General features: G+C 42.0%; 3 protein-coding genes, 1 non-coding gene and 1 pseudogene across 18 annotated transcripts in view; 2 read left to right on the top strand and 3 right to left on the bottom strand.

The window, feature by feature from the left end:
- Positions 1–22867: 22867 nt before the first annotated feature.
- Positions 22868–28458, bottom strand: LOC112812912 (cleavage and polyadenylation specificity factor subunit 1-like; annotated as a pseudogene).
- Positions 28459–37778: 9320 nt separating this feature from the next.
- On the top strand, positions 37779–194012 carry CLCN5 (chloride voltage-gated channel 5). 4 transcript variants are annotated; one of them, XM_025857651.2, is made up of 15 exons: positions 37779–38017; positions 38641–38757; positions 40156–40312; positions 150069–150215; positions 170100–170251; positions 173040–173139; positions 176595–176782; positions 179766–179888; positions 180756–180962; positions 183799–183879; positions 184123–184665; positions 186512–186698; positions 187920–188318; positions 188477–188693; positions 189965–194012. In XM_025857651.2, the coding sequence occupies exons 3-15, from the start codon at positions 40297–40299 to the stop codon at positions 190053–190055; spliced, it is 2451 nt and encodes an 816-aa protein (XP_025713436.1). In that variant the 5' UTR covers positions 37779–38017; positions 38641–38757; positions 40156–40296; the 3' UTR covers positions 190056–194012. The 4 variants fall into 4 exon arrangements, with proteins under 4 accessions (XP_025713436.1, XP_073757905.1, XP_073757904.1 ...); XM_073901803.1 differs by lacking the exons at positions 37779–38017; positions 38641–38757; positions 40156–40312; positions 150069–150215 and adding exons at positions 167933–167951; positions 169120–169513; XM_073901804.1 differs by lacking the exons at positions 37779–38017; positions 38641–38757; positions 40156–40312; positions 150069–150215 and adding an exon at positions 167818–167951.
- LOC112813026 (U4 spliceosomal RNA) lies at positions 130026–130159 on the bottom strand. Its single transcript, XR_012381110.1, has one exon. It is a non-coding gene; the product is annotated as a U4 spliceosomal RNA (small nuclear RNA).
- Positions 194013–259090: 65078 nt separating the features above from the next.
- Positions 259091–269380, bottom strand: AKAP4 (A-kinase anchoring protein 4). 2 transcript variants are annotated; one of them, XM_025857877.2, is made up of 6 exons: positions 269222–269380; positions 266881–266976; positions 265783–265833; positions 265113–265214; positions 260491–262629; positions 259091–259446 (listed from the first exon to the last, which is right to left on the bottom strand). In XM_025857877.2, the coding sequence occupies exons 2-6, from the start codon at positions 266974–266976 to the stop codon at positions 259291–259293; spliced, it is 2544 nt and encodes an 847-aa protein (XP_025713662.1). In that variant the 5' UTR covers positions 269222–269380; the 3' UTR covers positions 259091–259290. The 2 variants fall into 2 exon arrangements, with proteins under 2 accessions (XP_025713662.1, XP_025713660.1); XM_025857875.2 differs by lacking the exon at positions 269222–269380 and adding an exon at positions 268517–268669.
- A 3533-nt stretch (positions 269381–272913) lies between these two features.
- Positions 272914–278493, top strand: part of CCNB3 (cyclin B3) — a 63316-nt gene continuing 57736 nt past the window's right edge. For 3 of the 11 annotated variants that reach the window (XM_073901808.1, XM_073901809.1, XM_073901812.1), the window contains exons 1-4: positions 272915–272968; positions 273467–273698; positions 274241–274325; positions 278066–278176. The gene's annotated coding sequence lies outside the window, so the exon portion shown is untranslated. Of the gene's footprint in view, positions 272969–273466; positions 273699–273734; positions 273870–274240; positions 274326–278065; positions 278177–278493 lie in introns of those variants that run through there. The other 8 variants (XM_073901805.1, XM_073901806.1, XM_073901810.1 and 5 more) reach the window with 6 other exon arrangements.

The raw sequence follows: 278493 nt of genomic DNA, 5'->3' as shown, positions 1-278493 counted from the left end.
TTTCTTTCTTTCTTTCTTTCTTTCTTTCTTTCTTTCTTTCTTTCTTTCTTTCTTTCTTTCTTTCTTTCTTTCTTTCTTCTTTCCTTTCTTCTTTCTTTCTTCTTTCTTTATTAACATATAATGTATTATTTGTTTCAGAGGTACAGGTCTGTGATTCATGAGTCTTGCACAATTCACAGCGCTCACCGTAGCACATACCCTACCCAATGTCTATCACCCAGCCACCCCATCCCTCCCGCCCCCCACCACTCCAGCAACCCTCAGTTTTTTCCTGAGATTAAGAGTCTCTTATGGTTTGTCTCCCTCCCTGGTTTCGTCTCGTTTCATTTTTCCCTCCCTTCCCCTATGATCCTCTGTCTTGTTTCTCTTATTCCTCCTATCGGTGAGATCATATGAGACTTGTCTTTCTCGGATTGACTGGTTTCGCTCAGCGTATAGTATTAAGTATTCTTGCCACCCCATTCCACCCTGTCACTGAGTCAAAAGAGTTCCAGTTACATACACAAAACACACATGTAAACAGACACAAACAAGCCTTTTGTAAAGTAAATAAATATTTTATAATGTAAATAACTTCCTTTTCGGAACTTTCTATATCCAGGTCAAGTCTCTTCTGAAGTTGGGATATTCACACTTATTAGACACAATCTTTATAAAGCAAAGTGGTAATCTTCTTTCTTTTAAAGATCTTTCTTATTTTTTTATTTATGAGACATAGAGTGCGTGTGAGCACAAGCAGGGGGAGGGGTGGAGGGAGAGGGAGAAGCAGACTCCACACTGAGCCAGGAGCCTGACACGGGCCAGGACCCTGGGATCATGACCTGAGCCAAAGGTAGATGCTTAACCGACTGAGCCACCCAGGCGCCTAGTTTTTTTAAAGCATAGTTGGAATACTGACCACATTCTAGGCTATAAAACAAGTCTTGATACATACCACAGCATTAGTTTCATTCAGACTACGTTTCCTGATTACGATGAGATTAAGTTAGAAATAAAAAGCAACCATAGCTGCAAAAACTTGTAAAAGGTTTTTTGGAATGTTTAAAAAACGTTTTTGTGTAACTCATGGATTAAAGGCAAATCATAATGTGAATTAAAAAGTACTTAGAACCGAATGATTATATAGGTATCAAAACTTCTGAGATATAGTTGAAACAAAACTAAAAGGGAACTGTATGGCCTTGAAAGCTTTTTATTAGAAAACAAGGCTCAAACTTAATGATTTAAGCATCTGATTCAAGAAGTTAGAAAAGTAGCAACAAATTAAACCTAATGAAAGCAAAAGAAAAGGCATAACCTAAATAAGACCATGAAGTGATGAAATAGAAAATAAGGATGCAATAGAGAGGATCAATAAAACCAAAACTTTATTCTTTGAAAAGACAAACCTCTGGCAAGATTGAACAAGAAAACAAAAGAGAAGGTGTAAGTGAATAATATTGAGAATGAATAGAGGGACAAAACTGCAGATACTATGGAGATTTTTAAATAATTTAAAAAATACTACAAACAGCTTTCTACCAATAAAGTTATAGATGAAATGAACAATTTTCTAGAAAATATAACTTTGCAAAACCTATTTAAGAAGAAATAGAAAGCCTAAAAGATATATACAAATACAAGTCTTCTGGGGCGCCTGGGTGGCTCAGTCGTTAGGTGTCTGCCTTCAGCTCAGGTCATGATCCTGGAGTCCCGGGATCGAGTCCCACATCGGGCTCCCTGCTCCGCGGGATGCCTGCTTCTCCCTCTCCCACTCCCCCTGCTTGTGTTCCCTCTCTCACTGTGTCTCTCTCTGTCAAATAAATAAATAAAATCTTAAAAAAACCCAAAAAACAAATACAAGTCTTCTGCTGAGTTGGGAGACAGGAAGCTGTATGGCTGAAGATGGCGAGAGGAGGCAGGTTCTGGATCTAATTTCTTCTTTTTTTTGGAAAGAACTGCCTTTAATTTATTGAGGACTTACGACAATGTCAAGAATTGTGCTAAACACATGCATTATCTCTTTGAATCTTTACAATAACTCTCTGAGATTCTATTATTATAATCTACATTTTTTTAAAGATTTTATTTATTTATTTGAGAGAGAGAGAATGAGAGACAGAGAGCATGAGAGGGAAGAGAGTCAGAGGGAGAAGCAGACTCCCCGCTGAGCAGGGAGCCCGATGCGGGACTCGATCCCGGGACTCCAGGATCATGACCTGAGCTGAAGGCAGTCACTTAACCAACTGAGCCACCCAGGCACCCATATAATCTACATTTTTAAATTGAGATAAAATTCACATCCTATAAAACTCACCCTTTTAAAGTGTACAGTTTGGTGGATTTTAGTGTATTCACAGGATTACACAACCATCACCATTATCTAATCCCAGAACATTTTTATCATCCCCAAAGGAAACCCTGTCCATTAGCAGTCACTCTCATTTCCCTTTCCCCTCAACCCCATGCAACCACTAACCTAAATTCTGGCTCTATGAATTTGCCTATTATGGACACTTCATATACATGGAATCATACAATATGTGGCATTTTGTGTCTGGCTTCTTTCACTTCACATAGGGTTTTCAAAATTCACCTATGTCATAGAGTGTATCAATACTTCATTCCTTCTGTAGCTGGATAATATTCCAGTGCATAGATATGCCACATTTTGTATTTCCATTCATCAGTTTAAGGTCACGCCCTTCAGGTGGGAAGCAGTCAGCTTGACAAAAACTTTCTATCACAGTTGTAGATGAACTCAAAGATGGGCCAAATGGTGTGGGACAGGGCATTAACATCACTCCATTCAAGAGAGTTTACAACAGACTATTAGAACTAATAAAAGAGAGTTCAACTTGCAGGAGACAAGATTAGTGTACAAAAATTAAGCATGCCTATATACCAGCAACAAATTATTAGAAAACTTTTTTTAAACTTCCACAATAGCAACAAAATGCATAAGGTTTCTAAGGATTATCTAACCAGAGATGCAAAAACGTATATGGAAGGTGTTAAAATTTTCATTGTAGGGGCGCCTGGGTGGCTCAGTTGGTTAAGCGTCCAATTCTTGGTTTCGGCTCAGGTCATGATCTTGTGGTTGTGAGATCGAGCCCCACATCTGGCTCAGCGATCAGCATGGAATCTGCTTCAGATTCGCTCTCCCTCTCCAACCCACTCACTTTCTCTCTTGAATAAATAAATAAAATATTAAAAAATAAAATAAAATTTTCATTGTAACATATAAATATTACCTTAAAAATGGAGAAATGCAGCATGTTCACAGATTTTAAAAATCTCACTAATGTAAAATTCAAAGTAAATCAATAAAAATCCCCAAAGGTTTTTTTCATCTAACTAGAAAAACAAATTTTAGGATTCATATGGAAAAACAAAGGGCGGAATAATTCTGAAGGAGAAGAAAGTACAGGACATAGATATATCAATGAAGGAGAATTTAATTCAGCCAGTATTTGACATCATAACCCCCCCCAAAACTTTCAGATAAAGACCTATATGTGAAAAAATAGAACTTTAAAACTTTCAAAAGAAAATATAGGAGAGGGATGCCTGGGTGGCTCAGCCAGTTAAGCGGCTGCCTTTGGCTGGGGTCATGATCCCAGCGTCCTGGGATCAAGGCCTGAGTGGGGCTCCCTGCTGAGCAGGCTCCCTGAGCTGAAGGCAGTCTCCCTCTCCGCCCCCCTCCTGCTCATGCTCTCTCTCTCACTATCTCTCTCTCTCTCTCAATAAATAAATAAAATCTTTTTTTATTTTTTAAAAAGATTTTATGTATTTATTTGAGAAAGAGAATGACAGAGAGAGAGCACATGAGAGGCGGGAGGGTCAGAGGGAGAAGCAGACTCCCTGCTGAGCAGGGAGCCCTATGCGGGACTCGATCCTGGGACTCCAGGATCATGACCTGAGCCAAAGGCAGTCGCTTAACCAACTGAGCCACCCAGGTGCCCAATAAATAAAATCTTTAAAAAAAAAAAAAAGAAAATATAGGAGAATATTATAACCTCAGGATCTCCTAAACAGAACACAACAAGCAAAAAACACAACATAAAATATCTTTGATATAACTTGAAGCCAACAAAATCTTATTTGCTTTGTATATAAATTCTATATAAATTCCCTCTCTATATTTATATATAAGTTCTATCAGTTCCTTGAAGAATAAAGTTTTGTTTATTATCACAAGAGCAAACTCTGTTAATTTCATACAAGCTGTTAATTTTATGTCAAAAACCAATCAAGAAATTTCAAATAGTTAAATAGGGACTTAGGTTGGCCTTTAATGCCAATATTAAGAGACTATATTAGCTAGATAATTTTAGGAAAGGCATTATATGCTTTTTGAACTAACAGATGTGTATGTTATTTTACATAATAGCCCAAGGCACAATAACAGATATTTCATTATATAATAATTTTATTATACAAAGACAAGAGTTGTTTGCTTATAGAGCATTCATGTTAAACAAAATAATTTTTAAAATTATATTTAATTTTTAGCTGCTGAATTCCATTTAGACTATAAATCTTTCAAGAGAAAGAGAATTTCTCATGTCTTGTGAAGATGGAATAAAAGCAAACTGTCATCTTTTCCATTGTGAAAATTTCATGTGATGGAAAAATCCCAAAATCTTGTACAACAATATTCACTATAAATCTTCAGTTCAGCTTTAATAAAGATTATAAAGAGTTCAAAGAAAGGGAAAAAGGTTAGAGAAAAATGAGAAGCCCCTCAAATATCTCATTCTTTCATGGATCTCAATTTAAAGTGAGTATTTAGTACTGAACATATGTGCCCTAGTGTGCATAGAAAGAGTCGAGCTGCTGACAGTGCTGAGAAATTCATATTCTTGCATTATGTCAAGTTGTTCATAATAATATTCATAATAATATTCAGTAATAATATTGTAATTGTAAAAAGGCTTACTGATAAAATTTCAGAAGTATGGGGCGCCTGGGTGGCTCAGTCGGTTAAGTGTCTGCCTTCAGCTCAGGTTGTGATCTCAGGATCCAGGGATTGAGCCCTGCATCAGGCTCCACGCTCAGTGGGGAGTCTGCTCCAGAATTCTCTCTCTCACTGTGCCTCTCCCCCTGCTCATGCTCTTGCTTGCTCTCTCTCTCTCTAAAATAAATAAATCTTTAAAAAAATTTCAGAAGTATTCTTGTATTCCAGGAGTTTATTCTATGATAATGATATTCAGCTTTGGCCTTAACTTTGAATGTCATTCGTATATGTTCTGTGTACCTCTATTATCCAGAATATAAAAATTTCTTTTATAAAGCGGTAAGAAGGACGCACAAACCAATGGAAAAAAATGAGCAACAGATGAATAGGCAATTTGTGGACGAGGAAACTCGGCTGGACAATATTCAATGGTACTAGCAATTAGGAAATGCAAATTAAACAGTATCGATTTACCATTCTCATACTCATCAGATTGGAAAATTTTAAAAGTCTGACAATACCAAGTCAGCATTGGCAAGAATGTTAGAGTAACTGGGATTTCCATATACTCCATTGGTAACACTTTAGAGAACAGTTTGGAGGTTTTTTGTTTTCTCTCACAGGTTTTGAGAGGGACTTGGTACCAGCTAGCTACTGAGCTTCTAGGCATAAACCCTAGAGAACTCTTGCACACAGAATATTGCTTTTGTAGTAAAATTTCCACCAGTGAGTGAAGGGGTGAACAAATGTTGGTATGTTAACACAATGGAATGCTTTATAGACATGAAAATCAATTAACTTGATCTATATGTACCACCTGGATAAACCCTACAAACATAATGTTGAGTAAAAAAAAAACAAGTTTGGGAGTGTTACGTAGAGTTTGATATTGTTTATGCAGATGTAAAAATTATATCAAACAGTACAGTTTTTATGGACACATAGAGGAAGTATAGAAACATTGAAAGGAAAAATAAAAAAATAATTTCAGAATCATGGTTACCTTGAGGGAGGGAGGGAAAGGTATCTGAAAGGAGTACAAAGAGGGCCTCATCTGTGTCTGGAACATTTTACTTCTTTAAAAAGAAAAACAAGGGGCACCTGGGTGGCTCAATCATTGGGCGTCTGCCTTCGGCTCAGGTCATGATCTCAGGGTCCTGGGATCGAGCCCCACATCGGGCTCCCTGCTCGGCGGGAAGCCTGCTTCTCCCTCTCCCACTCCCCCTGCTTGTGTTCCCTCTCTCGCTGTGTCTCTCTCTGTCAAATAAATAAATAAAATCTTAAAAAAAAAGAAAAACTGTTTATGTAAATATGCCCCAAATAACAAAATTTAGGGTACCTGGGTATTTGTTATCATATTCTGTGCAGTTTTCCATATGTTTGAAATATTTCATTATAAAAGCATGATTTATTGCTCTAACCCACATAAGCAATGCCAAAAGACTGATAACAAACTGTGAAAAATAGTTACAACTCATATCACACAGGGCTTATTTTCCTGAAATACAAAGAACTCCTACAAATCTATACGAAAAAGACCACAATAAAAATGCGGGCAAAGAATATTGACAATTCACAGAGAAAGAAAAAATATTGCTCTTACACATAAATGGTTCTCATCCTCAGTCATAACAAGAGAAATGCAAATTAAGACTAAGTTGAGATGCCATATTTTATACATTAGATTGGCAAGTATAAAAAAAGTCTGCTACCCACCAAAGTGGTGAGGATGTGGAGAGACAAGACAGAGAGATATCCTTGGTAGCTATTAATCTGATACAGACTCTGTGTAGAGCAATTAGTTATCTATCAAAATTACATATTCACATACTTATACCAAGCAATTCCATTTGCAGGAATTTATCCTACAGATATACTTGCATACATGCAAAATGATGTATAAAGTTATTTATTGCAGCATTGGGGACAACCTACGTGTCTATCAACAGAGGTCTGGTTAAATAAATTATGGTACCTCTATACAATAGACTAAAATGAAGCTGTTAAAAAGCAAGTAAACTCTTGGGGTGCCTGGGTGGTGTAGTCGGTTAAGCATCTGACTCTTGGTTTCTGCTCAGGTCTGACTTTAGGGTAGTGAGATCGAGCCCTGCATCAGGCTCTGCGCTTAGCGCAGAGTCTGCTTGAGTTTTTCTCTCCCTTTCCCTCTGCCCCTCGCCCCTGAGTGCTCTCTCTCTCTAAAAGAAATAAATAAGTCTTTAGAGAAACCCAAACTCTTTGCATATTCATATGGAATAATTGGCAAGACATAGTAAATGAAAAAAAGCAGAGGGCAGAATAGTAAGTATGAAATGCCACCATCACATGTGAATATATTATCTGTCCCAGAGTTATGGTTTTATTTATATAAGCTGTGTATGTGTACCTAGCATTATCTCTGTCCACAAATTTGCGTGAAATAAAGGTAACTAGGTTTTCAATAATTCAGTCTAATTTCTGTCCCTGAGCCCTCACTTCACCAGTAATACTATTTCAGACCTATCCCCATCTACCACCCAAATCCAGATATTTTAGATAGTGCCAGGATATTGGAGATTGGCAGCTGGTCTTCAATCTTCTGTCCACATGGTTTGCCACCGAGTAAATCTTGGGCCTCCCAGTTCCATGAAGTCTGCTGCCTATCTAATGAATCTGTGCCATGTTTGGGACATGTAGCTTTCATAATGCTGCCCATGGTACCATCTGCTGAGATGTACCACACCCATCAAGTATGATCATGGCTGATTAGAGAGGTAGATAGATAATAGATAGATAACTACCATGTGCCAGACACTGTACTGGTCACTGGGTATGTAGCAGAGAACAAAACATGTGAAAATCCCTGATTTAAAGAGACTGTATTCCAGAGGAAAAGGAGAAGCCTTGACTCCACAGTACTTTTATGAGGAGGCAGGAGTGGAGGTTAAAGCCCATCTTGCTGGTGGAGTCCCAGACAGGGTTTGGAGGTTGGTAGGAATGAAAAGTGAGATTGAAAATAGGGGAATGAATTATAGATCTGTGTCTGGAACAGCTGAGTCTGTTGTCCCCGCCCTGACCACACCCGCTGCCCCTGGTTGCAAATAACACATAAGCAACCCAGCAAAAACTGGAAGGCTCTTTTATAAAGATATTGTGTCGTCAAGGGCTTGAATCACATGAACCTGATGAATCAGCGGCATGGGCAGGGGAGAGGTGGGGGCAGGGCAATGGGAGCATTCCCTGGGGGGGAGGAGTATTTTTTATCACCGATATTATTTAGAATTGCTGACGCTTGGGGATAAAAAGCAGACTGACTTTTAGTTGTTTATTATTATTTTTTTAAATTATCTAAGGGCAATACACCCCTATATTGCCTCACCACCCAGTGCAGAAAGCTGTTCCCACCACCTTTGCCCTTGGTAAGGAATGACAAAGATAAGGGAGAGATGTTCTCCTAGAGCAAATAAGCTGATATAATTTGAGATAGAGTATTTGATACAATAAACCTATGTCAAGGATGTGGGCTGCTTTATAGTGTCTTCAACAGGTAGCCAGCCCATCAAAATATGAATGGTAATCCAAAAGGAAGCCATTGAGGGCGCCTGGGTGGCTCGGTTAAGCAACTGCTCAGGTCATGATCCTAGAGTCCCGGGATGGAGCCCCACATTGGGCTCCCTGCTCAGCGGGGAGTCTGCTTCTCCCTCTGACCCTCCCCCCTCTCATGCTCTCTCTCATTCTCTCCCTCTCAAATAAATAAAAAAAATCTTAAAAACAAAACAAAACAAACAAAAGGAACCCGTTAAAGACCTATGCATAGAAACTGGCGGAGAAATGAGGAAAAGAGAAAGGAACATAAGAAACAGGCAAACGGATGCCTGGGTGCCTCAGTCGATTAAGTATCTGCCTTCAGCTCAGGTCATGATCTCAGGGTCCTGGGATTGAGCCCAGGATCGGGCTTCCTGTACCCTCTGCCCCTCCCCCCACTCGTGTGTTCTCTCTCTCTCTCTCTCTCTCAAATAAATAAAATCTTAAAAAAAAAAGAAACAGGTAAACGAAGAGCATACACAATTAGAAGGTTTACCAGGGAAACACTGGAAGTATTGCAAATATCATGATGGTATATAGCTATTATAAATATAATAATGATATGTAGTTATTATAGGTATCACGATGGCTCTTAAAAAGAACACAGTCAAGGGGAACCTGAGTGTCTCAGTCTGTTAAGCATCTGCCTTTGGCTCAAGTCATGATCCCAGGGTCCTGGGATCAAGTCCCACATCGGGCTCCTTGCTCCGCGGGAGCCTTGCTTCTCCCTCTCCCACTCCCACTCCCCCTGCTTGTGCTCTCTCCCTCTTTTATCAAATAAATAAATAAAATCTTTAAAAAGGGGGGGCACAGTCAAGAAATACAAGGGTTCAAAGAAGGTATGTCAGACAGGAGGGGATTAAGAAAACAAGTTTATAAATCTCAAAACAAAATAGAAAAGAAAAATAAATTACAAAGCCACATTAGAAGCAAGCAAGTGATCAAACCCCACAACTGAAAAGATGGAAACATTGTGAAAAGGCTCAAGGAAAAGACACTGAGCAAAATGGAAAATATCAATAGCCCCACGATGATAGAACTACAGCTGATAATCAGATAGATGATGCTGATGAACGAAATTCTTCATCCCATCTCAGATACATAACGGCCGGACACATGGAAATAAAATAGATATATACCCATGTTCAGAATCAAGAAAAGGAAATCCCCAAGTATCAGAGACAAAAAGGGAAGGCAAAGTTAGATCAGCGACCCTGAGCTGAAGCAGAAAATGACCTAAGAGGGTATCAGATTTTGGCATACACTAGCAGCAATCATGAAAGAGGGGGTCTGGCGACCCCTGGAGATCTCCAAGATCCTTTCCAGGGTCCACAGAGTCAAAACTATTTTCACAATAATACTGAGATTTTATTTGAATTTATCACTCTCAAGTACACAGCAGAGGTTTCCTGAAGCTACTTGACCTATGATATTACAACAGATTGAATGGAGATTGACTCCAGCTGTCTTCTATTAAGCCAGACATGATAGAGATTTGCAAAAATGGAAAACAATGAGATTACGTGTTTTGCCCATTTTGAAATATATGAAATAGTTTATTTTTTATTACAAGTATGCTATTTATGTAACATGTTTTCAGCATTGTTTTTAAACGAATTAACAAATTAATATTAAAATTTTTTTATCACTTTCAACTTCCACTGTGGCAAAAACTGAGAGATTATAACCCCACATAAACAAAAACCATTTAGGATGTGTAAGAATTTTTTATTTTTATTTTAAAATTAACATATAGTAAAATTGACTTTGTTGGAAGGCAGTCTGGTGAATTTTAACACTTGCGTACGTTCATGTAAACATCACCACAACCAGAATAAAAAAACAATTCTTTTACCCCCCAAACTCCCTTGTGCTAAAAAAACAGCCCCTTAACTGTAGAGAGCAAACTGATGATTAGCAGAGGGGAGGTGGGTGGGGGATGGGTGATATAGGTGCTGGGGATCTCCCTCTGCCCCTCCCCGCTCCCTCTCTAAAAAAATACAATACAATACAATACAATACAATACAATACAATACAAATGAGCCTATAAAAAAAACCTCCCTTGTGCTATCCCTTTGTCATACTTACTCCCCCTGCCCACCCACTGACTGAAGCTCTGATAACTACCGATCTGTTCTGTCACTGTTGTTACATCTTTTTGAAAATGGAATCATTTAATATGTCACCTTGTGAGGCTTGATCCTTTCAGCATAATGCCTGTGAGATCCATTCAAGTTGAGATCCATCAATACTTCATTCTTTTTTATCGCCAAGTAGTACCACAGTTTGTTTATCCATTCACCCGCTGAAGAACATTTGGGTTATTTCTACCTTGGGGCTATCACAAATCAAGCTGCTATGAACATTCATGTACAGGTTTCATGTGAATATTTCTCTAAGGTAAATATCCAGGAATGAGAGTGCAGGATCATATGATGAGTATATGTTTAACTTTATGAGAAAAAAACCCTTTAAACTGTTTTCCCAAGTGGCTACAACATTTTGTATGCTGAAGAGCAATATAAAAAAGTTCCAGTTGCTCTGCATTCTTGCTGGCAGTTGGTTTTGTCAGTATTTTTTATTTTACTTTTTTTAAAGAAAAATCTTTTCTTCTTTTATTATTTATTTATTTATTTATTTATTTTTAAAGATTTTATTTATTTATTTGACAGAGAGAGCGAGAGCACAAGCAGGGGGGACAGTAGAGGGAGAGGGAGAAGCAGGCTCCCCGCCAAGCAGGGAGCCCGATGTGGGGCTCGATCCCAGGATCCTGAGATCATGACCTGAGCCAAAGGCAGATGCTTAACCATCTGAACCACCCAGGTGCCCCTATTTATTATTTTTTTAAAGGTTTTTATTTATTTATTTGACAGAGAGAGAAACAGCGAGAGAGGGAACACAAGCAGGGGGAGGGGAGAGGGAGAAGCAGATACCCCACAGAGCAGGGAGCCCAACGTGGGGCTCGATCCCAGGACCCTGAGATCACTACCCGAGCGGAAGGCAGATGCCTAATGACTGAGCCACCCAGGCGCCCCTTCTTTTCTTTTTCTTTCTTTTTTTTTTTTTTTAGAGAGAGAGTGTGAGTGAGCACAAGCGGGGGTGGGGCAGAAGGAGAGGGAGAGAGAGAATCTTAAGCAGGCTCCGTGCCCAGCATGGAGCCCAACGAGGGGCCCGATCTCATGACCCTGAGATCATGACCTGAGCTGAAATCAGGAGTCTGTTGCTGAACTGACTGAGCCTCCCAGGCACCTGCAGTATTTTTTATTTTAGCCATTCTAATAAATGTGTAGTTGTATCTCATCATGGTTTTAATACCTATTTTCCTAATGGCTAATGATGTTGAAAATCTTTTTATGTGCTTATTTTTGTTCATATATCCTCTTTGTTGATGTACTTGTTTAAGTCTTTTGGGCATTTTCTTTCTTTTTTTTTTCGCAGTCATTTTTTATTGTTATGTCAATTACCATACATTACATCATTAGTTTTTGATGTAGTGTTCCATGATTCATTGTTTGTGCATAACACCCAGTGCTCCACGCAGAATGTGCCCTCTTTAATACCCATCACCAGGCTAACCCATCCCCCCACCCTTTTGGGCATTTTCTAATGGAGTTTTAATTTTCTTACTGAGTTTTGAGAGTTCTTTATATATGCTGAATACAAGTCCTTAGTCAGATATGGGAATTGCAAATATTTCCTCCTGGTCTGGAGCTCCTCTTATCATTCTTTTAACAGTGTCTTTTACAGAACCAAACATTGTGATTTTTAAAAAGATTTTATTTACTTATTTGTCAGAGAGAGGGAGAGCAAAAGCAGGGGGAGTGGCAGGCAGAGGGAGAAGCAGGCTCCCCGCTGAGGAAGGAGCTCTATGCAGGGCTCCATCCCAGGACCCTGGGATCATGACCTGAGCTGAAGGCAGACGCTTACCCGACTGAGCCACCCAGGCGTCCCCAAACTGTGATTTTGATGAAGTCCAATCTGTCATTTTTTTTTTCTTTTATGGATCATCTTTTTGGTGTCATGTGAAAAAAATTCTAACCCCAGATCATGAAGCTATTTCTCCTGTTTTTGGTTAGAAGCTTCATAGTTTTATGTTTTATATTGACATCAATTTTTGATTTTTAGTTAATTTTTGTATAAGGTGTGAAGTTAAGGGTGAGGTTCATTTTTCTTGGTACATGGAAATTCAGTTTTTCCAATGTCATTTGTTGAAAAGACTATCCTTTCTCAGGGCACTGGGTGGGATGAGCACCGGGTGTTGTATGGGAGTGATGAATCACTAAATTTGACACCTGAAACTAATATTACACTGTATGTTAACTAACTGGAATTTAAATAAAACTTGGAAAGAATGAAAAGACTATCGTTTTTCGGGGCGCCTGGGTGGCTCAGTTGTTGGGCGTCTGACTTTGGCTCAGGTCATGATCCCGGGACTCTGGGATCAAGCCCCGCATCGGGCTCCCTGCTCGGCGGGAAGCCTGCTTCTCCCTCTGCCTCTGCCCCTGCTTGTGTTCCCTCTCTCGCTGTCTGTCAAATAAATAAATAAAATAAAAAAAAGACTATCGTTTTTCCGTTGAATTGCCTTAACATGTTTGTCAACAATCGGTCATATTGGTGTGGTTCTATTTCTGGATGCTCTATTCTGCATTGATCTTTGTGTGTGTCCCTTCACCAGTACCACACTGTCTTGATTTCTGTAACTTCATAGTAAGTCTTAAAATTAGGTAGTGTGATTACTTTGACTTTAGTCTTTTCAAAATAGTTTCAGCTATTCTCATTCTTCTGTTCTTATAATTTTTGGAATCAGCTTGTCAATATTAACAAAAAATATTGCTTGGAGTTTGATTGGAATTGCATTAAATGCATAAATTAATTTGGGGAGAACTAGTATCTTTACTCTGTTGAGACTTCCAATCTGTGAACACATATCCCTCCATTATTTACGCCTTGACTGGTTTCTTCAATCAGCATTTTGTAATTTTCAGTATACACTTCAGGTTTTAGACTTCCATGAGTCCATGGCAGGTTATACCAGAAGAAATAAAGTGGTAAGCTTACTGATAATTTAGTGATACTACAAAATCCAGTCTTCTTCCCCAATCCACTCTCTACTATTTACTTTCTGAGTCCTCAAAGAGCTGTTCTATGCATTCTGTCCAAGTTGTAGAGTTGTACAATTGTATTTAGTGGGAGAGACTGTTTGGGGTTTGTTTGGTCCATCTTACCAGAACAAAACAATAATTTTTAAGTGTAAATTGGTCTTGAGATGAAAGTTTGAGAACTGCTGCATTTTAGGGACTAGTTTTTTTTTTTTTTTTTTTTTAGAGAGAGAGTGCACATGCAAGTGCACAAGCAGGAGGGACAGAGGGGGAGAGAGAGAGAGAGAGAGAATCTTAAGCAGGCTCCACGCTCAGCATGGAGCCCAACGTCTGGGCTTGATCTCACAACTCTGAGATCATGACCTGAGCTGAAAACAAGAGTTGGACGCTTAAATGACTGAGCCACTCAGGTACCCCAGGACTGGCCTTTTAATACTTCTACAGAGATGGAAGATGAGGTCATGAAGCAGGAACTGATTTCCATCCATTAAGCCATGAGCCATGCTTTCACACAAAGGGAACTAGTAAAATTTCACCCACAGGACCAGAAATATGGCAAGGAAGCTCACCATTTATTCAGAAAGACAGGTGTACAATAGTCACCTCTAAAAAAAGGGGGTGCATATAATGAACAACTTCAAAATCAGAGAAATAGACAGGGTTTTTTTTTTTTTTTTAAGTGATTAATCCAAAAGGAGGGAGGAATGGATCAGGGAAAAGAAGAAAATATGGTTCAAAGAAAACACAGGGACTCGTTTTTTCTGATCATGATGGAGTAAAAGGAACTGGGTTTACCTTTTTGTCTCAAACAACTAAAAATATGGATAAATTATAGAAAACAATGGTTTTCAGGCTTTGGACATCAGGCAGCAAAGGACACTGGCCCCCGAGAGAAAGGAAACAAAGTGAACCCTATGATTACCTCTGCTGACTGTTTGGAGGGTTTTCAGGTCATAGCACAGGCAAGGAGAATCTAAGGAGAGCCTGGCAGTCTCCCTGAGTCAAGAACACAGAGTTGAAAATTCAAGGAGCACAAGGTGATTAGATTCACAGCACAGAGTAGTGTGTGTGTGTGTGTGTGTGTGTGTGTGTGTGTGTGTGTGTGAGAGAGAGAGAGAGAGAGAGAGAGAGAGAGAAAGAGAATAAAAGAGAATATGCTACAAGCTCAAGCACTCTGGAAATATGCAGAGGGTTCTCCTAGAGTCTTCAGCTAGAATTGATCAGCACAGGTGTATGAGGAAACTACCCAAGGCCAGGGAATGAATCGCAAGAAATGAGCATGGAGAACAAATCCTGGAGCTCAAACAGGGCTGGGAGGAGTTCATCTCCCCAATATCCAGAGTGGAGAAACCTTGTAATACACAGGACTTTGGATACAATGCTCAGAAGAGTAGTGCCTCTGTAGAGAACAATATTAGCCGTAAGTGACTGCTATGATCTATTGGGAAAAAATTAAAAATAAAATTTCCTCTCAGCCCAGGAAATTCTCTTCTTGAATATAGAAAAGATAGAAAACAGTTTTATTATTGAATAAGCATTAAACCAGACTGTGATGCATTACAGACAATCTGCTAATAAGATTGCAAAGACAGAAATAAATCCCATTCTTATGGATGTAATTTATTCATTACATACATCTTAAAATAAATGGTAAATTGTCCTTATGTAAGAGGACCTGAAAGCACTGTTTGCTATACACTCTTCCATAGTTCATCCTAAGTTCACCGGGTAACTGGAGTAGCCACCTGTGCTGGTCAATTGCCTTTATCTAAAGGAAAAATAAAACCTCCTATTTCTACAACACGCAGGTGCTTACAGCTTAAAGCAAGGTTCTTAAGCTAAAATCCCAGGATGACAGAGAAATATGGGGGCGCTATCATCCTTGATGTTTACATTTCAAAGAGATGGTTCCCAGTCCCTTAAGAAAAACATTTCTGGGATTCAAGGCTGGCAAGAGGTTTATTCTGTCCTCAGAAAGATTTGCATGCATATCAAAGGGACAGAGGAAGGATTCACAAATACTAGATTTCCCAGGAAATACTCTAAGAGAGAGTAGGGAGAAAAGTGCTCTTTCCTTTTTGGCAACAGGGGAAGTTCAATTTTATTTTTATTTACCCTTCCAGATTTTACCTTACAAAGGCTAAAAGCAAGACTTGAAAGGGTCAGACTCTTGCCAAATAACTTACCTGCATCCCAGAAAAAGCTAAAAATTATTCAAAGAAATACAGAAAAGTTAGTACCAAACAACATAATACTCACAATTTTGGCACCCAATAAAAAGTTACCGGGTATACAAAGATGCAGGAAAATATAACTTATAATAAGAAAACTATAATCAATAGTAATAGACCTCAAAATAAAGTTAGTAGACAAAGCCATTAAAACAACTGTTAAAACATATTTCATATATGGAAAGCATATAGAAAAGCCTGAGTACATTAAGCAGAGAAATGGAAGATATAAATAAAAATCCACATTGAATTTGTAGAGATGAAAAAATATATTTATAATATGAAATACACTGGGTGGGATTAAGAGCGGACTAGACACTCCAATAGAAAAGATTAGTGAACTTGAGGATGTAGTAATAAGTATGACTCAAAAAGAAACACACAGAAGAAAAGTCTGAAAATAAATGAACAGAACATTAGTGAGCCATGGGACAACTGCAAGCAGCTAATACATATATGATTCTTCAGAGAGGATAGAGAGAAAGGCAAAGAAAAATTATTAGGAGATATAATGGCTAAAATTATCCTAAATATGATAAACCTATAAGCTCACAAATCTAAGAAACAACAGACTCCAAGTGCAAGAAACATAAAGAAAACTATAGTAAGGCACACCAAAGTCAGATTGCTAAAAAAAAAAAAGTGATAAAGAAAAAAGATCCTAAAAGGGACCAGAAAAAAGACACATTATGTGCAGAGGAACAAAAATTAAAATGATTCATATTTTTCACCAGAAACCAGGTAAAGGCAGAAAACAGTAATGCAACATTTTAAAGAGCTGAAAGAAAAAAACTCAACCTAGAGTTGTATGCCTACCCAGCAGTAATATTTTCAAAAAGAAGGACAAATAAAGACTTCTGTAGACACACAGAGGCTGAAATAATCCATCACCAGCCTCAGTACTACAAAAAAATGCTAAAGGACGTCTTTTAGGCAGAAAGAAAATACCAGGTGGAAACCTGGATCTGAAAAAAGAAATTAAGAGGTTGAGGGGTGCCTGGGTGGCTGAGTTGGTTAAGTGTCTGCCTTCAGATCCTGGGGTTCTGGGGTCCTGGGATCCAATCCTGCCTCGGTCCAGCTCCCTGCTCTGCGGGGAGTCGGCTTCTCCTTCTCCTTCTGCCTCCTCCCCCTGTTCATGCTCTGTCTGTCTCTCAAATAAGTAAATAAATAAATAAAATCTTTTTTAAAAAGAAAGAAATTAAGAGGTTGAAAAAGGAAACTGTGTGGGTAAATACACTTTTTTTTCTTTATTTTTTTAAATCTTTTGACTCGATGATTGACAGCTTAAAGCAAAAGAAAGTAACAATGTATTAAGGGTTTAAAATAACATAGGTAGAGCAGGCTCTGAGGGGGACCTTATAGCACTAAACACTTACATTAGAAAAGAAGAAAGGTCTGGGGTAACCTGGGTGGCTCAGTCGGTTAAGCGTTTGCCTTCGGCTTAGGTCATGATCCCGGGATCCTGGGATCGAGCCCCGCATCAGGCTCCTTGCTCAGCGGGGAGCCTGCTTCTCCCTCTCCCTCTGCTGTTTCCCCTGCTTGTGCTCTGTCTCGTTCTCTGTCTGAAAAATGAATAAATAAAATCTTAAAAAAATAATAAATAAAAGAAGGAAGGTCTCAAGTAAATAACCTAAGCTTCCATCTTAGGAAACTAGAAAACGAGAAGCAAATCAAACACATTAAACAGAAGAATAGAAATAATAAATATTAGAGAAGAAATCACTTAATACAAAATAAAAAAATAGGGAAAAAAATCAATGAAACCAAAAGTAGGCTCTTTCAAAAAAAAATCAATATAATTAGTGAGCCTCTATTCAGACTGATCAGGAAAAAAAAAAGAGAAGATACAATTTACTATCATATTAAAAGGATAATGAGGGAATATTATGAACAACTTGATGCCAATAAATCCAGCCACATGGGTAAAATGGACAAAGAATTTGAAAGATACAAACTACCAAAGTCCGTGCTAGGAGAAATAGATGATCTAAACTGACCTATAACTAATAAAGAAATTGAATTTTTGTTTACAAACTTCTCTACAAAGTAAACTCCTGGCACAGATGGCTTCTTTGATAAAGTCTACCAAACATTAATGGGAAAAATAATACAAATTCTTCACAAACTCTTCTAGAATACAGAAGTGGGATACTCTCTAACTAATGTGGCCAGCATTACTCTAATGCCCAAATGAGGCAAAACAAAAACAAAAGCAAAAACAAACTATAGACCAATATCCCTTCTGAACATAGATACAAAAAAATTTTTTTTAATTTTATTTTATTATGTTATGTTAGTCATCGTACATTACATCATTAGTTTTTGATATAGTGTTCCATGATTCATTGTTTGCAAGATACAAAAATTCTTAACAGAATTTTTGCAAATAATCAAATATATCATGAACAAGTAATTCACTTCAAGAATACAGGAGGGTTTACTTTTTTAAAACCAATAGTGTAATTCACAATATTAAAAGATGAAAAAATAACAAACCGTATGATCATAGATTCAGAAAAAATATTTTACAAAATGCCACATCCCTTCATGATAAAAATTCTCAGCAAACTAGGAAAAGAAGGAAACCTCCTCAATCTGTTAAAGAAAACCCACAAAAACTGTACATGTAATATCATACTTATGATGAAAAATGAAATACTTTGACCCCAAGATTAGGAACAAGAGAAGAATATCTGCTCTCCACTTAGATTCATTATTCTATTTGGGGCCCTAGCTGATACAAGAAAGCAAGACAAAGGAAAAAAGGGTATACAAAGTAGAAGGAGAGAGGCAAAACTCTCTTTTTGGTCAGATGACATGATCATCTACATAGACAATGCAAAGGAATTCACAAGAGGCTATTAGGACTGATGAGTTTAGCAATGTTACAGGCTACAAGATCAATATACAAAAATCACTTGCATTTCTAATTATTATCTGCAATATCAATATCAATCAGGAGTTGAATTTAAAAATCTATACTATTAACTATGGCACTTCGTATCATGGATATGAAGGTTCAATATTGTTAATTGTCAATTGTCCCCAACCTGACCTAAAGATTCAATGTAATCTCAACCAAAATCCTATCAGAATCTTTTTAGAAACCGACAGGCTGATTCTAAAATTCACAATAATTCCCAGAACTCTGAATAGTTAAATGCTTTTTTTTTTTTTTTTTTAAGGAAAATGCAATTGATTGATTGTAGGGTCAGATCCTGTCTTTATTTAAAATTTTATATTTTGTTCAATAGGGATTTTTTACATTAATTTTGATTTTTAAAAATACTGTATAAACTATTATTTTATTATTGAGGTTTTGGTTCCTTTTTAAATCTTTTAAATCTTTTTCCAGCTTTACTGAAATATAATGATATATATAACACTGTGAAAGTTTAAGGTGTACAACATAATGATTTGATGCACACAATATTGGAAAAGGAAAATAATGTTAGAATATTTATGACAAGCGACTTCAAGACTTATTATAAAGGTACAGTAATCAAGACAGTGTGGTATGGGGGCATGAATATAGGTAAATTCAATGGAACAGAAGAGAGAGTCCAAAAATAGGTCCACAGAAATAATTTTTTTTAAGATTTTATTTATTTATTTGAGACAGAGAGAATGAGAGAGAGAGAGAGAGAGAGAGAGAGAGCACATGAGAGGGGGGAGGGTCAGAGGGAGAAGCAGACTCCCTGCTGAGCAGGGAGCCCGGTGCGGGGCTCAATCCCGGGACTCCAGGATCATGACCTGAGCCGAAGGCAGTTGCTTAACCAACTGAGCCACCCAGGCGCCCCCACAGAAATAATTTTTGATCAATATGGAAAGACAATTCATTAGAGAAAGGACAGTATTTTCAATAAATGGTGTTCAAATAATTAGATCGCCAAATGTAAAAAAAAATAAACTTTGATGCATGGCCTCCTTCCATTTATAAAAATTAACTCAAAATCTCCAGATGGTCATACACCTAAATGAAAAACCTAAAGCTTTAGAAAAACCTAAAAAAAACCCAGAAGTTATAAAACTTCTCTAAGAAAACATTGTATAAAAAATGTTTTTACCTTGAATTTGGCACTTATTTCTCATATGTAACACTGAAAGCATGGTCCATAGAGGAATAAATTGGTAAATTGGACTCCATTAAATTTAAAGCTGTTCTTAGAAAAATGCTGTTAGGGAAGTGAAAAGACAAACCTCAGACTGGAATAAAATATTTGCAAATCCATACTTAACAAAGGACTTGTACCCAAAATATATAAAGAACTTTCAAAAGCTGAATAGACCGGTAACCATTAAATAAGTCAAATTGATAGTAAAAACAAACAAACAAACAACAACAACAAAACCCCCACAACTCCCCTTAAAGAAAGTCAGGAGACCAAAATGACTTTACCATAGTGTTTTTTTTTTTTTTTTAACCAACCTTCGAAAATATAACTTCAACTGTACTGGCGAATAAGAAAGCTTTATCCATTTTCTGAGCCTGGAATAATCTTTTTTTTTTTTTTTTTGAGATTGAGAGTGTGAGCAAGTGAGAGAAAACCTTAAGCAGGCTCCACACCCAGCTCAGAGCCCACCTGGGGCTCCACGTGAGGCTCAATCTAATGACCCTGAGATCACGACCTGAGCTGAAATCAAGAGTTGGATGTTTAACAGACTGAACCACCCAGGTACCCCATGAGCCTAGAATAATCTTGACGCCCAAACCTGTCAACAACAGCGCATAAAAAATTTTTTATAGGCTAATCTTGATTTTAAGCATAAATGAAAACTCCTAGGTTAAATACAAACAGATTTATTTCCTTACATACATTAAAAAAATATGAGCAAGTAGGGTTTATCCCATTATTTCAAGAGTAGCTTAATTAAAGAATCTGCTAATGTAATTCACCATGTTAATAGATAAAAAGGAGAAAAACCATATGATCATCCTAGTTGTAGGAAAGGCAATCGATAAAATTAAACACCCATTCAAAATTTAAAAACAAACAAAATGCAACAGATACAGAGGTGAAAAAGGGTATCTACCTAAAACAATCAAATGTAGTGCCCTTGCTACCCAACATTATACTGGAGGTTCTAACAAATGCATTAAGATAATAAAAAGAAAGAAAACAGGAAGAAAGATTGGAAAAGAAGATGAAAATATAATTCACAGATGATATGGCTGTCTATGTAAAAAATCTATGAGAATCTATAAATGAACTATTAGAATAAGAATTCAACGAGGTTGCTAGATGTAAGAGTTTCATATAAATGTCAGTAGAGTTTCTACAGTAGCAATTAGTAGTTAAAATGTAATTGTAGGGGGCGCCTGGGTGGCTCAGTTGGTTGAGCAGCTGCCTTCGGCTCAGCTCATGATCCTGGGGTCCCGGGATTGAGCCCCACATTGGGCTCCTTGCTCAGCAGGGGGTCTGCTTCTCCCTTTCCCTCTGCCTGCCGCTTCCCCTGCTTGTGCTCTCTCTCTCTGTGTCAAATAAATACAATCTTTAAAAAAATGTAATTGTAAAGGAAGATCTCATTTGCAACAGAAAAAACCTATAGGAATAAATCTAAAACCGGTATTTTACTTAAAGTAATATATAATGATTTGAAATTGATTTCTATCTAATTATGTATGATTTTGTCTCCACTCAATCAAAATTTGTAGTACCTACTATGTGCCAGGCACTGCTGTTAGGGCCAGAGATGTAGAGATGAATGAAACAAAGTTCTAGCTTCCATGAAACTTATATCCTAGTGGGAGGAAGTGATAATAGATAAGATTAGAATAAACTATATAGCTTTGGAAAAAGTGCTTGAAGAAAAATAAATCAAGCTAAAGGAATAAATGACAAAGGAGGTGGTATTTTAGAAGGAGTGGTAGACAGGAAGGAGAAGACATATGAACAGGGACCCAGATGAAGTGGGAAGCTTGCCAAGGGGTTGGGGGGCGGTGAGGAGGGGTGAGTAGGGGAGGGAGAACTTCTCAGGCAGAGAGAGCAACAAGTGCAAAGGCCCCAAGCTGGGAACAGCATGGCAGGTCTAAAAGAGCAACACAAATTTAGTGTGTTTGGAGGAGAATTATGCAAGGACTAGATCATAGAGCCTTTCTAAATTAAACTATAATTAGCATACAGTGTTATATTAGTTTCAGGTGTACAGTATGATTCAACAATTCTTTACATGACTCAGTGTGCATCAAGATAAGTGGACTCTTGATCCCCTTCACTATTTCACCCAACCCCCCCACCTCCCCTCCAGCAACCACATTTATTCTCTATGGTAAAGAGGCTGGTTTTGTTTGTCTCTTTTTCCTTTGTTCATTTGTTTTGTTTCTTAGCTTGCACATATGGGTGAAATCATATGGTACTTGTCTTTCCATAGAGCTTTTCTTGTAAGCCATGATAAGGAGTATGCATTTTTGTTTGAGCAAGTGGGGGAAGCGATTAAAGGGTTTGGAACACAGGAGTAGCACGACTTGGTTTGTGCTACGAAAGGATCACTTTGACTTCTGTGTTGTGAATAGAATATAAGGCGGCAAGGGTAGAATCAGGGAGACTAGTTTGGAGAATATTACGGTAATCTGAGTGGGAGATCATGGTGTTTAGGAACAGTGAGGTAGTAGTGGTGGAGAAAGTGAGAAGGGGTACGATTCTGGGTATATTTTGGAAAGAAAGCCAAAAGAATTTGCTCGTAGATTGGATGTGGGGTGTGAGAAAGACAGACAAACCAAAGAGAATCAGGTTTAGAATTAGGGTTAAAGTTATGGCCAAAGTATTTTGGCTTGAGTAACTGGAAGGGTAGTTTCCCATCAACTGAGATGAGGCATGCTGGGGATAGAACAAATGTTTAAGGAAAATTCCTTGAAAAATCAGGGGTACAGTGTTGAACATACTAAGTTTGCGACATCTATTAGACATCTGAGTCGAGATGTCAAGAAGGCAGTTAGATATATGATCTGGAATTTAGGTGAGATACGAGGTTTAGGGTGAAAAGTTTGGAAGTCATGGCCTACTAATGGTGAATAAAACCGTGAGACTGAATCAACTCACCTGGGGAATGAACATAGACAGAAAAGGGGAATAAGAACCCTTAAGTAGTTGAGCTCCCTCTTAACCATTTTGTTCAAGCACAGTTAGGTTTTGGGATCTAAGTGGTGGACTCTACATTTTCCCCCGTTCACCTTGGTATTTTCTGTTTGTCAGTGTCAATGTGGTTCCCTATAGCTTGTGTTGGAAATGCCACTGTGTCCCTTGTGTCTGCCATCCTCAGCTTCTCTTGGCTAAGTCAATTAATTTCCTTACCTGCAGTCAGTCCAGTCCCAGTTCCTGAAACATTTCATACTGGAAGCCCGAAGAGTTTCGGAAATAGCAAGATCTTCCTCAGTGGGGTTTTGGATTGAGGTGTTTCCCTGTTGGCTGGGAATAAAATGCCCTTCTCTGGGACGCTGCCTCTCCATGTGCAGGAGTGAAGGGCAAGGCCTGAACACTCACCCATTTCTCCCTCCCAACACTCACAGACTTGCCACCACTTAATAGTACCAGAGCCAAGTTCCTTATGCCCTTCAACTTTGTTTATGTCAGTCATCACAAGGACCCTGGGATTCCTGGGTCACCATCTGCTCATCTCATGTTCCAATCCCATACAATTTTGTGTATTTACCTAACCTATCCCCACCTCTTAGCCCTCTCCAGATCCTGAAATTCCCCCCTTACTGTGCCTTCTAGAACCATAATCCTGCTTTGCTCAGGACCGTTCCCAGTTTGTCCGTGGTATGCCACTGGCCTGCCCAGTCTCAAGTGTCCCAGATCAGATAATAAATTATACAGTCGCCTTATCTTGAGGTCAGAATAGTTAGCAAAGTTCCCCACAGTCTTTCCCTGTTTACTGAATGCCTCTTTCACCTTCTTGATCTGACTGAAATCTGGATCTACCCCAGGACCTTATAGTTCAATCCCACAGCTTGCGGTCCCTCACGGCCACTTCCAAATCATTCTCCCTTTCCTCTCATTAAAAATCCCCATCTTTGAATTCCCTGTCACAGAATATAGTATATATATATCATATAATATGTAATACATATATGACTAAATTTTTGTATCCTACCTTGTGGTAGTTACCTATAGACCCTTAGGTGCCCCTCTAGTTTCTCAAAGATTTTTGCTTCTGTCTTACTGTCACTCTCTCCAGTTAATCCTGTTTTAATTCGTTGTGATTTCAATATCTCAGTACTTGATCCTCCCAACACCCTAGGCTCCAGTTTCTTGAAATCCACTCTTCCAGGTTTGTCTTCCACCTAATCGCAGTCGTTTGCCTCCATCATGTCATTACCAATAATTCCTACTCCTCTCCTCTCGCCCCGGAGCCGAGCATGGTTGGAGAAAAACACAAAATGACATTTTCTCTTTAAATTCAAGACCACGAACCTGAAGTGGGCACTTAATGTTGCCAGGAAATCACACAATATTATCCTAGTACATTTGCTCTCCCGGTTTCCTAGACAACTATTTCATATCTTCTCGTCTCCCTTCAAACCTCTAACACCTCCACACCCGTCCTCACTCTCAGCTCCTGACCTTGCTTCTGATTTCACTGAGCAAGCAGAGACAATTAGAAAACAAAGCCTGCAAATTTCGACCGCTGCATCTACCCACCTACCTAAATCTATGTGTAAATTCTACCCTTTTCTCCTGTGACTGGATGAACTTTCCTGCTCCCAGCTGAGCCAACCCCTCCAGCTTTTTGCTAGACCCCATCCTATTCTGGCAGTTCTCTCTTCTGTTCCCCCTCTCTCCCCCTCTACATGTTCTTTCCCATCAGCCTCACCATGCTATTAGTACTCCCACTAAAACATTTAAAACGCCTTTTGAGCCACTTTCCCTTGCTCACAATCGACCCCATTTCTCTGTCTCCCTTTACAGTGAACTCCTCACTAGAATTATCTGTACTTGATGTCTACAATTCCTCTCCCCCTCTTTATTTTATTTTATTTTAAATGTTTTTATTTATTTATTTATTCATGAGAGTCAGGGAGAGAGAGAGAGAGAGAGAGAGAGAGAGAGAGAGAGAGAGAGAGAGGCAGAGGAAGAAGCAGGCTCCCTGCCGAGCAGGGAGCCCGATGCAGGACTCGATCCCAGGACCCTGGGATCATGACCTGAGCCGAAGGCAGACGCTTAACCATCTGAGCCACCCAGGCGCCCTCCCCCTCTTTATTTTAAAGATTTTATTTATTCATTTGAGAGAGAGAGAGAGAGAGAAAACATGAGTTGGGGGGAGGGGCAGAGGGAGAGGGAGAAGCAGACTCCCCGCTGAGCAGGGAGCCCAAGGCAGGGCTCGATCTCGGGACCCTGAGGTCATGACCCGAGCCAAAGGCAGACAACCAACTGAGCCCCCCCCAGGCACCCCTCCCCTTCTTTTAAAACCTTTTTATTTTGAAGTAATTATAGATTCACAGGAAGTTGTAAAAATACTACAGAGAAGTCCTTTGTAAACTTTGCCCAGATTCCCCCAAGAGTTACATCTTACAAACTGTAGTATGATATCTAATCCAGGAAACTGACATTGGGACAAAGTATGTGAACAGTTCCATGTCATTTCATCACATGGGCAGATTCGTGTAACCGCCACGGCAACCAGGATACAGAGCGGTTCCATCACCATGAGGATCTCTCTGCTGCCTCTCCTTTGTAGTCACACCCACTCCCCTCCCTCCACCATCCTTGAGTCCTGGCAACCACTAATCTGTTCTCCATCTCTATATTAATTTTTTTTTTCATTTCGAAAAAGTTCAGTAAACGGAATCCTATAATATATGACCTTCTGAGATTGCCTTTTACACTCACCATAATGTCCTTGAGATCCATTTAAGTTATTGCATGCACAATCTTCTTTCCCCTCCCCTCCCCTTTCCCTGTGTGTTACACAAAAAAGGGGGTGGGGCTCAGTCGGTTAAGCCTCTGCCTTCGGCTCAGGTCTTGATCTCAGGGTCCTGGGATCGAGCCCCGCATCAGGCTCCCAGCTCGGCGGGGCGTCTGCTTCTCCGTCTGCCTGCCTCTCTCTCTCTCTGACAAATAAATAAACAAAATCTTTTTTAAAAAGCGGGTGGGGGTGGGAAGTAGCGCACGGAGGCAGTGGTGACGGCATCCATGGGCGCCGGATGAAGCGGGCTGTGACGCGGTGGGTCTCCATCAGGGGTTCCAGGATAAAGTCTGACTTGGTGCTGATCTTTTTGTCCAGCTCGAAGCGCTCCATGGTAGAGAGGTAAAGGCTGCAGCCCGGGTGAGGGTGGTCCGCAAGGAGTTCTGTGGGACGTGAGTGTCCACACGCTACCCAGCAGCACCGTGGTCTGTGCATTCTCCGGCATCAACAGCCAGCAGTAGGTCTTGTCCTGCAGGGGCAGCGAGGGCCCGATGCCACCATCCAGTGTGATGAACCATGCGATGTGCTTTCTCCCCCACACCACCCACTTTTCGCTGGGCCCCGCAGTGGCCCTCCCGCAGGGGATCCTCCAGAACGTGGATCCTGCCCCCCCGGGGAATTCTGCCCAGGGCAGCGGGTTCATGCCCCCAAACTGTCCTTAGCTTTGAACAGGTACATGGACACCATGAAGTTACCGCCTCAGGCAGACACGCCGAAGCCCAGCGGGGCGTTGTCCACCAGGAAGTCCACGCTGACCACCCCGAGGGGCTTGGGGGTCCCCAGACTGGAGGTTCAGCGTCTTGCTGTCTTCTACGTCGTGTAGCAGGGAGATGCTCTGGAGGTTGAAGTGCTTCACGCTGATCCTCTGGTGGAAGTATCGCTGGATTTCAATGGAGCCCATGTCCGTCAGCTCACTGGATGCAGGCTCCACAGGAAGCTCTTCTGGCTGATGGCGCACACCAGGGAGCAGGGGCTGTGACACTGAGCAATCCGGCCCCATCAGTTCCTTCCCATACAGGACCTTGAACTTGTTCTAGGTCATACGGTAAGCGTATGTTTAGTTTATTAAGAAACTGCTAAACCATTTTCCACAGTGGCTGGACCATTTTGCATCCCATCAGAAATGTCTGAAACATGGTTTCTCCATATCCTCGCCAGCATTTAGTATTATCGCTGTTTACTTAGTTTGGCAGTCCCAGTAGGTATGCAGAGATACTTCATCGTAGTCTTAGTTTGCATTTCCCTGAAGGCTAGTGTTGTTGAACATCTTTTCATATGTTTATTTACTCTCAGCGTAGCCTCTTCAGTGAAATGCTTCTTCCCATCTTTTGCTCCTTTTCTAACTGGGTTGTTTGTTTTCTTTCAATTTTGAGTGTTCTTTATATATCCCTTTCTTTTAGGCCTTGAAAAGTGCTGTGCCACTTTCTTCTGGCCTCCATGGTTTCTGATGAGAAATATGTCTTCATTCAAATAGTATTGTCCCCCTAAGTAAGGTGTCATTTCTTACTTGGTGCTTTCAAGATTTTTACTTTGTCTTGACTTTTCGAAAGTTTGACTACGATGTGTCTTGGCATGGGCTTGTTTGGATTTATTTTGTTTGTGGTTTGCTCAGCTATTGAATCTGTAGGTTGATGTCTTTTCCCAAATTTGGGAAATATTTAGTTATTGTAGCTTTCAATCCTAATATTTCCATTTGGTTCTCCTTTATATCATCTTATTTCATTGTCGAGACTTCCTACTTTTTCATTTATTTCAAACCGGTTCCAGAACCACTCTCTGAAGCATTTTTATGTTGAATGCTTTAGAAATCCTTGTAATATAATTCCAACATCAGTGTCACATAGGTCTTGGTGTCTGTTGATTGATTTTTATTAGTAAGATTTTCCTGTTTTTTTTTTTTTAATATTATTTAGTTGCCAGAGAGTGAGAGTGAGAGAGAGTGAGAGAGCACAAGCCAGGGGAGTGGCAGAAGGAGAGGGAGAAGCAGGCTCTCCGCTAAGCAGGGAGCCCGACTTGGGGCTCGATCCCAGGAACCCGGGATCATGACCCGAGCTGAAGGCAGATGCTTAACCGACTGAGCCACCCAGGAGCCCTAATTTTCCTGTTTCTTGTTATGACAAGTGATTTTTATTTGTGTTCTGGACACTTTGATTGTTATGTGATGAGACTCTTAATCTTTTTTTTTTAAAGATTTTATTTATTTATTTGAGAGAGAGAATGAGAGAGAGAGAGCATGAGAGAGGGGAGGGTCAGAGGGAGAAGCAGACTCCCTGCTGAGCAGGAAGCCCGATGCGGGACTCGATCCCGGGACTCCAGGATCATGACCTGAGCCGAAGGCAGTTGCTTAACCAACTGAGCCACCCAGGCACCCCAATCTTTTTTTTTTTAAAAAGATTTTATTTATTTATTGAGAGAGAGAGCAAGCCTGTGCACACAAGAGTTGGGGGGGCAGAGGGAGAGGGAGAAGCAGACTGCCTGCTGAGCAGGGATCTCAACGTGGGGCTTGATCCCGGAACCCCGAGATCATGACCTGAGCTGAAGTCAGATACTTAATCCACTGAACCACCCAGGTGCCCTGAGACTTTTGATTTTATTTAAATCTTCTGTTTAGCTGATCTCTTCTGATATCATGTCAGGAAGGGGGTGCTGCCTTGTTATAGCCAGTTGGACGCAGAAGACAATGTTTCCTACCTTGTTTTCACCATGGTCAGGAGACACCATGGTCAGGAGAGGCACCTGGTTACTATGGGGAAGAGGTGAAAATTCAAGCTCCCCACTAGGCCTCCATTGACACCACTCAAGCACTGTCATTCTTCAGGCTCCAAGGTCCCTAGTCAGTTTTCTTTCTCTTTCTCTTTCAAAATCTTTTTCACTTTGTTTTATATATAACGTCTAGGGGTTTTGCTTCGTGGGAGGAGGAGGGATAAGTGTGTTTGCTTCATCTTATGAACCGAAATGCCTCCTTTTTCTCTTTTCTCCTAAATCCATTCCTACCCAACTTCCATCTTTCATGGCTCTACCAAAATTGGTCTTGTCAAAGTCACCAGTAATTTTCACATTGCCAAATCCAATGTTGTCCTCATTTTACTTGACCCATCAGCTACATTACACTCAGTTGATCTTTCTTCCTAAAACACTTTCGTCGCTGGCGCCTGAGTGGCTCAGTCGGTTAAGCAGCCGACTCTTGATTTCGGCTCAGGTCAAGATCTCAGAGTTGTGGGATCGAGTCCTGCATCTGGTACGCCTGCTCAGTGGGGAGTCTGCTCCCCCTTTCTCTGCCCCTTCACCTCCCTCTCTCTGTCTCAAATAAATAAAAGAAATCTTAAAAAACCACGACACTTTCTTCACTTGTTTCCAGGATACCACACCACTCAGGATTTTCTTCTATCGTGTGGCTTCTCTTTCTTAGTTTTCTTTTCGGTTCCTTCTTGGCTTCCTGATTTCTTCATGTAGAAGTACTCCAGGGTTCGGTCTTGTCCTAGTCTCTCCTCTGTCTCTTTCTCCCTTGGTCCTCTTATCCAATTTCATGGCTTTAAACGCCATCTACTGTCAGCCTTCAAATTTGTATCTTTGGTCCAAACCTCTGCCCTAAACTGCAACTTGTATATCTAGCAGCTTATTTAATATCTCCACTTGGGTATATAACACATATTTCAAACTGTAAAATGTAAAAAACTAAATTTCTGATCTCCACTCTCCCCAAACCCGCTTGTCCTTCATTATTCCCAATTGCTCAGGCCACAAACCTTGGGCTCATTCTTGGCTTCCCTCTTTCTCTAACACCTCACATCCAATCCATCAGCAAATCCTGATGGTGCCACCTTGAAAATAAATGCACAGTCTGACCAATTCTGACCATCCTCACTGCTATCACTTTGGTCCAAGCTACTATTATCTCTTGTCTGGATTGCTGAAAGAGCCTCCTAACTTGTGCTTCTCCCTCTCACTGAACACAGTAACCACAGTAATCCTTTTAAGAGAGAAGTCAATCAAATCACCCCTTTTCTGAACCCTTCCCATGACTCCCAAGCCGTGGCTCAAGCAAGAGTAAAATCAAAGTCTTATGCTAGCCTATATGATCTGACCCACTGTGAGTTCTCTGACCTCATCACCAACCAGTCTCTCTCTTCCACTACACTAGCCTCCTCACTGTTCCCAGTCACACCAGGCATGCTCCCATCTAAGAGCCTTCATGCTTGCTTTCCCTCTGCCTGAAATACCCTTTCTCTATGTTCCCGCATGAGCTATTCTCTCGCTTGCTTCAAGTTCTTTTTCAAGTGTCACCTTCTCTCAAATCCTTCTCTGACTACTCTATTTTAAATTGTAACTCACCCTCCGGATCTCTCCATACCCCTTTGCAGACTCTTTTTTACCTTACCTCTGACATATACCATATAATATTCCTATTTATCTTGTTCATCATCTGTCTTCGCTCCCCTCCAAAAAGTACAAGCTCAACGAGGGCATGGACTTTTTTGTTGTTGTTGTTGTTCACTGTTGTATTTTCTGTGCCTGGAACAGTATGGCACATGGTGAGTACCCAGTGTATAAAAAATGAATATATCGCCTAACTTTGGTTGTAGTGTCCCAGTTCTCTTTTTTTTATTTTAAAAGATTTTATTTATTTATTTGTCAGAGAGAGGAAGAGAGAGAGAGAGAGAGAGAGAGAGAGCACAAGCAGGGGGGCGCGGCAGGCAGAGAGAGAAGCAGGTGGGGAGCCTGATGCGGGACTGACCTGAGCCGAAGACAGATGCTTAACTGACTGAGCCACCCAGGCGTCCCTGTAGTGTCCCAGTTCTAATTGGTAATGGCTGTTTTGTTTTTCACAGACTTGGAATCTTACAGTTTTATTTTAAGTTATTATTATTATTATTTTACCTCCATGACATCTTAGAGTCAACTTATCTATTTTGCAACTATTGTTGGATTCTGGAGGTTGCCAGAATAATAGACCAGTAGTAACAAAAAATAGAAAGTATTCTTGTCATATTTGTATCTACTTTAATAAATCACCATTCTGCATATTCTAAAGCACAGTCAGATAAAGACAAATACCATATAATTTCACTCAAAAGTGGAAGTCAAGAAAAAAAAAAAACCAAATGAACAAAGCGGAAAAAAAGAGAAACAAACCCCCAAACAGACCCTTAACTCTAGGGAACAAACAGGTGGTTACCAGAGGGGAGGGGGGAGGGGAGATGGGTGAAATAGTGAAGGGGATCAAGAGTACACTTATCTTTTTTTTTAAGATTTTATTTATTTATTTGAGAGAGAGAGAATGAGAGATAGAGAGCACGAGAGGGAAGAGGGTCAGAGGGAGGAGCAGACTCACTGCCGAGCAGGGAGCCCGATGCGGGACTCGATCCCTGGACTCCGGGATCATGACCTGAGCCGAAGGCAGTCGCTTAACCAACTGAGCCACCCAGGTGCCCAAGAGTACACTTATCTTGATGAGCACTGAGTAATAGATGGAACTGTGGAATCACTATACTGTACACCTGAAATTAATATAACACTGCGTGTTAACTGTACTGGAATTAACATAAAAAAAGGAAATGACTTACAAAAATATATTAAAAATGAGATAATCAAGCCAAGGGAAAATACGGATAGGAAAAATAGAACGTAGCTCCAGGTGAGGTTAGCATAAAATACAATCTGTAAGCTTCTGTTCACTTGTTAGGGGTGGACCAAACATTTGGCTCCGAGCTGTCTAGTAGCCAGTGCAAAAAGAGAGAGAGAGAGAGAAGGGCACTATTCACGGATCCTCCCGGGAGCCATGTTCTTCAGCCCACCAGTAGATGGCGCACTTTTCACGTGATTAGCTCACAGAGCCAGCCCTTTAATGCGGCCCTTCTAAACTGAGCCTGGTATCAATAACAACAACCATTCTCTCTGAATTCCGGGCCTGGCTATTTACAGCATTTACCTCTTAGTGCAGTTCTGGAGAGAAGCTGTTATTATCCCCACTTTAAAGATATGGAGACAGGCTCAGAGGTAAAGTCTCTTGCTCAAGCCTGGATTCCCAAACTGGATCTTGTTCCAGAGTCTCTGCTTTTTCTATTATGCCACTCTGTCAACTGGCTGTCATTTGGAAAGCTAGGGCAGGTTTCCTTTTTTTTTTTTTTGATTGGTGGAGCTCTTGGGCAGCTGTCTTTGACCGGAGGGCTTTTTTAGTGCTGATGCCACAACCGTGGTAGTTCTCGGAGACTAAATTCCGGCTCTGACGCTAACTAGCTGTTTCAGACCAGGCAACTCACTTAATCTGCATGCCTCAGCTTCCTCCTCTGTCAAATGGGAGTGCTAATATCTGCTCCACCGAATTCTGAAGGTGGTGTGAGGACAGAAGGAGGAAAGAGAGGTGAAAACGCTCTGCAAAATAGAAAACGTTGTAAGAATGATGCATTGAACCCAGCATTTATTTATTTATTAAAAGATTTTATTTATTTGAGAGAGAGAAAGAGAGAGAGAATACAAGCGGGGTGAAGGGCAGAGGGAGAAGCAGACTCCCCACTGAACAGGGAGCTGGACGCAGGGCTCGATCCTGGGACCCTGGGATCATGAACCCAGCCGAAGGCAGATGCTCACTGACTGAGCCACCCAGGCGCCACTGAACCCAGCATTTATCGAGTGCCTACTATGAGCTGGGCACTGTGGTGGTGCTGGAAGGCAATACTACTCAAAGTGTGGTCCGTGGCCCAGTGCCAGTCCACAAACTGTTTATTAGTGGTCCGTGACAAGAAATCGAGAATAAATGTTTCAAAACCGTAACGATTTGACAGCGTAATACTGTGTCGAACATAATCATAAAAACATTGGCCTTGAATTTTGTATGTGTTTGTTTTGATTTGCTATTCCTAGTAATTCATTTTTATTGTATTTCACCAAAGTATCGGTGCACAATGGGTTGGGGGGGGATGGTCCTTCGTCACAAATGGTTTGGAAAGCACTGCTTCCATGAATATAAAGGAAATAGAGGATGTGGGCTGTGCCCTCAGGGAGCGCTCATGCCCGTGGGTGAACAGGTGCCACAGCGGTTCTGAGACCCCCACTGCTGCGATTCCACCTGCTTCAACCCTTCACGGAACAGTAGGCTATACAGAGCTGGATGCGCTTACGGATTAGAGACCTGCAAGTCCTCACATCGAACAAACTCTCATATTTGTCCCCTCAGAATACCGGCAGCTCTAATCTAGATAGAATTGGACTTCTCTCAAATAGAGGGCAACCTGATACGTGATTTTTTAAAAAAGATTTTATTTGTTTATTTGTGTGTGTGTGAGAGAGAGAGCGAGCACAAGCAGGGGAAGCAGCAGGCAAAGGGAGAAGCAGGCTCCCCGCTGAACAGGGAGGCCGATGTGGGGCTCGATCTCAGGACCCCATGATCATGACCTGAGCCGAAGGCAGACGCTTAACCGACTCAGCCACCCAGGCGTCCCTGATATGTGATTTTTTAAGAGTAAAATTTCTCATGGAAACCATCTGTGAAAAATTATGCTGGGCCCAATTAGAGAACTATAAAGACTAGGTTTTTGCGTGTCATAGACTTCCCAGTATATGCTCACAGGCTAACAGCATCTTTCTTTAGCTGATACTAAGGCAGTGAGCTAACCAACTGGTCCTTCAATCTAAACACTATTGTTGACGGGCTATTTAAATGTTTTTCTATATTACTTCTCAGATATAAAATTGAATAGTTAATACACTTCTGTGGCACAAAATTGAGAAAGTACTCTGCTCCGAATCTTGCTTTTTCATAGACCTTTAAATATGAATACCAAAAGAGTTTTCTCATTGGGTAGACATACCAGTATTTACTTGGTCAGTCCTCTATTGATGGACATCTGGTTGCTTCTCATTTTTTGTTATTACACACAATGCTACAGTGAATAACCTTGTACACATAACAGTTTATACCTACACAAACATAACTGGAGGAGAAATTCCTAGAAATGGAATTTTGGTATGGAAGTCTCATGTCTTTGTACTTCTTATAGTTATTGCAAAATTGCCTTCACTTGACTGGTTGCACTCCCATCAGCGATTTGAGAGGACTTTCCCCCATCCCAGCTTTGTCAACACAGTGTACTGTCAATGTTTTGATACTTAACCAATGGTATCTCACTGTAGTTTTCATTAGTGTTTCTCCAGGCATGAGGTTACCATTATTGGCATAGAAATCATTTGTTAATTTTGATACTCAGCTGTCCAGATACAGGGCAAATACAAATGATCCTAGATCACTCTATTTTCAGAATTTCCTGACCTACTGCTTCCATAGAGCCCCAAAGCTAGAGAACTTTGTTCATTTCCTTTCATTCTGCCCCATTTTCCCAGAACTATCCCAGGCATTTCTTGGGCACCCCAGATATTTTATTTTAAAACCAGTATCCCTATGGGCTAACACGGTGCTTGGCACAATAGGAAGGGTTCAAACAAACTGTGGAACAAATAAATAAGAACAATACCAGAAACATTCACTCACTACTTCACATGGCTATGTACTTTTGTAACTTTCAGTCTGTGTTTGCAATGACAATTTCAAAACTAAAGATAGGGCTGCTTTAGGCATGACATTCTATGTGCCACAGTGAGCTACTGTTCTGGGGCTTTTTCTTCTGCGAAATTCACTTTCAAGTGCTACCTTTTATTTTATAGAGAAGTTTACTGTTTTATTCTTTCTTTATAGTTAACTTTTAAGAGCACATTGTCTTTACTTTTTGCTTTATAAGACCTGACATGGCTTTTGACCAATGCTGTTGACCACTGTGGGCGGGGGGTAGGGGGTGGGCTGGGAACATTCTTAAAAATTCCTTCCATGGAAGGGGGAGGAAATCAGAGGACTCATTTATGTTGATTTAGCTACACTCTTTTGGCCAGATTCGCTTGTGACCATATACGCCCCACTTGCGGGACACCTGGCCAAGGATCTCAGGGGGAAGAGAACATAGAGTTAACAGAATCTATAACTTCTGATTAAATTATTAACTTCGCTTCATTAGCACCACATTCTAACCACTTCACTTGGCAAGGTATTGTATAGGCATTTATTACTCGCCACGTAAATAGCTCCTGCAAATCTTGTGGAACCAAAGGCTGAAAGAGAATTCATCATCATTATCATCATCAGTAGTAATACTAGCTGACATTTATTGAGTGTTAATCTTTTCTATTTTACATCTATTAGTACATTGTATCCTATTATCCCGTTTTACAAATAAGAACCCTGCAAACAGAGTGAAATTAGGTAACTTGAACTAGGTGACACAGCTATTAAGTGTCTGAGTCTGGTTAGTTCTGAGCCCAGGCAGTCTGGTTCCAGAGCCATTTCTCATAACTGTTTTGTTTTGCAATTCACAAAAGGTGAAATAATCTTTTTTTTTGGAAATGTACTCCTAAAGTCCCCAATGGGAGCCCTCCAACCCGTCAGCGGTCAGTGGCGACACCAAGTGGTAATATGTGTGTACTGCAGCCCTCTCCAACTCAACGTTAATCACTCTCGTCCAAGCTCTCCCAAATAAATTTATATTTGCTCGCTCTACAGAAGTAGCTTCATGACAAGTCTGCTTCCAACCAGATTGCTATCCTTCAACCTCTCTTTTTCTTGTCTCAGGGGAAAAGGCATCTTTCCCAAGGTTAGCTTCTGTTTTGCATCACATTTCTATCCCCCATGTATTTTACTCCATTATTTATCTTCCCCCTTTTCTTTTCTCTTCAATTTCTCTTTCACCAGCGGCTCTTCCTGCTCAACCTACAAATAAGCTCTGGTTTTTCCTATCCTGCAAAGACAAAACCAAACAAATGAACCTCTCTTTGAACAATCACCCCAGATTCACTTTTTTATTTTAAAGATTTTATTTATTTATTTGACAGAGAGATAGTGAGAGCAGGAACACAAGCAGGGGGAGTCGGAGAGGGGGAAGCAAGCTTCCCGTGGAGCAGGGAGCCCGATGTGAGGCTCTATCCCAGGACCCTGGGACCATGATCCGAGCTGAAGGCAGACGCTTAATGACTGAGCCACCCAGGCGCCCCCCCAGATTCACTTTTTAAAAAAAGATTTTATTTATTTGAGAGAGAGGGAGAGAGAAAGCATGAGAGCGGGAAGGGTCAGAGGGATAAGCAGACTCCCGGGTGAGCAGGGAGCCCAATGCGGGACTCGATTCTGGGACTCCAGGATCATGACCTGAGCTGAAGGAAGATGCTCAACTGACTGAGCCACCCAGGTGCCCCCTCAGAGTCACTTTCTTAAAGAAGAGCTCCAATAACGGGATTCCCTTGCTCAAAAACCTTAATTCATTTTCACTTTCTGAATTAAGTACAAATCTCAGTCTGACATTCAGGATCCTCCAAAATTTGGCCTGAATTTCTGGTTGTATCTCCCCGACACTTCCCTAACCCTAAGCTTCGATCATACAGGACTACTCACAGGTCCTCATAGGTGATTTCCTTTGCACAAGTTACTATCTCCACTTGTATTTACCTTTATCAGAGGACTCAGCATAACTTTCCCTGGACTCTTTCTAGTTACTTGTGGCTATCTCCCACCCACCCACTCACCCATTACGCTGTGAGTGCCTGAAGGCAGGGACTAAATGCTACCAGGTGAGAAAGTAAAAATCAGCTTGGACCGAGAAAGCAAAAATCTGGCCATTCATCAGGCTGGAATAACAGACACAGATAAAGCCAGCTGCAAATTTTATAGGGAACAATATTTCTCCCAAAGACACATTGCAGCTGTAAAGTGATAACAACCTCCTTTGAGTGACCACCACTTTTTTTTATTCACCGAGAAACTTTGTTCTCTACAATCACAGACTATCAGGGACTTTGCTGTTTGAAATCATACCAACGAGAATAAAACATCCCACATTTGTCTGGAAGACATAAGGTTCTTGGACACGAAGAGGCCGCCTTGATTTCCTATCCAGGTGCAGAGCTTTGGATAAGGGGTATCTGGACACAACATTCCACATCTATTTTTACTTTGTGGTTTCCAAGGAAACAGGTCTCTGGGTTCATTTCACAGTCCAGACCTGATGTTGACCCCTTCACACAGTCCTGCTTTGCGCTTCCCCAAAACAATCCTTCGTTTAAAATTGATCTAAACTCCACCATTCCCTCAAATTCTGTAGTGACTGTTTTTCTTTGTTTGCTGAGATGCCCCGTGGTTTCTCTTGTGTGTGGTCTTCTGCACTGCAATGGTCAAAAAGCCTGACTTTTAGATTACCTGGATTGATTAAATGGATTCCGGTCTCAGTTCTGCTGATAACTAATTAGCAGGATCACCTCAATAAGTCAACGCACTCCACGGGCCTATTTTCTCTTTTGTAAGATGAGGGGCTGTTTCTTCCAATTCCACGTAGACCTGGGTTGGGCTCTCAGTTCTGCCACTTAACTGAGACCTGTGATTTTTGCTTTTTCTGAGCCTCCGTTTAGTCATTATTAAAATAAGACTGAAAACCGCCGTGTAGATTATCCAGTGCGACAATGAGGATCAAATTGTTAAAAAGCATCACTATATTTGATCACCATTCCTACTCCTGTTATGTGCGCTCGGACAACTTACTCTTTCTGTGCCTCTGTTTTCTCACGAATAAAAGTGGAGAATAATAGTACGTACCCCCGTGCAGTTATTGCAGGCGTCAAATGAGATGAAAATGAGTTAAGGGCTTAGGGCAGTGCCTGGCACACAATTAGAGGCTCAAAATATGCGAGCTAATGTAATTAGCATTAGATTACTACTAGCTGTTCTGTGGGCCAGAAGCCCAGGATAAACAGTTTCATTCTAAGGACAAAAACCCCAAAAGAACCGTATCCCAGGCTGGAAACAGTGAAACGTAATGGAGCATTTCTTTTTCAAAAAAGCAATTGGCCCGCCCAGCACTGGGTTAGGACCCGCCCAGTCCTCATTAAATATGGCAGCGAGCAGGGCCGACTTACTGCGGTTGCGCACGCGGAAACTCCTCCTTCGCCGCTTTCTCCGCCCCGTCGCCGCCGCTGCTCGCCTCACCTCCGCCCCCGCTGGGCCGAGGTGCCGGGGGAAGGCCGGCCAGGGCGCGCACGCGCAGACATTGGCTCTGCTTGGCCGATACTTGCGAGGCGCCTGTCACATGAGCCGCGCGCCCGCTCCGCTCCCCCTCCTCCCGGCTGGGCTGTGAATGAAGCTCTGCCGGCTACGTGGGGCGCTAGCTCAGCTTGGTGTCCTGGACGCCAGAGCCGACTGAGCGCTCGGCCCGCCGGCGGCCGACACGGGCTCCGCCGCCCCTGACCTCGGCGACAGGTAAAGACAGATGGGCTGTCGCTTCCCCAACAGGTCCTTCGCCGGCCGCTGGCCCCCGGCCCACCCGCGGAGCAGCCCCGGGGCGCAGCGACACAGGGGAAGCGCTCCCCCCGCTGGCTCGGCGCCCCGGAGATGGGGGTTCCCCTTGCCCGGCCGCCACCGCCTGGCACTCGGAGGAGTTAGACCGGCTAGTTCTAGCCAGTGCAGGGCGGCATCTTCCCGGGAGCCCTGCCCTATTCTCCGAGCCAGGGTCCCTGCGCTGTCCCAGCGAAGTTTTCTCGCGGAGCGGCGCCAAGCCCGTCCCGCTTTTGAATGGGGGGAGGCTGGCTGCAAGGCGTCCCCTTTCCTGGACTGGGGCAGAGTCGTTTTGGCTGGTGAGGCTCTGTCGAGGCCCCGTTCTTCTTCCTCCTGCTCTGGACTCGCAGGTTTGTGTGGGTCTTAGCGAAGTGGACTCCGGGCTCTCAGAAAAGTCGTAGCCGCGAGTTTTCCTCCCCCCCCCCCCCACTTAACGCGGGTAGCTGGTTCTCGCCAGACTTTTCTAGGCTTGCGCTTGAGCGCCTTCACCCCGAAGGGGAAAGCTTTACCTTCGCATTGATGCACGTTTACCTTTCTTAACATTGCAGAGCAAATCAGTTTCCCGGAGTGCCAAGCGAAGTTGTCCGTGTGCCCGTGTGATAACGTCAGTGTAAGCTACCCCGAATAAGTGAGGGAAATCCAGAAGCGTGGAGCATAAAAAGCCAGTAAGAATCTGCTTTACGTCAACTTGATACATTTTTTAGCAACTACGCGGGTTTAACTTCAGAGATGTTAAATTTCGCCTGGTCCCAAGAGGCGCGGACCACTACTTAACTGTACGCGAAAAAAGGGGGGGGGGAGGCAAACCAAAACAAACGGTCCCAGGTTCCAGATAAGTCATCGGGGCGCTTTTTCCTGATGAATTCATCCTTGGACTTCTGAGTTCCTAAGTTTTCTTGGACTTTGCGAGCCTTTCCTTATCCAAAGCATTGTTTTTTCCTCTGTCGGTGCTTTTGGGACTAGTGTACACATTGACAATCTTGTCCTAAAAAAAAAGAAAGAAAGAAAGAAAGAAAAAGTCGTTAAGGAAGACCAAAATGATGACTCTCAAGTTTGTATTAGTCTTCAGTATGTGTGCGTTAGCACTTTCACTTCGGGGGTGGAGGTGTCGCTGGTCTAAAAGCTATGGAAATAGCAATGTCCTTTCATGTTGACCAAGTCAAAAAGGTGAGGGCTTTTTCTGAGACAAAGCAGATGGCTTGTATGCTAAATAAGGAAGACCAGTTTATTAATTAGGAACTTGTTTAAGTGGGCAGCACGGTATTTAATATGTTAAGCCGCTGAATCAAACGAAGTAGTCGGACATTTCCTTGCCCCCTCCCTTCTCATTCCTAGCTCCTTTCCTATCCTTGCAAATTGTATTGTCCTAAGACTGAATTTGACGCTTTAAATTTAGGAATTAGCTGAGTTAATTTGGTTGTCCTTAAATTAGTGTTCTGTTTTTACATTTTTCTTTGTTTTTGGTTCTTCCTCCTGAATAGGAAAGCAGTATATGTTCTCTATAGGACATTCGCAAAGTGTGGGAAAGTATAATGAAGCCGAGAGGAAGAACCGTGACCCAAAGGGCATTGCTCTTAACTTTTTATTATGCTTCCTTTCTTTTCCATTCCGATACAGGGGCTATTTTAAAACATGAAGTATTACAAAATTTGCTCTCCTCTCTACTAATTTTTAAATGTAAAGTTGGTGTCGGGGGGTAGGGGAGGACATTGGATATTATGCTGCTCTTCTTTTCCCAAACTGTGGAACTTCAAGATAGGAAAGACGTTTAATGGTTATCTCATTCAACCACCCATCCTTTGAGATTCTGAAACCTATTTACTGAAGATCCAGTGATTCATGCAGAATTGGCCAGCACTCAGTGGCAATAGTAACTGACTCTAGATCTTCCCAGTCTGTCTTTTTAAAGCGGTACCTCTCTGGGAAAAACTTGACACTGCCCATGTCTGCATATCTTTGAAAGAGAGGTTCACAGAGGGACAGGAGGTAACTTTTAAGGATTTGGAATGTTGTTTTTTTTTTTTTTTCCGTTTAGGTATTCATTTTTCTGTTCACATTTTCAGGTTCAGGGCTGGAGCCACTTGCAGAAAACAAGACCACACAGCCGCTGTTGCATCTACATCCCATTCGAGCCTCCTTACGGAAGTGGAGGAATTTGGGAAACTGAGTGTGTGACCCCCAACGCGGGAGAGGACAGGACCAAGATGGCCCTGTGGCAGGGTAAGAAATCAGCACTTATTTCTCTAACTGGTTTTTCCTCCTCCTCTATCCTCCATCCCAACCCAACCCCCCAAGCCAGTGGCAGGCAGCCAGCTATTTCTTTAATTTAACCCTTTGTCTCCACAAGGACCAAGGATATTAATTTGAAAGACGTTGCTGCTAGCTAGTAGTTTGACGTATTTTAAAGTAGGGGTGGAGGGGTAGGGAGAGGGACGTCGCCGGAAAATGTAATGCCAGAAGCATTTTCAAAGAACTCCCTTTGCTTGAACATGTGCTTGTGGGGGTTATATGTGAGGAAACAGAGGATTTTTTTTTTTCATATTTGTGCTTTTCATTTGTTTCCGGCGAATTCCTATCATAAGGTTCCCAATGGTGGGGGAGACAGACGTCAGCACCTCTCTGGCTTCCTCTTCCCCATAAAGACTTTAAAGCATATTTACTGTTATAATGTTTATATTTGGTGATAGAAGGAAAATGCCTATTTTAATACTGTGAACTACCCAAGAGCAAAACTCAACGATGTCTTGCCTGATGGGTTTACATCTTTTGTGAACCTGGGAATTCCTACCACATACGAAGTTATTTTTTATTTTTGGTGGGGTTGAGGATTGTGCCTTTGGGAGACTGTCAGCATTTCTGGGGGTATGTGGGATTTTTATGTTTCTCAAAAGGGCGTGTGGGTTTAAGAAATGATAGACAAACGCTGCCTAAACTGGTCTATGACCCACAAAAGGTTAAGGACCACTTAGATGGAGTAGACTATGCAAGAACTTGAATAGCTCTAAGTATTCAACAGGTAGGTTTGTTGGTTGTCTGAGGTATCTGTTAAAACTGTCTCCTGCTGGTTACGGCTTCAAGTGTGAAGGCACACAAATGTAACAAGTATTTTTGACGTATGAGGATCGTCAATTTGAAGATGTTTATTGAAAGGGGATTTGGCCTGTATTGCTTGCTTTGATGCACACAGTGGACACTGATCAGGAGCAGTTTGGAAATTCTGGTTTAAATCCCGGGACATTCTTTTATTCAACAAACATGATACTGAAATGTGCAAAACACAGAGCCCTAGAGGGTTCCTTGTCTTATGGGAAAGAGAGACATATAAACAGATAATTGTGTTAGGTTGAATTAAGTGTCAGAATAGGGAGAGGTGCAAGATGTGACGGAAGCCCAGAGAAAAGTGTGCTGAATTTTGAATTTTGAGCTGGTCTAAAAAAAATGAGTGGGAGTTTGCCAGATGGGCAAATGAGAGAATTGCATTCTGGGCAGACAGAGAAGCACTGTTTGGGAACTTCCAAGTTGCTCCGTTTGCCTTGTGTGAGATGTGTGGGCCACGACCTTGGATGAAGCAGGGAAGGTAGTCGGAGGCCAGATAATAAAGAACCTTGTATGTTCTAGGAAGGATTTTACACTTTATCCAGGAGACAAAGATTCTAAACAGGGAAGTAACATAATCAGATTTTGTTTTAGAAGGATTACTTTGGCAGCAGTGTTGAGGTGGAGTTGGAGCTGGAGAGAAAGCAAGCCAAGTGGTTGGAAGGTTTCAGGTAGAGTAGTTGAGGGAAAGAGATGGGGGTCTGAGCAGGAGCTGGGGCAGCAGGGGCAGAGAGCCACGGGATGAATTCTAGAAATGTCCTGTGCCGGATGTGGGGTGAACAGCCTGGGCTGACACCCAGTCTGGGTACTTGGGGCTGGTGGTGCCCGTCACTGAGATGGGGGCCACAGGAGGAGGTCAGAAGGGTATGGGGATGGTGGGAAGTTAGTGTCCTGACTTCGGTTTGGCCTCTTTTGCTTGGGACACCTGTGGGCTGTCAGGTCTGTCATTAAAAGGTAGTGCTGGGAGTAGGGAACTGAAGTTGATGCAGGTGGGGATCTAAAGTTTTGTTCCTAATGACGCAGAAAGAGCTTGTGTTTTTTCTCTGTTTAATGGGAAACGTCGTTAGTAGTTAATGATTTATTTATTTTCTAATAAAAACATTTTAATGGATGCCAGTTCTTAATAAAACGGCGGATTTTCTTAATAAATAATGTATCTTGCAGTCTCAGGCCCTGAAACCGGATCTGCTTAAAATGACATTGGAGTAAGACCGAATTTTCCTAGCATTAGTGACGAGGGGAGTATTCCCTATAACTAATGGCAGCTTATTCTTTGTTTTGTGCAACCTCTGAAGTGACAAGCATAGTACAATAATAGTTTGGCTGGCAGTATGGTATAATAGTTAAAAATATGGTTTTGAGTTCACCTCTACTGGTCCTGTCACTTGGTAGTGTGAGGTCTTGGGCAAGTCCCTTAATCTCGCTGTGTCTCAGTTTCCTCCTTTGTGAAATGAGAATAATAATAGAACTCACCTTATGGGGTTGTTTTGAAGATTAATCTATGCAAAGCACTTAGGACCTCGTAAGTTCCGTGGAAGTGTGTGCCTTTATTCTTAGTAGTAAGACATTTAGAATATTGCTCAGCATATAGTAAGTGCTCATTAAAATTGAGCAGTAGCTGCTGCTGTTGCTACCATTACTATTGCTACTACTTATATGACTACTACTGTTGTTGTCACTATTATTTTGCTCTAGCCTGAGGTGGGCCTGGGGCCCTGTGGAGGGAATTTCAGGTTGTCCTTGGAAGCCCTGCCCTGTGGTCATCTGCTTGGGTCTTTAGGTAGAGGTTTCAATCTGGAGAGATCCTTAGAAAACATCTAGCCCAACCCCAGAGGTTAGGTGACATGCCCATGCTCACACAGGTTGATAGTGGTGACAGGACTAAAACCCAGGTGTCCTGGTTCCCTATTCCAATTTTCTTTCCATGGGCTCATGGAAGAGGGAATGTGTGGGTCTCTTCTCAGCTCAGGGAAGCTCTGAATCAGTTTCTGGAGCTAGGTGAGGAACTCTAAGAGCCAGAGGAAGCCGAGTCTCCTTAGCCTCTCAGGTCAATGTTGCCTAGCTCCTCCGTGGAGAATTTTATCAGAATTCCCGTACGTCTTAAACATGGTCAGCATTACTGACTTCATTCGATGAAGCCCTCTAACACATTTCCTGGCTCCTTTAAACAGAGTCTACTGGGCATAATTTAATATTTTTGGTAACTCAGGGTCATCATCAATACCATCAGTTTTCTTGGTCTAATGGTTGAGGAATTATTGACAAGAGGACTAGCCAGTTTGGGGTGGGATGAGGTTGGAGACGTGTGGTCAGGTGTTATTTATTTATTCGATTATCGTTTATTAGGCACCAGTTGTGCACCAGGCACTGTGCTGAGCCCTAGAGGTGCAACGGTCAGTAAAACGGGTATGGTCTCTGCTTCCATGGAGCTTGCCAACTAGGATAAAGGTAGCATTTCTTATGCACGAAATGATTTATTTAACACATGTGCCGAAGTAATTTGGAAAAAAAAATGACACCAATATAAATTTAGAAGATGAAATGGTGTTTCTTTTAGGAGGGGGTGCCTCAGAATTGTCCATGGTGCTTTTAAAAAGGTGCCTGCTCAGGTCTCAGGTCCCTAAATTGTGGTTCAGTCTTAGGACCTGAGCATTAAAAAAAAAAAAAAAAAAACTCTAAGCAATTCTAATGTGTAATTCTGTTTGGGAACTGCATCATTAAATAATTAAAACTTTTCTAAAAAGAGAGATAACAGAACTCAAAAATATAGGAGAATATATAATCGTGGGGTAGGGAAGATATTTGTATGCATAATATCAAAGGTAAAATAATGAATAAAATATTAATATAATCAACTATGAAAATTTAAAAAAATTCCTCCCCAAAAATACAGTTAATGAGAAAACTGGAAGCAATTGCAAAAAGACTCATTATTCTTTTTTTTTTTTTTTTTTAAGATTTTGTTTATTTGTCAGAGAGAGAGACAGAGCACAAGCAGGAGAGCGGCAGGCAGAGGGAGAAGCAGGCTCCCCGCTGAGCAAGGAGCCCGATGTGGGACTCGATCCCAGGACCCTGGGATCCTGACCTGAGCTGAAGGCAGCCGCTTAACCGACTGAGCCACCCAGGCATCCCAAGACTCATTATTCTTAATACATAAAGACAGAGCAGTGGGGCGCCTGGGTGGCTCAGTCGGTTAAGCATCTGTCTGCCTTCGGCTCAGGTTATGATCCCAGGGTCCTGGGATTGAGCCTTGCATCGGGCTCCCTGCTCAGTGGGAAGCCTGCTTCTCATTCCCTCTCTCACTGTGTCTCTCTCTGTCAAATAAATAAAATCTTAAAAAAAAAAGAGCAGTAAGAAAAATGTGTTTGACTAGCAAAGGATGGGAATAGAAAAATACATCAAAGAAGAAATATAAATGGCCCATATATGTGAAAAAATGTTCTCAGTGGTAGTCAAAGGAAGGAGATTTAAGATGGCATACCATTTTCTCCAATATAATTTGCCAAGATTAAAAAGGAATGACAAAACTCAGTGTTGGCAAGGACATGAGGAAGCAGGCATTCTTATACACTTCTGGTGGGAATGTCAGTTTGGCAGTGTTTATCAAAAGCTTTAAAAACCATATTTACCTTTTGACCCAGCATTTTTTTTTTTTGGAATTTATCCCAAGGAAGTAATTAAGGATGTGCACAAAGGTATGTCAATAAGGATATTCATTGCAGCATTTTCTAGAGCGGGGGATGGGGGGAATTGGTAGCACTTGCATTCTAAAGTAGCGATACGGTGGAATACTGTAGTTACTAAAAAGGATAATGCTGAGTTCTACTTAATTAACATAGAGCATAGGTCCATAATATGATGTTATATGAGTGGTGATGGGGGAAGCAGATCCCAGATTATCAATAGTTAAAAAGTCTGGGCTCCGGGGATGAAAGGCCACAGCACAGGGAATAATTTAGTCAATGGTATTGTAATATACCATTGCATGGTGACAGTTGTATGGTGACAGATGAGAGCTGCACTTGTGGTGAGCGCAGCATAAGGGATAGACCTGTGGGTTCACTGTACTGTACACCTGAAACTAATGTAACATTGTGTGTCAACCATATTAAAAAAAAAAAAAGCTGGGACGCCTGTGTGGCTCAGTCGGTTTGGCGTCTGCCTTTGGCTGAGGTCATGATCCCAGGGTCCTGGGATCGAGTCCTGCATCGGGCTCCTTGCTCATTGGGGAGCCTGCTTCTCCCTCTGCCCCTCCCTCTGCTTGTGCGTTCTCTCTCTCTGACAAATCAATCAATCAATCAATCAATCTTAAAAAAAAAAAAAGTCTGGGCTCTGGGCTTAGGGTTGGATTGAAATCCCAGTTTTATCAGCTGGGTGACGTTGGGAAGTTTCTTACCTGAGTGTTCCTCAGCTTCCACGTTAGTAAGAGGGACAGAATAGCAGCGAACCTAATAGTTCCCAACTGGTACACCCATTAGGATCACCTGAGGGTTGCTGGAGTGGTGGGGGGTGGGAGGGATTGGGTGGCTGGGTGATAGACATTGGGGAGGGTATGTGCTATGGTGAGCACTGTGAATTGTACAAGACTGATGAATCACGGATCTGTACTTCTGAAACAAATAATGCAATATATGTTAAGAAAAAAAAAAGAAGAAGATAGCAGGAGGGGAAGAATGAAGGGGAGTAAGTCGGAGGGGGAGACGAACCATGAGAGACGATGGACTCTGAAAAACAACCTGAGGGTTCTAGAGGGGAGGGGGGTGGGGGGATGGGTTAGCCTGGTGATGGGTATTAAAGAGGGCACGTTCTGCGTGGAGCACTGGGTGTTATGCACAAACAACGAATCATGGAACACTACATCAAAAACTAATGTAATGTATGGTGATTAACATAACAATAAAAAAATAAAAAAAAGGATCACCTGGGGATCTCTTAAAGCCTCCCAAGTCCCGGCCTCACCCAGCGGATTAAAAGCCGCAATCTTTGGGGACTGGATGCAGCCTTCTGGAGTTTTGAAGCTCCCTGGGTGACTTCAGTGTGTAGACAAGTTTGGGAACGGTGGAGCTAACATGTAGGACGGGTGGGAATGTGAGGAGATCGCAGTGCCTGGCATATGGTAAGTAGTCAATACATGGTAACTATTATTAGTAACTTATTTTTTAATAATATGACCCCATTTTAATATATGTTTTTGTGCCATGTGTGTATAATATAAAGAAAAATCTGAGGGGATGCACACAGAAGTATTAAAGAAAGAAATTACAGTTGACTTTGTTTTTGCTTATTTGTATCTTCCAACTTTTCTGTAAATAATATGGATTCCTTGCTAATTTTTTTTTTCTGAGGGAAATCTCTGATACACATGCACAGCTTTACATATTATGTATTTATAATAGTGAAAAACTGAAGACAGAGTTTGCATAGTAGGGGAATGTGAGTAAATTATGGCAGGTCCACATAGTAAAATATCTGGCCATTAAATATCAAGACTCATGCCGGGGGGGGGGGGGGGCCCTGGGTGGCTCCGTTGGTTAAGCGACTGCCTTCGGCTCAGGTCATGATCCTGGAGTCCCGGGATCGAGTCCCGCATCAGGCTCCCTGCTTAGCAGGGAGTCTGCTTCTCCCTCTGACCCTACCCCCTCTCATGTGCTCTTTCTTTCTCATTCTCTCTCTCTCAAATAAATAAATAAAACCTTTAAGGGACACCTGGGTGGCGCAGTCGGTTAAGCGTCTGCCTTCAGCTCAGGTCATGATCCCAGGTTCCTGGGATCGAGTCCTGCATCGGGCTTCTTGCTCAACAGGGAGCCTGCTTCACCCTCTGCCTGCCACTCCCTCTGCTTGTACTCTTTCTCTAGCAAACAAATAAAATCTTTAAAAAAAAATAAAAAATAAAACGTTTTAAAAAAAAGACTCATGCCGAGAAAAATCTTCGTGATACAGTAGAAAAATATGGGACTATTCCATTTCTGTCTTTTTAATTTAGGTGTGGGACTATATGTGTCACTGTGTGTTTATATGTTACATATTCGCCTGTGAATGTGACGATAAATATGGAATGGAAGGAAAGGAACCAAGTTGTGAAAGTGGCTATCTCCAGGTAGTAGGATGCACGTATTTTTCCCTTTTTTCATTCTTTTATTTTCCGGATTTTATGCAATAAGTATGTGTTAATTTTATAATAAAAAAAAAGTTATTTGAAAATACAATATACAATAATAGTGCCACCAACAAGGAATGAATTGTGTGGGCTTCTGGACAATTGCTTCAGTCACTCTCTGCCCCCTCCATTAAAAAAAAAAAAAAAAAGAACCCAAGACCCCAGGGGTTTGGTCAGAGCAGTTTTTTTTTTTTTTTTTTTTTTGCTACTCATACTTCCTCAAGTACTCTTGTGATTTTTGGGCATCTCTCCCATTGACTCCAGAAACTCTTTTGGGAGTGAGAGTGGGGACAGGCAGGGAGATTGTGCAAAAATTGGGAAATTACACTTCATCTAAATGTGGGGGTTACATAATAAGGTGAGGTGGCAAAATATGTCAGGATAAGAATGAACATAAGACAGGGGAAAATGGTAATAAAACAGATAGTTGCAATGAGAAACTCCGATCCAAAGGAAGTATGTTTTGACCTCACAGATTTTTTTTCCCTTAGCACATCACAGTGTATTTGTAAACACTCTGGTGATTTAGCTAACACATGCGGGCGGTGGGGAGCATCACAAAGCAGTTAGTGAATTGATGACAGAGCTTCAGTGTGAAATCTGGATCGCTTGTGTGGCTTGAGAGTTGGACCACGATCATCTCGGAGAAGCCATCTGCTCCTGCCTGTTGACCAAAGCATTAGTATCTGCAGGACTCTCAAACAAAAGTCACGTTGTTAGAGCAGGAGTAAGGATGCAGAGCATCCCGCCCCTCCCCTTTTTCTCTTTCTCTGGCAGAGTGTCTCACCTATGGCAGGTCCAGGAAAAGCGTTCTTCAGTCTCTTTTCACTATCGCCCCCTACAGCTCCTCAGCGGGGCAGAAGAGGTGGGGGGATGGGTAGGGGGTAAACAAAAATAATCTTTCAGGAAATGTTTCTCTAAGAGCCAGCCATTCCTTCTCAAGCTTAGGGCTGTGGAAGGAGCACGGGCCTTGAAATCTGATACATCTGAATCTGAACCCAGTGCCACCAGGTGGTAGCTCAAGTTACCTAAACTCTGAAAGCCTCGATTGTCTCATTAGGGGTCAAGTGTAGCCTTGGGAGACAGACTGCCTGGCTTTGTATATTGGCTGTCACCGCTAGCTGTGGGCAAGTTATTTTATCTCTTCGCGCCTCACCTTCCTCATCTGTAAAATGGGTTAATAATCATCATATCTACTCATAGGAGGATTGGGAGGATGAAATGCGTTAATCCATCTAGAGCCAATCCATCTAGAGCCTTGGCACGCTGCCTGCCACTTGTTAAGCACTCACCTTTACTATTAAACTATGCAAAAGTCTATGACAATATTTGTCTCTCACATGGTCGCGGATGAGAATGAGAATCACCCAAACACTCACCTGTTGTAGCTGTTCCGATTGTACTATAATTGTGGCGGAAAGAAAAATCAATATACTCTTAAAGGGATGTTTTTAAACTGGAAGGGATCTTTCAGGACATCTCATCTTACACGGGAGGAAACTGAGGCCTAGGGAAACTGATTCTGGGTCACAGAACTGTCGCATGGTGCGTCGCGCCAGGACGAGGCCCCAGGCTCCTGATGATCAGCACTGCTTAGCGCACTCACTCTGCCAGTCTGCCTGCCTGTTTAGTTCTCCTGCAATTACACTGCCTCCCCTAGGCCTGGCTATTTTATAATTTTCTGCTAAATGTTAGTCTTCCCCTCCTATGCATTATTGTGACTTTGAAAAGTTTAGGGTGGTTCCCCCGCCCCCCCCCAGAATTGTTTTTTCACTGAGGCTTCCAGGGTATGTTTTTTTTCTTCCAGTCACTCTGTTGACATTTTTGAAATAAACTATAGGTTATGTTTTAACCAGAATTATGATTCAAAGCTTCCTGTTTCACATAATGCTGTTCTGTGTGTGGCAGGATCGGGGGAGGGGGGACTAGAAAGTTTCACTCTGGGTGGGAACAAATGCCAGATTCTCCTTCTTTTTCCTGCCTTTTGTATTTATCGACCTGTGGCCAGACCAGAGAAGTTGTTGAGGAGTTAATAGGATGAGGTTAGCCGCCTTAGTAATGGCATATTTTGATGCTTTTCAACCCAATACCATTCAGGCATTAGGTAGCATTTTATTATATTTATTTAGGATGTCTGCCCTGACTACTTCCATGAAGAGCAACCCAGAAATTACAACATAGAGCCGTTAGAAATAAATCCAGGAAAGGGACCCTCCAGTGGAAATGAAACAGATATTACCAAGCATGTGAGATACTCAGGACACTGAATCTTTTTCTTCCCTGCTTCTGGCTCCCACACAAAAAGAGAAGCATGCTAAATTCCATTATTATTACTGTTATTAAGGTTTTATTTTACTCCTAGTTAGTTAATATGTAGTGTTATCTTAGTAGTTTTAGATGTACAATATAGTGATTCGATACTTCCATACCTTAAGTCACATTGTTGCCATCTTCTGGCCCCCAAAAGTATTCAGATAAAGAACCCTCCTGGGCCTGTGTGCTAAGTCGTCTGGTCCTTCCACCAGCCTCCCTTGCCCTGGCCTGGCCTGTGGCTACCTATGACTTAGCACTGAATATTCCTGGGTTGAAATCAGTTTTTCCTATTTAGCTTGAGAGTGGTGAGAGGCAGGTGGGCAGAGGAATGGCCGCCATCCAGATTTTCAGCTCTGCCAAGGCCTTCTTTTCCTCAGGTTCTGTACCCTGGTAGTAAGTGACAATAATAGAGCTGCATTCTCTCCATTGAATGATTGTACCACTATCCACCCAGCTATCAAAGCCAAAAGTCTGAGAGGCATGGCACAGTCCTTGCTCTTCTCTGCCTGCAGTCGCCTCTTGATGGCCTACATCATTTCAGCAGGGTTGCGTTCCGGGCGAATGTCTACTTTTCAGCCATCAGCTCAGGGTCGTCTTTTCTCCGTAGTCTTTCCTGAAGCCTTGCGCCTTGCCCATCCTTGGTAAAATGAGTCTTTCCCTTCTTTGTGTGTTTCCCTGCTACATCCTGTGCCCCTTGAGGGCATTGGCTGTATTCAGTACTTTTGTTTTCAGGTCTGCTATGTGCCAGGCACTGCATTGGACATGTGCTGGGTTTATAGCGGTGAATGCAAAAGTCCCGATTCTTGCAGTCATGTGGGGGAGTTGCAATGGAAACAAATACACAGATATTTCATTATGAAGTACTAGGAGTACTAGGGAAGTCAAGTCCTATAAAAAGAATAATAAAGGAGACATAACTTATTAGGAGGAGGGGTCTGGGATGAAGCGATAGGTTCAGCTGAGACCAAAAGATGAATAGGAGCTGTCTAGGCAAAGAGTTAATTGGGGGAAGGGTGTCTCAGGCAGAGGAAATGAAGCAGAAATCCCTGAGGCGGCAAGAACCTGGATTCTTACCTAGTGTGGTCTGCTGTGGCTGGATGATGGTGAATGAAATACCCAGGGGCACGGGATGAAACTGGAAGGATGGGGAAGGCTCTGGTCACACAGGGTTTGTAGGCCATGTTGCTAAGTATCCTAAATGCAGTGGGAAGGCTTTGCGGATAGATTGGATGGGGCAGGGCTTACAGTGAATGAGGGAAGGGTCTCATCTTCATATACCGACCACCTAGCAGAGACTACCCAGCACATACTGTGTGTTCATGGAATCTTTGTGAGTAATAATGAGTAATAATTACTTTGCCTTCCTACCAGGGTTGCCATGAAGGTTAAATGAGGTAAGATATGCTAAGGTGTTTTGCAAAACCGAAAATGTTAAACAAGTGTTATTCTAGATGTGATTCAGTAGGTTCTGTGCAGTGATGCTTATCGATGTTCACTATCACGGGAAAAAACTCGATTTTCTGTTAAAGTAGCATTCTCTCAATCAGATTATCCCATACCACGAATATGCTAATATAGTGAGTTTTATAGTGTGCCTTCATTGCCAGTGACTTTAACTAATTACGGGCGAGTGGAAACCACCTTATTATCACACCATTATGTAGAACTTCGGGTGTTAGTGATCATTGTGGATGATGTTGCTGGGAGCAGTGTGAGTTTCTCTTCTATGCTGGATTCACTCAATAAACCTCCAAAACTAAGGAATTCATTATTTAGGACCTGGATTAATGCTGAGGAATAGCACCCTCTGAACTTGGCATTTGGCTGCCACCCACTGTGGCCTTTGGTTTTCTAGAGTGTGTTAAAATAAAAGATGTAACAAAATCATCAGTGCTTTGCTATTTTTGTGTTAAACATCTAGTTTCCTCTTTGTGCTACAGAAACTTCAGACCAGGTGATTGATTTCAAAGCCCTCTTCTGTGCAGAGTCAGTGGGAGTATAAATTGTTAGGGCCTGTTTGGAGGGCAGTTTGGAAGTCCTTATCAAAATGTAAGATGTGTATATCTTTTGTCTCAGTCAATCTAGTCTAAAAAGGAACTGCACAAAAGTCACTGTTCATGAGGATGTTAGTTGTTTCATTGTTGCTACTCTTTCACCATTGACAATCTTGATGTCCATCACGAGCGACTGGTTATGTTAATCATGGTGTACGTGCACACTCAATGGAATGCTGTGCATTTCATTAAGAAGAATGAGGTAGATCTATATATAATGATAGGGAATGGTGTCCAAGATACATTTAAAGTGGAAAAACAGGTGCAGAATGGTATTGTATGATCCCATCTGTACAATGGAAAGAAGGGGCAGCTAAAAGGATAGATAGATACGAGTTTGTATATATGTATACTTACATATGCATAGACATTTTCTGGAAGGATACATGAGAAACCGTTATCAGTTGTTACCTTTTGAGATTAAGGGTTGGGAGGGCGAGGGGTTTTCATTTTCACTTGATACCTTTCTTTATTGCTTGCCTTGTTTACAACAAGCCATAATGCCTTTAAAAAATAAAATATAAATAAGACCTGTACCTCACTTGATTCTTTTCTTGACACTATTATACTAAGAAATAAAAAGGTATAATAATGGTTGAGGCAGAGTCTGGGCAAATCAGGGGCCTCTGTAAGCTGCCAGGGACTCATCATGGCCAGGGGGCTTAGGGGAGCTGTGGTTTTGTTAAAGCTTAATGTTAAGAAAGTAAGTGAGAGAAAATTAGGTAAAAAAATCATGATTTTTATTAGATTTTTCTTTTTTTTTTGATGAAACAATTTTAATTATGTCGTTAGTTTTGATATGTGGGTATTTTAATACCCACGTTGCACGGTAATTGTATTCTAGGCCACAATTAAACAATTAAGTGCCTTGGTGTCTGGATAAATAGTTGTTGTTCTTGTTTGACTTGTTTAAATATTGTAAGTGAATGCTAGGCTACAATTTCTTGAGCTTTTTGCCTAAGGTCCTGATGAGGAATGCAGGTATAGTCTTATGTTTGAAATGAAGAAGATATAAGTTGCCTTCTATTTACGTAACGAAGTTTTGATTATATCCTCAAATGCTTTAAGCTCATTGTAGCTCACTCCCCCCGCAAGAAGACCACTTTTGCCTGAGCTATGAGAAGTAAGAGGAATATTCAAATGAATGTCCTCTTGATTTGCTATAATGAGTAATTCCTTTACTCAGCTGTGTGTTTAGAGACTAGAGTCCCTAGCTTGTCTTAACTGACCTTGGTTTGCTAATATTTGGAATTTTAGCCAGTGCATTAAGAAGCAAGACAGGTTTTACTCTTGGATGTATAATTGTACCTATAAGATGTTGAATTGGGCCAGTGGCGGAGACTGGAGTGTTGGGAACACTTGTGAGAAAAGACAAAGGCTAAGTAATTTCAGGCTTCAGATTGGTATAGAAAGAGGGGACCCATAAAGAGTGTAACTTTTGAGAGATTTTCTGCTTGTGGAAACGTAGATCATGAGGAGCCGCCCGGAGTGTGGTTTGAGGTTGAACCTGAACCTGGACCTGGATGTTATGCTTAGAGAACCAGACAGGAAGATTCTTGTCGTTGCTGGTGATCAGAGAAGCTGTTAGAAACAGCCCCATCTTGGACTTGGCATAAATGAGGGAGGAACTGAGAGAAGAAAGCAGACATCCTAGAAAGAGAAGACCCTGAGCTGTGGGTGGGCTGGACTTGGTATCTGCTGAGAGCCTGTATTTGGCTGCCCTGTGTAGAGGATGTTGCTGAGAGGCCTCACTTCATAGTAAAGTATTCTGATTTGACTGAGGTCGTGGAAGGGAAGAGAAAAATAATAGCCATCATTTATCGATTATTTACTGTGTACTTTTCCCAAGTGCTTTACATGGGTTCTGAGCTTGTAGCTGATAGAGCCTGGGTCCAACCAAGGCAGTCTGGCTGAAGAAGCTGTGCTCTTGGCTCTTCTGTATTCCTAGGTCCATTGCTCCAAGAATTCCTCTCCACTGTCGCCCCCAAGACAATCAGGATGGTGGCCAGGTATGAAAGAGGAAAGCTTTCTATTAGAGTCCCCTGGGTACTCTAATGATGATACTAATGAGTAAGTGCGGCAGTCTCAGGAGAATAAGACAGCAGAGGCTTAAATAAAGAGTGGACGGAGGAACGAAATGCAAGTCTGTGGCCGAAATTCTGGGTTATTTCTAAATTAAATAAGTCATTTAGTGAGTATCTTCTGTTGGGAAGACACTACTAGGTGTCATGTGTGCAACTAAGAGGAAACAGAAGCAGACACTGTCTTCCCCACAGCTAGTCTCTGAGGCAGTTGAAAACACGTGCACAAATTACCATGACCCAAGCTAGTGTTTGGATATACATTATACGAGAGGTTTAGAATACCATAGAAGTTAGACAAGGGTGAGGAGGGAGCATCTGAGGTAGACCATGTAGTATGGGGTAGGTTCTTCTATAGTTGCTGATGTTAGACATACGATTTCAGGCAGCAAGGCATAAGGTACATTTGAGGGAATGGGAAAGAAGTATCATGCCAAGCCTGTTATATTTATGTGCGTTGTCTCATTACATCCTTCTAACAACCCTTTATTGCCCAAATGATTTATTGTCAAAACTTGGACACTTCTGAAAGTGAAGTGGTGTGCTAATCACATGGGGTAGGCATATAGACAGGGACAGACCCAGAAAAACCAGGACATATGAGGCAGTTGATACTATCCTTATTTAACAAATGAAAGGAGGTTCTAAGTCACAGCTAGGAAGCGATAGAACCAGAATTTGAAACCAACTGTGGCCCTCAAACTGAGAGGTCCATACTTTATTCTGTAAGCAATGGGGGCAGTTGAAGGGCTTGGAGCAGAGAATGCCGTGGTTATAACTATGCACGACCGGGGGCAGGCAGATACCGCAAATGGGGAGATAAGTTAGGAGATTGCCAAAAGAGATTCAGGCGGGACATTGCAAGGGTCTGGGTATAAGATGTTGACTTTGGGGACTTAAAGGAAGGGATAAATGTGAGACACGTCACAAAGGAAGAAGTGACAAACCTTGACTACTGGTCTGCTTTGGAGGGAGAAGAGTAAATGATGACTCAGGATTTCAAATTCTTTTAGTGAAAACATCATGTTAGCCAAAAGTAGCCATTGTAACCTAGAAAGGTTATGTGAGTTTTCATTAGCATTCTAGACTTAAGGGAAAGTCTGCTTCTCGGTACAATTGACTTACTGACTTGTAATCATAAACAAATTATTTGATCCTCCTTTGCCCATATTTACTTATCTGTAAAATGTAATGTTGTCACTAAAAAGCCTCCAAAATAGCAGAGCTTGTCTGAATGTTTTTTTTTTTTACCTCCGTATTTTCAAAATTTCAAGTGCTTGTGCTCAGTAATGTGAAATTGAATCCCAGTGTGGAGTACACTCACTTTTATATTCTATTGGCAAAGCAATAATGATAGTACTGGTAAGGATGTGTTGTCTCCTGCTTCTGTTAACACCTATCACTAATTGCTAGATGAATTCTAATGCCTGCTTTATAACATTTTTTCTATAGTTGTCTTAAACTGCTTTTTAAATTATTATTTTTTAAAGATTTTATTTATTTATTTGACACAAAGATAGAGCCAGAGAACATAAGCGGAAGGAATGGCAGAGGGACAGGGAGAAGCAGGTTCCACACTGAGCAAGGAGCCTGATGTGGGGCTCGATCCCAGGACCCCGGGATCATGACCTGAGCCAAAGGCAGACGCTTAACCATCTGAGCCACTCAGGTGCCCCTGCGTTTTAAATTATTATGATTTGACTTTTTAATATGTTTATCTTAGCTCCGTAGGTACCATGAAAAATACTCGAGGGACAGGAACATATATGTCCCTCTATTCTTCCTAATGCCTTGGAGGCACACAGGAAATATTTATTAATTTGATTTGACCCGTTCATATGGCACAATAAGACTGCTTCTACTTTGGTTTTATACATTATATTTTGTTAATATATATGCTGTTATATGCTGTCTCAGACAGCATTGGGTTTTTGGTAGCTACATCTTACTATGAGCTCATAATGAGCCCAAGGCCTACTTTGTTCTCCAAGTATATGTCTGTCTCTCTCTTTTTCTTCTTCTTTAAAAAAACAAAAAAAACAAACCTTTCTGTCTCGGCTTTTATTCGTTTTAAATAAGAATGTTAAATTTTTATTTCTTGTTCCTCTTGTTAGGTTTAGCATTACCATACATATTTCATAAATATCTTTAAGTAATTAATAAAATATTGCTTGGTGTATTAGTTTTCTATCGCTGCATAATAAATGACCACAAATGTGGCTCAAAACAATACCCACTTATCTCACGGTTTCCACGGGTCATGAGTCTGTCATGGCTTAGCTGGGTCCTCTGCTCAGTTTCTGAGGCTGCAGTCAAGGTGTTGGCTGCGACCACAGTCTCATCTGAGGCTTGGCGTCTTTTTCCAAGTTTACGTAGCTGTTGGCAGAATTTCGTTCTTTGCGGCTGGAGGATGGAGGCCCTCAGCTCCTCGAGGCCACCTATAGCCCCCTGCCATGCGGCCCTCTCCGTGGGCACTTTGCAGCGCAGCAGCTTGCTTCAAGGCCAGCAAGGGATGGAGTCTGTGTCAGGCCAGCAAGAAGGAATCCCATATACAGTGGTCCCCCTTATCATGGTTATGCCTTCCATAGTTTCAGTTTTTCGGGGATCAACTCAGTTTGGAAGCAGATGATCTTCTTTCTGACATTTTGTCAGAAAGTCCATTCACCTCCCTTCATCTCATCACGTCGGCATCTTGTCATCTCCCAGCATCACAGCATAAAAAGGGTAAGTATAGTACAGTAAGATATTTTGAGAGAGAGAGCACGTTCACGTAACTTTTATTATAGTATACTATAATTGTTCTTTTATTATTAATCTCATTGTGTCTATACATTAAACTTTATCACAGGTGTGAATGTATAGGAAAGAATATAGTATATATAAGGTTTGGTACTTTCCATAATTTCAGGCATCCATTGGGGGTTTGGAACATATCCCCCATAGATAAGAGGGGCGACTACTATGTGTACACACACACACACCCCTAATCATGGGGGTGATCTTGGATTACCTTCACTGTATTCTATTGGCTAGACGCTAGTTCTAGGTCCTTCTCACACTCAAGGCAAGGGGATTATACAAGGGCATGGACACAAGGAGGTGGACGTTATTGGGGGTCACCTACAAGTGTCTAGTACACTTGGCATAGAGCCGAATGAGGCTAATTGAAGACTTAGCGGCTTACCATTAATCCATTAATGGACACAGCTGCTGTGACTCTGTGACTTTACTGTCATCCCGCAGATTTTTTTTTTTCCGCCTTGCTTACAAAGATGTAACGAGGTGATGATGTTCAGACCAATTGTGGGGTCTTTGACTGAGACGGAGAGCCCCACAGCAGGAGTAGAATTGTGGAGAGGGGGATTTCAGTTTGGATGCCTACAGATATCCAAGTAGAGATTCCTGTCCTCTGGGTCTGGGGCTTAGGAGAGGGTTTGGGCTTAAATAGAGATTTGGGACTCTTTCATGTACAGATAAAAGGAGCCTAGGGTATGTGTATAGTGTGAGAGGGGAAAGGTGCCAAGGGTGGAGTCCTGGGGAAACCCACGTACTCTAAGTGATTCCCCTGACCTTCCACTCTAACAACCCAAACTTTTAAAAGAAGGAAGCAAATCATCTAGCTTCAGAGGAGAAGTTGGATTATTTTTGTTTGCTTCTTCCCTTTCCCTCTCTTCCTGTCTATTCCAGGTACTACTTACCCAGTTATCCCCCTTTTCTCCTGGTGTCTTCTTTTCCTTTCCACTGGACCCATTCGCTAGCCTGTCCCTAAACGTGTTGTGGTCTCCCTTTGCTGTGCCCACTAGCCACCAATACCTGTCCAGCTAGCCACTTAACCTTTCTGGGCCTCCATTTTCTCAAAGATTGAGGGACATGACATAGGGAGAAGGTTATGATTGTTAAGTAGCCTCTTTCAGATCTGAATTCTTTTCTGCCATGTTGTTGTTCTCCTCTTTTCCCTTTTTGGTTCTGTTGACAGTTCAGTTCCTCTTTGAAACTTCCCTCCCTTGGCCACCGAGTTATTGTACTCTTCTGGTTCCCTTTCTGCTTCCCTCTCCTGCTGCTGCTTTGCTTTTGCTTTCTTCTGCCCCCCTAATTCTGTCCATATTTGGGAGTGTCACGTCCTTTGCCTTTTCTCTCTTTATACTCTCTCCCTCTGAGATTTCGTCTTCTTGAATAGCTTTTTTGGTTTTTAATTATAGAAGTAACACGCAATTACACGTTTATCTTAAAAAGATGATATAGAAGCATCTTGAGTGAAAAGTAAAAGTGTCCCCTCAACCTCCCCCTCAGAGGTGACCACCATGATCATGCTGGTGACCTTTCTTATAGAGGTTGAGTCCCAGACCCATAAATTGAACCCCAAACTCTAGTTTTTTTCATCTGTGGCTTGCAATCAAGATACCCTTACTCGAATGCTTCACTATCAGCATGTCAAATTAGTTAGCTGAATGACTTTGGGCATGTGGTTGATGTGATTCTTTCTGTGGTTGTTGCTGTTCTGTGGTTCTTTTGTGTCTAATATGTATTTCTTTCTGTGTTCTCAGAGCACTAAAGAGTAGATCTTCCCTATATGTTTGGGTGATCCTGTTATTTTATGGCTGATAGGTTCTCAATTTGCTGATATGCACAGATCCAAGAAAATAGAATAATGCTGTCAAAACTTGAGATGAAAAGGTGGTTGAATAGGCATAGGGCCCAGTCATTGGGAACCAGACTTTGATCAGTAAATCAAAGGGTGCTACCATTAAAGGAGTAAATCATGGACTCTAAAACTTAAATATCTTAATCTAAAATATTAGCTGCCAACATCACTATTTGTGTGGAAACATTTTGACTGAAAAAGATGGATAACCTCTGCAGTGTAATGGGTCATTTTACAAAATTATTTTCCACTATATGCGTATTAAATGCAAATTAACTGGAAAGGTTATGCCTTTTGAGAATCCAGATTGCCAGTGGAAGTTGATCACTCCGTGTCCTATTGATGAGGCTGTGTCACAAGTAATGATGCACTGAAAATTGCAGGTCTCTGTATAATCTTAATTCCAAAGGCGTTTAAGGTAGCCATGGTAGAAGATCCATAGTAGTGGTTCTCCCCCGGGAGCAGAGGCGTTTAAGGTAGCCATGGTAGAAGATCCATAGTAGTGGTTCTCCCCCGGGAGCAGTTTTGCCCCTCTGAGGGTGTTTGGCAATGTCTGGAGGCATTTTTGGTTGTCACAACTGTGGGGGATGTTACCCCCACAACTGTGGGGGATGGCTTCTAGTGGGTAGAAGTTGGGGAAGCTGCTAAATATCTTATAATGCCCAGGCCAGTCCCCCTACAACAAAGTTACCTGACCCAAGATGTCAGTAGTGCTGAAGTTGAGAAACCCTGCTCTAGGGCGTTTGGGGTTAGGGGGAGATCCATGGAGGTGGTCACTCATGCCCCTTTGTGTTTACGCTGATGTTCTGTAGTTCTTAACCTTGGAGGATATGATGATTGTTTGGATTTCAGTGACAGCAGCATAAATATCAGCTAGGCGAATGTTACTTCTCTAGGTATTTTAATTATTTGGTCATTAATGGAAATTATCTCCAAGCTTTGTCAGTCCTTTTTTTTTTTTTCCCCCAAGAGGAACTTATCGCCAGAACACTTAAAGAGAGAGAAACAAGAATGCTAAGACCTGATGCGATTTCATCTTGAGTTTTTGCTCTGGTGTACTCCATTTTAATTCTTAGTCCTGAATATTGCAGGTGACCTTGTCTTAAACTGAGATTATAGCTCATGAGTTTAGGTGGGTTGCCCAAGGTCATGTATTGATTTGATCATAGAACCTGGTCTAGAAATCAGATTTCTTGATTTCTAGGCCACTGTTCCTTCAGTTCTGCCATGCTTTCTGTATTGCTGCTTCTCTGCTTTGAGTCTCCTGAAGAGCAGGATCAAGTATGTCAAAGATCAGAGGGTCTCAGTTGCTGGGCATTTTGCAGATGTGCGTGAGAATATTCCACCTTACCAGTCGTCTAAAACAACGACAGCAGCCACAGCAAAAACACCCCAAATAAGGCAAAGTGGAACTTAAGGAGTTCTACTTTTTTACCTGTTAGCATGGATGCAGTGTTACAGCAAATGGCGGACAGAGCCTCAGGGAAGTGGTAGGGGTGAAAGGGTGTTAGTATAACACAGCTGGATGGCATTTCTCTTAGCTGCCATTTTGAAGAATGTTGCCTTCTGGGCCGACTCCCAAACTCCATTTGGCTTGCACTTTGGAATTTTCAGTGGGCAAAAAAAAAAAAAAAAAATTGATTTTCCATTGCTCCCAGCTGCCCTGCACGGTTTAATAGACAACTGTTTGAAAGAGAATAGAGGCAGCGTTGATTTGCTTCATGAACTTGGGAAATATGCTTTATTTGTCATGTGCTCAGTTTCTCCATATAGTAAATGGAGGATGATGATGAAGGATGATGATGATGAAGTTAATGTTCGTGGAGCCTTAACAGTTTGCCAGGTACTATTCTTAAGCCCTTTTATGCATATTATTAAAATTTAGTACAGCTTTATAAGGTAAATGCCATTCCCCCCCTTTTTAAATGGAGGACGCTGAGGCGGAGAGGTTAAGGTACTAGCTTTTATAGTGCCTGGTATGAATAAATAGTGCCTGGTATGAATCGAGGTATGCTGTTCATGGAAGGTACACACCAGATTTCAAAGAACTAATATGACAGAAAGAATATAAAGCATTTCAGTAATTTTTAAAGTATTGAGTACATGTTGAAGTGATAATATTTTGAATATATTGGGTTAAGTGAAATTTATTACTAAAATTAATTTCACCATATTTCTTTTCACTTATCCTTTATTTTTTTTTTTAAAGATTTTATTTATTTATTTGACAGAGAGCAAGAGAGCACGAGAGCACAAGCAGGGGGAGTGGCAGGCAGAGGCAGAGTAAGAGGGAGAAGCAGGCTTCCCGTTGAGCAGGGAGCCTGATGCGGGACTCGGGATCCCAGGACCCTGGGTTCATGACTTGAGCTGATGGCAGACGCTTAACGACTGAGTCAGCCAGGCGCCCCCCTTTTCACTTTTCTTAATGTGGCTTCTGGGAAATTTAAAATTACACACGTGGCTGGCGTTTTTATATTTCTTTTAGATGGCCCTTGTTTTTTCAAGCTAGCTCCTGGGGGTGGGTGATCTCTTGCCTTATTGTCATGTAGTTGAGACTAAAAGCTGAGGGGGGCTTAAAACTTAAATCTTTAGGCTAAAGTTTGCCGCTGTAGTTAGTAAGTCTCTGAGGTAGACATCAGGTCGATTCTCTTAATGCTTGCATTATTAAGGGGTGGGGAGGGAGGATGCTTTTAAACATATATAAGTTCTAAAATTTTAGTCTTGTACACATCTATTGAATAACTGTATAAGACACTTGGTAATGTGGCTCAGATAAAAATAAATGACTTGGACTTCGCCATCGAGGAGCTTATAATCTAGAAAGAGAACATGTACACACATGATTCTACATTAAATCGTATGTAATGAGCGGTAGAAACAAAGCACTTGGAGTCCTAAGTGAACAAGAGGTCATTTGCCGCTATGGTGAGGAGGAGGGAAGGTTTGGGAAGGAGGTGACATTTGAGCTGCTTGGAGAAAGATGGATAGGATTTTAATAGAGGTCCCCTCTGTATTTCAAAGGGACATGCAGAAATAGGTGACAGGTCATTGAGCTGATGTGGTTTTCTGCTTGCCAAAGGGAAGCTCTGCCTTGTACAAGATGGAGAGAGGCCTGATACATCGAAATGGGGGATTTCTAAGGACCCGTTTATGTTGTTATGCCTTGCTCAGCAGACCCCTTTCTTGCATATACATACAAATTTCCAGTCATGAAACAGACTACTTATCTAAGTCTTTCTGATTTCTGACCTCCTGGATCAGCCAGGCAGCAAGTGTTGCTTAAGCATGTAGCTCGTGCCTATGCATATGTTTTTGGGTGCGTTATAGATGGATAGGCAGGCAGATGAATTGTTTTTAAACTACAGTTACAATGGGCCAGTCTTGAAATTTAGATTAACATGAATTTATTCTTCTAAATTGTCTGATATCTCAAGCAAATAATTGTAGCGTGGGACGAGGGAGTACAGGGCCAGAAAGAGGCTGGAAATGTTGCTCTAACAGAAGATTCTCCACCTTGAAATGGAAGAAGTGGAAAAATTACTCTCCTCACCCCCCACCAATACTACCGTGTTCACTTCCGACCTTTCCTTCCACCTACCAGTTGTTCATCAAATGGATTGGTTTAGGTTTGTGCGGAAGTCATTTGGCATGAAAAGGCTTTGGGATATCACTTTCAAGATAAAAATCCAGAAAGAAAAGAACTCTAGAGCCTTAAGTATGGGGACTCCGGACTCTGTACTTGCAGGGCCTTTGTCTTCTAGGGGGATTTTTGTTTGTTTTATGCTAATAGAGTTTTGTCCCATTGATGTAGAAGATGTTCCAGTGACTCCTGCTTTCTGGAGAATATCATACAGTTCATTGGCTTTTCCTTTCTTTTTTTTTTTTTTAAAGATTTTATTTATTTGACAGACACAGCAAGAGAGGGAAACAAGCAGGGGGAGTGGGAGAGGGAGAAGCAGGCTTCCCGCAGAGCAGGGAGCCCGACGCGGGGCTCGATCCCAGGACCCTGGGATCATGACCTGAGCCGAAGGCAGATGCTTAACGACTGAGCCACCCAGGTGCCCCATGGCTTTTCCTTTCATAGAACCCTGAAATGTTAAAGCCACAAAGGGATATTCTTGTAGAAGGTTACGAAGTCCCTAGAAATGAGAATCCAGCTCTCCTCTTTAAAAAAAAAAAAAAAAGTAATGTGATATGTTCTTATTATAACCAGGAAGAAGTGGGGTCAGGGGAGGGGGTGTTGTGAGCCTACATTTATATTCTTGCCTCTGGCTTTGCAAATGTCGGGAATGGACCTGTTTCTCACAGTAATATTTATGATTTTAATGACATTTAAATCTTGATTCCATCTGGCATTTCCTTTGGGCTGAGCTATGAGGTCAAAAACTAGGGACGCCTGGGTGGCTCAGTCAGTTAAGCGCCTGTCTTAGGCTCAGGTCATAATCCCAGGGTCCTGGGATCAGAACCCCGCATCGGGCTCCCTGCTCAGCAGGGAGCCTGCTTCTTCCTCTGCCACTCCCCCTGCTTGTGCGTGCGTTCTCTCTGACAAATGAATGCAATCTTAAAAAAAAAAAAAGCTCCAAAAAACCCCCAAACTAACTTTTCCCCCCAAATGTCACCCCTCTTGTTTTATAACTGGGGAAAGCGAGTCTTAAATTGTAATTTATCCATAGTCACTGGGCTGGCTGGTGGCAGATATGTTTCTTATGACTGACAGACTAGTGCTCATTCTTTTGAGACAGATAGATTTGGGCTTGACTTTGGGGTCTGGTGCTAACTGGCCTTTCACATGGTATGGAAAACAGGTCTCTGATAATTAGATACGGGAATCCTACCCGCCCGTCTGCCCCTGCACACCACCCACTGTTTCACCCAGCTGGCTGCAATTTCTAGGTTCTGCCCCTTGTGGTCAGTTCAGACCTCATCCTCGTGCTACAGGCTGGCTGTTGCCCATGTTTATAAAGCGGTCAAAACTCTACCTCCTTTTGTAGCAAACTCTGCTGCTTTTTTTTTTTTAAAGGTTTATTTATTTATTAGAGGGGGGAGGGGTGGAGGGAGAGAGAGGGAGAGGGAGAATCCAAGAACCCCCCCCCGCCCTGCCCTGAGCGCAGAGCCTGACGTATGGCTTGATCTCACGACCCATGAGCTATGATCTGAGCCCAAATCAAGTCAGACGCTTAGCGGACTGAGCCACCCAGGCACCCCGCAAGCTCTGTTTCTTAAACTCCCGCCAGAACCCAGCAGATGGGAACGCAGATATCTGTAGAAACCCAACAGAGCACTTCTACAAGATCAGTGCTCTAACCCCTGAGCTATGAAGCCTTCTCTTCAAAGCACTTTTATTTTACAGGGTTGGCGTGTTTGTTTGAAGGCTTCTGACAAGCTGTTCAGACAGTACCCACCCCCAACTCCCTTGAGATGCCATAAGCATGGCCATTGGTAAAAGTCTGAGATAATTTGGCTGCTTCTGAAAACAGGTTGCTTATTGTGATGACCTTGGTTTATTTTCCTCTAAGTTATTACTCAGAAATTTATCTAATTTGACTCAGTATTTTATCTTCTGTCTCTGCTTTTAACCATGTACTGCATACTCCAAAGACAGTTCAAGTTAGCAACTATTAAACTGACTTTCAATTTGGCAGGTTTCTTTCTTTTTTTAATCTTTAATGAAGGAAAACCCTACTCTATTTCCCCAGAGGTAGAAATCTCAATTTATGTGGTTCGAGCAGAGAAAACTTGTTAATTAAAACTGTCAAAGTATAGTGAGCTTTGAGATTTTAATGTATGTTGCATCAGTTGATGGAGGCAGGGGTTGGAATAGGAAATAGTTCAGAGGTACTTTTTTGTGATTCGGTTATGATGACACTAATCTTCTGGTGGATTTTCAAACTGCAGATTTTGGTAAAGCCAAAATCAATCCAAATGTGTCGAGAATTGTGCTACTATCTCCAAGGTCTGTCTTAGCTCTTTGGGCATTAATGCTGTTGCTTTCACTCTCAAACAGCCTGTTTTAGGGCCTTACAGCTAATATTTTCTGTTTGTTTTGCTTTGTCTTAGTTGTTTTCAGTGTAGGGGCTACGTAGACTGAACAGGCAACAGCATAGCTCATTTCATAACTATACACGTTGCATTATGCTTTATTCCTCCTCACTCTTAAATCTAGGATAAACCCAACACTGTGGAAATAGGGTGAAAATACTCTGCAGGAAAGCAAAGGAGAGCACAGGTTTAGGGAATCAAATAAACAGCCATTACAAGACTAAAAATAGATGTGTAAGAACGATTCTGACAGCAATGTCCCTTACCTGCCTAGTAAACTATAAATTTTTAAAAGTGGTTCTTTTTCTTTTTGTTTTTGGACCAGAGCCATACCACTTCCGGGAGGGCGTCGCTTTGTGTTTCCAGTCCAAACCAGCCCATCATCCAAGATTCCTAGAATCCTATTATCTTACATTTGCTCTAGCGCAGCCTCTGACTCAGTCTAGCAGTCTACTCAGCCTGCAGTGGCCTTACCGGGTCATCGTTCCCGTTACCCCACAAGTCGTGGCTCTGGAGTGGGGCTGCCTGAATTTGGATTCTAGCTCTGACACTTGACCAGCTGTGGTTATAGCCTTGGGCAGGTTGTTTAACCCCTCTGTGCATTAGTTCTCTCGTCTGCAAAATGGGGATAATGGTGCCCATCTTATGGGACTGTTGTGAAGATTAAGTCAGATAATAAATGTATAGTCCTTATTATATGGCTACTAGCACATTCTTGTTGCTCTTACCATTACTGATATTGCATTGACATGAAGATTGAAATGTTCGAGAATCCTTCCTTATTTTGAGCGGCAGTCTCTTTTTAATCGCTAACCCTTGTGCTGCACAGAAAAAAAAAATTGAACCCTTCCCTGACTTGCCAGCTTTTAGGTATTTGGACAGGGAAAGAGACAAGTGTGAAAGCACACTGTAAATTGTAGAGCATTGTGCTATCTACGATGGAGTATTTAGTGTTGTTATATCGTGGTCTACGTTGATAATTACATAATTATATCTAGCCTGTCCCTTCCACCTGCCAAATCTCATCTTTTCCAGGCTAAATATCTTGTGTTCCTTCTAGTGTTTTTCATATAATAGGGTTTCCGGATAACCATCTTAGCTGCCTTACTTGGGATAGATTCTCCTTTATTCATGTCTCCTTTAAACCATGGCTCCTAGGGCTTGACTTGGTCCTATATATGCAATGAGAATCGTGCAGAGCATAGTGATAATGTAATATTTACCTCCTCCCTCCTGTCCCTTAAAAATCTATACTTTGTTAATGAACTGGAATATTGTGTCAGGTTGTGGGAATATTATCATTCTTTTGGCCAAAGACCCTTTTCAGATGAAGTCCCATTAAACCTGTCGAATATTTTAAAAACAGCATTCACTTATTTTTTCACCACATAGTTTTTTGGACCCTCTTCTTTGTGCCAGGCACTGTGCCATGTGCTGGGGAATACACCAGTGGCTTCCACCTTTGCCTCTGCTACATTACAGTCCCCAGTCTGGCCTGATGATATTTTTGGATACTGGGTCTCTGCATTTCATATCATTAATAAACTTGGTGAACATGCTTTCTCTGTCCTCTTTAGTTTGTTGGGTTAAAAATGGCATGTCAGTAGTACCAAGTACAGAGCCCTGAGATAAGCAACTAGGTCTCAGTTGTACCAAATTGACATTGGTACAATCCATAGCGCTTAATTCAGATTGTGTGTAGGTGTGTGTGTGTGTGTGTGTGTGTGTGTATGTGTGTATGTGTATAGCTCTATGAAGTCTTAGCACATATATGGGTTTGTGTAACCCACCACCACCATCAAGATACTCCATTTTACCATCGCTACAAGACTCCCTTGTTCCACCCCTTTGTAGCCACATCCCTTCCCTCTCCCCACGCCTACTCCCTGACAACTGTTCACTCTCTCTATAACTATGTTATTTCACAAATGTCACATAAATGGAATCATGCAATATATATCCTTTTGAGATTGGCTTCTCTCACTCAGCATAATTTTCTGAGGTTCATCCAAGTTGTAGCGTTTATCAGTAGTTTGTTCCTTTTTCTTGCTGAGTAGCACTCTATTAGCATTCTTTTTGAGTTAAGGTTATTCAGTCAATCATGAGTCAACCTACCTGTATAACAGTGCAGGGCACATCTCACTGTCTCAAATGAATGTATTCTATAGGGAGAAATGTCTTCAGTGACTTGCTGATACTCAAAAACACTTAGTTGGTGGCACTACCTCAATCTACCAGTCTTGCTACCTGATCATTGCTCATAACCACCAGCTTAATACTCCACCGAAGACTGTTTTTTCCATCAAGATCAGCAGTCTTTGATTTCTGAGCTGTTTTAGAAGTGTCTGGCTTTTGAAAATTGGGCTCTTGTCAAACTCTGGTCTTCCTCAGTTTTGTAGTGGGCCAAGATTTTTTCAGAGATTACCAGCAGTGTTCTTGATCAGGAATGTTGGTTATCTCAGTACCATGGGATATCCTTGATGTGGGCCCGTGGGCCCAAATTCATTTTCAGCTGCTTGCTGTTCTCAGTATCTCAGCATCTATTGGGCCCTGATGAACTATTATTCATGTTTATGCTACCCTTTCCAATTTGAAAATTATCCTTATCATTTAAGTGGAATAGAAATAGGAACCAAGTCATCTCACTGGTGTTCTTGCTTGCTCACTTGCTCTGTCACCTGTTCACATATATCTTCTATTTAGGGTCAGTGATCTTACCTTGAAAAATCCAAACTTGCTATAGTTCCTGTAGCCTGCCGGCCTGTTTCCTGTGTAGCTCCATTGTGTTCTTCAACTATTTCTCCTTTTTTTTTTTCCTTCAAGAACATGGAGAATTGATGATATTATGAGAACAACCCCCCCCCCCAAATCTTTTATTCTTAAACAGTAGTCCACTGAAGAGCCACTGTGGTCTCTTGTAGAAACTTTCACTCCCAGTATTTGGGTAATATCTTGGTACCTGTCACTTTCTTGTCCTTGGTCATTGCTGAATAGTAATTAGGGTGACATGGCCCTATTTCCTAAATTTTCTTTCACTTCTCTTTTTACCAATCAGTTCTTTCTTGGTCAAACTCATACAGAGCTGTAGCTCCCCTGGCTGCTTCCTTGGCATCCTAAAGGCTGAAATGTCCCTTTATAACTTCAGCGCAGCCCTGTCCCTTTCATAGGCATATGGTCTCCTGGCTGACACTCCCTTCTAATGTCTCCTGTGCCCCCCAGAACTCCTGTTCTTTGGTCATTCTTTGGTCAGTGAAGAAATGTCCATATATCCTCAACCATTTTTTCTGGATTTCTTTGTCTCGATGACTCTATTTTCTTCACGGAAGTTGCCCATGGTTGTAATTTCTCAGTCTCAAAGCTAGCTTCTGGTGCCAGGACATTGTTCAGCAACTTTCCTTTCTGCTTATTCTTTAATATACATGCCATCAGGTATTGTACTGACTCTCTTCATTGGCATAGACCAATCTTTGGGTGACTTGCTCGCATTCTTTGAGGACTCTGGCACCTAGATTAGTATTCTATGCTATCCTGACTCCGGGCGTCATCTTAGACCATGTCAGCGGCCACACGGATACATCATCAAATGCTCCAGCATAGCACTTCCTGGAACTGGAGCTCTTCTACTGCTAATATTTCAAACTCTGAAATTCAGCTTTTCGACTGGTGTCTCGAGCCCTGCATGTCTCCTATTCTCTTGCTCTTCCAGAACCTCTTTGACTTCATTGACACTTCCCAGTCCCTTTTCTTGTCTTCCTTGGCTCTCGGTACTTTCCTGCCTCGATGGTCTTCCCCACTCAGTCAGCCGTTTCCCACCCACATTCAACTCTGTCGGCCATTTGATATTAATCCCCACCAGTATCCTCAGTTCCCTTATGTCCCTCTTGCTTCCCTGCACCTGCCCTGCCAATCCCTAGACCGAGATGGACTTGAGCATCTGTTTTCTTCTCTCCCATTCCCAGGCTGCTGAGTAGTACTCGGGAAAATCGTCTCACCATGCTGATTATATCCATGACCAAACTGTGATTTCTGACCACAGCTGGATCCTCAGTGGCTGCTCACTAATCCTTTCTTACACATTCCTAGTTGGTTCCTTTTCCAGTTTCCCACAGCATCTGTTGCATTTTCTTACTATACCCTTTCGGTGCCCCAATTTAGCCCTCCCTATATTCCCAACTCCCCTCAGCAGATAATCTAGCTACATACCTCCCTGAAAAGATAGAGCCCATTGGTTACAAACTCTTCTCTTTCCCTCAGAAATGTTTATTTCCATGGCTACTTTTATCTTCATTCTTTTTGTATCATCTTCTCCAAGGCTAACCCGTCTTTTTGCATATCCCTGGATGCCTCCTTACAGATACTCTGTTCCATTAATCTCTCCTTTCTCTCTTTTGTATCTTTAGTATTTTTTCTCAAAGAGCTCTTTTTCTTCTGTCTATAGACATGTCCAAGAATCCCTCTTCCACCTACTTCCCAAGCATTTTTTAATCCTACCACCCCCATAGACTAATGGGATATTTTTTATACTTCATCTTTCTGTCATCAGCTCATAGAATCTGCTTTGTACACCCTTCCCTCTACTAAAAAGACTGACCTTTCATAGGCCAATAGGGGCTTCAAAATTCAGGTTGGGTGGATTGGACGCCCTGAGATACAGAAAACAGAGGAGGGAATGGGTGTGTGTGTGTGTGTGTGTGTGTGTGTGTGTACGTACGTATGTATGTACGTACGTACATATGTATATCCATACACAGAGTTGCCCATGCCTGTTTAAGAGGGGAAAAGAAGTATGAGGGAGAGGGATAGAATTCAATACTGTACCTTTCTTCTGTTCCAGGGAAGTTCATAGCATGATCCAGTAGCATCGCTTCTTTCCCTTTGCTTTTATTCTCAACCAACTGTTATGCACCATGTTTTCATCATCTGGTTTGTTGAAGTCCATAAGAAAGTACCACCATTTTACTATAAGTGGTGATGATGATGATGATGATGATGATGATGATGATAGTGTCCACCTTTTGGGTGCTCACTATATACCACACGCTGTGATAGATATTTATTTATTTAAAGATTTGATTTATTTATTTGACAGAGAGACAGCGAGAGAGGGAACACAAGCAGGCAAGCAGGGGGAGTGGGAGAGGGAGAAGCAGGCTTCCTGCTGAGCAGGGAGCCTGATTCGGGGCTCGATCCCAGGACCCTGGGATCATGACCTGAGCTGAAGGCAGACGCTTAATGACTGAGCCACCTCGGCGCCCCTGTTGTAGATATTTAAATGCGTTATAACCTTTAATCTTCATGATAACTTAGTAAAGTAAGTATTCTAATACCCATTTTATGGATGGGCCAATAATAGTTCAGAAAGGGTAAGTGTCTCAACCAGGATCACATGCCAAGTGAGAGGCAGCACAGGGAGTTGAGCCCTGGTCATCCTGGCTTCAAATTTCTCTTTTAACTGTTCTCTCCTGCCTTCTGTGATCTAGTACCAGATGCCATCTCACTAGCTCTTGATGATGATAACCGTGAGATCATATTTGCTTTCCTGTGTTGTGAGTACCCTGTGACTTTGTTACTGCTTCTCTGTTAAATCATTCTGTGGGCTTCTTCAGCCCTAGGAATGACTTATAGCTCTTTTGTCCAGTTTTCTCCTGAAGAATAGTAGGTATCTCTTCCACTCTGGTTTTTCTTTCTGTGTCACATTTTTTAAAAAAGATTTTATTATTTACTTAGAGAGAAAGTGAGCAAGAGAGAGAGGAGAGGGAGAGAGAGCACAAGCCAGGGGAGAGGTGGAGGGAGAGGGAGAAGCAGACTCCTTACTGAGCAGGGAGCCTGATGCGGGGCTCAATCCCAGGACGCTTAACTGACTGAGCCACCCAGGTGCCCCTCTGTGTCACATTTTTATTGGTGGTATTTTTTTTAAAGATTTTATTTATTTATTTGAGAGAGAGAGAGAATGAGAGATAGAGAGCACGAGAGGGAAGAGGGTCAGAGGGAGAAGCAGACTCCCTGCCGAGCAGGGAGTCCGATGTGGGACTCGATCCCGGGACTCCAGGATCATGACCTGAGCCGAAGGCAGTCGCTTAACCAACTGAGCCACCCAGGCGCCCAGTTGGTGGTATTTTTACCCTCCCCTTAACCTTTCCCTTTGAGTCCCTATTCATCATGTTAATGAATCTCTAGAAAAAATCATTTCTTCCTGGTCTGTGTGAAATTTTCTCTATCCCTTGCTGGAAGTCCATCATTCTGAGATCTTAAGTAATTGTCCAGAAAACCACATCCTATTCTTTGACATCATTTAAGTAGCAAGATATTCATTGCCCATGTCTTCCCTTCTAGTCAAAAGTTAATGACCTTCAAACAAGAGGAAGGGGTGAAAAGCTTCCACAGTGCCCCTAAAGTGTTCAGTTTTCTACCCAAGCTTTCTGAGTCAGTAGATACAGTCCAGGTTCTTCTTGGTTATATAATTTGTTACCAGATCTGAAAATAAACTGGAAGGTGGGTAGCGCCCATGTCCCTCTCAGTGAAAGAGTCAAAAATGTCCAGGATGGAAGAATCAGCTGGGACTGAAAAGAAAAAAAAAAAAAGGCAGCCCTGATGTCACTTAGGCTGGGAGGACAGACACAGATAAAGACAACTGCAGACTTAACAGGAAACACTGTTTCTCCCAAAGTCATGCAGCAGCTGTAAAAAGCCACAAAGACACCCTCTGTCAGTGAATACTGCTTTCTTGTCAATGAGGCCCCAGACCCACTGGGCTATGTCCCTCTATCACTGGAGACTCCCAATTTCTGAGCTACCCTTGCCTCAGAACAGCACCCAGTCAATCCCTAGTTTATCCCAGCTTCTAATCTTGCCTTAGAGATAATAGCCAATCCAGAACTGACCGCTGCTTTCCTTCTATCTTCCTCAGAATCATTCAGCAGGAAGCCCAGAGATACTTCCTTGATCCCTGTTGGTCCCTTCGTCTCATGGTTCCTCTGGACTCCCCTCCCTTATGATGAGTAAATGTGACTTGGTCAGACTACAGACTTGTCCTTGGTGGTCTCTGGCAGATTAAGCTTTAAATGTCAGTCTCACCCTGAGAGAGCTTCCCCCAAATGAAAATTTGGCCTATTTGATTAAGTTCAGGCCTAGCCCACTTCCGTGTTTCCTGCCTTGAGAATGAAGTCCCCACCCCCTTCCTGGCTCAGCCCTGGGAAGGTGCTGGTAACAGACTGATACGGTGCCATCTCAGCCTAGAGGCAATAGCATGAGCTAAAAACCCAGTATTAGAACAGTATTAGGGGCTTGACGTACCCAGTTCAGTACTATACATGGTGGTAAAAGGGATACAGACTTAATGAGTAGCCAGACAGTGACTCCAGAAGGAGGGGAGCAGTGAAAGAAGTGAAGGGCATTCATTGGTTTAAAAGTTATTTTTAAGGAAGTATTTGAGTTGGGGTGGATTAGAGAGACAAGAGCAAGTGATTCTGGGTAGAACAGAATGACTTGTGTAAAAGAATGGAAGGCAGAATGAACGAGTCATGTTGGAACAATAGCCCTTCTCTTGAGATTGGAGAAATAAGGAACGAGAAAGCTTGCATTTGGTGACCTTTCTTCTCAGTGAAGTGTATGGTTTGAGGGCTGGGGAGAGGCTGATTGCAACCGATGGCCATCAGAGTAACATAAAACTAGTCTTGAATGGAGGAGGAACAGAAATGTCTAGCAGTATCCAGGGCAGAGTGGTGACCCCTTGGCCGCTTCTTTTGAAGGCACTTTACTTGTTGCCTTTGGGGAAGGTGCTTTCACCTCCTGCTCACCTGGACCACTCAGAGCAAGGAGATACTACTTCCTGCTTGATTCTGGTCTTACATTAAGAAAAAGGGAGTACAGTTTCCCTCCTTAAAAGGGATCTCAGGACAAATATTACAAACCAGGTCAGTATTGCCCTCAAAAGAGAGATGACAGGTGAGTTCTGTCAGAGTTACCCCGAAGACCTGTGCCATTTCCTGGTGAGGCAATTTAGAAGAGAGCCCACATTCTTCCTGTTTGTGGACCTTTAAGTCTTGCCTTTTCTCGAAAGATTTTTATTTCTTTTTAAGTAATCTCTACACCCAGCATGGGGCTCGAACTCACACCCCGAGATAAAGAGTTGCATACTCCACCGACTGAGCCAGCTCGGTGCCCCAAGTCTTGTGTTTTTTCTAATTATCACCAGAAAGTGCTAAGGAATGCCTGCCTGGCGTCATCATTTTGGTTGAAACCAAAGCGGTAAACTAGCACCTTTCTTATCTTGGGCAACTTCATTGAAGTTGGCTAATTGGTTAGGTGGTAACTGTACCTCTTTTGAGTCTTTTATTCCCTATTTGGATGTGATGCATGTTGCATTTTTTTAAAAAGATTTTATTTATTTATTTGACAGAGAGAGACCCAGCGAGAGAGGGAACACAAGCAGGCACGCAGGGAGAGTGGGAGAGGGAGAAGCAGGCTTCCCGCGGAGCGGGGAGCCCGATGTGGGGCTCGATCCCAGGACCCTGGGATCATGACCTGAGCTGAAGGCAGACGCTTAATGACTGAGCCACCCAGGTGCCCCGCATGTTGTGTTTTTACTCTGACTTTAAAAATGAAAAGTATTAAGTATGGTAAATTTGCTGTGGTCTGGAAGAATATTTGTTCAGTAACCATTTATTGAGCACCAACCATGTGCCAGAAAGTGTCAAATGATGTTTTGAATAACTGAACTGCTTTTGTTCAAATCAGAGTGGCAAACTACTTACAAGGTATGTTCTTTAGAAAGAGGTGTTAAAGGAGAAATAGTTGAGAGATTACACCTTGAAAAGAAACTTCATTAGTCCCATCCAAATGTTAAGTAAAATCAGTGTATTTTAGCGAAAGGGGTGGCCTGAAATAGACTTTCCAGTTATCGTTTTAATGAACAAGCAGCAATTTAGTGCCAGGCTCTGTTCTAAGCATCTTACAAGTATTAGCTCATTAATCCTCACAACAGCTCTATGAGGTGGATACTATTTTCACTCCCATATAATAGATGAAGAAACTGAGTCACATAGAGGTTTAGTAGCTTGCCCAACATTAACAAGGCTGTTACGTTGTGATGTTGGGATTTGACTGCGGGCAGTCCGTTTCCACAGTCTGTGCTACCTGTATTGAGCTGCAAATAGGTTCTTTCTGAGGGACCTATAAGGGTAATTTGTTCCAGTGGATTTGTCATGCCCCCTGAAATCCTGCTTGTGCAATTGATGTATTTATCAAACTCCTTTATCCCCGTATAAAGATTTTTCTACCCAACTCTAATCCAGATTATGACAAAGCCTGAATTAATGGTATTTATTTTTAAATTTTGTTATTTTTTGCTAAGTTTTTGAGTACTTTGTGCCAGACACTTGTCTCCAGGTCTCATTCTTTCAGCCATCACACTGTTCAGTTTCTCAAGCCTTCCCTTCCATTGCTCCCTCAACAGCAGATTTCTACGGATCCCACGCGGGATGGTGACCCAGTCTCCGAAGTTGAGGGAAAAACCTTTCATATCCCTATGCATAGTATATCAGTATGCACAGTGACTGAAAATTGTGTCATGTATAACAAAATATATGTGCTCTTGGGGCACCCAGCAGCAGGATTGAAATAAATCAGTCAGCAGTCACGTGTTACTCCTTCCACTTGGAAGGTGAACACATGAAATCCTCCTCCTCCTCAGCTTAAAACCAGGAGCACTGAAGTAGCAAAGGGGCTGAAGGATATGCTTGGGCTTGGTGTAATGGTTTGTGGGATTCTGTCTGGCTTTGAGAACATGTGATTTTTATCTATTTTTTTATCAGCTTTATTGAGACATGGTGACATACAATTAACTGCACATATTTATAATCTACAATGTGATAAGTTTTGTGATAAGTTTTGAAATACATATACACCTGTGAAACCATTACCGTAATCAAGATAAATTATCCATTACTTCCAAAAGTTTCTTCCCAGTCTTTTTTCTTTTTAAGATTTTATTTATTTATTTGAGAGAGAGAGAGAACACAAGCAGGGGGAGTGGCAGGCAGAGGGAGAGGGAGAAGCAGGCTCCCCGTGGAGCAGGGAGCCCAGTGCGGGGCTGGATATGAGGCTGGATGTGGGGCTCAATCCCAGGACCCCGGGATCATGACCTGAGCCAAAGGCAGACGCTTAACCGACTGAGCCACCCGGCGCCCCTTCCCAGTCTTTTCTTAGTTCCTCCCTTGTACCCTTCTCAGCCAGCCCCCAGCCAATCTGCTTTCTCTCACTATGTGATAGAAATGTTAATTTGCATTTCTTAGAGTTTTATGTAAATGGAATCATACAGTATGTAGTCTCTGTTGTTTGGCTCCTTTTGTCTAGCGTATTTGTTTTGAGATTCATCCACGTTGTATGTATCAGTGCGTTGGTTTCTATTGCTCTGTAGTATGGACATACCACAATTTATCTATTCTGCTATTGTTGATGGACACTGGAGACGGAGTTGTTTTTGGTTTTTAGCTACTATGAATAATGCTACTGCGAACATTTGTGAGCAGATCTTTTTATGGACATATACTTGTATTTCTCTTGGGTAAATAGCTAAGTTTGGAATGACTACATCATACAGTAAGCATATGTTTACCTTTGTTAAGAAACTGCCACACCATTATCCAAAGTGATTGCTGATGGGAATGTAAAATGGTAGTCAATGACTTTCAGTTGCTCCACATCCATACCAGTACTTGATTTGGCCAGTGTATTTAATTTTAGCCATTCTAGTAGGTGTGTAGTTGTATCTCACTGTAGCTTTAGTTTGTCTCTTACTTTTAACTTGTGTCCTATTTAAAGTGTTTTTTTTAATAGACAGCATATAGTACATAAGTTCTTTTTAAAAATCAGTCTGTATATTTCTGCCTTTCTTTGATTTGTTTAGACTATTTACATTTTAAATATAACTCTTCATACAACTCACCTATTTAAAGTATACGATTTAGGGGCACCTGGATGGCTCAGTCGTTAAGTGTCTGCCTTCGGCTCAGGTCATGATCCCAGGGTCCTGGGATCGAGTCCGCATCGGGCTCCCTGCTCTGCGGGAAGCCTGCTTCTCCCTCTGCCACTCCCCCTGCTTGTGTTCCCTTTCTCGCTGTGTCCCTCTCTGTCAAATACATAAATAAAATCTTTAAAAAAAATAAAAATAAATAAAGTATACGATTTAATAGTTTTTTTTAATTTTGTTCAGAGTCATGCTGCCATCACCACAATCTTATTTTTGAACATTTTCATCACCCTGAAAGAAACCCTGTATCCATTAGCAAGTCAGTCTTACTCTCCTTTCCCCCACACCAGCCCTAAGCCAGCCCTCATCTACTTCTTGTCCCTGTGTATTTGCCCGTTCTGGATATTTCCTTTAAATGGATTCATACAGTGCGTGGTCTTTTGTGACTGGCTGCTTTCACTTTGCATAATGTTTTCTTTTTTTAATATTTTTATTTATTTATTTGACAGAGAGAGAGACAGCGATAGAGGGAACACAAGCAGGGATAGAGGAAGAGGGAGAAGCAGGCTTCCCGCTGAGCAGGTTGCCTGATGTGGGGCTTGATCCCAGGACCCCGGGGATCATGACCTGAGCCGAAGGTAGATGCTTAATGACTGAGCCACCCAGGCGCCCCAACTTTGTATAGGTTCATCCATGTTGTAGCATGCATCATCAGTCCTTCATTCATTTTTTTTTGGCTGAAAAATACTCAATTGTGTAGATATGCTACATTTTGACGATCAGTTGATGGACTTCAGTGTTGTTTCTACTTTTGGGCTATTATGAATAATGCCACTGTGAACATTCACATGTAAGTTTTTAGGTGGCTCTATGTTTTCATTTCTCTTGGCTATATACTGAGGAATGGAATTGCTGGGTCGTATTGTAACTCTGTTTACTCTTTTGTGAAACTGCCAAAATGTATTTTTTTTTCCTAAAGCAGCTGCATCGTTTTCCATTTCCAGCAGCAATGTGTGAGGGTTCCAATTTTAACACATCCTTGCCAGCACTTGTTATTGTCTGTCATGGGATGTCCTTTCCATTTATTTAGGTCTTGTTTAATTTCTTCTAAAAACATCTTGGAGTTTTCAGAGTACAGATTTTATACTGCTTTTGTTAAAGTTGTTCCCAAGGATTTTTATTATTTTTGATGGTATTATAAATGTAATTTTTTTCTTAATTTCATTTCAGCTTGCTCATTGCTAGTGTATGAAAATGCTGTTGATTTTTGTATGTTGACCTTGTGTTCTGCAGCCTTGCTGAACTCATTTATTAGTTCTCATAATGTTTTGGTGAATTCCTTAGGATTTTCTGTATACATGATCATGTCCCTTGTATATACCAATAGTTTTATTTCTTACTTTCCAATCTGGATGCCTTTTATTTATTTTTCCAGCCTAATTGCCTTGGCTAGAACTTCTAACAGAGTATTGAATAGAAGTGGTAAGAGTGTACGTCCTGTCTTTTTCCTGATTTTAGGGAGTAAGCATTTGGTCTTTCACCATTAATTATGTGTTAGCTCTGGGTTTGTAGTTGGTCTTTAATCATGTTGAGAAAGTTCTCTTCGATTCCTAGTTTATTGATGGTTTTATCAGAAAAGACCCCAAATAGCCAAAGCAATCTTGAAAAAGAAAAGCAGAGAAAGAGGCATCACAATTCCGGACTTCAAGCTCTATTACAAAGATGTAGTCATCAAAACAGTGTGGTACTGGCACAAAAACAGACACATAGATTATAGAACAGAACAGAAGACTCAGAAATGAGTCCATAATTATATGGTCAAATAATCTTCAACAAAGCAGGAAAGAATATCCAATGGGAAAAAGATTCTTCAACAAATGGTGTTGGGAAAACTGGACAGCTATATGCAAAAGAAAGAAACCGGACCACTTTCTTACAACACCCACAAAGGTAAATTAAAAATAGATTAAAGACCTAAATGTGAGACAGGAAACCATAAAAATCCTAGAAGAGAATACAGGCAGTAACCTCTTTGAGATTAGCTGTAGCAACTTCTTTCTAGATACGTCTCGAGGCAAGGGAAACAAAAGCAAAAATAAACTATTGGGACTACATCAAAATAAAAAGCTTCTGCACAGTGAAGGAGACAAGTCAACGAAACTAAAAGGCAGCCTACAGAATGGGAAAAGATAATTTGCAAATGAAATATCTGATAATGGGTTAGTATCCAAAATATATAAAGAATTCATAGAACTCAACACCCCAAAACTGAGAAATCTAATTAAAAAATGGGCAGAAGACATGAGCAGACATTTCTCCAAAGAAGGCTTCCAGATGGCCGACAGACACATGAAAAGATGCTCGCTTATCATCAGTGAAATACAAATCAAAACTACAATGCGATATCACCTCATAGCTGTCAGAATGCCTAAAATCAACACAAGAAACAACAGGTGTTGGTGAGGATGTGGAGAAAGGGGAACCCTCCTACACTGTTGGTGGGAATGCAAACTGGTGCAGCCACTCTGGAAAACAGTATGGACGTTCCTCAAAAAGTTAAAAATAGAAATAGCATATGGTCCAGCAATTCCATTACTGGGTGTTTACCCAAAGAAAATGAAAATACTAATTTAAAAAGATAGGTGCACCCCTGTGTTTATAGCAGCATTATTTACAATAGCCAAGATGTGCAAGCAGCCCAATTGTCCATTGATAGATGAATGGATAAAGAAGATGTGAGATATCAAATGGAATCTTATTCAGCCATAAAAAGGAATGAAATCTTGCCATTTGCAACAACAGGGATGGAGCTAGAGTGTATTATGCTAAGCGAAATAAGAGAAAGTCAGGCACCATATGATTTCACTCATATGTGGAATTTAAGAAATAAAGCAAATGACCAAAGTGAAAGAGAGAGAGAGAGAATGGCAAACCAAGAAATAGACTCATAACTATCGAGAACAAACTGATGGTTACCAGAGGGGAGGTGGGTGGGGGAATGGGTGAAATAGGCGATGAGGATTAGGAGTGCACTCATTGTGATGAGCACTGGGTGTTGTACGGAAGTGTTGAATCACTCTATTGTACACCTGAAACTAATATTACACTGTATCTTAACTAACTGGAATTAAAATAATTAAACTTAAACTTAAAAAAAGAAATGGGTGTGGAGGCCCTGCCCTAGGAGTGAGCTGGGGTGAGGGTGATCAGGGCCCAGCGTTCTTGGCCTGCTGTACCTGGAGCAGAGTTTCTGCCCTGCAAGTGGGAACTGGGTAAGGGAGGGGAGATTTGGTCTTTTCGGCTGTGCCTGATCGGGCTACAACTTCTGCAATGCCAAGGGGCGGGGGTGATGAGAAACACCAACAACCTGCCCCTCCTGAGGTGAAAACCGTAGCCCCAGACTGGGAGTGGTGAGGGGAAGGAGCCCCCATCTTCTTGGCCACCCAGGGTAGGGCCTCTGTAACACAGAGCTTGGCGGAGGGTGGTAAGGAAAGCAAGTCTTTGCTCAAATGTCATCTACTGTCACTGTTGCTGAGATTTAATAGATTTTCCTCAATGTATGTGTCTCCATTTGCTGATTGCCCTCAGGACAATTTCCAGAGACTTTATTTTTTTTAAAGAGTTTATTTATTTATTTGGCAGAGAGAGACACAGCGAGAGAGGGAACACAAGCAGGGGGAGTGGGAGAGAGAGAAGCCAGCTCCCCACTGAGCAGGGAGCCTGATGTGGGGCTCTATCCCAGGACCCTGGGACCATGACCTGAGCCGAAGGCAGATGCCCAATGACTGAGCCACCCAGGCGCCCCTCCAGAGACTTTAAATGATTGCTTTTAAAAATAATTTTTACCAGTTAAATTGTTGCTTTGCTGGGGAGAGAGTGGGCCAAGCTCTTTACTCTGCCATTCTGTAGGTCCCAATGATTAGAACTTCTAATTTAAAAAAAAAAAATGTTTGGAAATAATTTCAAACTTACGGAAAATTTGCAAAAAAAATTAAGAGTACAAAGAACACCCTTGTACCCTTTACCCAGATTCACCTGTTGTTAACATTTTATTCCATTTGCATGCTCTGGTGTGTATATGCCTATTCTGAGCCACTTGAGAGTAAAGTACATACAGCATGGCCCTTTACCCTGTGTATTTCTTGGGAGTAGAGATATTCTCTTACATAATCATAGCATAATAACCAATTTCAGAAAACTTGACATTGATTCTTTAACCTACCATAGGAATTCTAATCTATTTTTATCTCATGCTTTCTCCCTCTGTTTTTGTATGTGTTTTATATTGTACATAATATTAATACAGCGGTACACACATGGGAGTTCATGCTTGAATGCTTTCCTCCTGATAGACCTGTACAATGAAAAGATCTGTGAAGCAACCAATCCAGTTTGACAAAGTGCTTTCATCATATTGGCTCATCTGATCCTACCACCACCTTGTGACATAAGCAAGATACATTTACCCACCCGTATCAAATATGAAGAAACACTGAGGAATTCACTAAAGATATAAAGCTTTGCAAGTGTTAGGCCTGGGCCTCAAAAGTCAAGATTTCTGACCCCAGATGCCATACTCTTTCCACACCAAATGACTTTGCTGGATAAGCTCTCCACTGTCTCCATGTGACTTTCCTACTTAAGAATTCTAAAGCAATTTAAGGTCATAGACTCTAAAACCTGTGCCAGATGCTTCCAGCGTATAGATTTAAGGACACTGTGGCTCAGTGAGGTCAAGTGGCCGTCATTTCCTACCCACACCCCACCCCCGGCCTAAGCGAAGTAGGGGAAAGGAAATCTTACTGCCATATCCCTTCCTCCTCTCAAAATGATCCCCATATAGCCTCAGAAGTGTTTGACTTGATTGCATAACAACATTTATATGGCACTTTACTGATCCCAAAACATTTTAGTACATTCTTTCATTTTAGAGCCACAACCACCTGTGAAAGCGGGACCCCGAGGTGACGCGTGTGTACCTTCAAGTCTGAGCAGTACTTCTCTGGGGGCACTGATCCTTCGCCGCTACTCAGACCTGGCTCATTGTCCCCTCACCAGATTCTCTGTCCATGCCCACAAATTCCTGTCACAGCCAGAGCCAGAGAGACTTTCTCTATAGCCAGACACTTTCTCTTTAGTTGAAGGTGGCAGTCTTTAGAGCGGGATATAGAACATAATCTACTAGGATGTGGGCAGGAAATGATTAGAATTTTTTTGGGGGGGGCATTTCTCTAGCTGTTCTTTTCATTCTCCTTTAACAGCTTTATTAAAATATAAATCACATTCTGTCAACTCATCCATTTAAAGTGTATGATTCGATGGTTTTAGGTATATCCACACTCGCTTCAAAACATTTGTGTCCTACCAAAAAGAAACCCTGTGCCCATTAGCAGTCCCTGCTCGTTCTCCCCAGCCCCCCAGCCCCAGGCAACCGCTGATATGCTCTCTGTCTCTGTAGAATTTGCTTATTTCGACATCTCATATAAATGGAATCACACAATATGCAATCTTGTGTATCTGGTTTCTTTCAGCATAATGTTTTCAAGGTTCATCCATGTCATGGTATGTAACAGAACCTCCCTCATTTTGGTTGCCTAATAATATTCCATTGTGTGGCTAGACCACATTTTGTTTACCCATTCACCAGTTGATGGACATCAGGGCTGTTCCACTGGTTTGCTCTTACAGATAATGCTGCTATGAACATTTGTGTACAAGTGTTTTGGTAGACATACATTTTCATTTCTCTTGGATGTTACTGTGTTCCTCAATTAGCATAAGTGTTATGTTTTCAACTTGGAGAGGAAAAAAAGAGGAAAGAGAATGTGGCTCTTTTGGGAAATAAAATTTTTATTTCTTTTTTGGCTTTCCATGTTCTCCCTCTCACTCGGCCCCATTCTGTTGACCTTCCTGTTTAGCTAGCTCTTTCCCCATCTTCCTGCCTGCTTCTTACTCCTGCCAGGGATGCTATGAGGTGAAAGGAAACATTTACATAGTAACATTGAAGTACTAAGTCCTTCACATTGATCTTCATAACAACCTTTTATAAGGTTGGTGCTGTCGAACCCGTTTAAAGATGAGGAAATTAAGCCTCTGAGGCTGGGCCGTAATGTGTTCAAAATCACCTAGTGATCAAGAGGCAGAAGTGAGATGAGCTCACCCTCTGCTTGATTCCAGAGCCCATGCTCTTTCCCTATACTGTCTCCCAGATGAAGTATTTATTAAGGTTCAGACGACAGACCTTTCTTCTCACTGGAAACACCAAGGTGGATGTATGGAGTGAGAAAAAAGAAGTGAAGATCATGCCAAGATTGCGATGAGACTCCATGAGTTGGGGGTGGGGTGGGGAGTATGGAAGGTGGAGGGGATGGTGGGTGGATATAAAAGTAGCAGCTGGTTTGGGGAAGGGAGACATTGGTGAGTGTTCAGCCTGGGACATAGAGAAGCGGGCATCATTAACTGACATTTGAGTGGCTTGTCTATGCCAGACGCAATGCAGGACCCCGGAGAGACACTGAAGAGCATAGCCATGGTTCCTGCCCTAAATGGAGCTTGTGGGCTTAGTAGGGCAGACAGACAAAGCCAGTTCTCATCAGGTGTAATGGGTGTCACGCTGGAGGAGAGGAGGAGGGTTTAATTCAGGCATCTGCAAAAAGTGATTCTGTAAGGCTCTGAGGTGAGTAGAATTTCAGAATGGCTATAGCCTAGGATATAAGTTGGGGGGAGGACATAGATTTACCAGAGATGGGCAGGAGATAAAAAGATAAGAAAGTTGACAGTTGATAATATTGTTCCCCTCTACTTTCCCCCTTCCTACCAGGGGCGAAAGATGATGGCCTGTGGCCCTGTGGAAGAACGTAGTTTTCTGATTCTTGTGCCTTGTTACCCCTGTGCCTTTGAATATGCCAAGCCCTCTGCCTGGAGTGGTCCTTCCCCATCCCTTCGGTCTAGGCAACTCCTGCCCATCTTTATTGTCATCTTTCAGAAAACCTGCCGTGACCCCCGGTTCTGTGTCCCCACAGCTTAGTGGGGCCTAATGATCAGTCACACTGTCTTTTCTATGAATTGCAAGTGCCCTAAGAGCAGGGACATGTTCATCGACCTGAGTAGCCCCCCAGTGCCTGACACAGAGTAGGACAGATGCATGGGTGAATTAAACAAAAAGGACCACCTCTTGAGAAAGATCTGCATCTCATGAATGAGACGAGGAGGCTTCATCACTTCACAGGAAAGGAGCTTGGTTGTCAGTGTAACTCAGTGCTTCTTAACCAGGGGCAATTGTGTGCCCTATCCCCAGGGAACATGTGACATCTGGAGACTTTTATGGTTTTCATAATTGGCTGGGGGTGGTGGTTCCTGCATCTAATAGAGGCCAAAGATGCTGCTAAACATCCTACAGTGCACAGAACAGCGCCCCCCCCCAAGAGTTAACCGACCTAAAATGTCAGTAGTACTGAAGTTGAGAAACCCTGGTCGAATCTAAATCAAGTTCAGTACTCTTTTACCTAGAACAGTGGTTCTCAAAGTGCGGCACCCTGGCGGTAGCAGCATCACCTGGGAACTCTTAGAAAGGCAAATTCTAGGGTCCCACCCCACAGCCACTGAAGGAGAAAGTCGGGTTGGAACCCAGCTCTGTTTGAACAAGCCCTCCAGGGGATTCTGATGCCTGCTGAAATGGGAGAAGCACCCCTAAAGTCCCAAAGCTGGTTGGTAACAGAGCCAGCACCAGAACCCCAAGAGAAGTCAGAGTAGGAGTGGCCAATGAGTAATGGTAGAACAATCCACAGGAAGTGATGATTTCCAGCGTGAAGTGTGGTCACTGGTATCAACTATTCCCGAAGGGTTGCTAAATATGAGAACAGGCAAAGGGAGGTGAGTCTGCTGCTAACAGCTAAGACTCCTGAAATGGAGGGAGGCCATGATAATGTCATTAAGTGGCATGCTGGAGTAGGGGGCCTCTGGCGGGGGGGGGCCTGAAAGCTTTTAGTTTGCAGTCATCTTTGCATCATAACAGCTTTTTAAAATTTATCTTTCAGGTTAGGCTTGTGGGAATAACTTGCCAGTACTCTGATGCCTCTATAACACAGCGGCTTTTATTGTTTGTGTTTTCTTCCAGGCTTTGTCTATGTACATAACTATTTTTACAGGGGAGCATTCTGCTGTCACAATAAATACAAAGGGGTTTTCAAGGGCTATGCCAGAGCAGTAGGCGGTGTTTTGTGATGGCAGCAAAGGTAAACTTGATCTCATTGTCAGTTTGTTCTGCTTGGGGGCAGGGTGGTTTGGTGGAATTTGAAGTCCTCGGAAAAGCCAGCCAGGTGCACTTAGGCTAATTTTGGTGATCTGGGAAGTAAACAACAGAAAAACCCAACTTCAGAACAGAAATTTTTCTTAAGCCTCATTAAGGAAGCTGAGAATATGGACCTGACAACTGGGAGAAAGGTCTCCTTTAGGCGTCTAGCTCACATGATAAATAGTAGATACTCAGAGTACTATCTCAGAGCCATGCTATGGATTTCCTAAATTTTATTTGGGTTGATGTTTGTATTGAATAGTTTTTTTTAAAGAAGCTTTTTTATTGAGTGGGGGTGGAGGAGAAAAGGATTTTACATCCTTGTCTGTTTTGGGGGGAAGGAGAGTTAGAACAGGTGCTGGGGTTAGAGATTTGCTTCCCTAACAAATAGAGTATCTTAGGGAAATGCTCCCTAATGTTGAATATAATTTTTGCTTTAAAACAGTTATTTTGCCCAGATGGACATAGGGGAAGGGAAGGAAAACTAAAATAAGACGAAATCGGAGAGGGAGAGAAACCATAAGAAACCCTTAACTCTAGGAAGCAAACTGAGGGTTGCTGGAGGGGAGTGGGGTGGAGGGACGGTAATTGGGCGATGGGCATTAAGGGGGGCACTTGATGGAATGAGCACTGGGTGTGATACGCAACTGATGAATCACTAAATTCTACCTCTGAAACAATACATTATATGTTAATTAAGTTGAATTTAAATAAATTTTAAAAAGCAGTTATTTTGTGTAGTGGAGTTTTCCCTCTTTTTTTAAAAAAAAGCTTCATGATTAGATGCGCATCTGGCACAGGGCAGTGAGTCTTTAAGCACACTTTACAAGACGGAGAAATTCATGGTGGCATCCTCAGTTTATAGATGAGGAGATTAAGGCTCAAAGAAGTGAAATGTTGTGGCCAGAGTCAGACAGCAAGTAAGTGTCAGAGTTCGAATTCTAAGCCCTGGTATGTGTTTGTCCAAGTGTACTGCCATTTCCACAGTAATAGTTGCCCTAGTGGTATTTCCTAGAGGTACCTGAGATGTCTTCATAACTCTTCTTATTAGACTAAAATCAGTACCCAAGGTTAGATAGGAGGACCACAGGGGGACTTTTTCAAAATATATGTCTAGACTGGCCCCAGAGAGGATGTACGGAGGGACACTTAAAACAAAAAAACAAACCAGAATCGCCCAGAAGAACCACGTCCCCCCATTTCCTCCCAGCGCCTCTTCTTTCCCCGAAGCCAGGCTGTACAAAGGCTGATTTTAGAGTGTGGGGCAGGTGGTGGGCAGGGCTGGGCCAGCCGGCAGCAAGCCGAGTCAGCTGTGGAGGTGACAGCTGCGTCCCCTCACTTGCCTGTAACTAGCTGATCTCAATCACCTGGAGGAGGGACCGGGCACAGAGGGGTCTTTTGTGGCCATGGGCAACTGGTGTCAAGCTTCTGGGGTTCATATTTTATCTCTGTTGCAAACCAGTGGTGAGGCCTTGGGTAGGCCAATCCCTTCAATTCCCCAGGAGACAGAAGAAAGTAGTGGCTAAGTCTAGGGGCTTTGAGATCCGAGGAAGTGGGTTTAAGTGCCAGCCCCACTGCTTGTACTAACGGTACACCCGGGCTCGACTTTGTGGGCACTGTGACCTGCGCAGTCCCCCAGAGCCAGGCGAGGGCCTTGTACTTGGTTTAATTCTCTACTGTTGCGATCTTGAAATTCTTAAGCTTTGAATGAGGGACACTGCGTTTGCATTTTGCACTGGGCCTGGCAAATTAACGCAGCTTGCCTGTGTCACCTTTGGGAAATTACTTAACTGTCCTGAGTTAGTTTTCCCAACTGTTAAGTGGGGCTTGTACTGAGGTTTATACAGAAGACACATGTGTAGCATTTACTTGTAGGTGCAGAGTATGGAGTGGTTGATGTTAGCCACCCTTAACAAGCCACTGGGCCTCAGTTTCTTCATCTGTAAAGTGAAAGTGCTAGATTAGAGCATTGCTGAGATTTCCTCTACAGTATACAGTATACCTGTGACATTCCCTAACCCAAAGGAAAGCACTTCAAAAAACGTAGTGGCTCCTATTGAAATATAAGTGTTTATTTCCTTTCTTTATGGTCTGGACTTAAAAACAAATGGGGGCACCTGGGTGGTGCAGTCCGTTAAGCATCTGACTCTTGGTTTCGAGATCTCAGGGTCATGAGATTGAGCCCCACTTGGGGCTCCTCGCTCAGCCCGGAGTCTGCTTAAGACTCTCTTTCTCTCTCTCTCAAATGAATAAAATCTTTAAAACAAACAAACACATTCACATTCATTTTCTCTACTTGTAGCCTCTACCTGCCAGTCTTGAAATCTCCTTTGAAAATTCTTACACAATGATTTTATTTTAAATCTGGCTTGTCAGCTATAAGATGAATAAGGTCTGAGGATCTAATGTATAACATGGTGACTATAGTTGATAAGTGTATTATATAATTGAAATATGCTGAGAGAGTAGAACTTAATATTCTCACTTAAAAGATAAATATGTGAGATGATGGATGTATTAATGAATTAGATGGGCAGAATCCTTTCACAATGTATACTTAAATCACCACGATGGATACTTTAAAGGTCTTACAACGTTATTTGTCAGTTACACCTCAATAAAGCTGAAAAAAAATGTGTCCTTTATTTAGAGAATATGATACATTAAGTGGGAGAGGTTAGACCTGTAGACTCTTCTGAAAGGGTAGACATCTTGTCAACCAATGTGGCATATAAAGGCAAGAGCACGGTGTCTGTGGAAGCACGGTGGGGGGGATGGTCCTGGAGGGTAGCAAGATTAAAGGAGTGTTACTGGTTCTGTTTTAAATGGGAGAGGTGGACCACATGCATCACTGGGCATACAGGGGTCCCACGGAGACAGCTGAAGCATAGGGCCCCACAAAGGATCGTGGAAACACAAGTTAGAGGGACAGCTTTGGAGAGGATGGGGGGGGACACTTCATCCACTGAAATGAGCAAAAATAGGTTGAAGATACTATGATTTTTTTTCTTTATTGTATACTGCAATACCTTAAGAGAAAAGAGGGCAGTGTCTTCCCCACAGAGTACCAACTGTGTATACAACTCTGTAATCTCTTTGTGTCCTTGTCATTTTTGCCAAAAACACATTTGTGTTCTCTATTTTATTAAGGTCTTGCCTACCGCCCATCTTTCCTAACACCCCCCACCATGGGCTACACATTTATCATTTTTGATGGCTAGATTTTAGTCCTTCACTAATATACCAGAGTTTATTTAGCCACTGACAGAGTTTTTAAAACATTTAGGAAGCAGATGGTTTATTTGAGAGAATGAACTTAAACCCAATTTTCACATATTGCTTATTTCTGTGTACCACAGGGTAGTTCTGAAGCTTTTTACCTGCCTTGAATTATTTCTCTCCATTCTTCGCTCAACAAAATATAATTCAGTTTCAGCTTATCTGCTTTACTTGTTCGGCAGTATCTTTTTAAACTTAAAAGAATTCTCTCCATTAGGTAAACTTTCAGGCGATTTTAAAATGTTAGTCTCTGCTTGCTTTACCTCTTTAGCTGTGCTTTCTCCACCTTTTTTTTTTTTGTTGTAGAATTCTTTTATATTGAAGCAACATTGCTTTTATAAACATTAATTAGTCCCATTACAGGTTTAGTACTGTATAATGCATACAGGAGTAAAGATACAAATATTCTTGTGATCATTGAGATACTGAATTAATTGTATGCCTATATATGTATCTCTTAGTTTTATATTACAGAATTAAAATAACATTTATTGCTATAATTGATATATAACATTGTGTAAGCTTACGGTGTACAACATGTTGATTTGATACATTTATATATTGCAGTATGATTACATTTTAGTGTTAGCCAACACCTCTATCTTAAAATGACTTTTAAAATCTAATGCCACTTTTAGGAACACCCAACAATAAATTTAGCCAGTCCTTAAACCCTGTTAAAAGTTTTGTTTTTCTATGATAGAGGATTTTATGAAACAAAATAATTAAAATAGTCCAAAATGCTTTTTTTAAAAGTATGTTTTAAATGGGGTAAAATCACCAGAGAGTGTACAGAATTATTTGTCATAAATAAGCTTGTGATTGGAAATATTTATCACCAAATTTCTAAAAGCATTTTCACTTAATGGCAGAGATGTAATGGAGAACTATTTAGGAAAGACTGCCAAGCAAATACATTTAGGCACACATGACTAAAAATAAACCTGAAATTAAAAAAAAAAAACCTGAAAGAAACTGAAATGTTCAAAACGTTAGCTAAAAGTCACAGAACTATCCTAGTGGTATATGGAAATGGCCAGTATATAAAATGCCAATGACTTAAAATATGGATTTTTCTCTTATTTGTTGCTTTAACTAATTCACCTGGAGCCAAGAGAGTATTGTATCCTTAAAAACTGCTGTCGCTTGCCAAGAGAATAAACTGTGCATAGAGCTTTGAGTTTTGTTATAAAGTTAATAGGGATGCAGTACTTTAGTTGCTGATGAAAGCTGAACATTTTTCAGTGTTCCTTTCTTGTTGGCATAATGTTTTTATAGTAGTATTAACTATCAGGTTGTATCGGATTTTTATTTTCTATATTAAGTTCTTTTAACATCAAAATTGTGGCTGCAATATTGTTTTTCTTTTTTTTAATGTACAAAAAGCTATCTTTTTGTTTAGTCATATATATCACCCATGGGTCATAACTTCTTTCTTTCTTTCTTTCTTTCTTTCTTTCTTTCTTTCTTTCTTTCTTTGCTTTGGTAGTAGTAAAATTCTCTCACACATAGAGTGTAAATGCACTCTTTTAATTTTTTTTAAGGATTTTCTTTTAATTTTTTTTAAGGATTTTATTTATTTATTTGACAGAGAGAGACACACAGTGAGAGAGGGAACACAAGCAAGGGGGAGTGGGAGAGGGAGAAGCAGGCTTCCCGCAGAGCAGAGAGCCCGATGTGGGGCTCCATCCCAGGACCCTGGGATCATGACCTGAGCCGAAGGCAGACGCTTAACGACTGAGCCACCCAGGCACCCCTCTTTTAGTTTTTTTTATAATTTTTTAAAAAGTTTGAATCCTTGACTCATCTGGAATGAATTTTAATCGTTTCCACAAAAGTGTTTATTGAAAGTTCCTCTCTCCACTGAGCCATCATTTCTCACACTGTAATCCGAAGACATTGTGTGAATTCTTTTTCTGCTATCCATTTGCTCACGTGGTTGAAGTTGCTTGAATCCTATTCTAATTTCTGATTTCATGGTTAACTCATTCCTCTGTCTCTGAGCCTTATCCACATCTTTCTCTGCTTTTTTTTTTTTTTTTTTTTATTGCTTCATCAAAGATATTTTATTTTTTTTATGGCAGTTGCTTATTTGGTCTTTATTTTTTTCTCAGACTGAATTTTTTTATTAATATGTAATGTATTATTTGTTTCAGGGGTACAGGTCTGTGATTCATCAGTCTTGCACAATTCACAGCACTCACCATAGCACATACCCTCCCCAATGTCCATCACGCAGCTACCCCATCCCTCCCACCCCCCTCCCCTCCAGCAACCCTCAGTTTGTTTCCTGAGATTAAGAGTCTCTTATGGTTTGTCTCCATCTCTGGTTTCGTCTTGTTTCATTTTTCCCTCCCTTCCCCTATGATCCTCTGTCTTGTTTCTCAAATCCTCGTATCAGTGAGATCATATGATACTTACCTTTCTCTGATTGACTGATTTCGCTTAGCATCATACCCTCTAGTTCCATCCGCGTCGTTGCAAATGGCAAGATTTCATTTAGAGACAAAACATTGTTTTTAATACAGGCAACACTTAGGAACAAAGTAAGTTGGAAGTTTAAAGAATAAACATAAAATCCCTTTAAATGTCTTCAAAGGCCTAAATGTAGAGGCGTCCCCTGCCCCGTGTTGGAGAATTTGGAACGTCTACTTTTGGGATTTCGTTTTATATTCTAACAAATAACATCATATTAAACAGGGCGGGGGAACTTTTTTTCTATCATGAGGCCACCGACCCATTGAAAGAATTCATTTAAGGCTCACACGGTTAAAAAAAAAAAAACAAAAAAAAACGACTTTTAAAAAGTAAAGAAATATAACATGTTCCATTCATCTTGTTTTAAAATGAGGAAAAGGAACATAACTTCCCCTATTCAGTAAGTACAGCGAGTAATTTACAAGAAGTACTTGTGTTTTATGTTATTGGCAGTCAAAAGAGAAACAGAGGAGAGGGAAAAAGGGGTATACTGAGTTACCTATACATAAACGCTGGTCCCCCTCTAAAAAATACAGGAATAGAAGCAGCTAGATCATGCCAGACTTTGCTGTTGAAAGCTTTGTGAAAGTTGCAGTGTAAGTTTCATGTAGAAAACGATCGCACAGATTTAAAACACCAACTACTTATATTGTCCCCCCCCCTTTTTTTTTTTCAGATTCTCGTCTCTCCCCTTTGTTTCTGTTTGCATTTTAGAGACAGTCCTTTCACACTGCTTTTATCATTGGCTATGCCGTTTTTTGTTTTTGTCATTGAGAGACGTTATCAGCTGACTTTTTCTGTACATTCGTTTTCATGTATCAGGTAGCATGATACAAACGCTTATTATTTTTCCTTTACAAACGCTTATTTTAATGGCTGTCTTAAATAATATAATGGATGTTCCTTGAGATCAGAGACTGCATGTTTTGTTCATGTGCATATCCCTCGAAACGAACAATCAGGGAATGAGGGGAAAAAGTGCTATATCAGAGTTGGTTTAATCACATCTCTGAGATTTAAAAAAAATAATTATGAATACAGCTGCGACAAACATCTTTGGTGGAAAACACTCTTTTTACATGGGAGGGAAGAGGAGAAGTCTCATTGGAGGGGCACCTGTTCCTGAGAGTCCTGGCTCAGACTGCTGGTTTATGTGGGAGTATAGTCAACAGAGTCTTGAGTGTCTTCATTATCCCAGTAGCTCCACAGTTATTTGGCTTTATCCTTTTTTTCTTTTACGACCACAAATGTACTAAATAACCATTTACTTGTGGTTTGTTTCATTCATTCCTTCAATAGAAACCATCTGTCTCTAACCTCCTGTTCTGAGGAACTCGGGCATTAAGTTGATATTTAGAGGACAAGCTTTTTGTACATTATATCCTTACGTTACAGAGGTGAAATTGACAGGATTTGGAAACTGTTGAGGTAGAAATGAAGGCCTAAATTTTAGCTTCTGCATTGTATTAAGCTGTTGTCATCTTGGCCATGCTTAATCCCTACAGTGTATGTGTCCAATTAGGGTAATTTTCAGGATAATGGTTTTTTTTTTTTTTTTGGTGTTACTGTGGTAAAACGGATTTCTGTCCCAGTTGTGTTTGGTAGATGTTTATTATTGGAGTGGGAGTGCAGTAGATTTTTGTGATTTTTATAACTTATCCCTTTGTTGAACTCATTATTTTTAGGGTTGTTTCTTCAGTATCTTGGTCTTCTAGGTTATATAATTGCATAGTGTGTAAATAGTGCTGTTTTACTTTTGTTTCTTTATATAACTCATTCGTTTTTCAAACTTGACTATAAAGGTCAAATTTTCTAACATGGTTAATTAGGAATGGTGACTAGATATCTTTCTGTGGTCTTTTTTTAGATGACTAGATCTAATTGTTTCCTTTAAGAGTAGTGTTGACTTCTTTTGGACATATCATATATATAATATTTTTAAAAAATCCATCTACTTTAAAGACAGAAATGAGTGTTGGATTTTCAGATTTTTTTTCACCATATCACTTTATTTTTATTATTTCTTTTGTGAATCATTGGTCTTATTTAAAATCAGCCTTGTAGGCTCAGGCTAAAACCTGACAGAACATGAAGAACAATTCTTTTAAAGTTGTTTGTTAAAATTTCATTTCGAATTTTGCATCTAAGATCGCAAATAAGACCAATCTGTAATTTTCCTTTTGAGATTTTAGTCATAAGTCTGGTTTAAAATTTTTTATAAGATTTTATTTATTTGACAGAGAGAGAGAGGGAGCAAACAGAGGGAGTGGCAGGCAGGGGAGAAGCAGGCTCCCTCCTGAGCAAGGAGCCCAATGCTGGGCTCCATCCCAGGATCCTGGGCAAGACCTGAGCCGAAGGCAGCCACTTAACCAACTGAACCACCCAGGCACCCCCGTAAGTCTGGTTTAATAATCAGGCTGACACTCACCTCATGAAGATGAATATGATAGAGCATTTTTAGGAACCACTTCTGTAAGAGGATTATCATTCATTTAATATTTAAACATTTAAGTGAGATTTTTGTTTCTTTTGAAATTTGTTGATAATATTGCTTATTTCTTTGGTCTCTTTAGATTCTTTATTTCATTTTAGGTACTTAAGCTTTTTTTTTCTTTTCTTTTTGAGGTTATTCCTTTCCTTTTTAAAGAAAAGCATTCTTGCATATGGAACTCCCTAACAATTTAAATAATTTTTGCATTAACTATCTATTTTTGAAGTCATTAATTTGTGTGCTTTTCTCTTTTGTTTAATTGTATTAGCAGTTTATCAGTTTTACTATTTTTTTCAAGCTGTTCTTAAGAGAGGCATGTAGAGCTATGAATATATTTCGATTTGCTGTATTTTAAATAGTTCCTTCCTATTTTGACTCAGTTGTCATTTAAGAAAGATGTATTTTTACAATTTCCATGTGGCTTGATCGTGTTCTTATATTCCATTTATTGTACTGCCTTGTGCTGTGTAAAAATCCTGCAGTATTATACTGATTGAGAATGTCTGTATCTGAGTATATGATAAACTATTGTGAAGAAACGTTTTCCCAAAATTCTGCACTTGAATATTATGATTAACTTGATGATTATATTATAGTATTGGTTGTTTTGTTTAGATATACTGAATTCTCTCGTTGTTTGTGTTGCTAATTTGATTCTTCATTCAAATGGTAGAATAGTTTTTCAGGTAGGATTGTGTTTGTCATGTTAAACTTATCAGTGTTTTGTAAAAAATCATTAGGTTTTCTTTAATTTACTAGATATTTAAAAAATTATCTGGTGCTTTATCATTTTATGTCCTTTTTTGGTTCAAAATTTGCTTTTTTTCAGATTCTTTGACTAATGTCTGGCCTCTTAATTTGCATTAGCGAATCTGAAAGGAGTAGCCATTCTTAACATGTATTTTTATAATCAGTTAGGGTCAGATTTTGTTTACTCCGATCTATAATTATTTGTATTGTACTCACTGCATGGTATTTAGCATTATAATTATCTTATTTCACTTAGCAGTGGATGATTTTTTCTTTTTAAATTCATACTCTAGTAGATTTGAGGGATGGTTCAAAATGATGGGAAAGGATGGCCTTAATTCCTTAACTTATAATATTGCTTTATTTTCTTACTGCTGTGTCCAGCGATTCTTTTATTTCTAATAATCCAATGGTTATTTGCCATAGAACTGTAGTCTTTCTTATGTACTTGTTAGACCATCCATCCTATTCTACTTGTTTTTCTTATGCTATCTTAATTGCTGCGGTTTTCACCTTATCATTCATTGCACCTTTGCTTATTTGCTTTGTGTATTGCAAAACTTTTTAATTGGACCTGGTTTGCTTCTTAAAAAATCATAATAATCGAGTCCTATCTTGATTATTTTTTATTAATAATACTCGTTATTCTTTGAGACTAAGAAAAAGTTGATATATTTAATTTCAAAGGAGCTGTTGTGTGGCCAGATGTGTGGCCAGCTTTACTCAGTCATTTTTTCTATTATTAACAATTAACGTTATGTTTTTAAAACACCTACATGGAATTTCTTTTCTAGGATATGAAAATAAATTATTTTTCCCTTAGTCAAATGTATATAAGGATTTGTTTGTTTAAAAAAATCCATTGGGTGTTTTAATCTTTCTGTTCGCAGATGTGAATTTAGCTCATTCATATGTGGTAAAACTTTAAGGATGATTAAGAGTTTCCCTTTGCATTTATGGTATAATTTTCCATCCTTATTCATTTTTAATTTAGAGAAAAGCAGTTATTGAAGGAAACACAGTATTTAGAAATCTACTTTTCTTTCTTCACTAGCAGATCTAATAAACTAAACATTTAGCAAAAGAGCAGTTTTTTCCTCAAAGCAAAGTGACTGTATTGTCTTCCAGCTTGCTTTCTCTGTAACCTTAACATTTAAAAATAAAATTATATAAAATTATCTCTATATATTTATAAGCCTTAAAAATATATCCTCAGTCAAGTCCATGTATGCATGGGCAATTTGTGGCTAAGTTTACATCCCATCCCATCTGCCTGTCTTCTGCCGCCTACCCGATATTTTGAAAAATGCTGTCCCCCACAGTCAGGAATAAAAACAAAAGTATGGAAAGTGCAGCTGGGAAAGTAAATATACTTTAAAAATATGAAATTACCTCTAACGCTTAAGACAAAGGACTTTATAAATACTGCTCTTTTAAAATAAAATTACCTCTGTTACACTTTCCATCTCATTCAAATCCATCTGAAACATTTCACTTTTGGTCAGCGTAATAGAAACTTAACAAAGAGACGATAATATTAATATTATATATTTTCTCCAAAAATTTCACATGGATCCTTTTTTTTTCCTTTTAATGACCTACTTCATTTAGTTTTTATTTTAAATACTGATTTTAACTCTGCTTAGGCAAGGCGGTACTTTCTACATAAAACACAGTGTTTGCTGTGAGGTTCATAAACATTCTGAGAAGGGGAAAAAAGGTTTTCTGGTCATTTCCAAAATTATAAGGTAAGTAAAAAGTTTAATGAATTTCTTCACTGCAGGGCTTCTTGAAATTTTTAATATGTTTGTATATTTCCCAAACTTTTTTTTGACCATAGGACAGTCATACTCTTTTTGTGAGGAATATGCTAACATTTCATAGAACCAAGTGGTCCATTAATTCACAGTTTAGAAAATGCCAGTCTAGGGACTATATACTTGCATTCATTCAGAAGAGGCTGCTGGCCGGACAGGATAATCTTCAGAAATTAAAGCTTATGTAATAAGGAAAAATGCAAGGTACATTCAGGAACATTTAATGTAGGCATAGTAAAGGCCAGAAACTTCAGTGCTGACAAGAGAACCAGCATATATTGCCAACACATTTTTTAATGACATATTCTCATCCTCATAGGGACCCCCACCCCACTCTGTGTCTCTGTTTACTGAAATTTCTCGAAGTTTGACATTTTAGGAGACTGTAACTCCAGTAGTCCTTCCTTAGCTTCTAAACCTGTCCGAGGTTGTGGGTAGTCCTCTTATCTTCCATAGCCTTGGCGGGGGGGGGTGGGGGGTGGTAAACAATGCATTTCTTATACAAGATAGATGGTATCTTATCTTTTTTCCCCAACCAGAGTCTGAGAGCAATTTGTATATCCTTTTGGAAACTTACTAACAGTAATATACTTATATAAAAGCAGTCTTACTGCTTATTAAATTCATAAGAATCAGCCCCTTATGGGTACAAGTATGACAAGGGGGGAAAATCACTGTCCTTCATAGAAGATACCCTTGGAAGTCCTTAGGTACCACAAACTGAATGTTAACAGATCACTGGTGTTATCATTGTAAACTTTTTATGAGGGTATTTTCAAGGCACAATAAAATATTCTTCCTGGAAGTCCCAAGCAGAGGTCATCTTAGATTCTATTAAATCTCGGGTAACATTCTGTTGCCTATGCCTGTACGAAGGAGCTCAGGGAAGCATTGCAATTTAAACCTTTACAGAATGGCTCCTCCCCCACAGTGTCCTCTGCAGATGGCCATTTTAATATATACTAATTCCAGGGCAGAGGAATCTCAGGGTAGAAACCATGTATGTAGGTTAGTTTATAGATTATACAGATTTGATGAGGTACTGATACATAGTCTCGGTGTTTCAAGTGTGACTTTTCTAGACCTTTCTTGTTTTCCATGATTATACCTTTTGCCCCCCCCAAACCCCCACCCGCATAAAAACCTCTCCATCCTTCAAGGAATTCAGTGTTTTGGGTACCCCGCATTCCTTACTAGCCCCTCTTTACTTGTCATCCTTGGTCAAAGCTTAGCTTTTCCTTTAAGAGAAGTGAGGTCTTCGTGTTCGGCTTCCAGCAAGAAACCTTGGAGCCCTTGTTTCTCCTTTTTTACCCCCAGATAGCCAGTGTCTCTAAATTTTGCCACTTGTTCTACAGTGCTACCATCCATCCCTCTGGGCTCGGGGGAATTCAAATTCAGCCTCTTCACCAGATTTCCGAATTAACTCTAATCCCTGTACACCCCCCCCCCCGGAGAGATTGATCTCCCTTCCAGTCAAACCCAACCAACTGCTGGGAGACTCTGCCTCACAAAATAACTTCTTTCTTCATGTCACTTCCTTATTTGTGAACCTGGGACGACTTTCCAGTGCTTGTTGTCTCCAGTATAAATTCCTCCAGCTGCTAGGGTTTCAAGGCCCCTGTTATCTCTCTTGCCTCCCCCACCTCTCCTCCACACCCCAGCTGTTTGAGTCAGATATATTATTCACGCTTCCCTACCAGTGCTTCTCAAAGGAGCTGTGCTGAGAGATCCGCTGCTCGGATTTGTATTTTTTTTTTAACTTCTAACGCATCATGGATGGATACTTTTGTATAATACAGTAAAAACCATTAGGAGAATGAAATGATAAAGATGTATAAAATGTCAGTTTCATATTTATTAATTATTTCACAAAACAAAATTACTCTGTCAAACTGCAATAAAAATTTCTAGATGCCTGTTAATTTCTGGACCTGTCTTGGTGAACACTGGTAATAAAAAATTGGGGGCTGGCACTAGGCCTTGAATCACACTTTGAGTGGCACTTGTCTACCTCCTGCTGATTCATATCACCTTGCCCTTTGCCTAGATTGTACCTGTCCTAGCTTGGAATGCCCTATCTCTTTCAGCAATCTTACCTGCCCATGCTAGAAGGCCCAGACTGTGCCCCATCCCACTCCCATCCCTGCAGTTATACTAATCTATACCGAATTTACCCCTTCCTTTAATTGCTGCAGTTAATACGGCACTGCTTAGCACCTGATACACATCACATTTTATTTTTCTGTGATTGTTGCATCTCTGTTAGTACCGCCCACCGCCTGCCTTCCCAAGTAGCCTGAGGTCCTAAAGAGCCTAAAGTGTGTCTTCAAGAAAAATATTGTATCCTGGCACTTAGCCATGGAAGTCCCTGAATACATATTTGTTAAAGGAATAAGTGAATCTTCTTTCCAAATAAATGTAACATTTTCCTACCCTTAAAATGAATCTTCCATAATACATAGGAGGCACTTGATTAAAGCATGTATTTAAAAAGTATGTTAAACTGATTATAGTCTGGGGACAGAGAGAGTACTCACTTTCCACTTTTGCCCCGTTATACAATCCTTTAGCTGCTGTATAGGGTTGTGACCATGGCCACAGGTTTTGGTTGGGTGTCCTGCTTCTCATAGGCATTTTCTGCTGATTCAGATCAGTTATTCTCGGCTCTGATTTTATCATTCCATGGCGTGTCATGTGTTAAGAATGTTTTGAAACTTCAAAAATGGATTCCTATTGGCCCAGTTTCTACTAATTTCTGTTACACATACACACACCATGCAGTGCTTTTTCCCTTTAAAGGTTAGAGTAAACCTTAAACCGAGAGAGTATTACAGTTGTCCAACATTTGGAAATTGCTGAATTAGCCTGTTTCAGGTTAAGTGGCCCAGGATGTACACCCCTAAATCAACGAATAATTTCTCCCTTAGACATTTAGATGCGATGTTGGTTCTTAGCGCCCATGAGCCAGTAGTCCGCACGCAGTTAACGTTTCCATCCTGACTGGTTAGTTTACTCCAGATGACTGACTGGAATGCTGTGCTCTCTAAGTATTTCTCCTGCAGTGCTTAATGGTACCACTAGTTTAGCTGAAGGGTGCCGGGAAGCTTTTAAACTTTTCTATTAAGATATAACACACGTACAAAATAGCGTGCAAATCCAAAGCTACAGCTCCATGATTTATCACTGAGGGAACACACTCGTGTAACCAAGGGCGGAGAGAATTTGGGAACTGTCTTTCCTTTCTTTCACAACCCCAGTGACGGTTTCTTAAACATATGGCGTTCGCAGGAGTGTATGTTATGAAGTGTAAACTGTAATCCATGTGCAGAGGTGCTGCTCAGTGGAATGAATTAAGCCTTTGACTTGTCTCATTGTCCTGAGAGGATTGACGCCATCTGTCTGGCAGCACAAATTCTGACAACTGCCTGACTCTATAGGGTCTTTCAGTTCATTTTATTCAAAAAGCTTTCCAGGTGTTTTGAATTATATTTAGTTGTGGTTAGTGGCAAATTTATGAGCTGGCTGGCTACATCTTCTTGACTCGTGCCATAGAATCTGCAAAAGGGTCTTGGGGTTGGTCTCTCCCGCCCCCATTGTTTTTCTTTTTTTCTTTTGCCTTCTGAATTTCAGCTTGGAAAAATTACAAAAAGGTTTCCATATCCCCATTTTTCCACTGTTACCACTTTCTTTGGGCTTTCAACGTCTCAGAATTCTGACGTACTATTTTATGCGTCTTACCGTAGGCTTAGACACAACCCTCATTAAGTACCTGTGCTCGAAGGCCTGTTTTCTTCTTCAAGGTCCTATGTGGTTTGTAGGGTGGGCATTTTTAGTCAGTACCCAGACTAACATACCCAGTGACTCTCCAGCTACCTCACTGGCAGAATCTCCAAGACCTCGGTTTGGGAATAAAAAAGAAAGAGAAGTACTTAAGTATTGTGGTTTGCGTCAAGGAGAAAAATGGCCGCACCGCGAAAGTCTTTCACAAAAGAACTAGCACTTTGCTAGGATGATATGCTGCGTATTCCATACGTTTTCTTCCTTTTTTTTTCCTAGCAATAATTTCTTAACTCAGTGATATATTAACCTTGTGGCAAGCCAACAACGTTTTTAGATGGTTTTTAATGCAAGTAATTTCCTTGCCCTTATGATTAATTCAGGGATGTATTGAAATTATAAAGATTTGCATATATGTGGAGCTATAATTTTTCCTTGGTTTATAATGTAGTTAATTAAGTTCTGCTGGCCCACGAAAACCTCAGTGTTGCAGTTACTCTTCGGCAGAGCACAACAGGGTCCGTGACTTGGTGTGTTGTTGTTTCCTTGAGCTAACTAGGAAGGCCTTATTACTTGGTGGCTGGTGGGCGATAGGATGAGCAGAACAATGGCTTAAACAGATTTAAGAATAGAGCAAGACAAGTTAAAAAGTGAGATCCTCCCCCTCCCCTTCAACTTCTGGCATCAGAGAAAGATGTGCTGTGTGCCAGTGGATTTGGGTCTCGTCCTCCCTTGGCTTGAGCCCTGGATTCTAGGCATTTAAGGTTTCCTCCCCACACCCACCTTCTCCACCACCAAGGTCAGTCTCAGAGCAGCATTTCCCCAGGGACCTGAAGAGGAAGGGTTTCCGGTTATCCTTGCCTTTTAATTTAAGGGCTTTGTTTAACCTGAATGCTGTGGGGAAAACAGGTTTTCACATTTAAGGGAAGTATCTAGCTGGATTTTGTGGTCCTTTGTTACTAAAGTTCTCAAATTGCTGAACTTTAAGTATCATATGCTGCGTGTTTTTCATGTGTTAAATTGCAAAAGGGGAGAGAAGAGTAGGGAGGGGAACCAGAGTGTCATGACTCTCATGAGCTCTTCTGAATTGAATATTTGATCACTGAGAAGAGGAATAAGAGCAGAGGTTTTCAAGTGAAGTAATACAGTTTGAACCTTAATCATTGTAAAATCAAAAAGCATTTCTTGAGCACCTATTATGCATCTGGCACCACGGATGAGGATATCAGGGAAAAATGTCCCAAACCTAGCTTCGTTCATGCTTATTAGTCAAGAAACAACGAGGAGTGGAGAGAATGAGAATATACTCAAGAAGCGAGTAGCATTGTCCAATGGGAATTTAGGAAAAGCAGAGTATCATGAAAGAAGTGAAACTTGAGCTGGGCTTTTTTATAAAAAAAAAAATTTACTTTTTTTTTTTTTTTGAGAGAGAGAGAACGCGTGCACACGAGTGGGAAGGGCAGAGGGAGAGGGAGAGATAGAAGCTCAAGCAGACTCTGCACTGAACATGGAGTCGGATGTGGAACTGGATCCCAGAACCCTGAGATCATGACCTGAGCCGAAACCAAGAGTTGGGTGCTTAACCAACTGCACCACCCAGGTATCCCAGGGCCTTTTACAGACAGTCGACATGTTGCACCCGGGTGGCTCAGTCAGTTAAGCATCTGCTTTCGGCTCAGGTCATGATCCCAAGGTCCTGGGATCAAGCCCTGCATCGGGCTCCCTGCTCAGCGGGGAGCCTGCTTCTCCCTCTCCCTCTGCCGCTTCCCCTTGCTTGTGATCTCTGGCTCGCTGTCTCTGTCAGATAGATTTAAAAAAAATCTTAAAAAAAATAAAGACAGTCAGCATTTCGCCATGTAGAGAGTGAGGGTGCAATCCAGTCTGGCCCAGTAACACAAGTCTGGTTGGGGAGAGTGGGGGGCTGACCAGGAGGAAATAGGCTTGATGGGCAAGAGGACTGTGGAGAGTCTGGGAAGCAGATTGAGTGTGGCCAACAGGAGGGACCAGTCTTGGGGAGGAATAACAGCTAACGAAAGGTATAAAACAGTCAGGGCCAGCCTCCAAAGGGAAAGGTGGGGATAGAAACTAAGGGAACAAATATGGTCTGTTGCAAACCAGAAAGTTCGGACTCGGTAACAAATTAAATACAGCGATTACAGTAGGAGGGAGCAAAAGGTAATTAACGTTCTAAGTTGGTAAACTCAAAATAGCAGTGGTGATTGCAAGCAATCTGGGGAATTGGATATTTGCTTTGCAGAGAGGTAATGGGTTTAGCTTTAGGTATGTTTTTTAGGTACCAGCCTTTTTATGTTGTGACAAATGGTTTGAAATATCCTGTGGCTTGAATGGGAGAGCAGGAATGGATACCTAGCGAATAAAGATGTCTGAAACCCATAGTAGAATTCAGAGAGAGATGATTAGCAAGCTGAAGATGTATTCTTGCTGGGGTGGGGTGCCTGGGGAGGTGGGAGACACACACAGTAGGAACCTTGAATGTGGAAGAGGTGGCAGCAAAGATTGAAAAGAAGGAAAGATCACAGAGGTAGCAGGAGAGGGAGACTACTGTAGGGTATAATATAAATAAAGACAAAGGCATTTCACGGGTTAGGGGGTCACCTTATTTCAGATGCTCAAAGAAGAAATTGAGGAGAGGAGGAAGTTAAAAGAAAATCCTTTCAGCTGTGTTCGATCTTGTGTATGTTACACCCCTTTTGCCGTGTAAAGTTAGAACGTCACTATAATGCAACCTGTAATAGTGCAGAATTTGATACATACTCCTATTCAGTCCTATGTTCCATTCCAAGAAGGTAGCTGTCCCTAGAAGAGTCTTACCCATGGTTCCAGTCTGCTGCATAAACCCTAGGGACAGCGCAAGACAGAGGCTTATGCATGTTCTCTTCAAATATATACAGTAGGTCACAAAAGTTAAACACGATTGGGTGAATTCTTCCACAAAGTTCCAGCAGCCTTTTTTCTCCCCCAAATAAATATTTGTTCCTATCCCTGTGAGTATGAAGCGGCTAAGATGCAGTGGTGTCAGCCAACCACTTTCTCGCAGACTCCAGTCAAGTCAGTGACAGGGTTGGAACTGGATCCAACTCACCAGATTGTTCAATACGTTTCTTTCTTCTCTAGCCCATCGAGAGAATGAAGATGAGCCTTCAACCCAATATATCTTGTCTCTTGGACCTAAATTCGGACCAAGCTCATTCATAAGCTTACAATTTAGAATTAGAGTGAGGTGTAGGTGGTATTTGTCTTGGTAGTAGTCGCCACGCCTTGGGTGGGTGGGGAGGCAGAACGGTGACTGAAGGATGGAGTGTGTGTCCTAAAACCTGACACACCCTGAAATCTTCCTGAATTAGTAAATCGTTTTATCCATATCTTCTTGCACAATAATGGCGGAGGGGAAGTAATCTGAATAGCTGCTGATAAGACAATTTGGGGCCCTTGAAATGGCAGGACTTCAAACAGAATGGGAGTGGCTGTACTTAGCCTAAAAGTAAGCAGATTTATTTCACAGATAGTTAGGGAGCTTCTACCCTAGTCTGAGGCCTCCCAGTGATGTCAAAGTTAGTCTCTTCCCTTCGGGAGAGATAAGGCATAATGCAAATCCCCGAATTCGGGGCGGGAAACATGTAAATGCTGTGTGAGCCAGTCAGAGAGACATTCTTAGAGGGGGGTTCTTGGAGGAAATGTAGAGTGCAAAGGCTTGACAGCTCTTAAGAAAAGCATAAATAAAGAGAGAATGAATCTATTCATTCTGCCCGTTCTCCAAGTTGTAAGACGTAATAAGTTTATGTACCAAATGAATGGTGTAACTGTGTCTATTTTTAGAGGGGACTTGAGTTCATGGGTAAAGTCCTTCCAAGTTGTCGTTTTTTTTTTTTTTTTTTTGTTTAAATTTCCCTGGAGCAGTAAAATAAAATCCACTCAACTGCCGGTTTTATCCTGTGTTAGAGCTTGGCTTTAGAGCTCCAGGGGTTGGGAAATGAGGGAAGAATTAGTGCTTCATGTTGGGAATACCACCAGCACAGGATAGGTAGCTTGTTCAGAATTCGGAGTAGCAAAAGTATCTTAAATGCTTCGGGTACCTGCAGTGCCACAGCATTCCGCTTCCCTTTTAGGGAAGGATGTGACCATTTCAGGGAAGGATGCTAAGACCCCAAATACCTACTTCTTAGCCCCAAGCCATTATTTGTGTGTTAATGCTGGAATCCTTGGCATTTTCTGATGGAATCATGCCCCTGCTTAATTGTCCAGGTTTCGTAGATTGTTTAAAGGGTCCCTCATGCTCATCTCATTTCTGTTGGCCCAGCTGGCCCCTCATTCAAGCCTTGTTCCGAACGCTGTCCCAAGATTCATCTTCATAAAACACCTCATACAATGAGTTGCCAATTCCTGCTCTTGAAATCTACTGACTCCCTGCGCACCCCACCCCCCATCCCCTCCTTTCCGTTCTCCCATCCACTCAGCCTGGCTCCAGCCCTCCTGGACTCTCTCATGTGTCGGTTGTGAGGGCCGCGCCTTAGATTGGTCTCTCTAGTGCCAATCCACATTTCCACTTGCTGCTGGACTAAACTTCGCGAAGAAGCGTTTTTGCTCTCCAACTTCTCCCACTTTGGTAACTGCCCATTGCCTGTCCCTGTGTTTCGTGGCCCTGCCGGTCTCTTGTCCTCACAGTCTCCATGTCCATCGGGACTTGCTGTCTTATTTTGAATCAGCTAATTTAAAAAACTAAATCTCTATCTCAAGCACTACACTCCATGCCAGCGTGAGTTGGGGTTAGTTTTAGGTCATCCTCCTCACACTCAAGTAGACATATTACGAGAAACGTCAGTGAGCCACCTAAAATTCCCTCCCTGGAGTGGTTGCTCAGCACCCCGAAAGTCCAGCTGATTTTTATGCTTGTGCCATTTAAGGACCACAGGATGGCACTGACCTGATTCACCCTCATCTTCCTGGCAGAACTCTCCACTCCAGCCCAACTGGTTTATTTGTGGCCTCTTAGGTAGCGCCTTTACGTATTCTCCTCCCTACCTTCTGGAACACTCCCTCCTCTACTGCCTCTTCTCTTGGCCTTTTGGCATCTCTTCCATCCTCCTTGTTCATTCTCCTCTATAACCCATCTGGTCTGCAGCGGTGTCTCTCCTCTTTAAATTCCTACATTTTTCATCTACCGCCTTGTGTCACCGATTCAGCTTTTCATTTTATCTGGCTTAGATCTCTCTTCATGGCATCCCCTAAGTCTCAGAGTGGAATGGAGCTTAGAGACCATTTCATAGGACTCTTCCTTGGTGCAGACACTTCAGGCTCCCTGAGGACAGCGGTCACGTTATACATATGACGCCCCGAACGTGTGTCTCCTTTTTAGAGTTTCTTCACTCTGGATGCCACTAAATGTACCATTACCTTGTGATTTTTTTTTTTTTCTTTTTAGGAGCTCAGTATCTAGCTTATCCTGCTGACCTCCTGTGTTTCTGCTAGAGGAATCAAAGCCACAAGTTTACCGCCTCGCCTCCCACATGTCATGTCCCTGTTGTATAGTCTGTATCTTCACGCATTGCCTCAGTACCTCCTCACTCACCTCCTGAACACATACACGCAGATGTCTTGGTCTTCAGTCCATTTTGACACCTTCTCCTTTCCTTCAAATTGTAATAACATTTTTTGTGGCAGATTGCACCTCTGTGTTGTCTTCTTAGTTCTTGTTCACTCCCTCCCTCCCTCCCTCTCTCTCTTCCTCCCCCCCCCCCCCCTTACTTCCAGGTTGCTGAGCACAGAGTAAAGTCTGGGACTAAGCATCCTTTAGCAGCTCCTTCCTGGCCCCTGACAGGGAGAAAATGAACAGTTGGGGGTCACCCTTCTTACTTTCCCACCACCCCCACTGCTCCGCCAGTGCGTGGGCACCCACATAACCCTGCGTGGAGGAAGCTGCCAAGTGAACCTTCTCGCAAGCAGCCGCATGAAAAAGGTGCAGATAAACAAGCCTTCTCTCCTCAGACCTACAAGCACACCCACGTTCTGACCTGCTTGCTTCCTCACAGGCCTTCTATGTGTCAGTGTGAATTTTCTCAGTCCCCCCTCCCACACTAAAGGTTTGCAGGTAAATAAGCCTTTCTGTGACTCCTCTCTCTCTCTCTCTCTCTCTCTCTCTCTCTCTGTCTTTCTCTCCCCCTCCCTCCCCCCCCACCCCGTCTATCTCTCTCTGTCTCTGTCTCTCTCTCGTGCAAAGAGTGCCACAGAGAAGAACCTTTTCACCCCATCACCCTTTCATATGCTTTGACTGGAGGTGAGTTCCAAATCCTACTCCCACTAGTAGAGTTTGCAGGAGAGTGAGCCTGCCCCCAGCATGCAGGATGGAGATTTCTTAATGCTTTCTTTTTTTAAAGATTTTTATTTATTTGACGGAGAGAGAGACAGCGAGAGAGGGAACAGAAGCAGGGGGCGTGGGAGAGGGAGAAGCAGGCTTCCCGCCCAGCAGGGAGCCTGATGTGGAGCTTGATCCCAGGACGCTGGGATCATGACCCAAGCGGAAGGCAGACGCCTAATGACTAGCCACCCAGGCGCCCCTGCCTTTCTTATGGGCATGGTGAACAAGAGTGAGCTTTACCACAGTGACACCCTCCCCGCCCCAACACACGCACACAGATGATGCACGCCTCCTTATTACCCTTGGCCTTCACATACCTGTGTCTGTGCACGTTCTCTGTCTGTGAGGAGCAGGAGACTCCTGACCTGTTTGGTCTCACAAGGCTCACATGCTGGGGTGTGAGCTGTCTCAGGTCCCCTCCCACACACAACCTTTACTGACGTGTAGTCTTTCTGAGCTGTGCCCTGTCTCTTAAACCCAGCATGCCTTCTCGGTTTCCTTCCTAAAGCATGCTTTGTAGGATAGTGGGCTTTAAAAAAGTTGGTTCAGACCCACAGGTGCATATTTATTCAGATGTGTACACAAACAACGTGCACACACACACACACACACACACACACAGTGAGGGAGAAGAATCCTTCTGATTGTTAGTGTTTGCCTTGTATGGTGGGGTGTTTGAAGGAATAAAAAAATATTTGCCCCTTTTAGGGCAAAAAAAAAATAAGATCAGAAACTGGAGGAGTTTATCCTTCAAGGATGGCGGGTAACTTCTAAGCTATAATTTGTTGGCCAGCAAGATTGAAGCCTAAAGAGAAAGTGTCAAGGTGAATACCCATTTGGCTCTTTATACTATAATTAGTGTTGTCAAGCCAACTGACATCTAAGGAAAAGAATATGACAATTACCCTACAGTTAGTAAGTTTGCTTGCTTAGTCTGTACATTAAAAGCCCTTTGTCTTTTAGTTGTTTCAAAGGTTTTGGAACAGTGTTCAAATGAAGGTAGTGTGAATATTTATGGTATTTTAACATTTTTATAGGATTCATCAGTAAGTATTCCTAGACCTGCACCATTTCTGCCTCTGTTCCCCACTTACCCCCCCCATTCCCCCCACTGTCTATGCAAGAGTGCAGGCCTCTTGAGCTGTCCCATCTTTTCCACCTTGAGCATGCAGGATTATGAGCTTGTTTTCTTTTTCTTTTTATAAAGGGTTTTTTTTGGGGGGGGGGAAGGGGAAAGTGTGAGAGGGGAAGGAGTGGAGGGAGAGGGACAAGCAGACTCCACACTGAGCACTGGAGCCCCACGTGGGGCTCGATCCCACAACCCTGAGATCATGACCTGAGCTTGAGTCAAGAGTCGACGTTCAACTGACTGAGCCATGCAGGCGTCCAGAGATTGTTGTTTTTTTTTTAACGTGCTTTCCCAGACCCACACACTCACTGAAGGTGAGTGAGCCTGCTGACGCGCTCTCTCTTTCACGTGCCGTCTGTTGCAGTGTGTGCTTTCCAGGGGCCCCTCCCATTTGCCTCTTCGAACTGACACACCTCTTTCACATGTGCACTTGTGGTGTGTGTGTTCTGCCATTTTGCATCCAGCATTGCAGGACTGTGAACCTTCTAGTGCTGCCCCCCTCCCACCCCACGCATGGCTTAAACGAAAGTAAAATCAGCCTTGTTATTAAAACTTCCCAAAGCACACACTGATGGTGCTCAGGGTCAGCTTGCTCATTACTCCTTTCTTTGTGTGCACCCGCATACACGGTCATGACAGCAGCTTGAGCCTTCTTATTATACGTTCTTGATCTTTCTCTCTGTCATCTTCCCCCTCCCTCTCCCATGCACGTGCCGAGGAGGTGCCAGAGAATGAGTTCTTATCCCCTTTGGTTCTCACACACGCATGGATACATGCTCGGGGTTTGGTGGTTGGGCCTGCTGTCTTGGCAGTCGAGTTACCTGTGGTGGAAGCCTGGTGTGATCCCTTGTCAGCTCCGTGATCCCAGACCAGTGACTTTTCCTCTTAGTGTCTCAGTTTCCACAACATATATAATTTGAAAATTAAATTAAAAAAATCAAGGCACTACTTCCTTCTTTGGCCCAAAGAGTGCCTCCAGTTTCTACCCATTTCTCTGTTGCACTTCACTCTTTATGCTTCTTCCACTCTCCCTTGAACACCCTCTGGTTAAGGCTTTACTCTTCACCACACCCCTAAAATGGCCTTTGTCACGACCCCCGATGCTCTTCACATGACCCAGTTCATTGGGCCCTTTCACCATCTGACTTGACAGAGTCACGCACGATGGCTTATTCCCTGTGTCTTGAGACTCCACCTGGTTTCCAGGACTCCACACACTCGGTTGTCCTCTCAGCTCACCAGCTTCTCTTTCTCAGCCACTTTCAATGGCTTCTCCTCTTCCTGAATTCTCAACAGAGGGATTTAGGGCTTAGTTTGTGGGTGACGTCTTTCTATTCATCACTAGTCCTTAGCTGTCCTGATTTTGTCCTATGGCTCTACATACCATCCTGTGTGGATGACTTTCATATTTCTATTTCCAGACTGGCCCTCCCTCCTGAATACCAGATGCATGTATCCAAGTGAGTTCTCGACATCTGCCTTTGGATGTCTAATAAGCACCTCAAACTTTAACACAAAACTGAAGTCCTGATTTTCCGCTCCTCTCCCTCAAGAAGCCTCCCCCCTCTCCCTTCAGTGTTCTCTCAGTAAATGGCACCACGACCTGCCCCCGCCAAAAAATTGCTCAGGCCAACGATGCATAGGATTTTAATATGCTGAAGTCTTTGGGTTCATCCTTGACACTTTTTTTTTTCCTTTACATTCCAAATCCAACCCATTATCAAATCTTTTTGGCTCTCCTTTCAGAATATATGCCTAATCTGACTGTTTTGCATCCAGCCCCTTGTCACCTCCTCCATTACTTCCCACCCTAATCTGAGTCTTCTCTGTGCTGACGGAAGAGAAAGTCTTCCACTCCCACTTCTCTCCCTCTTTATCCGGCTCTGTCTCTTTCCTCCTGCTGTTCCCTTTTCCCACACTCCACCTTCCTCTACCCTCTCCCCCACAGGCAGCTTGAGCAAAAGGGGGGCTCATTACAGCCCCTCCCCGGCCTCCCAGCCACTACTGCACATACATAGTGTAGGGGTTTGTGTGTTCCAGACAGTGAGCCACCATCTGCCCCAGGCCCCGGCCTTGCTTGTCCACCTGCCTGCCTGCGCCTTACTCCACATTCTTTCTGTATCTCACTTGGGACGCACACACACGTGTGCACACCCGAGAGCAAACCATCTCACCTGCTGCCGTGCTCATATCTTTTGCCAGGGGGAAGGTGTGCTTTCTGAAAGCGCTGCCATTGTACAGGAGAGCGAGCCTCCGCTCACCTGGCTCTCATGCCCTTGCTCACGCAGGCACGTGAGGAAGGCTTTTCTTCTCTTCTTCACATCCTTTGCTTGCAGAAAGCTACACTTCTTAAATCTCCTTCCTATGACTTGGCACGAAAGTGAAACTTCTTAGCGAGTGGATCGCCTGGTTTCTCCCTCTGAAACTCTTGCACTCTGTCTTTGCGCATGGGGACCCTGTCATTTTTCATGCCTCGTGTGTGGGGTTGTGGGCTTTAACATCCGACACAAGCAGGCAAGTAGGAGCATGAGCCTCCCTGTTACATCTAGCACACGCATGGAACCCAGATCCCCTCCACCTCACTGTCACACCCACACCTCCTTCGCTCCATGCAGCAGGAGGGGGGATGAGCCCCTCTCACGTGCTGCATGGTGGACGCTCCTGTGCTCATGCTCGAGCAAGCTCTCTTTGTCTCATAGGCATACAGTGGTCAGGAGATTGAGCCCTTCTTTGTTGGGTCTTCTTTCTGTAAACACAAGCACGTAAGATTCTGAGCTTTCTTACCGTGTGTCCTCCCTGCATGGTCTGGTGTTGTGTCAGCTGTAAAATAGGCATGATGATGATTGCCTTGTAAATATTTTATGAGCATTGAATGAGTTAGCATATGAAAAGCACTCAGAGCAGTGCCCTGTAAAGAACAAACACCATAATGGCATTTGGAATAAAAATAAGAAAAAAGAAAGAAGGACAATGGGGGAAAAATAGGTAGTAGATAGTGAACATTCCTGAAGGTATACATATGGGAATGTGTACACAGACATACCTTCTCATTCTAGCATGTCTGGGGCACGATCACACACACACCCGTCCGACTGGGACCCACGCATTCACTCACATACACACGGTGTACAGGAGAGCGAGCCTCCTGACTTGCTTTCTCTCTTACATGCCTTGAGTGTAGGACCGTTGGCATCTTAATTACCCTCCCACACCCAAGGCTTGCAGGAGGGCAAGCCGCCTCCTTCCTCTCTGCACAGGCAGGAGCACAAACATACACACACAAGGCAATTGAGGTCTTGATGGAACCCCTCCCTCATAAGCCCTGTGTGGGGGACACAAACCACTGCCACCAAATCCCCCTCTGGATGACTGTCCCACTCCATGCGTGCCCTCCTGGCTGACCCACCAGTGCTCTCCTCCGGCTTCCTTACTGCCTGTGGGCACCCCCCAGGCTGATGCACCTTGCTTTCTAGAGCACACCCACACGATGTGCCAAGAGAGTGAGCCTTTCCCTGCTCCCTCTCTCACATCCCTTGCATGGTGGAGGGTGAGCTTTCTGAAAACCCCTCCCACATGCAGGGTTTGCAGGATGGTGAGCCTCAGCTTTCCTTGCTCTCTTGTGCATGTGCGCATACACAGACACACACCTTCACGAAAAGATAGACACACACAGCTGTGTGTTCTTTCTCCCATCTCCGTCATGCATAGATTTGCAGGAGATCGATGAGCACCCACTATGTGTTGGGCACCCTCCTATGCACTAGGGATCCATCAGTGATCAAAAGACAAGAAACTCTGCCCTAGTTGGGGGAGACAGGCAGCGAACAAAGTGAATAAATAAAACACATAGCACGTCAGTTGGTGATCGCTACTCTGGAGAACCATAAAGCAGGAAAGGGGATAAGGAATGGATGGGGGCAGTGGCAATGGAGATGGTGGTAAAGAAGTTTCAGGATCAAACAGCAATCAGGAAAGGCCTCCTGTGTGCTAGGAACAACAAAGAGGCCATTGTGGCAGGAGCAGAGAGTTGGGAAGTAGTAAGATATGATGGACGAAATGGAAAGCTGATGATTATTAGTACATATCCCCAAAAGTTGAGAACTCTTCATTTAAAAAGATTGTAACCGAGGCGCCTGGGTGGCTCAGTCAGTTAAGCGTCTGCCTTCAGCTCAGGTCTTGATCCCAGGGTCCTGGGGTCGAGCCCCGCATCGGACTCCCTGCTCGGCGGGGTGCCTGCTTCTCCCTCTGCCTGCCGCTCCCCCTGCTTGTGCGCTCTCTCTCTCTCTCTCTCTCTCAAATAAATAAAAAGTCTTTAAAAAAATAAAATCATAACCATAATACCATTATCACACCTAATAACTAACAATAATGAACACAATCAAATATCCATTGTTTAAATTTCTAGTTGTCTTAAAGTATCATAAATTAGGATCGAAATAAAGTCCATACATTACATTGCCTGATAGGTATCTGAAGTCTTTGAATTATAACTTCCCTCTTTATCTGTATTTTTTCTCTGCTTGTAATTTATTTGTCGGAAGAAAGTGGGCCATTTATCTTGCAGTTTCCCACAGGCTGGATTTTTCTGATTGCATCCCTGTGGTGTAGTTTACATGTTCCTTTTCCTTGTTTGTATTTCCTGTAAACTGATACTTGTATCTAGAAACCTGATTGGATTTAGGCTTAATTTTGGGGATGGGGTCAGAAGTACTTCCATCAAGAGGCACATAATGACTTGTTGTCTCTCTTTCTGTGATGTTAGTTGCCACTGATGCTCAATTCCTAGAGCCATTATTTTATTAGGTTTGCCAAATGATGATATTCTAATTCCATTATTCTGTCTTCATTTATTAGCTGGGATACATCTATAAAGAAAAAATTCCCCTCATCTACTGTTTGATTATGCAGTGCTACTGTTTTTTAGGAAAGGCAGGATAAGTGCTTGATTCTTTCTGTCAGTGCTCAGAATAATGAGTTGGCTCATTAGCTTACTCCAAAGAGGATTTAAAAAAATTATTATGATAAAGTCATGGATTTAAATATATTTGACCTTTCAATCTCTTGTAGTACTTATCTTCAGTGAAGTTCAAATGTCCCATCTTTAGCCAGGGGGAACTTCTTCAAATTGGCTCCTGAGTTCTTTTGACATGGCCCCAGTAACTATTCAATAGCTTCTCTGCCTTCTGGATTGAAAAAAGAAAAGATTCCAGGCTCATCTCAGACATCTCTTTCCCCAGACTTGGAATCTGCTGTGTCTTCAATAAGCCTTGGTTCCTTTTATTGGACGTGGTATTTAGAGACCACATTCTAGGCACTAGGGGTGCTCATTGCCTCTGGATTGGTGATTGATTTCAGGCTTCTTCCATGACCATGTCATAAAAAAATGTTTTGTTGTTGCTTTTGTCTTGTTTCAAGATAAAACATATGAGTTCAGTCTTAAACTTCCAGTTACAAATCAGGATTACAGGGGTTCTATTTGTTTCTGTTTCAAAAGTATCATTCTAAGTGTTGCATGGCAAGTAGACTATAAGAGAGAACAAGTGCAGAGACAGACCAGTTGGGAGGCCACTGGAATAATTCGGGTGAGAAATTGTTGGAGACATGGTGGTAGTGTGGAACTGTGAAGGTGGTTAAAACTGGCTAGATATGGATATATTTTACAGTTAGAGCCGATTGAATTTACTGATGTATTGAATGTGAGGTATGAGAGAAAGAAAAGATTGAACCTTCTCTTTCCTCTTTTTTACGTATGAGTTGGGCACTTGTGCAAACACTGGATATGTGGGTGCCTGAGCCTTCTACTCTGTTCCCTCTTTCTAGTCTTAGTACCCAGATGCAGGTGCTGTCCCAGTGCAGTGCACTTGGGCAAGGATTCACAGGAGGTGAGAAGTACAGAGTGCCTGTCACCTCTCCTCAGATTTTTCACAGATCTTCTTGGATGTCTCTTGGATTTGGGAATCCCGTAGTGGGCAAAGCATTAGGGGCCCTGGGCTTACTGTCTCATGAGCTTGTGCCAGAGAATAAAATTCCTCACTCCCATTAGGCTTGCCTTCATGTGTTCAAGGGGCTGGGGAAAATGAGCTTTTCTTGTTGTTCCTCCCGCGCCACCCCTGGGGAGCCCTCTCATTTGCTCCTTCTCTCTAATCCTTGATACCTGGTTGCTTGTGCTTTCTACATGCAGTGCACCTGGGCAAGATTTCAGAGCAGGCTGAGCCTTATCTGCAGATGGAAGGACAGATTACCTGTCCATCACCTCCTCCTCCTTCCTGCCTGCCATTATGTATGTACTTACTACTTGGTGCCAGACAGTGTGCTGGGTGTGGGGAGCCAGCGGTGAACCGGACAGTCGTAGTCCCCTGAGTACACGGGCTAGTGGGCACATACAGGAAGATGGACCTCATTTGAACCCACCGTGCAGGTGTGCCCATGTACCGAGGATGCTGGTGAAGGAGTTTACACTTTAGTCCCCACTTGCTCAGTGCCCTGTCCCATTCCCAGGACAGGTAGGCGTATCGCAGGGTGTGGACCTGTGTGCCTGGAGTCCCAGAGGTGGGCAGGGATAGAGCCTGACTGCCCTGATTCCGCGCCCTTGAGCTGTCTCAGCGTTCTTCCCTTGAGAAGTTGTTGAATGAAGGTGCACTTGCTTGTTAGTGCTTTCTCTTGCGTTCACAAGATACACAGATACCTGGACGTACACATATGCACAAGCAGGGTAAACAGGACGATAAGCATGCATGAGAGGCCCACACATAGCTACGTGCACAACATATACAGGCAGATGAGTGTTCAGAGACGGGAGACACTAGAGCTTTTCGGTTTCGTACTCATAGGGGCAAATGCCCTCATTTTCACTCATTTGTATTTTTTCTCTCTCTCTCTCTCTCTTATACACACATGCACACACACACACTCACTCAAAGAATTCACTTTCTGACTCTCTCTCTGGCTACTCTCTAGTACATGCATGCATGCACGTGAGACATTCCGGAGAGTGAGCCATCCCACCTGTCCCCTCACACATCCCTTCCCCAGGGTGGGGGGTGGGGGAGGATGGGATCTCTACAACTCCCTCCATCGTGCGGGGTTTGCAGGAGGGCAAGTCTCAGCTTATCTCACTCTCCTGGCCCACTCCCCCCACCCACAGAGAACTGTATGTACGAATGCTTGCCCAGTATGAAGGCACAGGCCCTCTGACTCAACTTTCTTGCAGTTGAACTGGAAGTTGAACTTGAGGTTGCTCTTGGAGTTAAACTGCTGCCTGTTGAACAGTGAGCTTCCCAAACACCATTCCCATATGGTGCTTTTGTAGGAAGGTGCATCTTTTTGTTGCAGTGGCTCCCTGCTGTGCGTTCTCTCTCTCTCTCTCTCTCTCTCTCACACACACACACACACACACACACACACACACACACACACACACACTGTAGAGGAGAGGGGAACTTCTGATGTTTTCCTTCATATTGTTTATATATGAAGGAGTGTGGACTTTGTTGATAAGCAAGATTGAAAGATAGAGAGACTCATCACCTCAGGCCCACACAAGGAACTCAGGAGAATGAATCTACTCATTCCCCCCGATGCAAGTACTTGGTCTCGTAGATATTCACACCTCTTCCCTCTCACATGTCCCTTGCATGCAGGAATGTGACCGCCTTCCTTAAAATGCACACTTATTCAAATCCACACACACCTACAAATGAGGGCAAGAAGTACAAATAATTATGGCTGTGTGTCCCATGTCGTGTTCCACTTTATATTGATTTGTTGTCTTCTTTCATTTTCTCGGCATGATTAGGAGGTAACCTGCATATTACCAAGCTCTCTGTGTGATCATGATGCATGTTGAAGTTTACGAACGACTGCACTTACCTGTCCCGCCTTCCGGCTACATATTCACACAAAGCATATAAGGGACCACGAGCTAGGCGATGGCTCATGATCATTCCCTCTTTCTTCTTGCTCACACTCCTCTCCTCGGTCTCTTTGTCCTTGTAAGTTTATACTGTTCTGTCATTGTTCTCGTTGTCATCTCAGGGAATCAGTCAAATGGTTGTTCAACCGGACATCCTTAACGTGAAGGTCAAAACCTTGTCTTCTGTGTCATCACAAGAGAGCACCTTCTGTGGAGAAGGGTGAGCTGTCTTGTTAAACCCCTGCAGGGCCTTCTGCTCTGCTCCCCCTCTCTAATCCTTGCTACCTGGGTGAGAGTGCTTTCTGGATGCAATGCACCTGGGCAAGGATTCTGAGAGTGAGAGCTTCATCTTCATTTAAGGATAGAGCATTTTTCCCATCCTGCTTCCATTCCACAAGTAGTTGTGATTGCCTCTTCTATACATGATAGTAAGTTGGGCGGTGAGCCTGCAGTAGCAGGCACACCTGGTCCCTGTCCTTGTGTTGCTTACAGTCAAGGGAGAAGAATAGAATTCCTCATCAGCTACAGCACCTACTTGCCCTGAGAGTGGGTGGGCCACAGAGTGGCCCTCTCATTGCCATTGTCGCCCACAAGTACACAGAAGCGTGGCGTCGTTTCTGATCTCACACAGAACAGTGCAGGAGAGAATAGTCTCTGTACTCTTTGTCATAGCCACACACACACACACACACACACACACACACACACACACACACACACGGCAGGTGCCTGAGCCTTCTTATCTGCTCCCCCTCTCGAATCCTTGGAACCTAGGTGTGAGTGCCGTTTCAGTGCAACACACCTATTCAAGGATTCAAAGAGGCTGAGCCTTGTCTGCATGTAGAAGAACTGAGTACCTGTATGTACATCACCTCATCCACATTCTGTCAAGTATTTGAGTTTGCTTTGAGATGCCGGCCCCTGCACTGGGTGTGACCACTGAGCTACAGTGGTCAATAAGACAGGTAAGGTCCCTGTCCTGGAGGCCTCATTCCTGGGCTCTCTCAAGGACACCTGTGGGCGAATGGACATCCTTCCCTGTGGACAGACTTGCCCCTATGTCAGGGCATGAGCTTTCTTTTTCTTTTGGCTTCGTGTGTGTCAGATACTGTAATGGGGAGACATACATTGGGTGATAAGCCTCACACAGCCAGTGGTGGCCCTCAGTGAGCTCATGGTTTAGCAGAGGAATGGAAGGGAAGTATCCCCTTTACTATGCCATCCTCCAACATGTACATGCACAGGAGTGCCCATGTACACAGATTGTCCCAGCCTTGTTAACCCCCAACCCCACCGCCAACACATGCAGATGCTCAGGTACCATCTGAAAAAAGGGCCACTCCCAGCACGTATTCAGAGAGACCGCGTGAGAGAGAGAGGCTGTGTGATTTTGTGGGGATGAATACATGTGCACACCCGGGGGGGATGCATCGGTCTTATTCAATGCACATGGTGATGCTTGGTGGGAACGCAACCAAGAGTTAAGTATGCACATGCACACACGCGCATGTGCACCACACATAGGGCGCAGGTGCCCAAGCTCTTTGCTCCCCTCTTTCTCATCCTCTGTCCTGGGTGAGAGTGCTTTCTGATTGCAGTGCACCAGGGCCAGGGGTCTGGAGGGCAAGCATCTTCTGCATGGAGAAGAACAGAGGAATCTGTACACCACCTCTCAGCTGCTTGCTGCCTGCCAGGCTGCCATCTATCCCTCATTCATTCTTTCCTTCCACAAATAATATTAGGCACTGTGCTGGGCATGGGTCATGGCAGACTGGATGAGACAAACTTGGCCCCTGCCCTCCTGGATATTCTAGTCCAGGGGGGAGAATGGGCTTTGTCATCACCCACCACCCCTGCATGTGCTGAGAGTGAGTGTGTCACATAGGGGACTTCTTATCTACCACCTACCCCCCCCACCAACTTACAAATGCATGTCTGATATGTGTAGGAGAACCTTCTCTTCAGGTCAGTCCTGCGTACAGGCACTGGGCAAGAACAGTAAGCCTTCTTGTTAAACACACAGACACACACAAGGCATACAGGTGCTGGAATCTTCTGGTCTGGCTCCCCCTCTCTAATCCTTGCTACCTGGGTGAGAGTGCTTTCTGAATGCAGTGCACCTGGGCAAGGATTCTGAGAGGGAGAGCATCATCTTCGCGTGGGACAGAGCACCTCTGTGTCCTCCCTCCTCGCCTTTCTACAACTGCCTACCGAGGACCTTCTCTTTTTCAGGTGCTATGCTGGGCAACTGGCCCACAAGAGAATGAGCCACATCTGGTCCCTCCCTGCACGGATTCCTTCTCATTTGTTATGCCTGCATGTCCTGGGGGTGGGTGGGCTGCACGCTGGGACTTGAGATGCCCTGCCCTCCATTCTGGTCTCACAGATGTATGTAGGAGAACCTTCTAAACCTCAGTACAATCCCATATAAGTACACTGTGTGCAGGGGAAGGGCGCAACCGGGTCCGCACACACCCACCCACACCACCACCCCCACGCATAGCACTCAGGTATAGAAACACAGGTGTGTCCCCTCACACAGAACTGCATCCACAGTGTGTAGGGGCTGAGCAGCCCAGCAGCAGCCTCTCCATGTCCCACGGGCGGGGCAGTGAGCTTTCCACATGCTCCTTCCACAGCCAGAGCTTGAATGAAAGTAGCCCTGAAGGCTTAGCTCACATGTGCATGTGCAGGAAAGGCACTTCCCTTTGTCCAGTCGTAGGCAGTCACCTGTGACCGCAAGAGTGATGGTTCTTGTACACACACACACACACACACACACGCGCGCGCGCGCGCGCACGATCTGAAAAGGCCTGAGACTTGTGCTCAGGTCCCTGTCTCTCATTCTTGGTACTGGGGTCCAAGTGCGGTCCCAGTGCATTGCCCTTGTACAAAAATTCAGAGGGAATCTCACCCATATTTGAAAGTGGAGAGTTTTACATCACCCCTCTCATTCTTTAATTTCTTTAATGTCTCTATTTAGAATGGTGGTTCTCCGAATGTGCTCACTGGTCCAGTAGCATCAGTATCACCTTGGAACCTGTTAGAAATGCAACTTCTTGGACTCCACTCCTGACCTAGTAAATGATGAATCACAGGAGTCTGTTTTCTAACCAGCCTTCCCACTGATTCTGATGTCCACTCACGTTTGAGAATCACTGTTAGTGGGAGTGCTTAGGGACGCAGTGAGAAGCAAGTCAGGTGGGGGCTCAGCCCTCGGAGGACTCCTCCTGTCATGGGTGGCAGCGAATGAGCTCCCCCTTTCTCATGCACGTTCTCCGTGCTGTGTCCCCGCACGCTGTGGCAAGGAGTACACCCGCTTGTGACTCTCCCTGCCTCCTCCAGAACCACACACTTGGCCAGCATAGGAAGTTAAGTGAGCTTACAGGTAAGACCGTATCAGGAAAGAGCCTCATCATTCCTTTTCAGGGCATGAACTTAACACTGTAGACACACACAGACACACGTGCATGCTTGTGGTGTGCAGAAGAATGAACTGCTCCTTCTCCTATACCCATTGCATATCGGAGTTGTGAATTCTCAAAGCACCTCCTGTGTGCATGGATTACAGGAGGGTGAGCCTTGTCATCACAGACCTTCTACCAAGCACTTCAATCAGCACATATTCACTGATGACATTTTAGGGGCCATGTGCTGGAGTATCCTGCTGAATAAGAGACAACTTCTTTCTTTACAGGACTTCCTGTCCAGTGGAGGAATGTGGTGAATGAACTTCCCCAGGCCTAGAACACAGGCATGCAGGCTGTGCCAGGAATTGAGCCTTTTCGTTCTCCTATACATACCCATGTTCTTCCTGTGCATGTGCACACGTATACACACGTATACACACATTTCTGCCCCAGACTGAAAGGCAGGAGATAGACTTTGTTTTCCCTCATCGTTGTCTGAAGCAGTGTGAACTTCCTCATTGCACGCACAGTCCAAATGCATGGTTTTTGGACAGGTGTCTGGACCGTGATTTTTGTCCCCCCCTCCCCTGTCCTTGCAGCCAAGGCTCGAGTGCTGGCTGATCAGTGCGGTGGGTTCGTGCAAGGATAGAGATCGTGAGCCTGGTCTATGTGTCGGACAGAACCTCACTGGGCTTCGCTTGTTCATTCAATTCTCTGTGTGTGTGGTTCTCTGTCCATCATTTCACAAGGGTACTGAGTTCCTGCTGTGTGGGGATGTCATGGGAAATGAACCGGTCAGGGACACTGGCCTTACAGTCTAGCAGGTTCCTGGAGTGTCAGCTTTCTCACGACAATGCCTGTGGATGCTTGGGCTCAGGGTGCAGGAATCGGGCTTCTCCTTAGTCCCTTGCCTAGATGTGCACATGGTACGTACGCACATCCCGAACCTTCTCCTCTGCTCCTCCTCTCACGTGCTTGCGACCTAGATGTGAGTACTCTCCTGATGCAGTACACCTCCAGGACTCTAGTAGGAGCCCTTTGCTGCATGTAGAAGGACAAAGCACCTGTGACTTGTCCCCTCTCTCCTTCCTTTCCTCTCCCCCCTCCCACAAGTATTTATTGAGCAAATGTGCTGACCCTGTGCTGGGCAGTGATGGGACACAGCATGGGCTTGGCCCTTGTCTCGAAGCATATATGCAGGAGAGTGGACTTCCATGTCCCTGAATATCCCTGCATGTGCTGAGTTTTGGTGGGCCACGGAATGGAACCTCTTATTAATACCCCTTCCCACTGCGTACACTTCTCGAGACTTCTCCTTCCTGCTCCCACGTGGACCTGTGTAACAGAAAACTTGCTCCACCTCGAGCACTGCAGGTGCTTCAGCCTTCTGCCCTGCTCCACCTCTCTAATCCTTGCTCTCTCGGTGGTAGTGCTGTCTCAGTGCAATGCACCTGGGCAAGGATTCAGAGAGGGTGGGCTTGACTGCACCAAGAAGGACAGAGACTGGACACCTTCCTCCCTCCCTCTCTCCCTCCTTCCCTCCCACCTTTCCTCCCTCCTTCCCTCCCCCGCTCCTTTTCTTCCCTCTCCCCTCCTTCCTTCTCAGTAAGAGTTTTTCTGTAACTGGTGGGTGTTGGGGAAGCACCGAAAAACAGAATAGTTACGGGTTTTGGTCTCTCTGTCTGGTGGGCTTGCCTGTGTTCTAGAAGAAAAGTCCTTATCAAATAATGTCTGTGTGCTCAGGTGCCCAGGGTGCTCGAGAGTGAGCCTTCTCTTGATTCCTCTCCTGCCTTCCACACACAGGGTGTGTTGGGCTGGGACCAGAGCTTTCCCATCTGCTCCTTCCCTCACTTCCCACGCTTCCTTTCAACCTAGATTTGAGCGCTGTCTCAAGTGTTGTCTCCAGTCAGAGCTTCAAAGAGAGGGAGCCTTGCCTGCATATGGCAGGACTGAGTGCTGTTAGGTCTCCCTTCTTGCCTTCCTGAGTATGTACGGAGTTTCTGGAGTGTGTCCAGCACTGTGTTGAGTGTTGAGCGTACAATAATGAACAGACAGGCAAAATCACTGGCTGTGCCCTCTGGTGGCATCTTGAGGAGATTGAACTTCATCCAGATCCACAGTGCAGATGGGCACAGATGTTGGAGGCACTAAAGAGTAAGTCTTGTTGCCAGCCTCCCCGGCCACTGATGGCACCCTCAACGCCATCCCCCCTGAGGACAGGGAGATGTGCCCATTGGTGGAGAAGCATCACACCAACAGGATGTGTAGGAGTTTGGGCTCATAAGCTGTCCCTTATCTCCCAGGATCTGCAGGAAGGACTATGAGCTTCCTTAAGATGCCCACCATAGACTGTTCTTGAATTGGAGAGGGAGTGAAGAGCAGGGGCCCCTTCTTATTGCTGATCTTGTATGCACATCATACATTATGGAAAGGAGAACAGCCTATATCTTTACATTACCATACTATCTGTCTCTCTCTTTCCATCTTGCTCACTGGCTGTCTCACCTGGGGCATGCAGGTGCCCCATATTCATCTCCATCTCTCCCATCCTTGGTCCCTGGGTCCAGGTGCTTGCAGTTCAGTGCTCTGGTACAAGGACTTTAAGAAGGTGAGCCTCATCTGACATGGACAGGCCCAGAGGGCCCTTAGATTATCCTTCTCTCCCACTCATTCATGCATTTCTTTGATAAATATTTATTGGGTGGTCTCTGGGTGTTGGGGATCCAGTGGCCTTACTGGCTAGTGGGTTTGTATGAAGAAACCATCATTATTATGTCTGCGTGCTCACTGTGCAAGTAAATGAGTCTTCAGTTTCTTCCGCCCCACGCACAGAAAGGCGAATCTTCTTTGTAGTGGACTATGGGAAGCATAGAGAAGAGTAGATTTCCTTATTACCTGTTAGGCACACCTAGGACGTGTCGGGTTGGGCCTTGTCCTTGTAGACAGGTGGAGGTACATGCACATGTATGCACACACACTCACCCAGTACCAGAGCCTTCTGATTGCTCTCTCTGTCATAGTCCTTGCACATAGGTGCCCTGCCTTCTGAATCCATCATCTCTATTGCTGTATTGAAGAAAAGCATGCATTGTGATCATAGAGGAGGACTGTTCACCTTTACATCACTTCCCTCAGATTTGGTCATTCTCTCAGCATTTATTTAGGGAGCATTTCCCACATGCCAGCCACCGTGCTGCTTGCTAGAAATACTGCAGTGAACACAGTAGACGGCATTGGGTGTTTGGCCTTGTGGGCACATACAGGAGTTTCTTAGAATCTTCTAGTACGTTCTCTATTCACTTTTTAACTTCACATTTGTGTGTAAAGGGAGGTAGAAAGAGGCAGAAGACTATTGTCCCAGGGTTCAAAGTTGTGTATCAGCAGCACCTTTGGTCTCCTGGAAATGAGGGGACAATCCAGTGAGTTAAGTGATCTAGGATAAATCTTTAAGAGAAAGGGATGGGGAGGGGCTGGAGAATTTGGAGTTGGCCTAGCATTTTTAGCCTGTCCCCACTGTGGCTTTAGCATTATTCTCCAGCACTTCCTCTTTCCTTCAGCTTGACTGATCTGTTTATTCCTATTTTTCTCAGTGTCTTTGCCCATTGCCCATTACAGATTTCTGATTTTCAGGTCAGCATAGCAATACAGGATTACAAATGGTGAGAAAGAAAGACAGACACTACGTTTCAGTCTTCTTTCTCGAGTTCTTAAACAGGTGGCACTTAAAAATTCTGACTCTTGGTCCTTCTCTCACAACTTCTCCCATTATATTCTGCAGAAAAGATTCAGGTTATTTAGTATGTGCCCCTTATCTTCTATCTACCCTAAGATCCCTTTTTGGTTACTGTTCAGCTTTGTTCTTATTTTTATTAGACTTTATTAACTCTTTAAATTTTTTTAAAAAATTCAGGTATTATTAACATACAGTGTTATATCAGTTTCAGGTACACAAATATAATGATTCGACAATTCTATACACTTATATCTCTCTTGATTCACAGGGCCAGCAGCATCAGCGTTCCCTGGCACTTTGTTAGAAATACAAACTGCAAGCCCCACCCCAGACCTAGGGAATCAGAAAGTTGGAGGGTAGACAGAGGTCTGGGTTTTAACAAGTGCTGGTCCAGGGGTTCTGATGCATGTTGAACTTTGAGAACCTCTGGTTTAAATAACTTTAATAGAGATTTCTGCATTCCACAGGCTGATTTGGAGAGTCAAAATTGCCTTACGTGTAAACTTCCCTTTTAGTCTCCTTTGCGATTTTTTTTTTTTAACTTAAAAGACTTTTTTTTTTTAAGCAGTTTTAGGTTTACAGAAAAATTGAGCAGAAAGTACAGAGAGGTACCATATACTTTCCCACCTCGGTTTCCACTATTAGTAACATCTTGCAGTTAGCGGAGTACACTTTTACATTTAGGCCAATATTGATACATTATTATTATTATTATTATTATTAATAATAATATTTTATTTATTTATTTGACAGAGACAGAGAGAGCACAAGCAGGGGGAAGTGGCAGGCAGAGGGAAAGGGAGAAGCAGGCTTCCTCCTGAGTGGGGAGCCTGATGTGGGTTTCGATCCCAGGACCCTGGAACCATGACCTGAGCCAAAGGCAGACGCCCAACCGACTGAGCCACCCGGGCACCCTTGATACATTATTATTAACTAAAGTCCATAGTTTCTACGAGGGTTTCCTATTTGTGTTGCATATTCTGTGGGTTTGGACAATTATATACTCTTGTGATCTACCGTTATAATGTCATACAGAGTAGTTTCACTGCCCTAAAATCGTCTGTGCGGCCTGTTCAGCCCTTCTTCCCGTAACCCCTGGCAACCTCTGATCTTTTTACTGTCTCCATAGTTTTACCTTTTACAGACTGTCATACAGTTGGAATCATACAGTATGTAGCCTTTTTAGAATGATTCCTTTTACTTCAATTAAGATCCCTCCATATCTTTTCATGGCTTTATAGCTCATTTATTTTTCTCATGGAATAACATTCCATTATCTGGATGTACTGCAGTTTGTCTATCCATTCACCTACTGAAGGGCATGTGGGTTTCTTTTCACTTTTGGCAGTTATGAGTAAAGCTGCTATAAGCATCTGTGTGCAGGCTTTTTTGTGGATGTAAATTTTTAAGTCATTTGGGTAATTACCAAGGAGCACAGTTGCTGGATCCTATAGTAAGAGTATGTTTAGTTTTGTAAGAAGCTGCCAAACTGTCTTCCAAAGTGGCTGTTACCATTTTCCATTCCCACCAGCAATGAATGAGAGTTCCTGTTGCTTTGTAACCCTTTCAGCATCTGGTGTTAGTGTTTTAGATTTTGGCCATTCTAACAGGTAGGTAGTGGTATCTCATTATTGTTTTAACTTATAATTATCCAAGCACATATGATGTTGAACATCTTTTCTTAGGTTTCTTTGCAATCTTTATATCTTACTTGGTTAGGTTCAGATCTTTTGCCCATTTTTTAACCCGGTCGTTCCTTGTTGAATATTAAGAATTCTTTGTGTATTTTGGATACTATTCCCTTATCAGATATGTTGTTTGCAGATATTTTCTGCCAGTATATTACTTGTTTCTTCATTCTATTGGGAGTGGCTTTTGCAGAACAGAAGTTTTAATTTTATTGAAGTTTAATTTAGCAATCCTTTTTATCATAGATCATACTTTAGGTGTTATATCTAAAAAGTCATTGTGAAACCCAAGATTCACCTAGATTTTCCTCCCATATTATCATCTAAGAGTTTTATAGTTTTGTATTTTACATTGAGGTTTGTGATCCATTTTGAGATAATTTTTGTGAAATTTGAAGAACCGTGTCTAGATTCTCTCTCTCTCTCTCTTTTTTTTTTTTTTTTTGCTTGTAGATATCCAGTTGTTCAAAAAACCGTTGGTTGGGAAGACCATTCTGTCTCCACTGAATTGCCTTTGCTTCTTGGTCAAAGATCTATTTTTGTATGGATTGATTCCTAGGCTCTCTGTTCTATTTCAGTGATCAATTTGTCTATTTTTTCACCAACACTACACTATCTTAACTAGTATAGCTTTATAGTAAAGTCTTAAAGTCATCTAGTGTCAGTGCTCTGACTTTGTTCCTCAATATTGTGTTGGCTGTTCCAGGTCTTTCACCTGTCAACATAAACTTTGGAATCAGTTTGTTGATACCCACAGAATAACTTGCTGGTATTTTGATTGGTATTGTATTGAATCTATAGATCAAGTTGAGAAGAACTGACATCTTGACAATATTGAGTCTTCCTGTCCAGGTGCATATATTATGTCTCCATTTATTTAGGTCTTTGATTTCTTTCATCAGAGTTTTGTAGTATTCCTCAAATAGCTCTCGTACTATTTGTTAGGTTTATACCTAATTATTTCATTTTGATGCTCGTGTAAATGGCATTGTATTTTTAATTTCAAATTCCAGTTTTCCATTATTGATATATAAGAAAGCAGTTGACTTTTGTATATTAACCTTGTATCCTGCAACCTTGTTATAACTGCTTCTTTCTTCCAGGAGTTTTGTTGTTGTTGATCCTTTGGAATTTTCTACGTAGACAATTATGTAATCTGTGAACAAAGTTTTATTTTTTTCCTTCCCAATCTGTATACTTTTTTTTCTTTTTATTGTCTTTTGCATGAGTTGGGACTTAACAGTAATATGCTGAATGAGAGTGGTGAGTATAGACATCCTTGTCTTGTTCCTGATCTTAGCACAAAACATCTAGTTTCTCACCATTAAGTATGGTGGTCGACAGAAGAGAGGTAGGTGAGGGAGGAGTGAAATAGATAAAGGGGATCAAGGGTACACTTACCTTGATGAGCACTCAGTAATGTCTAGAATTGTTGAATCATTATATTGTACACATGAAACTAACATAACACTCTTTGTTAAAAAAGAAAGTATGATATTAGCTCCAGGTTTTTTGTAGATGTTCTTTATCAAATTGAAGAAGTTCCCTTCATTCCTAGTTTGCTGAGAGATTTTCATCATGAATGGATGCTGGGTTTTGTCAAATGCTTTTTTGGGCATCAATCGATATTCTCCTAAGATTTTTCTTCTTTAGCCTGTTGATGTGATACATTACATTAATTGATTTTTTAAATGCTGGACATACCTTGCATGCCTGAGATAAATCAACTTGGTCATGGTATATAATTCTTTTTATACATTGTTGAATTCAATCTGCTAATATTTTGATGAGGATTTTTGCAACTACGTTCATGAGACTTACTGGTCTATAGTTTTTCCTTTCTTAAAATGTCTTTGTCTTGTTTAGGTATTAAGATAATTCTTGCCTTGTACAGTGAATAAAGAAGTACGCTCTCTGGGTCTGTTTTTTGAAAGGGATTGTAGAGATTGTGCTTTCTGTTTTGGAAGGTTGTTAGCTAGTGATTCAATTTCTTTAATAGATATCGGCTTGTTCACTAATGTATTTCTCTTTGAGTTTTGATAGATTGTGTCTTTCAAGGAATTGGTCCATTTCATCTAGGTTATCAAATTTGTGGGCATAGAATTGTTAATAATATTTATTGTATATGTAATATGCATGTGATGAATAGTGATGGTCCCTGTCTCAGTTTTGATATTAGTTATGAGTACCTTCCCTGTTTTTTTCTTAGTTAACCTGGCTGGAGGTTTTGTTGATTTTTTTCTTTATTGCTTTCCTATTCAGTTTTATTGATTTCTGCTATAATTTTTATTATTTGTTTTCTTCTGCTTAGTTTCAGTTTAGTTTCCTCTCATTTTTCTAGTTGCCTAAGGTGGAAGCATAGGTGAATGATTTTAGATATTTTCTTCTTTTCTAATATATTCATTTAATGCTCTAAATTTCCTTCTAAGTGATGGTTTTGCTGCATCCCACAGATTTCAACAAGTTATTTCTTCGTTTTCATGTAGTTCAAAATGTTTTTATTTTTGTTTTTTAAAAGATTTTATTTATTTATTTGACAGAGAGAGACAAAGCGAGAAAAGGAACACAAGCAGGGGGAGTGGGAGAGGGAGAAGCAGGCTTCCCGCTGAGCAGGGAGCCCGATGCGGGGCTCGATCCCAGGACCCTAAGATCATGACCTGAGCCGAAGGCAGATGCTTAACTGACTGAGCCACCCAGGCGTCCCCAAAATGTTTTTAAAATTTCTCTTGTAACTTGTTTTTTGACACATGTATTATTTAGAAGCATGTTGTTTAATCTTTAACTATTTTGTTTTTTTCCATCTATCTTTCTGTTATGGATTTCTAGTTTAATTCCATTGTGATCTGAGAGCAGACTTTGCATGATTTCTGTTTTTTTTTAAATTTTATTTCTTAAGGTTTATTTCATGGCCTAGAGTGTCATCTATCTCAATGAATGTTCCATGTGAACTTGAAAAGAATGTATATTCTGTTGCTGTTGTTAGACGAAGTATTCTACTGATGTCAATTAGATCTAGTTGATTGATGATGCTGTTCAACTATGTCTTTACTGATTTTCTGCTGTTGGATCTCTCCACTTCCAGTAGAGGGGTATTGAAGACTACAACTATTAACAGTGGGTTCATTTATTTCTCCTTGCCATTCTATCAGTTTTTGCCTCATATATTTTTTAAACATTTTATTTATTAGAGAGAGAAAGAGAGAGTGGGGAGAGGGGCAGAGGGAGAGAATCTTCAAGTAGACTCCCCACCGAGTGCAGAGCCTGACATGGGGCTCGATCCCATGACCCTGAGATCATGACCTGAGCTGAAATCGAGAGTCAGATACTCAACTGAGTGAGCCACCTAGGCACCCCTGCCTCATGTATTTTTTATGTTCTGTTATTAGGCATGTATATGTTAAGGATTGTTAGAATTTTTTTTATAGAATTGACCCTTTATCATCATGTAGTGCCCCTTTTTATTCCTGATAATTTTCCTTGCTCTGAAGTCTGCTTTGTCTAAAATTAATATAGCTACTCTAGTTTCCTTTTGATTAGTATTAGTATGTTATATCTTTCTCCATATCCTTGCTTTTAATCTGTTTGCGTCTTTAGATTTAAAGTAGGTTTCTTGTAGAAAACATAGTTGGGTATTGTATTTTTTTAAAGATTTATTTATTTTAGAGAGGGGGGCAGAGGGAGAGGGAGAGAGAGAATCCCAAGCAGGCTCCCTGCTGAGTGTGGAGCCCGTTGTAGGGCTCCATCCCATGACCCCGAGATCATGACCTGAGCCGAGATCATGACCTGAGCCAAGATCAAGAGTCAGACGCTTAACTGACTGAGCCCCCCAGGCACCCCTATTGTATTTTATCTACTCTGATGGTTTCTGTCATTTAATTCAAATATTTAGACCACTGACATTTAAAGTGACTACTGTTATGTTTGAGTCTCCATATTATCTACCATATTGGTTGCTTTTTCCTATTTGTTGTCCTTGTTTTCTCATTTTGTCTTCCACTCTTTTTGCCTTCTCTGGTTTTAGTTGAGCATTTGGTGTGATAATATTTTCCCCCTCTTTTTAGCATATTAATTATACTTTTAAAAAAACTTTTCGTAGTGGCTACCCTTTGTTTGCAATGTCCATTTACAACTAATCCAAGTCTTCTTTCAAATAACATAATACTACTTCATGGGTAGTGCAAATACCATATAACAGAGTATTCCCACTTCCTCCCTTCTCCTCCCTTAAAACATTGCTGCCTTTCATTGCACTTATCCATGAGCTGTCATCACCAAATGAATTGTTGCTATTATTATTTTGAACAAAGGTCAGTTAGAATAAAAATAAAATGATGTTAACTAGACTTATTGTGATCATTTTGCAATACATACAAATATCAAACCATTACATTATAAACTTGAAGTGATATGTTATATGTCCATTATACCTCAAAGAAAAAAAGGCAGGTAGGAAAAGAAAGAATGAGAAAATATTTTATTTTACTTTCATTTATTCCTTCTCTAGAACTCTTTATTTATGTAGATCTGAGTTTCTGACCTCTGTCATTTTTCTTCTTTCTGAAGAATTTGTTTTAACACTTCCTGCAAGGCAGGTATACTCTCAGTAGATCCCCTCAATTTTTGTTTCCCTGAGAAAAACCTTTATTTCTCATTCAATATTGAAGGATAATCTCTCTTGATTCTGAATTCTTGATTCATGGTTCTTTTTAACATTTTGCGTATGTCATTCTTCTCCCTTGACTGCATGGATTCTGAAAAGAAGTCTGATTGCATTCTTATCCTTACTCCTCTATAGGTAAGGCATTTTTTTTTTCCTCTGGCTATTTTCAAGAATTTTCTTTGTCTTTGATTTTTCAGTTTGGATATGACAGGCATGGTTGTAGATTTTTTTTTTATCCTTCTTAGTGTTCTCTGAGCTTTCTGGACCTGTGATTTGGTGTCTTTAATTTTAGGACATTCCCTTTCATTATTCCTTCAAATATTTCTTTTGTTCCTTTCTTCTCCTGGTATTCTCATTATGCATGTTACATTTTTGGTAATTGTCCTACAGTACTTGATGTTCTGTTCATTTTTTTATCCTCTTTTTTCTCTTTGCATTTCAGTTCTGGAACTTTCCAATGACATGTCTTCAAGCTTGCTGATTCTTTTCCTCTGCTTTGTCCAGTTTTTTGATGAGCCATCAAAGACATTCTTCATTTCTTTTAGAGATCTTTTGCATTTCCTTTGGATTTTTTTTTCAGTTTCCATCTCTGCTTACATTATCCTTCTGTTCTTGCATGTTGTTCACCTTTTCCATTAGGGCCCTTAGCATATTAATCGTAGTCATTTTAAATTGCTAATGTGAAAATTCCAACATTCCTTCCATATCTGACTATGGTTCTGATGCTTGCTCTCTCCGTGCTTTTGTGTTTTTTTTTTTTTGTCTTTAAGTATGCCTTGTAATTTTCTTTTTTTGAAAGCTGGACATTACATATTGGATACAAGTAACTGATTAGGTATATAGGCCTTTAGTGTTTATCTGAATGGGGGTTAGTATGTGTTTACTGTTTGCTGTAGCTGTGCATCAGAGGCTAAAATGTTCTCTGGTGTTTGTCTTTGTCTCTAATGTACTTGGGTTTCTCGAGAGATGACTTCTTTTTTTTTTTTCTAAAGATTTTATTTATTTGTCAGAGAGAGAGAGAGAGAGCACAGGCAGAGGGAGAAGCAGGCTCTCCGCTGAGCAAGGAACCTGATGTGGGACTCCATCCCAGGACCTGGGGATCATGACCTAAGCTGAAGGCAAATGCTTAACCGACTGAGCCATCCAGGCGTCCCAACTAGAGATGACTTCTTAAATAAGGTTTAAACCAGGCAGTTTTTGTAGTTGTGTTCCTCTCTTGTTTTTCAGGAGCCCTGTTGATGTGGTATTAAAGTGGGGGGAATAGTGTTCCATAGTCCTATGATTAGGTTTTAGTCTTTTAGTGAGCCTGTACCCTTTAGTTGTGAATTTCATAAGTGCTTCTCAGTTTTGTTTGGTTTTGTGCCTTTCCACACTTAAGTGAGACAGGAAGGCTAGAGAGAACTAGAATTGAGTTTTTCTTTTCCCTAAGTTGATTAAGCTCTGGTAAAATAGTCTCTCTTGGGGGCCAGCCTTGGTAAGAAACACAGAATGCTCTGGTTCAATTCTATGCCCTCATCGAGAAGCACAGGGGATTATTCTCTGGTCTTCGCTGTGAGAACTAATAGGGCACCTGGGGGTAAAATTTATGGAAGTTTTGGGTTCCTCTAAGACTGGGCCACCTCAAGTTCTTAACTCTTAAGCTTGTGCACACTGAGCCTCTGGTGATTTTTCAGCTATATCTCAAGTTCTATTCCAGTACTGGTTCTCATGGAGGTTTCTGCTGTGTAAGCTGTGATTCTTTGTATCCACATGTCTGTCTCCCCAGTTTCGAAAGCAGTAGTTTGCCCTGTGACCTCAGTTCTCTGATGGATCTAAGAAGAATTGTTGGTTTTCAGTTTCTTCAATTTTTTTTTTTTTAATCATTGTGAGAATGAGAAGATGACTTCCAAGCTCTTTACACAACTGACCAGAAACCAAAGTTGTCCTTTGATTTTTTAACTTGGATAATGGAGCTGCCTTTTCTATGACCTTTATCACTGATGACATGGATATATTCCAGTTCTGTTCCTTTCACTTCATTTTATTGCATACATTCCCCGATGCAAAAAGTTGCTTATTTTAGTACATCTGAATTAATCCATTTTATATCTTTCCATAGTCAGAAATAATTTTTGTGTAGTGTCTACATCTGGGATAAATATACTATTCTGTGTTTTTTTAAAAAATCAACTTAAAGGCCATCCCCCAGCATAAGTACAGGGCCATTAGTGGGAAGTGGGGCTGCACAGACACTTGATACCTAACCTGCTAGCAGTATGCCATGCCCACCAGTTCTCTGGGGACTCAGCTACTCCAAGCCTGCTAGTCTTGGCCCTGCAGTAAGGGCAAATTTTATTAAAGCCACGAGTGTGCCCCATCCAGCCACGGGGTGCACAGCTGCTGTCCCTCCACCATGTCCAGCCACTGTGATGCCCCCTGCCACCTTTGCATTCTGAGCCCGGCCATGCCCAGCCATTGATGTGCACTATGTCCAGCCTTGTGCCCTTGACTGCCCTGATGGCACAGTCTCCAGCTGCCACAGTGCTTTGGGGGATCCAGATTAGGACTAGTGGCCTAGCACAAATTTTACTAACACAGCCACCAGCCAGAGTTCCCCAGTGGGCATGCCTCATCAGAGTTGGCCTGCCTGGGTCCCCCTAATACCACAGAGAGCAAGCACAGCCCACAACAGGCAGAGAGGCAGGCAGATGACTGCACTGAAAGGGAAAGTGACTCACACAAAACAGCAGGGCATAAACAATACACGTAGGATACTCTCCTGAGGTGCCAGGTTCTGGTGGACAAGGGACACTGCACTGCAGGGCACTCCATGACCTTTTCATAAAGTCACTACTTTCAAGAACAGAAGACATAGCTGACTTTCTATTAGCAGTAATTGCGCCTTGGATAAACCTCATTGGCTACGATACTGCCACTGCGCAAAGCTGACATAGCTGACTTTCTTAACACATATAAACAGACACAGAGAGGCAGACAAAATGAAGAGACAGAAATTTATGCCAAATGAAAGAATGGACAAGGCCGCAGCCAGAGATCTAAGCAAAACAGACATAAGTGGAGGCACCTGGGTGGCTCAGTCGTTAAGTGTCTGCCTTCGGCCCAGTTCATGATCCCAGGGTCCTGGGATCGAGCCCCACATCAGGCTCTCTGCTTAGCAGGAAGCCTGCTTCTCCCTCTCCCACTCCCCCTGCTTGTGTTCCCTCTCTTGCTGTCTCTCTCTCTGTCAAATAAATAAATCAAATCTTTAAAAAAACAAAACAAAACAAAAAAAAACCAGACATAAGTAACATGCCTGATAGAGAATTTAAGCAATGATCATAAGGATACTACTCACTGGACTAGAGAAAAGAGTGGAAGGCATGAGTGAGACCCTTAACACAGAGATAGGGAATAACATAGCAGACATAAAGGGCTCAATAAATGAAATGAGAAACACACCTGATGGAATGGAGAGCTGGACGGCAGAAGCAGAGGAACGAATTAGTGACCTAGAAGGCAGAGTAATGGAATGTAATCAAGCTAAACAAAGTAGAGAAAAAAGAATTATGCAAAACAAGAATAGACTCAGGGAACTCAAGAGACTCTATCAGACATAACAACATTTGTATTATAAGAGTCCCAGAAGAAGGAAAGGCGGGGGGGGGCAGAAAATTTATTTGAAGAAATAATAGCTGAAGACTTACCTAATTTGGGGAAGGAAACAGATATCCAGATCCAGGAGGCACAGAGAACTCCCATCAAAATCAGTAAAAGCAGATGCTCACCAAGATATATTGTAGTTAAATTGGCAAAATATAGTGATGAAGAAAAATATTTAAAAGCAGCAAGACAAAAAAGAAGACAGTAACTTATAAAGGAAAACCCATAAGCCTAGCAGGAGATTTTTCAACAGAAACTTGGCAAGGCCGAAGGGAGTGGCATGATATATTCAAAGTACTGAATAGGAAAAATATGCATCCAGATATACTCTGTCCAGGAAAGCTATCATTCAGAATAGAAGGAGAGGTAAAGAGTTTCCCAAACAACAACTAAAGGAGTTTGTGACCACCAGACCAGCCCTGCAAGGTATATTAAAGAGGCTCTTTGTGTGGAAAGGAAAAACCAAAAGTGACAGTATAAAGGTAGGAAACACTAAAGCACCAAAAATGAATATTTCTGTAAAAAATCAGTTAAGGAAGTAAAAAAAAATAGATATAAAATATAAAAACATGTACCTAAAATGTGGGGAGGAGAGGAGAAAATAATGGGTTTAAGCCTAAACAACCATCAACTTAATATAGACTGCTATGTGCAGAAAAGGTTATATACAAGCCTAATGGTAATCATATATCAAAAACCACCAATAAATATGCAAGAATAAAGAGAAAGAAATCCAAATCCAAATATATCACTAAGGAAAATCATCAAACCATGAAAGATAAGAAAGGGTCAGAGAAAATCTTCAGAAACAATCACAAAACAAGAATAAAATGGCAATAGATACATATATATCAATAATTACTTTGAATGTAAATGGACCAAACACTCCAATCAAAAGATATAGGGTGACAGAATGGATTAAAAAAAAAACAAGACCCACCTATATGCTGCCTACAAGAGACTCATTTTAGACCTAAAGACACCTGCAGATTGAAAGTGAGGGGATGGAGAAAAGCTATCATGCAAATAGATGTTAAAAGAAAGCTGGCTTAGAAGTCCTAGCCACAGCAATCAGACAACAAAAAGAAATCAAAGGCGTCCAAATCGGCAAAGAGGAAGTCAAACTCTCACTCTTTGCAGATGATATGATACTGTATGTGGAAAACCCAAAAGACTCCACCCCAAAACTGCTAGAACTCATACAGGAATTCAGTAAAGTAGCAGGATATAAAATCAATGCACAGAAATCAGTGGCATTCCTATACACCAACAACAAGACAGAAGAGAGAGAAATTAAGGAGTCGATCCCATTCACAATTGCACCCAAAACCATAAGATACCTAGGAATAAATTTAACCAAAGAGGCAAAGGATCTATACTCAGAAAACTATAAAATACTCATGAAAGAAATTGAAGAAGACACAAAGAAATGGAAAAACATTCCATGCTCATGGATTGGAAGAACAAACACTGTGAAGATGTCAATGCTACCTAGAGCAATCTACACATTCAGTGCAATCCCCATCAAAATACCATCCACTTTTTTCAAAGAAATGGAACAAATAATCCTAAAATTTGTATGGAACCAGAAGAGACCCCGAATTGCCAGAGGAATATTGAAAAAGGAAAGGAAAGCAAAGCTGGCGGCATCACAATTCCAGACTTCCAGCTGTATTACAAAGCTGTCATCATCAAGACAGTATGGTACTGGCACAAAAACAGACACATAGATCAATGGAACAGAATAGAGAGCCCAGAGATGGACCCTCAACTCTATGGTCAACTCATCTTCAACAAAGCAGGAAAGAATGTCCAATGGCAAAAAGACAGTCTCTTCAACAAATGGTGTTGGGAAAATCGGACAGCCACATGCAGAAGAATGAAACTGGACCATTTCCTTACACCACACACAAAAATAGACTCAAAATGGTTGAAAGACCTAAACGTGAGGCAGGAGTCCATCAAAATCCTAAAGGAGAACACAGGCAGCAGCCTCTTCGACCTCAGCCGCAGCAACTTCTTCCTAGAAACATCGCCAAAGGCAAGGGAAGCAAGGGCAAAAATGAACTATTGGGATTTCATCAAGATAAAAAGCTTTTGCACAGCAAAAGAAACAGTCCACAAAACCAAAAGACAACCGACAGAATGGGAGAAAATATTTGCAAATGACACATCAGATAAAGGGCTAGTATCCAAAATCTATAAAGAACTTATCAAACTCAATACCCAAAGAACAAATAATCCAATCAAGAAATGGGCAGAAGACCTGAACAGACATTTTTCCAAAGAAGACATCCAAATGGCCAACAGACACATGAAAAAATGCTCAACATCACTCGGCATCAGGGAAATCCAAATCAAAACCTCAATGAGATACCACCTCACACCAGTCAGAATGGCTAAAATTAACAAGTCAGGAAACGACAGATGTTGGCGGGGATGCGGAGAAAGGGGAACCCTCCTACACTGTTGGTGGGAATGCAAGCTGGTGCAGCCACTCTGGAAAACAGTATGGAGGTTCCTCAAACAGTTGAAAATAGAGCTACCCTACGATCCAGCAATTGCACTACTGGGTATTTACCCCAAAGATACAAATGTAGGGATCCGAAGGGGTACGTGCACCCCAATGTTTATAGCAGCAATGTCCACAATAGCCAAACTGTGGAAAGAGCCAAGATGTCCATCGACAGATGAATGGATAAAGAAGATGTGGTATATATATACACAATGGAATATTATGCAGCCATCAAAAGGAATGAGATCTTGCCATTTGCAACGACGTGGATGGAACTGGAGGGTGTTCTGCTGAGTGAAATAAGTCAATCAGAGAAAGACATGTATCATATGACCTCACTGATATGAGGACTTCTTAATCTCAGGAAACAAACTTAGTGTTGCTGAGTGGTGGGGGGGTTGGAGGGATGGGGTGGCTGGGTGATAGACATTGGGTAGGGTATGTGCTATGGTGAGCGCTGTGAATTGTGCAAGACTGTTGAATCACAGATCTGTACTTCTGAAACAAATAATGCAAGATATGTTAAGAAAAAAGAAAAAGAAGAAGATAGCTGGAGGGGAAGACTGAAGGGGAGTAAGTTGGTGGGGGAGAGGAACCATGAGAGACGATGGACTCTGAAAAACAAACTGAGGGTTCTAGAGGGGGGAGGGTGGTGGGGGGATGGGTTAGCCTGGTGATGGGTATTTAGGAGGGCACATTCTGCGTGGAGCACTGGGTGTTATGCACAAACAATGAATCATGGAACACTATATTAAGAACTAATGATGTATGGTGATTAACATAACAATAAAAAATAAAAAAAAGAAAGCTGGAATAACAGTACTCGTATCAGACAAAATAGACTTTAAAACAAAGTCTGTAACAAGAGGCAAAGAAGGACACTATATAATAATAAAGGGGACAATCCAACAAGAAGATATAACAATTGTAAATATTTATGCACCGAATATCGGAGCACCCAAATACATAAAACAGTTAATAAGAAACATAAAAGAACTAATCAATAGTAATAACAATAATAGTAAGGGACTTTAACCACTCCACTTACATCAATGGACAGACCATCTAAAGAGAAAATCAATGAGGAAACAATGGCTTTGGATGACACATTGGACCAGATGGATTTATAATTGCACCCCAAATAATAAGATACCTAGGAGTAAACCTAACCAAAGAGGTGAAAGACCTGTACTCTGGAAACTATAAAACACTGATGAACGAAATTGAAGATGACACAAAGAGATGGAAAGATATTCCATGGTCATGGATTAGGAGAAGAAATATTTTTAAAATGTGTATACTACCGAAAGCAATCCACACATTTAATGCAATCCCTGTCTAAATACCAACAGCATTTTTCACCGAACTAGAACAGACATTCCTAAAATTTGTATGGAACCCCAAAAGACCCCTAATAGCCAAAGCAATCTTGAAAAAGCAGAGCAAAGCTGGAGGCATCACAATTCCAGACTTCAAGTTATATTGCAAAGCTGTAGTGATTGAAATAGTATAGTACTGGCACAAAAATAGACACATAGATCAATGGAACAGAATTGAAAACCCAGAAATAAAACCACAACTATATGGTCAGTGAATCTTCAACAAAGCAGAAAAGAATATCCAATGGAAAAAAGACAGTCTCTTCAACAAATGGTGTTGGGAAAACTGGACAGCAGCATGGAAAAGAGAGAAATTGGTCCACTTTCCTACACCATACACAAAAATAAAAATAAAGACCTAAATTTGAGACCTGAAACCATAAAAATCTTAGAGCATAGGCAGTAACATCTTTGACATTGGCCATAGCAACTTTTTTCTAGCTATGCCTCCTAAGTCAAGGGAAACAAAAGCAAAAGTAAACATTAGGACTACATCAAAATAAAGAGCTTCTGCAGAGCAAAGGAAATCATCAATAAAACTAAAAGGCAACCTACAGAATGGGAGAAGATATTTGCAAATGATATATCTGATAAAGGGTTTCTATTCAAGATGTATAAAGAATTGACATAACACCCAAAAAACAAATAACTAAAAAATGGGCAGAATATGGGACACCTGGGTGGCTCAGTTGGTTAAGCATCTGACTTTGGCTCAGGTCATGATCTTGGGGTCCTGGGATTGAGCCCTGTGTTGGGCTCCCTGCTCAGCAGGAAGTCTGCTTGTCCCTCTCCCTCTGCCCCTTCCCCCACTCCGTGCACTCTCTGTCTCTCTCAAATAAACAAAATCTTTTAAAAAAATGGGCAGAGACCTGAACAGACTGTTCTCCAAAGAAGACATCCAGATGGCCAACAGACACATGAAAAGATGCTCAACATCACTTATCAGTGGGGAAATGCAAATCAAAACTACAATGAGATATCACTTCACACCTGTCAAACTGGCTAAAATCAACAACACAGGAAACAACAGGTATTGGGGAGGATGTGGAGAAAAAGGAACCCTTGTACACTGTTGGTAGGAGTGGCATCTGGTGCAGCCACTGTGGAAAACAGTATGGAGGTTCCTCAAAATTTAAAAATAGAACTACCCTACTATCTGGTAATTGCACTACTTGGTATTTACCCCAAAAGTACAAAAACACTAATTCAAAGGGATACATGCACCCTGATGCTTATAGCAGCATTATTCACAATAGCCAAGGTATGGAAGCAGCCCAAGTGTCCATCAACTGATGAATGGATAAAGAAGTGTATATATACACAATGTAATATTATCCATAAAAGGAATGAAATCTTGCCATTTGCAGTGACATGGATGGAGCTAGAGAGTATAATACTGAGTGAAATAAGTCAGAGAAAGACAAATACCATATGATTTCACTCATATGTGGAATTTAAAAAAACAAAAGAGCAAAGTGAAAAAGAGAGAGGCAAACCAAGAAACAGACTTTTAACTATAGAGACTTATGGTTACAAGAGGGGAGCGTGGTGGGGGGATGGGTTAAATAGGTGATGGGGATTAAGGAGTGCACTTGTGATGAGCATTGGGTGATGTATGGAATTGTTGAATCACTATATCGTACACCTGAATCTAACACTGTGTGTTAACTGGAATTAAAATAAAAACTAAAAAAAAGTAAAAATCAGCTTAAAAACCTTATCTGGAATTTATTGCAGTGTTGTATATACTGTAATTTTGATATCTGGGGATCTCTCAACTGTTTGCCAAAAAGCAATTCTTACATTTGTGTTGATTCTGATTTATTAACACTTAAATTCTTATAGTAGTTTGTATCCATTGCTAGAATCTCTATTGTTATTCCAATGTCACAAAATTTTAATGATTGTTTCTTTATAGATGATTAAAATCTGACAGGATGTTTGCCATATTTACATTTAAGAAAATGGAAAATTCATAAATATGTGGAGTTTAAATAACATGCTACTGACCAATCAGTGGGTCAGTGAAGAAATCGAAAGAGAATTTAAACCACCTTGAAACAAATGAAAAGAGAAATGTAACATACCATAATTTATGGGATGCCACAAAAGCATTTCTAATAGGGAAGTTCATAGTGATAGATGCTTATCTAAAGAAACAAGAAAAGTCTTGAGTAAACAACTGAACTTTACACCTGAAGAAGAAAGAAAGCTGAAAGTTAGTTGGAGGAAGTAAATAACAGAGATCAGAGCAGGAATAAAAGAAATAGAAAAATATAGTAGAAAAGATCAATGAAACTACAATTTGATTCTTTGAAAGGGTTAACAAAATTGACAGACATTTAGCTAGACTCACCAAAAAAAAGAAAAGGACTCAAATAAATAAAATCAGAAATGAAAGGGGAGTTGTTACAACTGATACCACAGAAAAAGGATCATAAAAGACTACTATGAACAAATACACATTTTTAAAAAAACATTTATTTATTTGAAAGACAGTGTGAGCAAGAGAGTATAAGCAAGGGGGAGCAGCAGAGGGAGAGGGAGAAGCAGACTTCCCACTGAGCAGGGAGCCCGATGTGGGGCTTGATCCCAGGACTCTGGGATCATGACCTGAGCTGAAGGCAGCGCTTAACCAACTGAGCCACCCAGGCGCCCCTATGAGCAAATATACATTAACAAATTGGACAACCTGGAAGAAATGGATAAACTCCTATAGGCATATAACCTACCAAGACTGAATCAAGATGAAATAGAAAATCCTGAACAGACCAATTACTAGTAAGGAGATTGAATCAGTAATCAAACACCTCCCAACAAACAAAAGTCTGGGATCAGATGGCTCCACTGGTGAATTCTAGCAAACATTCAAAGGAGAATTAATAGTAATCCTTCCCAAAAACTCTTCCCAAAAAACTAGAAGAGGAGGGAACTCTTCCAAATTCATTTTATGAGGCCAGCATTACCCTGATACCAAAACCAGGCAAGGATGAGAAAATTACACCAGAAAAGATTACAGGCCCATATCTCTGATGAAAATAGATGTAAAAATCCTCAACAAAGTATTAGTAAACCAAATTCAGCAATACATTAAAACGTTCATATACCATGATCAAGTGGGACTTATTCCAGGGATGCAAGGATAGTTCAACATCTGCAAATCAGTCAGTGTGATACACCTCATTAACAAAATGAAGGATAAAAATCATATCTCAGTAGATGCAGAAAAAAGCATTTGACAAAACTCAACATTCATTTATGACTAATACTCTCAACAAAGTGAATATAGAGAGAGGGAACATACCTAAACATAATAAAGGCCATATATGAGAAGCCCACAGCTAACGTCATACTCAGTGTTGAAAAGCTGAAAGCTTTTCATCTAATATCAGGGACAAGACAAAGATGCCCACTCTCACCACTTTTATTCAACATAGTTTGGACGTCCCAGTCAGACCAATTAGGCAAGAAAAGAAATAAAAGGTATCTAAGAGAAAAGGAAAGACTGTTTGGTCAATATTTTATCTCTCTATAAAAACTGTTGAGATATATATCTCTAAAGGCTCCACCAAACTGTTAGAACTAATAAATGAATTCTTTAAAGTTGCAGAATATAAAATCATCATGTAAAAATCTGTTGCATTTTATATACTAATAATAAAGTATCAGAAAGAGAAATTAAGAAAACAATCAATTGCATCAAAAAGAATAAAATACCTAGGAATAAATTTAACCAAGTAGGTGAAAGACCTGTATATTGAAACCAACAAGACATTAATGAAAGAGCTCAAAGAAGACACAAATAAATGGAAAGATATTCCATGCCCATGGATTGGAGGAATTAATATTGTTAACATGTCCATATTACACAAAACATACAGATTCAGTGCAATCCCTATCAAAATTCCAATGGTATTTTCACAGAAATAGAACAAACAATCCTAAAATTTGTATGGAACCATAAAAGACCCCCAATAGCCAAAACAATCTTGAGAAAGACGAACAAAACTGGAGGTATCTTACTCCCTGATTAAAACTATATTACAAAGATATAGTAATTAAAACATTGGCATAAAACAGACATATAGATCAGTGGAATAAAATAGAAAACCCAGAATTAAACCTAAACATATATGGTCAATTAATTTACAGCAAAGGAGGCAAGAATATACAGTGGGGAAAGGACAGACTCTTTAATAAATGGTGTTGGGAAAATTGGATAGCTACATGCAAAAGAATGAAACTGAACCACTGCCTTAACACCGGGCACAGAAATCAACTCAAAATGGTTAAAGATTTGAATGTAAGACCTGAAACCATGAAATCTTAGAGGAAAACATAGGCAGTAAGCTCCTTCCCATAGGTATTGGTGATGTTTGGTTAAACTGACACCAAAAACAAAAGCAACATAAGCAGAAATAAACAAGTGGGACTACATCAAACTAAAAAGCTTCTTTCTGCACAGCAAAGGAAACCATCAACAAAATGAAAAGACAACTTACTGAATGGGAGAAAATATTTGAGACTCATATCCATTAAGGGGCTAATATCCATCCAATAGAACTTCTAAAACTCAATAACAAAATTAAAAAAATAGGCAGAAGGTCTGAATAGACATTTTTCTAAAGAAGACATACAGATGGTCAACAGTGCATGAAAAGGTGCTCAACATCATTAATCATCAGGGAAATGCAATCACTTCACACCTTTTAGCAGGGCTATTATAAAAAAGACAAAAAATAAGAAAGAAGGTTGGCCAGGATATGGAGAAAAGGGAATCTGTGCACATTTGTTGGTGGGAATGTAAATTGGTGCAGCCAGTATGGAAAACAGTATGGAGGCTTCTCAAAAAATTAGAACTACCATATGATCCAGTAATTCCACTAGTGGGTATTTACCCAAAGAAAACAAACACATTAATTTCAAAATACATGTGCACCCCCATGTTCATCACAGTATTATTTGCAGTCGCCAAGATATGAAAACAATCCAAGTACTCACCAATGGATGAATAAAGAATCCATGTCGGGAAAGAAACACATACACACACACACGCTCACACGCATGATGGACAATTACTTAGCCATCAAAAAGAATGAGATCTTGGGGCGCCTGGGTGGCTCAGTTGGTTAAGCGACTGCCTTCAGCTCAGTTCATGATCCTGGAGTCCTGGGATCGAGCCCCACATCGGGCTCCCTGCTCAGCGGGGAGTCTGCTTCTCCCTCTGACCCTCTTCCCTCTCATGCTCTCTGTCTCTCATTCTCTCTCTTTCTCTCAAATAAATAAATAAAATCTTTAAAAAAAAAAAAAGAATGAGATCTTGCTATTTGCAATGACATGGATGGACCTTGAGGGCATTATGCTTAGTAAAATAAGTCAGAGAAAGACAAATGCCATGTGATCTCTCTTATATGTGCAATCTAAAAAGAAGAAACTAAGTTTATAGACGCATAGAATAGATTGGTGGCTTTTAGAAATGGGGGGTGGGGGTGATAGACATGGGCAAAATGTTTTTGTTTTTAGGTTAAATAAATTGAATTTTTAAAAAGATAATACGTCCACTAGTATCCTTGCCTACTTATTCTTTTAAATGAATTTCACTATCAGTCTTTTAAGTTGTATAAAAGATGCCATGGGGACTTTAGATTAATATATAGATGTAGTACAATTTAAATTAGTATCTGTTCATTCTTGCTATATTCAGACTTTACATCCAAGAGCATGATAAATCTTTTGAATTATGTCTTCCTTTTTCCCCCTACTATTTGACTTTTATAAATTTTAAAGTAATATTGTATTTTGAGTTTATGTCTCTATCCTAAATAATTGTATTTTCTAGTTCTAGGATAGTACATAGGAATGTAGTTGTTTCTTGCTTATTTACCTTATAATTTCTGAATTCATGTATTGTCTTTAGTTATTTTAGTTAATATTCTTAGAGTCATATAGATATGTAATCTAAACATCAGAATATCATATTTCTTCTTTGCCTGTGTACATTCTTCCCCCCTTAAAGTTTTTCTTGTACCATATTAATATAATTGGCAACAGTGGGGAGACATCATTGCCTTCCCATATTAAAGAGAATGCTATTTTGCAGCTTGGTTTTAATTTAAATATTCTATATCATGTCAGGAAAGAAATCCTCCACTCGGAATATTTTAAAAATTTTAATCCGGAATAAATGTAAATTTAAAAAAATCCATTCTTGACATCTGTTAAAATAATTATGGCTTTTAAAATTTTGTCGGTTAATCTGATAAAGTATGTTGATAGTTTGCCTTGCAATACCAGTCTTATGGTCTTGGAATAAACTCTCATTATTTATAGCATGCAACTCTTGCAAATGTGATGCTATATTCAGTTTGTTAAAGTTTATTTAGGAGTTTTATTCGTATATTCCAAAGTGAAAGTGATCTATAAATTTTGAGCACTGTCTTTGCAGGCATGACAGACCCTTGTCCTTGAACCACATGGTGCTTCTCTAGCCATCTTGTTCATTTCTCTCTTGAAAGGTTTTATAACGGTGTTCTCACATGCGAAGAGTCTCTGAGATAAAACCATAGAAAAGCTGATCTACCAAGGGAAGATAGCACATGATTGTTTTAGTTTTAGTTTCTCTGAATTTTTAAAGCCCCCCTTTTCCTTTTCTTTAATAAATTATCTACTAATGTCTTCTTGCTGTTCATCTGTTGGGATCCAATTTTAATGGTTCAAAATATCTTTTTATATATCATGGCTATTACTCCTTTGGAAAAAAAATTATCGAAAATATTAGTTTGTCACTTGTTTCACTTTCACAGCAGCCACTGTAGTCTCTCCTGACTGGCTTGTCCCCTTCCTCTGTCTCACGGGGCATAGGTGTGGCCCAGATACAGTTTCTCTGTTCAGTGTTCTGTCTCTAGTTCAGCAATTCTCAAAGAGTGGCCGGGGCTTCCTGAGACTCTTTTGAGGGGTCTGCAAGTTCAAACACTACTTTCATATTAATATTAAAATATTATTTGCCTTTTTCACTTTCATTTTTTTAAGATTTTATTTATTTGGGGGGGAGAGAGCCAGCGAGTGAGGGGGAGGGCAGAGTGAGAGGGAGAAGCAGACTCCCCACCGAATAGGGAGCCCCATAGGGGATTTGATCCTGGGACCCTGGGATCATGTGACCTGAGCCAAAGGCAGATGCTTAACCGACTGAGCCACCCAGGTGCCCCTTTGACTTTCATTTTATCATGACTATACAGTGGAGTTTTCTAGAGGCTATGTGACAGGTGATGATGTCATTGCTCTGATGGTTAATGGAATATGTGAAGCAGGATCCAGCTGTCCTCTATTAAGGCAGACATTAAAAACATTTTCTTTTTTTTTTAAAGATTTTATTTATTTTTTGATATATAGAGAGAGACACAGCAAGAGAGGGAACACAAGCAGGGGGAGTGGGAGAGGGAGAAGCAGGCTTCCTGCAGAGCAGGGAGCCGGACGTGGGGCTCGATCCCAGGACCCTGGGACCGTGACCTGAGCCGAAGGCAGACGCTTAACGACTGAGCCACCCAGGTGCCCCAGTGCCTCTCACTAATTTTGTTTTGTAAAATATAGACCTCCCTCACTCCTGCAGAATGTTGATGTATAGTGATTGGAGTATTATTATATTTAAATATGTTAATAAGTATTTATTTTTAACATTCCTGGGTTTTACTTTCTAATAAAGTAAATAGTTATAGATAGAACCCATATACATAAAAGCTCTTTACGCTCCTCAATAATTTTGAAGACTGAAGGGATCCTGAGACCAAAAAATTTGAGAGCTGCTGCCCTGAAGCTGCCTGCTTTGAGTCCTGTCATTTCTCATAGTCCGTACTTAGCTGTGAGGATGACTCCCAGATGAAGACTACATGGTGAGAAGCAGTGCTATTATTTCCTCGTGGGGTTTTTTTACCCACAATTTTTTTTAAGATTTTATTTATTTATTTGTCAGAGAGAGGGAGAGAGGGAGAGAGAGCAGGAACTGGGAGGAGAGGGAGAAGCAGACTCCCCGCTGAGCAGGGAGCCCGATGTGGGGCTTGATCCCAGGACCCCGGGATCATGACCTGAGCCGAAGGCAGATGCTTAACGACTGAGCCACCCAGGCGCCCCTTTACCCACAATTTTGACAGAGAAGGTGCCTTGGGTTAAGGATCGGCCCAAACCTCTGAAATAAGTACCTTCCATGTCATCTACTACACTGCAAGGTTTGCATTTCATTTCTGCTTCTCAAAATAAAGTAACTAAAACTGGAATTGGACTGTAAACTAGATGGTTTACTGAGCTCTCTGTGTCTGGCATTTGGGAACAAAGATTTAAGTTACCTCGTCCTCAGGTAACTCAAAGTACAGTGGGTAGACAAAAACTGATTTTCTCATGTGCGTGTCAGTTTGTATCACCTTTAGTGTTATACTTAGGATTGTCTTAATGTTTTATTTTTAATGATATGATAATACTTGTATCTTGGTAGATTCTATAATGCCTCTCTCAAGCTTTTCTTCCTCTTGCATTCTCTTCCGCTTTTGCAGCATCTGGCATAGTGTTACTTACACAGAATGCCATGTGCAGGTCAACGGCTATTTTTGTGGAGCAAAAATAAGAAATAGAAAAGTGTATTACTTCTTTGGGCTTCTTAGCATGGGAATGTGTGATATATTTTTATATTTTCATTGAAGGGCCATGTGTATCAGCCCACCCATTGGTTTATACATCTGTTTTTACCAAATGGGCTAGTTGAGATGGAAGTGTTAATTTATTTGAACCAACAGATGTCAGTGTCACTAGTAAAACAAGATGTCAGGAAGGTATACCAAAACTAGCACCCTCCCCCGCCACACGCACCTGGCTATTTCAGTATAGCCTTTGGGAATATGCACCCCTCCTCCTTCCCAAATCCCCCACATTTATTTTTTTTTAAAGATTTTATTTATTTGTTTGACAGAGACACAGTGAGAGAGGGAACACAAGCAGGGAGAGTGGGAGAGGGGGAGAAGCAGGCTTCTTGCAGAGCATGGAGCCCGATGCGGGGCTCGATCCCAGGACCCTGGGATCATGACCTGAGCCGAAGGCAGACGCTTAACGACTGAGCCACCCAGGCGCGCCAATGCCCCACATTTAAACAGGAAGTAGCAAACTGCCTTACTGTTGCCCTTTACTCCTGTCTCTTCCAGCCCACTGCTGCCGCACTTACCTCTTAAAATCATGTTTGTTTTTTTTTTTTGATCACGTTCTTCCTCAAAAACCACAGTGACTCCATGGGCTTCCCAGGTCCTTCACATCTGTCTCCATCCATTTGCTTACAAACACCTTACCCTCCTGCCCTGTAGTCAAAGCACAAATGCTGGCCTCATTCTCATCTCAAGCCTTTGGCCATTCTCCCCTCCCACTCCCCACCCCGGGGCCTGGAATACCCTCTCTTCTCCAGGAAGCCTTCTCTGGCTTACAGTCTCCTCTCCATTTTCTGAATGCCAGTTGCACTTTTATTCTAACGGTTTAGCACTTAGCTGTTGTGTAATCGTATCATATGAAAGTTTTCTCCCCAACTAGATCATAAATTCCTTGCGAGTAGTGACAAGGTAGCAAATATTTTTTTTTGTGTCCTCAGTTCCCTGCTGTCACGGTGCAAGGAATAGATTTATTGAGTGTCAGCCATATAAATATGTTGATTGGTTGTTAACTCTTCTTCCCCAACTGGAATCCTCCTCAGTAAGAATTTATTGAACACCTACCCTGGAACAACACTAGAGTTGCTGCGACAACAGAAATGAGGCGAACATGGTGTAATCACAAGACTTAAGTGGAAGAGATTACGCAATCAACATAGATGTCTGAACAAAGGAGGTGTTGAGGGAAAAGCTTGTTTGAGCTTGCTCTTAGATGGATTGAATGGGATTTCATCAGGCGGAAAAGAGGATGGGGGCCTGGATGGGATTTCAGAGAGAGTATCTGGCCTGAGCGAAGGCGTGGAGGTGTAAAAGTAGGCGGCTTATAAGGAGTATAAAAATTTGTGGCCAAAGAGAAGTCTAGCTGGGTGGATGGGCTCTAGATTTGATAGGGCCCTGAACGCCATGCAAAGAAATGTAAACCTGACCCTATAGGCATTGGGGAACCAGCTTATGATTCTAAGCAAGAGAGTGACAGAAGGCACTACTGCCATTAGGCTGAAAAAGTCAGCTGTGGAACACAGATAACAACCCAACATTGCCCCCTGATTGCCCTCCTCCTTGGCCCTCCATTAAATGACAAGCCCTATATGTATGTAATCCACTCGTTGGGATGATATATCAAATCCCCTTACTTTGTTCCTCTCCTACCCTAAATTCTGGCTGATTTCAGGTTTGTGGCCATGTAGAAGTTTGATTTATTCCAGATGTGCCATTCTCTGGACCTACATGTCATGGTGAAGCTGCAAACTCTTGTGGAAAGAGCCCTGGGCTCGGAGTTTTAACTGCATGTGGGTTCAAATCTCAGCTGTAAGGAACTTTATTTTCTCATTATTCTGCTGCTTTAACTTTTTCTCTTGAACTTTTGTGTATCTGCAGAGTAAAACCACCGGCTGTACTGGAATGGATTATCCATAGGCAAATATCACTCTTGCATTTTACCAATTGTGTTTATTTCCTTTGTCGAACTCCTATTTATAGCACCTGTTTTGCTCTATTTACTTGCTACTTCTAAATTATTTTTGTTGACCCCTTATTTCTATGTATTTATTAAGGAAGCACTTTATAACCTAAACAGTGAACCAGATAGCTGCTCCAGGAAATGTTTAGAATGAGGCAGCTCAATTTAGCTGGATTGTTCTATGTCAGTGGGTTACAGGAAGGAGTTCGTAAGGTCCCTGTGGGGAAACTGAAAAGTTTTCCAGCTTCTCCTTTGTGAGTCCTCATCCTGTAGTGTCATTATTTTGTTTTAATGAATTCCCAGAACAATAGGTACACCCATCTGAAAATATGACCACAGGACATATTCCAAAGCCAGACATAAATTATTTTTGGACGCCCCATACTTTTTCTTCCTATGATTTGTGTGGCTAATGTAAAGTTGCTGGCACTGTGTATTTTACATCATTTCCTGAATGAAACCTGCAACCAGTGGAGAGAGATGAAAAGGATTCTGCGTTATTTTGCAAATTGTCTTGCCTTTTTTTTTTTCTTCAGTGCTAGTCACTCTATGGGATTCATGGGCATTTAATAAATATAAACGGAAAGAAAACCTGTTGAGTTGTGCTACCCTTTTAGCCTGAATTCTTCTCATCAGCTAAAACGATGTTTGTTTTTAGCGAAGGTTTCTAGAAACCTGGAATACCTACTCTTGAGATAAAGTGTTTTTTGTAGGTTTCGTGAATGTAGTAAATCCAGAGTTAGACAAATATTAACTACAAATATTGACTCTGATGCCAACTGCATTTAAAAAGGAAGGATGATGTGGAGGGTGAGGGTGAGGGCAGGGAACATGTCTTCTTTGCATTTTATGGCTTGTGTTTAAGTTGATGTTATTTCTGCTGTATTTTTCATTTTCATCCTGTTGAGTTTGAGGTAGCAATAAAAGTGTCAGGTAGAGTTCTTGGGAATTCAGGACTAGAGCTCAAGGTAGAGATGAGAGCTAGGGATAGTAGGTTTCTTTACAGGATCAAATGAAATAAATCAGATTAAGGTGGAGAAGGATCTGTGATCTCAGATCCAGAACAAAGCAGAGGGGCCCTTTTTTTTTCTTTTTTTTTTTTTTTTTTTTTTTTTTTTTTTTTTTTTTTTATTTTTTTGTCAGAGAGAGAGAGGGGGAGAGAGAGCACAAGCAGGGGGAGTAGCAGGCAGAGGGAGAAGCAGGCTCCCTGCTGAGCAGGGAGCCCGATGCGGGACTCGATCCCAGGACCCTGGGATCATGACCTGAGCTGAAGGCTGACGCTTAACCGACTAAGCCACCTAGGCATCCCTACTTCCCCCTTTTTTTTTCTTAAATAGAAAGTAAAAACACTTCTTCCTGTATGGCATGAGGGAAGACAGAGAAATTCAGGATTTCCTCCGTGTTGTTAGTAATGGGAAAGAACTGCTAAGGACCTGTGGCAGGTCAGTTTCCCTAGAAGTAGCAACTGAGACGGGGCATTCTGTGTAAGCACGTTTGTTGTGGGAGGTGCTCGGAGAAGGTGAGTGAAGGAAGTAGTAGAGCAGGGGAAAGAGTCCAGCAAGGATGAAGGTTTGGTGAGCAGCCGCGGAGGAGCTCAGCTAAGACCACAGAGCATGGATTCTTAGTATCCTAGGACCTGCTTGATCCACAAAGCGAGGTTAGAGTTCTTGTAGCTGAGGAAATGGTTTTCTGATCAGTAATTTTGTACATTATTAGTACCTTTGGATAAATGACCCTACCTTCCCTACCTGACCATATGTGACCGTGTAAGCATGGTAATGTTCCTGGGGGAACTTCTTGTTCATGTCTGCACAGAGTTCAAGCTATTTGTGCATATTAAGGGAGGTTGCTGGGAATGCATTTCTTTTCTTTATATTTGTTCTTATCCATAAGTGAATGGCAGTTTTCCCTTGGGATATCTGTTCTCTTGGTTTCAACCATCACCTTGACGTTGATGACTCTCAAATCTTTGACTCTCAATCTTCATCTCATCTGGCCTACCCAGCCTCATTTTTGTATCTGTCCCACTGTCCCACGATGATTTGTATGTAATAGGTGGTTCATGAATGTCACTCACACTTCAGTCAGGCTGGTCTCTATTACAAGTGAGTTCTTATGAAATCGAACACATGATTTAGAGCTTGACTTTTTATGAAATATTAACTGGGCAAATACTTTGCCTCTCTGAGCTTCATGAGTTTCCTCATCTGCACTAGGAGTGGGAAAAGTTAAGTGAAAGAATTCAGTTTAAGCACATAGCCCAGTGCCTAAAAATTGGTAAGTACCTGGTAAATGTTGGTTATTTGTCCTTTATGCTCAGTGTTTAAAATAGTTATCTGTTAGTCCAGTTTTCCAGCTCTATGGCTTAATTTATCCTATCTGATTTTTCCACATTCATCGTATATAATTCTGGTAACCTAAAAAAAGTAAGAAGCTTCTTAAAAGAATTGGAATACTTCAAAAGGAATATTATTTGCCAAACCCAAAAGAACTATGCTGACTATGATTTTGGATCAAGATTTCATTAAAAAAAGGTGAAGGGACAGGACTAGGTGAAGTAAAGTTGACTATAATGCTATTTTTAAAAATCAATATACTAAGATTTTTTTTGGGTAAAATTTATAATCTGAAGATTCACACTTGGGATATAGGGAATGTTTCATCTTTAATACTAAATTCTTGAGCAGAGAAAAACATTAAACAGCATAGCATGCCTCTCTTTCCCAGTATTTCTGAGCATCTGCATTGTGTTATGAGCTCTGGGAGAGTCAGAGCCATGAGATAATGTTTCTCTACTCCTAAATGGCCAGGACATTTGTTAGTACTGATGTCTAGGTTTTATTTCAGTTGATTACTTATGAATTCCCATGAGTTTTGTACACATGTCCTCATTTGGTTTGCTCATTTGCATGGTTCTCAAAAAAAAAAACAAAACAAAAAACGGCTGTCGACTACATGGTAAGGGTAGAGGCACATTACACCTGAAAGGTAACTGAATATACTAAGTAGTTTGCGTGTCTATATTGTCCAAGTAGGAGCATGAAAGAAGACATAAGAATGAGTGGTAACCCTGAATAGACGTTTTTCCAAAGAAGACATACAGATGGCCAACAGACATATGAAAAGATGGTCAACATCACTAATCATCAGGGAAATGCAAAGTTAAACCACAATGAGGTCTCACCTCACCCCACTCAGAATGGCTAGTATCAAAAAGACAAGAAATAACAAATGTGGGTGAGGGTGTGGAGAGAAGAGAACCCTTGTGCACTGTTGGTGAGAATGTAAATTGGTGCAGCCACTGTGGAAAACAGTATAGGGGTTCCTTTATTAAATATAGGAATAACAGGGGCGCCTGAGTGGCTCAGTAGGTTAAGCATCTGCCTTCAGCTCAGCTCATGATCCCCGGGCCCTGGGATCAAGCCTCACATCGGGCTCTCTGCTCAGCGGAGAGCCTGCTTCTCCCTCTGCCTGCCACTCTGCCTATCTGTGCTCTCTCTCTGTCTGTCAAATAAATAAATAAAGTCTTTAAAAAAAATAAATATAGGAATAACATATGACCCAGTAATTCCACTACTGGGTATTTACTTAAAGAAAATTTGAAAACACCAATTTGAAAAAGACATATGTACCCCTGAGTTTACTGCAGTATTATTTACAATAGCTAAGATGTGGAAGCGACCCGAGTGTCCATTGATAGATGAATGGAAAGGAGATGTGGTATATATACACAATGGAATGTTACTCAGACCTAGAGGGTATTCTGCCAAGTGAAATAAGTCAGACAGAGAAAGACAAATGCCATATTATTTGTCTTATATGTGGAATCTAAAAAACAAAAATGAACAAAGAAACAGACTTAAATCCAGAGAACAGGTGGTTGCCAGAGGGGAGGTGGGTGGGGGATGGGCAAAATAGGTGAGAGGCATTTAAGAGGTACAAACTTTCATTTATGAAATAAACAAGTCACAGAGTTAGAAAGTACACCATAGGTAATACAGTCAATAATATTGTAATAACTTTATATGGTGACAGATGGTGACTACACTTATTGTGGTGAGCACTGAGTAATGTATAGAATTGTTGAATCGTTGTGTTGTTCATCCGGAAACTAATATAACATTGTGTGCCAACTATACTTCAATAATAAAAAACAGAATTGGTGGTAACCCAAAAGGTGAAAACTACCCAAATGTCCATCAGCCGATGAATGGATAAACAAAATGTGGTCTCTTCATACAATGGGTATTGTTCAGTCTGAAAATGGAATGAAATACTGATACGTGCCAGAACATGGACGAGCCTTGAAAACATTATGAAAAGTGAAAGAAGCCAGACACAAAAGGTCACATATTGTATGATTATATTTATATGAAATATCCAGAATTGGCAAATCATGGAGGCAGAGAATAGCAGTTACGAGGGGCTGGGGTAGGGGAGTTATGTTTACTGGGTACAGAGTTTCTGTTTGGGAGGATGAAAAATTTCTGGAAATGGAGAGCGATGGTAATTGCAAAACATTGTAAATGAGCTTAATGCTACTGAATTGTCTAGTTTATAATCGTTGAAATGGTAAATTTTATGTGTATTTACCATAGTAAAAAAGGATAAGTGGTAAGGAGCTTGAAGATCGTTGTAATAAGCCTCCTGTTTTTCTTTCTGCGCAGGGGCTATGGATAACAGAGGCTTTCAGCAGGGGAGTTTCAATAGCTTCCGGAGCAGCTCCAGTGATGAAGACTTGATGGACATTCCAGGGACAGCTATGGATTTTTCCATGAGAGATGATGTTCCTCCCTTAGATGGAGAAATAGAAGGTATCATTACTGTTTTTTTTTAATTTATTTTTTATTTTTTTTAAAGATTTTTTTTTTTTAAGATTTTATTTATTTATTTGAGAGAGAGAGAGAGAATGAGAGATACAGAGCACGAGAAGGAAGAGGGTCAGAGGGAGAAGCAGACTCCCCGCTGAGCAGGGAGCCTGGAGACCCTGAGATCATGACCTGAGCTGAAGGCAAGGCTTAACTGACTGAGCCACCCAGGCACCCTGGTATCATTACTGTGGATGACAGTTTATCTTTTTAAAAATTATTTTTTATGTACACACAGTAAAATTCACTTTTTTTCTGGTGCAATCTTTGGAGTTTTAACATATGTAGAGACTTTTGTAACCGCCACCACCGACAGGATACAGAACAGTTCCATACCCCAGAGAGTTCCCTTTTGCTATCCCTTTGCAGCCAAACCTCCTCCACCCCAAACCCCTGGTAGCCACAGATGTATTCTCTGTCCCTGTATTTTTTTCTTTTCTGGAATGTCATATGCATGGAGTCATATAGTATGTCGCCTTTGAGACTGACTTCATTCACTCAGCCAATGCCTTGGAGATTAATTCAAGTCGTTCATTCCTTTTTTTCTTGCTTAGTAGAGCCTGATGTGGGATCACTGGGTCATGTGGGAAATGTATGTTGAACTTCCTAAGAAACTGCCAAACCATTTTCCAGGGTGGCTGTACCGTTTTATAGCTGACCTAGCCATGAGTGAGAGTTCCACTTGTTCCCCGTCCACAACAGCTCTGGATATTTTCAGTAATTTTTATTTTAGCCATTCTAATTGGTGTGTAGTGTTATCTCATCATGGTTTTAATTTAATTTCCCTAATGCCTTATGATGTTGAGCATCATTTCATGTGCTTATTTGCCAACCTTATATCCCCTTCAATGAAGTGTCTGTTCAAATCCTCTCCCTTTTTTATAATTGGGTTTTTATTATCTGGAATACGTTTATTTTTTTAAAAGATTTTATTTATTTCTTTGAGAGAGAGAGAGAGAGAGCACGCGTGAGAGAGCCTGAGCAGGGGAGAGGGAGAAGCAGACTCCCTGCTTTGCAGGGAGCCGGATGCCAGGCTTGATCCCAGGACCCTGGGAGCAGGGCCTGAGCCGAAGGCAGCCACTTAACTGACTGAGCCACCCAGGAGTCCCTGGAATACATTTATAGAAGGAGAATTCCCTCCATCTATTATATGGTTATCCAGTAACATCATTCTTTTCAATAACTGCATATAAGTTCATGGTATAGCTGTACCATAGCTTATTTAACCAAATTTCTATTGATGTACATTTCAGTTTCCAATCTTTTGCTATTTCAGACAATGCTGCAATGAACAGCCTTGTGTATGTGTATGTGTGTGCATCTTTATATATAAGATGTAGTATATTAGAAGTATATTAGAATATTTATTCTGTATTAGAATATTAGTATATTAGAACATTTCTGTAGCATGAGTGTATGAGTGCTTATTTCCCCACAGCCTTGCTGGTGCTGAATATTATAATTTTTTCATCTTCACACTATGATAGGCAAAATAAATAAAATCAGTAAATTTTCATTATTGTTTTAATTTTCACTTTTTTAGATTAATGAAGTTGAGTGTATTTTCATATGTTTACGAACCACTTAAATTTCTTTTTCTGGAAGTTTCCTATTTATATGATGTTCCTGTTTTTCTGATGGGCTGATTATCTTTTCTTATCTTTTTCTAGGAGCCCTTCATATATTACTCTTAATGTTTTGTCTAACGTAGCTGGTGTGTATTTTTTCCATTTGTTTTGTTTTTGTTTCCTTTAAAAAAATCTACAAATATTAAACATTTTTACATAGCCAGATATATCACCCTTTTCTTTTCTGACTTCTGAGTTTCTTGTTGTAGTCAGAAAGGACTTTAATATTAAATTTGTACAATTACTTAAAACTACTGTCTGGTTCTTTAACTGATTGGGATTGCCATTCTCAACATAAAGTCAGAGGACAAGAAACTATGTCAGAATTTTATTATTTAGCAAATTTGAATTGGAGGCGTATGACACTGTGGAAACTTCGCTAGGTTCTGGGAATTAGCAAGGCTTTAAGGCACCCTCCCTGCCTTCATGAAGTTGATTCTAGCTGGCTAAACAAACATTAAGTACTTATGAGAACACCTAACTCTTAGAGTGGTTTTCAGGATTAAATGAAATAATAACATAAAGTGGTTATAATTGTACACGGCCTCGAGCTAACGCTCAATAAAATGTTAGCTCTCATTATTATTGTTATTTTATTTCTGTTATAACCCTATACTGTAAGTGTTATAACTCTTATAAGAACTCAGCAGAGGAAGCATTCCGTATGTGTGTGTGTGTCTAGGATTGGAAAAGATTTCACAGAGAAGGTGTGTTTGAGAAGGGCCTTGAAAGATATTTGGTAGGAAGAAGGCCTTTCTAGGCAGAAAGCAAGCTTTTACAGAGATATCAACAGGCATAATATACAGAGGTATGAAAAGGCAGGCTATAAACCCAAATAAATAGATTGGAGCCTTGAATGTCACGCTAAGAAGTTTGAATCAACTTTATTGTCACTGTGAGGACAAACTCCTTCACCCTTTCATTCGACAAATACTTTTTGAATACCTGCTACGAAGCAGGCACTATCCTAGGCCGTGGGGATACAGTGGTGGGATTAACGTAGGTAAGATCCAAGTTGACCTGGAATTTAGATCTAGTTGGGTCAATGAGTAAACAAACCGACTACTTAGTTATTTACCCATTATAATAAGTACCAAGATGGAAATAAAGTGAATGACAATAGAGGATAACTAAGGGATGATATTTTAGAAAGGTTAGAAAGTTCAAAAGGTCAGGCAAGGCGTCTCTGAGGAGGTGACCAACTTGGGAAGAACATACCAGTATGCAAACCACAGGTTCAGAAGGATAATAAGAAATTGTCTCGTAAAGGTGCCTCAAGACAGTAACAGGTAGAAGAGAGCCCCTGAATTTAAAGTTCATAAAAGAAGGGCACTCATGGTTTGGTATTTAATGGTTTTTCATATTTGCCTCCTTCTGTGAAAGGCACATGTGTTTATATATCCTGTCCACTTATGTGTAGTTATAACCCTTGCGAGTCAGTTACAGCCATCACTGGCTCGAGTGAAGTGGTCAGTTAGGGTTTCCGTAAGCTTAAGCCGGCCACTTCTAATAAACCTTCTGGCTAATCCAGAGTGGTTTAGCTTAGTTCTCGTTATTGCTTCTAATCGAAAGTGATATCTCATAACATCCCTATCACCAAAGTACTCGTTGTGTTCACAGTGCTCTCAGTAGGTCTTGGAGGCAGGCGAGTATCCGTCTATTATTCCTATTTAGTAGACCCAAAAGCTGAGGCAGACGAGATTTTGACATTGCTTGTGATTGTAGAATGTGTTTTTACATGAGTAGTCCTTTGCCACTTTTCACTTGGCCTTTACAGGAGAATTACTGCTTGTGGTTTACAAGGTCTGACCATAAAACGGCAAAACTGTTTTCTGTGAGCCACACACAGAAATCGGTCCATTTACTATACTCTGTAGTCATATAATTTTCTTGCTTTGCTTTTTAATTGTTCTCACTTTATTTAATGTTTTCACCTGGGATTTCCTAATGTACACAAAAGCAACAACAGAAAAAAAGGTCATAAAGTCCTTGATATCGGTGGTGTGGCTGTACATAAAATACTACCTTTTGTACCAGGCACAATAGCACGTACTAAAAAGATTAGTTAAAAGGAGCTTGAAAGGCAGTAGAAGTGGTTCTTGTTTTCCAGATGGCTAGAGGGATTGATTTATGAGGAATGAATAAATAAATTATGCATGGCATGGTTAAGTGCATCTGTGGTGGTGGTATAGTAGTCTGCCAATGAGAAGAAACATAAACATGGAGGTCTCACAGAAGGGGAGGGGGAGGGAAATAGAAAAAAGGGTTGGAGTAGTAGGAAGAAATTCAGAGCTGTACTCATAGTCCATCCGTTCTCACTTGCCTGCCTCTGCAGCCTGGGCATCATGTTTGGCAATTCAGTCATTCACCCATTCAGGTATTCAGTGTTTATGGAGCCCCCAGATCTTAGGAACCCAGCCCTGTGCCGTTTTAGTAATGCTCATCAATTCCCTTGTTTCCCTCACCTCCTTGTCTTTCCACCTCGTGTGCCTTGCTACTCCTCTCAGATTGTTGAGTGAGGAGACCTTCCTGGCAAGAGAGAGCCACGTGGCTAAAGGCGCGGCGGCATGAGAGAGCCTTTTCTATTCAGGCAACACGGAACCTGTGCATCTGGGGTCTGAGGCTCCTGGGGTAGAGATGATGACGGTTGGAGCAGGAGGGGAAGATAGCAGGGGATAAGGCGGGAGATCCAGTTAGAAATCTGGGTGAGGTCTAGACAGTCTGTGCTTCTGGACCTTATCTTGTAACCAAGGAGTCGTCAAATGATTTAAAAGCGGAGGAATGATATGATCAAATTGGTGTTTTTGTGAATTTATGGCAGCGTGGAGGGTGGATTCGGGGGAAGAGTAGGTCAAAGACTGGAAGACCAGTTAAACTGTTTTTTTTTTTTTTAAACAATAATCTAGGTAAAAGATCAAATGGCCTGAATTAAGACAACAGGAACGGAGAGGAAAGAATAATAACTTCTAGAGAAATTTCAAAAGGGGGATTGATAGGACTAATTCGATATGGAGAATAAACTGGAAGAGTCACAGATGACTTCAGAGCCCAGGCAGAGTGTGGGAGCCGGCCGAGCCCCCCTCGTGTGGGAGAACGTGCCCAGACCGCCCCTGCAGGCCTCAACATAACCTCCCGATGTCCCAGGGAAGGAAAGATGTCTTTGAAAATGAAGCACATGACACTGTGTGAAATCCACCAAGTAAGCTGTGAAACAGTTGTGTTTGTTCTGCTGTGCGGCAATGAAAGATTATAGTATCCCTCCAGAGAGAAATGGAAAAACATCTTGGGCCCCAGCTCATGGGCTCCTGTCAGCACTCCAGTTGACTCAAGTGTGGATGGCACAAACTTTTTTTTGTCCTTATTATGATAACGAAAGGGACTTCAGAATCCATCACCCTCATAATACTCAAACTTCCCCTAAATACTTAGCCTGGGAGGACGGTGATTGTTACTGCTGCTTTTTGAGCTTGAGAAAAAAAAAAAAAAAAGTGGCCTATAGTAAAAGCACCGTGGGGCCATAAACCATACCAGTTTTCTGTGCCGAACCCTCAAAATGAGGCTTCTTATCATGGCTCCAGGCTTTAAGGGCTTCCTTTAGGTTACTTGATAGGAAAATACCTGGTCAGATTTTAGAATCTGTGCCTTCTTATCTCTTCCCACTTATTTATTTACATTTTTGTCTTATTTCGAGAACATGCTTTATCCATGTGTACTTAGTTTTTACCTGGTGTCCCTTCCAGGATACCACGTGACATTTAGTCTTCATGTCACCTGGAGCTCCTCTTGGCTGCCATGGTTTCTTAGACTTTCTTTGTTTTTGATGACCTTGACAGGTGTTTTTTTTCCGTAGTTTTTAAACTTTGTTACATACCTGTGTTCTCTCCCCCCCCAGTTTTATTGCGAAATAATTGATATACATCGCTGTATGAGTTTAAGGCTCACGGCATGATGGTTTGATTTATGTATACTGTGAAGTGATTACCACAGTAGGTTAACATCCATCATCTCCTACAGATAGAATCAAAAGAAAAAAAAAAACTTTCTCCTTGTGATGAGAACTCTTAGGATTTACTCTCTTAACAACTGTCCTGTATATCATACAGCAGTGTTAACTGTTAGCTATATTCCGTCATGTTGTACATTCCATCCCTAGCACTTATTTATCTTGTAACTGGAAGTTTGTACTTTTTCGACCACCTTTCTCCAGTTCTCCATCCTCCTACCCCTTGCCTCTGACAACCATAAATCTGATTTCTTTTTCTATGAGTTCATTTACTTTTTTTTTTTTTTTTAGATTTTACATATAAGTGAGATCACACAGTATTTGTCTTTCTCTGTCTGACTTATTTCACTTAGCATAATGCCCTCAGTGTCTATCTGTCCAGTCACAAATGGTAGGATTTCCTCGTTTTTTTTAGATAGCTGAATAATATTCCATTGTATATGTATATGCCACAGTTTCTTTATTCATTCATCATTGATGGACACTTAGGCTGTTGCCATGCCTTGGTATTATAAATAATGCTGTGGTGAACATGGGAGTTAGTGTTTCCAAGTTAGTGTTTTCATTTCCTTTGGTTACATTCCCAGAAGGGGAATTACTAGATAGAAGGGTAGTTCTATTTGTAACTTTTTGAGGAACCGCCATACTGTTTTCCACAGTGGCTGCACCAGTTGACAGTTTTGGGGATTATTGGTCGGGTATTTTGTAGAATGTCCCTCAATTGGGATTTGTCTGATGTTTATCTCATGATTAGACTGGGGTTATGGGTTTTAGGGAGGAGGAGTAGAGGTAAAGTGCCATTCTCATCACATTGTATCAAGGCTATATATTGTTGATATGACTTATGGCTGCCGATTTTAACCTTGATCTTCTGGCTGAGGTGGTGTGTGTCAGCTTTCTCCACTGTAAAGTTACTTGCTTTTCATCCTTTCCATAATGTACTCTATGGAAGGAATTCACTGCATAGCCCACACTTAAGAACTAGGGAGCTATGCTCCATCTCCTTGAGGGTAAAGTATCTATAGAAATTATTTGGAATTGTTCTGCATGGGACATTTGTCTGTTCTCTCCCATTTATTTATTCAACTACTTATTTATGTCAGTAGGGACTCATTTGTTTAAACTTTGGGTTATAATCCATTTCTACTTTATTTTGTTCAAATTTTTCCAGCTTTGGCCATTTGGAACTCTTTCAGTTTTCTGTTTCCCTTTGACACGGCCCTGTCACCGTGGGGTTTTCTTGAGGACTTACTGTCTGCCACTGCAATGTGCCATTTCTCCAAGGAGCCCTGGTTCCTTTTTTTTTTTTTTAAGATTTTATTTATTTATTTGACAGAGAGAGACATAGCAGCGAGAGAGGGAACACAAACAGGGGGAGTGGGAGAGGGAGAGGCAGGCTTCCCACGGAGCAGGGAGCCCGATGCGGGGCTCGATCCCAGGACCCTGGGATCATGACCTGAGCTGAAGGCAGATGCCTAACGACTAAGCCACCCAGGCACCCCCCTGGTTCCCTTTAGTAGAGAATGGTATTAGGAATGAAGATATGGGCAGTAGGTGTGCTCATTTCTACTGGGGCATTATTGGTTTAGGCACTCTCAGCCACTCAGTAAAAAAATGTGTGTGTGTGTGTGTGTGTGTGTGTGTGTGTGTGTGTGTGTACTGACCCGTGTCTATATATATATCTATAGGTAGATATATTATCTACATGTGACCATCCGTGTCTACATTAAGCTAAACATGAGATCGTACTGATGTCTGTAATTCTGCTCCATTAACACATGGATCATTCTTGCCTCCTCCCATGGCTTGTTTGTAACCTCCCATTACAGGTAGTGAGAAACTTGGCTCCCACCATCCTCCATCCATTATTTAACTGTTCTCTTCCAGTGTACATGTATGGTGCTTTCTTTTTTTTTTTATCTTTTTTTTTTTTTAAAGATTATTTATTTGAGAGAGAGAGAGAGCTCGTAGAAGCTGGGGGAGGGGCTATGGGAGAGGGAGAAGCAGACTCTCTGCTGAGCAGGAACCTTGATGTGGGGCTTGATCTCAGGTCCCTGGGATCATGACCTGAGCCAAAGGCAGATGCTTGACTGACTGAGCCACCTGCGTGCCCCCATGTATGGTGCTTTCAAATCGTTAACCCTTACTTTCCATGGGAAACTACGTTGTCAGCTAGAATATAATACTTATACACAATTTCTTTAGCCTTTAGCCTTACACACTCCACTCAGTTCCAGTTTCTTGGATCAGCACCTTTTCTCTCAATACCTCCTTCTGTGAGGCTGTTTCACAAATTTGTATTATAGATTCTTCTGTCACATTCTGCATTCCATCCTGGGATTTAAAAAAAAATTTGTGTAAATTAAGGTCCACTGTGCTATAAAGTTCTATGGATTTTGACAGATGCATAGTGACAGGTATGCACTGTTACAGTATCATGCAGAACAGTTTCACTGCCCGAAAAAAATCCCCTGTGCTTTACCTCTTCAGCCACCTCCCTTCTGAGCCCCTGGCAACTACCAATCTGTTTTTCATCTCCATCAATCTGCTTTTTCCAGAATGTCAATAAATGGAATCATGTAGTCTGTAGGCTTTCAGGTTGGCTCCTTTGACCTAGCGATATGCATTTAAGGTTCCTCCATGTCTTTGTGTGTATTGAGATGTCACTCCTTTGCATTGCTGAATAATATTCCATTGTCTAGATATATGGCAGTTTGTCCTTTCACCTATCTACTGATGGAGATCTTGATTTCTTCCAGCTTTTGGCAATTATGACCAAAGCTACTATAAACATCTGTGTGCAGGTTTTCGTGCAGGCATAAGTTTTCAAGTCAGTTGGGTAAATATATAGGTGTGTGATTGCCATATTATATGGTGAGACTGTGTTTAGTTTTGTAAGAAATTGCCAAACTGTCTTCCAAAGTGGCTGTACCGTTTTGTATTCCCACCAGGAATGAATGAGAGTTCCTGTTAACTCCACATCTGTGTGAATGATTGGTATTGTCAGTGTTTTAGATTTTAGCCATTCTGATAGGTAGGTAGTGGTATCTCATTTTTTAAAAAGATTTTATTTATGTATTTGAGAGACAGAGAGAGAGCATGACTGGGGGGAGACAGCCGAGGGAGAGGGAGAAGCAGACTCCCCACTGAGCAGGGAGCCTGACATGGGGTTCCATCTCAGGACCCCAGGATCAAGACCTGAGCCGAACGCAGACACTTCACTGACTGAGCCACCCATGCGCCCCTCATTATTGTTTTAATTTGCATTTCTCTAATGAAAAATGATGTTGAACATCTTTACATTTGTTCTTTGCCATCTGTGTATCTTCTTTGGTGAGGTTTAGTTCTTTGGTTTTAGATCTTCTTTTCTAATATATGCACCTAATGCTATGGATTTCTCTCTAAGCACTGTTTTTGCTGCATCCTACAGATTTTGATATCTTGTATTTTCATTTTCTTTCTTTTTTTTTTTTTAAAGATTTTATTTATTTAATTGACACAGAGACACACACACACACACACACACACACAGAGCAGGAACACAGGCAGTGGGAGCGGGAGAGGGGGAAGCAGGCCTCCCGCCGAGCAGGGAGCCCCATGTGGGGCTCCATCCCAGGACCCCGGGATCATGACCTGAGCCGAAGGCAGTCGCTCAACCGACTGAGCCACCCAGGCGCCCGGTATTTTCATTTTCATTTGCTTCAAAATAGTTTGTAATTTGTCTTGAGACTTCATTGGCCTGTGGGTTACTTGGAAGTGTGTTGTTTAATTTCTAGGTATTGGGGCATTTCCCAGCTATTTTTTTATTGGTTTCTAGTTTAATTCCATTGTGAATTTATGGTAAAGTGGCCACACATTGGGCTGTTTAATGTTTGGTGTAACTGTCTGTGCCAGAGTGTTAAAATTTTGTAGCAGTGTCCTTGTTTTTTTTTTTAAGATTTTATTTGTTTGAGAGAGAGAAAGCAAGGGGCGGAGCATGAGTGGAGGGGGAGTGGCAGAGGGAGAAGCAGACTCCCTGCTGAGCAGGGAGCCCAACATGGGACTTGATCCCAGGACCCCCAGGGACCATGACCTGAGCCACCCAGGCGCCCTTGTAGTGACCTTGTTTTTGTGTCACCTCTTGATTTTGAGTTTCCTTTAAGTGCAGCTTATTGATAGAGATTCTGTGGCTCAGTTCTTTGAGCTGCAATCCACTGTCATTACACGGGAGCCCTATGGTGTCGTGGTAAGATATGTGGGAGCAGGTCTTTTTATAATTTTCTGTGAAATCTCAGTGTCTGTTGGGCATGTGTCTTATGGCTGTGACCTTCACACGGTTTCGTCCAGTGGTACAGTTTTTGTTCTCCCTGCCCCATACTTCTGTTCTGACCACGGCATTCCCAGTCCATTTCCTGGAAGCGCAGGCCCCTGTTGATATGCCTATTTTTTTCCTTTGGGTGAGACAAGAAGGCTGGTAGGGGTGGGGGTGGGTATGTGGGGGGGTGTGTGTGCGCGCGCGCTCTCTCGCTCTCTCTCTCTCTCTCTCTCTCTCTCTGCTGGAGTGAGAGGAATGCCCTTCCCCCAGTTGGGAGAAGGCTGAGGCAAAGTATTTCCCCCGGAGCATAGGCCTTTGGTATAGAGAAAGCTCTGGGGAATTTCACAATGATTACTCTTCCCCTCCCCTCCTCAGAGCCAGGAGGGGATCTTTCTCTTATCTACCCTGTGAGAACTTGGTAGGGTTCCTGGAGGTAGAGCCCACAGGCGGGCAAGCCTTAGAAGTTTCTCACTCTCACGCGGGTCTGCACTCAGCCTTCAGCAGTTCATCAGCGTCGCCATTCAAGTGTCCCTGCAGCAGTTGCTGCTTCAGTTGGTCTCTACTTCAGGTGAGCAGATCTCTTTGTGTCTTTTTGGATAAACCCGTCTCTGTGGATTTGGGCGTTGCAGTTTCCCCTGCAGCCTTCATTCTCAGGCAGGCCCCTGGAAAGTTCGGGACTTTTCAGTTTGTCCAGCTTTTTCTTGTTGTAGGGATGGGGAGTGACAACTTCTAAGCTCTTCACTTGCCAGAGCTGAATCTGGAAGCTCCCTGTGTGTTTTTCAGCCAGTGGGTCCACTTTGATCCCCTCTTGAAGGGACCCCAGAGCATTGGGTCCCAGGTTGTCATATACTTCACTCATGAGCTGAGTCTTACTTTTCTTTCCTAAGGATCAGTAGTGCCATCTTATGATCCTGCCAGAAGGGTGTTCTCAGATAACTATGCAATCAAAATGCCATTTAGAATTCTTCAAAAGCTTAAGGTCTTCTCAAGTCATGCAGCACAGTGTATGAGTGACCAAAAAAAAAAAAAAAAATCATCGCTAAAATGATAGAATATCAGAGTTGGAAGGGACCTTAAAAATCATGCTTGCTAAACCTCCCTCATTTTACAGACGGAGAACCTGAAAGCCACAGAGATTAAGGCAATTGCCCAAGGTGATAAAACTAGTGATTTGTGGAGCTAGGGTTAGAATCTGTACCTTCTCACTGTGGGACAAGAGGGCCGCCGGCAAAGCCTTTCTTCCCATTGCCTTTCATTTAAAAACTGCGTAAGCCGTCTTCTTCTTGGTGCTTTGCTCCTGGTGTTCTCCAGACACTGTCACCTGCTTTGTTGCTAAATACTCCAGTGGTCTGCCTCTCAGAATGAAAGTCTGCCCTTTGAAATGTGCTGTCTCTACTCTTCTAGCTGCGCTATCATTTTTTTGGTCATTATTTTTCTTTTCAGAACCACCACGTAACGCATAGATACACCTCACTATTAAAGATTCAAACAATGCACATGTATAGAAAATGTGAAAGACCCCCCCCTACTTCCCACTCCAGAGATAACCCCTAAAAATAATTCAGTGTGACTCTTGCAGTTCTTTTTCTCTGCAGTTAACACATAGACACACACTTTTTAAAATATTCTACTTATTATTTTGTGACTTGCTTTTTTTACACACTGTGTTTGAGATTTTTCTATTTTAGTTCATATCAGTCTACTTCTCCCCTTGTGCTCTGCGCCTATTACCGGACTCTTTCATTGTTTCCAGGTTTTGCTACCACTAACAGTGCTGCAGTGAATAACATACACACATTGGTGTGGCCAGGTACATGGGTTTCTTTAAGAGCAGTTGTTAGATTTTATATTTATAATTCATTATTTCTGTCTATGACATCACGCTGTTTCCATGAGCCCAAGAAGAATCTCTCTCTCTCTTTTTTTTTAAAGATTTTATTTATTTATTTATTTGTCAGAGAGAGAGAGAGAGAGGAAGAGAGCGCACACAGAGCAGGGGGAGCGGCAGGCAGAGAGAGAAGCATGCTTCCCACCGAGCAGGGAGCCCGGTGCGGGGCTCGATCTCAGGAGTCTGGGATCATGACCTGAGCCGAAGGCAGACGCTTAACCGACTGAGCCACCTAGGCGCCCCCAAGAAGAATCTCCTAATTGGTGTTTCCTCTCCAAGTTTTTGCTCCTGCAAAGAATAATTGCTGATCTCTTGTTCCCAACTTCCTTCTGGAGATTAATAAAGAGAAACCAACACAGACTTAGGACAGAAGAAGCAGAGAACCGCTGCTTCTGAAACAGTAATTACAAGTTATTACACAGGACTGTGCTAGCTAGGAGGTTTCCCAACCCTGGGGTATGTTATATGCATTTTAGGGCAGCGTCTCCCTACCCATGACATTCCCCAGGCCTTTTGTCAATCCCATAAATGTGTAAATTTGAGAAGGAAGGAATGAAGAGCAAGTAATGGAGCTGAGGGATGTTTTCTTTACGTGGACAAACCCCTCGGCAACCTTGTTAAATCTAGTCCCTCTACTTCCAGTTCTCCATGGATTTTTGTGGCATTCTAGTCCAGCAGGAGCCTGCCGATACCAAGCCATAAATCCACATGCCATTTCTCCCAGCTTTGATAACTCTGGAAGTTCGCAGCCTGGCTCCAGTGGTAATGAAAGTGGATTGGGTTGGGAACTTCCAGATTAGAGCAGATGCTGGGGGTAGGAGGCGTAGAAGTTACACTCCCACACTCATGTCTACAACCCAGTGGGGACAGAGCTGTATCCATTGGGAAATGGGGAGTCCAAGGGTGGTCTTAGAATCTAGATTCCTTCTTGTTTCCAAAGTCTTTTCCCTATCGCTTTCTGCCATGCCTCATCTTCCTGTGTACTGCTCAGAATCCTCAAACTTCACTTAGTAGATTTGTTGCCGTTTTTGCAGTCCCATTACCCGCATCTCTTACCACCTCTTATTTTCTGATATATATTTTTAAAGATTTTATATATTTGTCAGAGAGAGAGCACAAGCAGGGGGAGCTGCAGGCAGAGGGAGAAGCAGGCTCCCCGCTGAGCGAGGAGCCCAATGCGGGACTTGAGCCTAGGACCCTGGGATCGTGACCTGAGCCGAAGGCAGACGCTTAACCGACTGAGCCACCCAGGCGCCCCTCACCACCTCTTATTTTGTCTAGCTTTCAGCAGAGTTGGGATAGAGAGCTTCCTCTTTGTTGTCCTTCCTGCCTCTTAGACAACTTCAAGTTTTAACCTGCTGTGAACGGAAACCAAAGCAGTCAGTCCTGAAATGAAATGTATGCAAACCAACACAGGCACTGACCAGTCAGACTGGATGCCGGACGTAGCACTCGGCAGTGTCCTGGGGCCTCCTCATGTTCCAGCTGCTGAATCATGGGGAACATTCAGGAGCCTTCCAGGGGATGGTTGGTGGGGAGAAGAGGCTTCAGGAAAAAGTAGTTATTTATCCACAGCTCTGGAGGTATTTCAGTATTTAACAACCAATATGGCTGTACAGATGGGTATCAATGGAAAGTCTCCTTGAATACGTGTCCCAGGGGCCAAACTAAGATAGTGTATTAAAGCATGACATGGTCCTGTGGTACTCTCCAGGGCTTAGATGGGAGGGCTACTCCACCAACAGTTGCTTTTCAGCCCCTGGGTCTGGGTAAGTGGGAAAGCAAACTAGAAGTGAAATGGAGGCTCAAGTTGATAGGTCTTAAAAGTATTGACTAATATTGGGGCTTCAACTGTAATGCAGTCTCAAACCTAGGGATGAATGGAGTGTGGAAGGGTTCATAACTTTCTGGGAGATCTAAAATGGATGAGCCAATAAAAGAAGGGAAGGGGCTGCAGATACGGAAGTGAGAAATGGCATACGATAGGCTCTTAGTACATGCCGTTGAATGAAGGTAAAATTTAAATAACCACAAGATGAATATCTGCTGATGTATGCTAGGTAGAGTGTTGAATTTTTTGTAGGTGTCATTTCAGCATTGCAAACATACAATATATCCTTGTAAAAACTGAAATATATTTTAAAAAATGGGACTTTTTTTCGGCTCCTGTGATCATACCAAGAGCCCTGCCCCATTTCTCTAAGTGTTTCTTTCTTCCTTAGGGCAGCTGCCAATAAGTGAGCCCTCCTGCATCTGCCATATTACTAAAGCAGTATTTCAGGGTCTGTGCACCAGGTTTCCTTCTATCCTCTTTCCCCTTGTGTTTTTGTTAGTGTTTAACTAGTTCACTTAATCAGTTACTGTTCAGCTCCCCAGGTAAATTTCTAGTGGCTTATTGGTTAGGGATTGAAGTAAACATGACTCTCAAATTGGAATTTCTTTTTTTGTATTTTACAGGGTTGTCTAGTTTCAAGCATCATGTGATTTGTAGGAAAAAAAAATTAGAAAGTAGTTTCCATAAAGGGGAACGAGCTAAATGCATTCATTTATATGCCGCCTCATTCAAGCGATGTGTTTCTAAAGACCCATTGTTAAGTTTTTAGACCTAAGTGTAACCTACCGGGAAAGCTGTTTAAGTGTTGACTTTTTTCTGGACATTTTTTCCCAGACTCAAGCAGTGCAAATTACCCTTTAGGGGCTTTAAAAAATTATTCAAATTGAGATCTAATTGTACTTTAACTTGAATCATTTTCCTATTAAAGTATTAAATTGTTTTATGTGTAACTTAGAGCACACTATGCCTTAAAAACTTACTTGAGGGCGCCTGGGTGGCTCAGTTGGTTAAGCGACTGCCTTCGGCTCAGGTCATGATCCTGGCGTCCCGGGATCAAGTCCCACATCGGGCTCCCTGCTCAGCAGGGAGTCTGCTTCTCCCTCTGACCCTCTTCCCTCTCGTGCTCTCTCTCTCTCATTCTCTCTCTCTCAAATAAATAAATAAAATCTTAAAGAAAAAAAAACTTACTTGAGCTAAGTTTTACCTTTTTTTGGTACGGAGGCAAAAATCTAGACTTACTTAAGTACCTTAATATGACATTTAGGGTCCCATTTAATTTTACTCTTCCTTCCTTGGCAGAGAATTTACACACCAGAAGCTTAACTCTTAATACACTGTTTTTTGAAAAGCCCTTTTGCATTTTGTGACTTTCTTTGTACCTCAGTAGTTGGTCCCCAACGGGATAATCTCTGCTTCTATTCTTGACAACTAAGTTTTATAAATTTACCATTTCTTTCTAGTAAGTTAAAAAAAAAATGCTAAGAAACGAAACCAGTTCGATGTGGCATATCACCCACAGTTTAAGCTGTTTGTCATCCAGTCAGATATAGGTATGTCTGTGAAAGAGTGGAAACAATTTAATCCCTCTCATTGATGAAACCGAAAATAGTTGTAACATCATTGTCATTATTATTATGTACTTTTAAGTATTTTATTTGTCCTATTCTAAAAATTACGAGGATATTTAAAAACTCTGGGTCTACACTTGTGCCAAATGCCCATTAAGTGGGCTCCCTATGCTGAAAGTTTTAAAAACAAATATAACACTGTATGTTAACTACACTGGAATTAAAATAAAAAAAAAACATTGTTATTGGAGCCACTGACATTTTAGAAATCAGAAGGTGATCTGATCACATCTGTGTTCCAGAAACATAACTCTGTTTGTCCCCAAATGTTGACTATATTTTTTGTTTTTTATCATAGGCTGCATTACAAATCAGTAAGCATTCTGTGTCTTATTTTCACAATAATATCAATGGACCTACGCCTGGCAGTCTGTATCATGAACATATGCTAGAGATTACAAATTTGGCACAAAGGGGAATTGTAATTAAATTAAATCTCATTTTAGTACAAGGACTGCATTGTAGCTACCAGACCTAGTTTTCAAAGGAAGTAAATTTACATGGAATGATAAAGTCCCTCCCCTAGATGTAACATTTGAAAAACACATGAGCTTACATCAAAAGTTATTAGAACACGGTACCAGTCCTACAATTCAGTCACTGTACATTGAAGAACTATACATTTTTATAAATACCAAAACATATACTATCTTGCGTAAAATCATCTAGTGAGATAACATACATCTTACCAGATAATGTAAGTGAATTCCACAGTTACCTTCAGAAACTAGTGGTAGGATCCTGTTTAATAAAGAATGACTTTGAAGGAGGCTTATGAGTTTGGGCATGTTACACTCTTTGAGTAAGATAGACACACTTTTCTAAAAGTACAGTTGTGTAACGCAATCATACTTGGGCCACAAATCGCTTTTGATTTTCAAGCTTTGCAGTTCATTCACAAATACTATCAGTTGCCACTTCATTTTAATTCTTCTCATTAATGCTAGCTGAGTTCATCAAGAGACTGAGATGTTACGATAATGATGGACTGGACCCAAAGCGCACAGGTTTCACGAAGTCCCTCACATTTCATGAGGTTTTGCTGTATTAACATTTTTAGGATGCATCGGGCCCTAAGAAGTGATGAGAGTGATCACAACATTTCAGACCCCTACATTTAGGTCTGATTATTGGAGCACACTGACTGGATTAATGTTTAACAGCAGCTGTCCTGCGGATTCACTGAGGAAGTTGTGAGATGGCTATTTCATTCTCCTTTACTCGACTGGCCTTATTGCACAGTTAATTAAGACCTGCTGGAGAATAGCCTTAGGAATAGGGCCTGGGAAGGGAGAGCCTTTTAAATAATGCAAATGTAGTAGTGCATTTATTTTCACAGCTGAAATAGCTAGTTTTACCCAGTTTGGATTAGTGAGATCAGATTTGATGTTGCTTTCTGGGTAGAGAACTAAATACTATGAAACAACTCATGTTCTTGACTGTAATCTGAGCTTTTAAGTTACTAGGTGCTATTAAAGAGCTGAGCTTATATAGTAAGTTCACATGCAGTTCCGTTTCCATAATTTTCTCTAATTATGACGTATACACAGAAAGACATAGAACATATGCATACAGTTTAAAGAATGATTATCATGTGGACACTCAGGTAACTACGGGTCAGATCAAGAAAAATTACCGGCATTTGGAAGCCCCACCCTCACCATGTGCTCCGTCCAGAAGGCGACCCCCTTCCCCTCCTCTGGGTAGCTACCGTCTGTACTTTTGTCATTCCCTTGCCTCTCTTTGTAATGTGGCAACTTACATTTGCGCCCTAAAATGGCATAATGTAGGTTGGCCTGGTTTCAAACTTCTGTGGAGAGAGTTGCGCTATGTGCCCCTGTGTTTGGCATCTCTCACCCAGCGTCACATGTCTGAGATTTCTTCCGTGTTTTTGCTCTCCAGGGCGTTTTCTTTAAAAAGGCTTTTCTGTATTTGCCCCTCTCCCTTTTTAACTTAGGATCCCCGTAACTTGCCTGAGTGCTCTCAGATAGCCCTACTTTGCCTCCCTGGATTTGCTGCTAAATAAGGTCTAAAGACTGAAACCTGCCTGCACCCCGGTTTTGTGAACTGACCTGGCGGCCCCCGTGGGACGGCCTTGGTTTAGATGAGACTACATCTTTAAGGCGCCTGTGCTCGGTTAAAAAAAAATCTTCCTTTCTCCAAGGCTGGTCCAAGGGTCTGGTCACGTGACTCCACCAGTGACATCACATTCTGACCGCCTGGGGAACACTGGTGGTGCCTTAGGTGGCATTTGTTCCTGCAAAAGGCAGAGAACGCAGCAAGTGCCCTTCTAAAGCAGTGCCTCCCGGGGCTCCTTCTAGAAAAGCGCCGCAACCTAAATGGCCAAATGTGGGCTGCCCAGGTTATTTCTTCCTTGAGGCAGAAAAAAAGAAAGCTGTGATTGAAGGTAAGCCGACTTGAGCCCAGCCCAGGACCGAAGTGTGACCCCAGGGAGAAGGGGATCTGGAGAATCACAAGCAGTCTGTTTCTCGGCTTCTGATCACTGCTGGCGCTTTGCAGAGCTGCCTGACAATTTGCGTTGCTAATAGGAGACTATCTACAAAGAAGGATGATGCAGTGCTCATGTTACCTAGTGATGTAATAGGATTCTTTCCTTTCCTGTTAGGAAGCTGTTGCAGAGCTTCATTTTTTACGTCCTTAGAGCCTTAGAGCGGGGGGGGGGGGGCCCTCCTTTGATACATCGTGTAACCTTAGATAGCTATTGGGTGCTTTTAAAAATCAGTTTCACCAAATCCTCTCTAAATTTCTCCTGAAAGGAGAGCCCTTGAATCAGAGCAAATTCATTTGGAGCATTAACCTGCTTTCAAAAGCCAATTTCTGGTTGTTTGGTGTCCTATGTTCATGTCAGCATTTGTCTCGAGAATAGAAACAGCTTTTTTTTTTTTTTTTTGCCCCCCCCCCCCCCATACTTTATTTTCTTTCTGTCCCCCTTTCCTAGCTGGCTCTTTCCCTCCAAGCTCTCAAACACACCGGCATTAATGTTTATCAGTATGCCACTGACATGATAGGAAACGCTGGGCTGGTGATTCAGCAGCCAACCATTTTACAGCCAGGTAGGTTCAAGATATGGAAAGGACTTTGGTTTAGGGGGTTTTAAGATTAACTTGCTCCCCTCCTCCACTCCAGCCCCACCCCCACTCCCACCCTCAATATGATTTGGATTCTGCAGGGCTTTTCCTTTTAAATGTGTGTGCTGCTGGTGAAAGGTATACCAGGTGAAGTATTTGGAAGACAGTTTGTAAATCAGGTACAGCTTGGGGGTTAATTTCCACTTACCCTACTACAGTGCTGAAGTCGTCCCTACGGAGTTTAGAGTGAAGATGGGGATGAGGCTGGGTGGGAGGGAGCTGGGTTTCAGCTCAGGCCCACTTTGGCCTCCTCTGCGGAGGGATTCATCACCAAACAGTCTGGATGAAGCTTTGTCCCTGCCAAGGTTGATGCTGCGAATGTGAGCTTTGGCTGGTTGAGTTCAATGATCGCATTACTCTGCATTTTTTCCTCAGCTCGCGTTTGCATAAATTCCTGAATACTGTTTTACATTTTGTGTTTAATAGAGAAATACTGTTTCACCAGAGGACGGTGGAAATATTTGGAACAAGTTTGTCAAGCAATACTAAGTAACCTTGTGTGTGTACAGCTCCTGAGTTTGAATACTTCTTTCTCATCCCCACCATTCGGCAAATAAACTTTGATTCCGCTGATATTTATTGAATCTTGGCTATGTGTTAGACGCGAGAAGGCAGTGATGACTCAGATAGAGGGCTGCCCTCAAAGAGCTTCCGGTCTAGAAAGGAAGACAAAACATTTGCATAAGTGATTGTAATAGAAGCGCTGAAAGCAAAGCAGATAAAGGACTGCAGTTGGGCAAGTGGATATGTTGCTTCCACTGAAGGATCAGAGAGGGACGGCCCATCGCCAGACTGTGCACTGGTCTTTGAATCTCTACTTGTAAGTCTTGGGCTGTTCTGACATTCTACAAGCCCATTACATCAGGGATCAAAGTCTTCCACCTATTGAAGGGAAATGTGTACATTCCAGCCAGCTTAACTCTTGAAGAGGCTGACTTGCTTTCTTTGGCATTCCCACTCAGGCAAAAGCCACCTCCCAGAATTGAATTACTGCCTTACACATGCAAAATGGTTTCTGATGTGATATGTCTGCAAAGACCTTTGGCCCTTTTGTCTCCCTTCCATAAAAGAAACTGAAAAACCTAAGCTGCTCCGCGCGCTCCTGTATTTTGTTTCATAAATCCTTTCCCACTACACTTCAACTCCTGTCAATTCTCCCTTTTGTACTGTCCTGCTCATCTGTCCCTTTCCATTTATACGGCCTGAAGGCACTCACCGTTTTGTGCCTAGACCACAGAAACCTCTAAATACGATGGATGTTCCCACCAATGATTATATTGCTTTATCAGCACACCCTAACTGTAATCATCCGATGGTTTAAGGACTCACCTTTTGGTACTTAGCAGGGAGGTATCAAAGTGTTTAGAGTGTCTGAGGCACTAATGTCTGCTTCCTGTTCAATACAGAGGACAGGTCATACAATGGTGGAGGAATAGGTTCTTCAAATAGGATGATGGACTTCTTGGAGGAGCCAATCCCTGGTGTGGGGACCTATGATGATTTCAACACAATTGACTGGGTGAGGGAGAAGTCACGGGACCGGGATAGGCACCGAGAGGTAAGAACAAAGATGGTACGTGAGCTAAGTGTCAGGAAGCACCAGGGGAAGAAGTTGAAGATACGTATTCTTTCCATGTGTGCTTTCCTTCAGCCCTGGATCTGGCTGAATCTGGTGTCTACTGGCAATGTAGGGTTTTATTTTTTAACTTATTTTTATTTTTAGGGCATCTTGTATGTGCTTTTAAGAATTTCTATTTAACGGTGATTTATCTTCCTGTAGTAAAGTAGTTGGAAAGAATCCTTGCAGCCCTGACGTGAGGATAAGTGCCTAGCAAAGAGGTGAAAACCAACTTGGTGGAGGGGACCGAAGTGCATTTCAGAGATCGTCTTCCTCGATCTCGTTTCCCTTTTTTTTTTTTTTTCAAAAAATGATTTTTTTTTTTTGTTTTTTTTTTAAGATTTTATTTATTTATTCATGAGAGACACAGAGAGAGAGAGAGAGGCAGAGGAGAAGCAGGCTCCCAAGGAGCAGGGAGCCCGATGCGGGACTCGATCCCAGGACTCTGGGATCATGACCTGAGCCGAAGGCAGACGCTTAACCATCTGAGCCACCCAGGCGCCCGATCTCGTTTCCCTTTTATGGTTTTCCCTGAAACAGGAGTTTTAGAACTAAGAAAAGAAAGGGTGCTGCTTTCAAAGGAATAAAAGAAGAAAAAAACCCAAAAAACCCCAGAGCCCTGGTGTTTACTGAAGCCTACGGGATAAAGTCCTTGTGATTATGGCTCTTGAACAACCATAAGACAAAATGTACACATTCGACTCAAACCCACAAGACCAATCAAATCCAAAATTAAGGACATTAATTAAATGTGATAGGTACTAAGATGGCGCTCATGGCTATGACACAGATTCCTTTGAATTTGGTGAGAGAATTTCCCCACTTTTCTCTTTCCAGAGTCCCGTGAAAACCTCTTAAAGCAGTCTGTCTTTAACTTGTTGCTGTGTGTCATTTAAATCAGGGAATCACAATTTCTAGCTCGCATCAGGGCCTCACGGAGAGCTTATTAGAAAGGGAGGGCCCTAGCCCCAGTGATCCGAATTCAGTGGGTGATCCTCTGGTGAGACATTCTTTCAACCAACCTTCGGTGTGGTTCTTTTTTTCCTTACTATTTCTGCTTTGAGTCCAAATTTAAAATGTGATTTTTTTTTTTTAAGTTGGTCCCACTCTCTCCTGTGTTCATGATTTCCTTCTCTCAGAGCCAGGCAAGTCTCCTGAGCAGTCAGGGGCAGATCGCTTCGTATTCTTAAGCCATTTCCATCTCCTGACTGGTTTTCTCATGATCACCGGAGCCTCACAGTCAGGTTGTCCCTGGGAGAAGCTTTGAGAAATTCCTGTGTAATCCTTGGATTTGTGACCATCTCACTGAATTTTCTATCCTAACTGAAAAGGGGGATCTCCACAAAAACACTCCATGTTTTTTTCATAAGGTTGCCACTGTTTGGAAACATGCACACATACTCTATCGTATCAATTCATCAGGCAGGCTTTAGAATTTCTGCCATCTGTAATTCAAAGTTCAATTTGTCATCACGTGCATATTCAGCATGTTATTTACATTGTGAAAGTCACCTGGGATACGACAAGGGCATCTTTCCCACTATCTGAAAATGGTCACATCTGAGACACATTATGCCAATTAACAATAATTCAAAATCAATTAAAATGTGTTTATCAAGTGATCAAAAGGGACTTTTTTTTTGCATTAAACTGTTCATCATCTGACTGGAAACACTGTCACAGAAAAAAACATCACCTCATCTACTTTCAGCACTAAAACTGGAAACTTAAAGTCATAGGTCAAGATGAATTTTTAAAATGCTTTTAAAATGTTTATAATAATTTATCATTATTTGTGATAGTGCTGTAGATGAAGATGGGGTAACGAAGTCACAGTTTCAAAGATAAGAAATAGAGGTGCAGAGAAGGGGGACAATGACAAAGCTGTCAGAATGCTTGGTTTTGAAATGTGGGCACTGAAGGGTTAAATTGAGGCAAGGGCAGAAGACCTTTCTGCACCTCTCGATTAGCCTCAGATATTCCCAGCAGGGTCTTTTTTTTTTTTTTTTAAAGATTTTATTTATTTGAGAGAGAGAGAGAGAGCATGAGCAGGGTGAGGGGCAGAGGGAGAGGGAGAAGCAGACTTCCCTCTGAGCAGGGAGCCCGATGCGGGGCTCGATTCCAGGACCCTGGGATCATGACCTGAGCCAAAGGCATCAGCTTAACTGACTGAGCCACACAGGCACCCTTCCCAGCAGGTTTTTGAAAATAGATGCATCCCTGATACCATTTAGTATCTGTGATCAGTGCGGGGAGCAAGTCTTGGAACTTGCCTCACTTGAAGCACAGCCCGGATAGGAAACCTCCCACTGTACTTTCACCACTCAAATAAGCCCGTGTTTGTCGATTGGAAAAACAGTCAGCCTATTTGCCTGAGTCAAGAGACCATCCTTAGAATATCGGATGTCTGGGGCAGACAGAGACCACTGCAAAAAGCAAACCAAATTGAGGTGATAGAGAATTAGCAGCTGAATGGGGAATCCCTGACTAAGGTACTTGGAGCCATTGCGATACTGCAGAGAAAGGTGGGGTTCAGTAAGACAAGCTTCAGTAAACCTCCCAAGTTCCCGATGAGGTCAGTTCACCCCGAGATTATTTGAGAAGTAACTCCAGATTGGTCTCTCTGCCTAATGAACAGATTTATCTTTGTATTTCTTTACTGTGCATTTTAAGGTGAAAAAGCAAGCGTGTGTATAGAGTGTACCAGTTTTTTCTCATTTCTCCCTAGATTACCAATAAAAGCAAAGAGTCGACATGGGCCTTAATTCACAGTGTGAGCGATGCGTTTTCTGGCTGGTTGTTAATGCTACTTATTGGGCTCTTATCAGGTATGGTAAACTGTGTTTGTTTTCTAAACAAATCTCCTAAAACTGTGGTGTGCTCTTCCCCCAAGTCATGAACTGAGTTGAGTGCTGTGCTTTACAGTTTTCCTACATGCAATATATTGCTGGTGGACCTTGAGGAAGCTCAATGCTCCCATCTGTAAAGGGATACTGCATCCCCTTCCTTAAATAAATGCAGTTAAAAGGGGAAATGTATCTAAATGCATTTGTATGCTATAAAATATTGTATCCATTTTAAGGCCCTATTAGCACTGCCTTCCAGTGATTGTCTTGAGGAGGAGTCCTTCTAATAGAGACAATCAAGGTTTTTTTTTTTGTTAAAGATTTTATTTATTTGAGAGAGAAAGAGAGCACGAGCAGGGGAGGGGCAGAGGGCAGAAGCAGGCTCCCCTCTGAGTAGGGAGCCCGACTGGGACTTGATCCCAGAACCCAGGACCCAGGGATCACGACCCAAGCTGAAGGCAGATGCTTAACCAACTGAGGCACCCAGGCGCTCTGAGACAATGTTTTTTGTTTTTTTTTTTTTTAAACACATACTATGTGGGGTGTATAAGAGGAGATAGAGAAGAAAGAGAACTTCCTGGGAGCTTTTTGTAGGTGTTTCTTAAACATCTGCTCTCTCATTTGGTGGTGAAGAACAGCATAGAAGATGTGGCCCATGCCCTCAGGAAACTTACATGCTGGTGGACGAGTGGGATGGCACTACCTTTTCCTGTCATCTCGTCAACCTCCCAAGCCGCTCCAAACAATGCACAGTCTAAGTAGGAATAGTGCCCTTGCTATGCCCATACAGCTTTAAAGCAAGCTTCCAGGCAGGCTTCCCCTCCCACCGGGGAAGCAGAAAGCCAAAAATACCCTGGCAGAGATACTAAGGGTTGTATCCTTAACGGCATTCAACGATGGGCCTAGGAGGATCTGGAATATTGAGCTGAAAGAGAAGTTAGGTGGGAAACCTGGAGGTAGATGGGATAAAATGGCCGTTAGCACGGGCTCTACTTTGCAGCTACTGGGACTTGAATTCCAGCCCTGGCACTTGATAGTTTTGTGACTTTTGGCAAATTTCTTAACCCTTGGCAGCTCTAGTTTACTGATCTATAAAATGGGGCTCATAAGAGTACGCATAGTCCACGTTTGCTGTGAGGACAGAATAGTGGGTAGATGAGATCTAGCACGGATGGTGCTCAGCACGATGCCCACAGTTGTTAACAACACCGCTGCTGCTGTTACCTGGAGAAGCGTTATGAGCCACAGAGCATAAGACGGTTGCTGCAAATGAAGAAAGGCTCAGCCATAGCTGGGTTTTCAAAGATTATCTAGGGAAGGGGTCAGCAGTGTTTTTTGGTAAAGGGTCAGATGGTGAATATTTTAGGATTTGTGGCCCTCCCCCCCAAAAAAAAACTTTACTTGCAAGCATAGAGGCAGATTTGACCCCTGGGCCATAGTTTGCCAACCCGTGGTCTCGGGGCTTAGTACTACCCCTACAGGCTCGCGCGGGAGAGAGAAGTGGTCTGGCCAGTCTAGAGTTGGCTAATGGTAGACCGAGTGGTCTGTAATGCTAAGTATTGCAGAGAGGCTGAAGGGAAGGAAAAGGTTATAGTTTAGCAGTTAGTAGGATACCAGTGACCTTGGAAAACTATCTCATAAAAAAATATCAGGAGTCAGATTTCAAGGGGAAGCGACCAGCGTAGAAGTTCCGGAGCTATTTGGTGGCCATTGGAAGGAGAGAAGGGACAGAAGCTTGGAACGGTAACGAGGACAAGGGAAAGCATTTTGTTCTGTAGGGTAAGGGAAACCTGATAAAATTTGTCACCGGGGAAGAAGGGGCCCATCGGGAAAAGAAGGCAAAACAGCAGGAGAAGGGAGGATAGGATTGGGGGTACCGGCATTAGGTAGAATAAGACAGGCTCACACGAAAACAACCAGAGAACAAGCCAAACTCTGTAACACATGTCAATTTTCTGAATTAAGAGTTAGGATGAAGAGTTAGAAGGCTGGAGAAGGTGGGCGTGGCCGAGAGGAGGTGTCAAACAAGGTGTTAGATTTGACTAGGTTATTCAAGTATGTAAATAACCTCTGTTAACACTTTTAGCACCTACCCAAACATACACATGACATGGCCTCCAGCCTGTTGGAATGTAGGCGTAATATCCTCAACTTTTTAATGTATTTCTTGTCACTCGGTGGCCAGTGAATATTTTTCTTTCCCTCGAACACACAGGGCATTTTGTTTTTAAGCACCGCAGAGCAACAATAGAAGCAGTGTGTCTGAACGCAAGAACAGTCTGGGAATTCAGGGGCTGTGAATTTTATGGTGTCTTTGCTATTTCCCTAAAGCGTGATTCTAGACCATTTCATTTCTTTAGGCCAGAGTTTCTTTGTCTGGACGACAGAAATGATGAGAAGGCCAGAATCGAAAGTACTATAACGATCTTAACCCTACCAGTCTGTTAACCATAGCACATAAATCCCCATTCACTCTTCAGCTTCTCAGAATTGCCTTTGGTGGCTGTTCTGCAGATAATATTGTTTGCTCCTTTCTCAGTATGAAAACTTCGAGATGTTCACGTGCGAGGCTCAGGAGGCTTCGACATGTCTGTAGCTTCATGTAACTTTCCATGTGCTTTTTCAGGTTCATTTCCCTCAGCCTCGAATGCCTTCCTGCCATGGCTCAGGCTCCCTCGTCCATGGAGCAGGATCGCTAACAAGGCTGAGCTCTCCTCTCAGTAGTCTTCGTCAGCTCCCTTCCCCCGGCCATCTCAGACAAAGATCATATAAGAGTCTTCAAGGCAGGCAATTCACATTTTCTCAGTCTTCTGTAAATAGTGAGAATAAAATGCTCTTTAAGAAATTTGATTGTCTTCGGAGATCAGTATCCGGCAACTGTGAGGCAAAGCAGAGTCTTGGCCATGTAAATCAGCTAAAGGGCAAATCTACTCACCCCTTGCGCCCACCCAACCACTTTGCCCTCCCCCAAGCTCCCCTATGTAGAAATTCTACAGACACAGTGTTCAATGCAGACAGTGTTTTGTGTTTTTTTTAACCCCCTCTTGAATAGGCATTTATTTATTTTTTAAAAAAATATTTATTTATCTGACAGAGAGAGAGTGAGAGGGAACACAAGCAGGGGGAGTGGGAGAGGGAGAAGCACGCTTCCCGCTGAGCAGGGAGCCTGACGCGGGGCTCGATCCCAGGACCCCGGGATCATGACCTGAACCGAAGGCAGACACTTAACAACTGAGCCACCTAGGTGCCCCATTTTGAATAGGCATTTAATGACAGGCGAAATCTCTTGGAGGTGATAGGTGGAAATCAAGCAGACAGACCATCAGAAAGAGTTTGCAGGCGGAGCCGGGAAGTTTATGGCTCGTCCATTATTTTGCTGCCATTTCCCTCGTTTTCTCTTGACAACTTTGGCCTTCCCTTCCCTTGCCTCAAATCAGGTTCCTTAGCTGGCTTGATAGACATTTCTGCTCATTGGATGACAGACTTAAAAGAAGGCATATGCACGGAGGGATTCTGGTTTAACCATGAGCACTGTTGCTGGAACTCCGACCACGTCACCTTCGAAGACAGAGACAAATGCCCAGAGTGGAACAGCTGGTCCCAGCTTATCATCAGCACCGATGAGGTAATGCATTGTGAAGATTTCCAAACCGCCGGCTTTTATTCTTACGTTGACTGAATTTCTTATACTGTACTCACCAGCACTTGTGGAATGCGCCCCTCTTTTCCTCTTCATGGAAAGGGGGACCAGCGCCAGCTGCCTTTCTCTGTGGTGTGAGTGCGACCCTATTTCCCTCGCTTTGATGCTTTACACAGTGACTTCATGTTTTTGCTTGTGGTAAACAGTCCCGGTGTTTCTCCTTAGCTGTTAGTACGGGGTGTGATTGAATCTGTCTTTCTCTAATAATTTCAGTAAAAATGTCAGAGCCAGCCAACAGGGACGCTATAATTTCTAACAACGACAGAGTGGCTTAAAAATGTGTCTGTTGTATACACTCCAGAAGTCATTTTCCCCTGAGCATTGCATTAGTACATTAAAAAAAATAAGGATACATTCCATATGAAAATAACAGAAACGCAGGAATAAAATTGCCAGTAGCCTTCTTTGGAGAATAAATCAATATTTTCATTTGTCCTTGTCTCCTAGCAGATATTTTTCAATGTAAAGATAACTTTGTTTTCCAGTTGCTTCCCTCTCTGTTACCACTTGAGCTGTTTGTTAGATCTCTCCTACTAAAAACAAAAACACACCAGACAGAACAAAACAGCTCTCAATTCCCAGTTCCTTTCTGGCTTCCACCAACCAAAACAGGTACCATCTCAGCTCACTCCTCATTTACTCTGTTGGCAAAGTGACTGAGACAAGGCTAGGATATATATTTATACATTTAAAATGCATTTTTATTCCTACTTTGGTCCACAGATGATTTGCAATGGGGTGTGTGCATGTGTGCGTGCACGCGCGCGCGCACACACACAGTCAAGGGAAAAGAAGGATAGGAAAATAGTGAAGTCAGAAATAAGAGTGTTTATGTACATAAATGACTGTACACATTGGCTGGGGCAAAGAGCTCCGTAAAAGGGTTAGGTACATACCATACGTGTGAGAGGGTTTAGGTCTGTTCTTCTCCAACTGGGCTAAAGTTGGCGTGCCAGTGGGTGGGTAAAAACCACAAGATAAATGCTGTGTGCCTTCTCAGAAAATCAGTGGGGTTTTTTTTGAATATTTTTTTCTAAAACTACCTTGGATTACAAAGGGGTGCAAAATTTCCATGTTTATTAAGATAAAGCAATCTCTGTTTCAGCTCTGCTCCTGAGTAGCCTATCCCCTACCCTCTCTCCTAGATTAGGAGTACTTGGGTAGAAAAGTTTGAGAAGCCCTGGAATGTAGGGTGAGTGTGTGTATGTGTGTGTGTGTGTGTGTGTGTGTGTGTGTGTGTGTGTGAGAGAGAGAGAGAGAGAGAGAGAGAGACTCCCTTGCCTTTTTTTATTCTTTTATTTTTGAAGTAATTATAGATTCACAAGAGGTTGCACAGCAAGGGAGGTCTCCCATACCCTTCACCCAAGCCTCCCCCAATGGTGACATCTTCTATGACCAGAGGATAGTAGCAAGACAAGGATATGATCCACAGACTTTATTTCACCAACTTTACGTGCATAGATGTGTGTGTGTGTGTATGTGTGCATGTGTATGTGTGTATGCAGTTCTCTACAGTTTTATCACACATGTAGATTTATGTAATACCACCACAATCAGGATCTAGAACTATTGTTCCATCCCTGTAAGGCTCCCCCATGCTACCCCGTCATAGCCATTTATGTGTTTTTTTAAGTATTCCAACTGTGGCTTTCAAACTGGAGCTTGAGATTTGCTCAAGTGACACATTTCTCTGGCCGTCTTTTTTTTTTTTTTTTTTTTTTTTTAATGAATGAAATCCTTGCCTGGAGAGTCTTCTAGATTCTAAGAGTTCTCCTGCCAAGAACTTAGCCTCCAGGTTTCTGGCCCCAGCCGCTTTTAGCTACTTGCCTTTCCACTCCCTCTCCCTCTTTGATTCCTGCTTCTGGAGTCTTCTTCCTCCCTAGCTACATTTGAAAGGCCAAGAGAGAGCAATTATTTATTCCTCTGAGGGATTAAAATAATGGAAAACTTGTGTCAAAGCTATAACTCAGGAGAAAAAAAAAAAAAACCCTGAGCAGTTTGGCTCTGCTTGTTTAGGTCAGTGAATTATTTTAATAATGTTTTACGTTTTAAGAAGCCAGAAGTGCAGTGAGTTGTGTGTTTCATGTAATTCGAGTGAGTTTCAACTTCTCTTTTTATCAGTAAGCATCATCTCCTAATGTTCAAAATTGCTTTTTTTTTTTTAAGATGTAACTATTTGCCAGCCCTTTATGTTGGTGACTCCTTATTAGTGGTCAAAATTATATTTATTTTCTGGCAGACTTGATTATCCTAGGAGGACAGTGTCACAAGTATGTTCTCTCCATTTTAAAAAGAGCTGTTGCTGTTTTATTCTTCGGATGAGCTGGCATCTCACTGGTTTTGTTCTATGGTCAGAGCCTGAAACTTTCTACTCGCATCTGCTTTTTGCTGAGTCTGTGACAGCAAAATTTCTCAAAGATGTGGTGGCTCCCTATAGAACGGAACTGTGTATTTGAAGAAAAGCGCTCAGGAATTTTTGACACCATAACCCCCTTGAGAATTTGACACCAGGGCAAGTAGAACTGGTCTTCACTTCAAACGCGTAGCCAAGGTTCGGCCGTTCCAGCAAGAGAGCTTTCCAGGCTCTTAATAAAATCGACATAAAATCAGATCTGTTTGACCACAGAACCTGCCTGAGGTCTCGTATTGAATGTGAGTTTGCTTCGGGTTTTGTTTGTTCTTCGTTCTTGTCCATCCTTAGCAGCTGGCGTCAGTTTTCCTTTGCGGGGAGCAAAGCCTCTCGTTTTCAGTGCCAAGTGGGCTGACAGAGTTTCAGGGGTCGCCTTTGAGCGATGTGATACAGGTTTTTCCCCTTCCCGAGCCCCTCTCCCGAAACCCTATTCCTCCTCAGTGCCTCACTGAGGCTGCCAGGGCTAAAACAAGCTTCTTTCTTTTTCCCCTGTTCCAGGGAGCCTTTGCCTACATAGTCAATTATTTCATGTACGTCCTCTGGGCTCTCCTATTTGCCTTCCTTGCCGTGTCTCTTGTCAAAGTGTTTGCGCCTTACGCCTGTGGCTCTGGAATTCCTGAGGTGAGTCTCTCAAACGGTTTATAAATGGTTAACAGTAGTGAATCCTTCCTGGTTAAAAGCCTTTAATAGGTATTCCAGCCTGTCCTGCAATTCGAATATGAAACAGGATCAGACCCGGAGGAAATGTGGGGTCTCTCTAGATCTTCCCTCAAGTCTCCCAGCCTGGGCCACCTGGACACGAAAGGGGTGGATTCCTAGCCCCCTTGCGGGTTCCTGGGGAATCAGGCCCTTTGAAGGCCAACCCCTGCTCCCTACCCAAGGAGATCAAGTGTAGATCCCAGGTTTCTGGCCGGAAAAAGTAGTGGTATTGTCAACTTTGTTCGAGCAGGAGAAATAAAACTATTTTGCTACATTTCCTATAATGTGATTCGGGCTTAGAAGGAGGGTGGCCGAAATCCTGTTTCTAACTACTTTTGGCTTAGATTGCTTGACAGTGACCGAAACCACTGAGATTTGAGGTTACCCAGACGACCTTGCCCCTCTCTGTTTCCTGACCAAGTCATAGTTACAAATTTCTTTGGCAGAGAATCAAGGCTCTACTGGCCTGTAAGGATGTAAGTAAGGAAAACACCCTCCCACTCTGCCTCCCCTTCTCCGACATACACACACTGTCATGCTGGCAGTACTCCCTTGCCCAGCTAGCACATGGCAGGGGGGTGGGGGTGGGAAAAGGAACTTGAAAGCTTAAAGAACAGTTCTTGCTTTCTTGGGCTCTCGGGATCCCTCCCAAATTGGGGTCACGTAGGTCAAACATTTCTATGTCACTTGTTCGAAAGGTGCAGTTTCCATAATGAGGTCCAGATTATTGCTTCCCAACCTTGTTTACTTGCTTAGTCTATATTCAATCTCTCTGTGTTTGACCTGCAGATAAAAACTATCTTGAGCGGTTTTATTATTAGGGGCTATTTGGGTAAGTGGACCCTGATTATCAAAACCATCACGCTGGTGCTGGCCGTGTCATCTGGCTTGAGCCTGGGCAAAGAGGGCCCCCTGGTGCACGTGGCTTGCTGCTGTGGGAACATCCTGTGCCATTGTTTCAACAAATACAGGAAGAATGAAGCCAAGCGCAGAGAGGTAATGACAGATGGCCCGAATTGTCTCTTTTTTTGGTGAGCATAAGTGGTACGATCTTAGGGATGAGGATCTGGGGACTCGACCAATGTCAGTACAAATACCCTTTGACCCAGTGGTTCCACTTCTAGGAATTTTTCCTACGGACACCCCAAGTGTGTGGGAACCAAGGTATGTGTGTGGGGCTGGTCAGTGCAGCATTTGTCAATATCGCAGTAAAACGAAACAATCGCGAGGTCCATCAACAGGGGAGCGATCGAATAAACGATATTCTGGCCGTACTATAGAATACTAGGCAGTCGTTAAAGAAGATAGCCTTACGAATATTGACGTGGAATGATGGCTACAAAATAGCATTAAGTTTTAAAAGCCAATTTTGGAATGATGCATGTATAGAATAACTCAGTGTTTTTTTAAAAAGTATGTATATGTGCACCTAGAAAGAAAATGTCTGGAAAGTGGTTTTACTCCAAACTGTTGAAAATGTCCACCTGTGGTGAGCAGGAAAGTGAGGTGGTAGTGAGGGAGAAGTAAGGACTTTAACTCTAATAACCTTTATTACATATCACTCTATACAAGTTGTGCTGTTTTATAACAAAATAAGTTTCAAAAATAAGAGAAGATTTTTAAAAGAAGTCATTTATTCCTGTGAACGAATATAAGCTCCACATGTGTTTCAGGTACCAGCTTTTCCATCTTTTATTTCTACCTTAATGCCACACTGAATGAGTTTCTCTGTGTATAGGATTTCTGTCTGCCTTCTGCCTCAACCCTGCTAACAGCACCCCCACCGCATCTCTGTAGCTGTTCTCACGTTCATGCGGTTCTTAATGTGTATCATTTTGCGGAGGAAGAACAGTTTTTAGAACTGTCCCGGGTCATTGGTTACTTTTATCCTGCTATAATTAAGGATTTAAGAAAACAATGGTTCTTGCTCCGTTTTCCTTGAATTACACAGAAATCACATAGGAAATGGGTCAAGGCCAAGGTCATTTCATTAGAACGGATTTTTCACAAAATTGGAACCCAGTGATTTATTCAGAAAACAAACCAAACCAAACCATAAGGCCCAGAAGGAAACTCAAAAATGTTGAGATTTCAAATATGGAATCCATTTTGATAGTTCAAGGGGGAAAGTTCCTGGCAGGAGAGGAAGGTTAGCAGGAAAGGGAGAGGGAAGTTGGAGTCGATTGTTTAGCTACCCGTCAAATGGCAGTGGGGCGTAAAGGCAGTGTGAAACTGATGAGGTTGTTAGATGGGAATAAGGTACAACAGAAGCTAAAGAGATGAAAAAACCAGTTTAGCTGGCAAGAGTAGAGTGTTGATTCTTGCTGGTTTTGCGTGGGTAGGGGGACTTCGAAACTATAGATTGCCGGTTTCTTTCATTCCATAAAATTGGCATTTTTGTTCAGACAGTTCCTTATAAAATGAGAGGGGGAGTTCGGGCTGTTTCCCTGTATAGGTGTCCTGTATTTCTCTAACTAGACTCGTGAATATTTGCATCTTGAGTTCACTTCCTATGGTTTATTTAGACTTTCCAGTTATTTTTTCCTGTCCCTCTCACCATCGGCAGCAACCCTTTTGTGTCCCAGGGCCTTGTCAAAGTGCGCAGATGGTTGAGATTACAGATTTGAGAAGGAAGGGCATAGACAGACTCCACTCTGTCAGCAAAAACTTGAAGCAAACCCGCCATCACGGTTCTTTCTTTTTCCTCATAATTCATCCTAAAGAGTCACTGAGATCCTCTTGTTTGACTGTCCTCGTTCTTCTCAGATGAAAGCCAGTATATAGGCACAAATTTCGAAGTCCTCCCAGGCTAGCCCCGGAGACCTCACTCCTTCCTCCCCTTCATTTTCCTGGGCCATCCTGCGCTCCCAGGGAAACCTGCCTATTTATTTTGCCAAGAACCACTTTATTCTTCAGAAGCTCTTCGTTTTCATTGAACTTTCTTTTAAAAATTTCCTTACTACCACAAATCACGTGTCACTCCACAGCAACCAGAATCCAATGAAAGGACTTTATCCTTCTGTTAATTCTGGGGTGTTGGTCATGCATATTCTCCATGCGCATGAGTGTGCCTACATACTGAGGTTGAGCTACGTAACACTCGCTCTCTTCCTCTACCTCCTTGTCCTTTTTTATTTCCCTCTGACAGCTTCTTCCCCTTCCTCTTCCTCTCCCACCTAGCCCTTTTCCTTGCCTCACCGAAACACACTTGGGTCTTCTCTTCCCTTCAGAGTCTATCCCCTTGCTTCTCGTTGCTTCTAGTTTGCTCCCTATTTCTGTTTCCACCGGTCACCAGGCACCGAGAGGGGCACAGAGTACAGGAACCCCCAGCTACCTGTTGTATGAATATTTGCAGCTCCTGAGTAGCTGTGAGCCAATTGTTGCTTCAGTTTTGTATCATGACAGCCTTCTCTAAAATCTCATTTAAAAAGCATTCCTTAATAAAGAAAGCGCTATGTAAATATATCACTGAAAAGACTTCATTTAGGTGGTTAATAGGTCTACAGACTCAAGTTCAGTTAATGAATTGAGAGTACTGGGGATGAAGGGAATGATTCGGAACAAAGTACATGCCTGGATTAATTACACAGGAAAGACCCTCTACCTGTTCCAGCATTTGAACCATGCATTTGAAATGTAGCCTGCAACGTTTGCTCTCAAAATAAGTAAATATGAATTGAACTTCATTTTTGATCAACTGGATATGGAGCACGTAAGTTGGGTTTTTTTTTTTTTTAAATGTTTAGTAAACACTAACATTCCTTTTTTAAAACATGATCGACGGTAGAAGGGTGTCATTATTCCAACACTAATTTTGAGTTTTGGATTGTAGGTCTTGTCGGCTGCAGCAGCAGCTGGTGTATCTGTAGCCTTTGGGGCACCAATCGGCGGGGTGTTATTCAGCCTAGAAGAGGTAACTACTATTTTCTGTCTCTGGAATATGTGTGTGTTGCTTTCGTGTCAGGAATCCTGGCCGGTGTCTATGGGACATTGCGGACCGGCAGTGCTCCGCCCGACTCAGCGGGTTACCATTTACCGTGTGACCAGTGCTCTCTGGGCACTTCTTCGGTCCTCACAGAACTGCAGCAGCGACTGTTCACCTGAAACTGTTTCTGCATCCTGGTTTACGTTTGCTTTCTCACCTTCTTTCTTCCAGGTCAGCTACTATTTCCCCCTCAAAACACTGTGGCGCTCATTCTTTGCTGCCTTGGTGGCAGCTTTTACTCTACGTTCCATCAATCCCTTTGGCAACAGCCGCCTGGTTCTATTTTATGTGGAGTTTCACACCCCCTGGCATCTCTTTGAGCTCGTGCCCTTCATTCTGCTGGGCATATTTGGTGGTCTGTGGGGAGCTTTGTTTATCCGCACCAACATTGCCTGGTGTCGGAAGCGTAAGACCACTCAGCTGGGCAGGTACCCTGTTGTGGAGGTACTCGTTGTGACAGCCATCACTGCCATCCTGGCTTTCCCCAACGAATACACACGCATGAGCACAAGTGAGCTCATTTCTGAGCTGTTCAATGACTGTGGCCTGCTGGACTCCTCCAAGCTCTGTGATTATGAGAACCGTTTCAACACAAGCAAGGGGGGAGAGCTGCCCGACAGACCGGCTGGTGTGGGAGTCTACAGTGCCATGTGGCAGCTGGCCTTGACACTCATACTGAAAATTGTCATCACCATATTCACCTTTGGCATGAAGGTGAGCACATCCTTTTGATACTTGGTGGGTAGATGTGTGGCTGTGGGTTTTGGGGGGCAAAGCCAAGACACCATACAATCTTCAAAGCTCATGTGGCATTTCCAGCTTCATGTAGCATTATCCCCCACCCTCAGAAGCCCTCACCGCCCCCCCCCCCCGTGTCCTCATAACTTCCTAGACAGTTGTACCTCTACCAAACATCATCCAAGCCTAGTTTTAGGCCACATGCAAACCTCAGTGATGAGATTTAAGGAGAAGTGTGTTCTCCTTTCCAGAGGAAAACAGATTTTGCCCCTCAAAAGGGATGGTGAGGTATTTATTCATGCACATTTTGTATTAAAACAATGTCTGACCACCACATTTTTGGTCATTATAGGGTGGCTTTAGAGTTTGCCAATAGAGCAAAATATCAAGTTGAACCAAATGAAGTAGCCATTATTCAACCATTTTGACCCTAAGATGGCAGTGTCCTACGGTTTGGCCCAGTGTGGCGCTAAATGCATTCTATACCATTGTCATCAGTGCCCAAGTAGCAGGAACTTCACAGGTGATCCCAAGTTAATAGTGCAACTGTCAGAAGCAGATGTCGGGCCAGCATCTTTTATTTTCGGTACCTGTTACCATTTCCATGTTTCAGAAGAAATCAGAAAGGAACATTCGTTGAGGTATTTTCTTCCTCCTCCCTAGGTTATTTGTTTGTCTTTTCTTTAGCACCCACCTACCAAGTTAGTTCCCTCTGTTCTCTAGGGAAATGGAGATTCGAACCAGAAAAGACTCCACAGCTCAGTTTAGCCGGTACTATAGTCTCCGAATTGATACGCATCCTCCTCGACACCCTGGAAGGTTTTACAGTGCTTCTTGAGTGATTTTTTTTTTTTTCCCCATTGTGGCTTCGTTCTTTCCTTTAAAGTGAGTGTTCAGACCATCGGACCCACCCAGATTCATATGTATTCCACAATCAAACACAGCCTATTTAAAAATAATCTGCTGTTTTATTTTGTCCTTGTCATCATTTCCCTCCCTTCACACAGAACATTGAGAATTCACTGTATATATCCCAGGAGTCAGGAAATAGAGCGGGAGACCGATGAGAGGGTCTTTTGGTGGTGGTGGCAGTGGGTTTTTTTTGTTTTGGATAGTCACGCAACCACAGTTACTACCTCATTTAAAAAATGTCATCATTTCGTCTTTCTTTATACCGTTACAAAATAAAATGTAACTTCATGTACAATCCTTTTAATGCGAGCAGTAGGTTAAGATTCAGTATATGGGAGTGGTTAGGAGCATTGCGTTTCATCCCCAGCACTGGTATTTACTGTATCCTGACCTTGGGTGAGTTACTTCACCTCCCTGAACCTTGAGTTCTTTGTGATTGGGTAATCCTAATGCCTGTCCCCCCAGGGGTAGTTGTCAAGAACTCAGGGAATCCTGTCAGTTGAGTATCCAGCATAGAACATGGTATATAGTCAATAGAGGGGAATTGTTGCTAAGAATTCAGAATTGGGGAACATGTCTGCATATATGAGAAACTCCATCTATTTTCCTTTTTCTTTGGGAAAGGCTTAATTTCTGCCTCCAGTTCTGTGTTGGTCTGGAGAATTCAGGCTCTTGCCTGATGGACCCCGGATCAGGGTAAGCTTCTCTGCAGTCGTCCTTGCCTGCACGTCCCAGAGAACCTCTAGCCCCTGTAGCGTTACACAAGTCTTTACGGCCACTTGCTAGCCTAGTGCATAGTTAAATTGTCATTTGGCCTGTTCGCTTCGCAGAGGGTCAGTCCTCTAGCCCTTACCACGTGCCAGGCGGGCGCATCATTCCTCCCTAAGCACCCGTTGCTTTCTCTTTGCAGATCCCTTCTGGCTTGTTTATCCCCAGCATGGCTGTTGGTGCTATAGCAGGTCGACTTTTGGGAGTGGGGATGGAACAGCTGGCTTATTACCACCATGACTGGGCCATCTTCAACAGCTGGTGTAGCCAGGGAGCGGATTGCATCACCCCCGGCCTGTATGCGATGGTTGGGGCTGCAGCCTGCTTGGGTGAGTGGTGTCTGCATTGGGTTTGAAGAAGTTGCCACCCAGGTGACATCATGAAGAAGCATGATATGAAACACAGTTGACTGCAGATTGATTTATTTTTTTTAAATGACCATCCGTTTCCTTTTGGGTTTGCCATTTTTCAAGTGCTTTGGAAGCATTCTTTATCATATAGCTACATTCCTCCCTTTGGGGAGCAGTTTTACTCTCAAATTTCATCATACTAAGGAAATGATCAGAAACGTGGAGAAGGATATCTGCCCAAGAGTGTTCATCACAGGATTATTTATGATAGCAAGAAATTGGAATCAACTTAAATATGCACAGGAAGGGACTGGTTCAGTGGATTATGGTCCGTATAACCTTGTAATGTTATTCTATGTAGCTATTAAATGTGTTGCTGATATTTAACGTCTTTAAATATAATGTTAAATAAACTTGTGATAACATCCAAGATGTTTCTGACATAAAGTGGGGGGAGGGGAGCACAGTGGGGAATTAAATGTGTAATAAGAGCTCACCTACATAAAAACATACATTTTTATGTAGTGAAAAACTTGAAAAAGGTCATTAAAAATTTTCACTCTGCTTAGTTCTAGGCAGTGAGCTTATGGGTAATGACTTTCTTTTATAGACTTTAATTTTTTAAAAAAGACTTTATTTATTTGTGAGAGAGAGTGAGCAGAGCACAAGCCAGGGGGGAAAGGCAGAGGGAGAAGCAGGCTCCCTGCTGAGCAGGGAACCCGATGCGGGGCTCGATCCCAGGACCCTGGGATCATGACCTGAGCCGAAGGCAGACACTTAACCGACTGAGCCACCCAGGCGCCCGCCCCGTCTTTTATAGACTTTAAAGCAATGTGTTCTGACTTTTCCACAATGGCCTGTATGTTCCAGAGAACCTCTCGTCTCAGTAGTGTTACACCAATTGTGGGTATCTTCTGCAATGACCTTTATAATTAGGGGGGGAGAAAGCAGTGCACGAGTAAGAAACAAAAGGAGAAAAATGCAGAAGGCCTCTTGCGCTTCTGTAGATGTTATTTTGAGAAATGTGACTCATGTCCATTATAAACTGGCTGTAATGCAGTTGCAGTTACAGGGGAGCCCCCATCTTAGCAGTGTTTCTGGTAAGTAAGCTTTCCCTGGATGGGGGTCTGTCGCAGGCCCTTATCTGGCATGAGTCTTAACTTTTCCTGTTTTCAGTGGCCTGTATCTGTTTCTTTGCAGGTGGGGTGACCCGGATGACTGTTTCCCTTGTTGTCATAATGTTTGAACTAACTGGGGGCTTGGAGTACATTGTGCCTCTGATGGCTGCAGCCATGACAAGCAAGTGGGTGGCAGACGCTCTTGGGCGAGAGGGCATCTACGATGCCCACATTCGTCTCAACGGTTACCCCTTTCTTGAAGCCAAAGAAGAGTTTGCCCATAAGACCCTGGCAATGGATGTGATGAAACCCCGAAGAAATGATCCTTTATTGACTGTCCTTACTCAGGACAGTATGACCGTGGAAGATGTAGAGACCATCATCAGTGAAACCACTTACAGTGGCTTCCCAGTGGTGGTGTCCCGGGAGTCCCAAAGACTTGTGGGTTTTGTCCTCCGGAGAGATCTCATTATTTCCATTGGTAAGGATTTCCGAAAGAGGATCATGGGATCCGCTGTGGAAATAAATCAATACGTGTCAAAGGGGGGAAGACAGAGGGAGGACGGGATGAATTAGGGGCCCTCAAGATAGAACAAGCATTTCCATTTTCAACTTTTTTTTTTTCTACTTCTCACATAGAAAATGCTCGAAAAAAACAGGATGGGGTTGTGAGCACGTCCATCATTTACTTCACCGAACATTCTCCTCCCATGCCGCCCTACACCCCGCCCACCCTAAAGCTCCGGAACATCCTGGATCTCAGCCCCTTCACTGTGACTGACCTCACGCCCATGGAGATTGTTGTGGACATCTTCCGCAAGCTGGGACTGCGGCAGTGCCTGGTGACGCACAACGGGTGAGGGCTCCTTGGGGGAGGCATGTTGGGTTGTGGGAGGAAGGAGACCGTAGAGAGAGAGAGAGAGAAGAACCCAATTCATTTGAATGTTAGTAGCACTTACAGGCCTTCCTGAAGCTCCGTGATGAAGATGGATGTGTTTCTTTTATTGTCATAATTAACGGAAAAGGGGTTTGGGGGGAAAAGTGTTTGAGAGATGGGAACTGCTTGCTGCACATTGTAAATAATGCAGTTCCTCCCCCGCAAAGGAAACGGCTGTGTCCTCTTGAACAGACAGCACTGAAGTTATGATGGTATTACGTACTATATGTATATATAGTATTTGGTCCTTTTAGTACCTTTGTTATTATTATTTGAGGATGAGAAAAGCAAGTTTTGGTGAGGTTTGAAGATCTGCACAAGGGCCCCCCACTAATATATAGTAGAGGTAGGCTTTAAACACAAGTCTTCCGACTCTCAAGGCCAAGGCTCTTTCTTTCTGGGACATTTCTTTATTTTATTTTTTTCTTAATTTAAAAAAAACCCCCCCCCCGGGACATTTCTTATGCAGTAAAGGAAGCCCTGCTATTTTTATTGGAAAAGAAGGGAGGTGGCGGAGGAGGGTGGATTTTTTTTTTTCTAAGCATGCTATGTTAATCCAGCAATTATGTAAGAATTTCACTCTCTACAATTTATAAATGTTGTAACAGATGTCTTGCAGGATTTGAATCAGCAAGGGGACTTTCCCTAACTGATTCATTCAGCATTTACCAAATCCCCTATTTCGTGCAAGAAGGTATTCCACTAGACGCCAAGGAGACACAAAAAAGGAATAAGGCCCTTCTCCCTGCTCAAGGAGCGCACAGTGTCATAGGGAATCTGAGATCACATGAGCCCGTGTCACACGACAGCAGACAGGACAAAGGCACAGGTCAGGCCATTGCTGCCAGGAGGACACAGTCATTGCTGGCCCGCAGGATCAGGGGAGGCGTTCTGGAAGAGGAGCGCTTGAACTGGGTGGCAAACGAGAAGATTCAGACATATAGGGAATACTTAAGCCACAAGAAGTAGCAGGATGCGAGACCCGAGGTAGAAATCCTGGCTGCCTGTCTGGGGACCCATGCCCAGTCCCGTTCGCCTGGCGCACGTCACCTGGTCCTGCTAGCACCTCATGCTGTACGCGCAGACAGCGTTGAAGACAGAGTTGCAAAGGACTGGGGCGGAAAGGCGTCCCCTTGCAGGATGTTAACCGTGGGCTTATTTTTGTTTTGTTGTCTCGTTTTGTCTTTCAGGCGGTTGCTTGGAATCATTACCAAAAAGGACGTGTTAAAGCATATAGCACAGATGGCAAACCAAGATCCTGACTCCATTCTCTTCAACTAGAATCACAGGGTTGTGCTTGGATATAAAACAGGAAGGACATTGCAGACCATGGATGTATTTTGTTAACTGGGTACCCAAAACACATTTCCCATATTTGGAGGGTGAAGTTATATTAGTGTGTTGTCTCTTTCCTATAAGTTAACCAGTTGCACTACATAATCTCTGGAATTTAATCTTCTCTTTAGGAGAAAATACAGTTAGGCTTCTGTGACACTGCATTAGGAAGATTTCGTGAAAGAGTCAGTGAGATTGCTCTGGTTTGATTCTTCTTAATTTTTTTTTTAATTTAAAACATAATTGTTAGCCAATATGCAATCACTGAAAACTATGCAAGAAAAATTCCAACCGTCCTGACCTATAGCCTGCAGGAAACTCATGAAAAAGTCACTTTTTTGGACTCTTAACTGTCATTGGTGGAAGATGAAGTGTAAACTAAGGGGCTTTGCTTTTCCAACCACAGAAAGGAAGGCCAGAAGGAAAATAGTAATGGTGTTTTCCAGACTGTGAAAATTCAGTTCAAATGTTATCTTGTTCCTGTTACAATATTTAGCATTATTAGTTTGTGTGTGTGTACGTGTATGTTAATTTTAATATCTGATTATAAGACAATGCTGCTTTGGTTAACCTTCTCTAAACGAATTTAGAGAGGTTGACTTTTATAGCTTGCTTGTTCCTGGTACTCTTTTGAAGTGCACAAAGATAAGTTATGGAACTTTCTCCTTGTCTGCAAAAAGGGTAATTTTCCAGATGGTATTTGTTAGCTGGTAGACAAGGACTTCACCATGAATTTGTTAGTAGCAAGGAATGATTTCTCCAGCTTCCTTGGAATGAATGATTAGTAAAGTTCTAAGCAAAGTCAATGACAAGGAATTTCACATTTTTTGGTGAGGTCCCAACTAATTCTCTTACCCAGATGCCACCTCCATGAGTGATGGTGCTTTAGGCTTCTGGAATATGTAAGAATAGTAAAGGGAACCAAGTCTAGACTGTGTACTGATAAACCAGGGAAGATCCTGAGCTGAATCTGCATTCTCATGCATTCCTTCATAAAGACCACCAATACTCAAATAATTGGGCACTCATGCCTCCTCCCAGTGTTAAGTACATGTAACAGGCCAGTGTTGTCCCTGTGAACATGAATTTAGGCTTGGGGTACTTTCAAATCTGTTCGAGGCATTGGAATTAGGATAGGCAGCTGCCACTCCCTTGAGGCTCGTTAGAATTCTGAATAAAATGCAGAACCATCCTAAGACCCAGGGGTGTGGACAAGGCCTGGTGACACCAAAGGTGCTTGTTTATCCAATTGCAAAGGTGCCTGTCTCAATTTTCTACCACCTTTCCTGCAGTAGAAAACATCACACCATAGGGACAGCTGGTGGAATCACAGCGCCACCACCGTCATCCCGACCGACGCCCGGTTTCATTTTCTGTTGTTTTCCCCATGTGCGGCTGCCCCCCACCCCCATGTTCCCCTCCATTCTTTTCCCCTCCCACTCCTCAGTCCCGACTCCTCTCTTTGGGATTGAGCGCCATGCCTGGTTAATCATTCCTCTCTCAAGAAATAACTCCCGGGGCTGGTTAAATTGTAAACCGGGGCTCAGCAACCTTCTGGCACACATGGACCCCCGAGGTAACACACAGCCATTTGCTTTGCTCTCTCGTCCAGTTGCTGCTGCCAGGCCTCCCTCCCTTTCTGTGCCGATGCCCAGTGCCCGTAGCAGCGAGACTCAACTGCAGGGCTGTGAGTTCAGCCTTTCCTGTTCTACAGGTCTGTCCCCCTGCACTTGGCGCCATCCTTCCAGCCTGGAACCAGCAGTCGCTCAGCATATCCTCCCCCGCCCCCGCCTCCCCTCCCCGAACACCTCAGGGTGCCTCATCTTACAAGTTGCTGAGCCCTGAATCTAGGATTTTTTTTTTTTTTACACCCCTAGTTCTTATTTTTCCAAAATCTGAAGATCTTTCATTGCCCAGACCTGGGTAGCCAAGGCTTGTATTGATTTTTATCTTTCAAATATCAAGGCACTCACCAGAGTTTCGTTTCTTTTCTTTTTTTTTTTTTTAAGTTTATCACGCTAACATTTTAGTGAAAGAGAAAAAAGCTCTCTAGGTTGTCTTCTCTTAGAGTCATGACTCAGTCACTCTATGTCTTTTGTCCCTTCCATGCCACTGATTTCCTCATATGGGATGAGGCCGTGGGCCGGACCGCCCCTGTGTATTGTGCAGGAGTCATTCTTATCTGTATATTTCTGGTTCACTACCTATCTTTTCTTATTAGCCGTCCAGCTAAAGTTTGCAAAACAGGAAGCGTCAGTATTTCTGGTATTTGATGACAAAGGTTTGGTCGCATTTCATAGTGCAGCAGCGATATGGAGGGCGTCTAAGTTTGCCTTTGTGTTTCTTCTAGGCTCTGTTTTTGATTTCAGACAGATGAGCCAGTGTTAAGGTGCTACTTCAGAGAATTAATTTGAGAAATCAGATAACACTGTGCCAAGGTATACTTTCCAGATGCTAAGCACCGATTGGCCCTCCAGAGAATAATATCCTTTTGATACCTCACTCCTGATAAATCTCATTCATTAACCTCAGCTTCTCAGGAATCCTTGTAACACATAGGCTAGAAGTAGCTATACTGTATGGTATTCATTAGATGTCTGATCCTATGGTTTGGCCCAAAGGTTGGCTAATTGTGGCTAAAGCTCTCTGCTAGACTGCTAGCTCAGCACCTAACACTCAAGGGTTTCTTGTCTTCAGGCAAAGGAAAATGTTCTTTCTGCCATTGCAAATTCAGCAGTTGGACAGACTTACCCAACAAACAAAGCCGATACAGGGAGGCCCGTTGGTAGCCTCAAGTGGCCACATACCTCAATGGCAAAAGACTAGATGATCTGCGACCAGTGTGTTTGGGCGTTAAGAAAAGAAAATTGCCCAACACAAGGGAAGGATCTACAAAAGAATGCCAGTGCATGCTTCAAGAGACTTAGGATTTGCGGAAGAGAAAGATCTGGGACACATCCAGTCGTGAGAAGAGTGGGAGTCGGTAGGTTTGTAGAAGTCTAGCTGCTATACTTTGTAGAGTCAGATCTTCAATGTAAAGAATTAAAAGAGGCCGAAACAGTTAATGCACAGTGAGACCACAGGAGGGAGGAAGCAAGGGACCGAGAATGCAAACTAATGGCCGCTGTCAAGGTCATTTCTTTTTGGATGTTTAGTCCGACGCTCTCCTCTTTTCTGGCCCCAGCTTCCTTCTGGCTCAGACCAGCTGTGCAGTAGAGGTGGCATAACCCGCAGAACTGATATCCTCTGGTGGATAATCTGACATTGATGACACTTCGGATTTGCCAGCTGGCAGAGCAAACGATTAATTTGCTGATTGAACGGCAAAGTGGTTCAGTTGTTTTGACATCAGAGGCGGAATCTGAACCCCTTACGGGAAGAGCAGAGCACAGCATAAATTTCTCTAGCAAGTCTCCATTTCCACTGGAACATGAGAAAGATAAAGTAATGGGGATTTAGTGTGGTCTAAGGCTGTGAAGTAATTCTTAGCCATGATCTTTTTTTTAAAGGAGGGGGGGCGGGGGGGGGAGAGAGAGAGAGAATATTAAGCAGGCTCCACGCCCAGCCTGGAGCCCGATGCGGGGCTCGATCGCACGACCCCTCACAACCCCGAGATCGTGACCTGAGCCAAATTCAAGAGTCGGACGCTTAACCGACTGAGCCACCCAGGCGCCCCTTAACCACGATGTTACGAACTCATTCAGGTGTGGGGGGAGCAAATATGTTTTTTAAAACTTGTCATGCAATAGAGTCCATCATGCAAAGTAATCGAGAACATGGTATACGTTTTAAGTATTTGAGTCGCCTATCCCGGTTGGGGTCTCAATCTTGGTTTGTTTTGTGAGGTGATGAATGGGAAGGTGAACTTGTTACCCCACAGTATCTTTTTTTTTTTTAAATAAATCACGAGGAGTGCAATTTTTGAAGTTGGGTTTTTAATGATGGTAGTGAAGATGATATTGAGAATCTGAAACGGCCAGTGTGTTTTGTACTGCCAAAGTGCTTACTGAGGACTGGCCACGTTGCTACCGATCAGTTCACAGAAAGCAGGAGAACATTTTTTTAGGGTGGTGCACAGAGTATTGAGCTCTTGAAAACCCCGAGAAAAACTAGAGATTTAGAAATTAAATGGGAAGTAGGATATTCAGTTCTTAAAAAAAAAAAACATGTCTAAATATGTGGTCTGAACTTGCTTAACCACCTCTGGGTTTGCCTGGACTCCCTCTGGAGAGAGAATTGGAAGATGTGGCAGTGGAGAAGCCCTAGTAAGAATGTGTCTGAGTTTTTGCAAGATGGCAGGAGGAAGGCCATCCTGCGCCCCACGCCATACAACCTGGCATTTATAAACCGTCTGATCATGTGCCTCAGGTAGAGAGCAAGTCAAGTAGTCTTTCAGAGACTAGGGTTTGCAAGCAGAGGAGAGGCTCAAAGCCACATTCGGCTGGAGGCAGTCCACTTGTACTCTCGAGGGCTGACCCGTGACCAGACATCTGCTCAGGAAGGAGGCCAGCTACTACGTGCGATTGCCTAAATGATAAGCTTTAGGTAGATTGTCTTGAATTTTTTTTTAAATCTACATTTTAGCCTCCCTAGAATATACTTATTGTGTATTAGAAAGAAAAGAAAGGTGAGGGCTTCTCAGATCAGAGCTCAGGGAACTGTGTAAACTTACAGGGAAATTTAATGCAATGGTCCCGTGGCGACCACTCCGGCTTTGCTCTGCCTCAGTTTCGGTTGTTCGCTCCAAGGAGAGAAGTTCTTGGAATAGTAGGTGTTAGCAACTTCACGTTACTCCGCAAATGTTTGCTGGCCGCAGTCTCACTTCTGAACATCTGGATCTGGGCAAAGTTTTGAAGCGATGTAGGGAACGAAATTGCTTTTTCCACTGCGTAGTCCGATTTTGCCAACTCACCCAAGAAAGAAAGTCTGTGATGTGCAGAGTTTGCATTTCTTGGATGGGACCTATGAGGTCCCCCTGCCCAGTCCCACAGTCATAACTTCCTACCTCTCAGTTCCTGCCAAAGGGTCTTCAGCCTCTGTGTGCACTCACTGAATCAATGCCTTGCCTAACGTTTGGCCTTTTATTATAAAGGGAGAAACAGCATACGATGGTATAAAAATATGAAGGTTTAAAAACAGTGATCTCTGCCTCTCCTTCTCTCTCCTCTTCCTCCCCCCATCCCCCAATTCCAATTTTTTCTCAGTTGTTAACAGGCATGTTGTCTTGAATGTGGACCTTGGGGGAGGGACAACATCATTCTGAGAACAGAGAATGGAAGACACTTCTGAGCCGATGGGCCAGACAGGGCTTTGCTCCGCCGGCGGGGCCAAAGCCGGGGCGGGGCCAAGGCCGGGGCGGGGCCAAGGCCGGGGCGGGGCGGGGGGGCGGGGTTGTTGAGAGCGTTGAGGGCTTGAGCATCTCAAGGCAGACATATGAAGTGCTCGTTGCTAAACCTGATTATCTACTAGTCCAAGTCTGTTGAAAGTCAAAGGCAGCCTAGGATTTGGTGAGTGAAATGCCATCTGGCCACATGGGGACAAGGGAGTGGCCTGAGATGGTTTTATCAGGGTGGGAATGTTCAGTCTGGTCACATTGAGTGTACCTCAGAATACACGGTCCTTTAAGATTGCTCATTTTCCCTTCTCCATTTCACGTCAGCCCCTTTCTCCCTCCTTTCTCCCCCTTTGCCCTGCCTTTTCAGTACTCAGTTTTTTAATAAGTATTTACATTTTTATCATATATTTGGTCCTTTAGGACTATGTAACGATTAAGAATTCATTTCATTCTAGATTAAAAAAAATGATGTGTTTAATATTTTGTTCTTTTAAACTGTCTTTTGAAGCTATGCTGCTAACCAGGTACAGGCCAGAAAGGAGACCAGCACCCTGGTCATGTCACCTAAGGATGACGTTGATGTCACGACGGTGACTCTTCTCTGTTTGACCAAGGCCGGCCTCCTGCTCTTACCTCTGTCCAATTCACTTCTGGCTCGGGGAGAACGACCACCCACTGGGTGAGCCAGTGAGGCCAGGAGGGTCAGAAAAGCCGGGTTCCAGCCCATGGGCCACTATATGAATTCTCTGTAGTACGCTCACTTGTAGGGCCGGCTCCTGGCCACAGTAGCCAAAGAAAACCTGTCTGATTCGACATTTTAGTTCCTAAGCGTTGGTAAAAGTTCAACCGAAGCTAATGTATGGAGAGCAGCAGTAGCCGGGCATGTACAGAAACTAGCATCAACCAAAGCTAATACAGCCTGAGTTTCCACGGGCAGCTTGGTGCTGAGCTGTTCAGAGCAATTATTTATTCGAGTGCTGCCAACCCATAAGTCCCACTTTCTTAGCTTTGCTCCAGCTTGTAGAGGTGTTGGTCCCCGTTCACAGGCACAGCCTGTGCCAAAGCTCTGGCTTACTGCTCACCTCATTTTGCTCCCTGGCCGTGCATAGCAACATAGTCTAAAAAGGAAGACATGGGCTGGGGAGTTAGGAGACCTGGTTTCTATTCCCTATGCTTCTACTAACTAGCCTCGAGATCTTAACCGCTCTGTGCCTCAGTGTTCCCATCTGCAAAATGGGGATAGCGTTAATTGCCGTACCTACCTCACAGGGTTGTTGTGAGGATAAACTGAGACAATGAATGGAAAGTACTTTGACAAGTAAGTGCTATGCAGATTTTAAGAAATGGAAACAATCACGTGAAAGGCAATGGAACGGACATTGGCAGAAGGGTTAACGGGATCGTCCAGCCCTTTCTCTGTGGCATAAACCCGGGTCGCCATTGCTTTATACATTTTCACCTAGCACAGATTTGTAATTATGCATGTAATAAAGCACAGCCTTATCCAACCTGGTGTCTGGTGTCTTTCTGAAGCCCCCAAGTTGTGTAGCTATTGATTTCTGATCGTAGAAGTGGGGGAGGGGTGTGGTAGGGCGGGGGGGATTGAGAGGGAGGATGGTATGAAAGGTACCTGCAAACTCCTACTAGCGGGCTCACTTCTTAAAGTGATTTATTAAATGCTTAATTATTTTTTACAAGTACAGATTCAGGAATACCTTTTTACCGTAAGGAGACAAATGAGGGGTAGCTCGCGTCTTGAGAGATTCCAGATACCTCATTCATTCTGGCCCCTTAAAGAAATGGAAACAATCCATCTCATTGCCGTCTCATAGGTTGCTGATACTTTCCCGATGACATGAGGATTAGCTGGGAGCTGGATTTGTTCCTCTCTTTTTGAGCTTTTAGTGATGTCAGATGATGGTCTTCGACAGGCGTCTTGCCTACAGTCGCTCCTTCAGAGGAGGAGGGTGGGTGAATGAAAGGTGCCTCCAGTAGAAAGGAAGGTTAGGAGTACCCTCTTTGTGGTGTCTTGGGATTAAAATGTCTTCTGTGAGAAACCCTCTGAGGTGACCAAGGAGGGGGGGCTCTTTGGGGAGGTAGGTTGAACATGCAAACATTTCCCTTTCACACTTTTGCAGAACAGGGGGAAAACAAGGGAAAGCCAGACTTTGAAGTCTGGTTTTCCGACTTTCTCTATTTTCCCCCGCATCTGACGCCTCCCTCCCCTTTCTGTTAGCTAGACCCCCGAAGAAGGCCGTTTACCACGTGTCCAACTTTTTGCTTCAGAATTTCTCCAGTGGGGACCCCATCACATCTGCCGTGGCGTTGACCTGTTGCTACCAAGAACTTGAAGGCTTTTGGCCTACTTGGTATCATTTTAGGAAGGACACCTCTGTATCAAGATACCTCCCTCATAAGCCAGAAATTCCATGATGAAATTTGAGTTTCTGATGTTATTTATCATTTTACCGGACCCCTTCCACACTATCACCATCCCTGCATCTAATCTAAATACCTCTTGAGAAACACACACACACACACACACACACACACACACACACACACACACACACTACATCTAGGTGTTACGGGTTATCAGCCACTTACTAGGAATTAGAGTGGCATGTCCGGTCGCTGCAGGGCTCAGATAAAAGTGGCTTTGATGGAATATGAGGTACAGATCGATCCATCACCTAGTACAGGAGAGGCCCAGAGAAACACCTGGAAATGACCACCAGATGTCAGTGCAATCATTAAAATACTGACGTGGCTTACGGTTCGGTCAAAAAAGAACCGAGTCTGAGGGCAGGTGAGGCAAGAAGCATGGGTTCATAGGACAGCTAGATGGTGGGAGTACAAAATTCAGGCACAAGGTATTTAGCAGACATTCCCTTTTTAACGTATCTAATAAACGTTATGCTTTTCTTCTTATTAAATTAATCACATGGCAGTCCCTACCTTTAAGGAGCTCGTCGTCCTGGTGTCCAAAAGTTGTAGCTTTTTCAAGGCAGTGTCCTAGGGAAAAAGGAGGGAAGAAGGACTCCAGTTCCTCCCTCGCTGGGATGACCAGATACTGGATGATTAGGACACTGCTGACAATGGGATGGTGGTGTTAATAATTACCCAGGGACAACAGGTGTAGACTGGAATTACTTCACATGTCTTAGTTTGGGCTGCGCTATAACAAATTATTGTAGACCAGGTGGCCTCGAAACAACAGACATTTATTTCCCACAGTTCTGGAGGCTGGAAGTCTGAGCCAGCATGGTTGGTCCTGCTGAGAGCCCTCTCCCAGGCCACAGACTAGCAACTCCTCATCGTATCCTCCCACGGCGGAAAGAGAGCTAGAGTGTTCTCCGGGGTCCCTTTTATAAGGGCACTCATCCCACCCATGAAGGCTCCACCTTCCTGACCTAATCACCTCCTAAAGGCCCCACCCCCAAATACCATCCCAGTGGGAATTAGGATTTCAGCGGATGAATTGGGGAGGCATGCAAACATTCAGTTCCCAACACCAGGCAAAGCAAGAGGTGTAGTTACTCTCTTCCTCAGGAATCTCTAGCTTTTGGCCTTTGGACTCCATCTAGCTCCAGGTCTCCGAGGCTCCTTCCCTGGGGGGCTCAGACTCTGCCCTTCCCTTGAGCTCCCAAGGCCCCTCTTCTGGCCTCTCTTCCTTCCTTCGTAATAAGCAATCTCAGCTACTACGGGATGTGAGGTAAGAGAGGTGTTTGAACAACCGCAGGTAAAAAAAAGTCTTGTTCTCAAAAATAATAGTAGGGACTCTGGGCAGAGAGCAACATTCAGGGTAGGAAAAAGACATTTTTTGGCCTTTTGGCTCCCCTTAGGCCTCCTTAAGCTGTGGAGTTGAAGAGTTCCCTGTCTATACATTACCCACTGCTAGTGTCTCCCAGTAGACATTTTAGGATCTTGATTCGGGAGGCTGCAGATAAACTAGAAGACAGAAGGGAAAAAGCATAGGGTTTGGAGCCAGAGGACCTAGACTCGAGGCTTTCCTGCAAGGGAACTGCTGCCTTCCTCAGTCAAACAAAACTCAGGATCTCCAAGATTGGCCCTCTTGAAAAGGGGCTTCTGGATCTCACAGCATGGCTTTGAGTTCCATATGATTCTCCTTACCGGTGAGGCCTTTTTCTGGTTATCTCACTGGCCTAGGGGGGCGTGGGAGATCGCTACTCCTTAAAGATTCTGGCCTGAGTGTGCCTCTATAGCACAGCTGAGCGGAGGTAGAATTTTTCATCTGAAAGCTTGGGGAAAATAAAAGGGAGTCAATGTGACGTGCAACAAGCTCATTCGGCTTATCCTGACTACACATCAGAATCATCTGAAATGGGTCTTAAAGTAGAGATTCCTGGACGTTTGGTGCTAAATCTTGGACGGGTATTTGGAAAACCATACAGGAGTATTACAGGCTTCACCCCCCGCCCCCACACCCTGAAGCCTTATCAGCCTCCTACCTGGTGGGCACCATCTTAGCACCGCCTGGGAGAACTCACGGTCCCACTTGTTCACTCCTGTGTCCCAAGTACCAGATACGGGGCCCGGCACAACGCGGGCCCCCCAACAATACAGCACTGGCGGGGTGGCTGTTTGTGTAAAGCTTGCCTTTTTTAGTTCCCGTTTCCTGCTTGGAGATGTGTCTCTTCCCTACATGTACACCGCCTTCCAGGGACAACGCACTTATGCACCCACAAGAAGTTCTTCTATCTGAGTTTATAAGTCACGACCCAATAATCACCATCTCATACCGCCCTCGGGAAGTGATGGAGGGCATGTTTATTTCAGGCTCTCCTACTCATTCGGTTCATGATTTGACTTCTCTCAACCTCAGGAACCTCAACTGTAAAGTAGGAATGATGATGAAAACTGCCTCATAGGATCGTTGAGATGAATTGGAACTGGGTATAAAAATTGGGCTTTACAAGTTGGCTATACAAACGTCGTTGCTATTCAATTGTCATGAGGGCTAAAAGATAACGTATGAGAACAGTCAATTCATGACCAGTGTTTATTGGGCACCACTAGGCACTAGGGATTCAATGGAAGGAAAAAACAGGCCCGTTCCCGAGATGGCAATCCAAATCACAGTCCATTTAGAATGCCATAAACCAGCAGTCTGTTCTAGTGACGGAATATTCTTTTTCCAAGTCCAGCATCTATGGGATTGGCAACCTCTCCTGAATAATTAGCAGAATCTTGGCACCTCCTCGCCCACCAAAATATTTCTTGATTATTTCTGCCTCTGAGACTCTGGAATATAGCACTAAATCAGGACATCCCAGGTGTACACACAAACCAATCCGTCAGCTCTGGTTCTCAAGAAGGATGCACCCACTTCATTCCCTCTGGCTCCAACTCCCACTTGGCCACATCTGAAGCTGGCAAAACCACCTGGGAGCACTATTCCTCATCCCAGATACCACCCGGGCTGACAAAGCCAACTGTACCTCTTTCCTCCTTGCTCGTCCTCCAGCATAACTCCTCTTTCTAGTTCCCGTTACAAAACAAAAACTCCACTGTATATGGATGAATACCAACAGATATGGCTGTGTGTATGTGGAGAGCGAAGAAGAGGGTCGTCTACGCAGGCAGCAATACACTAGAAATGCTTTATTACACAAATACCCTTGAACTACACAGCAACCCCTGAGACAGGCAAAATCCAAGGAAATGAAGACTAAGACTTGGTGGCGATTTGTTCAGTACCTCAGAGGCAGGTAGTGTTGTAACAGAAACTGGAGCTCAATGTTTCTGATCTCAAGTCCAGTGATCTTTCTACTACTAATTTTGTGGCTAAGTGCTGTTCACCCTTGACCACTTCCGGGCCAGTTTATGGGAGGGAGGCAATAGGAGCCTGTCTGGTTGGGCAGTTGGCCTAGTGTTAAAAATTTACCATGGGTAAGAATCTGTATAGAGATGTGTAGAGATTATCAGAAACAATTCTAGGAAGGGATCTCCAAAGTTTCTTTTTAAATGTGGGTGTGTAAAGAGTGAGACGTGGGAATGGATAGGGGTGAGGGGAACAGTGTCCGGGAGCCTGTATTTACTAATTTACCTCTGTTGGTATTATATGAAGCTTTTACCAAGAGCTAGTATCACTTTTTAAATTTTTTTTTAATGTAAACATCCAGGAAAGAAAACAGTATTTGTATATGTAGTTATAAGGATGTGTTCATCTCATCAACTGGAAGCTAAATTTATTTTTCCTGTGAACTAATGATAGATAATGAAAACTAAAGCCTCAGGTCCAGTAAGTGGTTGTCATGAGAATTTCCATCCCTAGCAGGGGGGCCATGTGACTCATGCAGGTACAGGAGGCTGTTTTCTCTCAGAATCTCACATGGCAGCCAGAATGATCCTTTTAAACCATAAATAAGATCATGCTACTTGCCTGATGTGAAACCCTTTGGTGACTTCCCATTATGACCATAGCAAATCCAAACCCCTTGCCTTGGCCTCTAAGGCCTTCCATACCCTTCACCTGGCCTATCTTGCTAACCTCATGTTATACGTTGAATTGTTTCTACCTAAAATTGATATGTTAAAGTCCTAACCCCCAGAACCTCAGAATGTGGCCTTATTTGGAAATAAGGTTGTTGCTGATGTAAATTAGCTGAATTAGTATGAGGGGGTACTGGAGTAGGGTGGGCCCTAATCCCATATGACCGGTGCCCTTACAAGAAGGAAAGCTTTGGAAACGAGCACACATACCGGGAGAGTACCGTGTGAAGATGGAGGCAGAGATCAGGGTGATGCTTCTAGAAGGCACCTCAAAGATCGCCAGAAAATCACCAGAAGCGAGGAGAGAGGCATGAACAGATTCTTTCTCACAGCCTCGGAAGGGGCCTACCCTGCCAACACCTTGACCTCGGACCTCTGGCCTCCAGACCCGAGACGGTGCATTTCTGTTACACCCCCTGGTTTATGGTACTACTTTGTTATGACAGTCCTAGCAAACTAATACCCCTCATCTCTTAGCACTTATCCCCTGTTCTTACTTGCTCCTAGCACACTATCTTCTTCTATCTTCTTTTTTTCTTTTTCCAGGTCGCCACACACCCAGTTTATTCCGGCCTCGGGATCTTTGCACTGGCTGTTTCATTTCTCTCAAACGTATCTCCCTTAGACTTTCACATAACTAGCTCCTTCTCATTATTCAGTTTAAATGTCCTCTGTTCCAGAGGTCTTCCCTGACCTCCCAGTCATTCATAATTGCTTCATGCTCTTTTTTCTCCTCTGGACTCATCACTGTCTGACGTTTTCTTGTTTATTTGTTTTTAGTATATTCCCCCAATTAGAATGTAAGTGCCATAGGGAGTTGGTTGACCATTGTATCCGCGGCTTCTACCTAGACATACCTGGCACACTATAGGCACTCAATAAATATCTGTTCAATGAATGAATGAGTGACTGAGTGGGAAGAGTTCTTCACTGATAGACTCACTCATTAAGCATTTGTTGAATCTCTACTACTCGACAGCCACTGTGATAGAACTCGAGGCACAAAGGCAAATAAGATAGGGTCCCTGCTCTTAGACTTTCTGAAAGTCTGTGGCTTTGGAGTCTGACAGGTCTACGTTCATATCCTAGCTCTGTCACTTACTAGCTGTGTGATCCTGGGCAAGGCACCTAACCCCTCTGTACCTCAGTAATCTCCTTTGCCAAATGCAGATAATATGAATACCTGACCCAGAAAGGTGTGGTAAGGAATTAAATGAGATAAATAATGTGTGTTAAAAAGCTAAGCAGTGTCTGATACTCAGTAGATACCTTAAAAATGGCATTCTACCTCTACTTTAATTAGAAAACCAAGGTCGGTCTGCTTACAGCTATTTGCCTCCCTTCGGGGGAAATTAGCAGTTCCCCAGGACAGCAGTAGAAATAATTCAGCATAAAGGGAGCCCCTGGGCGGCCCCAGTGCTTCTATCGGGGATCTCTGAGGAGCCATTCAGGTGGAGGGGCCACATATTGGAAATAAACACCCAACCTATTTCCCTTCATGTCCCGTATATGAGGTAGTCATTCATTCATTTGTTTGTTCATTCATTCATTTATGGAGCAACTACTTACTGAACATCGATTCTGTTTCAGGCACTGTGCTGAGTGCTGTGGATAGAGTAGCAAACAACATAGATATGGCTTCTGTCTTCACAGGGCTTAGAGTCCGGTGGCGGTGTTTCTGTTTTGTTTTCCAGGTACTCTTTCCTCAAATATTTATGGGGCCTGGCAGTTTTTCTCTGTCTAGTGGGGAATGGTGACCATGGTCACTGGTCACCAGGCCACCACCAGCTGTTCCCCCAGAGGAACAAGTGGTCCTGGATCTGGGGCAGGGACAGGCAATGGTCCTTGTCCTTGGGATTGTGTGGGCGTGGGAACCCTCTGAAAATTATCTTTAAAAAAATCTCCACGTATTGAGAGTGATTGCTGTTTCATGCACTAGACTCCTTGTGTCACATCTATTATTTCACTTAATCCCCATGACAACCTTGAGAAATAGACACTGTTTTTAAGATCTTTTTTTTAAAGATCTTATTTATTTGAGAGAGAGAGAGGGCACGCGTGTGCATGAGCTGGGGAGGAGGGGCAGAGGGAAAGGGAGAAGCAGACTCCCTGCTGAGCGGGGAGCCCAATGGGGGGGCTCGATCCCAGGACTCAGAGATCATGACCTAACCTTAAGGCAGATGCTTAGCTGACTGACCCACCCAGGCACCCCTAAAATCTTTTATGTCAGATGAGGAAAGGGAAGCTTGTGCTGCTGAGAAGGGGAAGTGACTTGCCCTAGGTTACACGGATAAGAAGTGGTAGAGGTGGCATCCAAGTCTAGGTCTGTAGGACTTCTGAACTTCTTTCTACAATACCACAATCCTTCAATTTTTCCAAAGAATATTTCTGCTAACAAAGCACTGCACAGGGTTGACTTCTGGAAGCTAGGAGATCTCTTGAAAGAAATAGTAAGGGTCAACTATAGAGACAAAAATCCCCAAGTTTCCATATCTTCTTGTATTCATTATCGATTCCTGTGTAACACCATTACCACAAACTTAGCAGCTTAAGACAAACACACATTTATTATACCAGTTTCTGTGGGTCAGGGGTCTTGACACAGCTCATCTGGTTTCTCTGTAAAGGCTGCAGTCAAGATGTGGACCAGGCTGGGATCTCATCCGAGATGCAACTGGGGAAGAACCCACATCCACCTCACATGATTGTTGGTAGGGTTTAATTCCTTGTGGGGCTGCCAGACTGAAGGCCTTGGTTCCTAGCTTGCTGACAACCAGAGGGCACTCTTATTTTCTTGCTGTGTTAGGGTTCTCCAGAGAAACGGAACCAATAGAATGTGTGTGTGTGTGCGTGCGTGTGTGTGTGTGTGTGTGCGCGCGAGCACGTGCGCGCACGTGTGTAGAGGGAGAGAGAGGTTTTAAGGATTTGGCTTATGAAATTATGGAGGTGGCAGGTCCAAAATCTGCAGGGGGGGGGGCCAGCAGCCTGCAGACCTGGGGAAGAGCCAATGTTGCCGTCTGAGTCTGTGGGCTGTCTGCTGGCAGCATTCCACCTTGCTTGGGGGAGGTGGGTCTTTGGTGTTCTTCAGGCCTTCAACCGACTGGATGAGTCTTCCATGGATTTAACTGGGGCTCAGCCCATTAGAAAAAAAGATACACCTGCAGATCTGTTCGAGATAAGCCCTTCTCTATCTCTGAGTCCTGAGATGGCTAGGTACACAGCCTTAAGCTTCCTAAAGGCCCTATTGTTTGAGAGGTTCCATGAGGCACACCCTTAAATCTCTTGAAAGGGCCTTTTGTGTGACGGAATACCACTCTGATCCTTTGATCTTTCTGAGGAGGTAACAAAAGGTTGTACAGTCACTCTCTCAGCTTTTTCTCCATGTCATCCTTTCCTGACAGTGTTCGGAAGCCATTTCTTACGTTTAACATCTTTTGCCATCTGGAGAGGCTGAGAGTCATCAAGTCCCAGTTCCTTTTTGATTTAACAGTTCTTCCCTCATTTATCTTTTTCCTTTCATATTCTGCTATAAACAGCAAGAAGAAACCAGGCCATGCCTTCAACACTTTGCTTGGAAATCTTGTTGAGTAAATAAGCAGGCTCCTCACCTGTTCTATTTTCCACATGACTTCAGGCAACAATTTCAATAAGCTTTTTTTCCTGCTACTTAAAAGGGATGCCCCCCCCAGCCCAGCGCCCGCCATATGGTAAGTGCTTAATAAATTTGACTATTGCTATTACTTCGTACACGGTAGGAAAAATAACACCTAACTTCCAAGGTGGTTCTGAGAATTTCGTGAGATTATGTGTGAAACGGCTTGGCATATAGTAGGTATGTAGATCCCTTCCCTTTACTTCTGTTACAGACTGAACGTTTGCATCCTCCCCAAATTCCTATGTTGAAGCTCTAACCTTTAGTGCAACTGTAATTGGAGTAAGGCAGTAACTAAGGTTAAATGATGTTTTAAGGGTGGGGCTCTGATCCAATAGGATTAGTGTCCCTTTAAGAAGAGACACTGGTTGGGACGCCTGGGTGGCTCAGTCTGTTAAGTGTCTGTCTTCAACTCAGGTCATGATCCCAGGGTCCTGGGATCGAGTACCGCATCGGGGCCCTCCTTGCCCAGTGGGGAGCCTGATGCTCCCTTTGCTTGTGCGTGCTTTCTCTCTCTCTGACAAATAAATAAATAAAATCTTTAAAAAAAAAAAAAAGAGACACCAGTTTTCTATAAGAGAAGAGGTACAGAGAGAAGATTGCCACGTGAAGACAGAAGCAGACGATGGGGTCATACTGTCACAAGCCAAGGAATGCCTGGGACCCCCAGAAGCTGAAAGAGGCAAGGAAAGATTCTCCCCTAGAGAGGTTTTGGAGGGAGCTTTCTTGGTAGACTTCTGGCTTCCAGAATTGTGAAAAAAATGAATTTCTGTTGTTTTAAGCCAAAAAGAAGAAGGAGAAGGAGGGGGAGGGGGAGAAGAAGGGGAGGAAGAGACACAAGAGGGAGAGCTCACTCTCTCTCACCGAGGAAAGGCTATCCACGTGAGGACATGATGAGAAGGCAACTGTCTGCAAGCCAGGCAGGGAGCTCTCATAAAAAATTGAGCATGTTGGCACCCTGTGTCATACCTACAGCTTCCAGAACTGTGAGAAAATAAATTTCTGTCATTTAAGCCACCCCTTCTATGGTATTTTGTTATGGTGGCCCAAGCAGATTGACACCCCTTCCTTGGGTGAAGCCATTATAATGAATTCAGAGATCAGAACCCACTTCCCTCAGTTCCCAACTGTTCAAAGGATGACTTTGGGACATGTGAAAAGCAACAATCTGCTTTTTAAATTATAATGTTTAATTTTTTCTGATTATGAAATATAGGATCACTGTAAAAAAAAATAAGAAAATGCAGAAAATCACAGTGGAGAAAGTAAAATTCTCTACAATTCCTTCACTCACAGATGCCACTGTTCGGGTTTTGGGGAACATATTTTTATTATTTTTCTCTATATGACAGTTTGTACACACACACACACACACACACACACACACACAATTAGAGTGATGCTAATCCATAGTGCCTTATATTCTTTTTTTCCCCCCTCCCATTTAATATTTATTGGAGCAGATTGCTTTCCACAGATGTCTTTTCCTCCAGAATGATTTCTCTCCTGGGCTTTTGACTTCCTGTTCTCCAGTCTATTCCAAGACAGCTTTGGCCTGTTTCAGGCCCTGGCTCCAAGCCTAAAGGAGTTTTGCCCCTGTGGACTTGCCTCGGGCCATGTGACTGCTCAGCAACTGTTTTCACCTGCAACCTAGCTGGGGAAGATGACAGGAAATGGCAGCTCTGGGGAATGGGTAAAAGGAACACACCAGAATCTGGGACTCCCTTAAGTCACAGATTCCAGTCTTGCTTTACTAAAGCACAGCAATTAGAACCAAAGCCACAGGCTAAGATTTATGGCCAGGGGAGTAAGGGAATGCAAATGGGCACTGGGCTGACCGAGAAAAACCCGAGGTTAATAATGATCCAGTGATAAATGCCAAAAGCGAGGCACCAAATTATACCCCAGCTGTGATTTCAACTTTGGCCGAACATGCATGGGTTACACAAAAGTGGGACTGTAGTTCTCCACACTTGAAGAGTGGTTTCGTTAGCATTCCATTGTGTTTTCCATTTCATTCACTATTCTTTGAAAAAATAAAAAGGAATGGCTTTTAGAAATAGCTTGCTTTTCATATTAAGAATGACAGAAAGTTTGTTAATAAAATAGAACATTTTAAGCAAACAACGAGATTAAAGCCTCAAGTGGTGGAGATATATTTTGGGCCTGGTTTTTGAGCCTGAGCTACCCTGGAAGGAATTGAGAGTGGGAGTAGTTCAAAACATGACTGGTAGGGAGTGATGCATGGGCAAAAAGTATATAAAACGGCAAGTCATAGAGACAGCACAAACAGCCAATAAATACTTTAAAAAGCCATTCGATCTCGCTCACAGTGAAAGAAATATAAATGAAGATTGAAGAAAGACTGAGGTTTAGGTTGGAAAGAGTACAAGGAAAGGGACAACCCCAGACCCTAGGTTGGAATATAGATTGATGCAACCTTTATAGAGGCCCACTGGGCATGATCTCGCCAAGTTGTAAGTGCGCTTACCCTTTGTCCCTGGCATTCCTCTTCTGGGAAACATTGCTACAGAAATAAACAATTGTGCAAAGCTTTATGTAAAGCTTTATGTATTTATTTCAGCATTGTCTGTGTCATGGAGAAATGGATATAGCCTAAACAGCTATCAATATAGTAGTGATTAATGAATTACGGTACAGCCATACAATGAGTCTATATCCTGAAAAGAATAAGGTAGATTGATATGGGCTGGTATGGAAGAATAGGTGTTACGTATAACTGAGTGAAAGAAGCAAGTTGCAGAAGATTAAGTACAATATAACCCCACTTTGTAGAAAACAAAACCAACCAACAGAAACCTGTATCTGTATGTAGTGATGTGAACATTTGCTATTTTAATAGGTGGTGCTAGAATTCTCTTAGGGAAGGGAATGCAATTTTTTAAGGAAAATAACTTGGTAAGCCTCCTGCAATGTGGAAATTGAGGTCCTGGGGAGTTGAGCAAGATTGTAGGGAGACAGTGAAAATTTTCTACTAGGAAGATGGACAAAGGATTTTAAGGGCAAAGGTATCAAATAATCAGTTAAGGTTGTTGCTTTTTTTTTCTTTTTGTATTTCTGTAGTATCAATTCCCTCCATTGCTTCAAGCTTTCACTAAAGACTGCTACACACACAAATGTCTTTTGTGAGTAATTTCGGTGGAAATTAAAAAGAGACTGATCATGTGTAGTGGTTGCTTCAGAGAAAGGAGAAAAGTTCAGCCACAAGAGGTAAAATGTAAGTGGGATACAGAGTAGTTCAGCAACAGCAGGTTCTTCAAGCAAAAGTGAGCAAGTGACATTGAGAATATAGACATCTTGGAGAGAACATTGAACTTCCCAGGTCTGGGATAGGGGAAATTTGTCAACTGACATATGGAATTTAAGTCTGTGGCTTCTGGAGTCAGGACATATTGGATTGGAAAGTCGCTCCAAGACTTACTAGCTGTGTGAACTTGAGCAAGTCAATTAAATATCCTGTGCCTCAGCTTCCTTATCTGTTAAATGGGGATGATAACAGTACCTGTCTCATAGGTTTGTTGTGAGACTATAGATTATTTTGAAGGTTAATTGAGATCCTATCCTATCCTATCCTATCTAAGTGCTCAATGAAAGCTAATGTTAACTATCGTCGTCATCATCTACTTAGGTTACAAAAGCAATAGATGTATTTATTGAATACGTAACTACCATGTTTCCTTGATTCTATGATTTGCTATTCTTTCAAATTTCTGAAATTGGCACTCATCATTATTTTACATTTACCTTTAAGGTCATTTTTCTCACCTCTTCAGAATATTCCAAAAAGTATCTGACTCCCCAAACCATGCTGTAGTTCAGTGCTTCTCAGACTTTAATATAGGGACCTTGTTAAAATGCAGATTCTGCTTCAGTAGGTCTGGGGTGGAGCCCGAGATTCTGCAGTTCTAATGAGCTCTGGGTAATGCCAGTGCTGCTGGTCCTTAGACCACACTCTAAATAGCAAGGGTCCGCATCTCTGAATTATAACCCACCAGAGGCCAGAGATGCCACAGGTTGGAATGCGAGTAATTGGAGCCAGGCCTCTGAAGCAGCCTTCTTGAAGTAGTAAACTTCTGGTCCCACAGGCGTGTGTTTTGGAACAGTCCTGAACTCTGTGGGTGAAGAACAAAATCTGAGGAGGGTAGTGAGTGTTCCTAAACTAGCATCTTTGATAACATGTAACAGTCGTGTCGGTCTTTCTGAATCCAAACTGTTTAGATGTCAGAAATTCTGGAAAAGAGACCCAAAGACCTTGGCCTTGTTGGTTTTCCCTCTAGTCAAAGCTTACTGACTGAAGTCTTCTGCGGTCACCTCACTCATACTCAGTCTATATGATCTCAGTCTCAGGTCTCCGCCTAGAGTGAAACCAGCCCCTCCAACTAACACTGTCCATTTAACAAAGTAGTTTTCCCTTCTCCCTTCTTTCCGCGTACCTTAAATAGTCAGGCGTCAAGGCCTGGGGATTCTTAAACATTTTTTTATTCTTTTAATTTATTAAGATCACTTAATGCATCTACCCTCTTAAGGAAATTTTTAAGTGTTGTTGACTATAGGCAAAATGTTGTGTAGCAGATCTCTAGAGCTCATTCAGCTTACTTAACTGAAGATTTATGCCCATTGATTAGTAACTCCTCATTTCCTCCCTCCCCCCAGCCCCTGCAAACCACTATTTCCCTCATTGATTCTATGAATTTAACTATTTAAATACCTCATTTAAGTGGAATCATGCATTTGTCTTTCTGTGACTGGTTTCTTAGCATAATGTCCTCAAGGTTCATCCATGCAGTTGCATGTTTTAGAGTTTTCTTCTTTTTTTAAGATTGGATAGTTTTCTGTTGTATGCATATACGGCATTTTCTTTGTCCATTCATATTCACTCACAACATTTTTGCCCTCTGGCTCCTCCTGTGTTAGGATATCCATTACCTCTCTCCTGTGCTGCCGCAACTTCCTACTGCCCCCACCAGCTCCCTGGTTTCGCCATCTGAAACTGTTCTACCCACTCCTCGCATGATTTTTGCCTAAAATATTTCCATTTTCCTCACCACTTCAATATCTTTCCTCATTCTTTCCCCATCTACTGCACAAATCTTCCACTTCTACTCAGGGCTCATCACTGTCCTTCTGAACACATCATCCTCATTCCAGAATCCAAGCTTTGATTCATTCTGAACTTCCCACTCACAGTACCTTCCCTCTTCCAAGAAAGGTTTTAGGAATAGCTAAGAATAACTACCATTTATTGACTACTTCCTTGATGCCTAACTCTGTGCTAAGCACTTTACATGGATTATTTATTACAGTATCTCTATGAACTACATATTTTACAATTATTCTCATTTGATATGAGGAAACTAATTTATCCCAGTCTGTCTCTAGACATGTAGACTCTGCCTCTGTCTTTTCTAACGGATTCCCCCTCCCCTCCATTTCTATTTAAATACCGTCCCACTACTTTCAAAGATATAGGAAATAAATGAACTAGGCTTTGAAGTGCTTCTGCATTCTGATTTCATAAACTCGTTATTTATAGCTTGCATGTTTGTTGTAAGGAAATGATGCCTCTAAAGCTTTTGAAAGACTTTTAAGCCATTTTGTTCACATAGATTGTTTGGACATTTTCTCTGCAGTCTTTATTACTATTGAGGTGCTTCTTTCTGGATATGGTAAAGCTGAACCTCTGCTATGCCCCATCACAAACATTCCAATCCCAAATAAGAGACATCAGAATGAGTGCCTGATGCACTTGCAAACAGCAGAGTGAAACTCATGGGCACACAACAGTGTCTCTGCAGCTCTGAGGAAGAAAGTGGAACTGATGGGATTGGGGTTGGGGAATGGCCAACTGGGACTGATTGGGTTTCCCTCTTCACTCTCTATACTTCTATATTGTTTGATTCTTCTTTTTACAATGAAAGTTATTACTTCTGTAAGAAAAAGCAATGCAATTATTTATTTAAAAATAAATGACAACAGATAAGGAGGAAAGTTTAGAGAGAGACTTCAGAAGAATCATAATCATCCAAAGACAGTTATCTCCAGCAATAATCAGGTGATGTCATTTGTTTGTCATTTGTTTTTTGTTTGCCATCAAAATGGCAAAAAAAAAAATTTAAAGTTTGATAATGCTCAAGGATAGCAAGCATAAAGGGAAATAAATGCTATCCTCTACTGTTGGTGGGAGGCTAGCACAGGGTCTTTGGAGGAAATTTTGCAGTGTGCATCAACATTTACATACATGTATCTTTGGCCCAACAATACTACTGCTAAGAATTTGCCCTATGCATATATACTCAAAAGCATGCCATGAAGTAAGTATTCAAGGATGTTTACTTCAGAGTTTGTTCATAAAGGCAAAAACTAAATGTCCGTCATTAAAGATTGGTTAAATAGTCTGTGGTTCATCTATTAATATTAAGAACAGTAAACAAAGAGAGAAAGAGAGAAAGGAAGATGGTGGTGGATAGGAGGACCCTAGGCTCGTCTTGTCCCACAAACACAACTAGATAACTATCAAATCATCTTAAGTACCCCAGAAATCAACCTGAAGAATGACATGACAAACTCTACAACTAAAGGGAGAAAAGAGGCCACACTGAAGAAGGTAGGACATGTGGAGACATGGTTAAGGGGAGAAATGGATTGTGGGTGCTGCAGGGGAGGGAGATGTGGTCACAGAGAAGGGCAACAGAGGAACACACAGGGGAATGCACAAGGAGAACATTTCCCCAAAGCGATTGGCTTGGAAAACAAGAGGGACTGAATTTTGAGAGCTTGCTACCAGTGGGGCTTAAGACCTGGAGTCTTTTTAAAGGTCAGTGGGCTTGGCTGGGATAGAGCCCTGAGGGCACTGCACTGCTCCTGGAGAGAAGGCAGGCAAACAACCTGGGAGCAGACAGCTTGGAAACAGTGATCTGAAGAACGAGTGGGGCACACAGTGGGGAGATTATTTACTCTTGTCAGAGTGCAGTCCCTGAGAGGCAGTGTTCACAAGAAGCCTCTCTGGGAACAAAGAAGCTGGCTGATCCCATTTTCCTCCCCCACACCTCAGCATAAATACAGAGCTACCTGCAGGAAGAAGCACAGCACTGATACTGGCTACCTAACTTGCTTACACCAAGCCCCACCCCCCTGTACTGGTGGGGATTGCCCTTCTTAGTCAAGCTTGCCTCTATCCCAGCACAGTGGGCCCCTCCCCTAGGAGATCAGCGGAAATCCTTTCTCACACCATGTCCCCTCTCTGAATGAGAGTGCTGCAGGGCCTCAGTTTTGGTGGAAGTGGTGTCAGTCTCATTTCACAAGCAGATCAGAGCACACCTAGTTAAAACACACCACATTCAGGCCAGGGACCAAAAACTGCCCACAGCAGGCAAGGAGAGCCTTTGCAGGTGACTGGCATGAAGGATAGAGAAACCAGAAAACCACAGCAGAGCTCATGCAGCACACACCAGAGACATTCCCTGAAGTGCCAGACCCCAGGCACTACATGACCTCTTCTTCATAAGGCCATTACTTTCAGGAGCAGGAGACATAACTGGCTTTTATAGCACATAGGAGGAGGCAGAGACTTAGACAAAATGCAAAGACAGAGGTACTTATCCCAAAAGAAAGAACAAGATAAAGCCATGGCCAGATATCTAAGCAAAACAGATATAAGTAACATGCCTGATGGAGAATTAAAAGCAACAATCATCAGGATACTCACTGAGCTTGAGAAAAGAATAGAAGATGTCAGTGAGACCCTTACCAGTGAGATGAAAGAGTTAAAAAAGAACCAGAGAAGGATGAAGTATGCAATAAACAAGACTGGAAACGGTTTTGATGCAATGAACAGCAGGCTGGAAGAAGCAGAGGAATGGATTAGTGACCTAGAGGACAAAATACTGGGAAAAATGAAGCTGAACATAAGAGACAGAAGAATTATGCAACATGAGAATAGACTTAGGGAACTAAGTAACTCCATCAAACATAATAACATTTGTATTATGGAAGTCCCAGAAGAAGAAGAAGAAGAAGAAGAAGAGAGAAAAGGGGGCAGAAAATTTATTTGAAAAAATAATAGCTGAAAACATCCCTATCTTGGAAAAGAAACAGACATCCAGATCCAGGAGGCACAGAGAACTCCCATCAAAATCAACAAAAGCAGGCCAACACCAAGACCTATTGTAATTAAATTTGCAAAATATAATGATAAAGAAAAATACTTAAAGGCAGCAAGATGAAAGAAGTCCTTAACTTACAAGGGATGGCTTAGAAGGCTAGCTGGACATTTCTCAACAGAAACTCGGCAAGCTGGATGGGAGTGGCATGGTGTAGTCATAGTGCTGAATGGGAAAAATCTGCAGCCGAGAATACTCTATATAGCAAGGCTATCATTCAGAATGGAAGGAGAGAGAAAGTTTCCCAGGCAAACAAAAGCTAAAGGAGTTCATGACCACTAAACCAGGCCTACAAGAAATTTTAAAAGGAACTCTTTGAATGCAAAGGGGAGACCAAAAGTAACAAAGACAAGAAAAGGTCAGAGAAAATCTCCAGAAACAATGACAAAGTAAGGACTAAAATGGCAATAAATACATATCTATCAATAATTACTTTGAAAGTAAGTGGACTAAACCCACCAATCAAAAGACATAGGGTGTCAGAAAGGATAGAAAACAAGACCTATCTATATGCTGCCTATAAGAGACTCATTTTAGACCTAAAGATACCTGCAGATTGGAGATGGAGGAATATTTATCATGCAAATGGCTGTCAAAACAAAGCTGGAGTAGCAATACTTAGACAAACTAGGCTTTCAAACAAAGACTGTAACAAGAGACAAAGAAGGGCACTATATAATCATAAAGGGAACAATCCAACAAGAAGATATAACAATTGTAAATATTTATGTACCCGACATGGGAGCACCCAAATATATAAAACAGTTAATAACAAACAAAAAGGAACTGATTGATAATAACACAATAATAGTAGGGGACTTTAACACCCGACTTACGTCAAAGGGCAGATCATCTAAACAGAAAATAAACAAAGAAACAATGGCTTTTAATGACACATTGGACCAGGTGGACTTAACAGATACATTCAGAACATTCCATCGTAAAACAGTAGAATACACATTCTTTTCAAGTGCACATGGGACATTCTCCAGAATAGATCACATTTTAGGCCAGAAATCAGGCCTCAACAAAAGCAAGAAGATTGAAATCATACCGTGCACCTTTTCTGACCACAACACTATGAAACTAGAGGTCAACCACAAGAAAAAATTTGGAAAGATCACAAATACATAGAGGTTAAACAACATGCTACTAAACAATGAATGGGTCAACTGGGAAATCAAAGAAGAAATAAAAAAATACATAGAAACAAAAGAGAATGAAAAGACAATGGTCTAAAACCTTGGGGATGAAGCAAAAGTGGTTCTAAGATGGAAGTATATAGCAATACAAGCCTACCTCAAGAAGCAAGAAAAATCTCAAATAAACAACCTAACCTTACATCTAAAGGAGCTAGAAGAAAAGGAACAACAAATGAAGCCTAAAGCCAGCAGAAGGAAGGAAATAATAAAGATTAGAGAAGAAATAAATGATACAGAAACTAAACAAACAAACAAACAAACAATAGAACAGATCAATAAACCAAGAGCTGGTTCCCTGAAAAAGTTAATAAAATTGATAAATCTCTAGCCAGACTTATCAAAAAGAAAAGAAAAAGGACCCTAATAAATAAAACACAAATGAGAGTGGAGAAATAACAACCAACACCACAGAAATACAATTATAAGAGAATATTTTTAAAAATATTTTTATTTATTTATTTGAGAGAGAGAGATCATGAGCAGGGGGAGAGAGAGAGAGGGAAAAACAGACTCCCTGCTGAGCAGGGAGCCCAACACAGGGTTCAATCCCAGGACCCAGGACCATAACCCAAGCCAAAGGCAGACCTCAACTGACTGAGCCACCCAGGCATCCCCAGTTATAGGAGAATGTTATGAAAGGCTATATGCCAACAAATTGGACAACTTAGAAGAAAAGGATAAATTCCTGGAAACATATAAACTGCCAAAACTGAAAAAGGAAGAAATAGAAAACTTGAGCAGACCATTGACCAGCAATGAAATTGAAGTAGTAATCAAAAAGCTCCCACCAAACAGAAGTCCAGGACCAGATGGTTTCACAGGCGAATTCTACCAAACATTTAAAGAAGAGTTAGTACCTATTTTTCTCAAACTACTCCAAAAAATAGAAAAGGAAAGAAATCTTCCAAATTTATTCTATAAGGCCAGCATTAACCTGATACCAAAACTAAATAAAGACTCCAGTAAAAGAGAGAACTATAGGCCATTATTCCTAATGAACATGGATGCAAAAATTCTCAATAAAACACTAGCAAACTGAATCCAACAATACATTAAAAAGTCATTCACCATGATCAAGTGGGATTTGTTCCTGGGTTGCAAGAGTGGTTCAATATTCACAAATGAGTCAATATGAGGCACCACATTAATAAAAGACAGTTAAGAACCATATGATCACTTCAATAGATGCAGAAAAAGCACTTGACAAAGTAAAACATATATTCATGATAAAAATCCTCAACATAGTAGGTTTAGAGGGAATGTACTGCAACATATTAAAGGCACATACGAAAATCCACAGCAAATGTCATCCTTAGTGGGGAAAAGTTGAGAGCTCTTCCTCTATGGTCCGGAACAAGACAAGGACGTCCACCCTCACCACTGTTATTTATCATAGCACTGGAAATCTTAGCCTCAGCAATTGGACAACAAAAAGAGATAAAAGGCATCCAAATCGGCAAGGAAGAAGTCAAAATTTCACTATTTGCAGAAGACACCGTACTCTGTATAGAAAACCTGAAAGACTCCACCAAGAAACTGGTAAAACTGATAAATGAATTCTGTAAAGTCCCAGGATACAAGATCAATGTACAGACATCTGTTGCATTTCTATAACACCAATAATGAAACAGCAGAAAGGGAAATTAAGGAATCAATCCCATTTACAATTGCACCAAAAACAATAAGATCCTAGGAATAAACCTAACCAAAGAAGTAAAGGACTTGTACTCTAAAAACTATATAAAACACTGATGAAAGAAATTGAAGACGACACAAAGAAATGGAAAGATAGTCCATGCTCATGGATTAGAAAAACAAATGTTAAAATGCTATACTACCCAAAGCAATTTACACATTTAATGCAATCCTTATCAAAATGCCAACAGCATTTTTCACAGAGCTAGAACAAACAATCCTAAAATTTGTATGGAACCACAAAAGACCCCGAATAGCAAAAGCAACCTTAAAAAAGAAAAACAAATCTGGAGGCATCACAATTCTGGACTTCAAGTTATAGTGCAAATCTGTAGTGATCAAACCAGTATGGTACTGGAACAAAAATAGACACCTAGATCAATAGAACAGAATAGAAAACTCAGAAATTAACCCACAACTATATGGTCAATGAATGACAAAGCAGGAAAGAATATCCCATGGGAAAAATGCAGTGTCTTCAACAAATGGTGTTGGGAAAACTGGAGAGCAACATGCAAAAGAATGAAATTGGACCACTTTCTTACACTATACACAAAAATAAATTCAAAATGGATTGAGGACCTAAATGTGAGATTGGAAACCATAAAAATACTAGAGGGGAACATAGTCAGTAACCTCTTTGACATTGGCCATGGCAACTTTTTCTAGGTATGTCTCTTGAGCAAGGGAAACAAGCAAAAGTAAACCATTGGGACTATATCAAAATAAATAGCTTCTGCACAGTGAAAGAAACAGTCAACAAAAGTAAAAGGCAATCTTTGGAATGGGAGAAGATATTTCTAAATGACATATCTGATAAAGGGTTAGTATCCAAAATATATAAAGAACTTATAAAACTCAATGTCCAGAAAACAAATAATCCGATTAAAAAATGGGCAGAATACATGAACAGACATTTTCCCAAAGAAGAAATATAGATGACCAACAAACGCATGAAAAGATGCTCATCATCACTTATCATCAGGGAAATAGAAATCAAAACTGCAATGAGATTTCATCTCACACCTACCAGAATGGCTAAGACCAACAACTCAAGAAACAACAGGTGTTGGTGAGGTTGTGGAGAAAGGGGAACTCTCTTGCACTGTTGGTGGGAATGCAAACTGGTGCAGCCACTCTGGAAAACAGTATGGAGTTTCCTCAAAAATTAAAAAAATAGTTCTCTAAGATCTATCAATGGCACTACTAGGTATTTACCCAAAGAATACAAAAACACTAATTCAAAGGGATACATGCACCCTGATGTTCATAGCAGAATTATCTACAATAGCCAAATTGTGGAAACAGCCCAAGTGTCCATTGATTGATGAATGCATAAAGAAGGTGTGGTATATATATACAGTGGAATATTACTCAACCATAAAAAGAATGAAATCTTGCCATTTGCAATGACATGGAAAGAGCCAGAGAGTATGATGCTAGGTGAAATAAGTCAGTCCGAGAAAGACAAATACCATATGATCTCACTCATATGTGGAACTTAAGAAACAAATGAGCAAAGGGGTAAAAAAAAGAGAGAGAGAGAGACACCAGGAAACAGACTCTTAACTATAGAGAACAACCTGATGGTTATCAGAGCGGAGGTGGGTGGGGGGATGGGTTAAATAGGTGATGGGGATTCAGGAGTGCACTTGTTGTGATGAGTACCAGGTGATGTATGGAATTGATGAATCACTATATTATATACCTGAAACTAATATAACACTTATTATGTTAGCTATATTATTACATAACACTTATTATATAATAATAAAATATATAACACTAATATAACACCTCCAGTATGTTAACTATACTGGAATTAAAAAAATTATTGAAAAGAAGTAGGTTAAAAATAATATAAAGAGGGGCGCCTGGGTGGCTCAGTCAGTTATGCGTCTGCCTTCGGCTCAGGTCATGATCTCAGAGTCCTGGGATCAAGCCCCGCGTCGGGCTCCCTGCTCACTGAGGAGTCTGCTTCTCCCTCTCCCTCTGCCCCTCCCCCCTGCTCATGGGCTTGCTTTCTCTCTCTCTCTCAAATAAATAAATAAGCTCTTAAAAAAATAATGTATAGAAAAAGATACACTGATCAAAAAAAATCTATCATGGTTATACTAATATCAGAAAATGTAGACTGGGCCAGCTCCTGGAAGAACATACACTGTCAAAACTCACCCAAGGTGAAACAGATAATCTTAATAGCCCTACGGTGATTACAAGACTTTTTGTTTTTAGATTTTATTAGTTTATTTGTTAGAGTGAGTGAGAGAGAGAGCATGAGCAGGGGGCAGAGGCAGAGGGAGAAGCATCTTCCCCACTGAGCAGGAAGCCCGATGCGGGGCTCGATCCTAGGACCCCAGGATCATGACCTGAGCTGAAGGCAGCCGCTTAACTGACTGAGCCACCCAGGTGCCCTAATTAAAAGATTTTTTATCAGTAATCTTTAAAGCTTTGGAAAAAGATATCTGCAAGCCCGAATGGCTTTTCTAGAGTATGCAACCAAACACTCATGGAAGAATTAATATCAATTTTACAAAACCTTTTCCGGAAAATAGAGAAGGGGGAAATGCTTCCCAATTCATTTTATGAGGCCAGCATCACTCTGATGTCAAAACCTAAGATGATGTTTTTTTAAAAAAGAAAGAAACTACAGACCAACATCCCTCAGAACATAAACATAAGACTTCATAACAAAATATCAGCAAAGAGAATTCAGTTATATATGAAAATAATTATACACCATGATCAAGTGTAATTTATACCAGAAATGCAAGGCTCATTCAATACTTGAGAGTCAATCAATGTAATCCACCTTATTTACAAGCTAAAGAAAAAAATCACATAATTAGACCAATTGATGAAGAGAAAGCATTTGACAAAATTTAACATTCATCCCTGATAAAAACTCTCAACAAACTCAGAATGAAAGAGAACTTCTTCAACTTCATAAAGAGCATCTATATAAAACCTATAGCTAATGTCATAATTAATAGTGAAATACTGAAATCTTTTCACCTAAGATCAGGAACAAGTTGAAGAAATCGATTTTCGTCACTTTATCTTATCATAGTACTAGAAGTCTTAGCCAGTGATACAAGCATGAAAAGGTGACATAAGGCATATGGATCAGAAAAGATGAAATAAAATTGCCCCTGTTTGTAGACGACATGATTTACTACATGAACAAACCCAAGTAGTCTACAAGAACTCCAAGAACTAATGAATGAGTTTAACAACATCACAAGAAACAAGGTCAACAAACAAAAAACAAATCTACTTCTTTATACTATCAATGAACTATTGGCAACCAAAATTAAAACCACAACACACTTACAAACATTTCACCAAAAATAAAAGAAAAAAGAAGCTCAAACATACTTAAATATAAATCTAAGAAAACATGAGCAGAATCTGTATGTTGAAAACTACAAAACCTTGATGAAAGAAGTCAAAGAAGATTTAAATAAATAGAGGTGTGCCATGTATAGACTGGAAGGCTCTCCATTGTAAAGGTATTAAATCCCCCCAAACTGATTTATAGATTCATTGGATTTTTTTGTGGATAAAGACAAGCTTATCTTAAAACCTATCTGGAATGGCAAAGATGCTAAAATAGTTAAGACTATATTGAAATGGAGAAATAAAGTTGAAGGAATCACACTGCTAGGTTTTAAGACTTATTATATAGCTACCATAATCAAGACACTGTGGTATTGGATGATGCACAGACCCACAGAACAATGGAACAAAATATAGAACCCAGAAATAGACACACACCAATATGCTCAACTAATTTGTGACAAAGAAGCAAAAACAATCCAATGGAAGAAGGATAGTCTTTTCAACAAATGGTGCTATAACAATGGGACATAAATCCCCCCAAATATGAGCCTCCACCTGACTCTCATATCTTAAACAAAGATTAACTCAAATGAATCCTAGATTTAAATGTAAAATGTAAAAGTGTAAAATGTTTTGAAGAGAACACAGGAGAAAATCTTTGTGACCTTGGGTTAGAGGAAGAGTTCTTAAATATGACAGCAAAAGCACAATCCATTAAAAAATAAATTGACCTTTTTTAAGATTTAAAAATTTTTCTCAGTGAAAAAAAACCATGTTAAGATGATGATAAGACAAGCTGTAAACTGGAAAAAAATATTTGCAAATCTCAATTCAACAGAGGACTGTGTACAGAATATACAAATAATAATCTAAATTCACCAGAAGGCAATCAATCAATCTGATTCAAAAATTGGCAAAAAACTTGAGCAGATATTTTACCAAAGAAGATGATATGGATCTAAAAACTCATGAGGAGATTTTCAACATCACTAGTTATTAGTGAAATGCAAATTAAAATCATAATGAGATATCACTACACACCTCTTAGAATGGCTAACATGAAAAATACTGACAATACCAAGTGCTGACCAGGAAATGGAGCCATTGAAACTTTTATGCATTTCTGGTGGGAATGAAAAATGGTAGAACTACTCTGGAAAACAGTCTGGCAATTTTAAAAAAAGATTTTACTTATTAATTAAGAGAGAGAGAGAGCACAGTAGGAGGAATGGCAGAGGGAGAGGGAGAAGCAGGTCCAACGAGGGGCTCAATCCCAGGACCCTGGAATCATGACCGCAGCCGAAGGCAGACAACTGACTGAGCCACCTAGGCTCCCTATTTATTTATTTATTTATTTAGAGAGCGAGGGGAGGGGCAGAGGGAGAAGGAGAGAGAATCTCAAGGAGACTGTGCTTACCACTTGGAGTCCATTACGGGGCTTGATCCCACCACCCTGAGATTATGACCTGAGCTGAAATCAAAATTCTGATGCTTAACTGACTAAGCCACCTAGGTGCCCCCAGTCTGGCAATTTTTTAGTATAAAACCCAGCAGTTTCACTCCTGGGTATTTATCCTAGAGAAGTGTAAATGTATGTTCACACAAAAAAAACCTGTACATGAATATTCATGGCAGCTTTTTCTTTAAGATTTTACTTATTTATTTGTCAGAGAGAGAGAGAGAGAGAGAGCACAAGCAGGGGGCATGGCAGAGGGAGAAGAAGTCTCCCCGCTGAGCAGGGAGCCCAATGCGGGACTCGATCCCAGGACCCTGGGATCATGACCTGAGCTGAAGGCAGATGCTTAACTGACCGAGCCACCCAGGCGTCCCTATTCATGGCCGCTTTATGTGTAATAGCCCCAAACTGGAAACAACCTTTCTTCAATGGGTGAATGATTAAATGAATTATTATACATTCATACAATGATTTACTATTTAGCAATAAAGAGAAATAATTACTGATGCAGGCAACAAGAAGGATGGATCTTTAGGGACTCATGCTGAGTAAAAGAAAGCTAATTCCAAAAGATTATATACTCTGTGATTCCATTCATATAACATTCTCAAAATGACAAAATTATAGAGTTGGAGAACAGCTAAGAACAGATAGGGGAATAAAAGGAGTGTGTAATTATGAAGTGACAGAATAGAGCATTTCTTTATTGTGACAGAACACGTCTGTCTATTGCCTGAGGTGACGATTATATCCCTCTGCACATGTGATAAAATGTAATAGAATTAGACACAGAGATACACCAAAAAAATGAGTATGTGCAAAAACTGGTAAAATCTGAGTAAGAGCTGTAGTCTAGATAATTGTATCGAGCCAATTAATTCTTTGGTTTTGATATGCACTTTAATTACATAAGAGGGCACCACTAGGGGAAACTGGGAAAGGGGACACAGGATCTTTCTGTGCTAATTTTGCAACTTCTTGCAAGCCCATAATAATTAAGAAATAAGACGTTAAAAAAAGAAGAAAAAACCTAGAGTTGGCTACTTAAAGCTATCCCCTAATGTTCTAGCATGCATATGGCCTTTGTTTGCTAAAGATTATTTGCCCAACAGTGACTTTCCAGGGTGTAAGCCTTGCTGTAAGTGTCTCCATAGAGCTCTTGATTTCGAAGAGCTACCAGACTGAAGAAATGCAAAATTGAATATTTGGGCAATTTTTTCCCCCTAAAATAAAGGTTCTTAACCTGGTCCATGGACCAGGCTTTTCAAGTCTGGTAATGACCTTTTTGATACTTTAGAATGGTGTTTTGGGGTTTATTTAGAAGCTATATGTACACATGATAAAATATTTGTGAAGTTCTGACAAATAGAATTTAAAATGAAAAGCTCCCAGTCCCAGAACCCTAGTCTTTCTATCCTAATGTAATTTTACTTTTTTTCAAAAAAGATTTTTTAATTAATTAATTTATTTATCTAGAGAGTGCAAGTGGGGGAAGGGACAGAGGGAGAGGGAGAGAGAATCTCAAGCGGACTCTGTGCTGAGCGCAGAGCCCTATATGGGGCTTGATCTCATGGCCCTGAGATCATGACCTGAGCTGAAACCAAGAGTCAACACTGAACCGACTGAGCCACACAGGTGCCCCTCAAATGTAATTTTACTTTTGACAGTTTTTGTGTATTGTCCAGGGAGAAAAAACCCCACAAATGGTAGCATACTATATTCACAGTCTCTTGCTTTTTACTGTTAAAAATCCATCATTGAGATCATTCCATATCAGCACTATAGCTCTCCCTCTTGCTTTTAAATAGCTGCTTACTGTTCTTTATTTTAAAGGTTTAATTTAAATTCCAATTAATTAACATACAGTGTAATACAAGTTTTAGGTGTACAGTATAGTAATTCAACGCTTCCATACAACACCCGGGGCTCATCATAACAAATGTGCTCCTTAATTCCCATCACCAATTTCACCCATCCCCCCCACCTGCCCTCTGGTGACCATCAGTTTGTTCTCTATAGTTCAGAGTCTGTTTCTTGGTTTGCCACTCTCTCTTTTTGTCCCCCTTTGTTCATTTGTTTTGTTTCTTAAATTCCACATATGAGTGAGATCATTTCTTTGTTATTTCGCTTAGTATCATACTCTCTAGCTCCATCCATATTGTTGCAAATGGCAAGATTTCATTCTTTTTTTATTGCTGAGTAATATTCCATTGTGTATATATACATATATATATATACACAACTTCTTTATTCATTCATCCAGATTTGTTTTTCTTTTTCAAGGTCATTTTGGCCATTCAAGAAGACCTTCTGTGGTTCCACACAAATTTTAGGAATGTTTGTTCTAGTTCCGTGCAGTGCCTGGTCCCCCACTCCCCAGGACCTGGTGCTTCAAGTCTATCTCTTATGTGTGTTGCTTTCATCCTGATGTTGTGTCTGAGTTGCTTTTTCTTTCAGTCCAGCCATCAACACTGACTCTCTTCCTGTTGTGGGCTGTGCTTTCTCTCCGTGGTGTTAGGGAGACCCAGGCCACCCGGCTCACAGGGAGCGTGGCCACAAGAGGGCCCAGGGGCAAGGTGGCAGTGTTCGCAAAATTTCTGCTGAGCTGCTAGTCCTAGGCCAGAATCCCTGAAATGCGGTTGCCAGAGGTGCTGTGTATATGTGCGAGGTGGCTGGGCAGGACATGTGCATGGTGTTACCAAAATGTGGGCTAGTCCCAGGGCCAAGGCCATCAGGCTTGGATTTGGTGGGTCCTCAGGAGAATGTGTGTGTGTGTGTGTGGGGGGGGTGGTTCTATTTTCATGCTGGGAGACAGGGGAGGAAAATGGCACCTGCCAGGTCCTGTGTTCCTGGAGAAGTTCCCCAACATGCTCCAAAATCATTATAAACATATCTTCTACTGTTTGCTCCCGGTGTTTTGCAAACTATTACTTCTATGTTGCCTCTCTGTGCAGGCTGCTGTCTCTTTGAGGGCAGGGACCCAGCTATCGCTTGCCCTCTAGACTTGGGCAGTGCTGAGTCCGCTGACTTTTAAAGCTCCAGGCTCCAAGTTCCACTGGTTATAAAAACTCAAGGAATTTAGCCCCTCTGGTTTTCAGAGCCAGACATTATGGGGATTTGTCTTCCCCTCGTGGGCTCCCTGGTGGGAGGCCTTGTTTCTCTACCCTCTCTGCACCTGAACTCCCTCCCTCCATCCTGTGCAGGCTGCTCCTGACCATGTTTCTGCCCTTTCTAAACTCTCTTCATTTAGTTGTGGTGTTTGTTCTGCCAGTCTTCAGCTCACTTTCTGGTTTATTTAGACAGATGTGAGTGTTATCTAGTTGTAAATGTGGGACAGGGTAAGCTTAAGGTCCTCCTATTCTGCCATCTTTCCAAGCTCCTCCCCTATTTTTAATCTACTTCTATCATTATATTTGAAATGTTTCTTGTAGATATCAAATAGTCTTAAAAGAAACGACAAAATAGAAAGTCCTCAGCAAAGAAATCAAAATATAAAGCAAAGCCAAATGGAAACTTTAGAACTGAAAAATATAATAACCAAAAATTTTAAATCTCACTATAATGACAGAATGGGGACAGTAAAGAGAAGAATCAGTGATCTAGATCAACAGAAATCATCCAGTAAAACCAACAGAAACAAGACAGATTTTTTTTTTTAATGAACAGGGCCTAGAGACATGTGGAACAATAATAGAAGATACAACATTCATATCATCAGAGTCCCAGAAGGAAAAGCTAAAAATGAAGCTGAAAATATTAGAAGAAATAATGGCTGAATTCCGCCCCCCCCAATTTTGCCAAAAGACATAGCGTACAGATTCAAGAAGCTGAGAGAAAACAAAACAGGATAAACCCAAAGAAATTCATGCCCAGACACTTCATAATAAAACTTCTGAAAACTATGGGACGCCTGGGTGGCTCAGTCGGTTAAGCATCTGCCTTTGGCTCAGGTCATGATCTCAGCGTCCTGGGATCGAGCCTGTTGTCAGGCTCCCTGCTCAACGGGGAGTCTGCTTCTCCCTCTCCCTCTGCCCCTTCTCCCGCCTGCACTCTCTCTCCCTCTCTCTCTCTCAAATAAATAAAATCTTGAAAAAAAAATTCTGAAAACTAAAGACAAAAAAAATCTTAAAAGCAATCTTATACAAGATCATGGATTCAAATGATAATGGAGTTCTCATCAGAAGCCATGGAGGCCAAAAGAAAGTGGCATGACATTTTTTAAGTGCTGAAAAAAAAGGATGATCAATACAGAATTATCTATCAAAAGTATCCTACAGGAGGGCACTTACAGTGATGAGCACTGGGTGTTGTGTGTAAGTGATAAATCACTGAATTCTGTACCTGAAACTAATATTACATTGTATGTTAACCAACTGGAATTTAAATAAAAACTTGAAAAAAATTCCTTTGGGATTGAAGATAAAATAAAGACATTTTCAGATAAGGAAAGTTAACAAAATTTGTCACTAGTGGAACTGTTTTTCTTAACCCCAATGCCAGATTAGTGCCCATTGTCCTGTCTATCTCAGTCAAGTTGCAACTATCTGGTGAAAAAATAGCATTTCTGGCCCATGATTACGGGTTCAAGAATGACTGAAACAGAATGTTTGGATTTGAATTGTTATTAAAAAGGAAGTCAATGGCATTATGCATTAAAAAAAAAAAAAGAATGACCAAAGGAAGTTCTTCATACAGAAAGGAAATGACAATGAAAGAAAACTTGGAACATCAAGAACGAAGAAATACCAACAGAATAGGTAAGTATAATAGACTACACATCTCCTTCTGAGTTTTAAAAATTATGTTTGGAAATATTTTTATGTTTTAAAAAATTGCTGTATTACTGAAAACAAAATTATATTGTCTGATGTGGTTCACAATATACATAAAGGAAATATTTAGGATAAGTTAATTATAAAGTGGGAGCATAATCGGACCAAAATGGACCTATATTTCACTTGAAGGGGTAAGATGTCAATACTAGGAAGATGTGATAAGTTACATGAATATACTGTGATTCCTGGTGCACGAGTAAAAACAAAAAACAAAACAAAGCAAAAACCTATACAAAGATACCATTTATATCTGGCATTAACAATTTGCCCTCCAATTTCAGATAACCTTTCTTTGACCACTTCACAATAACACACAAACTGCAATGTCTCAACACTTGCTTCAGCCTTTTATGCCTTTCCTAGATTGTCAGTCTTGCTTGAATAGAATATAAGCTCTAAAGGGCATTAACGTGTCTCTTTTGCCCATTACCGTATCCCCAGAATGTAGAACAATGCCTGGCGCATAGCAGCTGCCTTGCTACATAACAGCTGACAAATATTAATCGAATGAATGAATGAACTTTGGCAAAAGAGATATAAATACTAAAACGGGGAATACAAAACTATCATTATTTGTAAACAATATGATTGTTTACATAAAAAATCCAAGATAATCAACTGAGAAACTATTAGAACCAATAAAAATAATTAAGCAAAGTGGCAAAAATTCAAGAGCAACATACCTTTTTGTAATAATGTTTTTATATACCAGCAGTAATCTGCTAGAAAATGTAATAAAGAAAAGATGCCAGTCACGATAACTCTCAGAACTAACAATTGCCTAGAGGGAGAAAACTAGCAATAAATGTAAAAAATCTAGATGAAGAAAAATATAAAACTTTACTGACGGGCATAAAAGAATATCTGAATGAAGTGATAGAAATATTATGGTAAAATCAATATTGTAAAGACGCCAAGTACCTTAAAAAGTTTATAAATTTAATCCCAACCAAAATCCTAATGATATTTTATTATTATTTTTAAAGATTTTATTTATTTATTTGACAGAGAGAGACACAGCGAGAGAGGGAACACAAGCAGGGGGAGTGGGAGAGGGAGAGGCAGGCTCCCCGCGGAGCAGGGAGCCCAATGCGGGGCTCGATCCCAGGACCCTGGGATCATGACCTGAGCCGAAGGCAGTCACTTAACCGACTGAGCCACCCAGGCGCCCCCTAATGATATTTTAAACAGAATTCAACAAATTGACCCTAAAAATCCCTTGGGAATGAATATTTATTGGAAAAAATAATTAAAAATCCCTTGGAAGCAAAAATGTACAAGAATAGCTGAGACAGTTTTGAAAAAGAACAATGGCAGGAGACTTGCCCTACCAGATAATCAAAATATACCCAAGAGGTGTAGTAATTAAAATGATGTGATAATGAAACAAAAATTGACAAGTAGATCAATAGATCAGAATGAAGAGTCCAAAATAGATACAAGAGTATATCGGAATCCAGTTTTTGACAGAGGAGAAAGGATGAAGTACTCCATAAATGGTATCAAGAAAACTGGTTATCCATTTAAGAAAAATAAAATTATAACTTTACCACACAACTTTTATAAATGTAAATTTCAGATAGATTAATGGCCTGAATATAAAATATACAATTATAAAAGGAAATATAGGAGAGTGTTTTAAGCCTTAACGTAGGGTAGGCATAAGACAGAAAGATACAAGTAAATAAATTTGACTGCATCATAAACATGAGACAACTTTAAGACCAAAACGTGAAAACAAAAGTACCTCATAATGGCCAAGGACTATCAGATTACCTGATATTTGTTATTTTGTGAGTTGAATATTAAAAATGATTTTGACCGATTTTGTTTTGTTTTGTGTTTTTGGGCAACGAAGAAACAATCTTTGCCTTATGTTTTAAGACAGCAATGCCTCTTTATTTTGGGGCTATTTGAAAATTGCACTATTTTTATGGATAAAGAATCTTGTACAACAATTAATAAACAATTGTAGAGTAGAATGGCTGAACGAGGAGCTTGAAAACACTCTCCCTACAAAAAACAATGATAAAACTTAGATTATCAAAGACAACCCCTTAGGGACTCTAGAAAGGTGACCAAAGGCACACAACTAGTTGAGAAGCATTAATTTAAGAAAAATGTGGAGCCTTGGTTAGAACGAAGGGAATTTGGCAAGCATCACAGGTAATCTGAAATTTCTGTACAGGCTGGAGAAAGCAACAGACTGGCAGACCAAACAGAAATTTAACGGGGGGATCTGAGGAACAAGACAGGCATGGTGGGCTTTCACAGATTCCTGGTGGCCTGTAAGGCTGTGAACTTGCACAAAGCTGCACACATGCTCTGAAGACACCGGACAGGGTCCTAACTATCTATTTATCCCAGGATGAATATGAGGTCTTGGCCACAAAGAAAATTAAAGCTTGGGTAGTCTTGTAAACTGCCTGAATGTCAAATGTGTTCCTCAAACCACACCAGATTGATTGGCAAAGGGTGGAAGTCTTAGTTAGCTAAAAGTGTTTAAGCACAACTTCTGATCAATTATAGGCTGACCATTAAGCTGTGCTTACTCAGTGGCAGCCTCTATGAAGCCAGGTTTAAAAATAAAAACAAGAATTAAAAAAAAAAAAAAACACCTCAGCAGTTAGCAGCAGCTACACACAGGAGAGACAGACTCTACAAAATGCATCCAACAAGTCACTAAATGAATGAGCAAACAGCAATGACACTGGCTGCTGGGGGTAGGAATGACAATTCAGATTTGATACAATGTATTATCTAAAATATTCAGTTTTCAAAAAAATTATGAGATGTGCAAAGAAATGGGAACGTGTTAACCACACAGGGTAAAAAGCAAGCAAAAGAAACTGCTTTGAGGGAGCTCGGATGTTGACTCAGCAGATAAAGACTTCAAAACCCCTATTTTATCTATCTCTCTCTATCTACCTATCACCAATTTATTTATATTTTATTTTAATTCCAGTTTATTTATTTTTTAAAAGATATTTTTTATTTATTTATTTGACAGAGAGGTAGAGAACACAAGTAGGCAGAGTGTCAGGCAGAGGGAAAGGGAGAAGCAGGCTTCCCACTGAGCAGGGAGCCTGATGCAGGGCTCGATTCCAGGACCCTGGGATCATGACCTGAGGTGAAGGCAGCCGCTTAACCGACTGAGCCACCCAGGCGCCCCTTAATTCCAGTTTAGTTAACATAGATTGGTATATTAGTTTCAGAGATACAGTATAGTGATTCAACAATTCCATTCATTAGTCAGTGCTCATCAAAATAAGTGGGCTCTTCATCCCCATCACCTATTTCACCCATTCCCCCACCTACCTCCCCTCTGGTAGCCATCTGTTTGTTCTCTATCGTTAAGAGTCTGTTTTTTGGTTTATCTGATTTATTTTCCTTTGTTCATTTGTTTTGTTTCTTAATTCCCCGTTTGAGTAAAATCATATGGTACTTGTCTTTCTGTGACTGGCTTATTTTGCTTAGTATTACACTCTCTAGCTCCAACCACATTGTTGCAAATGGCAAGATTTCGTTCTTTTCTTATGGCTGAATAATATTCCATTGTATGTATATACCACATCTTCTTTATCCATTCATCTATCAACGGACACTTGGGTTGCTTCCATAATTTGGCTATTGTAAATAATGCTGCTATAAACACAGGGGTACATTTATCCCTTCGAATTAGTGTTTTTGCATTCTTTGGGTAAATACCCAGTAGTGCAATTGCTGGATAGTAGGGTAGTTCTATTTTAAACTTTTTGAGGAACCTCCATACTGTTTTCCACAGTACGGAGGAATGGTGGTGGCTGCACCACCTTCCATTCCCACCAACAGTGCATGAGGATTCCTTTTTCTCCACATCCTCGCTAACACTTGTTCTTTCTTGAGTTTTTGATTTAACCATTCTGACAGGTATGAGGAGATTTCTTATTGTAGTTTTTTTTTTTTTAAAGATTTTTATTTATTTTTTGACACAGAGAGAGACAGCGAGAGAGGGAACACAAGCAAGGGGGAGTGGGAGAGGGAGAAGCAGGCTTCCCGCCGAGCAGGGAACCCGATGTGGGTTTCGATCCCAGGACCCTGAGATCATGACCTGAGCTGAAGGCAGATGCTTAACGACTGAGCCACCCAGGCGCCCTTATCTTAATGTAGTTTTGATTTGCATGTTCCTGATGATGAGTGATGTTGAGCATCTTTTTATGTGTCTGTTTGCCACCTGGATGTCTTCTTTGGAGAAATGTCTGTTCATGTCCTCTGCCCATTTTTAAACTGGACTTTTTGTGTGTGTGTGTGTGTGTTGAGTTGGATCAGTTCTTTATATATTTGGGATACTAACCCTGTATCAGATATGTCATTTGCAAATATCTTCTCTCATTCAACAGGTTATCTATTAGCTGTGTTGGTTGTTTTCTCTGCTGTGCTGAAATTTTTATTTTGACATAGTCCCAATACTTTATTTTTGCTTTTGTTTCCCTTGCCTCAGGAGACATGCCTAGTAAGAAGTTGCTGTGGCCTATGTCAAAGAGGATACTGCTTGTGTCCTCCTCTAGGATTTTTATGATTTCCTAACATTCAGCTCCTTAATCCATTTTGAATTTATTTTTGTGTATAGTGTAAGAAAGTGGTCCAGTTTCATTCTTTTGCATGTTGCTCTCCAGTTTTCCCAACACCATTTGTTGAAGAGACTTTTTCCCGTGGGATGTTCTTTCCTGCTTTGTCAAAGATTCATTGACCATATAGTTGTGGGTTAATTTCTGAGTTTTCTATTCTGTTCTATTGATCTAAGTGTCTATTTTTGCTCCAGTACCATGCTGTTTTGATCACTACAGCTTTGTAATATAACCTGAAGTCTGGAACTGTGATGCCTGCAGCTTCGCTTTTCTTTTTTAAGGTTGCTTTGGCTATCCGGGGTCTTTTGTGGTTCCATACAAATTTTAGGATTGTTTGTTCTAGCTCTGTGAAAAATGCTGTTGATATTTTGATAGGGATTGCATTAAATGTGTAGATTGCTTTGGGCAGTGTGAACATTTTAACAACATTTTTTCTTCTGGTCCATGAGCATGGAATGTCTTTCCATTTTGTGTGTCATCTTTAATTTCTTTCATCAGTGTTTTATAGTCTTCAGAATACAGGTCTTTCGCCTCCTTGGTTAGGTTTATTCCTAGGTATTTTAGTATTTTTGATGCAGTTGTAAATGGCATTGCTTTCTTAATTTTACTTTGTGCTGCTTTTTTATTAGTGTAAAGAAATGCAATAGATTTCTGTATATTGAATTTGTATCATGCAACCTTCCTGAATTCATTTATCAGTTCTGGTAGTTTTTTTCTGGAGTCTTTAGGTTTTTCTCTATATAGTATCATGTCATCTGCAAATAGTGACAGTTTTCTTTCTTCCTTACCAATTTGGATGCCTTTTATTTCTTTTTCTTGTCTGATTGCTGTGGCTAGTGCTTCCAGTACTATGTTGAATAACAGTGGTGAGATTGGACATCCTTATCTTGTTCCTGACCTTAGGGGAAAGGACTTCAGTATTTCCCCATTGAGTATGATGTTAGCTGGGGGTTTTTCATATAAGGTCTTTATTATGTTGAGGTATGTTCCCTGTAAACCTACTTTGTTGAGTGTTTTTATCATGGATGATGCTGTACTTTGTCAAATGCTTTTTCTGCATATTGAAATGATCACAGGGTGTTTATCCTTTCTCTGATTGATGTGATGTATCACTTTGATTGATTTGCAAATACTGAAGTACCCTTGCATCCCAGGAATAAATCCCACTTTATTGTGGTGAATTATTTTTTAGTTAAAATTTTTTTTTCATTGTAAAAAAGGTGGTTTTATTAAAACATGGGGACCAGATTCATGGGCAGAAAGAGCTGCTGTGAATGACTTTTTTAAGTGTATTGTTGGATTCTGTTTACTAATATTTTGTTGAGGATTTTTGCATCTATGTTCATCAGAGATATTTGCCTTTAGTTCTCTTTTTTGTAATGTCTTCATCTGGTTTTGGTATTAGGATAATGCTGACTTCATAGCATGAGTTAGGAAGTTTTTCTTCCTCTTCTATTTTTTGAAGAAGTTTGAGAAGAATAGGTATTACATCTTCTTTTAATGTTTTGTAGAGTTCACTTGCGAAGACTTCGAGTCATGGACTTTTGCTTCTTGGGACTTTTTTGATTACTGATTCAACTCCATTGCTGGTACTCTGTCTGTTCAAATTTTCTATTTCTTCCTGCTTCGGCTTTATTAAGTTGCATGTTTTTAGGAATTTATCCATTTCTTCTAGGTTGGCCAATTTGTTGGCATATAATTTTCGATAATATTGTCTTACAAGTGTTTGTAGTTCTGTGTTGTTGGTCATTATTTCTCCTCTTTCACTTCTAATTTTGTTTATTTGAGTCTGCTCTCTCTTTTTATGAGTCTGACTAGAGATTTATCAATTTTGTTGATCTTTTCAAAGAACCAGCTTCTGGTTTCATTGATCTGTTCTGTTGTGTTTATAGTCTATGTCATTTATTTCTGCTCCAATCTCTATTATTTCCTTTCTTCTGCTTGTTTGGGGTTTTGTTTGTTCTTCTTCAAAGCAGCTGCTTTAAATATGTTCAAGGAACCAGTAGAAACCATATTTAAAGCTATTAAAGAAAATATGATGATAATGTCTCATCAAATAGAAAATGTCAATGAAAAGGTAGAAATTATATATATGTATGTATGTATGAAACAATGGAAATTCTGGAGTTGAAAACTACAGTATTTGAAATGGAAAGTTCACTAGAGGGCCTAAAGAGTAGATGTGAGCTGGCAGAAGAAAGAATCAGTGAATTTGAAGATAGACTGATAGAGATTATGCAATCTGAAGAACAAAGAAGATAGCCCCCAATATTCCTACCTCTGATGTACACCCCTCATATCGTCCTCTTTCCTCGAGTACAAGCAGAACATGTAAACATAATGGGGTATCACTCTTATAATTAGGTTAGTCTATATGGCAAAATTAAGGCATTTTGCCACTGTAATTAAGGTCCCTGTTCAGTTGATTTGGATTAATAAAAATGGAGATTGTCCTGGGTTGGCCTTGCTTGTTAGATGAGTACTTAAAAGAGAGGATTCAATGTTGGCATTGAGGAAGTATATTGCTATCTTGTGAGAGGGCCTGTGGAGGGGGCCACGTGGCAAGAGGGCCTATTAAAGATGGCTCCTAAGAACTGAGAATAGTCCCTGGCAGACGGCTAGGAAGAAAACAGGATCATTGGCTCTACGACTACAAACTGCCAGCAACCAGTTTGCTTGAAAGAAGACCCTGAGCCTTAGATGAGATCATAGCCCCAACCAATGCATTGATTATAGCCTGGTGAGACCCTGAGCAGAGACCCAGTTAACCTGTACCCAGAGTCTTGACCCACAGAAACCATGAGACAATATATAGGTGTTGTTTTGACCTACTACATTTGTGGTAATTTGTTACAAAAGAATAGAAAATACAGCCTTGAACTTAAGTCTTTTTTTAAAAAGATTTTATTTATTTATTAGACAGAGAGAGAGAGAGACAGCACAAGCAGGAGATGTAGCAGGCAGAGGGAGAGGGAGAGGGAGAAGCAGGCTCCCTGTGGAGCAAGGAGCCCAAAGCGGGGCTCCATCCCAGGGCCCTGGGATCCTGACCTGAGCCAAAGGCAGACACTTAACCGACTGAGCCACCCAGGTGCCCCAAACTTAGGTCTTTCTTATATTTAGTCCACATACTTAACCACTGTACTATACAGCAATGTTCAGAACCTGGGTGTTCATGTGCTACAAAGGCCTATAGGCATTTTTTTTGTTGTTTGGTTCAGAAAATTTTAAAACATTTTCTAAAATTAGCTGCCGATGTTTAAAAAGTAGATTTCACATATAAGTTCACATTTCTGCCTTCCCTTGAAAAGTTGGAAGACATGACATCATTGGGCCCATATTGCCGCCTAGCAACAACTAGCTTGGAGATGAAGAGTTCTTGCCTTGTTTAGACAGGGCCCGAGCCCTGTAGTTCAGCACAGGCTAGCTCTACCTAATTGGCATCATTCATTTAGGTTACCCACTTGGCCCCAGTTAGGTATTTGAGTGTGTAGGTCCTAATATATAACTGCTAAGCTAATAACTGATTGCCTCAGTTTTGCTTCCAGTGTAGTCACTTTTTCCATTAGCTCTCTAACTGAAACAGTGCTACAAGAGTTTGGATTATGAATCCTTTAGGCATGAATGCCCAGATCAAAATTATGCATATATTATGGATTAAATTAAGTTTGGTAGAGACTGGGAAACTCGTCTTTTCATCAAACTTCTTAGTGTAAGATTTCTATTTGAAAAAAAAAAACATTCTTTTGGAATGTAAGGTAAAACCAGCAGTATGTTTTGTTTAGTTTTTCTTTTCTACTGTAGGCTGTAGGGGGAAAAAAAGCTTGAGGGCCAGTAGGTAGAAAGGAAAGCTCCACTGAGATAGTGATTTTCAAATAATGAATGCTTAAGTTTTTGAGATTGTTGTAAAATAACACAAAATATAAAGCACATTTTGGATGTTGGCATAAGTCATGCCAATTGTGGCAACTGATGATTTTATTTTTGCTTTATTTAGATTTCTATTAAAAATTAATATAAATGACTTGCATGAAGTTTAACACATGATCTTTGGACCTAGTTGTGAACAAGTCTTTCAGAGAAAAACACGTGACTAATACAAAATATTTGTATGTGTATACACATACCATAGCTGACTTGGAATAGAATTTTATATATGTATTCAGATTTAGAACTTGTTTTGAGTTTTAGGATTTATAAAAGGTTGAAAATGTTTTACTGTGCTAAAAATTACTCCTACAAATCGATATGAGAATACCAATATCCTAATGAAAAAGTGAACAAAATATGAATTAGAAATTCACCAAGTAGGAAATAAAAATGACAAAGGGAATATGAAAACATGTTCAATTTTAATAGTGATGAATGAAAGTCAAAATAAAAACAATGAGATTCCCCATTAGGTTTTCAATAAGATTGCTAATATCAAGTACTGGTGGTAAAGAGAAGTGGATATCATACATCGCTGGTGGGTATGTAAATTGGAGCCACCTTGAAGTGCAACTTGGCAGAAACTATTAAATTTTATGAGAATATATTTATGCATTACTTGTGGGAAAAAACTTCTAAAATAAAGAACTGATTCTTCTCTGTTTCTTCAAACATTCCCTTTGGCCATAGTGGTAGGTTCAGAAATATGATCTTAGCCCTGGCCTAAGTCAGTTAACACCTAACAGTCACTTGGCCACAGTGATTGATTCGGGAGTGGGGATAGGACATAAACTGGTCCAAATCAGAACTTCTGCTGGGGATGTGGGTGGGACATAAACTCTCTCTTCTAGCCATGAAGAAGGAAACATAGCTCTGGGAGCTGCTAACAACTCTCTTAGGACTATTAAGGAACAGCCTTCCTGGAAATGGAGTCAATGTTAAGGAAGCATTGACTTACTTAGACTTATCTTAAGCCAGCTCTACCTTTGTTCCTATGAGCCATACATTTTCCTATTTTGTTTAAACTAGTTTCAGTTTTTCTGTTACTTGCAACTGGAAGTATGTTGACTGATACAGTAATCCTTGTCCAATTTCAGTTATCAGGGTCTGTGACAGATCTTGTGGATTGATTCACTCAACATCCATTCCAAGCTCCTCGTTGTGTCCTTTCCTGTACTTCAGAGGTTTGAAAGCTCAAACCTTTATTTCCCATACTTTCTAGCAGCTGGGGTTCTGGATGTGACTTAAGATCTGCTAATCAGAACTAGCTCAAGACTTGAATTTGGATGTGAGTTTAGTGGCGAGAGAGGCAGGACTCAAAATCAAACATTTTTACTGGTGCAGATCATAGCAGAGATGGTGCAATCTGGGAACCAGCTGCTATGGGGGTAGCTCCCCAGTTTGACAGGCAGCTTCCTGATCATAGCCAAAGTAGCAGCCACATAGATGGCCCAGTTCTGTTTTGTGAATTTGGGGAACATTCTTGGAAGCTCTACCTAGATCTTTTTTCTTCACCCCACCAATGATTCTATAAGCCATCACTTATAAATAAACCTCTTTCTGCTGAAATTAGCTGGAGAAGATTCTGGTCTTTGAAAAGAAACTCTAATCCTATAGGATCCAGGGTTGTGAGAGCCAGACTATGTTGCAGAAATAAACCAAAAAGCTAAAAAAAAAAAAAAAAAGGTGTGCCTGTTTCTATACATTTGCAGGTGTCTCTACCCCCACCACCTGAAACTAGGATTTTTTAGATCTTGTCTGGGGAAGTCCTAACTGGTCTGGTATTTTAGGAATAACTTCTGTGTAGTTCCAATATCCCCCTCCCTTTGCTTGTACTTTCCTCTCAACCTCCACCCTCAATGGTTTAACGGACTCCTTGGTTGAGGATCATCCATTATAGTTACCCGCAAAGAGAATTAGAGAGGAAGGAGGACCCAGGAGGATGCCTCTGGAATCTGAATGTTCTCAAGCATTGATCAGACTCAACAAATGTCAGCTCTGATGCTAAATAGTTATTTACAGGAACCATCAATGTAGAAAGTTTAGTAAATGACTCACACAGACCAATTTTCCCTGCCAGAAACTCAGCATTTGATTATGCTTTCAATTTAGATTTTGCTTCTTTTGCACTCCAGGCTAGGGTACACAGTGGGAAGTCAATACATGTATCTTAGATAACTGAATTGTATACCAGCTCAATGTTCTTGGTTGATGGGGCTGCTCAAAACACATGATGCCAGTTGGACAGAGCCAGACTCTGGATTTAGCCAATATAGCTAGTCTTATAAGGCAGTTGTAAGAACAAGGCCATGAGGGAGGGATGCCTTTGATTACCCCAATAAAAGCCCATCATTCATTCAACAAACGTTTACCAAATGTCAACCACAAAGTATTGATGATGCCAAAATGAACATCACACCTTTTTTCTCACAAGGAGTTCACTCCAGTATTGGGAGACACACGAGAAACACCTAATTCCAATTCATTTTGATCAGCACTGAGATTCACAAAGTGCAGTGGAAAGCAACCATTAACTCTACCTGAAAGAGGAATAGAAGTCAAAAGACATGGGTCTGAGCCAGAAGGCTTGCCAATATTGTGTCTGGTAATGTGATGTCATTCACCTAGGGCAATAATGGGTTATCTACATAAACAGGTGCCTAGGGCACCAACAAAGCAGAAGTATCACAAAAATTGAAATCAATTTTACATTATATATAAAATATAGAAAAATCAGAAATTGGTTATATTTTATTCCATTTACTTAATGGTTTAGTATCATTTTATTTTGAATTATATATAGGGTGAGAAGTGAGGGGCATAACTTTTCCTAAAATATATGTATTATAAAAACTAATAGATAGATATAAAATGCATAAAACATGTGTACAGCTAAAAGTCATTATAGAGTAAACATCATGGGACCACCACTCAGGTAGATCACCTCCTTAGATATGTGCCTTCAAGATGCCTATCATTGTTGCTGGCCATGGAGAGCATGTTAAAATGTCACCCTGTTATAAAACCATAATTTCAAAATGCAGGACAAGAAGAACATCCTTTCCTAACTTGGAAATACATTGAGAATAGGAATGGAGCAAAGGATTATAGTGAAACAGAAATTCATCTGTTGTTTCTCTGAAACTGTTTGAAGACCTTTGAAGAGGTCACGTGAAGCCTAGAAAAGGATGAACTGACTGCACCTCGGCTGTTGGATGTTATGTGTACATTGCAACAAAAATTCATATGGCAAAAAATGCCTCAGTTTTTGAAAGAAGACTACTTCAGAACTTAAAAAAAAAAAATGTTCCCAGGAAAGCATGGCCACATTAAACAGAACTTCCTCAATTTCTTTTTTTTTAATTGAAGTATAATTAACATACAATGTTATATTAGTTTCAGGTGTACAATATAGTGATTTGACAATTCTATACCTTACTCCGATAAGCGTAGTCACCCTCTGTCATCATACCACATTATTACTATATTATTGACTATATTCCCTATGCTGTACTTTTCATCTCCATGACTTATTTATTTTATAACTGGAAGTTTGTACTCTTAATCCCCTTCACCTTCTCCATTTTTTAAATAAAACTGTAGCTTATTTGGAATCCAACTTCAATTTCACAAGTTTGTATTACCCTGGTGCTTTAGAATCATTTTTTCCTGAGAAAGAGAGGTTTAACTTATGACATCTACTTTGCTTCAGAGTATTTAAAAACGATTGGCATGTTAAGATGTGGACAGCTTGTATATGAATTTAAAGATGGCAAAGACCAGGTTGACAAATAGCTGGTTTACCAAAACAAATTTTTCAGTCCTTACACTCTGTAAGTCTTTTTTTTTTTTTAAAGATTTTATGTATTTATTTGAGAGAGAGAGCACGTGCACATGAGTTGTGGGTGGGGGGGGCAGAAGGAGGGGGAGAAGTAGTCTCCCTGCTGAGCAGGGAGCCTGGCGCCACACGGAGCTTGATCCCAGGACCCTGGCAGACACTTAACTGAGCCACCCAGGCGCCCCTCTAGAAGTCTTAATTTGGTTTTGACCTAGGGTGTGACAAGTGGAGGGTGAAGTGTGTGTTGAAATTTGTCTGGCTGGTAATCTCAGGAGGCAACTTTATGCCCTTCTCTAGGGAGAGTCCTAGTTATGAGGGGGAAAACCAGGAGCTGGGAATCACCACTCATAGCCTTGGGTTCTGCTACTCTTCATCTGAGCTAACCTCTGAACTTCTGTGGATTCCATTCCCATATATTAGTCAAAGGCAGATCCTTACTTCCCTCTGAGAGTAGTAGCAAGGGCTCAGAAATGTAGAAAAACATGGGGAGGCAGTAACAAAGTCACTACTCTCCCTTGCTCTTGACCTCTTCCTCCTGGCGTAATATTTTGTCTGCTTTGAGAATCACTAGACATTTATTCAACAAGTCTGAAGTGGGGTGAGAGATTTTTTTTTTTTACTCCTTAAAAATCAAAGTTCTCATTGGGGAAGGGGCCAAGTGTTTGTGTGTGTTTGCCTGTAAGGAGTGGGAAGAATGAGGTGGTTGGAGTTGGTGATTAATGAGGACCTAGTTTTCATGAGAGGGTACCCAGGTTAGCTAATAGGAGAGTGGGTTAATTTCTTGGGTTCTTCCTCCAGGAGGGAAATAAATTCCAACTTCAGAGGAAACCCACAACTCCTTGGAACCAATTCAAAACATAGCTCTGGGCCCAAGCAGAAAGCCCTCCTTGCTGACAATTCCTTCCTTCAAGCTGTTGACCTTTGACTTCATAGCAAGGGGCAAATAGAATGCTTTTGATAATTTGCTGCTCGGGAATCGTTCTCTCCTCAGCTGTCTGTTGCAGACTATGAAGTGGAGAGGGGCACCGGCTGGGAAATCAGGAGGCTGAGCTTTTCACTCACTCACTCACTCACTCACTCACTCACTCACTCCCCACCTAACCCCATCCCTTTCCCTTGCCTTGCTAAGAGACATAGCTGCAAAATGGGGCGGATAATACACACTTCACTGGGTTGTCGGGAAGATGGACTGCGAGTGTAAGTGAGGCACCCACACACCAGATGCTCAAGAGGTTTGCCTTCCTTTCCATCCACAATGAAAACAACAGAAAACATCACTTTACTTATATCAACACCTTGTAACCCTTACAACAACCTTAATTAGAAACTATTATCGCCCATTTATAAGGAACCCATAACATGGAACTTGAGGCAGAGAGGGAAAGAAATTTCCTAGACTCACACAACTAGTAAGTGATGGAGTCGCTATTTGAACACAGATAGTCTGGCTGCACTGTCTGTTCTCTGGGAGGATCCTGGGCTGAATGTACCTTCCGCTTTCACCCATGTCTGCAGAATCCACTCCCAGGATGTGGCAGCACACAATGTTCCCGCCTCTGGAGTGGGAGCATACAGGCTTCCCCGAGGCCCTCCTCTGCCTGCTGGTCCTTTCCGGGCAAGACAAACAAGCTCAGCCCCATTCCCACTGCTGCCCACTCACTAGGTCACAGCTAAGCCAAGGTCTGGGCCCTGCCCCTGCCCAAATTCACATTTGGGTCATGGGGAGGGAACCTCTGAAATCCAGGTTCTTTGGGAGGAAAGCACAGAGGGAGTGAGGTTATGGCTGGGGCTAACGAGCCCCGAGAATACAATGATCAACCTCTGCCCGTGCTAGATCCTCCCAGCTCCCTTCACCTAGAAAATGGACGTCGCAAAATAGACAGGCAGGTGGCAAAGGCAACCTGCAGCACCAAAATGACTTTGGTCACTGTGGTGAACCCTGTGGAATGGCACAACTCTGTCCTCCCTCCTCCACCAGGCCTCAAAGCTGCCTCCTCCTGCCCCTTGGCAGTGTCCAGCCTGCAGGCAGATATGGGACCCAGAATAGCTCTTTTTTTAAGAGAGAGAGAGAGAGAAGGGGGGAGGGGCAGAGGGGCAGAGGGAGAGAGAGGATCTTTAAGTAGGCTCCATGCCCAGCATGTGGCCCGATGTGGGTCTCAATCCCACGACCCTGAGATCAAGACCTGAGCCGAAATCAAGAGTTGGACACTTAACTGACTGAGCCACCCAGGTCCACCCCCGCCCCCCGCCCATAATACTTTCGGCAGCCAGCCACCATAGGAGGGAGCAAAGGCACCCTGGCACAGTGGCTCCAGGGCGTATTTGTCCTTTGCTTCGGTCTACTCCCTACACAAAGGTAGAAAGGGAAAATGAGGGGGGTGGGGGAGGAGGATTGGTGACAGAGTCTCTTCTTGACCAAACTTTATTCAGGCTCCTCTCACCTACCTTCTCAACTAGTCAAAAGCTCTGACTTTTGAGCTTCTGTGTTTGTCTCTGCATTGTCCAATTTTAGCAGAAATTTACTAAGTCCATTTAGCCAGAATCCCCATTCTTTTTTTTTTTTTTTTAAGATTTTATTTATTTATTTGTCAGAGAGAGAGCACAAGGAGGGGGGAGCGGCAGGTAGAGGGAGAAGCAGGCTCCCTGCTCAGCAGGGAGCCTGATTCAGAACTCGATCCCAGGACCCTGGGATCATGGCCTGAGCCAAAGGCAGGTGCCCAACCGACTGAGCCACCCAGGTGTCCTGAAGAATCCCCCATTCTTGTTATCTGGTTACCCTTGATATCTGATTGGGTTCCTCATCCTCAGGTGATGTCTGATCACCCTGGCCTGCCTTCAGCAAGAACCCTGCTTCTAGTGATAAAATAAATAAGTCATAGGGATGAGAAGTACAGAAGAGGAAATATAGTCAATAATATTATAAAACTTGGTATGATGACATTTTATAAAGTATAGAATCATCAAATCACTGTGTTATACATCTGAAACTAACAATATTGTTATGTCAACTGTACTTCATCCTGTTAGGTCAGTTTAGCCAGAATCCCCTCTTTACCCCCATCACTACCCACCACCCCACCAACCCTGCCTCTGGGCTACAAATTACCGCTTTTCCTTGTTGTATTCCAAGTTGACCCCAATCTGTCTCCTCTACTGTAAAACCCCATTGTAGTAGTCCCCCTGCATAAAGTCTGCCTTACTGTCTTTAATAAGTGTCATGAATAATTTTTTCTTCAACAGTGGCATGATTGTTCCAAGATGAAGAATTGAAATTACCAGGACAGAATGAGACTTTCCTTACAAAGAGCACCATTTAATAAAAGTTTGTATATAGTAAAATAATTTTTAACAACTGCCGGGAGAAGCTTTGCTGGCCAGCTAGCTACATATAGCCAGCTCCCCCTGGAGCCCTTTTATGGGCTGCCAGCCTTCTTGAAAATCCAGAAACCAGGCTGGGTCTTTTCTCCACATGTCCAGCTCTTTCTATCTGAAGCTCTTTCCGGCCTTATTATACCATCTTCTTGAGTGCAAGATCCACCTTGTGCACTTTCCTACCAGATATGGATCTCAGTCAAGTGATGACAAGAAGATTAAGGAACTTGTGTCTAGACTACATAAATAACTCTTAAACCTCAACAATAAAAATAACCTAATCAAAACATGGGCAAAGAATTTGAATATGCAATTCCCTAAATGAGATGTACAAATGGCCAAAAAGTAAATGAAAAGATACTCAAACGTCATTAGTTATCAAGGAAATGTTACCAATTCAATTCACAATGAGATACTACTTCACATCTACTAGGATGGCTAGAACCAAAAAAATCAGGTAACAAGTATTGACATAGAAGATGTGGAGAAATAGGAACCCTCATACACTGCCGGTGGGAACATAAAATGGTGTAGCCACTTTGGAAAATAGTCTGAGGGTTCCTTAAATGATTAGACATAGAATTACTATACGACCTGGAAATTCCACTCTTAGGTATAGACCCAAATGAAATGAAAGCATGTGCCCATAGAGAAACTTGTACACAAATACTTACAACAACATTATTCACAATAGCATGAAGTGGAAACAACCCAAATGTCCATCAGCAGACAAATGGGAAAACAAGGGGGGTATATTCATACAATGCAATATTATTCGGTTGTAAAAAGGAACAAAGTATTGATACGTATGTTACAACATGGATGATCCTTGAAAACATTATGTTAAGTGAAGATAGCCAGTCACAGAAGACCACATACTGTATGATTCCATTCATATGAAAGTTCAGAATATGGAAATCTATAGAGACAGGAAGTAAGTTCCTGTTGCTTAGGACTGGATAAGGGGATGAGGGAATATGGGGGTGATAGTTAAATGGTTTCTCCTTGAGGTGATGAAAATGTTCTAAACTTGATTGTGATGGTTACCACAATTTTTTTAATCCATTCAGCCATTGATGGACACTTAGGTTCCTTCCGTAGCTTGGCTATTATAAATAATGCTGCAGTGAACATGGGGGTGCATATATCTTTTTGAGTTAGTGTTTTTATTTTCTTTGGATAAATACCCAGAAGTGGAATGGAGGGATCACATGGTAGCTCTCATGTTAATTTTTTAAAAACTTCAAAAAAATTTAATTCCAGTATAGTTTACGTACAGCGTTATATTAGTTTCAGGTGTAGAATATAGTGATTCAACACTTCCACACATCACCCAGTGCTCATCATATAAGTGCACTCCTTAATCTCTGTTACCTATTTCACTGACCCTCCCCCCTACCTTCCCTCTGGTAACCATCAGTTTATTTTCTATAGTTAAGAGTCTGTTTCTTGGCTTGTTTCTCTCTTTTTCTTTGCTCATTTGTTTTGTTCCTTAAATTCCGTGTATGAGTGAAATCATATGGTATTTGACTTTCCCTGACTGACATATTTCACTTAGCATTATACTCTCTAGCTCCATCCATGTAATTACAAATGGCAAGATTTCATTCTTTTTTATGGCTGAATTTTCATTTTGGGGGGAACCTCCATGCTGTTTTCCATAGTGGTATGTGATATACAATAGAATATTACTCAGCCATGTAAAGGAGTGAAATCTTGTCATTTGCAACAACATGGATGGATGGGAAGGGCCTTATGCTAAGTGAAACAAGTCAGACAGAGAAAGACAAATACCATATGATCGCTCTTACATGTGGAATATATAAAATAAAGAAATGCATACATGCATACATAAAACCAAGCTCATAGACAGAGAATAGATTGGTGGTTGCCAGAGGTGGGGGCTGGGGGATGGGAGAACTAAGTGAACTGTTTTTGTTTTTGTTCTCAATTTAAATAAATTTGATTTTAAAAAATATGTTTTTAAAAAAGCTGTTGATACTATCTTTGCAACTTCTATGTAAATCTAAAAGTATTCCAAGATAAAGAGTTTATTAAAAATAAAAAGAGGAGGGGTGCCTGGCTGGCTCAGTCAGAGGAGCATGCAACTCTTCAACTCAGGGTCAGGAGTTCGAGTCCCGTGTGGGATGTAGAGATTACTTAAATATATAAAACTTAAAAAAAAAAAAAAGAGGAATCGTCTCAAGATTCTTTTAACAGGATCTAAAGGATCTTAATTCAACCATCTCTCCAGGACTTTTGTAGAGAGAGGCACTAGAGAATAATGGTTAAGAATTGACTGAGTCCTAGTTCTGCTGCTTATTAGCCGTGTGACCATGGGTGAATGACTTAACCACCTCGTGCCTCAGTTTACTCAGCTCTAAAATGACGATAACAATAGCACTTACCTCATAGGTCATTTGATAGTGAGGTTGATATTTGTTAACGAGTTAATATTTTAAAGTCCTTAGAACAACGCCTAGCACTAGTCAATGTTATGTAAGTGTTTGTTAAATAAAATATAAAGTAATACTGCCACAGAAACTTCTGGATAGGCCCTACCTATGCAACAGTCCACCACATACCTCCATATACGTCCATTTGGTTCATGTAATTTATCCAGAATACAATGTAGGGCTGTTTCTGAAACTATCAACGTGTGAGGTAGCCCTCACAATCCCCAAAAAGGTGACCGGAGAAGCTACTTTAGAATCACAGGCTGCCTTAGGGACCTCAGATGGAGGTTGGCAGCTAATTATAGGTGATGGTGTGTCAGGGAGCAACGTACTAGACCCTGGTGTGCCCTAGGCACCATTTGTGTTCCTTCCTCCGCATGTTCGCTTGGGTTGCTTTCTTCTTCCAGTGCTCTCCCCACTCACTCTCTGATTAATTAAGACCTTCACTTCTTTAACGCCCCAGTTAAATCCTACCTCAGCTATGAGGCCTCGTGGGCCTGCTGCAGTCTTTCCTCTGAACTCAAAACAGCGCTAGCTGGTGCCTTCATGTGGCTGAGAGAACATGCTGTCTTATGTGTTTCTTTCTCTCCTCTCTCATAGCGGAAATACCTCCAGGGCAGATACTGCCCTTGTACCCCTCACAGGAAGCCTCCCCCTGGGAAGGGAAGCAATAATTAGTATGCAAGACAAAATAGAAAGTCCACTCCTCGCTTCATTCATCACAGACTGACTTACGGAGCCCTGTGCTTGGGGCAGAGGATCTGGAGGATGAAAGAGCGGAGTCATTGTCCTCCGGAAGCCAATCTTGGATCAAAACTTTACACTCCAGATTCACAAGAGCATTTGCCTCTGGCGGGGGTAGGGCAAATGGCGCGGGGGGGGTGGGGAGGCAACAAACGAGGCATTGTTTGACTTTCTCAGCAGTGTTCTTTAATACACAATTATCTGGAGAGAAAGGGGGAAAAAAGGCTCCTGAGGGCATAAAATTGAGGCAAAAGTGAGGGGGAGAACAATTTCGATAGTGGAGAAAGAGGAATTTGGAGCGTGGGGAGAACGCAGGACGGGGCGTGGGAGAGAAGCAGTAAGGGAGAGATAGGAAAGTGTGACCCTTCCCCCAGTCGCTCCACATCTTCAGTAGATTCTACTCCCAGCCTCGAAGGTTTTAAAAATAAAATCTTTGGTGTAATTGGATTGTGTGTGGGAACCAGACAGAGCACATGTAATGCAAAATAAATGTGCCCCCACCGACTGGGGTTCAGGGACAGCAGCTCTGTGTCAACGACCTCCAACCCTATGTAGGCCCCAGTCTCGGGTGGAGACAGATAACACATAAGCAAACAAGTAAATACATAATTGCAAATTGTGATAACGGCTAGGAAGAAGAAACCCCAAGAGAAAGTAACAGGGCAGCGGGTTTACTTTAGACTTGGTATGGCAGAGAAGGCCTCTCTGAGGAGGGGATACTCAAGCTGACGCCTAAAGTTGCCTAAAGACACGTAAAGTTGCCACAGGGCAAAGACTGGGCTGCGAGTTGGGGAGAGTGCTCCAGCTGAGGGGAGCAATGAAAGAGCGAAGAGGAAGAAGAAGAAGAAGGAGGAGGAGGAGGAGGAGGAGGAGGAGGAGGAAGCATGAGGGGGAAATAGGTAGTAGGAGATATTATGTCCACTGAGACTCAAGGTAAATGACTTGCTCAGGATTATACAGCTAGTCAGTGACGGATGAGAAAAATAATGAGCTCCATCTTGAGAGATAGAATGGAACAGAAGGCTCCTGCGGCTTCAAAGGAGCATCCAGAAAGAGACCCAGGGAAAAAACAACAGGGACAGGGACTCAGAGAACTTTCTAAGATTCTGGAAATTTTGTCAATATTCCAGTGTCAGTGACTTTTTTTAATCCCTCTCTGTTTCCCTGAAGGGGCAGACAGCAAAACCTTTGAATAAGGGGCGCCTGGGTGGCTCAGTTGGTTAAGCGGCTGCCTTCGGCCCAGGTCATGATCCCAGGGTCCTGGGATCGAGTTCCGCATCGGGCTCCCTGCTCGGAGGGGAGTCTGCTTCTCCCTCTCCTTCTGCCTGCCTCTCTGCCTATTCTCTCTCTCTGTCAAATAAATACATAAAATCTTAAAAAAAAAAAAAACCTTTGAATGAAAATCATGAAAAGTACCGGATGAATAAAAATCTCCAGCCAATCTTGGGGAAGCTGAACCCCAAGGCAAAGAGCAAAGGGGCCGACAATTTCTGAAAGAGAGAAAAGCAAGCTGAATGCCTGGGTTTGTGGAAGAATTCAAAGCAGGGGGGCTAAATGGCTAGAGACATGGGGAGGAATTAAAGGGATGGAGGGGGATTAACAGTTTATCAGAAGGCTCAGACAGAGAAGCTATCTTGCTCAAGGTCACATGGCAAAGTTGAGTGGAACCCAGCTCTGACAGATCCCACAGCCTTTCTGGTAAATCGCCTAAGATGATTTTTTCCCATGCCTCCTCTTTAATGTTGCTGTTATGTTGCTTCGAGAATAAATTTTTATATTCTTAAATATTTCTAAATATTTATTTGAGAGAGAGAGAGAGAGCACGAGCAGGGGGAGTCTGTCTCTCCCACTGAGCAGGGAGCCTGATGCGGGGCTCGGGGCTCGGGGCTCGATCCCAGGACCCTGGGTTCATGATCTGAGCCAAAGGCAGATGCTTAACCGACTGAGCCACCCGGGCACCTGTGAATATATATATATATATATATTTTTTAAAGTATGAGTGTGTGTGTGAGAGAGAAGAGTGTGAGTGTGTGTTGAGGAGAGAACAAATTAGCATGGATAGGCTTCTGTCCTTTTATTTGCATATTTCCTCCACGTTACCTATGACTTGGTGGGATTATCAGACAAATGTATTTTTTGCTGGTAAAGCAACCTAATTCCAGAGGAATCAGGAAATCCCTAAACCTGAAGACAGGGGCCTGAGGAATACTGAGGATCCCCTGCTGGCCGGAGCCTTTGGACTCTTGGGACAGCTGAGCAAGGGTGAAGAGGAAGCATCCCATTGTGTCCACAGGCAGGGGTCCTGAGTTGTAGGCTGATGCTTCGTAATTGAGCTTTTAGGGGAATATAAACCTGGAAGGAAGGTCGGACAGGGACAGGGAGACTGCTGTCTGCTGGTGTCAGGAGAGACACGGCAGTTGAATGTTGAAAGAGCAAGAACAGGGTAAGAGGTCTAGGCAGCTTGCCATCCTTCCCTGAGTCATTATTTCACTGTGTGGATTCCTTCAGTTGCAAGTGCTATCAATTCCCAGTTTCTCAAACACAGTATAGATGGTAAGAGCATGAGCTCTGAAGTCTCTGGTAACCTTGGCAAATCACTTAACCTCTCTGAGCCTAGGGTTTCCCATCTGTACAACAGGGATAACGACAGTATAGTACTCATCTGCCGGGATTGCTGAGGAGAGGAAGTGGCTCGGAAAATAATTGGAACAGAGCCTGGCAGGCGGGAAGGCCTCCGGTGCGTGGTATATTTTATTTTCTCACATTGAATGCAAGTGTAAATGACTGTTGGATTATCCATGCCACGGTATGCTTCTTTGAGGCCAAATTATAGAACCACTGGCCTGGAAGGAATGCTAGATTACCTACAGCTCTTTCTTCATTTTACACATGAGGAACCTCAGACTCAAGGGACGCCAAGTGCATTTGACAGCAGGAGACAGGAAAAAGGTTGTGCGACTGCAAAAGGTAAAAAGAGAATGCGGAAGGGGTTTCGAAGGGCTGCGGGGCCAGGTGAATGAGTGTGTTGATGAATGTGTTGGGGGTGGTGGGGAGAAAGGAGGAAGAGTGGAGGGTAGATAAGGCTATAGAAGAAGCAGAAACAAGAATAGAATGCGCTCGGGCGCCTGGGTGGCTCAGTCCGTTAAGTGTCTGCTTTTGGCTCAGGTCATGATCCCAAGGGTCCTGGGATCGAACCCCAGGATAGAGCCCCTTGTCGGGTTCCCTGCTCAGCGGGGAGCCTGCTTCTCCCTCTGCCTCCTGCTCCCCCTGCTTGTGCGCTTGTGTGCGCTCTCTCTCTGAAATAAATAAATAAAATCTTCAAAAAATATGTGTATATATTGTGAGCCACTTATGCAATTTTAAATGCTCTAGTAGCCACATTAAAAAAAGAAAAGAAGAAACAGGTCAAATAAACACTGATATTTTATTTAACCCAACATATAAAAATTATTATCATTTCAACAGGTTATCAGTATGAACAATTATTAACGGCATATTTTGCATTCTTTTTTGAATACAAAGTCATTGAAACATGGGATGGATTTTACACGTACAGCAGATCTCAATTTGAACTAGTCACATCTGAGATGCTCAAGAGCCACAGGGGACTAGTGGCTACTGTATTTGTCAGAGCAGATCTAGGCAATAGGGAGCCATGGAAGGGCTCTAAGCAGGGCAGTGCCAGGGTCTGGTGTGTGTTTCAGAGCAAGACCTCTGGTAGTGATGGGAAAGGTGGATTGGGCCAGGGGCCACTTAGGATTGCGAAGCATAGCAGTGCAGGTTGAATATGGTACAGGGAGCAGGAATGGGGGCTGAAATCCAGCCCACATTCCACTTATCAAGCCAAGCACTCTGGCCCAACACTGTCAGCTCAGAGGAAAGTGAGCCTTTCCCTCACTGGTCAGCCCAGAGGCAGTGCCTGTTTTTCTAATTTTCACAAAGATGCTATATGTGTAGCGGGAGCCCTGGAGAATACCAGACCAGTGTAGGAGGTATGTGCCTCAATCCACAACTCAGATGGATAAGAAATATCACATTTCTTTATAAACCAGAGTTAATTCCATTTTGAGTTCCCAATCCCTATAAGGCTGGAGAGAAACTCAGTGTTAGTTATTTGGAGACCCCTCACTCAGAGTTGTGCACGACTTACGGTATTTTATTTTATTTTTAAAGATTTTATTTATTTATTTGACAGAGAAAGAGAGAGAGAGAGAGAGAAGCAGAGGGAGAGGGAGAAGGAGTCTCCCTGCTAAGCAGGGAGCCCGATGCGGGGCTGGATTCCAGGACCCCGGGATCATGACCTGAGTGGAAGGCAGACACTTGACTGCCCTGAGCCACGCAGGTGCCCGACTTCTGGTATTTTATATGCGCGAGGGTATGGGGTATGGACCTGTGGTCATCAAGTCTGGCTCACTGTGGTTAATGCTGAGATAGCTGTTGGCCCCTAATGCAGGGCTCTTCAGGTCTGGCAGAGCTCAGATGCTTTTGGGAGAAACTTTTGCTTAGGGTTTCAACTTCCTAGATTCCTCACCTCACTACTTCTCTTTGGGGCCTTCCCTGCACACTGCCCAGAAGCCAAGCCAGGCTCTGCCACTCTTTCTCTTCTCCTCTTATATTAGGGGAATCTCTTTTCAATCTGGGAAAACCCTTTTCACCTTCTCTTTCATCCAAGATGGTTTTTTTTTTCTTTACTGGCAAATGGTTTCCTCGCTCTGGGGCTCGACGCTGTTGTGAGGAAATAGCCGGCTGCTTTTTCTCTCCTCTTTTTCTGTTCCAGCGCACCCCAGTCATCAGGTCGGCCCACAGTGCGGGTGGTGGCAGTGGCAAAGGGCAGCAGGGAATGGAAAATGGCAGGAGCCCGAACTTGTACATGAACCTTCCTCTCTGTTCAAGGGACCTGCCGCTCTAAGATGGAGGGGCCCAAACCCATTGCTTTCTTTTTGTCTCTGTCTCCTCCTCTCTTTGTCTCCTCCCACTAGGCCCCAGCGTCAGCGCAGTGCTGCAGTCCCGGACATGGATTATTACTAGCCCAGAGGACCAAAAGTCTGAGCCCAGAGAACCAGGACATACTGGAAAAATAAGGGAGAATGAGAAGCACAGGAAAGCTGCCAGGTAAAGCTGTTTATGGACTCTAGGGTTTATTTAGCCTTGACCTTTGCGTGCCTTGAACTGATTCTAATTAGCATAAGGAAGACTTAGAACTGAGCGAAATGGTCCTCCCTCCCCCAGGACCCAACAGACTGACCACTGGTTGGCAAATACTAGGAAAGGCCCGCTTAATGGCATAAAATGTTAAAAGTCCTAGCTGACACTGGAAACACAGCCTGCAAAAGGAACAAAACAAAAATAGCATTCTCCGTAGGTGGGGGACAGGGGGTGGCTCTAAAGGGATAGCAAGAGGGAAGTTTTCTGGGGGTGATGGACCTGTTCTGTATGTATCCTGATTGTGGTGGTGGTTACATGAAATCTATGCATGGGCCAAAATTCATAGAACTGTAAACCAAAAGGAAAAAAAAAAGCCAATTTGATTGAATAATAATTTAAAAAATAGAATTGTTTTTAAAAAGTGGGGACTTTGGAGTCAGAACTGCCAGAACTTCAAATTCTGGTCCCCCGCTTACTAGCTGTGTGACCCTGAACAGGTTACCATCCCTCTGTGCTTCAGTTTCCTAGCCCATTAAACAAGGACCATTACAGAGAGTTTGTTGTGATGGTTAAATGATGTCATGTGCTTAGAACAGTGTCTGGCACATAGCATGTGCTCAGTAAATGTCTACGTCAGGAAGATGGTTCCGTATGAGGGCCTGGGGCGTGAGAGACCGATGAGAAGACTGAAGGAATCACCATGGGATTCACTGCTGCAGGGATTTTCAGTGTTCGTAACTGTAGGAAGAATAGCTACTGTCGCCTTGTATTTTTGAGCCATCCAACCTGCCCAGCCACCACCCTTCCTCCGTTCACTCCTGACCTCCTTCCAGTTGTTGTATGGTTCCTAAACCGCCATTTTGCCCTTAGGCCTGCCCTTCAGTTCATCGCGTGGTTGTGACCTCTCCAAATTAAAGCACTGTCGAAGCTGTCCTTAAACCTTGCTGTGGATCAAAATCTCTCAGACATTCTGCAAAACTACTGGCCTGCACTAAAAAAAAAAAAAAGTCTGTGTCATGAAAGACCAGCAAAATGGCTGCCGTACTGTACTAGATTACAGGAGACTAGAGGATAACTGAACGTAACATATGAATTGTGGGTGGGATTGAAGAGAATGTCTATAGAGGCCATTATTGGGATGTTTAAGAAAATTGAATATGAATAGTATGTGGAAGAACGTCCTTGTTCCTAGGAGAGACACACTGAAGTATTGAGCGTTGAATATCATGATGTCTGCAGCTTTCAGATGGTTCAGCAAAATGATAGTTGTTATTATTTAACATAATAATTATATATACACGATTTTAGTCAGTTGTGTGCTTGGGTAGATAGATAAAGCAAGATGGCAAAATATTAATACTTGGTGAAGCGGGATGAAGGGTATATGGGGCCTCATTGTACTAATCTTACAACTTTCCATAGGTTCTAATTTTTTCAAAACATAGAGGTTTAATAATGGACCGTCACTTAGAGAAGATTTTTCAAAACACGCATGCCCGTGTTGCAGCCCCAAACTAAGGAATCAAGACTTTTCCCGGACAGGGCCTGGGACTCTGCATTTTAAAAGTCCTCGGCGCTCCTGCCCCCGTCCCCAACCAAGAAGCTTCACCGTGAGAACTTCATCTCAGACGCACCTCTGCTTCCTCTGGTTCTTCGTTTCTTTCAGGACCCAAACCCTGGCCCTAGTTCTTTGTGGCAATGTTGCAGCCGGGCCCTCCGCCAACCCTTTGCAAAGCAGGTACAGCTAGGGGTTGGGGTGGTAAGAACCGTGAGCTGAGGATAGATCCTGGGGTCCTCCAACATGTATCAGATGGGCAGAGAAAGGGGATTCCATGAGAGACGGAGGATGGAAACCCCAAGAATATACTTGAAGGGAAATAGAGATCTAGGCCAAGACAAGTCATTCGAGGTGAGCCTGGTCTCGCGATTGCATCAGCATGAGGAGAGCTGAGTTGCTCTATCAGTTCAGAAGTGGACCATTTGGTGCTGGAGGAGATTTTCCTGGCCAACCCCCTCGGGGTTGTCTGTGCCAAAGGGCTGGCTGACAAAGGCACCTGAAATCTCAGACAGGAGAAATTTCTTTTCCAAAAGCAAGGTCTCTGGGAGACAGATGATATCAAGCCCCTGAGAGAAAGGTCAGCTGGTCAGGGTGTTTGCCTTTCCTTCCCTCTCTTGTTGAGTTCTGGGACACGATTTATAGTTTCTGGGAAGTGTTGTGTGAGACCACTTCAGGGTCAGAAAAAATACACCCATTTGTCATTTGGGGTTGGAGGGAGCATGGAGGCTGAGGTCTACCTCTCGTAGCACCTGATGCGAGTAAGAGTGTCAGCACAGGCTGTTGGACAGAGTGCAGCCTTAGGGAAGGGAAGTGGAAAACTACCCTTTTCCCCTTCACCAATTGGCTCCACTATAGCTGGAGTTTTCTAGCCAGTCACAGAGGGCGCCCATTATCTCCCCCTCCTGGCCCCCAGAGATATGTTGGCCCAGATGTGGATAAATCTGTTCAACCTCCAGTAAAGTCCAGTGAAGCTGGCATTTTAAAAATGGAAAACGGGGGGGGGGGGAAGAAATAAACGAAGGAAATAAATAACAGCCGAGCAGCACAATGCTCCCTCCAATCCATCCTTCCCACAACAGACTGAGAGAACATTCTAGAACATACATCTCACCCGAAACTGCCAGGCTCATTGGCCTTAGGAGTGAGTCCAAAATTTTCACCATGATACATAAGGCCCTTCACAATCGGATGCCAGCTGCCTTTTCCAGCTTTGTCATCCATGACCTCCCTTTCTCAGAGCCTACACTCCAGCTACCATATGTCTCTCAAGTTCCCAAACAAGTCACATTTTATTCATCTCTGAACTTTTGCACATATATGACCACCCACCAGCCACTTAAATCAAGCACAGTGTTTCAGAGTACAGGCTCCAGAATCCGGCTGCCAGGGCTGAATCCCAGGTATGGGCAAGTCTCTGATTCTCTCTGTCTTCATTTGTTTCAGTTGCAAAATGGGGCTACCAATAGGGGGGCAGCAAGCATCAGGTGAGAGGCCTGGCCCAAAGTCAGCACACAGTACATGTTAGCTATTACTCAACAAACATTGATTAGCTGGCTGCCTGGTAGGCGGGAGACCCTTTCTATCCATCTGTCGCGTGCTACTTTAAAGTCTGGAAGAAAGGCAGATCCAGAAAGAGGGCATTGTCATGCCGAGGGATCAAAGCACGGATAGAGCTCTATGAGCCTGAAGGAGCAACTTAGGGCTTCCCTCCCTTTCACCCTTTCCTCAGCTGGATTCACCTCGGATGTTAGTTACCTCGAATTCGATTTTTAGCCAGGCCCTGAGGCTTGAGGAAGATGGGAGAAAGTAGGGCTGGTATTCAGACTTTAGGCACTGGTACAGCCCTGCTGGCTGTGAAAATTTCAAAATGCTTTTGATACTGATTGGCAACTCGCCTGAGCAGCCCAAGTGGTCCTGAACCTCTCCTCCCCACGCCCGCGCCTCTGTAGTCTGGCTCTTGGGAACACTGATTGGGCACCATCAGGGGCCGCCCTCGTTCCCTGCCAGGGCACACATGCGCTAGCTTGTCTGGCATTGTTCTTCTGCTCTGGTGGCCCAGCCCCCTCCCACCAATGGTAGAGGCCCTGGGCACTGTGAGCAAATGCGAAGTATCACTTTGTTCCACGAGGATGCGTTTTAAGCACCACCTCTGCTTGCACTTGGGAATATTGCCTGCTCCATGAGTCCCAGGAGCCGTCCCAGCTGCCTGCTGCCGTGGGGTAGTTTTCGGCCTTCTTCTGGGCCAAGGTCTATGCCTACAATACCCTTTGGAAACCTGTGCCTATTCACCAGCCTGGATTCTTTCCAGGCAACCACTGACACCACTCCAGAGGTTCCTGTTGCCTCCGAGACAGGCCTACTCTATTCTGTCAGTATTACCTGCACTCTGCCAGGACTTATCCTGACGTATGACGTGATGGACAAGAAGCAGTACAAAATGGGAGCTTCAGAGGCAGGACTATCTATCTGTGTTTGAATCCTAACTCTACTACTTCCTCTAACTGTGTGAACTTGAGCAAGTTATTCTGCCTCTCTGGGCCTCGGTTGCCTCATCTGCAAGATGGGCTAATAAAGGTACTTACCTCAGAGGGTTGGTGGGAGGATTAAAGTGGAAAGCACTTAAAAGAATGCCTGACACACAGTAAAGGCTCAGTAAAGGTTATTCTTATTTTAATTATTTAAATTTAAATATTTAACAATAACTTTAATTATTATCATTCTTGTTTTAATTTTTATTTATTCTCATTTTAATTATTTAATAATTATTTAATTACTGTTTAATGGGTGCATTTAGGCATATTTTCTAACATTTTTCACCTTGCTTGTCTCTTTGATCTGCACAACACCTCCAGAGAAGTAGATATGAAAGGTATTGATTAGCATCCTGATTTTTAAGGTGAGGAAACGGGCACTTGGCTACATTAAGATGATTAAGTGATATTAAATGGCCATGGCTAGTCATGAATTTTCTGATACCTCATTTAATGCTATTTTTCCCCAGCAGGGAACACTGAAGTAGTGGATCACTGTTCATTCAATAAACATTTATTGAATGGCGACTAGGCATCAGGCACTGTGCTGGGTACTGAGGATAGAGTAGTGGACAAGACAGACGGGTCCCTGTGCTCCTGGGGTTGCCATTCTAGTGGGAAAAGACAGTCAATAAGCAAGTAAATAAGAGCACAAAGGATAGATCAGTTCGGGTGATGAGAATAAGGCAGGGTGATGTAATAAAGGGTAGCCATGGGAGATAGGGTAGTGAAGGAAGGCTTTTCTGAGGAGGAGCTGGAAAGCTTCTCACCGTGGATACATAGCTGGGATCTGGGAGGGAAATTCTCCCAAAGACAGAGTTCCAAGGCCTGCTCAGGGCCACACAGCCAAGTGGAAGGGGAAGGAGGAGGGCTGCAAGTTAAGGGTGGCTCAGAGCCCAAAGTCACAAAGACTTGCTAAATGGGAGACTCTCTGGAAAGAGGCAGAAGAACAGTAAACTTGTGAACAGTGGAAGGGGATTGTTTTCCTATAGGTATTAGGTTTAAATATGTTTATGTAAATATGTTTAAAAACCAACTTTGTTGAAATATAATCTAGCTAGAATCTAGATAGAATAACGTTCACCCATTTTAAGTCTTGAGAAATGTATACATACACCTGTGTTAAACACATTTCCTCTCAAAGTATATAGTTTAACATTTCCATAACCCTAAAATTTTTCCTTGTGACCCTTTGTAGTCAATTCTGGTCGGGTATTTTGCAAATGTGCCTTAGTTTGTGTTTATCTGATGGTTTCTCATGATTAGACTAGGGTCATGGGTTTTTGGCAAGAATGCCTCCGAGGTTCTTCTCATGACATCTTATCAGGAGGTACACGGTATCGATATATCTTTACTGATGATGTTAACCTTGATCACCTACTTAAGGTGTGACTGATGGGCTCATCTGTTGTGAAGTTATGATTTTCCCCCCTTGCAATGAATAAATGTCTCGGGGGAGATACTTCAAGAGTATCCCATAAAGATTTAAAATGGCATTATAGGAGATCTGTATGTTGAATTAAAGAGTGATGTTTTATTTAGTTTTACTAGCCAGGAGCATGGTCTATTTTCCTATTTATCTGTTTTCTTTTAGTTTTTCTCCTTCATGTTTTTTTTTTTTTTTACGATGTTATTTATTTATTTGTCAGAGAGAAAGAGAGAGCGTGTGCACAAGCAGGAGGAGTGGCAGGCCGAGGGAGAAGCAGGCTCTCCGCTGAGCAGGAAGGCGGATGCGGGGCTTGATCCCAGGACCCCGGGGATCATGACCTGAGCCGAAGGCAGATGCTTAACTGTCTGAGCCACCCAGGCGTCCCTCTCGTTCATGTTTTACAGTTTGTTTTTTAATAAACATGGACTCTGAATTACTAGGATGGCAGTGTGATAGAATGGAAAGAACATAGTATTTGACTGAGGCAAACCTGGATTTGAATCCCCAACTCTCCCACTTACTGATCATATGTATGGCCTAGAAAAAGGCCGTGAAGCCCGAGCTCCTGATTTCTCATCTGTAAAAACATCTAATAACAAACCCTCTCACTGAGGTTTTTGAAAGAAGTAAAGCACTAGTAGTGTCTGGCACTCAGTAAGTGCTCTGTAAATGTCATTTTTTGCCTTCCTTAATACCCAAGTGTTTAGTATTATTGTCACTATGGTAATTAGACTCTCCTCTTTGTGGCTGGGTGGCTCTAGCATATAGACGTTTGACAGATTCTTTTAAATTTTTTTCATGTTCTGACACCCCCGAGGCTGGATTTTTTTACATGTCTCTGAGTCACTGGGGAGAAAGCAGCTAGAAATGTTTTAGTTGATGGCAAATTCCTATAGCTCACAAGTATCTTCTATCCTATACCTTTGCAAAACTCCTTCAGTACCTCTCGTGTTTGAGGATTTGCTTTTCATGGATGACTAAATATATCTTATGCAAAAGTGGCATTTTTATTTCTGCCTCTCCTGTATTCCTACTTTGTGCTTATTTTCCTTCTTTCGTTATAGAACTGTTTTAAGGTGGAATTTTAACAGGGAAAACCTTATATGGTTCCTGTTTTTAACCAGAATTAATCTAATATGAGCTTTGGTTGACAGCAATGTACTCTTAGGTTAAGCAAGAGAGAAAACCCTGCAACACCCCTCTCCTCACCGCTGAATTTTTTAAGGTTTATAAATTTTTACTTAAATTCAATTAATTAATGTACAGCATATTATTACCTTCAGACGTAGAGTTTAGGGATTCATCAGTTGCATGTAACGCCCAGTGCTCATTCCATCCCGTGTCCTCCTTAATGTCCATCATCAGTTCCCCCATCCCCCCAACCCCCTCCCCTCCAGCAACCCTCAGTTTGTTTCCCTGAGTTAAGAGTCTCTTATGGTTTGTCTCCCTCTCTGATCTAAAAAAAAAAAAAAAAAAATGAGTTTTTTAAGGCTTAAGTGAAACTTTGTTTTGTTTTGTCTCCCTTGATCCAAATTTTATTTCCCCTTTCCCAAACTTGTTTGACTTATTCGTTCTCTTCCTAAGTTTTTTAGGCAGGGACTTCATTCATTGTTGCTTTTTTTGTACCGATACAGGTTTTGGGGGCAATACGTTCTCTAAATATTGCCTTGGAAATCTCCCACAAAGTGTTACTCCCATAAAATCAGTCTTGCCAATTTTTCCTTTTACCTCAAGCTCCATTATGGTTTGGCACAGCACCGTTACTGATCTTCTGTATTACAATTTTTGATATTTTGTTCAGCATGGATTTGGGGGAATATTAATTTCAATTTTTTTGAAGATAGTGCATTAAAACCTTTCTTTTGATTACTGAGTTTTTGGTTCCCCCTTGAATTTTGTCCCCGAGGCAAGTGCCTTTCTCACCTCACCTCAGCCTAGTGGTGGCCCTGCAGTAACCTGCCAGATGAGTTTTGCTCACAACTTCCTTTTGAAATGGAGGCCTGATGTTCCGAGACACCACAACTGTCAGATATTTCAAGCCAATTCAATCACCCACCAGGAGATACTCATGGATTCCTTCTCTTTCCGCTCCTGTTGTCCCTTTCCTACTACACGTGGGGCTCTCCGCTCAGCCAAAGTCCTTGTCTATTTTCAACTGCTGCCATTGAGCATGGCCACATTGCTGATAGGGTGCCTGGGGTCACTTCTCCATTTAGAGAGGTGAAAGGCCAGGGCCTCGCCCTCCAGGAATAAACCCCAAGGACTGTTGAGCTCCTCCAGACCCTTGTCAGAGCCCTATTGTGGTCCAAAGCATTCCTTTCTCTGCTGGAGTCCGTCAGCTCTGGCAAAAATCAAGTTTCCTCACCCTAATCTTACCTCATCCACACAAGTTTCCTTGAGAAATTATGGAAGAGAAACGCTCTCTTGGAATCCTCAATTGTCAGAACTGGAAGGGCCCTTAGAGACCATTTTGCCCCAACTCCCCTCATTTAGCAGAACATATAACTTCCTTTGCTCTATTTCCACGTTCCAAGGAATCCCCAAGGCCGTCTCATAATAAAAATCAGGAGGAAGTCAAGAGCCAAGTTAATCAAGGAAGTAAACTACTATGGGACCCAGCTGTGCTCAGGCAGGATTGCGTCATCAGAAATCCAGCCCTGGTCCCAGGATTTGTTTATTAAGGATTTTCTTCAAGGAGAAAGGGAAGGATCTGTGGTAGCTCAACTCTAAAGCTTTTCCTGGGGCGGCTGTGACAGGAAAAGGTTTGATTAGCTTTCATTCACGTCGGGGGAGTTCTAAAAGTCCTGCTTTGAAGAGGCCTGCCTTTACTTCTGACTGGTCCAAGCGTTGGGGAGAAGTGGGCAAGGTTTGCCTCTGCGCCGCTTACCTCCCCCCAAAAAGTACCTCTCTGGGTCCCATACTCAGAGAAGCCTGCTTTCCGTTTGGAAGCATATCAAGAGCACTTGAAACTATGTTAGGATGGGCTTTTGCAAACCAGATTACTTAGGGACTTAGGACATATGTTATATCCCTGTGTCTTGGGTGCTCAGAAAAGAACCCAGGGTGAGATCTGGACACAAGTCCAACCCTATATCACCCATTGTCCCAGAATTCAACCCATTCTCCTTCCTCGCCTCAGATCTATCGGATCAAGAAAACAATTATACTTTTTTAATTTTTTTTATTCATGTTCTTGCCCAGCTTTTGGACACCCTGTATTTGCACAGTCCAACTGCTCAGATGTATTAGGAAATACAATCATGTGGTATGCAGTTCACTGGCCTGATGGGTAGGGGTGTTCAGGCTGGGATGGAATGCTGCTAGGGGGAGTAAATGGAGAGGAGTCGAAGGAGTTGTTAGCTCACAGGTTAGTGAGCAACCAGTCTAGCAGTTGTTTCCTAGCCATGTTTCCCACAGCTTCATCCAGTTGTTGCTCCTTGGCAAACTTCATGACCTCTTGAAGAAGATCCCCTACACTGTACCCCTTCTCTGCTGCCTTAGCTGAAACTTCAGGAAGCTGTGGAGAGAGCAGAGGTAGCTTTGAGTCACGTAATGCTTTTGGAGAAGGGACCCAGGTGGATCAAGGGGACCCTCCCCTACTCACCTTCCCACCCACCCCACCCACGCTGCTAGGACTAGAGTAAAGCCTGACACAGATCCAGCACCGGAGGCTTCTGACCTGACTTTCCTCTTTCCTTTGTGCCTCCTCTAATGACGTAGCTCCAAATGCCACAGGACTTTCTTTTTGAGCTTTAGAAAACAAACTCTGGAATTAACTGTGTTCACCAAACACTTCTCATAGGTGCTAGATCCTTCAGTTAGTCTGTGATGATTGCTAGGTCAAGGTTAGGGGTCGCCATTCCCCAGCTTCCCTAAGAAAAGTATGAGGGGAGAAGTAGGGACAATCTCCTGGTCCTGGACTGAAAATAATTCGGTTCAGTATTTTATTTCTCTTAACTCCATCTGATGTAAAGAACACAGTTGTGGGGTGTGTGTGTGTGAGAGAGGGAGGGAGGAAGAGAGAGGAGAGAGAGAGAAGAGAGAACTTGTATGTGCATGAATGCTGGCCTCTGTGAAAGTGGAGGGCAAGGCCAGGACTAGGGCGAAGCAAGTGAGGTACCTAGGGGAAAAAATTTAAGGAGGTAAGTACTCTTGGGGCACTTGCAGGACACGTGAGTTTGGGGAGGAGCTCCCTTTTCCTTTTTTTTTTTTTTTCCCTCTCTCCAATCCTTTGAGGGCCCTCAAACTCAAAACGTAAGACTTAAAAATTGCTCCCTGATGTGTTACCGAATAGTTTGTTGAAAGGATCACTGATAAAATGAGCTAACCTCACTTCTCCTCTTGGTGGAAATGCGCAGGCCTTGAGGTATCCAGAGCCCCGCTCAGTTAATGGTTTATCACTTTGTCTTTTTACGAAGTGCAAGCAATTTGTGAAATGCACAGTAAAGAATAGGCTTGGGAAAAAATTGGACTGCTCTTGGACTGCTCTAAGTACAATGCTGCCTCCCTCCCCCTGCCCATTGCAACCCTCTTTTCTTCTTGCGCCTGTTGCGTTGCTTACCTTCTCCAGTTGTCCATCGTCATCTCCCATGAAGTAGAGCATGGGCACGTTAAATTGGGAGGCTGCAAGCCACTGCAGGACAGCCTGGAGCTGCTTCTGCAAGCTGCTTGTTGAGCACTGATTATTAACTATGACTTCAGGCCCAGGAGAGTCTTGATAGTTCTGTGACATTGCACCATCATGACCACATCTGGAGGCACCAACCTGGTAATTGGGGTTGTTTGCCAAGGCTGCTTGTTCTTCCAACTCAGCAAGGGCCGCCCCGTTATTACTATACTTAGCCATGATAAGGCACAACTTCATCACAGATTCTACCAGTTGATCTATAAATTGGCAGTTCACTTGCTTCATCCCACTGATAAAGTCAAATTCTTGATTGTCCTGGCATTGTTCTTCCCCTCTGTTAGGCTTCTTGGACACGGAAGCCGCTTTTTTTGTCCTGGGCTCAGAATGCTTGTTCTCACCTTCGCATAGATCCTCACAGTTGAAGGGGCTCTCACTAAGCAGTTTCTGAATCAGCATTAGAACGATGTTTGACATATCCAGCTTCTGAGAGTCCAACTGTTGATTTTCCTTCAGGGAGGTGGATGGTCCCGGAGCTCCACAAGATTCTAGATGTTTCATTGAAAGTGCTTTCGCACTTTGGCCACTTCCAGACTTTTCGTATTGGGCATTCTGAGTCATATAGCCCATGGTAGAACCAGGACACTCTTCTTCAAATGCATCTTTGCCTTTGGCCTGCTGGGTCAGATGGTACTGGATCAGCATAAGGGCAGACACAATCAAGTCCTTTGCCAGTGAATCCGTGGAAGGGCTGAGCTTTTCTCTTTTTTCCTCTTTATTGGCACATGCTTTGCCAGGCATCTTGCCTTGGTTTCCCTGCTTTTGGTTCCACATGGTCAGGCTCTCCTTGAGGATGTGCTCACTGACTTTCTCGGCACTGGTCAACGACTTGCACTGCTCCGGTTTCATTTTGCCTTTGTCCTTCTCCTTCATCTCAGCTTTCATGGCTGAAAATTCAAGACTTTGGTTCTTGCATTTGGGATCGTGGGACCCAGCTTTCAAGGATGCATATGACAGACTCTGAGATTTAGTCTCCTTCTTCTCGCCAAGAAGAGCACTGACCAGACGCTTCAGCATAGCTTCCATGATATCTGCAGCATTTTGTTTTCCGTGGTTGAACAGATTCCTCTTGACAGCAGAGACAAAGTCCGAGTCGGTCATCAGGACCCCAGTGATATTATGCAGGTTCTTCATGCAGGAATCAATCAAATCAGACACAATTTCTTTGGTGTGTCTTAACAACACTCTCTTCAGGACCACACAGGCCGGAATTGGCTTTCCAGAGCTATGTACTTTCAAGGTCTTCATAACAGAGACCATCATGTCAGATGCTACCTGATTTGCATAAACCATGAGCCCTTTGCTGATAGAATCTGCAAATTCTTTACTATCTCTTTGGCACATCTGTTTGTCCCCACCCTTGTTCTTGCTGGATAATTCACTATACAGAAAGGTTTTCTGGCCACCTTCCCTGCACTCTTCCCCAGTGCCCCGCATTTCTGCCGAGGTCAATTCCACAGCATCACGGGCCATTTCAGAAGCAATCTTGCTCACAGCACTGTGGGGGCTGTTTTTCCCTTTGTCCCCAGGGGATGGGTAGAGAGAATGATGGAGGCATTTGCTTCCACCTTCCAACTTCTCCCTGATCTCCTTACGGGCCATCTGGATTACCAGGGAGGAGAGTCGGTTGACGTAGAAGGAAAGGTCATCCATAGAACATTCACCATCAAGGGAAATCACTGCCCTCTGAGTGCTAGGAGATTTGGCTGGAGGAGTGGAAGGACTCTGGTTATTGTTGGTGTTTTTGGCTGCTGTCATTTCTAGATGTAGGCTTTGAGGTCCGTTGGCCATATAATCCATGTTCAGTTGATCAGCATAGACACTGTAGCAGTTCCCAGAGGGTAGTTTGTGATATTTGCCTTCTGTGTCTCCCACTTTATGTTTATAGCTAGAGGCCGAGGGGCTCAGTGCATGTTGAAAACCCAAGGAATACTTCTGGAGGTCATTGAGAAGCCAATTGAGGACACTTATGGGATCAGAGGGAGCTTGTTTGAAAAGGCACACAGATCCCTCCATCTAAAAAAAGAAGAACACCTATCCATAAGAGTTTGGGTAGGGTACTTCTTTCCCTTATTTTGTTTAGAAGATATATCTTCTAAACTGCACAGATTAGGGATTTGGCCTTTAGAATTTTGCAGGGGAACGTAACATACAATTAAAACCATTAATACACAAACACAAGTGGCAGCAGCAAAAGCTGAGTATATGCATTTGTGTACTTAACTATATTTAAGTGTTATCAGTATATTTGTCAATTTCATCTGTGTATGTGTTCTTACCTCAGTATGTGTCAAAAATGTATCCTTGTGTCCATTGTGTGCGTATGCACATCAATACAGCAATTTCTAAGTGTGAGTATCTCTACAGATGTGAGAATGTGTCAGTCTGTCTTGTGAAAGGTGTAAATGTGCCTTTGTGTATGTGTGTGTATATGTGTATGTCAGTGCCCATGTGTGAGTATGTGTAAGCATGTGTAATAATGTGTTGACATCAATACTCACGGCCCACTGTATAGGCCAACATGTATATGTTAGTGTGTACCTTTTGTACATGTGTGGGATTGTAACCATAAGAGTGTGTATGTCAGTGTGTCTGAGAATATGCAAGTAAACAAGTGTCGATTGGAAATGATGTGCATATATTTATGATGTAAATCTACTAGCATGTATCATGCAGCTATAAATGCATTTGTATATATTAGAGCATACATTCACATATTAACATACATACTCAATAATTAATGTATGATCTATTAATAAATGTGTATGTTAAAATATGAATCATATGTGTAAATAGGTGATTGTATAGTGACTGTGTAGTCTGTCAGTAAATTAGGTGTCATTTATGTTATATTTATATGCTGTGTCCGTGCTTGCGAATGTGTGTCAGTATTGCACACACTCCGGCATTTGAGTTTGTGTGTGAGAACATGAGTGGGGATGTTATTGCAGTTGTGTCGATGTGTGTATCAGCGCATACAAACAAGAGTTAGTGACTTTGTATCATCTTGTTTAAGTTTCTATGGGTGTGTATCAGCATGAAGTATATTTATGTGTGTATGCCTATACCTGAGTCTGTGTGGTTACTGTGTTTTGATCAAAGGCTATGGGTGTGTGAGTATACGTTTATGTGTGGTGTGCATGCACATATATGGGTGTTTATGTGCGTCATATGTGGGCATGTCTGGGTATTTGGCTGTATAACTCTATACCTTTGTGTATGTGTGTAAGTCATTGTTTATGAATAGGTCAATATACCTAAGTTTGGTATATTAGTGCTTGTGTGTTTGTCGATGTCACGTGTAGCCAGACATGAGGACATCTTTGCTTGTATAAATTATTTTTTGTTAACGTATATAAATGTACACATCGATGTGTCACTTTGGATAGATTTGTATGCTTGTGACTGTGTGTGCCCGTGTCTGAATATGTGTATATGTATTGTACACATCTTCTACTTGGTGCCAAGTGCCCTTGCCCTTTTTGCCCCTTCCACTGCTTCATCTCCTGTCTTTTCACAGAATTCCTGGAAACGTGAGGTCATGAGGTCAACTTTTTGCAAACGGGTTTGACACAATCAAGGAGATCTGCCTTGTGTGCAGGAAATATGGACTGCTCTTTTAAAAGTAAACACCAGGTATAATTTATCCCTTTCTTGAGACTCCAAAATGGAGTTGGCAGCAACCCCCAACTGAACCCAAAACTATTTAGAGAATATTTTGTAACTGGCTTTTCCTTCCTTAGAGCCCACTCTCATTATTCTAAATGTGTCCGGGGCCAGAAATGATGTTTCTCACTATAACATGAGCCCAGGAAGATAGAACAAGAAATACTTGACTCTTTTGCACTAAAGCAAAATATCCCGTTCCAATACCAGCCACTCCAGGCTTGCAGGACTGTGGGGGTGACTTCTCATGTGTTCTAATGCTTACCCCAAACCAGGAGCCTAACAGATATAATTTAGAATAATTACACAAAAACAAAGGATTCTGTATGTGACAGTGGCATGCAAGTCCAATTTGTTCTAGTTTTATGCTGCCCAACAGCCTAGGTAATCTCTTAGCCAACAGGGTAGGAAGACGGCAACTATAGTTCTTGGTCATTGCGGATTCTCTCTGCTCTATATCCTCATTCTTCCCTCTTGGTCTCCGGGCAACATAGGGCACACAAGTCTATTACAAGCCAGCAAAGAACATTGCAAAGGATCTGGCTTATAAGCCCATATCTTTATTAGGATAAGAATAGCAAGGTTATATTTGGAGTAGGCCCCTGAAATCAGGAAAGGGCATTCTGAGCCTTTGTGATTAGTGCTATTGTTAGACACCCGGGCATTGAACTTACCGGGACTCTCAAGTTAGGACCGCGTTCTCTAGAATGTCATACTGTTCAAATTTATGGGCCTGTTTGACAATAGTTATCTTACTATCTCTGAACCAGAGTCCTCAGACTCAGCACTGGGCTCTGAGAATTAGAAAGGGTGAGCTCAGAGGCTAAGTATACCTTAGACTGGTCTTGCTTCTCGGTATCCTTGATCACGATAATCTCTTTTTCTTCCAGATTTCCCAAGTTTAAGTCACCTTCCGAACTGGAACCAGCAGCATCCTATGGAATTAAGGGGTAAGATTTTTATGAAGTGGATATTTGAGACGTCTCTAGGCTGCCCTCCTAGGCTACCACTTCAATGTATGAACGCTATGTCCCCTATTATCCCTCTTCTTTCTGAAGGAGAGGTAGGACTGTGATGCTAGCTAGTCTTTGAAGAATGATAAAGTTCCCACCACAAATTACTACTCCCCCTCGCCCTGGCCCCACTGAAGGTATTCACAAAGTTGTCAGTCTCAGGAACCATACATATCCCATTAATCATCAAACTTTTGGACAGGTTTTTTTTTTATTTTTTATTTTACTTCTCTGACATGCTATTTTCCATGCTTTAATTCTTTCATCCCTACCAACAACTTAAGTGGCTTCTAAAATGAGACTTGGTATCAAGAGTGACAGTAAATTCTGAACCAGAGATCCTGGGCTTCCTAGAACAATGGCTTTCCCCTTGAGACTCCTCCACGTTTCCACCTTCTGCCACATCCTTTCCTTTTCCTTATGCTGCCCCTGATAATGCTTCTCAGCAGTTTCCCACCCATTCCGAGTGAGGGGAGCAGAGAATACCCACCTTGCAATCTTTACCTTCCACATTCAGGGTGGACACATCAACAAAGCATATCTGCATCAAATTAGGAGAGTGAATTTAGAAAAACTTTAAAGACCGTAATTTCTTTCTGGGAGATGACAATACCTACCTTATAAGGTTCTTGTGAGGACTGATTGAGATACTGCATAGAAAGCTTTTAGCAGAGTGCCTGTACATAGTAAGTACTCAATAAACGTTAATATGATTATTATGAGGCAGACAGAAGCTTAGCATCACTGTATTTCCTAAGCGAGAATACCTATCCGTCAGAGAAAGGCCCAAAATACCCACATTTATTGAGAAAACTGAGAAGAGAGGTGGCTTGCCTGACTGACACAAACTCAAAGGTGGAACTTCCGTTAGAAGTTGATTCCCCTGGCTCCCAGTTTAGAGCCCTTTCTGCTATAGTGTTCCCAAAGTGTGGTATTTTTACTATTGATGATATAGAATATTTTTGGTGGTACGTAAATAGATGTTTGTATTAATAGGTGCATTTGTTGTTGTTTATTTGGAAAATACATCCTAAAATGTCAAACCTGTGGTATTGTGGACAACAGTGCCTAGGGTGATGGTAATTTTTAAATGTATTTGAATTTTAAATTCATTTTTAAAAACATTGCAAAAACACATATTAAGTAGTACGAGTGGCACTTGAACATGATAAAAAAAATGTGAAGTACTATGCAAATCACTGAAAGTTTGGGAAACAGAGCATGAAGTATTTTGCCCTCCTGAGGGAGTCCCACTTTAGTGTAACTTACTGGTAGCTAGGTGACATTGTGACTTCAGAAGTGTTAGGTAATAGGGGCTGGTAACTAGGCAACCACCACTCCTCCCTCCCCCGAGCTCCCCCCATAGCCCTCCCTCCCCAAGTCCTTTATATCACATCTGGTCCTGCCTCTCCTTTAATTTGTCCTTGTGTGGTGTATAAAGCACACTGGTCCCCCACAGGCCTCCTTGAGCTTGGTTGCTTGGAGACATCACAGTATCGCTCTCCATTAGTCCATCCTGGGCTCCAGGATATCTATACTCCTACACTGATCCTTTCCACTCCTTGGTAGGGGTAATTTTGTATCTTACCACTTTCCGGTCCTGATCTTGCTGTCCTGTTGGGCTGTAGAGATCTACCTTGCACACACTCCTGCGGCTGTGTAACCAGTCAATATCGTCAGACATCTGTAAAGAGAAAGGAAAGAAATCTGAATATATATATGGTTATATACGCTTTTTAGGGACTGGCTGAGTTTGGATAAGAATCTCTGAAGGGCTTTCTGAAACCCATCTCTGGGTTTCAATCAGGTTTAGGTTAGGAACTGGTGGGGTGAGCAAAAGGGGAAGGACACTATGAAATGTTCGAACTTGATAATCAAGATCATTATCTTTTAGCACAGTCCATAGTCTCCTTTAATTTAGACTCCTCACACCAAGTATTTGGAATCATGGGAATATCATGTTAACTTGTGAGAAAGCCAGTCAGGAAAAATGGCAGGCTGGGAAGCAAACTCAAAGGTCTAGAGACTGTGGGGATTAAATTTAATGATTTACTTCTACCCAAACTCCACTAAATCTCATCTGTCTCCACTTTTGTTTGCCCACTCAGGTACCTCAAAGAATAAAGCTCACCTCATCCTCTTTAACTGAATTTTAGTTAACTCCAGTTCAACCAGAGTCTTTCTCATTACATTAAAGAAAGTGAAGTTAGGTAAATAGCTCTAATACTTATTACGTAGGGCCATTGGACAAGACTAGGTACAGTGAATAAGTAGCCCTTTTTATGAAAACAACATATAAGATTCCAACATATAGAACAAGTTTCTGAATGTTGAGAAAAGTCTAATAGCTATGAATATAACCAAGAGACAAATGTCTGAGGGAAGACCAGACCCTGATCCCGTAGACCAAGTTTAATTTTATTTTTGAAAGAAAAAAGAATCTCTGCTGCCTTCCTTCAGCCCTCACCCTGCCACCTCCCACCTTGGCCTGAAACTAAAAGTAAAAAGGAAATGGCAGAGACACTGAGTGATTTTTGCTATGTAAGACCTCAGATCTATGTTCAGGAAGATACAGTTAAGAGCTCAGTAGAATTGTTTTGGTTTCTAGGGCTTAACTTTGATTTCGTTTTAAAATTTAACAAGAGAAGCCTTTTTGCTAAGTTATTAGAGGGCTGTTGAATTCCTTCCTCCCACTTCCTTCAAAATTGACACCCCTTTTAACCTCTAGCTCCCTCTCTCCCTTCTTCCATTCCCCCTCCGTCCTCTCTCCTTCCCTCCTCCTCCCTCTCACTCCCCCTCCTTCCCTCCGTTTTCCCCTCTCTCCTCACTCCCTCCCTCTTCCCTGCCCTCCTCTCCTCTCCCCTCCTTCCCTCCTTCCCTCCCTCCCTCCCTCCTTCCCTCCTCCCTCAACATTTTGATAACAGCTATCCTCTGATGGTTGTCTTTTCCACATGATAATACTACATTTCTACCCTTTGCTATCCCCCCCCCAATCTTTTTGGGTTCTCACTTCAATAATGTCTACATTTTCCTGAAAAAGTTTTAGGAGAGGGCTTCCCATACCCGCTCAGAAGAGAGAGTTTCTTTCCTTTTTTTTTAAAAGCTAGAGATGACTAGCCTAGAAAAAAGGAAGAGGAGTCATAGAGGTCCCTGATATGATTTGGATACAGCCTCAGTCCAAATCCTAAAGAATTAAAAAAAAATAAAATCTGTGAACTCATTACCTTGATAATGAAGTTATTTTAGACTTTTGGTTGAAATTGTGCCACCCAGAAGGGAGATGTGCCCCTTTAGATGGAACTGGGCAGTGCCAAGTTCTTGGGCACCTGAAGCTGGCTGCCACCCCCGTCAGCTGTTGGACGAGACTGATGGGCCAGGCTTTTCCCTGCTGCCTCTGACCCTGGGGTATGACAAAGGAGTTTGTTGGGTCACAATGCCCCCAACTAGCAACCTCAGCAAAGGCGTGGCAGTCTGGCAAACTGAGTAGCCCTTCACACCAAAAGCACATCAGGCTGTCTCCCATACAACAACCCTTTTCTGTTCTCTCTAGGAGGGTACACGTATTTATTTCACATTTTGTCCATCTTACAATCCCTTGATACTTCCCTTCTCTTTACTCTTCTTGTTTCCAGGACAATGTAATCGTATTAGTTACCAGTTTGGTGGGGGTCTGTATTTTTCACATACAGAATCACCGCCAGCCTTTATGAATAAGACAGTATTAATTTTCCCATCTTAGCTTATTTCTCTTTGGGTTTCCCACTAGACATTCAGAGTTATGCGGCAAGAGATCTTTGGATTTATGTAAAGACAGAAAAAATGGCAAAGTCCTTTCTGGTTATCCTGAATAAAAGCAGAAATAGGAAGTTTCACCTCACTGTCAAGATAACCCTGTAGCTAGTCAAAAAGAAGTCAGAAGATGCCCCTACCTTTGTAGTATCAGAGTAGGCTCTTTTATAGGACCTTGGAATGATTTCTTTCTTGTTAATTGGGATGCTGTGATGACCCTTCCAGTCTGACCCGAGATGTTGCTTCTTTGCTCAACCCTCCGTACTCTCCTAAAGCCTTCACGGCCAGCTGGTACCAGAATTTCTACTTCATGACATCACTGTTTCTATAGAGAACAGTGACAACACAAAGTTGGTGGCTCCATTCTTAGGATTCTGGATGTCTAAGTGGTCCAGCAAGCTCTAACCTTCATCATGAAGACCAATTATCCCAGAAAAAAGGCCAATCTCCTTGGGACAGGGTCAGCCTTGCACAGACTTTTTTAAGTTATGAAAGGGCCTGAGACCCACTTATTCTTTTTCATTATATGGCCAGTACTGGATTGCTGGCCACTATATTCTTTAGAGGATTATCCAGTAGCCTTTGAGATGCCTTTAGTTTTGCCCCAGTTTGGAAACATTAGCCCATCACCAAATAGCTCACACTGTGCCCAAGACTTGTCTTATCTTCTCCTTGTCCTTTCTCTACATATTACCACTTTAACCGCATGCATGAGAATAAATGCATCTGAATTAAAAATAAGTTGGGAGGATCCCCTAAATAATACAGTTTTGTATTCTTGGTCTACTTCAATTTCCTCTTTTCTTTGTTACCCCTGAGATTGCATGTCTCAACCCTGCCGTACAATTTTGATCTTGTTAGTTCATGGCATAAAAGAGAAACAGAGCTAGACATTTGTTAAAAGTGGCAAGGCAGATTTTATTCGACTGTGGTAAGGAAGAGAGTCTTCCTTTTTTTAAGGATTTTATTTATTTATTTGAGAAGGCGCGTGCGAGAGAGAGATTGAGAGAACGAGTGGGGAAAGGGGTAGAGGTAGGAGCAGACTCCCTGCAGAGCAGGGAGCCCAATGCGGGACTCGATCCCAGGATCCCGGGATCATGACATGAGCCACAGGCAGACACTTAACCGACTGAGCCACCCAGGCGCCCAGGAAGAGAGTCTTCCAATGAACAGAGCTCAACTCCACTCAAACAAGAAGCAGAAGGCTTTTTAAATGCTGGGGTGTGCTAAAGGAAAAACTGCTGAGGGAAATGTGTGTGTGTGTGTATGTATGTGTGTGTGTTTGGTTGGGGGGTGGTCAGTGTGATTAGGGCAACTGTGCGTGCTAACTGGTACTTATCAAAGTTAGGCTCCTACCCTTTCACAGAGATTAGGAGACAGGAGTTCTTTCTTGATAATTACATTTCAAAGGGATGACTCCCAGGTCCTTGAGAAAAACATTTCTGGGTTGTAGAAGATACATCTCAAAGGAACGGAGAAAGGATTTACAATGATAGGTTTTCTAAAGTAAATGTTCTAAGGAAAGGGAGGTCAGGGACCTATAATCAGGTTTTGGCTGAAACAAACAGTAAATTCTTCTGGCAGTGCTGAACTTTCTTAGGCAGGCCTTTTAAGGAGGCTGGGGTCATCATCCTAGGGACATGGCCTTGAGCTGATAGAAACTGTTAGTGTTTGTTCAAGTCTCTTAATGTAGGGAAAGGATGATACTGTTTGTGCCCGTGCAGTTCTATAGGCCAAGGGTGAGACCTAGTTGAGAAGAAGTCTCAGAGGAGCCTGACTATATCAAATCATCATGCTGTATACCTTAAATACATACAATTTTTATTAAAAAAATAACGTCTGGGGGCACCTGGGTGGCTCAGTCGTTAAGTGTCTGCCTTCGGCTCAGGTCATGATCCCGGAGTCCTGGGATCGAGCCCCGCATCGGGCTCCCTGCTCCGCGGGAAGCCTGCTTCTCCGTCTCCCACTCCCCCTACCTGTGTTCCTTCTCTCTCTCTCTCTCTCTCTGTGTCAAATAAATAAGATCTTAAAAAAAAAAAAAACACTTCTGGTCAAGGAGGGAGTCTTTGTCAGTGGTGATGAGCTAAAATCTACAGCACAAGACTTGTTTTTCCTCTATCGCCTTTTTGTCAAGAACTTTTGATGATTAAAGGAAAAGTTGGAGCTCCTGGATCTGGCTCATGTCTGTAGAATAAGAAGCAAAGAAAGAAAACGTGTATTTATTCTCCAAGCCCAAGAATGTATATCCCTAAGATTAAAAAACAAAACGCCTCTATGTCTCCCAGCCCAGAAGGGAATGACTATGATCTGGGCCTGGAAAATGTCTTACCAAATCCCCCGAATGACAAAAAGAGAACTATTATGGATGATTAGAGCCCTGTCCCATGGCGCCCCAATCCTGCCATCCTGGAGGCTAACCAGGAGCAAAAAAGAGCAGCATTTGGATGGGAAACCAACAACAAAAACGTGAGGAGGCTCAGTCATAGGTTACAGTATATCCTCTGCCTCTTCTTTCTCTTAAGCTGCTGAGATTCTCAGACCAGCCCATACTGACTAGAGGTGGGAACAGATGGGTGGGGGAGAAGGATGTTCAAAGAATCAGAAGAAGGAATATGCCATCTAGTTAGTGTGTGAATATGGGTGAAGTACTAAGCACTCAGATTAGCCTTTGAGAGCCAAACATAAAGGGCACCGGGGTGGCTCAGTTGGTTAAGCCACTGCCTTCGGCTCAGGTCCTGATCCCGGAGTCCGTGGATTGAGTCCTGCATCCGGCTCCCTGCACAGCAGGGAGTCTGTTTCTCCCTTTGACCCTCCCCCATCTCATGCTCTCTCTCATTCTCTCTCTCAAATAAATAAATAAAATCTTAAAAAAAAAAGAGCCAAACATAAAGATGATAGACAGTTTTTTTTTTTTTTGGAACCGTTACCATCCATTTTCTAACTTAGTTTATTCTACACAAACATCTCTTCCACACTAACTTGTGAATAATTGTACAAATCAACACTTTAAATACGCTTTCAGTTTACATTTGGTTTGAAAGAGCTATTAGGGTAATAAGAATGGGACCTGCGTTTGTAATGTAATTGTTATGAATAATGGCAAAATGAAATTGAAATGAGCTGAACTATCAGCCTTCATGAAATCACTGTCTGCCTGTTAGTCTCACTAAGTATCTTCCAGTCTCAGATTAGGCTGCCTAATTTAGTTTATGGGATGACACCATGACCATTTGGAAAATGCACGGTGATACCAGTGATTAACAGACATTATTTATTGTGAACCAACACAAATGGGAGCTCCACTTCTTTTTTTTCTTCTCTGAATTATTTTCCAGACCTGAAAACACACAATGTCATTTACAGCAGCTTCATGCAACCATGCTAAAGTGAAAAATTAGATAGCTATTCCGAACATCTCGGCAGTGGTGCTGCATAATTACTTCTGTCAAGTATTTATGTTATGTCTGTATTGTGCTTATCTGTCTGGCCTTTTCTGTGAGTGATTGAAGCAGTGGAGGGCGAAAATAAAGGACTTTAAAATGCTATAAATATTCTCATTTTTTATTCCAGAGGGAAGCTGTTAAAAGAGGACTCTTAGATAATGCTGGGGTTTCCTTTTAGGCGGAGGCTTAATTGGGCAGCGAAGGTCTGTTCTAGTGCCTTGTTGTAGAAAACGACTTAATAGCTATTTGTGAAAGGTGGGCTTGGCTTGACATGGGCCATTTCTGGTCAGGCTCCTCCCACTTATAATTGGGAAATTTCCCTCCCCTGATTTCCTAGAACATTTGCTTCTTGTCTGTGTAATTCATCTGACATTTAGTAGATCTGGCCTGGTAGAGTTAATTAACTTTTCCTATCCGTGGATCACCTGCGTTGAAAGCCTGGCGGTAGGTGTCTCTGTCTCTCATAGTATCCGCCGCAATACTGGGCACACGGCTGGGCTCCAGGAACAAATAAATGACGGTTTTTGGAAATTCAGGCAGCAAACAGTTCAGAAGCCCCAGAGTCCTGGAATCCGTAGTAATATTTCAGTGGGCGGTCTACTTCGGAGAGCAACACGTCCCACACTTAAGTGTGGCTCAGAACCACCTGGAGCACTTGTGAAAACAGGTAGTTGGGCTCCATGGAAGACTTTTTCAGTCTGCGGGGCTGGAATGGGGCCTGAAAATTTGCCCTGTTCTACGTGCCTCATCTCATTTAATTCTCACGGGGCCTTCAGAAACGGGTGCTCTTTTAATCCGGATTTTTATCAGCGGGGGGGGGGGGGGGGGGATCACGGGGGGGGGGGGGGGTCCCGCTAGACGGGGCACTACCCACTTCCATCATTTTGGAGGGGGGTGTACGTGTACGTGCGCAGAGAGTGGTACCCCTTTTCTTTCTTCTAGGGTCCGAAGAGAAATTTCCAGAGAAAAAGAAATGCCTAAGGGGTACCTACTCTGATCTTTTGGCCCCATCTGCTGGTTTCGAGGCTGACTGAACGAAGCGCTGATCCGTTAGCCCCCCCTGCTGGTGACAGTGGTGGGGTCGGACGGCGGCCTCCGAGACCCATTTGCTGAGTCGGCTTTTTCTGGAGGCGGTTGCTCTGAGGCGGTTGCTCCGAGGCACTTCTTCTGAGCGGTTAGTAACTTCTTGGGGCCCTCGTCCGTGTTTGGTTTTGTCTGTTTCTGTTTCCTACTCCTCGGGGGGAGTCCCTTTACAAAGCCGAGGGTTTGTGTCAGTTCGTCGATGGTTTGTTCGAGGTACAAGTTAATTTTCTAGGCATTTAAAAGAGCCTTTCGCCTTCCGCATGTAAGTACGTCGACGTATTTTGTGTCAGAGCTGGAGATGTAGCTGAGGAAGCTAGGCTATGAATCGCATTTTTTTTCCCCCTTTCAAACCAACAAACTTGTCTCGAATGTCTGACGAAAAGTACTTAAATATAGTATCAACTGACGACCAACTTTCTTTTTAAAAATTTACTTATTTGACACGGGGGGGAGGGGCAGAGGGCGAAGCAAGCTCCCCGGTGAGCAGTCTGATGTGGGGCTTGAACCCAGGACCCCGGGATCATGACCTGAGCCCAAGGCAGACGCTTAACGGACTGACGCGCGACTGAGCCACCCAGGCGCCTGGCGACAAAACTTTTTTTTAATCCTCTTCTCTGTTGGTATCTTTGTCAGTGAATGAACGTTTGAAGCCAAGACTCTTGGAGGCAGGGAAGGGGATCTGGAAGCGGGAAGCCTTTCGAGTTCCCTCATAGTATTGGTAGGCATCCCTCCCGCCCCCCGCGACTCTGTTAAGGATCCCCCAGGTTTTAGGGGCGTTAAAATGGGATGAAGACTGGCCTAGTCTTCAGCTTGGTCATGTCCTTTCCCCCTGGGGGTGTCAGGCTGAGACCTGTGCCTGTGGCTCTCAAGGGGGTAAATGGAGGTAATGAGTCCATGTAGCCACTGCTTGGAAAACGTGTTTACATAAGGTAGGCGATCACCCCTTTACCGAAGCCCGTTTTGCCAAGGCATTCCTCAAATTAAAAGGAAAATTGGTGATTCCTCCCTTATAGAATCACTCCCCACCCTAAAAACCTCACTTTCTGTGTGTTTTCTATTTATTGATACATTTCCTTCAAAAAAGATGTTTATAGGTTCGAGGAAAGCAGTGTCTGTTCTATTTCATTATGAGCTTTATCTTTCCAAATGCTTGAGGAGAACGACTGTGTGTTACTGATTTTCATTTATCCTGCAAGGGATATCACTAGGTTCAAGAATTGCCATGCCCAGAGCCATATAGAAGTGCTTGGCCATGGCCAAGAAGGTTGAATCACCTCGGTCCGAACTGCCTGGCTTATTTGCAGTAACTTCCTAACTGGTTCTACTGAGTCTTTTCTTGCTACTCTTAAACAGAGGTTTTTTTCTTTTTGAAAGAACCAATATATTTTTATTAGTTATTTTTAAAACAGCTTTATTAAAATATAATTTGAATACCATGTACTTCACCTCTTTAAAGTGTACAACTCAATGATTCTTAGTATAGTCACAGAGTTGTGGAACTGTCACCATAATCAACTTCAGGACATTTTCATCACCAAAAAAAGAAACCTCATACCCTGTAGCCATCACACCCCAGCTCCCCTAACCCTATACTTACCCAGCCTTAGGCAATCACTAATTTTCTTTCTGTCTCTATAGATCAGCCTATTTTGGACATTTAATATAAATGAAATTATTTGGTATGTGGTCTTTTGTGACTGACTTCTTTCATTTAGCATAACTTTTCCCGGTATAGAGTTGTGATGTGTGAAATGATGTTTACAAGGGACTCTAGTTAGATATTCGACGCCAGGGATTTTTGCTGGAGGCTGGTCGTGCAGGCAACCCTCTGCCTAGTACATACCCAGCTTCCAAAGTCCCAGGAGGAAATCTCATGTTCACCATAAGCCATATTGTCTGCACAATTAAGGTACAGTGAGCTACTTTTATGGGTTAGGGTGGTGGGAATCCTCCCCAAATCTAAGTTCCTAGATCCTAGCCAAGGGTCAGCCTTGCCTGCAGGATTTTCAGATGATAACATTCTCAGGTCTGCTATGTTAACTTCTTTCTACACAGATTTTCATAGAGATTTCGTTGATTCTGTAGATCAATTTGAGAGGGATGCCATCTTAACTAAGTATTTCAATTGATGAACATGGGATGTCTTTACATTTATTTAGGTCTTTAATTTTTCTTAATGATGTTTTGTGGTTTTCAGTGTACAAGTCTTGTACTTTTGTTAAATTTATTTCTAAGGATTTGATTCCTTTTGATGCCATTATAAATGGAATTGGTTTCTTAATTTTATTTTCAGATAGTTCCTTGCAAGGCTATAGAAATACAATTGAGTTTTGTATGTTGATTTTTACACCCTTGAACTCATTTATTAGTTCTAATAGTTTTCTTATTTTTGTGGATTCCTTAGCCTGTTAATATGGTAGATTATGTGGATTGATTTTTTGAACCAGTCTTGCATCCCTGGAATAAACCCCGCTTGGTCATGGTATATAACATTTTTTATAATTGCTAAATTCTGTTTGCTAATATCTTGCTGAAGATTTTGCATCTCTTTTCATGAGGGGAGATTGGTATGTGGTTTTCTTTTTTTGTAGTCTTTGGTTTTGATATCACGGTAGAAGTGTTTTCACATGAGTTGGGAAGTGTTCCCTCCTCTTTATTTTCTGAAAGAGATGGTGTAGAATTGGTGTTAATTATTCTTTAAAGATTTAGTTTAATTCTCCAGTGAAATAATCTTGGCCTAGAGACTTCTTTTTTTGAGAATTTTAAAAAATTACAAATTGACTTTCTTTAAGACTATGGAGCTATTCAGATGATGTATTTCATATTGGGTACACTGTGGTAGTTTGTGATTTCCAAAGAATTTGTCCATTTCAATTAAATCGTCAAATTTATGTGTATAGAGCTCATAGTATTCCCTCATTATCCTTTGGACGTCAGTAAGGTTGCTGTGTCTTCTTTGTGGATTGACCTGTTTATCACTATGTAATATTTCTCTGTGTCTATGCTAATTTACTTTGCTCTGAAGTTTACTTTATCTGATATTAATATAGCTACACTGGCTTTTTTTCTTTTTAAAAAATTTGTTTTGCCAAACAAATTTTCAATTTTTAGCTATTAAAAAGTATTGAGGCTTTTGCTATCTTTAATTTTTTTGTCCTGTTTAGAAAAGTTTTTCCTTCTGAAGGTTATAAAAGTATTCTTTTATATTTTGTCTAGTATTTCCATGGTTTCATTTTCACAATTAAATCTTGGATCCATCTGGAATATATTTTCATGTAAAAGTAAAGTAGATAATAGCAGATCTTTTCTATCGGTTTTTTTTTTATGTTATTAATCACCATACATTACATCATTAGTTTTTGATGTAGTGTCTTTTCTGTTGGGTTTTAATACAAGGGATATAGCGGGGAGGAGAAAGGAGAGTTTATGAGAATTTTGTCTGCCTGGGAGGAGGGAAATATTGGAAAGTGGTAGAGTCAAAGGGCTATTTCCTCTTTTCTCAGTGTTCTCTCTGAGTGGAACATGAAGGAGAGATTAAGTCAACTGGAGGTGTGAAGGTTGAGAGAAAAACAAGAAAATTTTTGGAAATGTTCTTTTGCTCAATAACTTCTGTTTTTTTTTGAAAAGCGGGAAGAAATAGGAAAAATGAAATGGCTTCTTTTGTAATTTTTATATTGCTGTTGTTTTGGTAGATAGTCTTTAGTCTCTTGACTAAAGAAGGGCTTACAGTCTTTTATTTACCACAGCACTGGAAGTCTTAACTATAGAAATCAGACACGGAAAAGACATACATATCACCCAAATTGGTAAAGAAGTAAAACTAATTATTTGCAGATGACATGATACTATGTATAGAAAACTCTAAAGACTCCACCAGAAAACTATTAGAACTAATAAATTCAGTAAGGTTGTAGTATACAAAATTAATATACAGAAATCTGTGGCTTTCTATACACTATGGAGTAGCAGAAAGAGAAATTAAGAAAAACAATCCCATTTACAATTACACCAAAAAGAATAAAATACCTAGAAACAAATTGAACCAAAGAGGTGAAAGACCTATACTGTGAAAACTATGAAACATTGATGAAAAAAATTGAAGACAACACAAACAAATGGAAAGATATATCATGATCATGGGTTGGAAGAATTAATATTGTTAAAATGTCTGGGCACCTGGGAAGCTCAATTGGTTAAGCATCTGATTCTCGATTTTGGCTCAGGTCATGATCTCAGAGTCTTGAGATTGAGCCCTGCGTCGGGCTCTGCACTGAGCCTGGAGCCTACTTGAGATTCTCTCTCTCCCTCTGCCCTTAACCCTGCTCATGCTCTCTTTCTCTCTCAAAAAAGATATTGTTAAAATGTCCATATTAACCCAAGCAATCTATAGATTCATTGCAATCCCTAACAAAATACCAACAGCATTTTTAATAAAGATTTTATTTATTTATTTGACAGAGAGAGCGAGAGAGCACAAGCAGGAGGAGCAGCAGAGGGAGAGGGAGAAGCAGGCTTCCTGGGATCACGACCTGAGCGGAAGGCAGAGGCCCAACCAACTGAGCCACGCAGGTGCCCCACTGACAGCATTTTTTTTACAGAACTAGAATAACCCTAAAATTTGTATGGAACCACAAAAGACCCCAAATAGCTAAAGCAATCTTTTTTTTAAATTTATTGTTATGTTAATCACCATACATTACATCATTAGGTTTTTGATGTAGTGTTCCATGAGTCATTGTTTGTGTATAATACCCAGCGCTCCATGCAGAATGTGCCCTCTTTAATACCCATCACCAGGCTAACCCATCCTCCCAACCCCCACCCCTCTAGAACCCTCAGTTTGTTTTTCAGAGTCCATCGTCTCTCATGGTTCGTCTCCCCCCCCC

This window comes from Callorhinus ursinus, unplaced genomic scaffold, assembly GCF_003265705.2.
Source record: "Callorhinus ursinus isolate GAN/ISIS: 27379988/994484 unplaced genomic scaffold, GSC_fseal_2.0 scaffold16, whole genome shotgun sequence".
Lineage (NCBI taxonomy): Eukaryota > Metazoa > Chordata > Mammalia > Carnivora > Otariidae > Callorhinus > Callorhinus ursinus.
Note: the sequence above shows the minus strand (reverse complement) of the source record. Positions and strands in the feature narration are given on the sequence as shown.

What these genes read in the sequence shown, in the direction of transcription:
- AKAP4 (XM_025857877.2), bottom strand. Translation starts at nt 266,976, where the DNA reads ATGTCTGACGATATTGACTGGTTACACAGCCGCAGGAGTGTGTGCAAG. An exon ending in AAGATCAGGACCGGAAAGTG is followed by an intron (nt 265,834 to 266,880) that starts GTAAGATACAAA and finishes AATTTGATGCAG; the next exon opens with ATATGCTTTGTTGATGTGTC. An exon ending in ACGATGGACAACTGGAGAAG is followed by an intron (nt 259,447 to 260,490) that starts GTAAGCAACGCA and finishes CTCTCTCCACAG; the next exon opens with CTTCCTGAAGTTTCAGCTAA.
- CLCN5 (XM_025857651.2), top strand. An exon ending in TGTTATTCAGCCTAGAAGAG is followed by an intron (nt 183,880 to 184,122) that starts GTAACTACTATT and finishes TCTTTCTTCCAG; the next exon opens with GTCAGCTACTATTTCCCCCT. An exon ending in TGCCTGGTGACGCACAACGG is followed by an intron (nt 188,694 to 189,964) that starts GTGAGGGCTCCT and finishes TTTGTCTTTCAG; the next exon opens with GCGGTTGCTTGGAATCATTA.